Source organism: Ambystoma mexicanum, chromosome 7q (genome assembly GCF_040938575.1).
Source record: "Ambystoma mexicanum isolate Mex_15411 chromosome 7q, UKY_AmexF1_1, whole genome shotgun sequence".
Classification (NCBI taxonomy): Eukaryota; Metazoa; Chordata; class Amphibia; order Caudata; family Ambystomatidae; genus Ambystoma; species Ambystoma mexicanum.
In genome coordinates, this window is record NC_090941.1 from 859692078 (window position 1) to 859980435 (window position 288358).

Below are 288358 nucleotides of genomic sequence, written 5' to 3' on the forward strand. Positions count from 1 at the left end.
CTGACAATGGTGCACAGTAATTGCCATTGATGAAGGGTACAGATTGAATGACATCACTGATGACGATCTGTTTGACGAGCAAGCAGATGGGGAAGAAACAAAAGTTGAGGTAAATCTCACCTTTTGGGTGAAAATGATCAAAAGAGAAGTGCCCCAGATAATGATGTTGTCACAGAACCGTCCTGAATATTTTGATGATGACATGGCCCAGGTGCCTGTCTCAGTATGGACCACAGGCCCCTATGACGTAGGCTTATTGAAAAGAGTCGGAGAAGTAAAAATTAAACTGAAGCCAGGAGTAATTTTACTAAAAGCACAAGAGTATCCCATGTCTAGGGAGGCAGATGAAGGAATTTTCAAGACAATTTCGTCTATGATGGAACAGGGCATCTTAGTGACGTCAGAGTCCTCATGCAATACCGCAGATTAAAAAATCAAAGGGAGGTTCTTGGAGACTAATTCAAGATTTACACCCAATAAATGATATTGTAGAGGCTGAGTTCCATTTAGTCCCTAACAGGGCCACAATCCTATGTAATATACCTGTTGAAGCAAAATATTTCACAGCGATTGACTTGAAAAATGCATTTTTCTCAATCCCATTGCACCGAGACTCACAAGATCTGACGTCATTTACGTTCAGACAGATGCATCTGAAAAGCACGAGGTTAGCCCATGGCTACTGTGAGTCTCCGTCAATTTTCAACAGAGTTCTGCAGATGGATTTAAGCAATATTGCATTAGAGAGTATTGTCTTGCAATATGTGAATGACATCTTAATTTGCAGCACAACAGAGGAAAGATGCAGATGCTATTCTATTCAGCTATTGATTATATTGGCTGAGAAAGGATATAAAGTTGACAAAGAAAAGTTACAATATTGTCAGCAAGAAGTGCTGTATATAGGCCAATTGATCTCATATAAGGGGAAAAGAGTTACCCCGCAAAGGGCTGAAGCCATACTGAACACAGCTAAGCCAGACATGATAAAACAGATGCAGAGCTTTTTAGGTCTTTGCAATTATGTCAGAGCTTGGGTCATTGACTACAGCTCATATACCAAGCGCTTGTTACAGGCCCTAAAGTAGGCACAGGTGATGAGAGAAAAAATGTAATGGTCTAAGACCATGGAATGAGGGTTTACTGAACTCAAGAGAGCCATTTGCACCGCACCAGTTTTAGGGATTCCCAATTATGCAGAGGAATTTTACTTGTTTTCACACACGAATGGCAGCGTCATGACGGCATTGCTCACACAGAGAACCACATTGGGGTACAAGCTCCTGGCATACTACAGTGGGAATTTGGACCCAGTGATGAGAGGCCACTTCCCTTGCGAATAAAGTTTAGCTGCCGCAGCGTTCGCCATAGAGAAAGCGACAACCATTGTGATGGGATGCTCAATGACGTTGTACGGCAAGCACGTGCTATTTGCCATTCTAGAAAAACCGTAAGGCACGTTGACATCTCAAAGAGCTTCTGCTTATGAATTGATCATATCGAATCCATCGATTAAGATAGTCGATGCAAGATAGTGAACCCAGCTATGTTCATAGCAGAGCCAGTCATTGAAGGAGAGCCAATACACGATTGCGCAAATTATGAAGAATTTTATGATGAGATTCCCAGAGTGAAAGAAAATGCATTGGCAGAAGGAGAAATTGTCTTTGTTGACGGTTCCTTAAGAATCGATCAAAACGATGGGCAAAGGTATCCAGGTGCTGCTGTGATGAAGCACACAGCAAATGGAGAATTTTGAGTGCTCATTATTGCACAATTACATCTCACTATTCAGCACAGGCTACAGAACTATTGGTGTTGATACTCGCGATTGAGAATCACGCAGACCAGGAAGTAACAGTGTACAGTGACTCCGCCTATGTGACATCAACAGTACACGCAGGCTTAGCGCGCTGGAAAAGGAGGGTCTACCTCCGAGCGGATGGCACGCCAGTGCAGCACGCAGCCTTATTGGATAGGCTCATCAAGGCACTACAGCTTCCAGTGGTCATAGCGCTCGTGAAATGCGTCTCCCACACAAAGGGGACAGATTTTATCTCATGAGGAAATAAAGCCGCAGACACACAGGCCAAGCGTATGGCGTCCAAGGGCGAAGCTATAATGGACGTGGAAACAACTGATGTAAATGAAAAAATGATTGTTGCATGAAGTGAACCTGAGAGCTATAATAACATGGGGCAAACCCAGTTAATGGAACTCCAAGGGGAGGGACCACAGGAGGTGAAGAATCTCTGCAAGCGGCAAGGGTGTTATTTAAACCCCTCCAAGAGATTGTGGTAACAAGACAGCACTGGTAAACCAGTAATGCCTATAGCCCTGTTAAAATTAGCTTTGGAACAGTTACACTACCCAGCACACATGACAAAAGAAAATCTGGCAGCAACGCTCGCTGAAGACTGGTTTATACCTAACTTAGCAGAGCATGTCGCATTTTTTATGGTGAACTGTATAATCTGCCAGCAGGTCACGGCAGGGCACACACTAAAATTAATTAGAGGAGTCATCCCAAGGCCCAATGGACCTTTTCAGCACTTGCATGTCGATTACGTCGATATGATTTAAGTATGTAACGGGTATAGGTACCTAATTGTTGTGGTTTGCCCATTCTCTAGATGGATAGAAGCAGATCCATGTACACACAATGATTCTACCTGTGCGGCAACATTTCTGGTGAGAGAATTATTTCCCAGGTGGGGAGTATGTGAAGTCATGAGATCAGATAATGGGGCTCACTTTGTCAACAAAGTTTTTGAACAGATTAGCGTGTTGCTTGGTATAAAGCGCAACTTCTCATCGGTGTATCACCCGCAAGGTAATGGAGTATGTGAGAAGTTCAACGGCTTGTTAAAGGAAAGGATAACCAAGTTGAAGCTTACTCTAGAAAAGGGATGGCTACACTGCCTTCCACTGGCACTGTACACACTCAGAAACCAACCGAGTTCTGACCATCATTTTACGCTGCACGAAATAGCAACAGGGAGAAGTATGCACACTCCCCTGACACCCCAAGGCAGAGCTAAGTGAGATGCCCAGCCGACAGGAGAAATTTTAGGGTCTGAAATGCAAAATTACTTGAATTGCCTGACATCTTGTCTTACTGTAATTTCAGGCCAGCTGCAGCAAAGACGAAAAGGGTGCAAGGCAGCACAGAACACAGAAGGAGATACTAATGCAGACACAGCTAGGAGTCTATGTGCTCCATTAATCTTCCCCGAAGACACCATCCTGGTGAAGAATCACATGAGAAAGAAGTGGGACGAGCCAAGGTTTAACGGTCCCTTTACAGTGGAAGACGTCACTCCCTCTGCAGTAAAGCTACAATGAAGAAGAGTATGGATCTTTTTGGGTGACATCAAGCCATCCATTGGAGAAGGCCCCCTGCCTACACCGCAATGCGTAGAGACTACAGACGACGGGGAAGAACCACAGCACGTACAGACAAGATCCATGACGATGAAGAAGGACGCATGACCAGCAGCAAAGCAAAGACAAGAAACTTTTGTGCAAAGTTGTGGCTTCATTTTGGACATTCCTCTGAGGAAAAAAGAGGATAAGGACATAAAAACAGACACTCTGTGCATCCTATTTGCAGGGTAAAGAAGAAAAGGGCATGTATGAACCACAACATAGTCTGTTGACTTTGAACTTTGGACTGAGGCACAATGAAGCCTTGATAAGAAAATGAGATGCCAAATTTTGATCGAGGACACATAAATTGGAAGAAAATACAGTATCCAGATTCTTTCAACACAGAGACTTTGTTCAGACTCACTTATGGTGTCCTACAGTAGTGACATCACTAAGGATGTTTTGAAGAATATTTCAAGTTAGTAATGAGATCATACCCGTCATTGGTGGGGAGGCTCACCAGCATCACTGAATTTCTTCAAGATCCTGAAAACGAAAAGACAATAATGAGGCTGCTCACTGTGATTGCCAAGCAGTTCCTCCTGCTTCCAGAATACAGAGAGGAAAAAACAAATGTCCCAATCAGAGGAAGAAGTGAATATGTGCATCAATGTACTGTTCTTTCGCTTAATTGAAGACTGTCCAGATCTTGTCCACAGACGTTTTGACGTTTCTTCGAGATCCAGCAAACACAGAACGTTTAAGTATAATCCTGAATGGAATTATCATCCAAGTTGCTCCCCACACACATCGAAATTGCAGAAACTGCTCACAGTGAGTGAGGGCCAAACAGTTCCAAACTTCAGCAAGGGCGGGACAAATGTCCCTGTCACCAGAAGATAGCAGACTGGCAAGCAATGTTTTTTTTCGCCTAATCGAGGGTTTACCAGAGCTTGTGGGGAGACCCACTGATGTTGACGTCCTCACATTCATCAGAGACCCAGCCAATTCTATGCAGATGAGTATGCTCTTGCATGGTATCGTGATGCAAGTCGAACTTTCTAACCAGCAACAGAACTATCTGAGAAGATTTTAAACTTTCCGCCGAGGGACAGATCGAGAAGGTACTGCCAGAGGCTTCACTTTTGTTATACTGACAAGGACACGACATGCCCTCCAGAGTGAAGCAAATAAGAGGCACTGACTGGGAACTTGTGTACTCTGAACATGCACAGTAAAGAGACTTGCTGAATTATCACTCGATTTTGACATTTCCTCATACGTAGAAAAACTAACTGCAACCAGAGACAATAGACAATCCATTGATCAGGCAAAGAGGGACAATTGTTTCAGTACCTGCAACCCACAAGCAGAACCAGCAGAATACAGAAATAATAGTGTCTAAGAGTGTATTAAAAGTTAGCTTCTTTCAACAGATGATCGAGATGGGAAATCAAGGTAGCAACCTTGTCCTCCCTCAGGAAGAGAGACGCTCTTATTTTTCCGGAACTAAATGCTGTAAATTAACCTAAAGGGGTATCATGTACTGATGTATTGTATTCATCTTGTTTTACTGCCACTGACAATTAGAACAGCATTTTTTATTGGTGCAAAAAGCATTCCAATTCCAGTGCACCCACCTAATGACGCACGCATGAAGCCCACGAAGGTGCCCAGACCTTACATAGTCATTCCAGTCCCTAGGAAGTCTGATAGTGGAATGAGTGAACTTGAGATGGATGTGATTAGCAATGACACACACACATTTATGGTAATAAGCAAATTAAAAAGCCAGAGACAGGGTTGGCAGAATGTGAATGAAAGAAAGTTACTGACAACCACACACATGCAAAAGATGAATGCACACCCACCAGGGTTAGGGTTCAATAACTACCGAACCACAGGCCAAAGAAGAGGGGAAGGTTGGACAGCCAACAATGAGAAGCTCTTCTATCAGTGAAGTTAAAAGCCAAATGGAGAAAGCTGTGCACTCCCACCTTACAGCATGGGAAGGTCAAAGATCTTTGTAGCTGTAGAAATCGACATTCAGACAGTACACTGTCTATCGCATGCAGCAATGTGCAAGACCAGAGGCCAGTTCATGGGAAGTGATGCCTCACTGAAATGGGCAACTGAAGCAACTGATCCAAATGAAGATGATTATGTCCAGGACATAAAGACAAGAAACAATGGAAAGACGAAACACATTGTGATCAGATATGAGAAGCCGGGAGTTAAAGGAGCAGAAATCAGAAGAGAGGCAAATAAAAAACTAAACATCCAAGGAAAAACTCCAGAAGAAGCCAGAAAATGGAAGAACAGAGGCCAAATGCACATTTGGGGAACAATGCTTTCACCAGACGGATGGCAGGAAGCAGTGGCGATCTGCAGAGCATGGATGGTCTTCGGTCACTACAAACCCACTATCAACATAGTGCGAAATGGATGCAAGCCATTGTGGCCAAAGCTTGCAATACTGCTAACATGGGTCGAGGACAGAGGAGGACCCTTGCAGATAGTGCCACTGGAAAGCACAAAATTCTGTTTCAGGAATAATGGCGCAAGGAAAATGGGGGAGAATCAAAACTGTGGACGAGTTTTTGACGCTCCAGAAATGGTACATGGTACTGCAGTGGTCATGGAGCATTATTGGGCATGTGGAACCAAAGCATATATCAGACTGCCGAGAAACTGGGGAGGTATATGCACAATAGTGAATGTCCATGTTCCGGCGTTGGTGATTACGAAAAGTGGCCTGAATATTGACAGTTTTCCAAAAGCAGATGCTCACCTGAGGAAGAAGAGATCTGTAGAATTAATAAACAGAATGAAGAGAGAAAATTATTTCTCTGCCAAATCAATAAAAATGGAACCAGATGATGAAGTAAAATTGAATGCAGAGGATCCAAAGAAGAGGGATACAAAGGAAGAAATGAGAGTGGTCGATGAATCGCTCAGAGGGGGGAGTGTAGAGGAGGTCCCAAGTACGGCCCACACACCAACTGTCCATTTTGAAGTATCAGCAACTTTCACGCCAAAGTATGTGACGTTTGATGAGCAAATAAACCAGCAGAGAGCCACTGTGGGGTTCTGTCCAGTACCTATCAGAAGAACAGCACCTATTGAAATTTCGACACCAAAGAAAACATTGACAGTAAGGTATCCATTGAGAAAAACATATCAACAAATGAAACTGAATGAAGATGGTCTGAGTAGAAGAAGTCAAAAAGGTCTTAATGGAAGACAAATGGTGATTCCACAAGAACCCTGACTGACTCACATATAGAAGATATGACGACCTGAGAATGATGTAAAGAGATGAGATGCCATGGACAAGGGACATTGTGAACCTAAAGTGAAAGGACGATGTCAAATGTAAGAAGCTTATGCCATGAGCATGACGATGATATTCGACAGGTTTACGCATGTACATATGCTTGGAACCACAAGAAAGATAAGAAAATTGTGTGGCTTGCTATGCTTAGTAGTAAGATAGATTGTGGCAAACGCCACCTATACATATCCACCTCAAAAGAAGCACATTATATAAGTATACTCCCACTATGCACAAGAAGCAGAATCAACCAAAAGTTACTAGTGGCTGCATGAGGAGAGCATCATATTTAACAAATCGAGAATAAAAGGCATAAATGAAACTCAGCAGAGTCAAATCGTGCCAAAAAAGCAAAGGTCGTATCAGCTAAAATAGACCAACAGTAGCTACAATTAATGAAGCAAGGAACAGAATATCCTGCTCAGAAAGGTCAAGATAAGAAACCAAAGGCAGGTGGTGGACAAAACGAAAATCAAATACACAAATTACATGGAGAATAAGGCAATTTTACGGTGTCTAACTCACGTGATCAACCGAGCGAGAAGAAGTGAGACTTTCACACCTACGCATGGCGGAGTGACATGCAAAGATATCAGAACTTTTTCCAGACAGAGATGCAGTCTCAAGGCCAAACACAATGAAATAATTGACACATGACCGCTGAAGTGATGATTGATTGTAGCAATAATTGGAGGAAGGCCGGAGTAGCTGAAGGGCACCCTGCACCTGGCCGACTATTCTGCATGCTGCTAAGCAAAGTGGAAAAGTATGAGTGGGGCTGGTGGACCAAGTAATCTAGGGTCCTATAGTTAGTAGAACCAATGGGATGTCGTACTTTTAATGACATTTACCGTAGCCATTTTTAAGGTAGGGCTTAGATGTTCCACCTGACAGTGTTTACCCAATCCCCCTACTCCGTTACCATATACATATATAGTACCTATATTAAAGTTACCTTCCTAGAAAAAATAGAATTGAATGCCAACTTTTAAGCTGTACACGTCAGTGATGACGAGTTTTTGGTATAAATGATGTGTTTTTTATGAAGTTCGTTGGAGTTGTGAAGTGAGAAGGAAGATCACGCATCCGCTGATATGCATGAAACTCCCCGTTTTTTGTACTTGTCATTAAACGGACTCCCTTTGCCAAACCATTGAGTTGTCACTATTGATTTGATGCTTGAGTATTAATCTGCATCCCCATCCATCTCCCGAGTGCTGTTATTCCATCTTAAAGTGCTATTGGGCAACCCCCAGCTTTATGGTCCGGTTGGGGTCCTGGTGAACACGTCACCTCATTCTTTATGACATCAGCAATCTTCTCTTTTGCTTAGTTTTCACACTTCTTCCAGGATTTCATTCAAATGGCCATCATATTGTCGTGTATGCATGTATCGCTTTCTCAATGGGGATCTTACTTCCAGGATTCTCTTGGTTATTGGCACTCTCACTGGTATTGCACGTGTCTCACACTCTGGCTCCCAACATATAGGCAACATGGGGGAGGAGCTTTAAGTGGGGGTACTTGGCTCTACCTCTACAAATACATTAAAGACGAGTCAGGTAGTTGAAACACAGCAATCTCAGAGGCCTTCACCCATTAATTTACCAGTTGACACCCAAGTAAATGTGTTACACCCTCTGAATGCTCTGATGATAAGGACGTCAGAGCAGGGGCCCATTTTACAGGGCCTGCTAAATATAGGTGGGATGGTTACGTCTCATGGCATTGAAGATGCAGATAAAAAGGATGGCTTTTCCAATTCCTTCTTTGTCTGGCACCATGTATGGATGGAACAGCTGTCTATTACTGGAGAACAATTGATTTTGAATAGACAATCTATTCTGAAGCTGGTAAAGGAATTTCCAGAGTTGTATTTATTCTCAACCTATGACATTGATTATATTCATTTTCCTCATGACAATATTACACACATCGTGGAAATTGGGCTCCAGTCACGCTTTGGAGTGACTGCCCCCTTGTCAGAAGGGGGGTATTCCTAAAAAAGGGTTCAAAATGTCCACTAACAAACCAAAGATAAAGAACCATCAAGAATCTGGAATATCATGGCCGAATATAGGTATGAGTGGGAATAGACACCATGATCTTGAGCCAATTTTGGTGCAGACTAAGGGAAGGGTTGAAGGGGACAAATGTAGACGTGAGGTGTGGTCTCTGCTACCAGAGATTCTGACTCAAGTTTTCCAGACATTGGACATTGGACAAAAACAACGTGTTACTCTAGTGAACAGTGAACAGTGGTTTAGATGTTCTGTGTTGGAATACAAGGCGTTATAAGAGTTTTATTGAGCGAGAAATTAGTAAAATGATCGTTGGCTTCTTTGATTTAATTTTATTTCAGGAAACTTGGCTCCTCACAGAATTGAGGTTGGACGGTTTTACCATCATGTGTCAACTTGCAACCAATGTAAAAGGTGGCCGCCCGTCGGGCGGTTTAATATCTGCCTGCCGTAATTCCAAAATAAAGAAGATGGCAAAAATAACAAATACCCATTATGGAATTTTGGCAACAAAGTTGGAGCTTGTTGTTAAACAATGTAAAATGTGTAGTGTATTGTGGTCCTCAACCTTTATTATAACCCCCTCATGTTCCTCTTTGAACAAGTTGTTGGAAGAAATATCTGATATTTTGTCTGAAGCAGTTGGTCTGGGTGCAAGTAAAAATATATATATTTTTAAATATTTATTTATTGTGATCTACGTACACAGAACCAATGCCATTGCTGGCAAACCCCTGTGGGAGGTAAGATCGCCCCGGGCCCATCCACCGTAGTCTGACCCCAAAAGCATTTTTTGTGCTTAAAATGCACGTAATGTGTGCTCTTAGCATGGATTCCCCCTCCATGGCTCCCCGCTTCCTGGTGTCCTTTTCCCCACCTTCCCGACCTCCCTCCTGACGTGATTGGCCCATTGAAACCAGGGCAAACAGAGGCCTAAAGACCTGCTGCCCGTGCTGCACCATCGCCATTGCTGGCAAACCCCTCTGGGAGGTAAGATCGCCCCGGGCCCTTCGACCATAGTCTGCCCCAAAAGCATTTTTTTGTGCTTAAAATGCATGTAATGCGCACTCTTAGTGTGGATTCCCCCTCCATGGCTCCCCGCTTCCTGGTGTCCTTTTCCCCGCCTTCCCAACCTCCCTCCCGACGTGATTGGCCCATTGAAACCAGGGCAAACAGAGGCCTAAAGACCTGCTGCCCGTGCCGCACCAATGCTATTGCTGGCAAACCCGTCTGGGAGGTAAGATCACTTGGGCCCATCCACCATAGTCTGCCCCCAAAAGCATTTTTGTTGTGCTTAAAATGCACGTAATGAGGCTTTTAGCGTGGATTCCCTCTCCATGGCTCCCCGCTTCCTGATGTCCTTTTCCCCACCTTCCTGACCTCCCTCCCGATGTGATTGGCCCATTGAAACCAGGGCAAACAGAGGCCTAAAGACCTGCTGCCCGTAACGCACCAACTCCATTGCTGGCAAACCCCTCTGGGAGGTAAGATCGCCCCGGACCTATCCAACATAGTATGCCCCCAAAAGCATTTTTCTGTGCCTAAAATGCACGTAATGAGTGCTCTTAGCGTGGATTCCCCCTTCAATGTCTCCCCGCTTCCTAGTGTCCTTTTCCCCGCCTTCCCGACCTCCCTCCCGATGTGATTGGCCCATTGAAACCAGGGCAAATTGAGACCTAAAGACCTGCTGCCCGTGCCACACCAACACCATTTCTGGCAAACCCCTCTGGGAGGTAAGATCGCCCTGGGCCCATCGACCATATTCTACCCCCAAAAGCCTTTTTTTGTGCTTAAAATGCACGTAAGGCGCACTCTTAGCGTGGATTCCCCCTCCATGGCTCCCCGCTTCCTGGTGTCCTTTTTCCCGCCTTCCCAATCTCCCTCCAGACGTGATTGGCCCTTTACACCCTCATAATGACACTCCAGAGCAGTCCCCTCGGCTAAGGGCCCAAGGCAAAGGGCAGCTACAACAGAGGCGGCTCCAGTAGTGTCTGCAGATGTCCGCAGGGGAAGCCAATGAAGCCAGTAGTCGGCAGACACCAACAAAAACTGTGAGTGTGGCATGGGTGGGGTGCAGAGCAATTACTCTATTCCAGAAACCCCCTGCCACTCTACCTTACCTTTCCATAGCATAGACTGCCTTAGACTTACATAATGCATACTTAGAAAGACTTGTGACCACTGCAAATGGACTGTAAATGTTGCCCTGCAATACATACCAACTTACCTGCCAATGTCAGCTGGTGCCACATCTGGAGGGAACTGTGAAGATTAGCCTGCATCGCATCTAGATGGGATCATGATTGTTGGCATGCATCACACACAGAGAATTCTTAAAATGTGCATATATAGAGGGAATTCCTTAGCTTAGCACGCGCCACATCTAGATGGAATTGTGAATGTTAGCATGTGCCACACCTAGATGAAATCCTCAACCTAGCCTGTATAGCACCTAGATAGAACTGTGAATGTTAGCATGTGCCACACCTAGTTGGAATCCTCAACCTAGCCTGCGTCCCATCTAGATACAACTGTGAATGTCAGCATGTGCCACACTTAGTTGGATTCCTCAATCTAGCATGTGTTACACCTAGATAGAACTGTGAATTTTAGCATGTGCCACACTTAGTTGGATTCCTCAACCTAGCCTGTGTCGCACCTAGATAGGTCTATGAATGTTAGCATGTGCCACACTTAGATGGATTCCTCACCCTAGCCTGTGTCGCATCTAGCTAGAATTGTAAATGTAAGCATGTACACACATAGATGGAATTCGTAAATCTAGCAGGTGCCACATCCAGATGGAATTGTACATATTAGCATATGCAGAACTTAGATGGAATCCTCAGCCTAGCCTGCATCACATTTAGATAGAAAAGTAATTCAATGTTTGATATACGACTCTCCTGCCAAGCCTGGACCAAGCGTGCAAGCATGAATCAATAACCAACCCACTAACAATTTCACTCCTCTACATACACTTCTCAAACTCAAACCAAACACAACCACAAGCCTTAACGCAGCAAACCGCAAAAACTTCACTACATTGTAACAACAAAACAAACCACACATAGACTTTCACAACACCACACGACGACTACCAACCATAAAACACCCCAGGCCCAGCCAACGGACCCACCGGGCTGAGGCTGCCAACAGCACATCACTGTTATCTTGCACTTTTCCAGCTCATTCCCACTAACTCACCCTTCTCCCCTCCCTTTTTCAGAGCCGCCAGAGCGCCAGGGGACCACTCCGGTGGTGATAGTGCACGGTATAAATATCCTTTAACATTAACATTAACATTATACAATGCAGGGAAACAAATTGAACATTACATCAACAAGGTCACATTTTGGCATTTTCCAGGTAGAGCCTCCCCCCACACCCCTTCAAAACGAAAGGAAAAGGTGGAGTGGAGAGAGTAGAATCAAAGAAGAAGAAGGGAAACAGTATAAACATCCCCCATGCCCACTTCCCCACCCCCTGGGGTCCAAACCGCTCAGGTCGATAGTTGTTTTGCAGGAGATGAGAACTTATGTTATCTACCAGGGGCCTGTGAGCCATGCAAATGGCCACCTGAGTGTTATTAGTTGAGGAATGGGGTGTTTTGAGTCTTAGCTAATGGGGTAGTGGCTATCAGCTGCGTTTGGGCTAGCATGGTAGGGGGTTACAGATGTGCCGGTTTGAGTTGCTGTGTCCTATGTTCTATGGTGCTGGCTTGGGTTAGTAAGCTAATCTGAGTCAGTTTGTGCTTCTCTGTGGAATTGCATGAAGGGGAGCAGCTGCTGGTCAATGTGCGTGTGTGATTCCATTGACAACGCCGTAAAGCTCTCCATGTCGTAGATTTCCTTCGCTTTGCGCAACCAATCTGTTTTAGTGCAGAGAGTGCTGGCCTTCCATTTTATTGTGATGCATACGCGTGCTGCTAGAAGCAGGTTTCTTGGCATGTGCGGGAGGAGAAGTTATTTCTCCTTGATGTGTTCGACCCCAAAGAGGACCAGAAGGGGCATCATGTCCCTATGGATGCCTTTGATCTGATGGATCTACCCCAGGAATTCCTTCCAAAACAGTTGCATGCAGGGGCAACTCCACCACTGATGCCAGTATGTCCACACCTGCGTGCATCCCCTCCAGAAATAGGGGTGATGCCCTCATACATTTTAGCAAGACGTTGGGGGGTCAAGTGCCACTGAGTAAGGATTCTGCAATTGTGCATTTTGTATTGCACAGCAATGGAGGACTTCCACACCGGTCTGTATATGGCATACCAGCCCTCCTGGTTGTTATCCCAACCTAGTTCCTTATCCCATTTTGCCTTGTTTGGGGGTGCAAGGTTTCCCCTGTCTATAAGTGCCTTATAAATGCTAGTTATGAGTCCCTTGGTGCCTAAGTGCGAGGTCAGAATTATCTCGAAAGGGATAAGGGGGTGCTGTAATTGGCCTTTACATTTCAGGTCTGTGAGGACCCTTTTCAGCTGTAGGTATGGGAGGGACTTGATGCTCAGACCTTTCTGTGCGTTTTCGAGTTCCTCTTTGGTTTGGAAGGACCCGTCTTGCCACATTTGGACTGCCCTGACCAGGCCCTGCTCGTATTGTGGTTGAAATATAGAGGTTCTGAGATGGAGTCTCTAATTGGAGGGGCCCAAATGCAGATGAGCGGTGATGGCCAGGTTGTTACTACTATCATACCAGGTTTTCCGCTGTTCCATATGGCCCACAATGCTTCTAGGACTGGATGCTCTCGTGCTCTACATGGGAAGACCTTAGGGGGGCCCACAGCCATTCGCCCATGGTAACAGGAGCGAAGAGACCATTTTCCAAATTAACCCATTGTTTACTTTTGGATTCTCAGATGTGGTGTACCAGAACATGCAGTTGATCCGGGTAAGCTAGGCACCCTTCTCCTTCAGGAGGATTAGTCTGCTGTAGGCAATCCATGATCTCTTCCCATCCCAGAGGAACGTTAGCAGGTTTTTTTTGGGGCTATCTTTAAGAACGCATCCGGAAGCTTGACAGGGAGGGATTGGAAGAGGAAAAGGAGCAGAGGCAAGATGTTCATTTTTATTGCGGTTAGTCTGCCCGCCCATGAGAGATTAAGCTTGCTCCAGTTGTCCAGGTCACGCTGAATTGTGGCCCAGACCGGCTTATAGTTAGCCTAGTAAAGGTCTTGCAGATATTTTGTAATTGTAATTCACAGGTAACGTATCCTGGAGTGTGGGACTTTTAGGCCCCAGTCTTGCGGAGTAGCATCTGGCTGGGTGTCAATGTCTTTGAGGGGAGAACTTCTGTTTTGCTGCGGTTTATTCGGCACCCAGAATGTGACCTGTATTCCACTATCACTTGTAGGAAGGCGGGGATTGATTGCGAAGGGTGAGTGACATAAGCTAGCACGTCATCTGTGAATAAGGCGAGTTTGTACTCGCTGCCATATCTAACAAATCCTTTAATCCTGTCATTATTTCTCATGTTTTGGGAACGAGGTTTCATGACCAGAATGTAGACCAGTGGCGAGAGGGGGCACCGTTGTCTGGTTCCTCTGGTTAGTGTGAACTGTGTTGACGTGACCCGATTAACTACGACTCTGGCGTTGGTGTTCTTGTATAAAGCTTGCGTGCCCCTGACCCATTCCATGCCCAGGCATGCTTTGTGCAGGATATCCAACATGAAGCCCCACTCCACCTGGACAAAAGCCTTTTCGGCATCCACCAAGATCAGCATGGTCTCTGCCTCTGGAGCTTTGATGGAGGCCATGAGGTCTAATGTCTTGCGGACGTTGTCAGCACCCTGCCTCTCCATGACATACCCTGCCTGGTTGCTATGGACTAGTTGGGGAAGAATTTTACTTAATTATTTGGCCAGGATGATCGCATTTATTTTGGCATCAACATTTAAGAGGGATTTTGGTCTGAAAGAGCCTCAATCTAACCTGTCTTTCCCCTCTTCAGATATGACAATGATCCTTGCCTCCGTGAAGGTGGGAGGGGCTAGTCCGGTGGCCATGATGTTGTTGAATAACAGGGCTAAGAATGGGGTCAGCGCTCCCTTGAATCTTTTGTAATAGGCTGGAATAAACCCATCAGACCATGGTGCTGAGCACGCTTTTAGGTGGGAAATAGCATGTTTAACCTCTTCCGTGGAAATCGGGCTGTTCAGCCGGTCCTGGTCTGTGGCTGACAGCAATGGGAATGAGATTCTGGCCATGAATTCTTTAGTATGTCCAGCGGAGGGGTTAGAGTCGATGTGTATAACTGCTCATAGTACTGGGCAAAGAGGGCTCTGATTTCTGATGGGTTCACCAAGACCGTCTTCGAGGTAGAGCTGATTTTTAGGAACGCACTTTCCACTCTTTCTTTTCTAAGTATGGCCGCCAGCAGTGTGTGTGCTATGTCTCCCTTCTCGAAATACCTTTGTTTCACGTATCGTAAATGGGTTACCACCTTTTCTTCCCATATCTCTTTGAGCTCTTGTGTGAGGTTTCTAATCTCTGCTCTGTTAAGTGACTCCAATCAAGCACTCCCACTATGTCAGTGCCTTGTCTGGGATTGCTCAAGGGAAGCCCTTATTTATATATTTTTATAGCAATTTATACCCTGCATGATAAACCCTTGTATAACACCCCTCTCTATGAATCCCCCTGATCTCACTGAGCCAAGAAGTAGGTTTGTTCTGCAATTTAAAAGGTTTATTGAGAAAGTAAACAAGATATCTATATATAACACTTTGATGAATGAATTAATAATTGATAGCACACTTATGAATATAATGTTGATCAACAATAGATAATCTGACACTAGCACACTTCTTTACAATCAATGCGGAGTTAGTATAGGAAGGATAAGGTAGCAGAAAATACTTTTATGGTTTCAAGGAAAAGCAATGAGGGAAAAATGCAGCACAGAAATAAACTTGATATGATTTCAACAAAAGATAATATGATCACTTTTTCTTTGACAATTCCCTCCCCCCTATGCAAGATAAGGAGATGGTAGGGGAGCACACAATTCTCAGGAATACAAAATGCAATACACATTTCCAGTTCCCCCCAGCGAGCTTAGAGGAAAACAGATATGATTTTAAAGCAGGCAAGATCCTTTTGAATGTGGTGGCAATGAAGTGAAAAATATGCTGAAAATGCTTTTAATTCCCTCTAGAGGTTCAGGGTGAGTGAGAGATACTTTAAATCAGTTCAGGTCAGCCCTACCAATGATTCAGGGATGGATATCAAGTTGAAAACGGGATTCAGTAATGGAAGCAAAAGACAGATATTTTTACACATGGTTGAAATGAAGCAAACTGTCAATTCAAGGCACTTTTTTACGAGTGCGTCGAGCGCGATTACGGAATAACTATAATGAATAGTTAAATCTCGTTCCCAGCCCACACGATTCCAAAGATACGGACGATTTTGTGGAGATAGCTTTTCAGAAATGAAATTAAAGTTTCAGAATGACAGATGCGCTGTGGAAGGTTTTGAATCAACAGGATGGACACACAATTTCTTATGATGCAGTTCTAATAGGTTAAAATAGTTTGAATTAGATAATTTTAAACTAAGAGATTGGATTTACACAGTTCTGGCTGAGTACTCATACTATGAATTTAAAATAGGCCGTCAGGGTCTGGTCAGCAGGTTTGGACTGGACTCCTGGCGGGTGGTTCTGAAGTCACAGCTCTCTGGGTCAGCTCTGCTCTGCACTTCACAGCGGTCTGGTCTCTGGTTCTGGCAAAAGTTCTTGGCACTGCAGAGCGGTCTGGTCTCTGGTTCTGCTGGTCTGGATCAAGTGGATTCTGGATACAGCACTGCTTTCTGGGTCTGCTACCGGTTCTGGCAAAAGTTCTTGGCAAAGTATCCAACAGCTCGCCCGGCTGTAGAATAGTTTGGTTGGATTGCTGGATTCTGAAGGCCTGCTGAGAAGAGTTCTCAGGTTGTGGGTTAGGCCTTTGCTTTAAGTTCTGTAGTCTATCAGGAGTCTAAGTTCTGGATGTTCCTTCTAGATGTTGTGCGGTCCGGCAAAATACTCTGAAAGAAAATGGAAAATGAATGTCTCGACCTGGGTTTTGGTGTTCCTTTTCTGTCTTTAGAAAATGGGTGTGTGCGTGGCATAACTAAGCCTGCCCCTCACAACTTATCATTGGCCAAGTCCTCCTCTCTCCCTTGATTGGGGGAAGGAATGGAGTGTAATCAGGCATCTATTTTATTGCATACAGAAAGAAAACTCCCTGTGTCAATTTGCCCACAAATCTATTTTTGATACAAATACATATTTATCTACGTACCATTCTTCTAATATTATATGTCCAGTTAACATATTTTCTGTAGCACCAAACCATCCGATCCCTGTCTTTGTAAGATGTTGTGTCCACTTATGACAGAATTATGCCCTTTTCATCAAGAACACAACCTCTAAACTTTTCCAGAATTTACACAAACATGCACAAGGAATATGGGCATCAGATGATAAAGTGTCAGATTTTTAACATACAGACATTCGGAGTAATATTTTATTTTCGGCTACTACCCCCCAGAACATACCACAGAGTCCTAACACCTCTTAAAATGTGCACAGAAAAATCACAAGAATAATGATATTAATGATATAATTTTGACAAGTCCGTACTATGAATTATCCATCTTTTTAAAATTATGCTCTGGCCCAGAGGGGTGTGGTTTCCCAAAGCACATGGTGGAATTTCTAGTTTATCCACTTCCTCCAACTCAAGTTGCTCCCAGAGGCACTGCCCCTCCCAGTTTCTCTCAAGAGGAAGCCATTTACGACCCCCCCCCTAATTTAACATTTGCCTGAGCCAAGGAAGGCTCATTGTTCTGTTTCCCTGCTCCCAGGTGCTCCTCCCCTGATTCAATCAGAGAGGCGTAATCTCCTTTTGGTGGGAACAGCAGAAGGCAGCCAGGCCTGCGAATGCAGTGGCTGAGCAAGTTTCAACTCCTGTTGGGGGTAGTTGCCAGGCAGAATTCAATATCTTTAAGCCAGGCTTCAGCTAAATGTCACTTTTGTTCAGGATTTCTACATCCAAATCAAACTTACAATTTTTACACATGCAGCTAGAATGCTGATTCTAAGTTCAAAACTATGACATTTAACAGTTGCAAACTATGTTACACTCAACAGTAGGTCACTCATTTATTTTAAACATTTAGATTTTAGTGGCTTTCAGTCTAATTTAACTTAAGCTGCTGACATCCACAGCTCAGCCAGTTTCATTATGAACATTATTTTAGGCTCTTTCTTTTCCCTCTTTCTTTTCCCAGATGTTGTATGCACACAAGACTTCATTCTGCCAAATGTCTTCTGGTGTTCAGTGAGATTTTTGAATATCTTGCAATGTTTGAAATAGGCATTTTGAGCTTGCATTCAGAGAAACAAAGGTGATTTCAAAGTGTTTTTCTGCTAACAGGCACTGCTGTTTTTCCTTTGGCACACATTCCACTCATGGCACTCCTGGCCCATCACGCTCGCACTGGTGGGTGGCAGGTTAGGTGACCATTTTGCTGTGCGCAAAAACTGTGCGGTTTTCCTGGATTCTGGCGCAATGTGGGCTTTTCGGCCATCTTGGATTTTCTAAGCCCACAGCACCAAATGTTGCAGCATAATAGCTCGAACGTAGGTCAATACACCCGACAAAGCCCCCCCGCCCGACTGCACTTTGATTTTGAGTCGAGGGGGAGTCGGGTGCAAAAGATGTTTTGATCCACGCGCTGGGATGTCCACATCATCTTCTTCCGATTCGCAAATGGCAATGTTCAGCATCTTTTCCGATTCCACAGATGGCACAGTTCAGCATCTTTTCCTTCATCAGGGTGGATCGATCAGTTCTCCTTGCCGGTCCTGATGGGAGTATTGGGCGGTACCCCGGGCCCCTCGGATCTTTGCTCCCGGTCCCCGGGTCGTCCTCCTTGGTCAGTCTCCGTGGTTTCATCTCTCCTAGAATGACAAAGCAAACCGGCAATACCTATTCGTAGACATTCCTCCCCCACTATTGATATAGTGGGGCGGCATATACATTTTATAAATCAAAAGACATGAACATATACATTTTTTTTTAAATCAGGAGACAAGAACATATACATTTTTTTGAATCAGGAGACAATTTGCATTCATGAATCATAGAATTTTATAGGCTATATGTGGAATATTTTAGGGTTGGAACTGAATTACTCTGGACCGGCCCCCTCTGGTATTGCAGAGGACTCCTACAGTTGCTGCAGAGTGTGCCTGGGATGGCAACACTTTAGCTGATTAATATGGACCCACTTCTCTTCCCCTTCCGCCAAACTACCTTTGGGGATGCGGATCTTTTAAGCGACTGGGGAGATCTTGTCTACAATGTCAAACGGTTCCTTCCAGGTAGGCAAAAATGTTCGCTGTTTGGCCTGGTTCCTTTGGAAATTGTATAGATAGACCCCGTCTCCCACATTATATACTTTCCTGGAAGTTTTCAAATCGTAATGGGTCTTCATGCTATCAGCTGATCTTTCTAGATTTCGCTGAGCATAGGCAAAAGCATGTTGGAGGTGTTTCCTTAAATTCTCCACATACTCATGAGTTGTGGAGGCATTTATCAACGTTTGCCCTTGGGTTCTGTAGAGCAAATGCTGGGGAAGCACCATCTTGCGTCCAGTCATCAGCTCAAATGGTGACATTTTAGTTGCAGATGAAGGGGTAGATCTGATGGCCATTAGGACCAGAGGTAATCGGATATCCCAACTTGTCCCAGAATCTGCCACAAGCTTTTTTAATATGCTCACAATGGTCCGGTTGTAGCGTTCTACTGCTCCAGAAGAAGCTGGCCGGTAAGCAATATGTAGCTTCCTTTTGACCCCCAGTATCTCCCACATCTTTGTCATTACCTCGCTGGTGAAATGGCTACCTCTGTCTGACTCAATCCTTTGAGGTAGACCAAAATGGGAAAAGATGTGGTTAATCATCAGGGCAGCTGCTGTTTCTGCCTTGCAGTTTGGGGCCGGGAGACATTCCACCTACTTGGTAAGCGCATGTCACCGTCAACATGTACTTATTCCCCCTAGCGGAGCGAATCACGGGGCCTATAAAGTCGACTTGTAAATCTGACCATGGCAGTGTCATCCCCCTCTTCTGGAGAGGCGCACGGTGTGTGAGGGATGTTGGCTGAAATTGTGCACACACAAGACACCCCTTCAAGTATTGGTCGAGGTCCTGCCCCAGGTGTGGCGAGTATGCAACCTCTCTTAAGATTTCAAGTGTTGTATGAAACCCCCTATGACCGGCGGTGGCCGTATCATGGGCGTGACTTAACATCAGGCTTCGGAATGAGGTAGGAACCACCCAATGATCATGGCCAGCTTGGGATTTCCTTAACAACAAACCGTCTTGGATTCGGAACATCTTTGGACATTTCATCAACACTCTAAGGTCCTCTTTCCCAATGTAATCGGTATCCGTCAGGTGAAAGTTCTCAGGGTCCTCAATGTGTTGGTAAAACTTACCAATTATTGGACCCCCCCTTTTGAGCCGTAATCAAATCAGCATCGGGGGTCTCCTTACTCCATTGTGCAGTTGAAAGATCATTGTGAGTATTTGTCTGGGACCTAGTGATAGCAGTGAACTGGATTTCCCCCAACAGGAACTCAATCTCTATTAGATTCCCTTGGATGGCCCCGGTTTTGGCCAGCTGATCAGCTAAGTCATTTCCAGTTTTGTCTGGTCCCTCTACTTTGGAATGACCCTTGATCTTCTTCCAATAGATGGTCATCCCATTCACAGTGACCAGATCATCAATATTTTGGATTAACTTCCCATGTTTCAAGGGTTTGTTATTAGCACATAACATGCCTCTGGTTTTCCAGTTAACCAGGTGCTCCACAAACCCGTTCCGTACATAATCTGAATCTGTGATTATGACCAGTTCGTGGAGTTGATGTTGGACAGCAGTGAGGATGGCCTGATGCACAGCCATCAATTCTGCCACCTGAATACTTCGGGGACCAATTTTGTACCCAGCGGAGGGTTCTGGGGATTCATTCACCCATGCATTCCCTACGCCGGCCACCAGTTCTTTCTCCCCATTGTTGTCAACATGGTAAGAGCATCCATCCACATAGACAGTGGGCATTCCCTCACACTTGTCTTCTTCAAATACTTTGTGTGGGGAATTAAGGTATGCCTCCATGTTGTCCTTGATTTTCAGACTTTCGTCCTCGAGACAGTTTTCTCTGGCACAATCATGCAAGTCAGCCAGACCTTGCGCGAGGGGACTCTTCTTGTTTTGGCCATATCTGACCTCCACAGGAAAGCCTTGCATTGACAGAATCCAGGAAGTAATTCGGGAATTACTCACATTTCCGGCTCGGATTCTGTCACTTTGGAGATATTGCAGAGGCTGGTGTGGAGTCTCCACTATGATGTGTTCCCCCTGGATGAACGGGCGGTAATTCTTCAATGCCCACACCGTTGCCAGGAGTGCCTTCTCACAATCGTTGAATTTTTCCTCCAAAGAGGATAAAGTTTTGCTCGCATAAGAGATTACTTTATTGATCTTGTCATGCTTTTGGTATAATACTGCCGTCAAGCACGTATTAGAGAACCCTGTCTAAAGGAAAAACTCCTTGTTCTGACAGGGTAAGCTAGGCAGGGCGCTTGTGAGAGGCTTCTTTTGAGCTGTCTTACTGCCTCGGCTTGTTCTGGACCCCATTCCCACTTGACCCCCCCTTCAAGAGATGAATCAGGGGTCTGGTGATCTCTACGTAGATCTCAATGAACTGTCTGCTTTAATTAGTCAGTCCAAGGAGGCTCCTTAGTTCCCGCAGAGTTGTGGGGTCTTTCAGTTTCTGAAGTGCTTCCACTTCCTTTTCCTGGGGACAGAGACCCTGCGGAGTAATCTCATGCCCTAAGAAATTAACACGGGTTCTACACCACTGTGCTTTCTGAAAGGAAAGTTTTGCTCCAGCGGCCCTCAATTGTGTCAGAACATAACAATTCTCTGCTATGTGTTCCTCCACAGATGAACTTTTGATGAGGACATCATCTACATAAGCCAGGTTACCCCTTGCACCCAGGTCGGGCATGGCCTTATGTAGGAAAATGTTGAATTCATTGCCGGATTTGAGGTATCGGAAGGTAGTTCGGGTCCATGTGTACTGCTGGCCCCCAAAGGTAAAAGCCAGTTTGTATTGGTCCTCCCTACTGAAAGGCACGGTCCAGTATCCATTGGTCAGGTCTATTGCAGTGAATACCTGTGAGCCCTGAATCTGGGCCAGCCCTTGGTCAATGTAGGGAAGAGGCCATCGGGAAGTATGGACCCATTTGTTGAGCTCCCTAAGGTCGACGCAGAGTCTCCACTGGCCGTTTGGATTCAATATTCCCAGCACCGGATTATTGAAGGTGCTGTGTACTGGACGGATTATTCCCCGGGACTCAAGGTTCTTAATTATTTCAGTAAGGGACTCCATTGATGCGAGAGGCAAGCAATATTGCTTCACAAACACTGGAGTCATGCCAGGGTCCGTGGGAATTGTTGTTGTGTGGATGTCGGTGCGACCACAGTCATATGAGTCTACCGCAAAGAGATCTTGGAAATCCAAGAAAACTTGTTTTAACTTTTGCTTCTGTTCCAGAGTCACACAGGCATCAGCTAGGTTGACTCTCTCTTCCACCATCTGCCTGAAGCCTGGAAAGACTTCTGGTTTTGCTATCTCAGCGGCCTCCTCCAGCTGGGTGGAGAAGTCCCTGGTCAGAGTGCTGATTTGGACTGGAGGCTTCAGGTGGGAAAGGCAGCCCTCATGGACCTGGAAAATCACCTCATCCCTCCTGAAGTCACAAGTCACATCTTCCTTACCATAAGGGCAGGAAGTGTACACCAGGAATTCCCCCCATGCCGGGTAAAGATCCTGTCTTGTGTAGTATTGTCATCACAGTCACTGTCAAAACAGTCCTTGGGGATTGGTCCTAACAGTTCATTTCCTGAATCAATGGAGAAATGTCGGTCATCAACCGCCATTCCAATAATGGTGCCTGCGGCTAGAGTGATACTCTTTAAGTCGCTGTTATCCATCTCTATTGGAATAGTGTCATGTTCTATGTTGACTAATGGTGTTGGGTTTACCCCCAACCCTTGCTGTTGGAGAGAAGCATTTAGATGAATATAAGCATCAGGGTTTTTCAATTTTTGTCCTCTTTTAACTTTTACTTCCAGGGAGAATTGTCGGGTCCTTTCTGGGATGGTGACTTCCTCTTTAACCTGAACTTCACTGCATAAGGTAGCAATTGAGCTGACCTAAATGCTTTTTCTGGATCATCAAAGCCCATGGGATTATCCGCTAATCGGGAGCAAGCTTTGAAGTGTATTAGGTCCAAACTAATGGCAAAGCGATTTAGAATATCACTGCCTAAGTAAAAGGCGGCAGTGACGTCTCGCACGACCCAACAATTATGGACTATGCTCTTGTTGCCAATGGAGATTTTGAGCATACACCTGCTTGGCAGGAGATGTTTGGAATTGGGTGTTTCCAGATCCATTTCCCATTTGTCTATCAGTTTGAATGTGGGAATGGCTGGATCTTTTGGGAGTTGGCGGAGCATGGCTTCGCTGATTAAGCTCTTACCGTTGTTCACACACACTCGGGCGAGAACAGAGTCCTTCCCATCATTTAACTGAACAGGGATGAACAATTGCTGTCCAATTTGCTGAATATCAGCCAGGCTCTGAGCTGATTTCACATCTTTCTGGACTATAGGAGTGGGAGTTTCTGATTGTGGATTAGTAAAGAATTTCAGAGTATTTCCTTCCAGTGTGGAATACCACCTTAAACTGGAGGGAAGGTTGATTTTCATAAATAGAGAGGACCCCCCATCACCAGTCTGTTGTCCTACTGCTATTACTGTCACATCTGGAATTTGGTTGTTCTGGAAGTGAAATTCTACTTGGTCAGATTTTTGTTCAACCATGTGGCACGTGCTGTTTAAACTAACATGGTAGACACTCTGTTTTAATTTTATTGGTCGGCTAGTCTGGGTCCAGAGGACCTTGTTTACACAATCTATTAGGGGTGACAACCTTCTCAGGAGGTCATTCCCTAGTAAACAAGGGGTGCCCTCTGGAGTCACTACTATGACCGGGTGTTTCACCTTGTGTCGCCCTATTTTAATGTCCAAATCTGCAGTCCCCTCGACGGGAATTTCCTTCCCGTCAAAGTTCTGAAGTTGTCCAGGAAGAGAGGTGAGTGGAATACAGTAATTCTCCCCACTTCCTGCATTTAGTTCATCAAAGGCCCTTTTGGACAGAAGAGTAGCTTGGGATACAGTGTCCACCAGTGCCAAAATTGTACCCTGCCCCTGTACTTGTACCGGGGCATAGTATCTTCCATCCTTCTCCTCAAGGGGGCACAGATAATGCACATTTCTGGACAACTGATGGGCTAACTTTTTGGTTTTGGACATTGAGAGAGAAGAGATTTGGGCAAAATTCTGTGGAGAGTCTCGGGAATCTGAAAGAAAAAGTTGGCAACTGGATATGGTTTTGGGTTCCCCTGGTTCCGGTTCTGGGCCGCCCCCCCTTTTGGGAGGCAGTCACCAGTATGGGTTTGGACCAGGGGTTTTTGGTATTGTTGGTTCTGGGATAGGATGATGGGCGGCGACAGCTCGATCCCCACATCTACTCAGTCTATTGATTCGGTTTTAGGTTCCCCTGGTTCCGGTTCTGGGCTGCCCCCCGTTTTTGGAGGCAGTCACCAGGATGGGTTTGAACCAGGGGTTTTTGGTCTTGTTGGTTCTGGGATAGAATGATGGGCGGCGACAGCTCAATCCCCACATCTACCCAGTCTGGGTTGGAATCCCTTGGGACCCATTTTTCCTTGGGAGGAGTTCCCCCATCTCTGAAGGAGAAGATCCTTTCCCCAGGATCCTCTGAGGATCCCTCTCCCTCAAATTGGAAGACCTGTACCTCCTCCACAAAATGGGTCTGTTTAGGTCCTTTGTTTCTCCTACCTCCTCTCTGCTCCTTGGGTGGCAGACTTTCAGGGGTAGGAGATTTTGTTTCTGGTTCCTGGGTTTCTAGGGGCTGTTTACAAGTGGGGAAGGAAGCTTCCTCCAAGGCTTTACACCCCCCTTCCCCTTGTGTCTCCTCCCTGGGAACCGGTGGGTTATCGGGGTGCTGCCCCCGTCATTGTTCTGGAGCACCAGGCCCAGAGTTTGGGGCATTCTGCGGTGGCATGCTCATCTGAGGGTTCTGTTGAGCCCTCAGTATGTGACCCAGATCCCGTGCCATATTTTGGACCTTGTGCTCTAACTGTGAAACCCGCTCAGGCTGATACAGGGTTCTATTTTCTCCCCTGGGCTGATCCCGGGAAGGGTAGCTATCCCTTCTCTGGTAGTACCCCGGGTTGGGAAGATTTGGGTACCCCTCCACCCTTGGCCTCCCCTCTCCCGGATTTGGTTGTCTGCGCTCAGGGAATTGGGGAAAGAAGGATGGATGATTTTGGGGGTGGAAGTTGGGTGGATACCTGGGGAACAAGTTCTGCCCAGGATTTGGTGAATTTCTGCCCTCCTGGGGGAAGTGCGGAGGGAAGTTCCCTGGGTTGGGCGCTTGGTTGGATCCCCCCCTTGTGCCGGAGGAGTCCACACATAACCCAGGATTGGACTGTTTCCCTTATAGCGGGGACTTACATAGTCAGGGGAGCGAGGGACCCCATTTGTGGGACTACCTCCTTGACTCCCTGTCTGTGACTGGCCCGAGGGCCTTCTGGGCTGAGAATTATTGGGTGCAGGCATGTTTTTAGACCCCCCATCTCCAAATCTAAAACAGGGTCAACCTTTACCTCTGCCACCTTGGCAGCAGCAGGGGTGCTGTTGGTTTTGGGGTTTTTGGGCTGATTCTTATTTTCCACCAGTTTCTGCACCTCATAGATGCGGGTGGCTTGCTCAATAACCCAGTCTAAAGATCTTTTCTTGTGAAAATATCTCACGAGCTGTGTCATTATGTATTTGGGTAAGGCATGGAAAAACGTATTAACAAATTTTTACTGTCCGTGCGTACCCTTTTTGTAGTCTGCGCAAAAGCACGCTTTAACTCCTGCACAAATTCTTGTGGGGCCTGATCCTCCCCACATTGCAAATTGTAGGCTGCCTTGCGAGCCTCTTGAGGATTTCTGTGAACAGAAAAATGTTTCAAGATGGCTGCCCTGTAGGTGGACCATCTTGAATGATTTTGGTTCTCCAGCCCCGCAAAGAAACTGGAGTATTCTGGGGAGAATGTCCATTTTACATACTGAATGCAGCTACTGCTGTCTTTCAAATGGAAAGTCTTCATCATTTGCTCATAAAGCTCCAAGTGTTCCCAAACAGAATACTTGGCGTTCTTGTGATAAGGGGTGATGACACTCCTTATTGCCTTGATCTGATTTAAGGGGTCCTTTTTGCATTATTGGCCTTTTTGGTTCGGGTAACCCTGGTCCACCCATCCTCTGACTCAGAGGCACTGCTCCCAGAGGTGCCCTTCTGATCTTCCAGGTTTTCTTGGATTCTGCAAGCCTGGGAATGGCTGGCAGAATGTGGGGATCTAGTCTCCTGTGTCCTGGGCCGCTCAGAGGAGTCTTTAGATCCCTCCTTGCTGCCAGGATTTGATGGGTACCCCCCCTCACTGACCTAACTGGGCAGAGGTTTTTAGGGTGCCCTTAATGGGCCTACTTTCCTGGGGTTGCCCACTAAATTGCACTGTGCTTGGGTGCCCATACCCGGATGCCCGCCCACCCATTCCTGGGTGGTACTGGCCTATGAGCCCCATACTTTTGGCTGAATAGTAATCTGCCATCCCCGTGGCCCTGGACTCATGTGCGCCAGGACTGGGAGAGATGAAGGCCTCTGGTACTAGGGCTCCTGAGGTTATGCTCAGGTGTTTCCCTTTCCCAGCGAACTTCATCTCTGTCAGCCCCTGTTCCCTGTTGCAATGCAAGAGCCTGCGCTTTCAGTTCCTCAGTTAAGTCCTTACTCGACTCTATCAGTCTCTCCTGCATGGCTACCTGTTGCTAGAGCCTATCATTGTGCTGACAGAGAGCCTCATTTTCTCTCTGCGCTTCCTGGCTGGTCCTGGAATACTGGGCCAGTCTTTGCTGCAGGAGGGTTACCTCCTGATTCCCATCCCTACTGGCCTGTTCCTTTCTTGCCAGAGCATCTTCCGCCCTCCTGGTGTGCTCTAGCAAGTCCTGATGCTCTTTTTGGAGGTCACCCAGCCCCTGGAGGGCCAGATGATTTTCTTCAATTTTTTCTTTTAATTGGCAGACTTCCTGGCCTAAGGTGTCCCTTTCCTGACTAAGAGCCTGCATCTGTGTCGCCAGGTCGTCCCTCTACCGTTGAAGGGAACCAGCTTTTTGGCGCTCTTCATCAAACTCTGCCTGGGTATCCAGGTCTTTCAAAATCAATTTATTGCTTTCCTCTTTCTCTCTGTCTAGTCGGATTTGCAGGGTGGCTACCTGCTCTGTGCATGCCCTGTTGAAGTCCAGTTGTTGCTCCAGCTTTTTCTGCCTCTGCAAACCTTCTTGGTACTCCTTCTGCAAGGCCAGAAATATGGTATCCTGGTCAGCCTTTTCATGTTGCAGGATATCCATATCCTCCTTTATTTTAATGATGTATTGTCTACTCTCATTTTCTGACTCCTGGCTTCTGTGCAGCCTCTGCTCAGAAGAGTCCAGATCAGATTGGGCATTCTCTAATGCCCTCAGTTGGCTATTTGCCAGATCGTGGCCTTCAGCACATTTGTCCTGTATGGCTCCCATATATAAATATAAATATGCCGCTATCCTGACAATCTTGTCGTGCTCATCTTTGGCTTTAGGGGCCGTATATAGTTCACTCAGGGCCACATGTAATGGATCCTGATCTCTCCATATGTCTGACCCTGTTTCAGTGATCTGGGGTGCGATTGCCTGTAACCAGACGGCCTGGTCATGATGAGCCCACTCACCTCTCACAAACAGCTTATGTAAGAGGTGTTCTCTGGCTATTTTGATATCTACCAAGGTCGTCATTCTGGAAATTGATTTCCTTCCTGACTTACAGAATTCTGTATTTTATTTTATTTTGCAAAACAGACCGTTTCCTTAGAGCGTTCCTTTAAGGGGTGTTTTTACAGTGTAACACGGTGTGGTGATCCAACAGGATTTATATATCCTGTCAGTTAGCACACTGTATTAATCTGCACAAGTGATAGCTCTAATCCAGAATCCCCGGCTCGAGCCCCCAATCTGTTAAGTGACTCCAATCAAGCACTCCCACTAAGTCAGTGCCTTGTCTGGGATTGCTCAAGGGAAGCCCTTATTTATATATTTTTATAGCAAGTTATACCCTGGATGATAAACCCTTGTATAACACCCCTCTCTATGAATCCCCCTGATCTCACTGAACCAAGAAGTAGGTTTGTTATATATATATCACACTTTGATTAATAAATTAATAATTGATAGCACACTTATGAATATAATGTTGATCAACAATAGATAATCTGACACTAGCACTCTTCTTTACAATCAAGTTAGTATAGGAAGGATAAGGTATCAGAAAATACTTTTATGGTTTCAAGGAAAAGCAATGAGTGAAAAATGTAGCACAGAAATAAACTTGATATGATTTCAACAAAAGATAATATGATCACTTTTTCTTTGACAATTCCCTCCCCCCCTATGCAAGATAAGGAGATGGAAGAAGAGCACACAATTCTCAGGAATACAAATGCAATACAAATTTCCAGTTCCCCCCAGCGAGCTTAGAGGAAAACAGGTATGATTTTAAAGCAGGCAAGATCCTTTGAAATGTGGTGGCAATGAAGTGAAAAATATGCTGACAATGCTTTTAATTCCCTCTAGAGGTACATGGTGAGTGAGAGATACTTTAAATCAGTTCAGGTCAGCCCTACCAATGATTCAGGGATGGTTATCAGGTTGAAAACGGGATTCAGTAATGGAAGCAAAACACAGATATTTTTACACATGGTTGAAATGAAGCAAACTGTCAATTCGCAGCACTTTTTTCCGAGTGCGTCGAGCGTGATTACGGAATAACTATAATGAATAGTTAAATCTCGTTCCTAGCCCACAAGGATCCAAAGATACAGACGATTTTGTCGAGATAGATTTTCAGAAATGAAATTAAAGTTTCAGAATGACAGATGCGCTGTGGAAGGTTTTGAATCAACAGGATGGACACACAATTTCTTATGATGCAGTTCTAATAGGTTAAAATAGTTTGAATTAGATTATTTTAAACTAAGAGATTGGTTTTACACAGTTCTGGCTGAGTACTCACACTATGAATTTAAAATAGGCCGTCAGGGTCTGGTCAGCAGGTTTGGACTGGACTCCTGGCGGGTGGGGCTGAAGTCACAGCTCTCTGGGTCAGCTCTTCTCTGCACTTCACAGTGGTCTGGTCTCTGGTTCTGGCAAAAGTTCTTGGCACTGCAGAGCGGTCTGGTCTCTGGTTCTGCTTGTCTGGATCAAGTGGATTCTGGATACAGCACTGCTTTCTGGGTCTGCTACCGGTTCTGGCAAAAGTTCTTGGCAGAGTATCCAACAGCTCGCCCAGAGTTAGAATAGTTTGGTTGGATTGCTGGATTCTGAAGGCCTGCTGAGAAGAGTTCTCAGCTTGTGGGTTAGGCCTTTGCTTTAAGTTCTGTAGTCTATCTGGAGTCTAAGTTCTGGATGTTCCTTCTAGATGTTGTGTGGTCCGGCAAAATGCTCCGCAAGAAAATGGAAAATGAATGTCTCTACCTGGGTTTCGGTGTTCCTTTTATGTCTTTAGAAAATGGGTGTGTGCGTGGCATAACTAAGCCTCCCCCTCACAACTTATCATTGGCCAAGTCCTCCTCTCTCCCTTGATTGGGGGAAGGAATGGCGTGTAATCAGGCATCAATTTTATGGCATACAGAAAGAACACTCCCCTTGTCAATTTGCCCACAAATCTATTTTTGATCCAAATACATATTTATCTATGTACCATTCTTCTAATATTATATGTCCAGTTAACATATTTTCTGTAGCACCAAACCATCCGATCCCTGTCTTTGTAAGATGTCGTGTCTTATGACAGAATTCTGCCCTTTTCATCAAGAACACAACCTCTAAACTTTTCCAGAATTTACACAAACATGCACAAGGAATATGGGCATCAGATGATAAAGTGTCAGATTTTTAACATACAGACATTCTGAGTAATACCTTATTTTCCGCTACTAACTCCCAGAACATACCACAGAGTCCTAACACCTCTTAAAATGTGCACAGAAAAATCACAAGAATAATGATACTAATTATATAATTTTGACAAGTCCATACTATGAATTATCCATCTTTTTAAAATTATGCTCTGGCCCAGAGGGGTGTGGTTTCTCAAAGCACATGGTGGAATTTCTGGTTTATCCACTTCCTCCAACACAAGTTGCTCCCAGTTTCCCTCAAGAGGAAGACATTTACGACTCCCCCTAATTTAACATTTGCCTGAGTCTAGGAAGGCTCATTGTTCTGTTTCCCTGCTCCCAGGTGCTCCTCTCCTGATTCAATCAGAGAGACCTAATCTCCTTTTGGTGGGAACAGCAGAAGGCAGCCAGGCCTGCGAATGCAGTGGCTGAGCAAGTTTCAACTCCTGTCGGGGGTAGTTTCCAGGCAGAATTCAATCTCTTTAAGCCAGGCTTCAGCTAAATGTCACTTTTCTTCCAGTTTTCTACATCCAAATCAAACTTACAATTTTTACACATGCAGCTAGAATGCTGATTCTAAGTTCAAAACTATGACATTTAACAGTTTCAAACTATGTGACACTCAACAGTAGGTCACTCATTTATTTTAAACATTTACATTTTAGTGGCTTTCAGTCTAATTTAACTTAAGCTGCTGACATCCACAGCTCAGCCAGTTTCATTATGAACATTATTTTAGGCTGTTTCTTTTCCCAGATTTTGTATGCACACAAGACTTCATTCTGCCAAATGTCTTCTGGTGTTCAGCGAGATTTTTGAATATCTTGCAATGTTTGAAATAGGCATTTTGAGCTTGTATTCAGAGAAACAAAGGTGATTTCAAAGTGTTTTTGAGCTAACAGGCACTGCTGTTTTTCCTTAGGCACACATTCCACTCATGGCACTCCTGGCCCATCACGCTCGCACTGGTGGGTGGCAGGTTAGGCGACCATTTTGGTGTGCGCAAAAACTGTGTGGTTTTCCTGGATTCTGGCGCAATGTGGGCTTTTCGGCCATCTTCGATTTTCTAAGCCCACAGCACCAAATGTTGCAGCATAATAGCTCGAACGTGGGTCAATACACCCGACAGCTCTAGTCTCTGACAAGTCTCCCTCATCCCCTATGATGGCTTTTTCCGTGTCTTCTATCACCTGCCTGACTTGGGTCTCTCTCAGGATTTTTTATCTTTTAAAGCAGTGAGGCCAAGAGGGGGGAGGTCACAAGGAAGGGCGAAGCACCAAGTTGTTGGTTGAGCCTTTGATGGTGGCCTATCATGCTTGGGTAGTCACGCTGGATCTGTTTTGAGCCTTGTTTGCGGTGCAACATACATCTACCCCTCACGACTTGCCCGAAGTGCACTTCTCATCTCTCAACTGGCCTTGTTATGGGGTATTCAATCTTTTAACTTCCTTTTGCCCTTGGATCAACTTCTCTGCAGCTAGGGTTCCGAGGTCCTTTCAACGCCTCTGAGGAGGAAGGCATTTCTTCTCCTTCGCCTGCGTCCCCCCCTCCCTGCAGGTTTCTCAGTACTCTGTTGGTTTCCTACCTAGAGGTTACTCTGTATTCCTTGTTTGCATAGGTGAATACAAGGTTAAACGGGTGGTTCCATCTATATCTCGTGCCCTTGCCTTGCAGCCATAGGGTGAGAGGGCGGCAGGCCCTCCTCTGTGCCAGGGTGGCTGATGGCAAGTCCTGGTAGATTTTAACCTTAGAGCCCTCGAAGTCTATTGAGTCTCTAAACTTGCTTGCTGGAGGATGTCTACCTGGTGCATGTAATGGTGGCACCTCGCCAGGACTGACCTCAGACTGCCTGGACGGCCTCCAGAAGGGTAGTATGGTGGCTATCAGGTCCTTGACCCTTCTCTCCAGTGATGCTGGTGTCTCATTAGGGATCTCTTTGAGGCCTTGGATCCTTATGTTCACCCTTCTCTCTCTGTTTTCCAAGCCGTTGATCTTGGCCTCTAGGTCTCGGTTTTTCTGTTCTTGCTCTTGCAATCTGCCCTCTGTTTTCATCTTGATTATATCGGCCGACTGTTGGTAGTTTATAAGCGCCTCCACCTTGTCCTCTATCCTGTGGATCTTTTCCTGGAGAACACTGGCCGTTGTGGTCATGCTGGTTCTGAATGGGCAGATTTTGTCCAATAACAGGTGGATGTCCGCCTTTGTTGACGTTTCCTGGTCTCCTCTGGGGATTATGGGCTCCTCTTGGGATAGGGAGGCTGCCATGGTTGTGCTTCCTCTTCAGAATTACTGCTACTTCTGTGCCATTGAGGTAGTTATCCCATTCTGTATATGTGGTACACTTCTTTTGGGACTCCATAGGGGGTTTGTCGTATGTTCTGTGAGCTTGTGGTGTGTGGCCGCGGGTCTGCCCTTTGCCCAGTTCCTGGTGATGCTCCTAGCTATATAATGATAAAGTTCCTTTCTGCTGGGGGTGGTCTGGTGGTGTGGGTGCTGGCTTTGTCGGTGTCTCTCTAGTGCGTTGTGGGGTCAGGCGCTCACCATGAGGTACTGGCTTCCGGGATATGTCTTCTCATTTCCAAATCACTCTTGGGGGATCGAGGCGGGCAGCACATTGCCCGAACATTACCTTTGGTGAGGTGATAGCTACTGTAGCTTTGTGGGTGTCTCTCTGAGGTGATAGCTACTGTAGCGTTTGTGACTTCTACAGCGAGGTGCTAGGCTCTTTCTCCCCACAATGGCGTGTATCTCTGGTTTCTTGGTGTATCGGAGGTGGACTCCTCGCTGGGTCTCTTGGAGAACTGATGGGGGCGATGTGTTACCTGTATCACCCTGGTACTCTGGGCTTGTTTCTGGTACCTCTTACCCATTGGCGGGTGACTTAGGGTTCAGTGCCTGGTGGGGTATTTCTTGGTCTAGTTGCGTGGTGGCTGTTGCTGCCCTTTACTCTTTCCTTCCGGTTTGGTACCTGACACTGTCAACCGGTGCTGGCGGTTAGGATACGACTAATCGGTTTTAGGGCATTTGGGATGAGCTTTGTCTGCTCGACTACTTTCAGTGTTGACAGGGGTGTGGTGCTGTTTATCCACTCTCTGATCCCCAGTCTCTTGCCTACACTCCTTCTATCCTGGTGTGTGGTGCGGACCCAAGGTAGTGGCTTCCTTTATCCCAGTCTCGGTGGCAGGTCTGATCTTTTGCTCCCAGTCAACAGTGATACGCACTGGAAACGTCTCTGCTGGTGAGCGCTGGGGGATGGGGCGCCGGTCTCCGGGTGTTTGTACCTGACTGGCTAATTTACTATTGGAGGACGTGAAAACGGAAGAGAGCGTCTTGGGGTCCCTCCTTAACTCTCCAGGTGACTTGCCCCTCGTCCTGGCCGTCAAGTCCACCATCGATTAGGTCCCACCCGCTCTCCTTACCCGGTCAACATGCCAAGGGGGCGGGGGACATCCTCCTGGGGCTGCTGGCACATTCGGACCACTGGTTAGCTTCACAAGGACCTCTCCGGTGGCAGGGGCAGTCTCTGGGGCTCAATCGGGCACGGTTAGCGGCTTCTTTGCAATCGGCCTCAATGATGCTTGCAGGTCTCGGCTGCTTATGAGACTATATTGTTCGGGTGCCATTAGTGATATTGCCCTCGACTTCCTGTCGGCTCTGCTGACCCTGCTCGCAGTGTGCTGGCTGCTTCCCCTGCTCTGGGGATTCAAGCAGGGGATGGTTTTGGCGAGGGGTTGTGTGTTTCAGTCTTTGTGTTGCTGGAGGGGGGTTGCAGCCCGTCAGGTCCTGGGCTCTGCCACTTGCTGGTTCGGGCTAACAGTTTCTTAGAAATCTGGCGCCAGTGTCTTCTTTTCGGGGGATCCAAAGCCCATGGCGAATGGCCTGACTCCGTTCCTCCCACGTACACCCTCTTATGGTGCTTTTGTTTGCTGCCTGGAGGGGGCACGGGGAGTCGCTTTTTACCCAGTATTGCTGCTGCCGTGTCAGTCTTGGAGTTGGGGAGCGGTTGTTGTGCTGACCCAACCAATTACCCCCCACCAGGATCGGCGCAAAGCCCCGAGGGACTCAGCTAACGTCAGCCCCGGATGATGCTGCAAAGGCATCCCTGGTTGCTGGGTGTGCCCCAAAGGGAGCAGCGAAGTCAGCACGATGAGGAGTTTCTTCTCGCAGCCTGTTTTTGTGGTTAATCCAGGCTGGTATCCTTTTTAACAAGCCTCAGTGTCTGGCTTGGTCTGCTGCGGGTTTCCTGGCGTGGATAGTGCGTAGGTTTTGCCCGGCCTCTCTTCTCTGTTGCTCGGCACCCCCAGGTGTCTCAGCTTCATCACTGCACTGTCTAGTGGGATGACGTTGCCTCAAAAGTCTGGGCATCTAGGGGGGTGACTTCTGGGGGTCCATTCATTGAGGTCCCTGGGACAATATTGCTTGGGCTGCGGACCAGAGTTTCCCAAGCCCTACAGTCCACTGGTGGCAATTATCTGTTGCTTATGGGCTGGGCAAGCTTAACAATTCCGCCATATGTCGAGGGTTAATGGAGAGATGAACACTCAGGCATCCATGCTTCCAGCGCCCCCTGGTAGTCTCCAAGGTACAAATATATTAATTACAGGAGACCTTAACTCATGCTGTCATGACCAAAGTCACTGGATTAATGGGATCGGTCCCTCGGGATCTAATGGTAAGAAACAGCTTGTTTTATCTAATGACTGGGATTTGATTAGATGTAATGGTAATTTAATTGGCGACCTAACTCCGGCCTTTGCATGGGTGGGTTATCAGGGGAAATTGGTTATTGATTCTATAATCCTTTCCAGAGATCTTTTTGTCTGTAGCACTGGGATGGAGGTCAGAACCACCCAGAGAAGTGACCATAACATGCTGACCCTGAGATTGTTAGATGGAATATATCTGAATGAAGGGGGGGTATGAAATGCATATTTTGGTGAATATGAACGGAAATCAGGTAAAGTTTAAACATGATGGTTAAAAGTTGAATACAATTTTAAAAAGATCAAATCAAAGGCACAATTAATGGAAATGTGTCAACCAGAAAAATTCACACATTTTCTTTGGGAGTAAGATAAGGCAGAAAGGAGTGGAATAAAGAAAATTGTCAGTCATAAATATCAGTTTGATCAATCGACTTGGAGACGGAAGAGGAAACTAAGAAAAACACAAGAAATTCTGAGTAATGAAATTTCAGATAGGGATGTCTTCTTAAGGGAAAAGAAAATCTTGTGTATAGAATATCATAATTTGAATAGAGCCAATCGATATTTAAAATGTCAACATCAAGGTGATTTTATGTTAGAAACTTTAATTACAAAGAATACATGTAATTTTCGGTCCTCAGTGGATGGTAGTAAGATCTCTCAATCCTCCATCCAAACTAATCCTGTGTCGGAGGATTTATGGTGTGTTTACTTTGAATCTTTGTTTGGGAAGATTGTATGTGATGTAGAAAACTGTTAATTTGGACGTTGCCTGGTCTCAGTGTGCTTCTCGACAGGTTGTGCGTGAACTTATTATAAAATCATCGAGCTCAAGAGCTACAGTACCAAATGGTCAATTGGAATTCAATTCTGAAAGCCGATGTAGACTGTACGATACTGTTACATCTCTTTGAGAACATTTTTTGAGGCGACAGTTTCCAGCCAGTTGGAAATCTGCAGTTATCATCCCGATTTACAAGAAGGACATTCAAGTGGATCCTAACAACTACCACCCAATTGCCCTTCTTGAGGCGGATAGTATGTTTTTTGCAGGTGTGTTGATTCAGGAATTTGAAAGCTGGACAGAGAGCAGGGGAATCCAAGATAGGACACAGACTGGATTTCAGCAAGGCATGTCTACAACCCTTAATGGTCTGGTAGTGAATGTACTTAGGGATACCGCATGGCAGGCAGGGTTCCCCCAGTATATGTTGCCCTGGTGGACCTTAGTAAGACCTTCTACAGAGTCAACAGGAATCATTTGTGGAAAAAGTTGAGGGCCTGGTGTATTTCCTCAGGATTACTGGCAATCCTGGTTTATTTATATCAGATACCAAGATTCAAGTGTGATTAAACAGTCTGGGAGATCTCTCAAGACCTATTTCTTTAGAGAGGGGAGAGAGACAAGATTGTATTATTGCCCCTTTGCTTTTTCTCCTGTATTTGTCTGACTTAAGGGATACATTAGATAAACATGCTTTAGCAAGCCCAACAATTGGTGGGCGTAAAATAAGTTGGATAGGGTATGCAGATTATGTTCTGCTCCTTGATTGGGCTCCCAGGGGATTACAGCAATTGCTGGGAGCAATGAGTGAATACGCTTCTGCAAACAGTCTGGTGGTTAACCCTGGGAAGATAAATAACTATACTGAGATTTTGCAATGGAAAAAAGAAGTGTGTATCATATAGTTGGTTTATGCAGACAAAGAATGTTAATCGAGTAACAGAAACAAAATATTTGGGTTATAGATTAGCAGCGCATCGGAATGTGGGCTTGGTGGAAGATCGGCTTAATGCAAAAACGTATCAGCTAGCCAGCCAAATGAAAAGCTGTACGGCCAATCATTGTCATTTCTCTATAATTCCACTAATACAATTTTATAAGGGGAAAGTCATTCTCACTCTGTTATATGGAATGGATATTGAATCCCAGGTGTGGAACTTGAGAGCGCCTAGAGGGTAGGATATGGAAAAAGGCTATGACCCTGCCCATGTCTGTCCCCATGGTGGCACTTCGCTACGAATTAGTACTCCTGTCCCAGAAGGTTGGTTTGGAGTGGAGACTCTTACAATTGTATAGGCTCATCAAGTCGCTGAGAGAAGAATCACTGTATGTGGATTTCTTCAAGTAAGACCAGGAATATTACAATCCTTTCGTTGAAGGTTTGCTAAAGATCATGACTACCATTCTAACAAATATTGGCAGAACAGCGTTGGAGTTAGTTCTCACTCCAATGAAGGTAAAGAGAGCTTTAAACCAGTTTGACTGTACAAGAACAGTCGATTCCATGCAATTATTAACATTTCTCAGGGGTTTATCCTACGTAGACAAACTAGGGGGAGAGGGGTCTTACCTGACTATTTAGATTCCATGCTAAGATTCATGCTAAACATACTTCCGACAGGAGATGTAATATCCAGTAGGTCCGCAGAAAGAGTGGGCCAGGATGTCAGTTCTAACTGTAATTTAAAGCAGCAAAAGACGCTGTACCATATTTTAATTGAATGCCAAAGGACAAGATTGAGAATAACAGTCATTGGCGCGTTTTTTTGATGACTCTCGATGGCTACAGACTATGGATTTTTGTCATCGGTTGTCCTCAGGGCATGGAATGTTTCTGACAATGGAATTAATAAAACTGCAAAAAATGTTGGGCTTTTATAATGAATATCCCTAAGGACTAGGTGAGAGGGGTGCATTTTTATTTTTGTTACCATTTATAGTGTTTGATTTGAGTGCATTTTGTATTATGTGGAAAGCAAATGTTTGGCTAAGGCACATTAAATAAAAGCATTTTTTTACACAAATTAAACCACATCAAATTGGTATCATACACATGTGAACCTTATGAGCTCAGGCGAGCTATGGAAAGGCTATGTGGAATCTGGCCAGACTGCCTTTCTTGGGTTAAACAAACAAGACACAAGGCAGCAAACCTGCTGTTTTTTATCCTTGCAAAGGTGTGTATTGCCTGTTTTGCAGCCCAGGAAATTATCAGCAGAGAGTCCCTTGGCAACCATAATTCAAAGAGGCACACACAGAACAAAGGCCAGTTTCACGCCAGGGTGTTTTATACCAGAGGGCCTTTGAAGTTTCAGGCTTGGTAAGGGGGCATACTTTTTCCCCTAGCCATCTCCAGGGAACATTGCTGGTGAACCAAGACTTGCTTTCTCTTCCAGCTGCATCAATACCCAGGCACCTCATTGGCAGTGAAGAACTCCTGCAGATGCCAGCTAGCCTTCCCAGACTTAGAGTGAAGAAGAACGTGATTGTTTTTGTGCCAGAGCACCTGGATTAGGGCTTTCAGCAGCAGAAAAGTCAAAGCAGTTGGATTCCTGAGTTCCATTGCTGCAAACCAACCTCAAGCCCAAGCCAATCGCGTTTGATGTCTTCTAACAATATAAGATCCATGGAGCTGCCTTTGGCACTCTTCTTGAACCGTTGTTTTGCTGCATCATATGAGAAGAGTCCATTGCTGCTCCACCAAAAAGTATCTCACCATTGTAAAATTCTTAAAACAGCTGCATCTTTGTACAGCACCTTGAACTGTCAGGATCTTCACACTCACTCGACCCAGACCTCGCCTTGCACCGCTGGCAGCATTGTGCCACTTGACGACTCGGCCAATAATTTGAAGCAGGCTCAACCATTGAACCTTATCTGGTGGACCAGACTCGGACCGGCCTACGGGGCAATAAATAGGCACATGGCCGAACCAAAATTGCAAATTGCTGGTGTGGGCCAGTGTTTTGGTCAAAGTGGGCCACTTTCTTTGGCCAATGTGTGCCAGTTTGCTGACTTACTTCACTATGCGGCTAATAGTTTTGATTAGTGTTGCTGAATAAATATTGTTTAAAATGCCCAATTTGCATCACATTTTATAAAATAAAAACGTTTTGGGTTTCTATTCAAACAGTGTCACGAAAGGAAGGACTAGCCATTTGCAACGGTGGGCCACTTTTTCTTTGGTGCCCGAGACAATTGTATTGCCCAATCCGACCCTCTGGTGGACACTTCAAAGGGCTCAGTTCTGTCAAATCGTCAAACCACAGATAGCTAACATCAAAGCAGACTGAATGCTGACTTGCTGCCTGGATCACTGCTTCTTGCTGTATTTAAACTTGGTTTGACCCACATGCACAGTGCTGAGAAGTCTAATTTGATGCTGTCGGACTACCAAGAAGAGACTTGGATACTTTTGAGAGCCCAGACCCCTAGGTTCTGTTTTGGGACCCTATTGACTGATACACAGCATGTTCTTTTAAAGTAGAGGAAGGAGGAGGGTGGGCACCACTAGTGTGTAGAACAATAATTCGAAGTAAAAAACATGTAGGTTCCAAATGAATCAGAGCGTACCAATAAAACCTTGACACAAGGATGCACAAAATTCACAGAAAAAGAACTAGGAGAAAATCCCTAGTTCATGATATGCTCACTCTATGCTCTTTAAACAAGTTGCAGCTGTTTGCTGGTTATTCACATTAAGTTCATAAAGCTTCAAAAATGATGGTTCATGAGTCTTTTTCTGTGATGTTCTTTTAACGTAACATTGTTGTAATTTCTTGCTGTTACCCCTCCTACAGTAACCAGAATGCCTTCATAGTCACGTTATGCATTTTCTGTGTTCTTTCCTAAGGGGTGTTTTCTTTTCTAGTGTTTGTAAAGTCATTTAGTTTGCCTATTGGTGTGTTTAATTAAAGTATATATATTTTTGTAGAACCCTGATTGGCCATTCCTTTCTTTTGGAGTCTTGTACTATTGCTGTTTGCATTGTGAATGTATCACATTCACCCCCCCAACCCCCTCCCCCTTAAGTAAATATTCTGCACACGGCTCATGTTACACACACGACGAATGAGGTATATCTCTTGACTGTGCCCGTTTCACCTTTCTGACTGGGATCACATCTGGCTTGGAGTAGTGTGAAGGGGAGGAGGCAGGTCAGCCACTAAACCATCCGTATACTCCTGCAGTAGTAATGTTGTCACACCAACATATCGTTGGCCTGAGGCACAGGGATCACATTCCACTGTGTTGATGACCCTTCACTAGTTTCTGCTAAAGCAAGAATCTCAGTGAAGTACCCTGTGTCAGATTCACAGGGTGCTCTATCATTACTCCCAAGGTATATCCAATACTGCACCGAATGTAGTTCCATTCTCAAACAAGCATTTGCATAGTCAATAGTTGGGGCCTTTCTATAGGTATTAGATATGCATTTGCCAAACACTGCGTCAAGTGCCCAGGTACTCACACTATGTTCCAGCTGTTGCCTTTGCCATGCCTATGCAATCGTTTTTCCTGTGACTTTAAGGCAAACACATCCACGCCATGTCAGATCTTTGTGTAGATACCCCCAGAATACTGAAAATACACAGTTTCTTCGTTTGAAGTTACATTTTCCAATTCTAAATTAATCTCAGATCTTTGGCAAGAGGTTTATAACTGAAATTATGTGGGGGGTAAATGGGGGATGAATGGGAGGGGTTGGGTGGCGCATAGTAACTGATGTAATTTTTAGTTGCTCTTGCAAAGGCTCTGCTTGCAGAGATTATAGAGATCTTGACGAGGCTGCTCTATATATATGGAAATATGTAATCAGTTTCTTGCCAAAGAATACATCTTCAAGCACGTGAAGAAAATACCCCACAATGCTGTAAACATCTTCACTTAATCAAATCTCGGTTATTCGATGAATTTTAATATTTATTTTTAAAACTTCATATTTTTGTTTTAATTGAAAGCAAACATTTCTGTTATTGTTTTTCCTGCTAAAATAAATGATGTCATTCTCGACCATCAATGTGGAGCATAATGAGTAATGACCCCTTGATTTGAATTCCGACATTTGGTTGAATTCACTTGAAACGATTATGCAATTAACGTTGATGCAGCTTGTAGTTTCCGATTGGTGAGGGCAGAAAGGGGTATTTTGTGTGCAATGGGCCAGGCCACTTTGCCACTTTGCAACCATGTAATGCAGAGATACATGAACTAAAGCAAGCCCCAACGGTATCAGGTATTAATATCGCCACATATATGGTCGCCGTAAATAATATCGCCGGGAAAATGTCGTGGCAATATTATTTGGGTGACCATATATATGGCGAAAGGGACAAACATTTTTTTAAAAAATGTAAAAAAATAAATAACAAAAATACTAAATTTAGGGGTTGCAGGGGTGTCCCCCGCATGTTCCATGCAATAATGTCGCCACAAAAAACGACAATTTTTCGGCGATATTTTTGCATGGCGATATTTTTGTGGCGACATTATTACATGGAACCGCCCCAACGTCATGCATGCTGGGGATTCAATAGCTGGTATGGACTTCAAAGTAGCTGGAAGGAAGCTGAAATATTCACATCACCCAGTTCACATTACGTAGGGGGTCAGGGGAAGGTTGCACAATGAACTAGCAGGAGGGCTCGTTGTACCATAGGTCAGGGACACTCTGGCAGGGATCGGTCACGTGTGTTCATAGGAGCGCATGGCGTGGGTGGATTGTGTTCCTAGGGAGAGGGTTGCGTTGGATGTGTTAAACTGGAATTAGGGGGAGTGCCCCTAACTGGTAGTAGTAAGGAGCACAGTGGCAGTGTTTTTGGAAATAATTTTAAGGATGGTGTGCTGGACCGACAAATTAGCTACTTTGGGAAAATATATATGTGTTTTGCGCCTAGTGGTGTACAAGTGATCAGTGTGTGCCTGTGAAGTTGTCTTGGAGGTACTCACCGGTCGGGGGAATCTGGCTGGGGAGTTGGGTAGCCTCTATATAGTTGCCTTCCTTTCCCCCAGGACTGTTGCAGAGACTTGAAAGAGGGCGTGGCGTTGTCTGCCACCTGTCATCAGGTTTGGCTCTATTTAGTTAATTTTATCAATGCTTTATACAAAATCATTATTGGCAAGTTTGTACATTTCTGCGAGGTACTGTTTCCTTGTTGCATTCTGTACTAAACGTGGTCTCATGCCTTCCAAACAATTGATGTATTGTGGGTTTTTGCTGACTGTCTTGGTGCCTCCGCTGGCCATTTCTGCAAGGCAGGCATCATGCAGGGGTGGCGTAATTGGGAGGCACAGTCTTGGGGCGAGAGAAGACATCTGGAGGATGCTGTGGTCTGGTTTCAGCAGGTGCTGCCAGACGTGCTGGGGATTGTCATCAGGGTCTGGGGTGCACTGGGGACTGGAAAGGATAACAAAGGATAGTGCAAGGTATTTGTCTATTTGTGGCCAAGGATGCTGGTATTCGCACTTGGCCAGGCAAGAATGTTGGTTCCCCAACCAGACGACAGCTTATTATGGGGGAGATGAGCACTTTGATGATGATAGAAGAGATTACTGAAGGAACCAGTGGCTGCCACTTTTTTCTTCAAAATTGGGCACGTGCATACGTGTTTAAGGATGTGATCTGTGTACCATAGTGAGGGTCTGGACCCTGTCAAGGGGGAGCAGGAACCCCACCAAACCTGGGGCAGGTAACCTATGAACGCTCATGCTAGAGCTGATCCTAATGCTGAGGTGGAGTGAGTGAGTTTGGGGGGGGGGAGTCCCTCACCCCGCTGAGCAAGTCGTGTGCTCTTAAACTAATGGTACCATTGTCAGTTCTACCTTAACTTACCACCTAATGTATGGCCTGAGTCAGCCAATTGAGAATCAAAGGACCGGCTGCTAGTTTCACTCCACCAATGATCACCATAGTGCCAGACAACCTGCAGACTTCACCAGGGTGGGGGTGGGGGGGGCAGTGAAACCTAGTGTCATTGAACCGGCGAAATGGAGTGAATGCCGGCAAAGTAAAAGGCAGTTGGGTGAAAAATGGCTTTTAAAACGTTTGCTGTTAAAACCCAAACCCTGCTGGATAGCACAGGGAATGATTGGCCAAAGTGATAGGCGACTTGAATGACCAATGGAAGGGGATGAGATGAACATCAGGAAATGCAGGTCTATAAAAAAACACTCTCAGATCCATGAAAGAGGGGTGTTCGGGTGAGGTTGGGAAGAGAGTTAGTAGACGGAAAGGCCAAGCAGCAAGGGCGAGTGGAGTTTCGAGGAGTTTGTGGGAGAGTAGAATGAGAGTGCAGGTAAGGTATTGTGTGTGAGAGACAGTAATGGCAAGCTTGTGAGACTGAAACTATTGTGGTGTAGGTGCTTACATGTGTACGGAGAGAATGGTGTGGGGGAGAGGTGAATGTGAGAGTAGTGGGAGGGGCACATTTATTTATTTATTTATTTATTTATTTATTTATGTGTGCATTTATTTGTTGGTCATCTGTAAGCGCTTATACAGTTAGCAAATCTGTTTAAAAGTAGATTGAGGACAGTGAGAGTGGTACAAAGTGAAAGGTAAACGTGGTACTGAGTGAAAGAGAGAAAGACAAAGAGAGAGAGAGAGAGAGAGAGAGAATGATAGAAAGAGAGGGGATGGTAGTAAAAGAAAGAAAATATGTGTAGTGGGGGAGGTTGGAGGACAGGAAGGAGCAAATGGTAGCAGTAGGGGAAAAGAGAGAAAGGAGAGCGGAGGGAGGAATAATTGTTGTTAGATCTGAAGGAGAGAGTGGGTTTTCGAAATTGCAATATACAGCAGTTTATCAAAGATTGTTTCAGAACAAGCTAAGGTAGACATGCTACAAAAAAGCAGAAAAAGGGAGAAAGAAGTAGCATGACCACCTGGAGCAGACAATCAAGCCATTCAGCTTCATTGGATGGCTGGCTGAATCCAGTGATGAAGGGCCAAGTGCCAAGTGATCCAACAGCAACTTGAAGGTTTCGATGTTGCTACCTCTCACCCTACCCTGCTCCCTCTTGCTTGCTACCCCTCACGGGCTGCCCATTGTGGTGCTGCCCCTTGAAGGGACGGGCACGCGGCGGCGTGACATTGCACGCCGCCGCGTGCAGTATAAATAAAAGGGGCGTTTCCGGCTGCGGCAGTGCGACCGGGAAGCCCAAGCCATACGGACGTGTGTTGTGTGAGTCCTTATGAGCTGGGGGCTTACCGGTATCGCATGGTGGTCAGGACGAACCCCCAACAGTGGTGACGAGTGGGGGATGATGCCTGGGCCCAGCAATGATGGAGTTTTCATTTTATTTCCTGAAACAGAATCTTGATGGCATTTCGTTTCGTGCTGTAGGCCGTGCATCACCCACGCGGCTGGCGGGCATTCAAATCCTCGAATGACAACCTCCATCCTCATTCACCGTCAGAGCCCTTCCTAACACCAACCAATCCTATATATTGCAAAATAAGGCTCATTCTTTAGTGGCCGTCTCATGAGGAGAGCATCTTTTTGGGGGAGTTGTTTCTGTTCTGGCCTGTTCACTTGTGAGAGTTCCCCTGAATATGGCCTATCACATTCATTCATAGGCTCACTCTCATGTGACACAGAACCTAGCGAATCCACACACTATTACATGAATTATTGATTCAATGAAGAACTTCAGTAATGCAGCATGTGTGCCCACTATGAGCATTAATGTTACGAAATACAAAAGGCTTAGCATTGTTTGGATCATTACATGCAGAATGTACCCCCTTCCGTTCATATCCAAATGCATGGCGTATGCTCTGCAAGACAAACACGTATTTACACCACTGGATGTATAAATATTTGACACTCACTATTTGTATCAGTCAAAGGTATTCAAATATCAACATAAATAATAAACAAACACAAGATCACATAGCAGGTACTTAATATGGCTTTACCTGCATTGCGGGGGGGGGGGGGCGGCCATGGCCAGAAACAGTGCACCAGCCAGAGCCAAGGTAGGCCTGAGCGAAGCAAGGGCTCTGCAAGACCTGTGGGCCATCACCAGACATGGCTGCCCCCCACAGCAGGGGTGAAATTCATTTGCACCCTGGGGCTGAACCAGGGTGTGGATCTCCAGAGCAACAAAAAAAACAACAAAAATTGACAGCTGCCAAAGGGGGTGAAATTAATTTGCACACTGAGGCTGAACCAGGGTGTGGATCACCAGAGCAAAAACCCACTAAGGGTTTGCTTTTTTAATCTTCAAGGTAATTCCATCTTGTGTTTACTCTTGTTTTCCTCATAAATAATTAAATACTGTGCATTAAAGAGGTAGGTTGTATTTAATGAATATGAAATTAATTACAAATGCGAATCATGGCCTATGCATTTCGGATTTAGCAGTACTTTGTCAGGGCCTCTTATTCCCACCTGTTTCTTTGTGATCGTCGCGTGTAACACTGACTGCTCGCCTGCTCTATTTCTCATCTGTGAGTGGAGTGATGGGTGTGCGGCCCACACCGAAGGCTAATTAACCCAGGTCTTCCCCACATACCGTGAAGTGCCTGATACAGTGGCACTACCTAGTGGGCTGCACCCCACGCACAATTTGTAAACATACTTTATAGTGCTTTTTGAAAACCCACCATATATTTAGAGAAAACATCAGTGGTGCCTACTCACCAATCTGATACTGTTTGAATAGTAAACAAGGGGGAGTTTTTTGACAAAGTGTGATGCGAATTGTTTATTTTAAACAATATTTATTCAGCAACACTGGTCAAAACTACTATCCACAGAGAGAATTAACATGCCAAACTGTCCCAAATTGGCCCAAATGTTGGCCCACGTTGACCCCTAAAACTGCCCACACCAGCATTTTGTGTTTTTGGTTTGGCCATGGGCCAATTGCCCTATAGGCCAGTCTGAGCCTGCCTTAGTTAGTGGGCCATTAGCGAGACGGGGAAGCCCATCCCCAGTTCAATTAATTCCTAAATCAAGAACATGAAGTTTATTTTATTTCTTATTATTTCATTACTTATAGGGCGAACTTAGCTCAAGAGCAGAAGAGCACTTTACAACCTCAGTGTGCCAGCACTGAGCTTGGCATTCATACCATAGCTCAGTACGGTTCGCAAAGCGAGAGACGGATTTGTATTCCTCTGGCCGGTATTGCTGAAAGAACCGAGTTTTGGGAGTTTTGAGGAATTGGAGGATGTTGGGCGCATTTTGAGACTCTGCCAGGATTGAGCTCCAGATGGGACATAGCAGAACTGCTTGCAAGTCTTCTCTTTACTGGTTAGCTATGACTTTTGATTGGTTTGATAGGATAAAGAAACTTATCTGACAATTAAATCAAAATATGTGTAGATTTGATGACAAAATAAAATATTCATTATATTTGGAGTATATTGATCATAGCATGCATATTGTAAGTGTTTGTCAATAGGTGTGAATAATGTGATATCATTGTGATATCATGTGAGTTCCAAGATTCATAGACTGTCCATTCTATGCACATTTTGTATCAATCATATCCACCTTCACAACAACCATCCTTACAACATTTCGTATAAAAACCTTATACAAAATCCCTTACAATGTGTAGATGGAAAATTAAAAGGATGGGTTGGTGGTATGTTATTCTCCAGGTGAAACTATAATAAAACAGTATGAAGACTAAATGAAGCAACCAGAAAGCACGGAAAATGAAACAGCATGTCAGTCTAATATCACTTAAAACGTGCATGTCCATGTTGTGGAATGTGTTGTCTCTTCTCAAATGCCGCTGGGGCTGTTATGGTAATCAAAGAGAAAATGGCTCCGCACAGAGACCCCCCCAACAATTCTTTGCCAGCCAATTAGAATGAATATTTTCATGAAATGATGAGTCATAGACGTGGTGTGACGCATTATCTCATGTAAATGTATTCCTATAATATATAATAATTTGTATTGATTATTTTAGTTGAATAATTCAACTTTACAATCATTTATCATACAACTATAAACATTGTAAAAAATACTGTTTTAGACATTCTCTTTTTACAACATTATGCATTTCATAAATACCAATACCAGTACAGTCGGGCTTCCTAGGCTACAGCATACGCTAGCACCTCAGGTGTGTTACATTCTCTACTACAGTTGTACCTATTTGCTTGAAACTCAAGATGTTATCATCTGGTAAAGGCAAAGTAAATGATGTTTACTGTAAAATTGTGAGTCTTGTCGCACTCACGCTTTCATTTGCTAATCCTTTATTCACTCTCCTTCCTCTGCTATTCATTTTCTAAGTCACATTTCATTTTCTCCTCTAATTTTTTAAGTTGCTCTTGGTTCTCTCTCCCTTTTGAGTACCTTATTTGTTTCAAGGATACTATTCTCTTTAAGATATCTTACAAACATATGTAAGGAAGCCTTTGTAAGTGTATACAGTTTTCTCATCTTATTTCGCCTCTGCTACGATAACGCTTGCTTGTATTACTCACTATCTACCTTGAAGAAATGTCCCATCACTTAATACGCTGTGCACATTTTTCAAACCATTTTCGAAGGGTTTTCATTCGTCATTATCCAGGTTTTTACATGCAAACACAGCTATATTAGATGTTATCACCTTGTGCATTCATTTTTTCAGGTAAGCTTAATTTGAAGACTGTATTTGATCTGTGAATTGCTAACAACTGTTGTAGAGCCCTCATCAAAAGACTAATGCTATATAAAAACGTATACAAATGCAGTATAAGTTCAAGACCTAAAATGTTTATGCCTCAAGTGTATTTTCCGTCAAATGCTGATACCATTTCAGTTTGCTCTCTTACTTTACACTAGCACACTTACACGCAAGGTTTAGAAGCCGTGCTAATTTTACACAACACAATTATGCCTTGGTTTTACACATGAAATGTATTCTCTGAAATAATAACGATGCAAATGTTCTGAAACTCTGTACTGGTTTTTATGCCAACATTTACTACCCAAAAAATGCACCTGCTCCGAACAGTTGCAATTTGGCAGAGCAAAATCAGGCATTTACTCAGCATGCACCAATCATCCCAACAAGCCATGCAACCATCACAACCAGCCACGCTTCAAGGCGCCGTCACGTTAGGGTTGGGCCTGCATAGAAAAGCACAGAAAACAGCGCGCTCACTTTTCCAAGTACCGTGGAACAAGAAGTGCAATTGTTGCTACAACTCAGGCAGCTAAGTAGGATGAATTCTCTGGCACAGGTCGACCAGCAGGAGCCTGCACCTCTGCTCCACCGAAAGCAGCCCACCAGCCTGCACACCATCCCCAACTCCCTGAAGGCCATTAGCCTGCACCCTAGCTCCCACCCCAGGCAGTCCCAGTCCAGGGAGCCCCACAGGAGGAGGGGTAGGTGAGCCCAAGGCCCTACCCACAGAGGATATGCCAGTCCGGATGTCTCACGATTACCTCACAGACCAGAAGGTCTACATTTCCAAACGCCTGTACATGTCAACCATCTACAGCCCCCTGGCCGAAATGAAGCACTTCATAGAGCATGACAAGGACACCGTCACCTCCCTTCTCATGCCCGTTGAAGCTCCTCACTGTGCCCCATTTCTGGCACACCATCAGTTTCCGGCACACTGCAGCTCTGGCACATGGCATCACTGAATCATGTTTCTCCTGAATCCTCTCAGAGGGAACTGTTGTATAATTCCCACAATAAATGATAGGAGGCGGTGTAGTTGCAGGTTGTGCCTTTTTATTCTTCAGTGACATCAAAGTAAATCTGCATCATATATGATATGAGTCAACGAAGGGCAACAGGCCCCAGAACTGTGACACAGCTGGTATAAATGTTCATAGTCTCTCCTAGGGCTTGGGGGCCTCTGCTTGGAAGGAGCACACAGGAGCGCGTCTTGCTCCGTGGCTTTCTCCCGCTGGAATCCTCGCTTCAAGCACAGGAGCCGCACTTCCGGCCGCGCACAAGATCTCGCGAGACCGGGAGGTCTCGCAATATCTCTACACACCTCCCTCTGATAATGCAAAGGCAGTTCATTGCAAAACATAGTCATTGTATCTCACCGGTCTTCTGTGTTCCCTTCGCGGACGATCGCCTCTCTCACTGCACACGTCCTGCTGGTCATTTTCTCGTTCAACTGTGGGTGCATCCGCTTCAAACTCATTTTCTTCAACTTCTCTTCTGTCTGTCTCCGGCTCTCGTTCTTCCCCTCTCTCATTGTCCATCACTCCTTCAGCTTCAGACCTTTCTAAGGTCTTTTCTCTCTCTTGCCTCTTTTCAAACATGGCTACTCTTTCCATGTTCCATGTGCGCCCATCTTCGGTGCGGACATGGTTGGCTCCTCAGTGAAACACCTTCACAGGTCTGCTGAACCGTGAGCCCGTGATTTGATCCTTGGTCGGTAACCGTATTTTGATCCAATCTCCTTCTTTTACGTCTGACCCTTGTTTGGTCCTTCTTCTTCTGTCGCTCCCCCTTTTCATGCATGCCTTGCTGTTCGCTTTTCTCAACACCACTTCCGACATGTCTACTTCTTCGTCTTCTCTTACTCTGGCCAACTATGGCGGTACTAGCGTGGAGGCTGCTCTCCTCCCTCTCATCATGCGAAAAGGGGAAATTTGGGTGATCATGTTGGGAGTCAGTCTGTGAGCTGCGATGGCCTCTTTTGTTGTTTTGAGGGGATCCATTCCTGAAGCAGTCACTAATTGGATGGCTCCCTTAATAAACCTATTGGCCCTCTCGACAAGCCCATTTGCTTGGGGATGATAGAGTGCTGCTTTCTTCTGGTCTATGTTGTGCTTCCTCAGGAACAGTTCCATGTCTCTGGATATTAGTTGTACCCTGTTGTCTGTTACTAACTCATTGGGGAGCCCTTCCCTCTGGAAAATGGCGTGAGGACCTCTATTACTGTTGCGGTCGTAATGTTGGGAACAAACTCGGCCTCGACCCACTTCGATAAGTAGTCCACTAGCACTATGCCGTACCGATGTTCGGGCGCCATCGCCTCCAATGGTCCTATAAAGTCTAGACCTACTTTCGACCACACTGCTTCTGGGGTTTCTGTGGGAATCATGGGCGCCTGCCTGATCTTCAGGCACTTGTCACTGTTGAGACACTCATGGCATCTCTCAATCATGGTGCAGATCTCCTGGTCCATGGACGGCCACCAGTAGGCTTCTCTCACTCTGCGACGTGTCATGGTGTTCCCCAGATGGCCCGCATGGGCCCTGCACAGAATGGTTTTCCTCATGCCTGTGGGTGGGATTACCTGGTCAGTTTTCATAATTATGCCGTCGGCTTCTGAGATCTCATCTGCCACTTTCCAATAAGGTCTCATAACTTCTGGCACTGCCCTTTCATCTGGCCATCCATTTTTGATCCTTTCTCTGATTCTCACCATGGTAGGATCCTTTCTGTCTTCTTCCATCCAGTGTTTTTCGCTGAGTTCCAGGTAGTCGGGCGCCTTGGGATCTGTAATGGATGCTACAATGCACTCTTCTTGTAAGAAAGTGGTGGCATTTTCCTTGCCCTCTGGCAATCTTGACATGCAGTCCGCCTGCAAATTCTTCCATCCAGAGATGTGTTGCACCTCAAAGGTTTATTCCTCCAGTTTTGCTGCTATGCCTGCTAATCTGGGCGTTGACACTTTGGTGCCGCCTGGGCTGAGCATGTGGATGAGGGGCTTGTGGTGGGTAACCAACTTAAACTTTGTGCCCCACACATATGTCCTGAAATATTCCACGGCCCATGCACATGCTAGCATCTCCTTCTCTATGGTGGAGTAGTTTTGTTCGGCTGACGATAGGGCTTTCGAGGCAAATGCTACCACGTGTTCTGTGTCGCCCTTCTTCTGAGTGAGGACAGCCCCTAATCCATTTGCGCTGTGGTCTGTAGTGATGACTGTACTCCACTCTGGGTTGAACGGTTGCAAGCACGGCGCTTCAACTATGTGTCGTTTTATGCTTTCCATCGCTTTCTTCTGAGCTTCTTGCCACGTGTACTCTGACCCTTTTTTGAGGAGCTCTCGGAGCGGCGCTGAGGTTTCCGTGAATTTGGGGATGAATTTTGCATAGTACTCCGCCAACCCGAGGAATGACCTCACTTCGTCTTTGTTGGTGGGTTCAGGAGCTTTAATTATGGCCTGTAGTAAATTTTGCTTGGGACTTATACCTTGCTCTGATATCTTGTACCCCAAATACTGAACTTCTTTTGCTTTGAACACACATTTTTCGTACCTTAATCTCACTCCCGCTTCTTGCAGTTTGATGAGGACTGTTCTCAATGTGACATTGTGCGTCTGTTCATCCCTTGTGTAGACAAGGATGCCATCCTGGAAATAGGGCACGTTCCTGACGTTCCGCAGTAGAGCATCCATCATGCGTTGAAATGCAGAGGCTGCGGATGAAAACCCAAATGGCATCTTGGTGAACTGGTACGTGCCAAGCGGGGTGATGAAAGTGGTGAGTGGCTTGGACTCCTTGTGCATTTGTATTTGATGGTAGGCGTTCCTCATGTCCAGTTTCGAGAATACTTTGGATTCCTTCATCATGAGGATTAACTCATTGATGCTCGGCAGTGGGTAGCTGTCTGCAATAACTTCCAAGTTTAGGCTGCGGAGATCAATGCATACTCTTAGCTCTTGTGAGTTCTGTTTCTTTATTAGTACCACTGGGCTCAACCACTAAAAAGCTTCAATTTCTACGATGACGCCATCTTTCTTCATTCTGTCCAATTGGCTTCTGAGTGTGTCTCTTGCGGTTGCCAGTACTGGCCTTACTCTGTGCTTGACCGGGACTGCGTTGGTTTTAAGTAATATTTTGTGGACAAAGCCCTTGATGTGTCCTGGTTCCTCCGAAATTAGCTAAGGGTAATCTCTTTTTGCTACTGGTGCACTCCTCCAACTGACGGACAGCACCTGATCCTCTGTGCTGGGGTCCAGATTGATTTTCAGTTTCGCTTGGTCGTCCCACCCTAATACTGCTGGGCCTTCTTGATTAAAGTAAACTTTAGTGGTCGTCTCTCTTCCTTTGAACTCTACTTTCCCTTTGATGTAGCCCAACAGGTCTACAGACGCACCGCCGATAACTGTTGGCCTGTGCCGTGTGCTGAGTACTTGGCCGTCTCTGTACCCATCATCTCTTTGTACGTGCATAGGGGTATTATGGTGAGATCAGAACCCGAATCAGCCATGACTCTTGTTTCTAGCCCATTGATTTTGATTGCACAATGGGGCTTTTCCCTTCTGGCCCGTGGGATGTTCACCATGATGACTGTAGGTCTCCCTTCATCTTCCGAGGACGAATCCCTCTCCGTGTTGTGTTCAGCATTGACGCTCGTGATCTTCTTGTTGCGCCACCGACACACGATTGAGAAGTGTCCAATCTTTTTGCATACTGAGCACTCCTTGTCTCTTGCTGGGCACTCTCTATCGAAGGCTAGGTGCTTCGTGCTGGTGAACCTGTGGCATTTCAATGGTTCTTTCTTCCCCCATTTCCCTTCTCTCGCATTGAGGACTGGCTTCTCCTTCTTTGGGCGGAATGCCACAGCTTGTACTTCGGTAGGGCTGTGGCCGCTTGCGAATTCTTTCCTTCTGCCTACCGTTTCCTCAACTGCTCTCGCTATTTCAATTGCTTTTTCCAGCTGTAGTTCCTTCTCTAAAATGAACTTGTCTTGTACTTTTCTGCTGTTGGTGTGGACCACCAGCATGTCGCAGATGAGACTCTCCGCGTTGTTACCAAAGCTGCAGAGCGCCGCCAGTTCGCACAGTTTGGTGACATAGTCTTCAACGGGTTCGGACGCCTCCTGTTTGCGGCTATAGAACCGGATCCTGTGCAGGACGGTATTCTCCTTGCTGGCAAACCTTTTAACGATCCTTCTTACAGCCTCCTTGAATACATCATCATTGTCACCGGCTACAGGCTCCGGCGTGAGACTCTCAAACACCCTCTGCCCTTTGACACCCAGGGCATTTAGTAACATCACCCTGCGTCTCGCCGCCGAGTAGCCTGCACCGCGCAAGGCCTCTACATACGTTGTGAATAAGGGTTGCCATTGTGGCCACGGAATGGCAGGCCTACCTGGAGTTTGCAGGAAGGGCGGTGGTGGTGTCGCTCCTTGCATGGCTCTGCACGGGTTTTAGTGGTGATCCTTGTTGCCAATTATGTTGTATAATTCCCACAATAAATGATAAGAGGCGGTGTAGTTGCAGGTTGTGCCTTTTTATTCTTCAGTGACATCAAAGTAAATCTGCATCATATATGATATGAGTCAACGAAGGGCAACAGGCCCCAGAACTGTGACACAGCTGGTATAAATGTTCATAGTCTCTCCTAGGGCTTGGGAGCCTCTGCTTGGGAGGAGCGCCCAGGAGCGTGTCTTGCTCCGTGGCTTTCTCCTGCTGGAATCCTCGCTTCAAGCGCGGGGGCCACACTTCCGGCCGCACACGAGATCTCGCGAGACCGGGAGGTCTCGCGATATCTCTACAGGAACATCCTCTATGATGAAATGGCGCACCACCAAATGTCTTTCCTGACAGACACTTCAGTCCTCCCCAGATTAATGACAGCTTCTACGTGGTTGGAGCCCTGGACTGCACACACGTGTCTCTTATTTCACCCAGGGCATAAGCACATGCCTACATCAACAGACGCATGTAGCACACAATCACTGTGTAGATGGTCACTGATGCAGACATTTTCTTCAAACGTGTGTCTGACACATTCTCTGGCTCCACGCATCACTCCATGATTCTGGCCCAGGGTATTCTACCACACAGTATGGAGGACCTACAACACTGCCAGGCATGGCTGCTGGGTAGGTATGTGACAACACACTACCCACAACAGAGCAAGAAAAAACATTTGCAACGGCATGTGACAAACCACAACCCACTGTGTATGCATATTGGGAATGCCATCCAGACAAGAAGGGACACACAGGTCAATCACAAGGTGTGGGGTGAAGGTGACTGTAGACATCAGCACAAAAGCATCTTCCCAACACTGTCAACATGCAAGTATTAGCACAAAAGGACAGTCCACACCAGTGATCCTTTGACATATGCCCCACCGTTATGCCCATTACCCCCACTTCAGTAGTCTATTACCAGTATCTGCAAAACCTCTGACTGCACCTGGTGACACATGCTCACTCCCTACTCAGGGTGTAGGTGGAAGACCCGCCTCTCATAAAATTATAGCAACGTTCCATTACAACCATGTCCATCCCTACAGCTGAATCCATGTAAGGACATGTTTCACATATCCACACCACACATGGAATGCTGTACAGCAAAACAAAACACAACTCCTTCTTTCCATATCAAGCATATCACTTGCTCGGAAACCCAGCATGCTGGTCCTGCCCTGCATGTGTCCGTCACAATGGCATGTGTGACTAGGCACACAAGCATAGCTAGCATGTCCAGTATCACAGATCCATGGGACCTTTTCATTGACATCTCCATGTACAAATCAACTAGATTGTAGTCCAAAGGACACCTGCACCTCTCTACAAATATTACAATGAGAATGCAGCACCATTTGATGACACAGGAAGCACCTGTCTATCCAATATACCCTGGCGCTATGCATGCAACAAGGTACACTGCAACAGAACCCACATAAACACAATGATGCAATATGATATGATATGATATGCCATTTATAACGCGCCTATACACAAGTGTTTCAATGCATGCATTCAATGCACAAGTGTTTCAATGCATGCATCATTGGCTTACACATGGACAACATCCACGGTTTCGGGATTCGTGCATGTGGGCCAACTGTCTGCCACTGATGCACGATGGGGATGGCTACCAACCTTATGTGCAATGTGCAGGTTCACACACATAACCATGTTAATCCTGTACCACCCAACATACCTTTTAAGCCACAAGGTTGTAACACATACATTGCCTTTGCCAGCTTATGCCAGATACCGCACCAGCCTCTTGTTAATGATGGCACTGCATAATCCAGGCAATCAGCAAGAGAAACACTACACCTATGCCCTCACATGCACCTGCACCACCCTTAAAATGGCTGTTGGTGCACTGTAGAATTTCTTCTGCTGCCTACACCGATCTTGTGGTGCCTTCAGATACCACCTAGAAAAAGTGTCTTAAGTAATTGACGTGGACTACATTTTGCACAATCTAGCCATGAGAGACAACATACCCATGCCCAATGATTCCATCAAAGCTTGAAGAGCACGGGAACATCATCTTCCAATAAAGGAAATTGCATATCTCCAAATGTTGGCACATTCCACATCCTGGACTCACCAACCTCTCCAACCAGAACACCTCTCACTCACATGGTACACAATACACGTATGCAACATGATGAAAAGTGGGAAAGAGTTGCATCCTGTAGTTGATTAAATCATAGGGGTAAATCGCATTCCCTAGGCAATGTCCAAAGCATTTCTGCAGTTCCTAAATGAGAAGGGCAGATAGAGGTCCATAATACATGGACACCAACAGGGGACAACAAAATAGGGCCTTCAGAACAACAAACAGAAGTAGGTGTCCAATTTGCAACAGGAAACATCAGCAGGGCAGGGGACATGGGATGGTGTATCACCTACCCCGCCATAGCTGCTCCTCTGGTAGGCCCTCCTCATTAGTTGAGGTTGGTGGCTGGAGAACCCAAGGACCTAAATGGGGAAAGTCTCACTAGTCATGGTGATCATGAGGGAGGAGCAGAGGAGGAGACAGGTGATGAGGTGGAATGCCAACCCGCAAATTTGTGCATCAGGGTAAGGGACTGCTCCTGGTGGATCAGCATGTCAGTGATGGCACCAACTCAGTTACTATGTTGGAGACTGGCCTCAAACCTTTGACTACAGAGGGGACCCTTGCAGCAGGCCAAATTGCACTGCTGCTGAGGAGGAACTAGCAGCCTTTCAAGCAGCCAGGCTGTACCTGGAGGTCTACTTTCAGGGCAATTGAACATCCTACTGGCCCCAGCGTCGACCTGCCAAGAATAAGTAGAGGCCTGCTCTCAGGCCAATCATGCATCCTCTCTGGCTTGGACACAGGCCTCTATGTAGGCAGCAGACCTTGCTTATGCCTGCTCTCAGGCCAGTCAGGCATCCATCCTGGACGATATGTAGGCTTCGGCAGTTGCCGCTGCCGCAGATAAGCCGGCTCTTGGGTTAATCGGGCCGCCTCCCTGCCGAAGTGTAGGACTTTGCAATGGCCTTCCCTCAGGCCAGTCAGACATCCTCCCTGGCCCCAGTGTATACTTCTGATTCCAGTGTAGTGCCTGCTCCCTGACAAGCCAAGAATTCACAGGCCTCTGCAGATGCAGCAGCAGAGCCCTGCACTCGCTCAAGTCGAGCATCCTCCATGGGCTCTTGTTTACTGTCATTTCCTCATTAAGCAAGTCTTCCATCAGCTCGTTGGCTGGCACCAATTCCTGTTGTACATCCTCCGGGTATAGCTGGTTATTCCTCAAAATGTACCCAAGTGAAAAGCAGGTCCCAGACATTTCTATGCCTGTGCTGCCTCTATAACTCACAGTCTCTCTATGATAACTGCTAATAAATCATAGAGTGGTAAATCCACTGACATACCACCAAACAGATTAACTGTTTCCACCACCTGGTCAGGCGATATTAGCACCAGATTACAAGTGGCGGCAGGCAGTGTTAGTCTGCATTTATTGGCGTACCAATGACACCATGGGGATTTTGTCAAAATGATCACTGGGGTAATTCCACCAGGAGGTAATTTTGACAATTTGGCTGTTTGTTTGCTATGAAGCAGAGGAATTTCTTCCAGCATTCTGGTGGAGGTTTTCCCCCGCCTTACCTACAAACCCATAGTTTGATGGTGTGTAATACGGAGGTAACACCGCCACACTGCCAAACACAGAATGAGTCCCATTTTATGTGGTGGTACACAGAACGTGGATGCCTGATGTATTTACTTCATATGTAAACCATTTGCCATGTGATATACTGTTTGCATATGCACAGTGACCTATACAGTGTTCCCTAATCCCTGTGAAATTACCCCAGCACAAGCATCCACACCGAAACCATGGAAAGGTATGTCATGGCTAACCCGATTTGCACTACATTGTACTGTATGCATGTCCATGCATCACAGTTTGTATCCTACCAGAAGACACTCCATGTTGCCATATAAGGTGCTGTCATGGGATTGTGTGAATATGGTACAGGGTGCCCTTTTCCAACAGCCATTACATGCATGCAGGCACCTATTGTGGTATAGCAAGTTTCTCTGCACAGTGCACATATTTGGGCCAGATACCTTCTTTTTGCCTTTGTGCCGTAAAGTTTGTACATGTAGATGACACCACAGAAGTAATTTAAAGAGATTTGATTACTCAAGACTGTTTCCTTTTGCTCTTCCCCCATGAGTGTACGCAGGCATGGATACTGCCATTTGATGGGCAATATCCCCCCTGTGCACTGTGTTATTACGCAGTCAGCTCAATTCTTCATAGACAGTGTTAAGTGGGTGCTGTGTGCGTATTGCAATGGTCATGAGTGTGAAAGTATGATGTAACGATGCATGCATCAGTTGCCTCTGCCTTGCGACATAGGAGAAGGGTAGGCATCATGCCGGTGAGTGGTGGCATCAAATTGTTCCATGTTTATCCAGCCATTTCATAAATGCATTTACAACCTGCAGTGTGTGCAGTGATCCTTGGATTGTTTGCTGTTTGTGGGATGGGGCAATGTGTCTTTCTTCACTGTGTGAGGTACAGGGGCCCTCATTAATTCTAAGTTCTGTACTCACATTTCCTTTGTGTACACAATGCATTGTGCATGTGTTGTCCATCTCAAGGGCATGTTTTCTTCTACTTGTCATTGATTTGTGCACAGGTGGTTTGGTTCTGTGGTGACTCCATATCCCTGGTTGTGTCATGAAGGAGTGAAATTGACTGCTGTGTGAATCACCACCTTTTATGGCAATGTGTGTGGCAACAGCATATGTATAATGCACCTGCCAGGCATTACCCTGTATATATGTTTGCTCAGTTGTACGCATAATCATGTGGTCCTCATATTCCCAGGTGTGGATGGGAAGTGGTATGTGGAAACAGGCACGTGCATTTTGGCATGAGGAAGTTGCCTTTGAGGTACATATGCATTTGATTTCAGGTGCCCCTTTTATAATCACAGAGGGGGTTGTCTTGGGGACATGTGGGCTCATTTCTGGTCATTCGTTACTAATACGCTGTCACACACATACTCCACGAGGCTTTGCATGACTATGTCCCATTCACGCAGTAGACTCACCCTCAGCCCCACTCTCGACTCCTCCAAATCCTGCATGGACATGAACATGGATGATGCTAGTGCCTGCTCCTCCCATGGCCACAGATCCAGGGGTTTGGTGGTGAGCATCCTTCTGTGACCAGGCATTTCCTGTGGTGACTCACACCAGCTTCTGGAAACACCTATTGAAGTCCTGCCAGAACTTTTGGATCTCGGCCACCCTCCTAGGTCGTGATGCTGCAACATTCACAATTTGAAGGATGGCCTTCCAGATTTTGTTTTGCTTGTGTTGCAGGATCTTCAAACAACCTGGACCCATGAGGTGGTTACCCTTCTTCATGAAACCCTCCACCAAGACATTGACCTCCTCATGAAGGAACCTGATATAGTGTTGCTGCATCATGGTCCTGGTGTGTGCCCATTGTTGTTGGGCAGAGGCAGTGGTGGGCCCTGGAGCAGGAAATCGATCAATGGACTAGACATTTAGGGAAGACAGAGGATGTGGATGTGGTCACTCTCGAGGAAACAAGGGAGGTTGTAGATGGTATTGAGTGGATGTTGGTGTCAGTAGTAGTCGGGCTGGGAGAGTGCAGGTGTTAGGGAGAATTTTCAATTTAGTGCTAAATTCCTCCCACCTTTGAGACCCCCAGCTCTTTTGCTGAACTTTGGGACTTTGTACTTTTTATTGTATGTGTTTTCCGTCTTTCTTTTGGTTATGGAGTCTGACAAACTGCATAGGGACCATCTTTTTAAATTGTGACACATAGCACCTTCAGTGCAGTGACACAGGGATGTTTTTCAGATTTCCCAAAGGTTTAAAAACCTTCTCTTGGATAAACTACTGTTTCCAAGAGCAGTGAAGTGAAATTGACTTTACTTACATTGTAACTTTCTAGACCCAGCACACACACTATCTTACAATAGGGTGCTGGAGGGGTTACTTAGTTTTCCCTTTGTCTAGCTTCTCATGTAACATTTTTATGTTACCCTTTCTACAATTAATGGCTGGTGGCAGTGGTTTACTTTGAAATACCATTGGGAGTTTTACCGCAGGCTGCATTCGCAGCTACAATAAAGCACCCATGGGTGCCCATCCTGTCAAAATGGCCCTGGTCTTCTTTTTTCACCATTTCTTGTTGGAAATGTCCTTCTTGAGATTTACTCTGCATGCCAAACTAGGTATGGTCCCTTTGTTCATTTTGTCTTTGGCGGGATTCATGAGTGAAGCCCGCCTCTAGCTCCAGTATGTCTGGCAGGAGCAGGAAGTGAGGGAGGTGCCCCGAACTCCCTGTGCTTAATCCCTGTGGTTACAGGAATGCACCCAAAGGTGATTGGCAGGCCGGCTGTCCGGTAAGGACAGCCAACTTGCTGTGTGATTGACAGCTAGGCTGGAATGAATTGGAGAAAACTCCATAAAAGGCGAGGCTATTGGCTTGGATGGCAGAGTCGACAACTGGACGAAGGAATCCGAAGAATAACTTGGAAGAGACACCTGCTGCACCTCCTGCAGCATTGGTTTTCCCGGTGAAGCCCTGCTGCTGTGCTGAAGCTCTACATTCACCTCAAATAGAGAAGCCTTGCAAGGACAACCTCTCCCCTTGAGTTGGTGGGGCCAATCAACTCAAAAGTGAACTTTTTTTGACATCCTCTCGAAGCTGGTGTACTTCCACTGCTGCTGCTGCTGGAACCGAAGTGCCAGGGAGAAGAACACCAAATTGAGTGGATTGCTTTTAAGTCAGACCGAGCGCTAGGAAGAACCTGCACACTTCCCTGATGCAGGACTGCCCAAGCTTGAGCCACCTCAACAGAGTGCTGGACCCCAGAAGCAAGGAAAGTCTGAAGTGGTATCTGAGAACCGTGGTGTTGCTATTTGCTGTCAGACATGAGGAGCTGAAATGCCAAAGTGCCACTTAATTGAAGTTTGCCCATTGCTGTCACTGACCGTCCCGTTGTATTGCAGGAGTGGCCAGACGTCCTCCCTCTTGTCCCCACACCTGAGGACCAGGAAAAAAAGGATCTACAGAGCCACACAGGAACAGAAGCCAGCTGGAAACATTTCTTCTAACCAAAGGTACTGTACAGTCTAAGAGAACTTACCTCTTGTCTTGTAGCCTTACTTGTTCTCAGTTGAGACTGGTCTTGGTTGCTCCTGTAGAGTTGCTTGCATCTTGTGCACCTCACAATCCTCCCAGCTTGTGGCCCTACTTGATTCTACTTTTTCTACAAAGACTTCTATACCATTGTACAAGACTTTTTACTTACCTGCAAGAAGTACTTCAGCTCACCTAGACTTTTGCCCAATTGACATTGGCTGGCCTGGCTCCCTGAATGACTCTTCTCTCCTCTGATTGTGTGTTTGACCTTCCTTCCAAGAAAGGTTTAACTTGCTCTGCATTGGGGGGAGGGGGTTCAAAAGTACTTACCTGCTTCAGAATATTTGTGTGATCTCTTGTTTTATTCTTAAAACCTTCTCTTTGACACCAACTTCAGTATTGCTATAAATGTACCACTGATATAGTAATGTCCACAGTGTCCTATGTATTTATGTCACCTGAGGGTGTTGGAAGTGTCTGTGTGCCATCCCAAATGGGTACTTGCTGATTTATAGAAAGTAAGAGTGTGTATTTTGGAGTGTATTTGTGTGTTACTATTATATTGCCCCTGCTAAAGAAGGCTTATTCAAACTGACTGTTAAATACATTAATAATAGTTTAATCAAGAATCCTTGTGTGTAAGTGTTTATTTGGATACTTGTCATTGTGAATCTCTGTGTAACCACTCTACTGCTCACATTGACCCCTCTTGAGATAAGCCTGGCTGCTCAGCCACACTACAAACCTGTGTAGTACAGACTTATACCAAAGGTTGGCTTCCTATTGCCAGGAGGTCAAGGTTGTCGTACTACACCCAAAGAGTAATGCTCCAAATCTTGCCTAACACTGGTGGCAGGCGATGAGGATCTATTGTACAGTTGTTACACTAAGTATTTGCTTTGCTTTTGTTCAACTAAAACCTTCACAAGGCTAAGCTCCACTATAACAGCAATTGTAACATGCCAAATATGGATAATGCAGTCAGGAAGCCCTGATCATTTCAACAGTAGGTCAACTGAAAGAAATGTGTAAAGTCAGGAATCTCCCTGTTAAAGGAAAGACAAATGAATTGATTGCAAGATTATTGAATCATCAAAGTCTGGGTAGTAGGCCTGTCACACCTACTAACCCAGGAAATGCGGAAATTGATAATGAGGATGATAATTCAGAGTCTAACTCTCATGTTTTAGATGAACCAGAGGAGGGAGAGGAGTCCTAGGATAGGAGCCCATCTTTGCCTAAGCTAGCCCTTTGGCCTCAACCCTTCTCCACTGGGACCCCACAAGGCCCATCACTGAATCCAGAATATGTGTCTCTTGAGAAAATTTGACTTGAATTGTAATTTAAAAGGTTGCAAGCCCAAACTGAAGCCAAACATCAGGACATCAAACTCGGGGAGTTGGAAATACAACACACACTTCAAATGAAGCAATTGTCTCTTGAAACTACTTCCCTCCCAGAGTCCTCTGGGTCTTGCAGCCCAAAGAGGTCTCGTCTGCCCAAAGAAGCAGTGAGTATGTATGATGTGAAACTTGATAATTTGGATTGGTTTGGTGCTTTCAAATACAATCATGGGATTTAGGGTCTCACAGGGAATCAGTTGATTCATTGGCTTTTGTCTAGGCTCCCCCAGGTTGCAACTGATGCTGTAATGGGGTTGGGGGAACTTGAATGATTGGAATATGAGAATGTGAAGCTGACTTTGATAGCCAGATTTGGGAAAACTCCTTCCCAGTACCTTAATAGGTTTAGGACCCTCAAAAAGACTGATGGTACCCCTTGGGCTACCTGGGTTTGTGAATGTCTGAAAAATGTAGATGGTTGGATTAAGGGTCACAGAAAGAACTACTTTGAAGGAATGAGAAATCTATTTTTGTTGGAATCTATTTTTGATGCCCGCTCTCCTCAGCTGAGACAGTATTTGGCTGACTCAAAAGAGATTGATCCCAAGAAGTAAGCAAAGGCTGTTGATTTGTGGGTTGCCAACAGGGCCACTCATAAGGAGTCTGGTGCCACTCACAAAAAGGAGGGGGTAAAGCAGAACAAAGGTGAGAATAGAGATAGTTCTAATACCACCCACCCAGAAGACGCCCACACAACACATAAGGGTAGATCCCATGGGAAACCTGGTAGGTCTAGTGAACCCTCTGGTGCCCAACCAGAGGGAGGTCAGCAGAAGCCCACATTCCAGAGAGCATTTGGTAAATGCTATGTCTGTGGGTCTGTGGACCATCTGAAAGGAGATCCCAGATGCCAGGGTAAACCTGCAGGGGTCAGCACTGCTTCCTTAGCCTTCATCCCTGAGGGAAAAGTACAAATGGCTAATGCCCACTTTCCCCTACTGGCTGAAGAACGCTTGGGTGTTGAAGCCAGTGTATCCTTAGAGCGCCTGGGTCTGTCTAAGAAGCAGAATATGAATGTGTAAAGCTCCATTGAAGAAAACTCCAAAGGATATTATATGGACAGTGTTCTTGTAAATGGCCAGGACACTCCTGCCATGAGAGGCACTAGGGCCAGCAGAACAGTTGTGGATGAAAGCTTTTTCAAGCCTGAGGATGTTGCTAAAGCACCCAAAGGTCCCACTAGATTTGATGGAGGCCCTGTCCAAATGGTTCCAATTCTACCAGCTCTCATTCAGTGTAGCAATATTACAGTGAGGTACCCTGTCAGAATTCAGAATGGTTTGCCCTTGAGATTCCTGTTGGGCAATGACTTAAAAATTCTAAGAGACGTGTCCAGTACCCCCAGGCCTCCCATAGGAGAAAACAGAACCAAACCAAATTGGCTAGAGAGGCAACATTAGGAGACCCCTCTGAGCCTGTGGGACCCTCTACAGAGCACCCCTTTGTAAGTCCTTGTGTCAGTAAGTTAACCTCTAACCAAGGCAAATATAAGAATAGAATATTATGGAAATGGGAGCCCAAACCAGGCTCCATCATTGCCACTCCAATTGTAAAGTCTTTGACTCCACCTTCTTCTAAGGAAGAGGTGGATAGACAAATTGGATCCCTACCTAGGTCTGTGAGAACTGGTAATTCTCAAAGCTGGTGGAAAACCAGGAAAGATAGGTCTAAGGCTAAACACCTTTAGACGTTTGGGTCTTCTGTTGAAGTCTCCAGTAAAAATCCTAGTTTTAGGAGGGAAACCTCTAAGCCAAGTAAAATGAGATCTCAGAAGAAGTGGAATCATACACCCTGCTTGCCCAGAAACACGCCAACCAAGATACCTGACACCCAACCTGCTCTTGTGAGAGAGGTGGTGAGGAACCATGGAAGCCCTCCGAGGTCTAAGGGATTCCTTTCTAAGGACTCCTTGAAAAAGCCTATTGTAGGTTCAGAAGTTGTCACAACCTCTGAGGGACTGTTAGCTCAGATCCCCTATAGATTAAATAAGAAAGATGTACACCACAACAAAAAGAAAACACCTAATAAAAAGTGCCATAGGGTTACAAAAGGTTGCTGGTGTACTGACCAGGTCATTTAACCGACTTGCAACAGAAGATCCATCCTGGTGGGGATCAGATCCTCCTGTCCCTTAGTCTGGGGGAGACTAGTGTTAGGGAGAATGTTCAGTTTAGTGCTAAATTCCTGCAACTTTAGAGACCCCCAGCTCTTTTGCTGAACTTTGGGACTTTGTACTTTGTATTGTATGTGTTTTCCGTCTTTCTTTTGGTTATGGAGTCTGACAAACTGCATAGGGACCATCTTTTTAAATTGTGACACATAGCAGCTTCAGTGCAGTGACACAGGGATGTTTTTCAGATTTCCCAAAGGTTTAAAAACCTTCTCTTGGATAAACTACTGTTTCCAAGAGCAGTGAAGTGAAATTGACTTTACTTACATTGTAACTTTCTAGACCCAGCACACACACTATCTTACAATAGGGTGCTGTAGGGGTTACTTAGTTTTCCCTTTGTCTAGCTTCTCATGTAACATTTCTATGTTACCCTTTCTACAATTAATGGCTGGTGGCAGTGGTTTACTTTGAAATACCATTGGGAGTTTTACCGCAGGCTGCATTCGCAGCTACAATAAAGCACCCATGGGTGCCCATCCTGTCAAAATGGCCCTGGTCTTCTTTTTTCACCATTTCTTGTTGGAAATGTCCTTCTTGAGATTTACTCTGCATGCCAAACTAGGTATGGTCCCTTTGTTCATTTTGTCTTTGGCGGGATTCATGAGTGAAGCCCGCCTCTAGCTCCAGTATGTCTGGCAGGAGCAGGAAGTGAGGGAGGTGCCCCGAACTCCCTGTGCTTAATCCCTGTGGTTACAGGAATGCACCCAAAGGTGATTGGCAGGCCGGCTGTCCGGTAAGGACAGCCAACTTGCTGTGTGATTGACAGCTAGGCTGGAATGAATTGGAGAAAACTCCATAAAAGGCGAGGCTTTTGGCTTGGATGGCAGAGTCGACAACTGGACGAAGGAATCCGAAGAATAACTTGGAAGAGACACCTGCTGCACCTCCTGCAGCATTGGTTTTCCCGGTGAAGCCCTGCTGCTGTGCTGAAGCTCTATATTCACCTCAAATAGAGAAGCCTTGCAAGGACAACCTCTCCCCTTGAGTTGGTGGGGCCAATCAACTCAAAAGTGAACTTTTTTTGACATCCTCTCGAAGCTGGTGTACTTCCACTGCTGCTGCTGCTGGAACCGAAGTGCCAGGGAGAAGGACACCAAATTGAGTGGATTGCTTTTAAGTCAGACCGAGCGCTAGGAAGAACCTGCACACTTCCCTGATGCAGGACTGCCCAAGCTTGAGCCACCTCAACAGAGTGCTGGACCCCAGAAGCAAGGAAAGTCTGAAGTGGTATCTGAGAACCGTGGTGTTGCTATTTGCTGTCAGACATGAGGAGCTGAAATGCCAAAGTGCCACTTAATTGAAGTTTGTCCATTGCTGTCACTGACCGTCCCGTTGTATTGCAGGAGTGGCCAGACGTCCTCCCTCTTGTCCCCACACCTGAGGACCAGGAAAAAAAGGATCTACAGAGCCACACAGGAACAGAAGCCAGCTGGAAACATTTCTTCTAACCAAAGGTACTGTACAGTCTAAGAGAACTTACCTCTTGTCTTGTAGCCTTACTTGTTCTCAGTTGAGACTGGTCTTGGTTGCTCCTGTAGAGTTGCTTGCATCTTGTGCACCTCACAATCCTCCCAGCTTGTGGCCCTACTTGATTCTACTTTTTCTACAAAGACTTCTATACCATTGTACAAGACTTTTTACTTACCTGCAAGAAGTACTTCAGCTCACCTAGACTTTTGCCCAATTGACATTGGCTGGCCTGGCTCCCTGAATGACTCTTCTCTCCTCTGATTGTGTGTTTGACCTTCCTTCCAAGAAAGGTTTAACTTGCTCTGCATTGGGGGGAGGGGGTTCAAAAGTACTTACCTGCTTCAGAATATTTGTGTGATCTCTTGTTTTATTCTTAAAACCTTCTCTTTGACACCAACTTCAGTAATGCTATAAATGTACCACTGATATAGTAATGTCCACAGTGTCCTGAGTATGTATGTCACCTGAGGGTGTTGGAAGTGTCTGTGTGCCATCCCAAATGGGTACTTGCTGATTTATAGAAAGTAAGAGTGTGTATTTTGGAGTGTATTTGTGTGTTACTATTATATTGCCCCTGCTAAAGAAGGCTTATTCAAACTGACTGTTAAATACATTAATAATAGTTTAATCAAGAATCCTTGTGTGTAAGTGTTTATTTGGATACTTGTCATTGTGAATCTCTGTGTAACCACTCTACTGCTCACATTGACCCCTCTTGAGATAAGCCTGGCTGCTCAGCCACACTACAAACCTGTGTAGTACAGACTTATACCAAAGGTTGGCTTCCTATTGCCAGGAGGTCAAGGTTGTCGTACTACACCCAAAGAGTAATGCTCCAAATCTTGCCTAACACTGGTGGCAGGCGATGAGGATCTATTGTACAGTTGTTACACTAAGTATTTGCTTTGCTTTTGTTCAACTAAAACCTTCACAAGGCTAAGCTCCACTATAACAGCAATTGTAACATGCCAAATATGGATAATGCAGTCAGGAAGCCCTGATCATTTCAACAGTAGGTCAACTGAAAGAAATGTGTAAAGTCAGGAATCTCCCTGTTAAAGGAAAGACAAATGAATTGATTGCAAGATTATTGAATCATCAAAGTCTGGGTAGTAGGCCTGTCACACCTACTAACCCAGGAAATGCGGAACTTGATAATGAGGATGATAATTCAGAGTCTAACTCTCATGTTTTAGATGAACCAGAGGAGGGAGAGGAGTACTAGGATAGGAGCCCATCTTTGCCTAAGATAGCCCTTTTGCCTCAACCCTTCTCCACTGGGACCCCACAAGGCCCATCACTGAGTCCAGAATATGTGTCTCTTGAGAAAATTTGACTTGAATTGTAATTTAAAAGGTTGCAAGCCCAAACTGAAGCCAAACATCAGGACATCAAACTCGGGGAGTTGGAAATACAACACACACTTCAAATGAAGAAATTGTCTCTTGAAACTACTTCCCTCCCAGAGTCCTCTGGGTCTTGCAGCCCAAAGAGGTCTCGTCTGCCCAAAGAAGCAGTGAGTATGTATGATGTGAAACTTGATAATTTGGATTGGTTTGGTGCTTTCAAATACAATCATGGGATTTAGGGTCTCACAGGGAATCAGTTGATTCATTGGCTTTTGTCTAGGCTCCCCCAGGTTGCAACTGATGCTGTAATGGGGTTGGGGGAACTTGAACGATTGGAATATGAGAATGTGAAGCTGACTTTGATAGCCAGATTTGGGAAAACTCCTTCCCAGTACCTTAATAGGTTTAGGACCCTCAAAAAGACTGATGGTACCCCTTGGGCTACCTGGGTTTGTGAATGTCTGAAAAATTTAGATGGTTGGATTAAGGGTCACAGAAAGAACTACTTTGAAGGAATGAGAAATCTATTTTTGTTGGAATCTATTTTTGATGCCCGCTCTCCTCAGCTGAGACAGTATTTGGCTGACTCAAAAGAGATTGATCCCAAGAAGTAAGCAAAGGCTGTTGATTTGTGGGTTGCCAACAGGGCCACTCATAAGGAGTCTGGGGCCACTCACAAAAAGGAGGGGGTAAAGCAGAACAAAGGTGAGAATAGAGATAGTTCTAATACCACCCACCCAGAAGACGCCCACACAACACATAAGGGTAGATCCCATGGGAAACCTGGTAGGTCTAGTGAACCCTCTGGTGCCCAACCAGAGGGAGGTCAGCAGAAGCCCACATTCCAGAGAGCATTTGGTAAATGCTATGTCTGTGGGTCTGTGGACCATCTGAAAGGAGATCCCAGATGCCAGGGTAAACCTGCAGGGGTCAGCACTGCTTCCTTAGCCTTCATCCCTGAGGGAAAAGTACAAATGGCTAATGCCCACTTTCCCCTACTGGCTGAAGAACGCTTGGGTGTTGAAGCCAGTGTATCCTTAGAGCGCCTGGGTCTGTCTAAGAAGCAGAATATGAATGTGTAAAGCTCCATTGAAGAAAACTCCAAAGGATATTATATGGACAGTGTTCTTGTAAATGGCCAGGACACTCCTGCCATGAGAGGCACTAGGGCCAGCAGAACAGTTGTGGATGAAAGCTTTTTCAAGCCTGAGGATGTTGCTAAAGCACCCAAAGGTCCCACTAGATTTAATGGAGGCCCTGTCCAAATGGTTCCAATTCTACCAGCTCTCATTCAGTGTAGCAATATTACAGTGAGGTACCCTGTCAGAATTCAGAATGGTTTGCCCTTGAGATTCCTGTTGGGCAATGACTTAAAAATTCTAAGAGACGTGTCCAGTACCCCCAGGCCTCCCATAGGAGAAAACAGAACCAAACCAAATTGGCTAGAGAGGCAACATTAGGAGACCCCTCTGAGCCTGTGGGACCCTCTACAGAGCACCCCTTTGTAAGTCCTTGTGTCAGTAAGTTAACCTCTAACCAAGGCAAATATAAGAATAGAATATTATGGAAATGGGAGCCCAAACCAGGCTCCATCATTGCCACTCGAATTGTAAAGTCTTTGACTCCACCTTCTTCTAAGGAAGAGGTGGATAGACAAATTGGATCCCTACCTAGGCCTGTGAGAACTGGTAATTCTCAAAGCTGGTGGAAAACCAGGAAAGATAGGTCTAAGGCTAAACACTTTTAGACGTTTGGGTCTTCTGTTGAAGTCTCCAGTAAAAATCCTAGTTTTAGGAGGGAAACCTCTAAGCCAAGTAAAATGAGATCTCAGAAGAAGTGGAATCATACACCCTGCTTGCCCAGAAACACGCCAACCAAGATACCTGACACCCAACCTGCTCTTGTGAGAGAGGTGGTGAGGAACCATGGAAGCCCTCCGAGGTCTAAGGGATTCCTTTCTAAGGACTCCTTGAAAAAGCCTATTGTAGGTTCAGAAGTTGTCACAACCTCTGAGGGACTGTTAGCTCAGATCCCCTATAGATTAAATAAGAAAGATGTACACCACAACAAAAAGAAAACACCTAATAAAAAGTGCCATAGGGTTACAAAAGGTTGCTGGTGTACTGACCAGGCCATTTAACCGACTTGCAACAGAAGATCCATCCTGGTGGGGATCAGATCCTCCTGTCCCTTAGTCTGGGGGAGACTAGTGTTAGGGAGAATGTTCAGTTTAGTGCTAAATTCCTGCAACTTTAGAGACCCCCAGCTCTTTTGCTGGACTTTGGGACTTTGTACTTTTATTTCTATGTGTTTTCCGTTTTTCTTTTGGTTATGGAGTCTGACAAACTCCATAGGCATCATCTTTTAACATTGTGACACATAGCACCTTCAGTGCAGTGACAGAGGGAAGTATTTCAGATTTCCCAAAGGTCTAAATACCTTCTCTTGGATAAACTACTGTTTCCAAGAGCAGTGAAGTGAAATTGACTTTACTTACATTGTAACTTTCTAGACCTGCACACATTATCTTACAATAGGGTGCTGGAGGGGTTACTTAGTTTCCCCTTTGTCTAGCTTCTCATGTACAATTTCTATGTTACCCTTTCTACAATTAATGGCTAGTGGCAATGGTTTACTTTTAATTACCATTGGGAGTTTTAACCGCAGGCTGCGTTTGCAGCTACAGTAAAGCACCCATGGGGGCCCATTCTTTCAAAATGGCCTGGTCTTCTTTATTCGACATTTCTTGTTGGAAAGGTCCTTCTTGAGATTTACTCTGCGTGCCAAACCTGTTTTGGTACCTTTGTTATTTTGTCTTTGGTGGGATTCACGAGTATGTCTGGCAGGGGCAGGAAGTGACGGAGGTGCCCGGAACTCCCTGTGCTTAATCCCCTTGGTTACAGGAATGCACCCAAAGGTGATTGGCAGGCTGGCTGTCCAGCAAGGACAGCCACCCTGCTGTGTGATTGACAGCTAGGCTGGAATGAATGGGAGGAACTGCATAAAAGGTGAGGCATTTTGGCTTGGAAGGCAGAGTCGACCACTGGACGAAGGAATCCAAAGAAGAACTTGAAAGAGATGCCTGCTGCAACTCCTGGACTGTTGGTTTGCCTGGTGAAGCCCTGCTGCTGTGCTGAAGCTCCTAATTCGCCTCAACTAGAGAAACCCTGCACAGACGACTTCTCCCCTTGAGTTGGTGGGACCAATCAACTCCAAAGTGAACTCGTTTGGACATCCTCTCGAAAGCTGCCTGTACTTCCACTGCTGCTGCTGGTGGAACCGAAGTGCCAGGGAGAGGAACACCATATAGTGTGGATCGCTTTTAAGTCAGACCCGAGGGCTAGGAAGATCCTCCGGACTTCCCTGATGCAGGACTGACCAAGCCTTAGCCACCTCAACAGAGTGCTGGACCCCAGAAGCAAGGAAAGTCTGAAGTGGTATCCAAGAACCAGAAGAAATAGCAGTGTTACTATTTGCTGTCAGATGTGAGGAGCTGAAATGCCGAAATGCCACTGAATTGAAGTTTGCCTGTTGCTGTCATCGACCTTCCTGTTGTGTTGCAGGAGTCACCAGACATCCTCCTTCTTGTCCCCACGACTGAGGCCCAGGAACAAAATGATCTGCAGAGCCACACAGGAACAGAAGCCAGCTGGAACCATTTCTTCTAACCAAAGGTACTGTACAGTCTAAGAGAACTTACCTCTTGTCGTGTAGCCTTACTTGTTCTTAGTTGAGGCTGGTCTTGGTTGCTCCTGTCGAGTTGCTTGCATCGTCTTCACTTCCCAAGCCACCCAGCTTGTGGCCCTACTGATTCTACTTTTTCTACAAAGACTTCTAAAACAAGAAGACTTGTACAAGACTTTTTACTTACCTGCAAGAAGTACTTCAGCTCACCTAGACTTTTGCCCAATTGACATTGGCTGGCCTGGCTCCCTGAATGACTCTTCTCTCCTCTGATTGTGTGTTTTACCTTCCTTCCAAGAAAGGTTTAACTTGCTCTGCATTGGGGGGTTCAAAAGTACTTACCGGCTTCAGAATATTCGTGCAATCTCTTGTTTTATTCTTAAACCCTTTTCTTTGACACCAACTTCAGTATTGCTCTAAATGTACCAGTGATACATTAATGTCCACAGTGTCCTAGCTATTTAAGTCACTTGAGGGTGTAGGAAGTGTCTGTGTGCCATCACAAATGGGTATTAGCTGATTTAGAGAAACTAAGAGTGTGTATTTTGGAGTGTATTTTTTGTGTTACTATTATATTGCCCCTTCTGAAGAAGGCTTATTCAAACCGACTGTTAAATAAATTAATAATTGTTTAATCAAAAAACCTTGTGTGTAAGTGTTTATTTGGATACTTGTCACTGGGAATCTCTGTGTAACTCCCCTACTGCTCACATTGACACCTCTTGAGATACGCCTGGCTGCTCAGCGACACTACCACCTGTGTAGTACAGACGTATAGCAAAGGTTGTGTTCCTTTTGCCAGGAGGTCAAGGTTGTTGTAGTGCACCCAAAGGGTACTGCTCCAAATCTTGCCTAAGAGCAGGGATTTGGGAGCACAGAAGTCTGTGTTTCACTTGGGTGTAAGGGCAAAACAGTGGGTTTCACTTGTCCAGGGAGAGGTGGAATAAGGTGACTGGTCAGTCGGGGCGTTGCCAAGGGTGGTTGACACAGGAGCAGGGAATTGGTTGATGGACTGGGCTTTGGGGGAAGACAGAGGATATGGATGTGAATCAGGTGACTCTGGGGCAAGCAGGGGAGGGTAGAGATGGTACTGAGTGTATGTTGGTGGCAGGAGCAGTGGAGATGTGTTTGTGTGTGTAGGTATTTGGGAGTACAGCAGTCTGGGTTTCACTGGGGTGCAAGGGAAAAACAGTGGGTTTCACTTGTCCAGGGGGTAGCTTGAGTAAAGTTTTTCTGGGGGCAATAGAAGTCATGATTTCTGTGGCAGGTGGTATCAGGGGTGCTAGGGTCAAAAGCAGTCGGGTGTTCGAGGGGGAAACAGCAGTCAAGAGGTCTTGGGGCAGGTGGAGTCAAGGACTCCTAAGGGAAATAGAATTCAGGGGCCCTGGAGACACCAGCAGTCCTGGAGTCCTTGGGCAGGTGGATTAGTGGGACTAGAGATGAAGGCAGGGGGTTCTTGGGCATCAGCAGTCAGGGCACTCTGGGGGAAGGTGGATTCAGTGTGTCCAGGGATACTGTGTGCAGTTGGAAACAGGAGGTCCTGGAGCCAACAGCAGTCAGTTGCCCTGGGGGCAGGTGGAGTCAAGGGTCTTGGGGCAACAGACTTCAGGGGAACCTGTGGGTAGGTCGAGTCAGGGGATCCTGGGGACAAAAGCTGTTAGTGTGTTCTGGGGGAAGCAGTTGTCGGAGGGACAAGGTATTCTTTTTTGGGCCCAGAGTTATTTGCCCTTGCCTGGGCTTACTGCTATAGGGCCTGTGGGTTAATTATGGCTTGGGTGAGGCACTGTTGTGCTTTCCGTTGCAACATATGCTGAACTGTTTTGTTCTGATTCGAGTTTCCACTGCAATAGCCATGGAAATTGTAATGGATATTATGGGGCACATTGTACTCCTCGCTTTATGTCTTGCATGGTTTTTGAAGGAGGTACTACTGTTCCGCCTTGAGAACCTGCATATGGTATAAAACTACCAAAATGTGGCATGTTACCCTCATTTGTATGCTGGTGTAATCATAATGCTCATCCCTGCGGTAATTTACACCATGGTGAACATGCGATCCCTTGTGTTTAAAAAGAATACATTTAAATAACAGCAATATGACTTATTTCTTCTAAACTGTGCACAGATGAAGATTTTACACTAATTTGGAGAAAAAAGCTATGCAAAAGACTAAATGCATAGAATAACGTGACACCAAGGAAACTTTACTGAGAATTACAGAAATGTTGGAAAATATAACAACTGATATGAAAATCATGAAACAAAATGCTGAATATATGATATGATATGATATGATATTTTATTTATATCGCGCTCGTACACATGTTTTTCAGAGCGTGACCAGGCAAAGGGAGGGAAAACAGGGGAGAAGAAAAACAACAATCTTACTAGGCCCAGTAACGTTGAGAATGCGCAAGAGCATGGGAAAGGGAGAAGGAGGAAAGTGCATGGAAGGGGAGTGAGGTGGAAAGTGCGGAAACAGAGGACAGACAGAATAAATAAATAAGTAAGATAAATAAATAAGGTGAAAGTGCAGCCAGCAAGTGGATAGTGCTAGGGAAGCAGATAGGGTATAAACTGATAAGCCTGACAAGTGCAAAAGAGAAGTGGGTAGGGGGCTGTCTGAGTACAGGGAGGCTGTTCCAAAGGGAGGACCCTGCCGAAGACAGAGATCTACCCCCAGCTTGTTTCTTTGAAAAACAACTGACCCTGAGGGAGTTAGAAGTAGAGGATCGAAGAGCTCGAGTGGGGAGCTATTTACGGTGGGATAGTTGAAGGTATTTGGGCCCCAGAAAGCCTTGTGGACAATACAGAGGGTTTTAAATGTAATCCTTGCATCCACTGGGAGCCAATGAAGGGATTTCAGAGCTGGAGAAATATGATCCCAGGGTTTTGAGGCCAAGGACAAGTCTTGCAGTCCTGTTCTGGATTAGTTGTAAAGGGCGGAGAGTGGAGGCATGTAGATTTAGAAGGAGGCTGTTGCAGTAGTCCAACCTACAGAGAACCAGGGCTTGGGAGACAGTGAACTTCTGGGGGAAGGAGAGGAAAGGCAGAGTAACTAATGATTTATTATGTTTTATATGAATATAAAACATTATAATATTAAAGACAATTTGAAAGAAATTCAAGAAAAGTAAGATGTGGATGTGTATATAGGAGAACGAATCCCATATATAACTTTCCCTCCGAACGGAATACTTTCAATACATTTGAAATATAGTTTTTTTAAATACGTTTTTTCAGTTTGTTCTTTCCTGTGTGTGTGTGTATTTAAGTCTTCAGCAGGTGAACATTTAACAGGACTGAGTTATTCATGTTGGTTTCCTGATTGTAATTTGTCAAACAAAGGTTGTTTCTATCAGCAAAGTTCACAACTATTTTGTATTGTAAAAAGCCTTTTAGTGTTGAATATAGAGTTGATAGTGAATATATCAAAGGAAATGGGAACTAATGTGAACACTACCTTCTTAAGGTGTGTACTCTTTTGCTCTCCTCACAAACAATTTAACATTGTAATTGTAATTCACACAATTTTCAATCTACCTAGATGCTTCCTCAACTCTACCTACTATCAGCCCTCTCGTGCCACTTTATCCAAAGTCGATGAATAACTAAGGGAGATTGTAAAGGGATTATTAATTTGTTTTAGGTCTACATTTAGTACACTCTAGCAAATTTAATGTTTTTCTCTGTCTTTATTATTTAGAAGATTGCTTGAAAATGGTTTTGAACAACACTTTAGAAGAAAACAAATCACTACCCGAACGGAAGTCACATGTTACTATGTGTTCTGGAAAAAGTCAAATGCACGCTTAGTGGTCCCACATACTAGTGAACAGGTATCTGAAACTCCAGCATCTGTAAACAAAGTCTTCTGAATTAGGGAGCCACCTGGAACCATAAGTAATTTGAGGCAGTGAAAGAGTATTTGAAAATCTAAACAACATATCCTTCAGACGAGACAGAAACAATGTAATGGTCAGAAGGGAACAGACATTTGCAGTACAACTGAAACACAGAATAGAATCAGGGAAGTCCCAAAAATAATGTTTTATGAACAAGTTTTTTTTTTAAAATGAATGGGAAACTGTGAAAATGAACCGGAATAAAATTCAGGTATTCATTCAATGCAAAAAATGGAATTGCTATATATAAAAGCCTTTCATTTAAACAGTAAGCTGTTCATTCTGAAATTCTGAAATCTAACTAACCATGGACATTGTGTAGCAATGTAGGACTTTTGAAATAATAACTCAATAAAATACTTGCACAGTTTTAGGTGGAGAGGGTCTTCATAATTCTTTACACAGAAATATTTTTTTACAACAAAATGATCATCAAAATCCAGATATGACCTTGGCAATTTTATGAAACAGATGCAGGGCATGATGTTAAAAATAACCTAATCATTGAGCGTGAGGACAGTATTTAGCCAAACAAGAAACACAGTTGGGGGACATTTTTTATTGAGAATGGAATTGAGAGAACCTCGTCTTCTTTGGAAATGTACACACACATGAAACATTCACAAAGGTAAGTGAAGATTTTTACATTTCTTTTAACTTTTTGACAAAAATTACAGTTTCAGAAGACAAACGAAAATGTTACGAAACATGAATGACTGTGAGGTTCATGGATTATCTGGATCACAAGGTGATTCTTTAGGGTCTTCATAAAAGCGGAAATGTAGCAGTCAGTTCCATCACATACCTACGCTACCAGGGCATCACACTAAAATGTACTACCATCTTCTTAAAATAATTCACTGCAAAACACAACGTTTGTCTTTTGCACTTTTGAATAGACTGTAGACTACTTGCATTACATGTAATGTGAAGTCCAGAATCAAACTCTTCAGAAGTCAGATTTTAAATGTGACTCTTCTGTAGAAATATCCATTGTTGCATCGGTACAGAAGACCATATACAGTCAAATGAAATCATCTTTCGAACAATGGAGAATTCAGTGCTACTTTTGAACAAGGCTGGCACAGTATGTTTATTGTCAATGCACATACTACACATCTTGAATACAGAAAGTAGATCTCGATTAGAAAGTGCACAGTGAAAGAGATGATGGTTGTAAAACACTCGACATCTACTTGATTGTAGAAGAACGTTTTGGTCCAAGTGAAACTCAAATCATATGTAAATATTGTTTCACTTGTTTATAAAACGACACGATTGGCCTGATTACTAGTGTATCGGTAATAAATCTAGCAAAAGGCTATCCAGTAAATACCATTGAAAGGATGTGGTAAATGAAGGCATGCTGTATGGTTACTCCTTTACCAACGTAAATGCAGTAACAGTGTTTAAAGGATGCAGTAACACCACACCTACAATTCTGAATTCTCTGAGAATAACACTAATCAGTGTGGCCATTACAGGAAGTAAATCCACTCTGAATCTGAGTACATGCAAGCCATCTGTGAATAATGAGCAGCAGACAGGAATCTCTGGACCTTGTTTAGTTATTTATGTATTTATTGTTTGCTTGTTAGGCACGTATACAATAAGAATATACTGTTTCAAAGCACCCACAGGACAGGGAGGGAGGGTATATTACAACACAATATTAAGAGCCGAGGGGAAGAGGAAAAGGGACAAACCCACTATGCTTTGTGAGTATTCAGAACGTGCAAGTGCAGAAAGGAAGAGGGAAGAGGGGTTAAGTGCTGGGGAGTCCGAGCTTGTGGCAGAGCCATGGAGGAAGTGCTAGGAATGTTGAGTGCTACACAGCCAGAGCCCCAGGATGTGTCAGTGTGAGTCTCCCGAGTGGACGGTGTGCAGACGCAGAATGCTGTGGATAGGCAGGAGATGGGAGTAATCAATGAGAGAGGTCAAGGCCCCGAATATGCATAAGGGCCAAGGACACTAATTCAGCAACTGTGGGACTACCAGAGGAGAGAAGGTGGAAAGAGGAGGAAAAGAGGAACATTTTAAGGAGCTTCAGGAATTTGAGAAGGACCGGCTCAAAGCACAGGAGGAGGGGAGGCTTTTCCAAAGGCGAGAGCCCACAGAGGAAAGAGAGCAACCCCCTGCCCTCTTTTTAGCAAAACACTTTACACACAAAGAGTTAGTGCCAGAGGAGTGAAGAGGTCTAGTGGGAGAGTATATAGTGAGATAGTGTGGTTCCCGGGCCCAGACAGCCTTGTGGATGATGCAGAGGGATTCAAATTTAATCTGTGCAGCAACCGGGAGCCAGTGAAGACTTTGTAGAGCAGGAGAGATGCGGTCTTTGGGCTTAAGGCCAAGGATAAGTCTTGCTGCTCTATTCTGGATAAGCTGAAGGGGTTGCAGAGTGGAGGAAAGAAGATTCAGGAGGAGGCTATTACAGTAGTGAAGACTAGAGAGAACTAGGTGTTGAGTCACATTGAGCCTCTGCAGGAAGTGAGAAAAGGTAGAATTCCTTTGAGAAGTAAGAGCTGGTAGTTGGACTTCCTGGCAATATCCTGAATATGAGGGAGGAAGGAGAGAGAGGAGTAGAAGATGACTCCAAGGTTTCTGGCTTCAGTTGAAGGAGCAGGGGGAGAACCCAAAGAGGAAGGCCAGGGTGAAGGGAAAAAAGAGGAAGCCGGGGGCCTAATGGGAAGGATCTCATTTTACAGGCGCTGAGGCAGAGATCATTGGAGGCGCACCAGGACTGGATGGCAGAAATGCAGTCAGTGATGATGGAGGGTGCAAGAGGGTCAGCAGGGAGTCTGCAGAAGTGTTTTGTGTTGTCTGCATGAAACTGGAAGTTGGAGGAAACGGAGGAAATGAGGCATGCAAGGAGAGCAAGGTAGATGTTAAAGAGACAGGATGGTAGGTGATGGAAGACAGAGGAAGTCAACATTTTCAAAGCAGCAGATCCTTGTCCTAGTCAAAGATATAACCACGGAGGCACCAAAGTTGGTGAGCCACCTGATGGTGAAAACCCCTGCTGTCAAATTTGCACAGTGTGCATGACAAAGTGTCTGCACAGCCCCATGTGACCAGAGACATAATAGAGGTGGAATGACCTTTGTAGCGGGTCTGCTCCATCATCCTATACCATTGTTAACTGTGCCTAACATCTGCACACAGAACCATGCCAGACCCATACTTGCAACCTTGGGAGACAATGGCAGTCACTGTGGTGGACATCAGAGGCATCACTGGTTCCGGAGATTCTGAGGTCGGGGAAGCCACACATATAGGAGCTGGTGAGTAGAGACTCTATGTTCTTGCAATTACTTATTGAAAGTGCAGGGAAGTAAACCCTCGGCAATCCCATGTGCTCTGACATTCAGTGAAAAGGCAGGGGCCAATGAGCCTAACCATTGAGAAAACAAGATCACAGACCATTCCTCAAAACTGTGCCAGCCTACAAAACTGATTGGGCCTCATTCCGAGTACGGCGCTAACCAATGGCGCTATTAACGCCTTGGTTGACGCCGTACCCGGACCGGCAGCGCCTTGGTGGATGGCGGAATCACCGCCCCATTCCAAGGTTGGCGGGGCGGTAATTCCCCATTCACCAAGGCTCTTCCCCATTCCCAAATGAGCCCCCATAGGGCTCAATGGGAATAGGGAAGATGCAAATAACGGTGACCGTTCATTACGGTCACCGTTATTGGCTTGGAGGCCCCTTTGCGCCCTCGACTTTAACACCTGCTCAAAGCAGGCGTTAAGTGTGAGGGCGCAAAGGGAACTCGGAGTATGGCGGTAAGGGATTACCGCCACCGGTCTCGTTACCGGTGGCCGCTATCCCTTACCGCCATACTCGGAATGAGGCCCACTGACACTACACCATACCGACTGCTATCAAATCAAAATAGAGCAGAGCGATTCTATGTACCACAGATGCAAGAGACAACCATACATGAAGACCACTGGGCTAGGCATGCATGCACAAACGATGAGCACAGCTAAGCCGGCTAAGTAAAGTGAAGCATGCATCACCTCCACCCTCATTGTCTGAGTGAATGACCACATGTCATCCATGTGTTCCCACAAAGACACCTCCAGTAACTAAGATGGCCCACACTTCCAGTAACCAAGAACACCAATCTGACATACAAGCACCTGCCACTGCAGCAGGCATCACTGCCCCAGTGCACATTGTACCATCCAAGCAGCACCACCAAAGATGAGGGCATTCCAGAAGTCAGCTGCTACTCCTGTCACTGAGGTTTCACTTCTGAATGGCAAGACACTAACCAATCCTTGCTGGGGCCTATAAACATGGCCACCGTTCACCCATGTTGTGCCTCTAGAGGTCAGCCAAGATGTATTTGCACTCATCACTCAGAACTCTTGTCAGTGGAACTTTTGCACAACCAGTTAGAAGAGCGCATTGTGCAAGCATACTGGAGCTGGCACAGAAAACTCAGAAGGAAATAATAGTTACACTGTCTGGTGGTCAGCTGATGGGCATGGCCCTAGCAATGTCGAGCAAGCACTGTTTTCTATGGCCTGGCCTGCACCTGCTACCCCCGTACACACTTGCCAGCTGTAATAGCTAAAGGTACTTGATAACAACAGATCATTGAGGCCCAACACCAGGCAGTTATACAGAGTCTCAGAGAGATCGAAACCAGACTACAGTTGCAGGAGAATGTTTCCAATTAAGAGTTTCATGTCCTTCAAAACATCCAGAAGGCCATAATGTCTCATGGGCAGGAAGACAGGACAGAACATGTCATATCTGTGTGGGAAACTGGCTAGCATAGTAAATGCTATCATGCTCCAATGCCAGTGAATGAGGGAGAACACCAAGGCTACCACCAAGAGCTAAGCACTGATGTCTGGGATTTTAGAGGATGTGGAAAGGACACTAGTCTAATTATAATTCTTGGCCGCCACTAAACCGCCACCACCCACCTTCTCACCCGGGAAGATGAATCTGTCCCTGCAGCCCACTCCACAGGTCTATCAGACTATAGCATCTACATCCCCCAACCCCACCTGGCAAGGGGAAGAAAATGAGGTGCACGTGAGTACTGTTGCCCATTTATTAACACTGGAGGTTGAGAAGCGTGTTAAGTGGAGAGGAGTGATTTCAGTGGGTGTGCACACATGGCTTCATCGCCTGTTCAATAAAGGGTGTTATGCTGCACATTTCATATGTGCTCAGTGATAGTTTTCAAACTTTAATAATGGGTTTAATCAGGTTTTATATGTAATTCATAATTGTTCTCATCAGCCATGCATGCCATTCACTGCTTCATAGTGCACAATGTATGCACATTACTGCCCAATTGTGATCCGTGTCCACGCACTCATTCACTCAGAAAAATGAGGCCACTCCATTCTGCCATGTGTTCGGCGTATGACTGGAGCTTCTTCTTAATCATCATCCTTTTCGCCATCTTGTAGAATGGTGATATACTGGCGCAGTGGCACGTTATGCCGCAGGAACAGTTTGTGCAGCATGCAATATGCGATTACAATGTGCCTGACCATGTGGGGGACACATACATCAGTGCTCCACCAATCCTGTGTAGGAATCTCAACCTGGTGTTCAGTAGTCTGATATACCTCTCTATGATGCTACATGTTTTGGCATGTATCACATTATAATACCTCTCCGCAGGCCTCTGGGTGTTTTGGTCCAGGCCAGTAACCAAGGAAGAAGCGGGTAGCCATAGACACCTGTAAGGACGTTAATGAGACATTCATCAACGAATGCATGCATTCTGAATGACCAAACAGATATTGGGTGTTATCTATGCAAGACTGGGTCCATGCAACGTGGGTGTGGAGAGATACAGATAATGCGGTTGTCAATTTGTGGCTGTGTGTTGTACATGCCTGGTGTTGCACCCACTGCCGACATCCCACACATTTAAAGTAGCAAACTACAACTGTGTTATGCTTATCTAGAAGCCATGTCCTTTGTCCCCTGTGTGTGGACATGTACACTGGCAGGGTACTATTGTGCAGTACCGTAGAGTTATGTGTAGTTGCCAGTAAACCTTGCACATCAGTGTGTGATGGCCATGCAGGTATCAAAATTAATTTGAACATTCAGGGTGTGCTGTTTCTTCCTGTTCCTGTACACTTGTTCTGTTGCTTAGGGGGGCACTAATAGCACATGCGCACAGTCCAGGGGACCAATTATATTTGTGAAATGGGCAATATCAAACAAGAGTCATTTCAAGAAGTTAATGGCCCTTTGGGTTGTTGGGAGGTGATTGTGTGCTGCAGCATTTTATAGCAGGGCAGCCAATCTGCATTTTTGAAAATATGGGCTGGGTCATGCCATGCACCATAGCGACTGTGTGCTGATACCTGCATGCTGCATGGAAATGTAGTACCACCAATAACTACAGTAGAAGGGGTTGGCAGCTTGTATTGCAATTTGGCTCTCAAAGGCCACACACAATAATCTGGAGTGCATGGATTATGGTCGCTCAGACCAGCCAATAGGTTCTCAGAATGTGCATCTCTCTTAGTACCCATACGGACATCCTGTGTCAGTGGCCCTCCACCTATGTCCTTTGTGTACCATCTGCTGCATTATTGCAGCATGCCTCTTGCATGAAATAGCAGCCTCAGCTTCCATGGGTTTATAGTCTATGCTCCACTTGGATGCATGTTGCTGTTGTTCTTGGGAGTGGTTTGGTAACAACTCTTTATATTGGGAGTGGTGATTATGTGTTTTTGTGGTTGTTTTACCTACACCTGCCCTTTATTTTCTCCTGCCTTTTCATGCCGGTATTTTCTTCTGGTGTTTCGTGCATTATTTGTCCCCAGTAATGGTATTCAGAATTGTGCAGTAAATACTGCATCCAGTTTTTCCAAGTCTTGCTATCTGACATCGTGTGGGTTCACTAACCACATCCATTAGTCATGGTTACCACATACATTATTTTTGGAAGCTTTAGGTCGGGATTACAGCATTTGGTGACTGACTGAGCCTTGCATGGTGCACTAGTTCTTTCAGGATTTACCAATACTGCTTGTCTTACCATTAACACCATACTCTTAACAAAGCCAAATGCATTTTAGAAGTATTTTAACAACATGGGAACTTGAAAATGTAAAACATTTTGACATGATTGTTTTTCATTGTTAGCTAGAAATAAGCTAGCAAGAGGTGTGAAAGGAAAAGTGCTGTATTAACCACTACATTTCCAGGAAAATGTTCAGAGTCTGTGGGTGTAACGTCAACTCGTGAACTGTTTGTTTTGTTGAATGGAATGCCCCAAAAAGATTTAAAAAATGGCAAGGGCTCATTGTTATTAGGAAAGTAAAAATAGAATTAAAATATTTAGCAGAAGAGAATGAACTTTGCAGTGAGATGCAAAGTGTACAAGGCATTTCTCTTCTTGATGTACCTTTTAGATGAATTACAAAAGAAGGACAATTTCAGCCAATTACAGCTGCTGAATCCAGTAGTTTGTATTAGCAGCACACCATTCATCCACTACACTCCTGTGATGTGAAGGGGATCCCCGGGATCTGTATCAGATGCAACACTGTAGAGGTGCCACAATCTGCCACACGGAGAAGAGTGTAGAGGCTTGATGTTCCCCAATGGTTTGTTTCCACTGGAAAGGGCAGAAGATTGGGTGACTGCCAAATAGCCATTTCCTCTATAGAATATTGTTATACACATAGGTATTGTTAGGCCGGCAGATTCCAGACAAACATAGAATATATTTTCTTTTTACTGCATTAAAGTGAATTTTCTCCTCTTTGCTAGTCAGTAGCTTACACTCTTTGAACAGGGACATATTTTCAAAATGGTACTGCTAGTAGGATGGTAGAAACAGTACTGGATGAGGAAGACGTTTTAGAGTGAAAGGTAATCAACATCCTGGCCAGGATGTGTGCACTAAGAAGTGCTGGCAGAGACGACATTCCAAGGCCTGATGTATGCTTTGATTCTTAGGTCCTCTCACTTGGTTTGTGACTTTGAATTGTGTGGAATATGGCTGGGATGATCTTGCAGTTTTTACTACATGAATTTACCTAAACAAAGAGACTGTACTGTAGTTTACACTGTTGAACTGTGGGCTATGGATCATACTCTTGTCTCCCGTTTCATTCATCATTGATTTCCTGCCATGCTGAATTGTAATTACAATCACGAAAATGTCCCCTTGTGCAGTTGAACATGTTTCCAACATATTATTGCCAGTCAGATGGGGACAATAGTAAAAGATAAGGATGAGGTTTTAGAATGAAATGTCACCAACAACCTGGCTAGCATGTGTGATAACTAAGGAGTATTGGACATTCAGAGGTCTGATGTATGCTTCAAAGCTTAGGTCCTTCCACTTGTATTGTGACTTTGAGTTGCACAGAATGAGGATGGGATGATCTTGCACATTTGATTTGTGAAAGTAAGCAAAAAAGTAGGGTATACTGCAGATGACACCTTAACTGGGTGCTATTTACAGTAAGGAAAATGCTCCTTTGGGTACAGTTATACACTTTTTCTGAAGAAAATAGTTGCATGCTCATTGGGCACCCTAATGTATATGTTTTTGTGGGTCAAAGATGCATAAAAGGTTGGAAATGTTAGTGAAAGCTACGATATGCTATGGAATGCGTAGAAAAGCATGTGACATGTTATTCCTACCAAAGCTAGTCATTCATATCTACTGGTAGATATATTACGATTCCAGGCCCACAAGTGCTGACGTAAATATAAGAACAAAGGGAAACATTATACAAAAGTGCTTTGGTCTTCTGTACATCATAATGACACTAGGAAATCTCCCGAAACACATGTCACATAAAAAGAGACAATCTCAGTTCACTAATGGCAACAATCCTATCATTGCTCTTTATTGGAATGCAAATATTGATGTCCTATATGAAGCAACTTTAATGCATGTTTCACAGCTTGTATAATCTTATATGTTCTGACAAAGACTATTCTTTAGAATGCAAAATATATGAAATGTAGAATTTTTAAGAAAACCTTTATAGGAAATCGGCGCACCTATTTTAAATATTTCCTAGGTTTTACTAAATATAAGTCATCAGAATGATGGGCTATTGTTTCTGGCATGTTTGTTATTGATGCAAAATGATACTAGTACAGAATATAATTATATGAAAAGAATAGAGCAGGTTGCATACATAAATAAATATACCCTTGTGTTTTGTTACAGTAAACCTGTATTATAATTCACAATACAGTTTTAATCTTGTTACCTCACACATATTGAGTAATTAGCATCTCATTTTCCTAAAGAAGAATTAATGTGCTTCCTCAATCGGGCCACCTGCACACTTCATTACAGTTTTATAAATTTGAATTTTCTAAACAAAGTTGATAAAGACATTGGCAAGTTGGATATTTCAGTAGTATTTTTTTTATTTTTTTAGTGCTTAGTTAATCCCAAACGTTTCACTTTTTATTCCAAACATCATATATTACCATCTATGACAAAAGACAAGACTTACACATTGCATGCACTGTCCTTTCTTTGGCCTGTTCTTTCTCACAATTAACTAAAACTGATGATTACCATTCTCCTTTAGTTTTTTTTAAAAGTGAGTTCAAGGATTTTTACCAAAGCAAAAGCAAACATACTTCTCTGCTGTTGGCCCCCAAACAGGAGCTCCCACCAATTCTCAGCCTCTAGACTGACCCTTTCATACATTTGGTCATGAAAGTAGTTTGATCTTACATCCTTCAAATTTGGACAAAACAAAGTTAGATGTTTCAGAGTTTCCTTTTCAGAACCACACTGGCGGCAGTTATCATTTTCATGTTTTCTTCCATACCTTGCTAGAGTGTTTCCATTGTGAAGAACGTTCAGCCTGGATCTCAGAAACAAATCTCGATGTTTGTTGTAAGGGAATTTGGTTAGATAGCCTGGAGTGACATTCGGGGCCTGATCCATGGAAAGTATTCCTATGGCATTGCATCATTATACGACACTTCCATGAATCAGGCCCTTACTTGGCCATAGTTTATTTGAGAAACAGTATGCGTGGCAGACATGGCTCTCTTCTCTTCCGTGTTACGCCAATCAGCTGCCGATATGATTCTTTTCGATTGTGTTAGGATTTTTGCACAAGGTTTCAACTATTATCCCTAAATTCTGTAGCATTCATGTACATTGGATCCTCCACTAATTTAGTGCCCAGTCATTTGGGCCTGAGCTTTTGATGTTAATCACTTCAAATTGTGGTGTACACTTCAACAGAGGATTAAATACGGAAGATGTCATCAGTGCGCAGATCCCAACATTCCAATTGTAGAGTCCATAAAGCTTAATACAGAAATAGGCTCAAAATCCAATTTATTGTTCACTAAACAGCCGGCACGTGTTTCGACCTGTTCAGGTCATTCTCGAGGCTGTACATTTGTACACAAAATAAAAGTAAGCATGTATAAAGATAATCAAACCATGAAAGATTCAAACATGATGACACAAATAGAAAAAGAAATTCACATAACAGTGTTTCAATGTATGGATGTAGCCAATGTAAACAAAAGAATGCCCCAAGGTAAAATAAAAGAAAACAAAAATTAGGGCATGCTAATTAAGTGTGAGAAAAAAGCATAAATCATTGCAGTACACAGTATGTATGTGGGAAGTTGCAACATACCGTGATTCCAATGAAATATTGATCAGGGTAATGTGTTGAACAGCACAATTGCTACCTATAATAATGATAAGGTAACCAATTAAGAGATAAGTCTCTACTGTCTGTAAACTAATGATGAGCAAATATACGAATTGATCAATAAAGAAAGGTAACTTAATTTACGACCCCCAGTCTGTCTCATATCTGTACACTTTAACAGATTTGCTTTCCGGAATAAAGATAGCGCATTCCACGCTACCTTTACATAAAGTGATGATAGCCCCAATTCATGTCAGATGACTGCAACCGGCATTGCTTTTGATCCCAGATTTCCCAACATAGACCAATACAGGCAGTACTGGTGACACCTTTTGGATGTAGAAGGTTATAATTGGTTGAAGGGAACATTTTCCGTAGCTTCAATTAAGTGCCAGGTCCTGGGCAGTTAGGTATTTAACTTTCCTCTTTAGGCAGTCAATCCAGGCATTTTTTCCATTTGCTGCACTTAACATGGTTCTGAAATATTTTCCCTCATTAGATTACCAATTTCTTGTTTCCCGTCCCTGCACCAAGCACCATCATTTCAGATTTAGAAGTGTTGATTTCCAGGTCATTTTTATTCACATATTTCTCTAGCACGGTTGATTTTCTCTGCAGTCCAATCAGAGATGAATCCAGAAGGACCAGATCATCTGTGTATAGTAACCAGCCGACAACAATTCCATTGATCGTAGGGGGAAATGTTGTTTTTTCTTCCAAGTCCTTTTTCAAATCTTCAATAAAGAAGTTAAAAAGCGTAGGAGCAAGGGACAATCTTGTTTTAAGCATTTTAATGTATCTATTTTGATTGTTAGGTGCACCTGCTGGTCCAGCTCGATCTGCATGTTAGTTCCTGAATATAAATCTTTGATGGCTGTCAGTAAGTCATTTGAGTATACTTTTAATTTTAATTTGTGCCACAATAGATCACGATCAATGCTATCTGTGGGCTGCATTGACCCACTGAACAGAATTTCTCCAAAACCAAGCTGCGCTTCAACTGAAACAGCAAAATGGTTGTGCTGGTTCCAGTGAGCACCATGGCCTCAAAACTGCATTATGCAGCAAGAAAAAGATGCCTGCTCCATCTTGCCAAGCACATAGTAGGCAGGATGGAACAAGGGGACAAACTAAGGGAGCTTGCTAGTGTGTTCTTAAATATACATAAGAAACAGAGTGAAAAGCAGTGCTGTTTTGTTACCAGACCAAAGTCCCCATTAAAAAGGAAACTTTTTCACCTTTACAAAATGCTGTTCTGATGCTATTTCCATCTGTTCTTCCTTAAACCGTTGTGATTAATAAGGCCCTGCCATGCGCATTCATATCCCCATTGTGCTTCAGCAAAACCAAGCATGATTTCTGAATGACAGGCTCTGTCAAATCAACTCTGAGAAAAATCAACTAGGAACTCCAATTTTACCCGCACAGGGATTGCTTTATTTTATGTCACAAAGTATCAAAGATCAGTAGTTCAAATTAACTCCAGCTATCTGGGTTATGTCAATTTCAGTGCATCTGTGCTTCAAACAAACTCCTGCCTACAAGAGAAACTAACTATGGCTGCAAAACAATGTGAGAATCTAGATAGAAAAAATGGATTTGCAAGAAAAATGCAACTTTCAGTCATCACATGGGAAATGTTCTTTTGCAAAATAAAGGAAAATATCTTTTTTAAAAGGGCATGTTGGATAAGGCCCTGCCCTTATCTAGCAATGTGAAGGGGACTGTAGTGTGAAAATACAATTAAGAAAATGTTTCTATTTAGCAGATTTTCTTACAATTCAGAGCCAAAATAAATACAATCAATTCAAACTTTAGTGGCTGCTGAGGGGATTTCAGCTAAAGAAAAAAAAAGGTTTCTGCTGGCTGAGAGGATGACAGAAACAAACAAAAGGGCCTCTCAGTAGATACAAACACCTCTGTGATAATTAATAGGCTGGACAGAATCTAGTCTAGGCTGAACAAACTAACAATGGAATTTCCAGGACAAGGATATGTGATTTCTACAGGAGGCTTAAGAGGAGATCTCTGTGATGGCCCTGCCCTTCAGGGGGGAGCTTGGAAGCTATTCCCAAATATGGGGGACAAAGGACTGCTATTTGTTCCCAAAGACCCATTAGGAATTAAAATGTAAAGACGTTTATCTCTGCAGCAGGACTTTGTAAAAATGTAAACAATTCACAGTTTAAAGGTGATTTTATGGCCTTTCATTTAAGAAAAGAGAATTCACTTACCCCTTGGGAATAGAAATGGCAAAGAATCAGGGATAACAAGGAAAGCATCCATGATGCCAATGCAAATGTTCATGTTTACATCCCTTATGATGATCCACAGATATGTATAAAATTATGGAATTTTAGGCCAAACATTATACACTGAAAAGCACAAAAAACTGGCAGAAGGGCGAAACAATGTCTCACAAACTACAGGATTGGACTGCTATGTGCTGCATAAATATGTAACCATAAAATATGTAAACCTGTTTATGTAATTTGTTTAGATGTTTCCACTGTATAAGTGTGCCATGTAGGGCAAAACTGGATTTTAGTTAAAGTTATTGTGGGAGGTTTTGGACATTGTAAAATTCACAGCATAAATCTGACATCATTGTCATGAAATCCAACCAGCTGAGAGTGAGGCGGGGACTAGCACCCCTGGCAAATCCAGTAGTTCTGAGGCGTGCTTAGCTAAACCTGCCCAGCCATATACTTTGATGATGTCACTATGCAGTATAAATAAGAGTCCCTGACAAGACTCCACAGACACTCTTCCTGAAGTTCCTGCACTGCGTTCTTGACCTGCTCCGTCCAGATTCCAGACCCCACTGCAAAACCCAAGCATAGCTGATTCCTACTCCAGCAAGATTATTTATCCAGAAAAATCCACAAAAATCCCAAATAACCAAAGGGTAAAGCTGTGGTACGTTTTGCATCCTGAAATCAGACTGGCTTGCTGCCCGCTAACTGTATGCAGGCTGCAATCCTGCCATCTAGTGACCTTTAGTATCCAGTGACCAGAATTGCCATTTCACTGTCCTTGTCATCCGATGACCAGTACGGCCCAGCTGTTTTCTTTTGCCAGGCACGCAGCCGTGTGGTGACCAGAACCTGTTGATAGCCAAAAAATCCACAAACTAAAAGTGGACTGTGAGTATGATTCCTACCCCATAGAAACCCAAAACCTATCTAGTCTTACGTTTGTCCTTATCCCACTCTCTAAGCCATCCTATCCTAATCCTGATAACTTGTTAAAAACTGTTAGAAATATATGTGCACCCTGCCCGTGACTTTCTAAAGTGCTAGCGCCATCTCTTTTCAATTTTGTCTTGTGTAATCCTAAACCATTAGTCCTATTTCAAGTAATCGGACTGGTCCGCCAGGGTTGGGCGCTGGGGTGACAGGGTTGAATTTGCGAACCATCCTTGGATCTTACTGTGTCCATCTTTGGTGGTCTAGTCTAAATACTCTAGTTTAGAGTAAAACTGTTCTTGTCACAACTGATTTCCTTTCCTATTGCACGGCTTCATTTTATTCAAAGCGCACCTTTTCATATCTTGCATAACTCATCCAGTTTCATAGCTAGCGACCTATTTTCAACTCTAGAGTGTTCCTTCAAATCAGAGTATTTCACCCGTTTTTATTAAAAACCGTTTGGGTTATTTAAAGCGGGAATTGAAAAGAAATGCAACTTTTACACGTGTCATTTGGCTGCAATCTGTTCAAAAATGTCCTCTCATTTTCGAATGGTATGCCTTTTGCTGATCCATTGCCTTGTGATTGCCAGTTATATAACCTAATTGCTATTGTGATAAAACATATGTATATTGTAATTTAAAAACACATTAACTCATTATTTGCCATTTCCGATTGCTATTTTAGGCCTCTTTTAAGGGTATAAAATCCGTGTTTGCCTCTTATTCTGTGACGGAAGGTCAGATTTTTATTTGTTTTCTGCCTCTTATTCCTGATTACCTGCTGCTTCTTTCTATCTTCTCAGAATTTGTCTATGTGTGGGTTGAGGGAACATTGTGTGGGGAAACTTTAACTTTAGTGCTATCTTTCCTAAATCAAAAAGTGCTTCTATTTCATTGTGCTGTATATATGTTCTAGGGGAAGGTTAACCAAGTGCATTGCTCACAATTTCATTGTAATTATGACCCCATTGGTGATTGCTGCTCCATATTAAAAATGGTTTGATTTCTTTTGAATTTTAAAATAAATCAATAAATATTGCATTTCACCAACCAGCCTGGTTCATGGTCCATTGTGACCAGGGGTATTTGAAAAGGGGGTGTGATACTAGTTGTGTACCATCTCAAATTGACTACATTCAAAATAAAGAGAAAGGCATATCAATTGAGCGCTACATCCTAGGCTGAGACCAAGGCATGTGTCGCCTGATTGAAATCCTTAACATATCAAAAGCTTGTTCAAGATCTATACAAGCATATAGATGTTCCCTTTGTTATTGACAGCTCGCAAATTGAAGGAGACTAATTAATAGCAGATTTAGATTTTAACCTACTTCTTTTACGAAGCCAGCCTGTCTATTATCAAAGCGCCTTCTTGCCAGGATCTATTCATTCAAACGCTTCAGAAGAATAATTGTAAAGATTTTCTCTAAAACATCAAGTAGGGCAATCAGTCTATAGTTAGTTGGTAACAAGCGTTCCCCTTTTTGAAAATATTGTCACCACTATTGCTGCTTTCCACAATTTTGGGATTTTTCCTTTTTTGCATTATTCTTCTGAAAAGAATTTGACAGAAATCTGCTCATTGGTCCCGGGGTTCTTTCAGGGTGGCATTGGAGATGCCATTTGGCCGAAGTGCTCGCAATTGACTTGCTTTCTTTATTAATATTAGGATTTCTTCCCTTTCAAATTCAATATTCCATCTTTGGGCTGGTGACTCATGTCTGTGGGCAAATATATGTTTGTTTGCTTTAAACATATTCCCAAAATGCTGTGCCCATACTTCTTCTGGTATGGGATTTGATAAATAAGGGCAGACTGTCTTTCCTCTATCATTCAAAACCTGCCATAGAGACTTTGGGCCTGATTACACGGTAGGCGGTGGACCAAGGTGCTATTAGCACATCGGTCCATGCCAGTGAAATACCGGCACCGCCTTGGAGGAAAGGGGAATTACAGCCCTATTCCAAGGTTGGCAGGGCGGTAATTCCCCCTTCCCCCATTGCCCTTCCCCATTCCCATTTTTGCCCCATAGGGCATAATGGGAATGGGGAAGGTGCTAATTACGGTACCGCAAGCAGGCGTTAGGGTACCAACCCGCAAAGGGACCTCGTAGTAAGGCGGTAAGGGGTATCGTTTCTGCATCTCTTTGGAGAATCTTGCCTTTATGTTGTTTTAACCAATTCTTATATTTTTGCTTCTTTTTTTGCACCAATTCCTTTTTATTAGATAACACCAGAGTTTGCAGCTGTTGGAGGTCCTACTGAGCAGCTTCGTTTGTGAGGCTACCTCCTTGTCATAGAAACGATTCATTTTATGAAATGGTTTTGAATTTTTCAAGTTGAATTCTCTGAATGATGACACGATTTTATCACATACCACATTTTCTGGTTCACAGTTTTGCCATGTGAGTAGAAATGTTCTTATTGTGTGAATATCGTCAGGGTGCAGGCGTAGTAAATTTAGGCCTCCTTCTAATTCTACACACTCATTCCAACGCTGGGAGACTCTTAGGATCAAACCTGAAATCGTCAATATTAAAGGTTTGTGGTCACTATGAATTACCGATTTTACTGTTAGGGTGCTGATGTCGGGTACAAGGTTCTCTGATGCAAAGAAGTAATCTAATATTGCTTTCTGCATTCCATTAGTCCAGGTGGATGCTGCAGTGATGTCACCCTTCATGTTTCCATTAAGTAAATGGATACCTTTCAACTCCATCTCATCCAACCATTCATGGCCATGATGATTCTTTGGCCCCTTAGCTTCCGTTTTAGCTCCAACGACCCCCTGTCCATCTAGAAGAAAGTTCGAGTTAAGGTCACCACAAATCACTAATCGTTTATTAGGATGGTCCAAATAGATTTGATCAATCCAGACTGTCACTAGGTTACTCCCTACTGAAATCCAGATTCCAATATTGGTTAAATAGAAGCAGGTAATCATCTTCTTCCCATGTCTTTTCCTTCATGCACATGAGTAAAATCTGTATATACGGATTTGGATTGACATTCTGAACAACAGTTAAATTACATCCATTGCTTAACAGTACTTATAAACTACAGAATGGTCTAACGGATTTGCCTCCTTTAGTCAGATTTATATACACTGAATAACCTTCAAGAATCAGTGTTTCTTTTAACAAAGATTCCTGGATGCATATTATGTCTAGTTTAGATATGTCTGGGGCCAAATCATTAAACAAATGTAAGTAGCCTCGTGCATTCCAACTCCCAATTTCCAGGCTTTTCAACTTTCCTAGCTTCTGGATCTAACCAGAGATCTTGCAGCTGGAGCTCGTGCCAGCCAAATCCATGATTGCTGATATTGCAATAGCAATGTTTTCATTTGTTTATGGGTCATTCTCCTCGTTGGACTGGCCTCTTTTTACCTTCTTCGAACAGTGATTTTAATCTGATTTAGGGCACATTTTTTGTTCTATGTAATCAGTGGTAGCCGATTTTCTATTTTACTCTTCTTTTCAGGTATCTGATGACTTTCCACTGGAAAGGTCGTCCTTTGTTCTTATGAATTGATATTTGTCTGAACAGTCTTCTCAATAGTACACTTCCTTTTGTTCCCACTTCTACTCAAGTCAAATCCCAAAGCTTGCAGTTCATCATTTGCGTCAAGCAGTAATACAGTCAGGGCCACAGAGCTCATGAGTAAGTTTACTTTATCATTTACTCTTTCATTCGGAAAGTTGACAATCTTAATGTCCTCTGAATTGACCAACTTAATTTTGGTATTTGATGTAGAAGAGTCATTAAATTTGATCTATTTAGAATCAGACCATCAGGTGCTCTCAAAATTCTTTCCAATGTGAGTGCTTGTCTCCGGTTCCAATTATGATCCCCTCTATTGACACTATTGGAGTCAGTTCTCCTGGGTTCACTTTGACTATCACTTGATCGGACCGATTGCGTCTTCGTTGGTAGTGTCAAAAGGCAGTCATAGTTTGACTTGGAAAGTAGTTCATTAATTATGGTTATCTGTTTTGTGGGAACTTTATCTGAATCTTTTCTCAATCTTGTTTTTTCTCTTCTTTCTGACAGGGTAAGGAAAATTGATAGGCTATGTTTCTCCATCGGTGTAGAAGGGCTGTGTTCCTCAGTCTCTTGGGGGGGATGGAACCTCAAATACCCTCAGGTATTCGCTTCTGTCGGTGCTGTTATCATCTTCACTGTTCTTAGGCCTTTCCCTCTGTGCCTGCAGTTCATGAGAAATAAAAGACGCACTAGCAATCAAAGAAGCCACATATTTGTACATTTCATCACCACAAACATTGGACGTGGCCATTGCATCTGTAAATGCTCTAGTCGGAGGAATCAGGGGAAGTTGCATGTGTTGTCCTGTTACTACTTTATGGGGCGTTAAATGGTGGTCAGACCCGGGCTGAATGAGCAATGTGAACAGAGCTAGGGGTAGAGAGTGGAGCCATCCTTTTTTCAAAGTTGCCTTTATTTTTTAAATGGTCTCTTTGAGCAAGCCATTCAGGGGCACACAAGGGACCAGTCAGGCGTGGTATGGCTTCTCTCACTACATGTAAAGTATGTCCAGCAGAACATTTCTTACACATTACACAGATCTCTGTAAATTAGGCTGTATGTTTTGCCTTATTCGGACAGAAACACTCTTCCCCTCTGTGTGCAGCAAGTATCTACTTACTCAGGTGGGTAGGATAATGCAATTGCGTGAATGCAGTCTGCAATAATGCTATTAGGAATACAGGTTTGCCTGTGCTTTCCTGTCACCACAAGTCATCAGTAGGAGCTATTGAACATCCCCTTCTCACCCACAACAGTTTTCCTTCTGCCCTCCTCTGAAGTTCAATTATTTGCATTGCTGGTATGTGTTGTGCCCCTCCTTTAAAATCATGTTGCGCATATGAATACACGTGTTCGATGGGGTATCAAAGTCTGTTTTTCCTGAAAAATATGCTGCACTCTTTGCTTTCGCTTCTGCTACTTTGTTGAAGTGTCTCTATGAGTCTGCCAAATATGAGTGTGTGCTGTACAGGTGTGCCGTCAGCATGATGGTAGCCCCTCCTCAGCCTTCGAGACAGCCCAGAGTGTTCTGTAGATGTCACGTATGCTGAGTCCGAATACACTGTAATCTCCTAGCCTGTATGCTCTTCTTATGCTATTATGAGTATTACTAATTCTGCTGTCTGCTCTGAAAATTGTGACGGCAAACTCGCTCTTACTATCATTTCTGCTGCAACATCTGCTTTTAATGTCACCACTGCTGTCCTAGTATCCATTTCTATTGTTGATGATCTGTCAATATAAAGCACTTCCCCCCCTCAAAAGGCATATCCCTACCTTGGGAATATCGTCATACTGTACCATGTATGTAGTATTGTTGTGTACATAGCCTCCTTCCTGCACTGGTTCTGCTACAAATGTCGCTGGGTTTACAGTCATGCACCTTACTATCTTGATTGCTGGATTCGAGATAATCACTGTGTATTCTTTGTAAGAGGATTCAATTCAACACTACAGCTAAGTCAATGCCTAGTCTGGGATACTGAATGGAAACCCTTATTGATATATCTTTATGTCCAGTTCATGAGTTCTGGATGACTACCCCTATATAACACCCCTCTCTTGGAATCCCCCTGACCCCACTGAGCCAAGAAGTAGTTCTGTTTTGCAAGTTTAAACAGTTTATTTGATAATTTAAACAATATATATATATATATATATATATCACACTTTATAATAAATTAATAATTGAATATCACACTTAATCTGAGCAGTAATCAATAATGGATAGTCCGGCACTAGCACACTTCTTTATAATCAATGATGAGTGCTTATAGGATGGATACGATAGCAACAATACTTTTATGGTTTCAAATGGATGCAATGTGGAATGAAATGCAGTACAGAAAATAACTTGATAGGATTTCAGCAAAAGACAATGTAATCACTTTCTTGGACAATTCACCCCGCCCTTAATGCAATGTAAGGAGATGAATAGAATGGGACTCAGTTCTTAGGAATGCAATCAAATAGAGTTCAGTTCAATTCCCCCCCAGCAGCTTATACAACAGATAGGAGTTTTGAAACACAGACCCAAGTGCTTCGAATATGGTGACAATGTAGTGAGAAATATGCTGAAAATGCTTTTAATTCCCTTCAGGAGGGTCAGGGTGAGTGGTATCTAGTTAATATTAGTCCAGGCTCACTCTAGCAATGATTCAGGGATGGTTCTTAAGAGGCAAACGAAATTTAGTAGTTCAGGCAAAAGCAGCTATCTTTTTACAAGTAAAGAAATCGGGCCAAATCGCAAATCGCGGCATAATTCGCGGGTGCGAGAATCATGATTACGGAGAAAGTATAAGGAGTAGGAAGTCGGTTCTAGGCTCGATGAAAAGCTGAGATTCTAAGCCTTCAGATGAAAGTTAAACCAAACGGTTACGTAGTTATGAACGATTTTGTGAAGGTTGTTTTTCGGATTTGAAATTTTAAAAGTTCAAAGCGACAGGTTACAGCTTGCAGCTAGAAAATGACAGGGGACAGCTTTGCAAAATGACAAGTGACAACTTCTAGGAGGCAGTTCTGGTTAGATTAAAATAGTTTGGATTAGATTATTTTAACTAAGAGATTGGTTCTGTACAGTTCTGCTAGGTACTCACAATATATTTTTGAATTAGGCCTCACCATGGATCTGGTCAGGTTTTGGACTGCACTCCGGTTCGGGTCTCGGCACTTCACAGTGATCTGGGTCAGCTCTCTGGTTCTGCTAACAGCGGTCTGGGTCTCTCTGGATCTCTGGCCTCTGGTTCTGGATACTGCTCTGCTTTCTGGATACTGCTACAGGTTCTGGAGATTGATGGATTTGAAGTCTGGATCTCTGGATGTGAAGTCGTCGATCAGCATGCTCCGCAGCAAATGGAATTGAATGTTCTCTCTAGCTTCCAGTGGCTCTTTTTATGTCTTTTGAAAGTGGGTGTGTGTGCAGCATCACTAGCCAGCCCCTCTTTCAACTTGTCATTGGCCCAATTCTCCCCTCTCCCATGATTGGGGAAGGAACTCTGAGTCAGAGTGATGCTGTAGGTTTTATGGGTCAGAGGATCCTCCCCTGGTCAGTTTGCCCACATATCCATATTTGGTCAAAATACACATTTCTCAAATACATAGTGGTTTGTCATTGTATGCACATATTACCTATCACATGAGGTAGTCTCTGTCCCAAATCTGCTCTTCCTGAGGGCTTGCATTCAGAAACGGCAACATTTTCGATTTTAGTGGGTTATGCAACCTTGGTTCTTCATTAAAAATTATACACATATACACGGCCTGTCCATACATACTCCAGTAAATTCCATGTCTCTAGCTTAAACACAGAGACTGTAGTATCCATAAATAGCGGGCTTTTGCCCCAGAACATCACACAAATTCCCAACGCGTCTTAAAATGTGCACAGAAAAATCACAAGAATTATGGTATCATTTAAATAATTTTGACAAGTCCGCACCATGAGTTATACATCTTTCTTAGAATCATATTCTGGCCAACAGGCGGTGTGTCTTTTCAGGTCACATGGTGTAGAAACCAGTTTATCCAGTTTCTGCCAAGCTCAGAGACCCTGCCCCTCCCAGCTTCTGCCAAGAGGAAGCTATTTTACGGCCACCCTAATAAACCATCTGCCTGGGCCGAAGACAGGTCTTTGTTCAACTCCCTGTATCTGCTCCACCCCTAATCTAATCAGAGAGGTGACAACTCCTTTTGGCAAGGGGAAGAGTGGCTGAGCAGGTTTTAACTTCTGTGGGGTTAGATGTCAGGCAGAATTCAGTTTCATTAAGCCAGGTTTCAGATAAAATGTCACTTTTTGTTCCCCAGTTTAAGTCAAGACAATTTTCACATATGCAGCTAGAATGCTGATTCTAAGTTCAAAACTATGACATTTCAACAGTGACAAACTATGTGACACTCAAAGTAGGTTAATTAATCAGTTAATTAATCAGTTAATTTAAACATTTTTTGATTTTTGGTAGTTTTAAATCCAGTTTCAGTTAGGCTGCTGCAGACCTGCAGAGCTCAGCCAGTCTTGTTATGAACATTGTTTTGGGGCTCTTCAACTTCCCAGATTTAGTATGCACACATTCTTCATTCTGCCACTGGTGTTCAGTGAGATTTTTGGATATGTTGCAATGTTTGAAAATAGCCATTTTGAGCTGGCATTCAGGGAAACAAAAGGTGATTTTAAAGTGCGGTTTTTCCTTTGGCACACATTTCACTCATGGCACCCCGGCCCATCCTGCTCGCACTGGTGGGTGGCAAGTTAGGCAACCATTTTAGTGTGCACAAACTGCGTGGTTCTCCTAGATTCTGGCGCACATGTGGGCTTTTTGGCCATCTTGGATTTTCTAAGCCCACAGCACCAAATGTTGCAGCATGATAGCTCAAACGTGGGTCAGGACACCCAACATCTTTTTGCAGTCAATGTACTCTGGGGCCTTTCGAGAATAGTAAAAAAAGGTGTGCTCCACTGTAATAAGCCAAGGGTTTGTGTCCTAAGGCAGTGTTTTGTATAAGTACTGTAGTCATCACTATTCCATTGGAGTGTGAGAACAGGAAGTATTTGTCATAGTAGTCTAGAATCTCTAACACTGGAGCTGTGCATATTGCTTTCTTCAGCTCTTCAAATACCTTAGTCATTTCATGTGTCCCCAACAGCTTACCATTCCCCTTCTGTGCTTCTTTGAGTCCACTCAACAAAGGTCCCATGTATGTGCTATAGTCAAACATCCATGGTGTACAATAATTCCAGTGGCCTAGAAACTTCTGCATATCCCTTACTGTCTTTGGCATTGGCATTCCCGCAGATCGCCTCCAGCCTTTCTGGAGACACCCTTTGGCCGTCCTGGGATATTTGCCCTATGCATAGCACTTCTTTTTGACAAAATTCTATTTTTGCCTGGTCCACCTTGTATTCCTTTTTCCGCATATACTGTCAATAAACACAAAGAGTCATTTTGACACTGGTCTTCTGTCTTGCTGCCAATTATCTACGTACTGTTTGTCAGTGCTCTCTATCTGTAGGTTGCCCAGATCCATTTGAAGGACCCTATTAAAGATAGTTGGTGACTCACAGTACTCGTGTGGTAATCTTGTGTGTTTCTACTTCCGGCTTCTATAGAGGTAGGAAGTCAGATCTTGTGACTCTACTATCTGGTTCAAAGGGCACAGGTTCTGGATAAAATGCCAAGATCCCCATGTCACCTTTTTCACAGGATAAACAGCTGGGTTACACTATGATTCTGACAGTACTAATATTCCCTGCTTCACCAATGCAGCAATTGCCTCGTAAATGCCCTTGTCTGCTTCCCTTGATATGGGATACTGTCTTACTATTGTTATGATAGTGCCTGGTTTGAGTTTTATCTTTCATGCCCCAATTCCTTTTTAACAAATCCATGTCATAGGGACTAGTGGTCCATAAAACACTATGTACACACCCTTAGTCTTCTTTGGGAAATGGTGGAGGTTGCTTTCACAACACTGCCATTCTCTGTGGCACTTTTCTATAATATAGTCCAACCCAATGTGTAACACTCATGTCAATTACCACTTTGTTGTCCAATCGATCATCTCAGAATAGTTCCTCATCTGACTCGGGGGGATAGCTCAGGGGCAACGTGCTCGCCTTGGAAGCAAGGCGACATGGAGCACCACAAGTTTGATCCTTGGGTCCGCGCTTAGAAACCTCTGGGTATTAAGCGCATCATAAATAACCTATCATATCATATCATATCAGTCAGTCTGTATCCTTCCCCTACTGCAATCATTGTCCTCCACGATGGTCCTGTGTCATCTCTCCCATGCAATATTATTGCCTCTTCTCTCACTCTGGCTAGCTCAATTTCTATCGGGATTAACTTTCGTTCCTTCTCGTGTAAGAGAATCTCAGATCTAAATAAGAACTTTTTCTGTATTTGTAGCAGCCTCCCCTGTATCCCTGGAAGCCATACAATTAATACTTCCACCCCATATGAAAATAGTTTGATGTCTACTGGCAACCCTCTCTCTACCATCTGCCCAAAATAAGCTTGCATGAGTTCCCTCGCGTTCATGTAATAAATTCCTGGTGTCAAGCACATTATCCCCTTGTCAGTGAACGAAATGCCATGTTCAGTCTGTTCATCATGTCTCTACCCATTATATTTACTGGTGTCTTTCTGGAATATAACAATGGCATGAGCATGTCGTACTCCCCTACAGAAAGTGATAATTCATCAGTAAAAGGAATCAAATCTGACGCGCCAGAAAATTGCTGAGAATTCATAGCAATGCCTGACATTGGATATCTCCACTCCCTGAAATAGGATATATTTGCCCCCGTATCCACAAGAAAGGAAAACGTCTTGTCACCTACGGTCACCACTATATGTGGCTCCTCTGCTGGATTAGGAGTAAGGGATAGGATTGAACACATCAAGTCTGTCTGTGGGTTGTCCAATTGTGGGCAGAGGGACATCCCCATTCCAGTAAACGGATTGCCACCTATGACAGTGGCCCCTCCCAGTTTTTGCACAGGAGTTTGCCTCTGTATTGTGGAGTCCACATGTGTTGTTTCTGATAGGGAGAATTTTCCAGAATGTCTAATTTCCCTTACCTACTGAGACCCTTTGCTGGATTTCTAGGATTATTTTTTTTTCACCTAGTAAGAGTGTGAGCCTTTTTTTACCACTCTTACATGTGTTTTGCTGTGTTTGTTTAACATTTTCTTGTGTTCATAGACTGTGGAGCCTTACCTACTCCATAGGCATCATCTTTTTACTGTGTGTTACACAGCACATTCAGTGCAGACTTCCCAACTCTGACTCCATTTTCTGAGACTGACTACTGTCTCTCAGAACATGTAAAGTGGCCATTGACTTTATCAGTCTCTTTTAAAAACACACAGACCTTACACAGAGTTCTGGAAGGCGTTTATACTATCCCTTGTTGTCTGTTTCTCTTGGAACATTGTTTTGTTCCCCTTTCATTAAGACTTGGCTGGTGGCAGTGGTAACTACCCTATTTTTCCTACCGCGGTTATCTTAAATAGCCCTGGTATTGTTTTAGGCTATCTTGGTAGCCTTCAACTTAAAACCGCTGCACCATATACGTTTTATACGGTTCCAGCTGTGTTTATTATCTATTTATTTTTGTAAAAGTCTTTCTCGTGTTTTACTCTGCACGCCAAACCTGGTTTGGTTCCTTTGTTCACCGTCCTTTCACTGCCTTCTGCATAGAAGCCCTCCATAAGCGCCTCTATGTCTGAGGGGGACATGATGTGAAGGAGGGGATTAGGACTCCCTGAACAGCGTCTCCTTGGAGACCAATGTCACACTCTGATATGATTGGCTGTGGTGACTGCCCTGGCAGGATAGCCACCTGCTGTGTGATTGACAGCCAGGCTGTGTGAATGTTGAAAACTGCATAAAAAGCAGGTCTCTGGGTCTGGAAAGGCAGAGTCGCCACTGGATCGAGAGAACCAAGGAGAAGCTGACAGAAGAGGACCTCTACCACGACTGAACCACCCAGTGAAGCACTGCTGCGGGTCCGAATCTTCAAACTTCGATGACAGGGAATATCTGCAAGGAATCTTCTCCCCTTGAGCTGGTGGGAACAACCAGTTCACCAAACTACTCGCCAGGCCTCCCTTCTCTGGTCGAATTTGCTGTACAGAGCTACAGTGAACCGGATAGCCAGGAGGAACGTACCCTGCTTCCATTTTAAGAAGTGCACCTTTTATTAGTTGCTTTGCTCTGCTGCTGGTTTCTTCCCTGGACAGTGTAGGACGCTCCAGTCTTACTCCTTCTTGTCAGTCCATCAGTCATTTCAGGAAGTGAGAGCCTGCAGGACCTGCCAGGAACTTCTGCCTCAGCTACAGCATTCTTCTGCTTTAAAGGTACAGTGCTAACCCAGTTGTTTGTTTCGTACAGCCGTGGTGAAAGTGTGTGAAATCTTTCACCAATCCGAGGGCTTGTCCGTCTCCATTCTTTAAAGTAACTTTTCATCCAACCAACTTCGCTCTGAACTCTTGGCAAAGACTTAACCGCAAACTACTCTGAACTGTGTGATCCTCTGCAAAGACTTTGGTCAATTGACTTTGGGCCAGGCCCTTTTAATTTTATTTCCTCACTGTAGTTCCTTTTTCTAGATTTCCCTGCTTACTTACTTGTTGGTGCTGCTCAATTTCTGTCTAACTTTGCTTTCCCTCCCTTTCAAATTGCAGGATTGTCATTTAGCTCACACTTCATTTTGAGCTTAACTTGTCCAGAATCTATTGGGTGCGGTGTAGTGTATTAGTAACATGATTTTTCAACTGCTTCATAATATTGCAATGTTTAATAACTGATGTGTAAATAAATGTATATTCTTTTACTCAGAAACCTTGAGTCAGTGTTTTCTTTGAATCATAGTAATTGCTGTCCTTTGTGTAACTATTGATACTGCTCACTTTATTCTTGAGATAAGTCTGGCTGCTCAGCCATCATTGCCACTTTAATGTGTAGTACAGGCTTGTACCAAAGGTGAATTTGTACTGTCACTTGTAGTCCTAATTGTGTGTGCTGTTCACAAAGGGTATTGCATATAATTCTGCCTAACAGTTTCTATGGTGTTTTGCTGGATTGCTGGTTGTTGCATTTGCTGCGATTACTGTATGTGCCCATGTGTAATGAATTGGTATTGTTTTGCTTGCATGTATTTGGTATGCAAATTTGTGGTGCATATGCCTGCCCTTGCATGTTTTGCATGTGCATTGATTGTGGCGCATATGTCTGCATGGATACGTGATCTTGAGTGTGTTGTCCATTCTGCTCAGTCTGATACATGGGTTGTTGTTGCATTCCTCTTTTTTGGTATATCGGTCCTCTATCACTACACATTCGGGCTATGTGTTTTTGTCATCAGCAGAACCATCATACTATGGGACACCCCATAGGCCTTTGCTGTCACCCTTGGAATCCTCCTGTGTCCTTATTGTCTGAATCCACTTCCTCGAAACATCCCCCCTCGTCCTCTTGTCCATTGGCTCACATCACCTCATCCTGCAATACCTAGCTCTGCCATTTGTGGCCTGCTCTGCACATGCTGAGTAACTACTCCATCACTGCTTGTTAACACTGCTCCTTACATTTTATATTTGGCTAATTTATTCTGCACCAATTTTGTCTCCTCCTGTTTCCTCTCTTTTGCTTTTTTCTCGTATTCTCTACCTTCATTCTACAATAGTGCGCTATCGTTTGTTGAATTTCTGATCACGGTTTAGCCTCCATCCCCAGCAGTTTCTTAAGCTGCTTATGCCCTTGGTCTGGTAAACCTTGGCATAATATATGATAAAATAACTCTATGGTTTTGTCCCATGGTTCCCTCATCTCAAGACACCATCTCTCTTGAATCTGTGGATATATTGAAGTGGATCTTCGTCCTCACGCATTTTGCCATAACCGCACTCATGTCCAAAGTGTCTGGGTACTATGCTCCTAGAGCTTGCCATACGGCGGCTTGGCAATTATTGAACGGCGCACCATCATGTGCTGTGCTCTGTGCCATTACTCCAGGATACCCTGCTCTTTTCCATACATCATCTGCTACCTCGCCAAGAATAGCTGAAATTAGGCTTTTCTTGTCTCCTACTGGTAATGTTGTCCCGGCTGTCAGTTTTTCTATCTTGTAGATCCACATGCCCACCCCAGCTGTCAATGGCAACTTGCATATTAAATTGTCTTTTTCCAATTGTTGCCATGGAATGTATTGGGGTGGCCCACCACCCTTCTCTAATGATGGGAATTGTGTCAATCTCCCTCCTTCATCCTGTCATCTCATATCTTTAGTGGTTGTGAATGCCCTTGCTATCCCTATGCTTTCCGCCGTGTCCGGGCCCTAAGCCTCTGCGCATACAGAGTGATATCCTCTGTGTCTCCCTGTGCCCCCATTGAATGCTACAACGGCATGTTGACATCTCCCCCTTCTCTGCGCAAGCCTTCCTCATCTCTCCATATGGGTCTCAGTCTAGGCTTGCTTCCCTGGAGTGGTGAAAGTGTTTTCCCTCTTCATCGTCCTCACTCCTTTGTGATGCCTTGTCTGACCCCATGGTTCCGGTGCTGCTGTCACTGTTTCCCTGTCTGCTGCTCCTGAAAATAAGGGTCCTTAAAATTACATCATCCTGCAGCTTTTGCTTAGCTGGGTCTGTAACTTGGTATTTCCCTTTCACCAAGGGTTCATTGCTTGTGTGGCTGCTGTGCTGCTCCTTCTGCTTTTATAACATTCCCTATTCTTCTTCGTATACCTTCCCCATCCTCATCATTTAAATGTGTCGAATCCATCTTAATGCCTACTACCTTAGAATCCTCTCGTCCCTGCTTTGTTTCATTTCTGTGCTCTTCCTCTTGCTTGCATCAGCACTCTTTAACAACCTGCTTGACTTCTAACCTCCTCTTCTCCCTCTTTAGCTGCACTTGTCTTTCCCATTCCTCTTCTGCCTTTCTCCTTGTTATGTCTTCTAGCTCTCTCTGTTTCCTTTGCTCCTTCTCTTCCCTTTATCATGCTTCTGCTCACTCTCCTTCCTTTTGTAATCTCTCCTTTTAGTCTTTTAATTCCCTCTCCCTCCTTTGCAATTCCTTAATTATCTCTGCCCATTCTTTAGCTTCCTCCTATTTGTCTTTATCGGACACTGTTTCTTTCTTTAGGTTCCCTATTTTGCTTGCTGGCTTTCCTTCTAGTTGAGCAATATCTGTCCACCTATCCATTTGGTTGATGCTATTAACTTTTGGCCCATGGCAATCCTGTGTTCCCTGCATCATCCTCCTTTAGTTTCACTTGCATTTCGCTGCACTCTTTACATTCACTGCTATTGTTTTATGACATCTTACGCGCTTGTGTCGTGCTATCAGGTGCATACCTGCTACTATACACTATAATATATGCTGGTGGTGCAAAAGTTGGATTTGTGTATCCTGCCGCTGTTTTTAATTCTTTCATGGGGTAAAATCCTGTGCACTCTGTTGCTGTATCTGTGTCCAGTGTTTGGGGAAGAGGGGAGCCGAGGGCTGTTCACTCTCTGCATCCTGTTGGCTCAGCATCCAATGCCACCAAATCAAATCTCTGTTCTCGTCCTGAAACCTCCTCCACAATTCTAATATGGCTAATCGGTTGCTTCATTTACTCCCCTTATATGCTGCCTGTAGATATGTGACCATTTATTGCTGCACACATTTGGAAAAATGTCTGTTTTTGGGCCATGGCTTTGTCAATTTGCCTTCTGTGTCGCTAATCCAATTGGCGCTATACTTATGCATTTTGTCTTGATACCGCGGAAGGGACTTGCAAAAGAGTTGGAGAGGCATAACCCCCATTGGGTTTCCTTAAACCGTACTTTCTCAAATACTTACTTGACCTCAACTCTGGGTTTTCAACACATCCATTTGTAATCACTTACAATATGACATATCTTTTTCTCAGCTTGTCCAGCTAAACACCATAAACACAGATGTGCTCCATGCACCACCCCTTTTGCCCCATTCTGCCCTGATTTAACTTACAATTCCACTTGCATGCTTCTCACACTCTGCCCCAATGGCACAGCACTGGTTCTGAACAAAAATCCAAAAACCGTCTACCAAATTTCACCACTATTATGCAACCACCTCAGTGACGTCACCACAGCCATAGAGGAAGAATTCTCACACACAACAACAAGACACAATATAACATATACACGGCCACCTTCCTGCTTCTTCTGTAATATTAGGTTGCCTTTTCTTCTAACCAATATATCCAAGTAAACCACCATATACTGTTTTTCCCCAAAGTTTTCTTCTTCCGCAAGCTGAGATGACTGTCTAAGCATACTGCCCAATCTGACTGCCCGACAAACAGGTATCCTCACACCCCCACAAAGACTTCACATGGACCATTAAACAGATCTGTTTCCCCCCATTTGCTGTATAGCTGTGTCTTTACTTACATTCCGTTATCTCCTGCGGTCTCTCTGGAATCGGCTCTTCCACAACCTGTCACCCTGTCGTCCGGTCTGATCGATGTCCTACGGGAAGCTGGCAGGAATTGTTCAAACATTGGCTCCTGTCAACCATTCTTGCATTCACGCGTGACTCTTGGGTGTCAATTACCTAGGGTTGCAACAAATCCCCTCGGGAATGCGGGCAAGGCAGTTTCTTGCCAAACGGACCTAGCAACCATCCTCTGCCACAACTTCGTATAACATGGAAGGGCTCCTCTTGCAGTCACTCAAGATCATATCAGAGTACACGTGGGCACATCAGAAACTCCCAGCCATGAGAACAGAGGACTCAGCCAGTAGGGTAAAGTTACTGTTGCTTATTAGCAAACAAACAAAACAGGGATTACACCAGAAAAACAAAGTTCATCCAGAGCTCTCAGCTTCTAAGCTTATGTTACCCGGTTTAATTCCGGTTTGATGTCACAAATACAGGTTCCCTCCTGGAAACTTAGCAAACATTGGTAGTGGCCATGTAGTTATGGTTAAGTTGCTGTTTCCATAGGAAGAGTACTTTTTGGGTGGCTTATAACTTCGCTCTCCCTGGACGGATCCTCACCAATCTCTGCAAAAAAAGTATTTGGGTCACTCTGAATTATCTTGGAAAGTTTGGTGAGGATTCGTCCAGGGGGGGCAAAGTTATAGGGGGGTCCCAAAACTTTTTTTTTTCCCATAGACTGAATGGGAAAAATGTTTTGCTCGCGCCTACAGCCCAAACCGCTGGACGGATTTCCACCAAATTTGGACCAGGAGCAGCGGCTTCGTCCTGAACGTGTGCTTTTGCAAATTTGGTGAAAATCCGTCCAGTACTTTTTTTTTAAATTACCAAAAAGTAGGTAAAAAAAAATTAGTGATATCTGTGTTCGGTTCGCGGACACACTTCCCTGTTCGCTCCGTGGACAGTGTCCTGATTGGCCAATCGTCTTGCGTGATGTTCGCAGACATGCAACGTGTTCGCTGATTGGACGGCGTGGAGCGTGAAGCGCGTCAGATTTTTCGGTAGCGCCCACCATCTTGGATTCGCGGACGTCCGCGGACAGCGCAGTGAAACTTTGTCCAAAATGTGTATTTAGTAGAGTGTGTTGGTGTGTAGGAGTGTTTGGGGAGGGTGGGAGTATATGAGATAGGATGAAAGTTATGTTTTTTTATGTGTTAGACGTTCTTTTTGTGTTCGATTTGTTTGCGGACATCACAGGTGTTCTGAAATGTTCTAAATAAGCTGACTGGGGGGTGTTCTAAGGACTCAATATGTGTCTGTTTTGTTTACAAGCAAAACTGTTCTAAGAACACTCGCAGTGTCCGGGGAGTGTTCGTAGGGGGTGTCCTGAGGACGCTGTCCGTATTGTTCTCTGTCAAGTTGAATGTGTTCTAAGAACACCCGCGGTGTCCTGAAATGTTCGCAAATAAACAAAATGGGGGTGTTCTGAAGACGCTTCTAAGAACACTTGCGGTGTCCGGGAGTGTTCGTAGGGGGTGTCCTGAGGACGCTGTCCGTATTGTTCTCTGTCAAGTTGAATGTGTCCTAAGAACACTCGCGGTGTCCTGAAATGTTCGCAAATAAACAAGATGGTGGTGTTCTGAAGACGCTTCTAAGAACACTCCCGGTGTCCTGGAATGTTCGTAGGGGGTGCCTTGAGGACGCTGTCCGTATTGTTCTCTAACAAGTTGAATGTGTTCTAAGAACACCCGCGGTGTCCTGAAATGTTAGCAAATAAACAAAATGGGGGTGTTCTGAAGACGCTTCTAAGAACATTCGTGGTGTCCGGGGAGTGTTCGTAGGGGGTGTCCTGAGGACGCTGTACGTATTGTTCTCTGTCAAGTTGAATGTGTCCTAAGAACACTTGCGGTGTCCTGAAATATTCACAAATAAACAAGATGGTGGTGTTCTGAAGACGCTTCTAAGAACACTCGCGGTGTCCAGGGAGTGTTCGTAGGGGGTGTCCTGAGGACGCTGTCCGTACTGTTCTCTGTCAAGTTGAATGTGTCCTAAGAACACTCGCGGTGTCCTGAAATGTTCGCAAATAAACAAGATGGTGGTGTTCTGAAGACGCTTCTAAGAACACTCGCGGTGTCCGGGGAGTGTTCGTAGGTGGTGTCCTGAGAACGCTGTCCGTATTGTTCCCTGTCAAGTTGAATGTGTCCTAAGAACCCTCGCGGTGTTCTGAAATGTTCGCAAATAAACAAGATGATGGTGTTCTGAAGAAGCTTCTAAGAAAACTCCCGGTGTCCTGGAATGTTCGTAGGGGTTGTCCGGAGGACGCTGTCCGTATTGTTCTGTGTCAAGTTGAATGTGTCCTAAGAACACTCGCGGTGTCCTGAAATGTTCGCAAATAAACAAGATGGTGGTGTCCTGAAGACGCTTCTAAGAACACTCGCGGTGTCCGGGGAGTGTTCGTAGGGGGTGTCCTGAGGACGCTGTCCGTATTGTTCTCTGTCAAGTTGAATGTGTTCTAAGAACACCCGCGGTGTCCTGAAATGTTCGCAAACAAACAAAATGGGGGTGTTCTGAAGATGTTTTTGAGAACACTCCCGGTGTCCTGGAATGTTCTTAGGGGATGTCCTTAGGACGCTGTCCGTATTGTTCGTTGTTAAGTTGAAAGTGTTCTAATAACTATCGCGTTGTTCTGAAATGTTCGTAGGGGGTGTCCTGAAAACGGTGTCCGTATTGTTCGCTGGCAAGTTCAAATTGTTCTAAGAACACTCACATTGTTCGCGGACATTAAAAGTTTCCCATAGATCATAGTTGAAATGTTTGACTCTATGGATGTGATATGCTGCGGTGGTTGTTGCCAGGGCATAGAGTCTTGGGTGCATTTGGCCATTCACCCAAGACTCTATGCCCTGGCAACAACCACCGCAGCATATCACATTCATATTTGCTTATAACTTTGGGTGAAAAACAAATGTATGGTTCTCTGTCAAGTTGAATGTGTCCTAAGAACACTCGCGGTGTCCTGAAATGTTCGCAAATAAACAAGATGGTGGTGTTCTGAAGACGCTTCTAAGAACACTCGCCGTGTCCAGGGAGTGTTCGTAGGGGGTGTCCTGAGGACGCTGTCCGTATTGTTCTCTGTCAAGTTGAATGTGTCCTAAGAACACTTGCGGTGTCCTGAAATGTTCGCAAAGAAACAAGATCGTGGTGTTCTGAAGAAGCTTCTAAGAACACTCCCGGTGTCCTGGAATGTTCCTAGGGGGTGTCCTGAGGACGCTGTCCATATTGTTCTCTGTCAAGTTGAATGTGTCCTAAGAACACTCGCGGTGTCCTGAAATGTTCGCAAATAAACAAGATGGTGGTGTTCTGAAGACGCTTCTAAGAACACTCGCGGTGTCCGGGGAGTGTTCGTAGGGGGTGTCCTGAGGACGCTGTCCATATTGTTCTCTGTCAAGTTGAATGTGTTCTAAGAACACCCGCGGTGTCCTGAAATGTTCGCAAATAAACAAAATGGGGGTGTTCTGAGGACGTTTTTGAGAACACTCCCGGTGTCCTGGAATGTTCGTAGGGGGTGTCCTTAGGAAGCTGTCTGTATTGTTCGTTGTTAAGTTGAAAGTGTTCTAAGAACTATCGCGTTGTTCTGAAATGTTCGTAGGGGGTGTCCTGAAAACTATGTCCGTATTGTTCGCTGGCAAGTTCAAAGTCTTCTAAGAACACTCACATTGTTCGCGGACATTAAAAGTTTCCCATAGATCATAGTTGAAATGTTTGACTCTATGGATGTGATATGCTGCGGTGGTTGTTGCCAGGGCATAGAGTCTTGAGTGCATGGCCATTTGGCCATGCACCCAAGACTCTATGCCCTGGCAACAACCACCGCAGCATATCACATTCATATTTGCTTATAACTTTGGGTGAAAAACAAATGTATAAGGAACAAAGGTATTAGATACTATGGATGTGATGTGCTGCTATGGTTGTCCTTATTATTGTATACTTACTGTTTGGTCTAGTAATGGGAGTCCATGTTTTTCTTCTTCATTTCTGTGATAAAAGAAAATAGCATGTTAGTATTAGTATTTTGTAATGACTTATTACATTGTATAAGCAATATACTTTTATTTTTTTTCGACCCTCATATTTAGTAGAGTACAAATCAGAGTACTGTGCAATTTGCTCAGTTTCTGTATTTGTTGCTAAAATCATTGGGTCTGTGGGAGAAAAAAAAACCTTTTTTCTGTTATGCTACAGTTTATTTGTTTGTTTGTTTTCAGTGTTCACTTGTTGTTTCTGGCTAATGCATTATACTTTGCTTTGTTGTATTTTTTTTTGGAGCAGTAACAGATTCTTCATTTGTTTTGATATTATAACATTTTGGAGCAGTTAGATACCAATTGGCGTATTCTAACTGTCTATTTTTTTAATATATTTTAGTGGTTTTGATTTATCTATTTGGATATTGTTAAATTTTGGGACAGTTAGATACCAATTGGCGTATTCTAACTGTGTATTTTTTGGCCTAATTTAGTGGTATTCATTTATCTGATTAGTTGTTGTAGAATCTTTGAGCTGTTAGATAGCTTTTGGAGTATTCTAACAGTTTATATTATTTTAACACAAATTTATAATTTTGGGACAGTTAGATACCAATTGGCGTATTCTAACTGTGTATTTTTTGGTCTTATTTAGTGGTATTCATTTATCTGATTAGTTGTTGTAGAATGTTTGAGCAGTTAGATAGCTTTTGGAGTATTCTAACAGTTTATATTTGTTTAACCCAAATTTACTTAAAGGTTTAAATACAGTTTATTTATCAAATTTTGGTTTTAAGAACATCAAATAAGCGTTTGTTCTAGTAAGATTTGCTGGTAATCTCTGCTTTAGAGTAATGGTACTATCATTACGTTCAAACCATCCACATTTCTTTTTTATATATGCCGTGTAGTCCCTGAATTGGTTGTGGCTCCTGCGTGGTAGATTATACCTATTGTTGTGAAGGTTTTCTTACCAAGTGATATTTGACTATGTGTGAATCCAGTCAGCTTGCAGTTGTTTTTGGTACCATCTGCATTGTAACGTAGAAGCATTAGTATTACATATTTACTATGTGTTTGTATTACTAACGTGGAGCGATTATCTGAATTGCAGGTAGAGCATAATCTACCATGGTTTGCATTTTGTACAAATTGCTGAAATGGAATGGATTCACAATTTGGTATTGATATATATATGAAGCATTCATTGGGAATTTCTTCTTGTGTCACATTGTTGCACAGAGTGCATGTATGTTTCCACATGTATGAAATCTGGAAGATTTCCTTTATAGGTATGTTTTTGTTTTCCAGTACTTGTAGTAAGTACATTAAAAATTCTTGTGGATCTTCCTGTGAGTTTATAGTGAATTTCACCATTCCAGCACAGTAGTCACATTCTTGTCTTATTCCATAAACACTATATGTGTTGTCAGGATTGTTTTTTGCGTTTCTATGAAGTACTAACATTTGCATACACAATGGGTCTCTAAAGTGTAAGTAAATGTTGTCAACAATTGGTGGTAATTGAAATAGAATATTCATTGCTACATTTGCATAGCAACTTATACCAACTATATTTGAGAATTTAAATGGTCCAGGTAGTTCTGCATCTAACTGCTTTTTTTGGAGTTTGTCTTCCTTCTTTAAAGAAGTACCTGGTTCACTTTCTCTAATGGATTCTTTTTTGTTTGTGGTACTTGATGAAGTATTAGTTTCTTTTACTCTCTTTGGAGGATTTGCAGTGACATCCTGTTGCATTTCTGTTTGATTTAGTTTTCTTTTACAACATTTTAGTTTTTGTGGAACAGAATATGTGTTTAGATGGGGAGTGTATAGTGAGCGAAGTCTATTATATTCTAAAATGCAAGGAATATCAGCGTTTACTTTACTTGCATCAAAGTTGATTAGAAATAGACCATCAAGTGTACGTAAGCGTGATAGTGCTACGTAGCTCATGCCTTCTTTAAAGACTGTGTTACCAATATCTATCATTGCTTTGTCTAGGGTAAGACCTTGTGATTTATGAATCGTGACTGCGTATGCAAGAGTTAGAGAAAATTGTTCTCTGCGTACATACATATCTTTGAAGAGAAGGAATCTAGCTGTTGAGCGTCCTATCTGTTTTACTTCTGAAAGTCTGTCAAAGAGTATATTGACAAACTGAATTTTGTTGTCAGGTGGGTATGTTTGAAAGCCAACAACTGTACCCAGTGCTCCATTAACTAGTCCTTGGTCATCTTTGATGTCCTGGGTGTTAGTCTTAGCAGTGCACGGTGGTGGCGCGAGTTATGGTTGCTTAGCTTACCATAACTGGCGAATTTCAAGGGTTTTTCGGTTTTACTTGGAACCATAACGTCCCTTTAACACAGTTTTTTTCACTGAATATATATATATATATATAAAGAATGTATAGGTTAGTTTAGGATTGGCTGGCCGTGTCCAGTGGCCCCTCCTAGAACCACCTCTAAGAGCACCCATCCACAATGTTGCAGGGTCATTTAAAGACCATTGGCCCTTGCAACAAATAATATCCCCAAGCTAAAGGGGAATTTGTATTGGACAGAGTGTGTCCCCCTAACCCTGGGACCCCAGAAAGCTCACAGACTGAATGTATCTCTTCAAGGTAATGAGAAAGAACATGGAGGTGCAAAGCATTCCTAATGTTACTATTCTCTGATCACCCAAGCCAGTGAGAGTACATTCAGTTGACGAAACCTGGGGAACACTTGCATCTTCTTTTCTCTAGTTCTCTTTTAACAGACTTCTCTGTCTGGCTCACGTGTGTCAAGAACACAAAATGAAGCCCTCTTGTCTGTAATTATGAGGATTATAGCCTGAATTTCTGCATGTGGCTCACAATCTCGGTAGCTAGAATTTTCTTGCTTCCCCTACGTCCTTGGTTGGGTGTCCTATTTCTGCTTGCCTTGTGCTGCAGCGATCATGTCAGAGAGACTTTGTTTCTCGAACTTGTCTCCTTTATTGCTGGGTCTGATGGCCTTTAACTTCTATAGTGTCCCGTATAGTTTCTCCATGTTAGTTGCAGTTTAAGCATATGCACGCTATGTATACATGAATTCTTCTGCATCTTGCGGTTTCAGCTTTGGCGAAAGATATGAATATAGAAATATGTGTTTGTCCTCAGTGGGTCATAGGCATGTGCTTCGTGCTTATATGGAATAAACTAGTGCAGGTCCATGAAGCTTCAAGAATGGATGATTATGTACTTCATGTATATATGTGGGTATGTCGTGATGTCAGTCATGATGTCGTTGGTTTCTGGTTCTCCAGTCAGTGGACCAGATAGTTCGATGTCAATTCCACGTGATCGAAATCATCAATTGAGTATGGTCTGAACGGTTGTCTAAGAGAGTATTGTTTTTCACACCAGCGATACATCGTTGACTGCGGTGATGGGCCTAAGACAAAGGCACATATATCATTTCTCTGTCTTCTTGTCAGAGTCGGGATGGGGGCATGAGGGTCAGATTTGGCCCCTCTTCTACACTTCTCTGCCTTCAGTCTGCTCCATGGAGACCCATTTCCCACTACATGCTTTCACAGACCACTTATCAGTGCAGTCCAGAGCTTTCCCCTCCAGCAGCTCGCCTCACTTTCAACAAGGTTCTCGTTGGTTAGGCAGGCCTCATTACTGATCCTCCCTTTGTTGCTTTTCCCTCCTCCTTTTATACCCCTGCAACCCTCTAACAGGTTACAGGTGTGCTTTCTCAATTAGACATTGTCCTGATGACTATTAGATCTACACCATCTTTTGCAACTAAAATGCCTCAATTTGAGATTATGAACCGATGAAAAATTGTGTTGCTTCAGAATATGATGTACAGAACTCAGAAACAGACACTGATAAATGCATCCATCACTCATGAGCACATTGAGAACCTATGGAAGCACCTCCAGCATGTTTTTGCTTATGCGCAGCACAACTTAGAGAAGTCGGCTGAAAGTAATTAAATCACACTACGACCTGAAAACCACAAGGTAGTTGACAAAGTTTACCTGTACAATTTTGAGAGGAACCAGAACAAGGAACAGAAATGTCTTTGGTCTTGGCGTGGCAGTTTTGAAATAGTGCACAAAATATCACCTGTTGCCTGTATAATCCACATCCCAAAAGGAGAACAGACAAAAGAGAAATGAGTACATATCAATCAGTAAAAAATCTGTCATCCTGAACAAGCTCTGAGAGTGATTGAGGAATACAGGTAAGATCAAAGCCCTGGATGGAAACTAAAATGTATAACAGGTGAGTAATTACATGTAAATGCTAATTTATGATTCATGATTGTCAATGAATAGTGTCTGTGAAAATAAAACACATATATAAATATGAATGTCTTGTTCTGAAATGTGATCCAGAGAAAGAGGATTTGGACAGAAATACTGAACAATTTGTTTTACATCTCTCTTTAGAACAATAAATCCTCTTCGTTCCAGCATGGGGGCCAACATGAACATCACATCCAACCAATGTCTAAACTGCAGCCTTGCTGACACAAAGAGCAACAAAGGAAGTGTAACTTAGATTAATTAAAACAGTTACCATGGAAAGGTGTGCATTTGCAGCTTAGAAAAATAAACACAGGGAAGTGCCAGAGTAATTTGCCAGGGTCATGTGGATATATGTTAGGATGTTAAGATGAACTTTGAAGGCATCATTCTAGATAGTAAAGGCCTTATGTGTAACAGAAATTGTAACCTGTCAAATCAGCAGTTTCTGTTTAAAAAAAGTGGCTTCAGTTTCTGTTCAGAACACTCAAACAGTGACCTTCCTTCAGTCTTCTATCTATCTCATACATATTTGTGAAGCCACAGCAGGGACCAGGAATGAATTTATGGTGAGTTGAGCCAGAGCTGGGTAAATAAAGGCAGCCATTAAATACGTTGAACTCTTAAAAATATATGGATTTAAATTTGTTTCATGGCATATCCCAGGACCTAAATGACAAGTGAATGGTTACAGAAAATGACTCCCAAGCATGGAGGTTGGGCTTGTCTCTCAGCTGTCCAATAGAAACAACAGATGATCCATAAGCTCTGGGAGGAAGAATGTACGTGACTTTATAGCAGGCTTGAGTCAACAAAGGCCAGGTCTGGGCACAGATCTTGGGAACACATATCTGCAAGTTCATTGAAGGGAATATATGCATGTCAATAATTGTTGCATAGAGGTTTATGCAGGATCATATGTTATTCATTTTCTCAGTAATGATAAGTCGTACGAAAATGGGACAACTATCATTGTAAATATAAATTAGACTTAGGGAACACAAGTTGCAACCAAAAATGTGCTTCTAGCTGCCCAGAAAATGACACAAAGCAGAGATTGAGGGAGTTGGTAGCTGATTAAATTAGATATATGTATAGCACATTTTGAGTTAAAAACGGTCATATATTTGGAGTAATTCACGAACAATTGCCATTCAAACCTCCACCTATTTGCCACAATAAGGCATCTTTCATTTGGTGAAGCAAGGGCAGACCATTTCAGGCATACACATATTCTTATGCTTATCTATAAAGTACAAATATTGCCCACATTGGAGTTTTTTAAGGGCAAAACTGAAATGTGTGGAAATGGAAATTCACAGGGTTGGACTGACCCCTCCGAGTTTGGGGACCAATCAAAAGCAAAGGGGCTACAGCTAGGCTAAGGGAATGGAGAATAGTGGCACAAACCCAATTAAGAGACAATAAACTGGCACATGCCAAAATGAATAATTCGGGGTGTGATTATGGGTTTATAAGGTGTTGCACAATGGGGGTCAGGAGAACTGCTTGATATCATATGAGTGGGACTATTGATGACTACATTGTAGGTGGTAGCCTGGTAAAAACTACAATCTAGCTGGGATCTATATGCAAAGATCTATGTGAGAAGAACGGAAAAAAGAAATAATGCTGGAGCCCAATATTGACTGAACTCAGAGAAGCCTCTAACCCAGTTCTGATGTCCTTTCCCTGTGAGATATCCAGTAGTCCTGAGGTGGTGTCTTTTCAATGAGCTTGAACAACTAGAGAGTCTAAAAAGTAACTTGTCCTATCAAACCAAGTCTTTTGGGGAACTGTTTGATTGAATAGTTTTCCCATTATTGATTGGGTGGGCAGACAAAGTAGATCCTTAGTATTTTACTAATTAATTCATTAATTGCCATACAGCTAACTAACACAGGGTGATTTTGTTGAAATTCAAACTCTACAACATTGCTTCCAGTTTGAAAACAAGTATAGTCTGTAAAGTAATTGGGTACTCCTTTTTCTGATTGCCAACCTCAAAATTCCTGAAAGCAAGGGTGCATAGAAAATGAAATTCCAAACTGGGTGTCTCTGCTGCTACAGCAAAGCATATTGCAAATTAAATAAAGTGAAGTCCCTGAGTAAAAAGCATACTCTATATTGAGAGTGGGAAAGTGACTCCTGATAGATGAGGCATTCCCCATTGCATTCTGTTGAAGGAAGTCTGTTGTGCTCTAACACTACTATTTTTGCCTAGTGGGCATGGAAATTTCCAATACAAAAATGATTCAAATAAAACGTCTTATTACAAAGAGTGGCTTATGATCTTGTGATGTTTTAAGGTGCTTTGTGTTATTGAAAGTGAACCACAAGCAAAGTGTTTTGACTGTACATGTTGTGGGGTTAAAGTGTCTGGGACCTGTGTTATCCTGAAGCCAACTAGTGTTTTCAATTGGATTAAAACGAAAAAGAATGGTGAGTAAAGAAAAGCATTTGGTGCATACAGGGATCAACTATTTTGGTAGAGGTTTAGACTACCAAGGTCCTCAATGTCAGTTATATTATCTCATCTTTTAATTTTTTTCTTCATCACCCATTCAGAATTGTAACAGTTGAGATCTTCTGCTGTCATAAAGTTTGTACTTCTGTTGCAACGTTGCATATATACGTTCACCATTTTTATCAACATTTCTCCTAGATGATATCCCAAGCTCTGACTTTCTGTATTAGAGACATTTTTGTGTAGCGAGATCCATTAACTCATATAGAAAGGCCCACCATGATTGTAGCCCCAACTCTAATCTTATGATACTGACAGGCAATGATTTTGGCAGGCCAAGTTCTTCTTTCAAAATCCTGCCCTCTAAGATGTCGAAATACTATCTATTGCCAAAAGAGACCAATTCTGTCCCATACAATACCATCGCTGATACTTTGTCCTGTAAAATTCGATCCTCGGAACAAGAGAGAATGCCCGCTTAGTCTTCATTTTTTCTATATGCCTAATGGGCGATTACTTTGATGAAACGATGTATCCAAGGTAGCACACTGAGTCAACCTCAACTAATTTGTTTCATTACTGATACTTTACACAAACTGTTTTCTCTTTCTTTGCCGATTTATGATCATTATCAAGTATTTCTTTGGATTAAGTGTTCATTTGTTCTCGCTTAGATAAGAAGCCACACCACTCAATGAGCTTTGTAAGCCAGATGGAGTACAATCCATCAGAATTTGGTCAGCAGCATAAGCTAAACAATTCGCTCAGTTTTGGAGCTAGTCCTCCCCAAATAACCCTTGCATCCTGAAGGTCAGCTACATACAGATTGAATAAGGTTGGTGCAATGAAACAACCCTGTCAAACTCCTTTTGACACTGTATTGCACTCGACTGATCTCCCTCATTGGTCATCTGATTCTTGCGTGATTGTTAGAATATAATAACTGCACCAGGCGTAGCAAGCCCAGATCTATTCCCACCCAGCCAACCTCCCCCAAAGACTCTATCAAAGTTGTTGAAGGCTGAGGCCAGATACACTGTTCTCCCCTTAACTTCTCCTTCCTCTGACACACAGGTGGAAAATGCAAAGCCTCTCAATGTGTTCCTATTCCCCTCCTGTGCCCAGTTTGTTTAATACATATATATTCTTTCTATACGCTGGATTAGTTCTTGGCTTACCCAGTGTTAAGGGGTCAGGGGTCTACGTGGTACTATATAAATCACAGACAGGACTAGATTGAACTCAAAAGGAATAGTGGGATATTGCGCTGTTTATTGGGGAGGGAACACATTCCCTGCATCAATGGTTGCCCCATGAATATCTCCTAACAGTATTCAGCAACCTATCCCTCCCAATAACATAACACTAATTCCATACAATGTGGCAAAATGAACTCTATCCTACTTGTGAGATGTTTTGCTAAATAATATTTACGGCTTCAGCAGACTATTCCAGCTTACTTATTCTATGTGTCCATTCTCATTTGGGGACTGCCGGGGGGCATGACCTTGTGCATCACTGGCCTTATCTGCACCATTACAGCCATGGCAACCCTAACATCAAGGTTTATACACACCAGAAAAGCACAATGATACTTTTGTAGCATAGCAACACTTGGAATATTTCCTAAATATGGCGTTTGCTCTCAGTAACCTTCCTCATTAGTCCTCACTAAGCGTTCAGTGTTCTCAGTATTCAATTGCATATTTATTCAATATTCTCGTGTTCAGTTGTTGCGTATAAAGTGCAAAATAGTTGCACATGTTTGAATGTGCATGTCGAGGACATATTTGAATACCAAACATTACTTTTTAACTTGTTGGTTACATTTAAATGTAATTTGGGGCATGTGTTTTGTGCATTTTTGTAAGTGCCACATCAGAACCGGGTGAAGGTAAATACTGCATCCTTTTCGAAAATGCTACTTTTAATGCACATTTTAAACATTGTATTTATAGCGAGCAACTGATATGACACAACGTAAGCAATTTGTCAAGATTATTGCTCCTGCATCCTGCCTCATTGTTATTGTCAGCAGGGGAGATGACATGATGCTTTACACACTTAAAACAAGGGACCTAGAAAGGTCTGACAATACTGTAAAAAGACATAGAATTCAAGTTCATGCATGACCTGAATTGAACTCAATGTCAGCATTAGCTTCACTGGACGTTTTATGGTGATGGCGTGCTTTGAAGCACTATGGCAGAGTGATAGTGACGTTCCAGTGGTAAGCTTGACATCCGTCTTGACAACCTCCCGCCACTTGACAACACATAGATGCCTTAGCATATGAGACGTCGGATGTTACTTGTGTTTGTCAGGCATGACTGTAATTGTGCAAGCATATGGCAAAGTTGACTTTGATCAAAGTCGCAGGTGAAGAAATCTATTGGGCAGCCATGCTTGGCAGACACCTAATGAGAACAAAAGGACGAGTTTAAAACAGAGCTTTGCTTCACATGATGTAAAATTCCAAGCGGAAGGAGGGTGCGGAGCAGTACACTGCCCAATTAAAGTTACTGCAAGTTTCACCCAAATAATAATACCACCTACATTACTGTAAGTACTAATGTTAACTCCAGGAGGCAGTAGTACTCTAATCAATATGCTCCCTTCGGAAAGCAAACCACTCCAATTAGTTATCAAGCATTGGCAATGCCAACAGTTTGGGCTTTTGTGTATGCATGCTAAAGACACTTGCCAGGCACTGCCATAGAGGTATTACCTGACCATTAATGGTAGCAGGTCCTGCAAATGCCCAATACACATTCACCAGCAAAAAACGGTTGGCTTTGCCAATGCTTGTTCCAGTAAAGGACATGCATAGTGCTTATACATCGAGTGGCTGAAGGTACACCTTGTTAAGACATTTTGATTACACCCTTAGCAGGTTTACAGCTCCAATTAAGTCATTAACGCTCAGAAACTGCTTTGAAAATCAATAAAGTGAGCTCAAAGAGTTCCCGTGGGGAGGTGTTTTAGTCAGGGAGGGCCAGGAACTCGGTGGGAATGGCCATAGGGATGAGTATAGCCATGGGCAGTCAATGGATGAGCATAAAATCGAACAACGCCTGCATGTTATGTGTCCCTCCTCATATGTCATTTCTTCCTATTGGTACTCTAATGCAATAGTTTTGGCTTATAGGTGATGCTAAAGATAGACCCAACTAAAAAATGGCACAAATGTATTCATCCAAATGACTGTTGAAACTACTTGGAAACTACTACAGCTTGCATGGTGGCGAAAGGCCTTGCCAGAACGACACCCACCTGAAGAGAAATGAGGGGTAAGTAATCAAAATGAAGCAGTTTCCATGCATACGTCCTTCCCAGGATGGAATATCGCTAGAGAGTGGAAGACACTGAAGGAAACAGATGGATAGATGCGCCTGTTACAAAAATCTGCTCCATACTGTTCTCAGCACACCCGAAACGGTGCCGCCTACTATAGACCTTAGCTATTTTAAATGATCCTTTCACCAAAATAGCAATAAGTAAATGAAATTACCGTTTCGACCAATTCTGGACATACATGTTTATGTGTTTTTCAGGACAAGGATTGGGTAGGCACTGCTGGAAGGCGTTCAGCATCTAAGCAATTCAGTAATAAGTCTTATCATGGATCAGTGCGTCATTATTGACAGCTGTGACCACCTTCAGGTTGCATATTGATCTTTCTGCAGCAATTCTTTGAAACCTTAGAGCTCATGCACTTTTAACACGTAGTACCAAAAGAGCCATTTAGCCTCTGAAGAATAGTACAAAACAGTTTAGGACACTCCAGGTTCTATCTATGAAATAAAATAGTTTGAATAAACTATCTTGGTCAATACTCGGTGTTCTCACTAACCCAACAAATAAAGCGCAAATCAAGAAGCCAACAGGCTTGGCTAGTGTGTAGGCATTGGCCGAGCACTGACATCACAAACCTAGATTCTCCACTTTTTGTCAAATACTGCTTTCATTTGCTCTGCTACAACCATCATTTCTCCGTTGTTTCTATGGCATGCATCACATTCATGTCCCATGCCAGGCATTCCTAATATACACGCGAGCCGAATTAACAAGGCCCCATAATACACCAGTGGCCGCACAGACAGGAAGCACCAGGGGCATAATTCACCATTGAGCCCTATTAGTGGAAGGGTAATGCATCATTCACTTCATGATGAAGGCAGCTTCATTCGAGGCTTAAGCTGTACTCCCGGTGATGGTTCCGGGGACTCTCTTGTGCCCCTTCCAAAGAGCACACTTGGAGATGTGCTACCTCCCACCTCCGGTAGAAAAGAGAGAAAGAGACACACACAGACACATACTCGTATTACTCATAATTGTAGGATTTTACATGAGTATGGGCGATTTAATTTCACGCTCCCATGCAAATGAAGGGACACCCCCTTATGAAAGTGTGCCTCTTCTGTAATACCAAAGTGTGTCCTATGCACCATGGACGTAAGGAGCCCTTGGACCTCCAGGGCACAATGTATCCCCTTTAAAAGCCAGGCACTAATATAATGGTAAAGTATTGCATTAAATAATATCCCAGAATTGGAATAAAAACCCTGGTTACTAAAACCATTCCTTATTATTTTATGTCATTTCTCTGTAAAGCACAATCTGTCGCTGCATCATAGCTAGACGGCGCATCTCCTTCCCGAATGCAGTGATTATGGGGATAATGTTCACCTTTCTCACTTTTACTCATGACCGGTCATCCTGTACCTCTGTCTTCTGGTTTTCTGCCTCTGGATGTCTCTTTGATATCTTATGCTCAACTGCAAGACGTAAGTCATCTACCTTTGGCATCTCATGCACCAACACTCTCACTCCCACCACATGCCTTTCTCCCTGACCTCCTTTCACCATCGCTCGAGGGCTACAACTATGCAGTTCTTTTTGGCAGTGACCTAAAACTTTACAATTCGATCACTTCAAGCCTGCCGGTGTGAAACTTACTTATCATCTGCAAAATCTACTCCACCTCACATGCATGTGCACTAAAACCATGTTTACAGTCCTGGAACTCAGTTGACTTGTCTACTGAGCCTTCTCACTCTCTACCTATTTCCCCTTCTTAATCAACATCTCAATTTTGCAAGCTACACACTGTACTTCCACCTGTAGGGTAAAAATAAAGACAAAGAGAAACTGCTTTGTGATTTTTCTCTATAAAGGTGAACCTGCGAGATGCAAGAAGTTCCTTATTTCCAGAAAATGGCATTACAGATTTTGACACACATCAAGAACATTTGGAACTAAATCGGAATCTAATGTTGAAGAGAACACCAGGCTGTGTATACATCTGCAATGCTATACATTAAAATGTTGACATGTGTTCCCAATGAAGCCGAAATTAAACATCACAGAATGCAATCTTTCTATTTTTTTGGCAGTGTTTAAATTGAAAAATGATTCTTATTTAGAAACGGTTGCACTAAAGGATTTAAGCCATTGAAATATTATTTGATAAGAAAAGATTAAACTTTGTCAGTAATAAGAAAGAAATAAGCTATTAATGCATTGCTGATCATATGATATTTGAGTTGGCTTAGGCAATGCTGGACAGCTCTCATTGAAATCTCTCGCAAACAAATTTCTTCTGCTAGCCCTGCATAAACGTGGGAAGGTTTATACGTGCCATAAGACTTCCCTTGGCCCAAGTGAAAAGAATAAACTGTGATTGCTTTTAATCATGAAAAGCCATTAGGCTCAACAGAACAAAGGCCTTGTGGAACACACCATCTGAGTTAATTAGTGGTGTAAAGAAAGACGTGACCCAAAACTGTACAATACATATAATCCAAGAGACCAAAGAACCGCTGTACAGCTTTGCAAGAAAAAAACAAGGTTAATTACATGCAAAAAGATCTCAGACAGTATGGTAGAACCGAACTGGCATGGAGGTATCCACGTCCCAAGACGTTACAGGTTATATAGCAGAAAAATGCATATTAGCATACATATGTTACAATGCCATCCCACTGTAGAGGAGCAGGTAGGCGCTCTCCTGCCAATACCCAACCCTTTGCCACCATCAGATTGGAACAGCCGGAGAAGAGATATAGATGTGACCCCTGCATCGTACTGATACCGCACAAAGTGTATGCGAGACATTATGCACTCAGACAGTCATACAGCCTTTAACCTTGCACTGAAAGAGTGGAAGGATAGCGCATGGAAGAAAGTTACATGGAAGGATGTTGTTTGCCAAGATGTCAGAATGTATCAGTGAATATTGTGGATGGACGTTAAATGAAATCTGACAAAGACAAAGTGGTGTCATGAAGAAGATATATGAAACTAGGCTGAAACAATATGAACATACTAACTAATGAAGTAACTGGAGCACTAAGAGTAACATGAACCTGAAGCTAAAAGTGATCATGGAAAAAGAAGATGAAGTTACTTACTGATCAATAACTGTAAATACGCAGTAACCCAAGCTAGAAAGACAACATATAGAAGCTTGCTCTAGAGGAATATATAAAGTGGCAAGGACAGCAATAGTAGTAAAATGAACAACGGTCTACGTTGAAAGTAACCAAGTTACCTCAGAAACAGGCCGAGGCTGTAAGAATCAGGAGAGATGGAAAGGCAGACCTGTGAGCAGACCCGATGATGAGTCAACATTGGCACAGAGCAAAGATGCTATTTTTAAAGGATAAGCAAAGAGCACAAAGGGAGTATGTGGATACACTCTGAATGTGAGACTTTCTTTTTAGATGAAGGAATAAAAAAACATTTGTGAGAGACAAACCTCCGGTCAATACAAATCATACAAAGTTCATATGAGATGGAGTGAGCAAGTCTCTAGAGGCCAGAAGGAGCAACAGCACCCTCCATAATTAAATCAAATAGCAGTAAATGCAAGGCTGAAATGGACAAATGTGTGGTCCACTCACACGTGACTCAGAAGTCGAAAACAAAGACTATTCATTAGCGCCTCAAGTGAAGATAGTGATGTGCGCACACTCCTTTTTTTTGTGAAACTTTTATTTACAGAATTCCAAAATCACAAACAGTAGAATACACTCCATCAGACGTGTAATATTTCAGAACTTATCAAAACATTTCATAACATAACTATATACAATGTAATACATTACCAACCATGACCTCTAATCTAAATCACAGAACCCCCTAGTTACCACCCCCTAACCCATATTCACATGAGTACAATACCAAGTCTAGTATAGCCGTAGAAATGTACCCCAGATTTTCTCAAACAAACCCAATTTTCTTTCCCTTCTGTAAAGTGTCTTCTCCACAGATGCTAAGTCTTGCATTTCAGTCAACCACGTCTCAATATTCAGAGTCAACACCGATTTCCAATTTCGCAAAAAGATTTTCTTACCGATCATTGCCCCTCGGAACAACCACTTCTTCTGATTCTGAGTAATATACTCCAAAGACTCATCATCCCCCAATACCATCAATCTGAAATCCAATGCAGGCTAACCCTCAATAACCTCATCACACACCCGACCAACCTCAACCCAGAACAACCTCACCAACCGACAGTCCCACAGCATGTGCTCCAATGTACCTTCCACATGAATACACCTCTAACAATCCAAGCTCTCCGACATCCCCCTACTCACCATTCTCTCCGGACTCCATAAAACCCGATTAAGAATCTTGATTTGCCTCGACCTCTCCGCAAGTCCCACCGAACATAACTCACACTCCTTTGAATGTTCCTGGACAATGAGAAATGATGGATTAATTGGAAGAATGGGGAGTTGTCTCATGGGTTTCAAACACCTATGTTTAGTTTCACATACGCGCTGCTAAGGAGCCAAAAATGTCCAAGTTTGGGATAGTATACCAATCAATCAGTGGGGTTGGGGACACCATAAAACACAATGCGGCAAGAGCCCATCCATGGATGTTCTGTCCACTATAATCAGTACTGTATACATTTAGAGGTAGTTCAAGGTGTGCCCTGCAGAAAAGTGGTAGCCAGTGAAACACTTACCCTTATATATTTTATAAGTAGTCATGTTCCCATAACCAATCACTTTGAGTGTGTGTGCATGAGCAAAGAGGTAGAATGTACAGCTTAGAGGACAAACAAAACAGTGCATATCAAACAATGCAGAACATGGAAAGCAGGCTGTTACTGACACTTTGTCTGCATTCTTGTTAGGCAGAATTATATGCAGTACCCTTTGGGAACACCACACACAATTAAGACTACAAGTGACAGTACAAATTAACCTTTGGTACAAGCCTGTACTACACAGTAAAAGTGGTAACAATGGATGAGCAGCCAGCCTTATCTCAAGAGCAAGTGAGCAGTATCAATAGTTACACAAAGGACAGCAATTACTATGATTCAAACACACACTGACTCAAGGTTTCTGAGTAAAAGTATATACATTTATTTACACATCAGTTGTATAACATCTCACTAAAGTAAAGCAGTTTAAAAATCACACTCTTAATACACCACACCACTCCCAATAGATTCCAGACAAGTTAAGCTCACAAATGAAGTGGGAGCTAAATGGCCCTTCAGAAATTTAAAAGGGAGGGAAAGACAAAGTTAGGCAGAAATTGAACAGCACCAACAGATAAGAAAGCAGGGCAATCTACAAAGAGGAACTACAGTGATTGAATCAAATCCAAAAGGCCTACGGCCAAAGTCAATAGGACAACATTCTTTGGCTCAAGATCACACAGTTCATGATAGTTTGCGGTCCAGTCTTTGCCAAGAGTTCCGGACGAAGTTGGTCGGTAGAAAAGTTAGGTTAAAGAGTAGAGAAGGACAAGCCCTCGGATTGGAGAAAGATTTCACACACTTTCACCGCGGTTGAACGAAACAAACTACCGGATTTGCACAGTAACTTTAAATGGAGAAGAAGCTGTAGCTGAGGCAGACGTTCCTAGCAGTTCCTGCAGGCTCACGGTTCCTGAAGCGACTGTCGGACTGACATGAAGTAGGAAGACTGGAGGGTCTGCCCACGGAAGAAACCAGCAGCAGAGCAAAGCAACAAATAAAAGGTGCGCTCCTTAAAACCCAAGCAGGGTCCGACCTTCCTGGCTGTCCGACCCACTGTAGCTCTGTAAAGTGCATTCGACCAGAGGAGGGAGTCCTGGCTTGCAGTTTGGGTGAACTGGTTGGTCCCACCAGCTCATGGGAAGAAGATTCCTGGAGGATCTTCTCTGTCGTTGGAGTTTGAAGATTCAGACCTGCAGCAGGGATTCACCAGGCGGTTCAGTCGAGGTAGTGGTCCTCTTCTGTCAGCTCCTCGTTGGTTCTTTCGTTCCAGTGGCTACTCTGCCTTTCCAGATGCAGAGACCTCCTGCTTTTTATCACACAGCATACAGCAGGGTGGCCGTCCCGCCGGGACAGTCACCACAGCCACTCAGTTCAGAATGCGACATGGGACTCCAAGGAGACCCTGTGCAGGTTGTCCTAAACCCCTCCCTCACATCCTGTCCCCCCCAGACATACAGGCGCATAAGGAGGGCTTCTGCATAGAAGCCCGCAAAAAGACAGTGAACAAAGGAACCAAACCTGGTTTGGCACACAGAGTAAAACACTAGAAAGACTTTTACAAACAGAAATGGTGAATAAACCCAGCCGGAACCGAAATAAAACATATACGGTCTACCAGGTTTAAGTTCGAGGCTACCAAGATAGCCTAAAACAATACCAAGGTGATTTAAGATAACCGCGGTAGGAAAAATAGCGTAGTTACCACTGCCACCAGCCAGGTCTTCATGGAAAGGGAACAAAACAATGCTCCAAGAGAAACAGACAAAAAGGGATAGGTATTAACCCTTTCCAGTACTCTATGTAAGATAAGGTGTACTGGGTCTGTGGTTTTACAGAGGCTAATAAAGTTAATGGCAATTTTATATGTTCTGGGAGACAGTAGTCAATCCCAGAAAATGGAGTCTGAGTTGGGAAGTCTAAAAGACAACCCTGTGTCACTGCTCTGAAGGTGATGTGTAACACACAGTAAAAAGATGATGCCTGTGGAGTAGGTGAGGCTCCACAGTCTATCAACACAAAAATGTTAAACATACACAGAAAAACACATGTAGGAGTGAGAAAAAAGGCTCCCACTCTTACCAGGTGAAAAAAAAATCCTAGAAATCCAGCAAAGCTGCTGAAGGACTCAGTAAGTAAGGGAAATTAGCCATTCTGGAGAATTCTCCCTAACAATTCTCTGCATCCTCACTGGTTCAAAAGCAGGACCAGAGATCCAGTCACCCATTGTTGGTACCTTATTCAATGTTCTGGAAGATAAAAAGTAATCCAGTCTAACAAAGATCTTCCCATAGATAATTAGCAATCGCCTTCCTTCCTAAGTGGTCAAAGGATTATCTGTATTGTCCATGTAGGGAGAAGAACTATGAAAGCAAAACCCCCCAAGGACCAAGTGAAGTATATATGTTTTGTTGGAGTCTATTTGCCGATGGTGCAATGAACACAAGGTTCAGGTTTTCTTATCTAAGTATTCTAAGTATGCTCCTGGAATACTTTAGTGTACTCTCCCTGCGCAGGTATACCTGGGTGTACAAGGGCCTGTACGGGAGTCGCCATTTATAAAACATTAATTTTGCATAGAAATATGCGTGTGCTACGGCATTCCCGTGTGCATTATGTAGTGGCGCAGATACGCTCAACATTGTTTTGTACATGGTTGTGTTAGGAACATTGCAACCGGAGGCTGCCAAATGGGGACCGCAGAAATATAATGGCTCCACTCTCGCACGTTCACGGTTTCGTCTCGAGTCATGGATTTTGTCGAACATGATCAATAACACAGGAATGAACCATAAAGATGCTTTTAATCCCTGCCTGTGCCGCCATTCATTGATATAACGATTGCACCACTGTAAACGCTCCTACCACAATAGAACGTGCCGTCATAACAGATGGAATACATATGTATGAGTAGAGTTGTTACACACACAGGTTCATGGGAAGTGGTTCCGTTTTAACAGTAGCGTAGTTATGAACCCCAACATCAAGAACACGTTTCAACAATTCAAGGAACAGCAGCCATCACGCCACAGAGAAATGCATGATGGCCCTTTACCAGCAATGGAAGTGTAACGAAAAGACTACTGTTCTGCAGGAATACAGAGATGTGTAGCGAAATACAACTCCTACTCAGCCACACCGTAGTACTAAACAAGCAGTGAGCCCAATCTAAAAGGTGAAAGAGGCACTCAGTGAGAAGAATACCTCCTTTGCTTTTATTTAACTTTTTATTTATGTATTTATACACAGGGAGGAACAATGTTCTTTTGATTACAAACAAGCATACAATTGATGAGATATCAGATTTGATGGGAAGCAGCAAGCTGCTTACAATGGGGTGAATGCCAGTGACATTCTGACCAGGTTATGGTGGTAAGCAAATGGGACAATACGTGGGTGGATTTACAGAGATTAAGGACAATCAATATTATACATTTTTAAGTGCAGCTAGGTGGTACGACCACCTATGTTAGGGAAGTGGCCATGATGGAAAAAGTGCTAGAGTGGAGGCAGAGAAAGGGAAGTCAGGTTAGAGGCGAGGGAAACATTTTAGCACAAAGGCAGATCAGAGGTAGGTTAAGAAGATAACTTGGAGGCGAGGAGTTAAGCTTTCAGTTTGGCTTTGAACCAATCATTGTGGACTGTTTCTCGTCTGGGGGAACAGAACTCCGTGCAAGAAAGAGGTGCCACAAGGGTAGTCAAGGAGGCAGAACAGAAATTATGAGAAGGCTTGTAGAGTTGGATAGAGGAGGATAAATACAGTGGTGCCTTATCATGAATAGAAGAAGACATTTAATTCTTGGCATCGTCAGCCATACAGCCTGCTGATGGTAAGAGGAAGTAGGTGTGAAGTGAGGGACTTCAACAATATAGTCCTGGTAGCAAAGTTAGTGGTCTTGGTGAGAGCACAGAAAGCATTGCTGCGGAGACGAAAGAGGATGTTCATACAGTAGTCCAGTTTGCAAATGACAAGAGTGGTTAAGAGATGCTTGGCAGTGTTCAAAGGAAAGGAGATACCTGATTTTCCTAATATTTAGAAGGTTGAGGTGAGCTGCTGTTTCAGTTTTGGTGATGAAAGTAGAGAAAGTGTGAGAAAAGTCATAGATGATACCGAGGTTTCTAGAGGAAGAGGAGTAGGTAGAGTGTCAGATGGGACCTGGATAGGCAGGGCAGGATGTGAGAGAGAGTATTTGGCAGGGAAGAAGAGCACCCCTGTTTTAAAGGAGTTTAATATTAGAGAGTGTCAATTAATACAGTACTTAATGGCAAGTAGACAGTTTGACATTTTCGATATCACAGGAGAGTTCAGGAAAAGAGAAGAACTGATATGAAAACCCAAACCAGGATATTGGTGCCCAAGACTTAAGATCGGTCAGGCCACAGGCAGGCTGTACACTTCAGGTGGAATGTGAGTTGAGCAGAGGTTCATCAAACAACAATAGGACTGTGGTCCCAAAAAAGGAATGTCCATCCAAGGTCCCCATTGAGATGATTTAAGGTGATGGCTTCCAGTGGAACTAATCGGTTTTCAACATGAGTCGTGTAGCTGGCTTCTAGTAGGTCGAGTTGGCATTCGACTCAGATTGAGATGATGCTTTCAATGTATTGAGTCAGCATTCGAAACTGGTCAAGTAGTTGGCTTCCAGCAGGTCGATGTTTGAGTCGGGTTGAGATGATGCTTCGGCTGGATTGAATCGACAGTCTAGACACAGATAATTCATGCTTCCACTGAGTTGAGCTGGCAGTCGAGTAAAGACAGAATAACCTGCTGCAATGGATTGGACTAGCACTGAGTGGGCTAAAAAAGCAAGTAAGTGGATTGAACTGCTTAGAGTGCCAAACAGGTTATGTGGCTGCCCGATGTGAGCACAGTCGAGCAAGCTCAAACATGTGTCCTCTGCCCTCTGATATCATACACAGAGTGCTCTGACAGCAGGAAATGGGGAGGGGGCAGGAAGTTTCGGAGTTTCAGCTAACCCTAAGATGGTTTCACCCTCTGTTGACTGAAGCTCTCTCAGGGACTAATCTAACTCTACCCCTTTCCTCTGCCTGCTTACATCAGAAATACTCCAGTAATCAGAAGCCCTGGTGGGAGGTGTACATTGTAATGACAGGACTGTCATTGAAGTCCTGGCACCAGCTGGAGCTCAGGAAGTGTTCTTGTCCTTTGGCGAATGTATCAAGACTTCTCAGGGGGATCGAAGAGAGGGCTTTCAGGTGGCCCACACAAAGCCCAGACATGGAAGAGTAATTATCAACTACACTGGCCCTTAAATGACATCAACTTCATTTGCATCTGTGGCTATATAACTATGTAATCCTAGCAGTGACCATGTGAAAACAAGGTAGTATTTACATTTAAAAACTAGGTACACACCCCATTCATCCCCAGCTACTCTAAGACTGGGTGATCTGTTCCCCCTATTTCTTTTGCTGGTTAATTGTAGATGTATTGCAGCCAAATTATCCACCCTCTACCTCATCTGTCCTTAGCTACCTGCCCCCTTGCACAAATCTCTTGGGATCTGGTTCCTTCACCACATACTCTTCAAATAACTTTTAAAGCACTATGTTGCTTCCAGAAGCTAGGTCCATGCTCAATAAAAAAAGAAATCCTTTTTACAAACTGCCACCAGAACTCTGGGGCTACACAAATATAACATCTGCCAACTCTACACAAGTAATTATGGATGTGTGTGCGTAGGACATGGTGGGGAGGAATGCACAAAATCATTTAAGATCAGCAGCAGGGTCAGGAAAGGTTGCTTACTGGCCCCATTGCTGTTCTTAATTTATATAAATGATATGGTGCATGCACTGGATATCATGGAACTGATACCCCAATATTGGGGGATGAAAACATGTGGTCTGCTGTTGAATGCAGACAATGAAGTTATTATATCTAAAACTGCAGGCAGTTTGCATCATCAACTGAATGCCTTTTCAAATCTATGTAGGGAGAAACAGTTCAAAATGAACATTGGCAAAACTAAAACTATGAAATGGCACATGCACAATGGGCACTTTGAAACACAATTTACTTGCTGTATAAGCACCTTACACATTCACAATCAAAAAGAATTATAGGTATTATAATCCTAGATTTAATATAAATGGGAACATATGTGAGGTAGCGACAAGTTATGATTACCTGAGGGTATGTATGCACCATAACCTTGGTTGGAAAGAACAAGTAGAAACAAGTGTGACTAATGTATCTATGAGAGGGATGGTAGTTAACAATTGTGTTTATCCATATAAGAGCCGGTCAATGCCACATTCAGTGATGGTATGTAAAATGCAAACCATTCAAGCAAACTTGTTTGGCGCAGAACTCTGGGGGCTTAGCAACCTCTTGAAGCTATTTTTTGAACCACCAATGATGGTCTACAAGCAGGGTACAAAACTTCGGGACAGGTTGATGAAAGCCGAAAGGGAACAGAAGCAAAATCAAGCCTTATTGACATCGAAAAGAAAGTCAGGTTTTACTGTTTATCATGCAGATACTGTAACAATGTGGTAAAGGGTGATTACATAATGCATCCCAAAACAGGTAAAAAAAAAATAACTCAAAGATTTTTATACTTGTAGAGCTACAGGAGTTATATACAGTATAAAATGCTCCTGCAGGCTTTTATATGTGGGACAAACATCTAGGTCTGCCTGTGAACGCTGGACCGGACATAAATCAAACATTCGGTGCAAGAATGTTAAATATCCTGTCACAAGACATTTTGGAGCATTGAGACATTCAATCACGCAAATACAGTTTAACACCCTGGAATTGGTAAAACGTCCGCCTAGAGGTGGGGTTGATGGGGCCCCTAGGGGACCCTCGCATATGGAAACAAGGCACAATCACCAAACACAAACTGATACACCAGATACGAGGTTCAATTCCCAAAATCTAGGGTTTATTGCAAAGCAAATAGTCTCAGTCGGCCAACTGGGTCTCACGTCCCGCAACGTGTGTCACCCAGATCATCTTATTATCAGTAGTGACACATTCAAAACCGCCCATAATATATCTTTCTTTGCAATGGTTTCGATGATTGACAATTATGACGAATATGACACCCTTCAGACATTTATTCGGCAACAGTTTGCAATGTGCAAAGGTGCAGACACCATTCTTTGTTTTAGGGAACATGATGCTCTTGTTCTTACAAGCAAGCTGTGTGCAGGGGAGAGACACATTCCAGGCCTCACTATCTTCAAGTTTCTATTTGTGGGCTAGAGGTCAGCTCGATCTACAGGGGCTCAATGAAGGGGGCCGCAGAAGAGAATATAATTCAGCCTTTAACTGTTCATTTCTACTGTTTCTGCCGCACCAGCGAGACTAGCTGGCACCTGTGTAGTGATTAAATGCCTTGTTGCTAACTTCCAATGACTTGTGAGGGAGGAGACCGGGGCATTGCTGTCTGGGTTGTCTGGGCTGCATTTCAATATGTAACTTGTGGCCTTGCTCTATGCATGAGCAAAAATGAAATGGAATTCACTTACAGCAAAGCAGTTTGAACAGAAAAGCAAGAAATCAAAAATTACTAAAATAGGGAATTCTATTCCTACAAAATGGCCGCTCTTTGTTTATACTCATGAGTACGTACCAATAATGCTGAACATATAATGTGGTTGGTTTTCGGCCAACAAAATATACCGCCTACGTTATGGGAGGGTAATTTCTAGACTCACAGGTTTTACAGCACACATCTCACTCTGAGAGAGATATACTGGATTGACCTATTCCACACAGTGCATCCAAAAGAGATGAACAAGGATTTTCCTTAAATTGCTTTATCTAGTATGGAATACTAGCAAGGGGGCATCTAGTCATTTAGCTTTTTGATGACTAATTGCGGAAAAGCAGTACATAGAACCACCTTGAGGCAGAGATTCATCTTCAATGTTATATAAGTTATTCATCTAATGTCTGATCCCTCTATAAGGATCGGGACATAGTGAGCCATTGAATCTTTTAACCCAATGGGCTGTGAATTTTTGCAAATCTCTCTGAAGTGAAAGCATGTGCCTTTTGTTATTGACAATCTGATGATATACAACATTTTATATGTTTATTGAAGAAGTAAGTTTATCTCTGAGGGGATACATGCAATTACTGAGGGAATTTGTATTCACATATTGTGACGATTCAGCTCTAATAGTTATGAAATCATGCTACATATCGTTTCGCTATGAAATCATGCCTAATATCATTTCACCATCGAGTATATTGCAATTGTGACACGAGATTCGGAGTGTAGTGGCTGATAAGTTTAATTCACCACTGTATGAAGGTCAGTATATCAGTGGTGATAGGTTGACACATTTTGTAAATATACCCTTTGAAATAGACTGAGATGACTAGACAAGTTACTCATGTACAGTTAACCAAAGTCTTGGAATCAACATCAAAGCATCTCCATGACAACATTCTCTTTACATATGGCTCCCTGCGAGCGGGAAGAACACACTAGTAGCTGACAGTGCGCAGCAATGCAATGTTCTATATTAGAGTCTCACATGATGATTCACGTGATACGCTATTAACCATTGGGTGTTGCGATAAGAAGACCCATGATAAGTGTTGACCAGCGACTTTGTTAACAGGACCAGGTATGCAGAATCCACTTGAACTACAAGTTGCAAAGTTTACGCACTAACATGGTAGTTTAAGTTATGTAGTTCAGTACAGTTATGATTTGAAACTTAGTTACAGATACAAAGATACTACTGAATTTGTTATGGCATGGGACTACATACATAATATACTGGGAATCCGCCCTTGAATGTGACGCACGGACGGGGGTGCTTATTCAGCTTGGAACTTTCAACATCAATTTCGACTATCCGCTCCTGGGAATAGGTGAGTGTAATAGATATATAACATAAAATGGGTTTTGTGTTTGATCATCTTCTCTGAGGATGCTGAACCTTAGTATTTATATGTAGAAGTCACTAAGTCATTGGAATCATTGATCGGCAGGGGAATTAGCGTCCAATGAAGGACAGTGCAGCATCCCCCTGATGATTATCTCTCATCCTGGTTTACTTACATCACTGGCACGTTATCAACCTTTGAAAGGCAGATGATTTGCCTCTGGTGATTCAGAATACAGGTATGGCATATATTATGGAGAATGGACCATTGGTGAGGTGGTTAAGTGCTCACAAATGACCATATAGTAGACAACAAGTTGGGATCAGTGTGGGCTCCACATTGCCTAACTGAGAAGGCATGAATTTGTTTACTAACATAGAGTCAACACTGAACTTATCATTGGGATACATTGGTAGTCACAATAGTCAACACTTTTATATAAAGTTGTGTTTTCATTCACAGATGAATAAAAGAACGCTGTCACAACACTTGTCAAATCATTTTGGTTATGTTATGAAGGAAGTACAATCATTAAATCAATGGGGCAAGTGCACCTCTGACACTGATACTAATGTACATGTGATAATTGGTAGGTCAATGGATCCTTGAATGGTTTCTCCATACACATTTTTTCAGAATTATATTCTCCTGAAGACGGGGCTTAACCCCAAAACGTGTTGAACTTCATAAAACATCACAATCAAGAGTTTCTCCATTTGGTGTAGGAGATAAACTGCTTTGTGAAATTGTTAATTTCTTGAACACATTGTATTTTATGTATGAGGCGATATAGTTTGTGAACTACAAGAATATGCATGTAAAAAAACAATATTTGGGATCAATACATTGACTGTTGTTTCAGTTGTTATGGTGTGCAGGGGACAGGAGTGCCTTAAGTGTTAGACACTATCTTTGTGCTTAGCAACCATGACACTATAGAAGTTGAGGAAAATACGATTTTAAAACGATTTGTGGGCTTACTGCAAAGCAGTAAAGATGAAACCTGGTCTGAATACCATCCAATATGAATCATGATTGAAACCCCTGAATTATCGGTTAAAGCTATGGAACATGCTGCAGTTAACAGAACATCTTGCAGGTTTACACAATGTTATGGGGCAGCAAGGTTATTGAAGATACTATGGTTTTAATTCATTAGGATGTCACAGAAACATGAAATGCCTAGTCTCTGGGGATATTTTAGCTCATTGGGCCCTCATTTCAAGACTATACATATGGCATCGCAAAATGGATCCTAAAAGAGGTATGGCACACATAAGTCCAAAAGCAGGGCTCGTGGCTGATGTATCTGAAATCAAAAAGAAGTAAAGAACATCATACTTGGAGTTCCCATGTTTAAAATCAACAAAAAAATTGCTGGTCAAAATAAGATTGGGTATTTTACCCTCATTTGGTTGCATGGCTCAATGGAGAGATGACTACTCTACTCAACACGGTTGTCCATTTTTTGAAACTTGGGATGAAAATGTAAATCATTTTTTCATTTTTGTGCTCCTTGCATGTACATATTAGAAGAGAGTATATGCGTGCAGTGAACCACAAGTACATAATCAGTAAAATAAAGGATGCAACATGTTTAATCTTACATTCAAATGAAGTACAAAAAGCAATACTCAATTTTTCTGAGAAAGTCTGGCAGAAAAAGATGGGTTTAAAATATATATATAACACAATCTAAGTGACTGTTGAAAGTGTGTTAAATGAATTGTTGGACTCTGTATATTTTAAATAACGCCATATGTATAGATTTATTTTGTAAGCGTGTCATGATATTTTATTACACGGCCTGCGGTAGAACCGTGTAGTTATGGTAAAGTTGCTCAACCCACTGCAAGAACACTTTTCGTGTGGCTTATAACTTTGCCCCCTTGGACGAATCCTCACATAACCTTGCAAAACAGATATATTGCCCATTAGATTGATTCTGCAAAGTTTGGTGAGGGTTTCTGCAAGGGGGGCAAAGATATAGGGGGCTGGCAAAATGTGTGGTTTTTCCCATAGAGGGAATAGAAAAACAATTTTGCTCACGCCTACAGCCCAAACGACTGGATGGATTTTCACAAATTTGTGGCAGAAGCAGAAGCTTGGTCCCAAAAGCGTGATTTTGTAAATTTGCTGTAAATTCATCAAGGTTTCAAATTCTGGGTTCCGTCTGTGGACTCACTTCCCTGTTTGGTCCGCGGATGGCCCTTCGATTTGCCCAGAGGGCGGTGTGAGGTCCGCAGACATCGGTCGTGCGTGTTGATTGGATGGTTCAAAGCGTGAGGTGCGTCAGAATTTTTAAAACACCCGCCATCGTCGATTCACGGACAGCGCCTGTTGTCCGCGAACATTGCAGTAACAACATGTTATGAAACACAACATTGCACTTGTCAAACTAATGAAACAATCTCTGTGTTGGTGAAAAGCAGTTTTTGGATGGCTTACAACTTTGCCGCCACTCAACGAAACTGAATGACATTTTGGAATTCTATTCTAGACCTGGCCATGAATGGTTCTACAAAGAGTGGTGCTGTTTTGTCAAGAGGGAACAACATGAGAGGGGTTCCCAAAATAGTTTAAGGCTTATAAATGTGGTGCCATTTGATGAATCTGCACAAACGTTTGCAAAAAGATTTAAGACCTATATATGAAGGTTTTTGCAAAATTTGGTTGAATTTTGTCAAGAGGGATGCAAAATTAGAGGGGGGTCTTGTTGCTGTTTGGCAAATGTGGACAAATGTTTTCAGAACAATTATAGACCCAACCTTGAATGTTCAAAGTCTGAATGGATTTTTTAAAAAAAGTTATATTACTATTTTATGTACTTACATTTTGACACTTTTAAAAAAAAAAACATTGGTGTGTTACGCAGCAAACTCGTATACGCATTGGCAAGGACCTGTAAGCATGGTTTTGCAAATGTGTCAGTGTTTTATTTGCCATTATGTAGGCACAAAAGATAGTGATATACCTTTAGTGACTGAGGTATGGCCTGTGACCAGGGGCTACTGGCCATGACAACGAGGGAGCAGCAATGGGGTTACAGTGGGCATGGTCACTAGGGGCCGGCAATGTGGTAAATCTTTTCAAAATTGGGATAGGTGTGAATGGGAAAAAAATATCTGCTCATGGTTAAAGGTTGAAGTGCTGGATGGGATTGCAGCAAATAAGCATCAGGAGGTTCAGCAAGAACTTGGAAGCAGGTTTTGCGTATATGTTCTGTGTTTTATTTTTTTGAAAGTGTGAAAATGTAAGTACACAACACAGTGATATACTATTGGTGTGTGGGCAATGGGCCTGGCCGTCAGCAAGGAGAAATAGGTACTGTAATTTGCTTATTGGGGAATGTGGCATGGCCGAAGCGATAGGTTTGAATGGAAAAAAATATTCTGCTTGCGGTTACAGCCTGAAGTGGTGGACTATATTACAACAAACACGCACGATGAGCATTGGCAAGGACCTGAAAGCATGTTTTTGGAAATATGTCTTGTGTTTTATTTTTCCAAAGTATAAGAATGTAAGTAAACAAACTAGTGATATACATTTGGTGTGTGGGTAGTGGGCCTGCACTCTCGGCAAATGCAAACGTGTACTCTGATTTGCTTATTGGGGAATGCGGCATGGCCAAAGCCCATGCCCCATGTATTTGTAGACTGGCCATGTCTGCATGCCATTAGCACTGGCCTTTGGTTACATTATTAGGATATAGTTGGCACTGAGCTAGGATGCAGGGTAAGTCCAGTGAATAATAGGGGTGGTTTGCTTGGGCTGGGGTCATGGTTGAGCCTTATGACGCAGGCAATTGAATGATGATTTGCATCCCCAGCATGCACTGCTGATAACAATAATATGTTTCTAAAAGGAGGTTTATATTACTTTCATATATATGAAAAGAGGAATTATTAATAACAGATACAGTGATGTAACACCATGAAACATTTTCACTTATGAAAGCCTATTAAATTGACAGAATAAAAAGTGTTAAGGGATGTTATGGTTAAGATGCATCCCACACTTGGGACTACTCTGCTCCAATATTTCGCCATTGGTGTCTCATCTTGGCATCCCTTGGAATTTCCCTCCTGGGTCCTCATGTGCACTTGCCCATCCATACTGCCCTCTTCTATTTATGCACTTCACTCACTGAACAATGGATATGTGCATTTATAGGAGCACTGTGTACAATTGCTTATATAAGTAAGGGAAATGCAAAAGATTTGTAGAAGATTGTTAAGTGGCAGTTGGCATGTGGAAGCTTAATATGGTCATAGGGTTTTATGTTCAGATGTTCGCGAACGTCAACAAACAAAAAAGCAGTGGAACAAATTGCTAAAAGTGTGTAGAAGTGTATAGAAGTGTTAAAAATGATGCCCCTAACATTGTTTTACCAACATTATAAACTCAACCTCTTGTAGGGACTGTTTACTACAATTAATGTAATATGTGATGTCATCCATCTTTAATGTCCTGGGTGTTAGTCTTAGCAGTGCACAATGCTGGTAGGGGTTATGGCTGCTTAGCTTACCATAACTGGTGGATTTCTGGGCTGTTTTGATTTTACTGTTCCTTTAGCAAAGAGTTTTCAGTGAATCTATATATAAAAACTTTATTAAAGGGATGTTATGGTTAAGTTGGACAAATAAAAACCCATTAAATTCAAAGAAAAAATTTTGTTAAACAGACGTAATGGTTCTAAGTAAAACCGAAAACCCCCTGAAATTTGCCAGTTATGGTAAGCTAAGCAACCATAACTCGCGACACCACCATCAGTGATGTCATCAATGACATTTGTGATGTCATCTTTGATGTCCTGGGTGTTAGTCTTAGCAGTGCACGGTGGTGGCGCGAGTTATGGTTGCTTAGCTTACCATAACTGGTGAATTTCAGCAGGTTTTCCGTTTTACTTGGAACTATAACGTCTGTTTAACAAAGTTTTTTGGTTGAATTTGAAAGGTTTTTATTAGTGCAACTTAACCATAACGTCCCTTTAACAAAGTTTTTTCAATGAATTTCATAGGTTTTTATTAGTGCAACTTAACCATAACGTCCCTTTAACAAAGTTTTTTCATTGAATTTCATAGGTTTTTACCAGTGCATGCTATTTTCCTACAATTTACTAATATCATACTTCCCCAATATAGCAATATTTGTGTCCAATTTCCAAAGTTTCACCTTAAAATTATGCCATTTCACACCATCTGCAAGTATTGTTAACACTTCTATACACTTTCTGCAACTATTTCAACTAGTTTTGCATCCGTAGACATCTACAAACATCTGACTTCATAGCGGACCTTCCCGACAGTGCCACATGACCATACGCTGGCGCGCGGCATGATGACGTGTCTTAGAACCCGTCCGCACTTCACGATAAGATCTCTGCTTGGCGAATAGTTCAGAAATGCATTTTCTACTGATCAAGGAACTTCCAACTTCAGAATTTCCCTTGCACAGCTCCAACACCTATTCCTACTCATTATCCATTAACAAGCTAGTACACAGTACATACATTTAGCAAAACTGCTATTTATCTTAAAATGGCATCAGCTAATGCCATCCCTCTCCCCAAGAGCCCCCACCGGTGCTGTAATCAAGGAGCATGAGAAAAAGTGCCACCTAACTTAGAAATAACACACATGTAACATTTTCCCTTGTCTACCTACCCCTCCATATTAGTGTTTGGTTGCTCTTCCTTCATTTTCCTCTCCACCTTTCGTTCTCAGCTCTCCTGCCAAAACAAAATACTTCCAAAAACAACAAACAACATATTCCTTTAGGAACCTGCTTTCACAGTTAAAAAATAGAACTAAAAAAAAAAATAAATTTACAGACGCCATCTACTTTATATTTCTCAGTAAAGTACATAGACTAAATAAGATTTTCCAACATTTCCATTTGCATTTTGTGCTATGCTAATGGGAATACTGTGGCGTTCATCCCCTGTTCCAGGGACTGTAACGGTGAATACCGGCCCAGCAGCCCAAGTTATCAGCCCGAGCAAAGCAAGGGTGGATAACGAGTTCTCTGGACCATTATCCCCCATTCTAGCCCCTGAAATGGGCGATGAAGGCCCTTTGCACCCTATCTTCCCAGAGCGGGTCCCCGGGGTGCTAAAAAATAGGATTTTTCTTGCAACACCGGGACGCCTGCGGCGTCCAGGTGTAGGGAGGAAAATCCTTTTCCAGGATGGCCACCATGGAACGGGAAGGTGAGGGTTCCATACAGGGCCCCTCTTCGCTTTCCATACCAGCCTACAGAGGGCAAAAAGAGAACCCTATGATCATATTACCACAAACACATTTATCTTCCCTTTCAAATCATCCTAATTTCGAATAACTTTACCACAAAGCCAGACCCAGGTGGCCATGGCCACTTTAATCCTATGTTTTGTCCCTTGTGGTCATGGCCAGTATCCAGATTGTCTAGATCATGACCTGGACAATCTGGCCACTGCCCATGGCCACAGGCTACCCCTCAGTCACTAAAGGTATACTGCTATTTTTTGTAGCTACATTATGACACTTGTCAAATAATAAAACACTGGCACATTTGCAAAACCATGCTTGTAGGTCCTTGCCAATGCTCCTTGAGCAAGTTTGCTGGAAATCCACCCATGTTTTATTTTTTCAAAAGTGTCAAATGTATGCACATACAACCCTCATATAACCTAGCCCCCACTTGATAAAATCCATTCAGACTTTACGAAAACATCTAAATCCAGATCTATAATCTTTTTGCAAACCTTTGTGTAGATTTGTCAAATGGCACCACATTTATAAGCCTTTACAATACTGTGGGACTCCCATTCTACTTTTGCTCCTTCTCGACAGAATCCCAGCAAACTTCACAAAAACATGTATATCGTGATCTAATATCAGTTTGCCAAATGAAGTGTAGATTTGTCAAATGGCACCTCATTTATAAGCCTTTACATTATTTTGGGACCCCCCCTCTAATTTTGCCCACTTTATGACAGAATCCCACCAAACTTTGCATACTCACTCCGAATCAGCCCAGGAATATACATGCAAAATTCCATGCAGTTCCATTAAGTGGCGCCAAAGTTATAAGCCACCCAAGAACTGCATTTCACCAACCCTGTAATGTTGAGGTGTTCGTGAACTTTTCAGGGTTGTTCGCGAACATCCGAACTGTTGGCGGACTTTTGCGGTAAAAAACACCCGTTTTTTTGCTTCTTGCAGCCATATTCCATCCCATCCTCATCACCCCTCACCTCCCCAGAGATTATTTGATACGTTTGACAAGTGCAATGTTGTGTTTTTTAATATGTTTTACCGCGATGTCCGCGGACACCGGCCGATGTCCGCGAATCCAAGATGGCGGGCGTTCCCAAAAAACTGATGCACCTCACAATTCACGCCAACCAATCAGCGAACAGGTTGGGTGTCCGCGGACATGACGCAAGTCAATTAGCCAATCGGTGCCCTGTCCGCGGAGCGAACAGGGAAGTGTGTCCGCGGAGCAGACATAGATGTCACTAATTTTTTTGCTTTATGTTTTGGTCATTTTAACAAAAAACTATTGGATGGATTTACACCAAATTATCAAAAGCACGCTTTCGGGACCAAGACGCCGCTACTGCCACAAATTTGATGAAAATACGTCCAGTGGTTTGGGCTGTAGGCGTGAGAAAAGTTTTTTCCCATTATGTCTATGGGAAAAAAATATGTTTTGGGGCCCCGCCTATAACTTTTCCCCCCTTGGACCGAACCTCACCACTTTGGAAACAAATTCAGCATGGGCCATATACTTTTTTTGCAAAGTTTGGTGAGGATTCGTCCAGTGGGAGCGAAGTTATAAGCCACCCAAAAAGTGCTCTTCATATGGAAAAAGCAACTTAACCATAATGACACAGCCACTACCGTGGCCCTGTAATTTGTATCTGTAAGCATGCATTTGTATTAGCTGATTTTACTTTTAATGTGTTTGCCGAAATAAAGTTGTATGATTATGGTGATGATTTTTTGAGCGAGAGGTTTTCTCAGTTAACTTGCCACCCCTGTCTGTTGGAACTTTGATTCCAGAAGGCTGCATTCAGGAGTGCATAAGTAACTTTTGGAGCCGCACTGTTGCCAGTATAACTTTGCAAAGGTCTATTGCAAGTTACACACTTATATTTGGATAACCGTTTTCCATCACTGCTGTAGGGTTATCGTGGGATGATTCACTCAAGCCACTCTTATGAAGAACTATTGCATACAGGATTTATAGTATGTTTAACTTGTAAGTGGCAGGACTCCTTTCATTTACTTAGCTTTGTTTAGCCCTAAATCCTCCCACTCAGGGGCATCCCTCTAGTTCTCTACTGATGCCAGTACAAAGCAGCTGCTGGAGGATGTCAGTAGGCAGTCAATCTAGAGAAATATATGCGCACTATACTTTTTGACATGGAGCATTATGCCAGTGAGCTTGATTAGCAAAGGTCACTCTCTGAGGAAGAATTACCAACATCAGATTATCACAAAAAATCTCCCAAATAAATTCTGGTTAGTTCCATCCTGACAGATTACATTCTGTCACACGCGCACTATGAATATTACCTAAATATGTTATTTTTTTCAGTAATCATCCGAATTAGGTGTCATAGGTGTCCACCTACCACTCCATATTAGTGTTTGGTTGCTCTTCCCTCATTTTCCTCCCCACCTTTCGTTCTCAGCTCTCCTGCCAAAACAAAATACATCCAAAAACAACAAACAACATATTCCTTTAGGAACCAGCTTTCACAGTTAAAAAATAGAACTAAAAAATAAATAAAAGTATACACGCCATCTACTTTATATTTCTCAGTAAAGTACATAGACTAAATAAGATTTTCCAACATTTCCATTTGCATTTTGTGCTATGCAAATGGGAATATTGTGGCATTCATCCTCTGTTCCAGGGACTGGAACGGTGGATACTGCCCAGCAGCCCAAGTTATCAGCCCAAGTGAAGCAAGGTTGGATAACGAGTTCTCTGAACCATTATCCCCCCATTCCAGCCCTTGAAATGGGGGATGAAGGCCCTTAGCACCCTATGTTCCCAAAGCGGGACCCCGGGGTGCTAAAAAATAGGAATTGTCTTCCAACACCGGGACGCCTGCGGCATCCAGGTGTAGGGAGGAAAATCCTTTTCCAGGATGGCCACCATGGAACAAGAAGGTGAGGGTTCCATACAGGGCTCCTCTTCACTTTCCATAGCAGCCTACAGAAGGCAAAAAGAGAACCCTATCACCATATTACCACAAGCACATTTTTCTTCCCTTTCAAATCTATCCCAATTTCAACTAACTTTACCACAAAGGAAGAACCAGGTGGACATGGCCACTTTAATCCTTTGTTTTGTCCCTTGTGGTCATGGCCAGTATCCAGATTGTCTGGATCATGACCTGGACAGTCTGGCCACTGCCCATGGCCACAGGCTACACCCCAGAGGCTAAAGGTATACTGCTATTTTTTGTAGCTACATTATGACACTTGTCAAATAATAAAACACTGGCACATTTGCAAAACCATGCTTGTAGGTCCTTGCCAATGTTCCTTACACAAGTTTGCTGGAAATCCACCGATGTTTTATTTTTTCAAAAGTGTCAAATGTATACACATACAACCGCAATATAACCTAGCCCCCACTTGACAAAATCCATTGAGACTTTACGAAAACATCTAAATCTAGATCTATAATCTTTTTGCAAACCTTTGTGTAGATTTGTCAAATGGCACCACATTTATAAGCCTTTACAATATTTTGCGACCCCCATTCTAATTTTGCTCCCTCTCGACAGAATCCCACCAAACTTCACAAAAACATGTATATCTTGATCTATTATCAGTTTGCCAAATGAAGTGTAGATTTGTCAAATGGCACCTCATTTATAAGCCTTTACATTATTTTGGGACCCCCCTCTAATTTTGCCCCCTTCATGACAGAATCCGACCAAACTTTGCATACTCACTCAGAATCAGCCCAGGAATATACATGCAAAATTCCATGCAGTTCCATTAGGTGGCGCCAAAGTTATAAGCCATCCAAGAACTGCATTTCACCAACCCTGTAATGCTGAGGTGTTTGTGAACTTTTCAGGGTTGTTCGCGAACATCCAAACTGTTCGTGGACTTTCGCGGTAAAAACCACCCGTTTTTTGGTTCTTGCAGCCATATTCCATCCCATCCTCATCACCCCTCACCTCCCCAGTGATTATTTGATACGTTTGACAAGTGCAATGTTGTGTTTTTTAATATATTTTACCGCGATGTCCGCGGACACCGGCCCATGTCCGCGAATCCAAGATGGTGGGCATTCCCAAAAATCTAACGCACCTCACACTTCACGCCAGCCAATCAGCGAACACGTTGGGTGTCCGCTGACATGACACAAGTCAATTAGCCAATCGGTGTCCTGTCCGCGGAGCGAACAGGGAAGTGTGTCTGCGGAGCGGACATAGATATCACTAATTTTTTTGCTTTATGTTTTGGTCATTTTAAAAAAGAACTACTGGACGGATTTACACCAAATTATCAAAAGCACGCTTTCGGGACCTAGCCGCCGCTCCTGCAGCAAATTTGGTGAAAAAACGTCCAGTGGTTTGGGCTGTAGGCGTGAGAAAAGTTTTTTCCCATTATGTCTATGGGAAAAAAAGATGTTTTGGGACCCCGCCTATAACTTTTCCCCCCTTGGACCGAACCTCACCACTTTGGAAACAAATTCAGCGTGGGCCATGTACTTTTTTTGCAAAGTTTGGTGAGGATTCATCCATGGGGAGCGAAGTTATAAGCCGCCCAAAAAGTGCTCTTCATATGGAAAAAGCAACTTAACCATAACTACACAGCCACTACCGTGGCCCTGTAATTTGTATCTGTAAGCATGGATGTGTATTAGCTGATTTTACTTTTATTGTGTTTGCCGAAATAAAGTCGTATGATGATGGTGATGATTTTTTGAGCGAGAGGTTTTCTCAGTTAACTTGCCACCCCTGTCTGTTGGAACTTTGGTTCCAGAAGGCTGCATTCAGGAGTGCATAAGTAACTCTTGGAGCTGCACTGTTGCCAGCATAACTTTGCGCAGGTCTATTGCAAGTTACACACTTATATTTGGATAACCGTTTTCCATCACTGCTGTAGGGTTATCGTGGGATGATTCACTGAAGCCACTCTTATGAAGAACTATTGCATACAAGATTTATAGTATGTTTAACTTGTAAGTGGCAGGACTCCTTTCATTTACTTAGCTTTGTTTAGCCCTAAATCCTCCCTCTCAGGGGCATCCCTCTAGTTCTCTACTGATGCCAGTACAAAGCAGCTGCTGGAGGATGTCAGTAGGCAGTCAATGTAGAGAAATATATGTGCACTATACTTTTTGACATGGAGCATTATGCCAGTGAGCTTGATTAGCAAAGATCACTCTCTGAGGCAGAATTACCAACATCAGATTATCACAAAAAATCTCCCAAATAAATTCTGGTTATTTCCATGCTGACAGATTACATTCTGTCACACGCGCACTATGAATATTACCTAAATATGTTATTTTTTCAGTAATCATCCGAATTAGGTGTCATAGGTGTCCACCTACCACTCCATATTAGTGTTTGGTTGCTCTTCCCTCATTTTCCTGCCCACCTTTCGTTCTCAGCTCTCCTGCCAAAACAAAATACATCCAAAAATAACAAACAACATATTCCTTTAGGAACCAGCTTTCACAGTTAAAAAATAGAACTAAAAAATAAATAAAAGTATACACGCCATCTACTTTATATTTCTCAGTACATAGACTAAATAAGATTTTCCAACATTTCCATTTGCATTTTGTGCTATGCAAATGGAATATTGTGGCGTTCATCCTCTGTTCCAGGGACTGGAACGGTGGATACTGGCCCAGCAGCCCAAGTTATCAGCCCAAGCGAAGCAAGGTTGGATAACGAGTTCTCTGAACCATTATCCCCCCATTCCAGCCCCTGAAATGGGGGATGAAGGCCCTTAGCACCCTATGTTCCCAAAGCGGGACCCCGGGGTGCTAAAAAATAGGATTTGTCTTCCAACACCGGGACGCCTGCGGCGTCCAGGTGTAGGGAGGAAAATCCTTTTACAGGATGGCCACCATGGAACAGGAAGGTGAGGGTTCCATACAGGGCCCCTCTTCGCTTTCCATAGCAGCCTACAGAAGGCAAAAAGAGAACCCTATCACCATATTACCACAAGCACATTTTTCTTCCCTTTCAAATCTATCCTAATTTCAAATAACTTTACCACAAAGGCAGAAACAGGTGGACATGGCCACTTTAATCCTATATTTTGTCCCTTGTGGTCATGGCCAGTATCCAGATTGTCTGGATCATGACCTGGACAATCTGGCCACTGTCCATGGCCACAGGCTACCCCTCAGTCACTAAAAGTATACTGCTATTTTTTGTAGCTACATTATGACACTTGTCAAATAATAAAAAACTGGCACATTTGCAAAACCATGCTTGTAGGTCCTTGCCAATGTTCCTTACGCAAGTTTGCTGGAAATCCACCTATGTTTTATTTTTTCAAAAGTGTCAAATGTATGCACATACAACCGTCATATAACCTAGCCCCCACTTGACAAAATCCATTCAGACTTTACGAAAACATCTAAATCTAGATCTATACGCTTTTTGCAAACCTTTGTGTAGATTTGTCAAATGGCACCACATTTATAAGCCTTTACAATATTTTGGGACCCCCATTCTAATTTTGCTCCCTCTCGACAGAATCCCACCAAACTTCACAAAAACATGTATATCTTGATCTATTATCAGTTTGCCAAAGGAAGTGTAGATTTGTCAAATGGCACCTCATTTATAAGCCTTTACATTATTTTGGGACCCCCCTCTAATTTTGCCCCCTTCATGACAGAATCCGACCAAACTTTGCATACTCAATCAGAATCAGCCCAGGAATATACATGCAAAATTCCATGCAGTTCCATTAGGTGGCGCCAAAGTTATAAGCCATCCAAGAACTGCATTTCACCAACCCTGTAATGCTGAGGTGTTTGTGAACTTTTCAGGGTTGTTCGCGAACATCCAAACTATTCGTGGACTTTCGCGGTAAAAACCACCCGTTTTTTGGTTCTTGCAGCCATATTCCATCCCATCCTCATCACCCCTCACCTCCCCAGTGATTATTTGATACGTTTGACAAGTGCAATGTTGTGTTTTTTAATATGTTTTACCGCGATGTCCGCGGACACCGGCCCATGTCCGCGAATCCAAGATGGTGGGCATTCCCAAAAATCTAACGCACCTCACACTTCACGCCAGCCAATCAGCGAACACGTTGGGTGTCCGCAGACATGACACAAGTCAATTAGCCAATCGGTGTCCTGTCCGCGGAGCAAACAGGGAAGTGTGTCTGCGGAGCGGACATAGATATCACTAATTTTTTTGCTTTATGTTTTGGTCATTTTAAAAAAGAACTACTGGACGGATTTACACCAAATTATCAAAAGCACGCTTTCGGGACCAAGCCGCCGCTCCTGCAGCAAATTTGGTGAAGAAACGTCCAGTGGTTTGGGCTGTAGGCGTGAGAAAAGTTTTTTCCCATTATGTCTATGGGAAAAAAAGATGTTTTGGGACCCCGCCTATAACTTTTCCCCCCTTGGACCGAACCTCACCACTTTGGAAACAAATTCAGCGTGGGCCATATACTTTTTTTGCAAAGTTTTGTGAGGATTCGTCCAGGGGGAGCGAAGTTATAAGCCGCCCAAAAAGTGCTCTTCATATGGAAAAAGCAACTTAACCATAACTACACAGCCACTACCGTGGCCCTGTAATTTGTATCTGTAAGCATGTATTTGTATTAGCTGATTTTACTTTTATTGTGTTTGCCGAAATAAAGTCGTATGATGATGGTGATGATTTTTCGAGCTAGAGGTTTTCTCAGTTAACTTGCCACCCCTGTCTGTTGGAACTTTGGTTCCAGAAGGCTGCATTCAGGAGTGCATAAGTAACTTTTGGAGCTGCACTGTTGCCAGTATAACTTTGCGCAGGTCTATTGCAAGTTACACACTTATATTTGGATAACCGTTTTCCATCACTGCTGTAGGGTTATCGTGGGATGATTCACTCAAGCCACTCTTATGAAGAACTATTGCATACAAGATTTATAGTATGTTTAACTTGTAAGTGGCAGGACTCCTTTCATTTACTTAGCTTTGTTTAGCCCTAAATCCTCACACTCAGGGGCATCCCTCTAGTTCTCTACTGATGCCAGTACAAAGCAGCTGCTGGAGGATGTCAGTAGGCAGTCAATGTAGAGAAATATATGTGCACTATACTTTTTGACATGGACCATTATGCCAGTGAGCTTGATTAGCAAAGATCACTCTCTGAGGCAGAATTACCAACATCAGATTATCACAAAAAATCTCCCAAATAAATTCTGGTTATTTGCATCCTGAGAGATTACATTCTGTCACACGCCCACTTTGAATATTACCTAAATATGTTATTTTTTTCAGTAATCATCCTAATTAGGTGTCATTAAAAGTTCATTTTCCTCAATATTCGATTGTGGTATGTACTTTATCTTCTCGTGTTCAATTCAAAATAATTATCGAAACATGAAGGTCTTCATTTCTCGACTACTGCATGAGAATGTGATAAATCTAGAACAGAGTTGAATAACAAAACATCTACTTATTAGCTTTTTTATTATATGTAAAGGTCGATTAGGAAATTATTTTTGTATCGTCAAATGCGCTTTTAAATATGATCTATTCGCAGCAGTATGGAAACACTTTACTTGTCAAGCACTTAAAAAAAAAACTTTCATTCAACTAATGATATTAGAGAAAATAATCAATGCGTCCTTTGTCCCAATAAGCCAATCATGGGATGACTTTTCCTGTATCATGTCATATTGTTGTGTCAGCATTGGGTTACATTTAAAGATGACATGCATGCTTTACACACTGCAAATAAGGGAACTAGCTAAGGTCTTACAATCCTGTAACAAAACACAGGGCTCAACGAGACACTTCCAAATTAATTGCATGACCTGAACTGAACTCAGTGTTAGCTTGGCTAAACATCCTATGGTGATGGTATGTTCTAAAGTATCATGGCAGAGTGGAAGTAGAGCAACACTGATAATCTTGACATCTGTCATGAATTTGACAGGCCACATACATGTATTTATTTATTTATTACATTTGTATAGCGCACAGTAGCCCTTGGGCATCGAAGTGCAGTTACTTGTAGGGAGCTTAGTTACTGGGGGAGGGCACACAGGGAGCAGTAGTTATATGATTGAACACTATATATGTTAAGGTACATGTAATATACATATGAGCATGGCACATTTATACGAATTAGCAAGTTTAGCTGTATGTACCACCCATATATTCCTTAGAATATGACATCTCAGGAGACTACTGCAGTGAATAGTGTGTGTGGAATTTTATTCATTTTGAATGTGCTATAACCTATGACTTTTCTGAAGAGAAATGAAGATTAATTAGGGTGGGATAGGTGAATATGCTCTGCTTATATACTCAATATTGTATGTATAAGTGTATCCACTTGCCAGCTTGGTTACATTAAATTATATGTATATATGTTATGCTATGTTATGTTGACTTATATTGCGCACCGCTACCACCCAGGGGTAGTCTCCAGGCACCCACATGGCTCTGCAAGAAAAAGGACAGTGTTGGTTAGTGGGGTAGCGGAATAGTGTGGGGTTAAATGACAGCATTACATGCCATGAACTGAACCCAAGAAGGCCTCTGCTGCAAGAGAGATTGCACCTAATGGCGAGGCACACTAAATAAAATGACATGCCTAAAGTAAACCATAATACATTGAAAGGGCTTGGTGAATTAACCTATGTGTCTTGCTGAAGATGACACTAGGAATAGTGGATTAAGGAAAGGGTCTGTGTTTCTGCAGTTGAAATGCAGAGAATGCTGAAACAAATATAATCAGAGTGCAGATTGGAAAGGCACATCGCATTGCTGGCTGAGAGATAAATGCAGCATTTTCACTGAAAATGCCACACATTGAAATGCTCTGTACACAGGAAAATAAGGGAAGCTGGGCATCGCATGTAAGAGTTAACGCTAAGTGAAATTTTTGTTTAAAGTGACACAAGGCCTGCCTTCCAATACAGAAGCCCTTCATTAAAATTTGCAACATTTATACAAATTGCTGTGTGCAAATGATGGGACTGAAACTGCAACTGTAAAGAAACATGTGGAGAACAGTGTTCAGCTGCCTAATTAACATATTATAAGAAAGGCTTAATGCTTGAACAAAGATATTGGGCCCCATTCCGAGTATGGCGGTAAGGGTTAACGGTCACCATTAATGGTAAAGGTGACCGTTAACCCTTACCGCCATATTCCAAGTTCCCTTTGCGGGTTGGCATTTAACGCCTGCCAACCCGCAAAGGGACCTTGGAGTAATTACCAACATCCCCATTCCCATTGAGCCCTATGGGGGCGAAAATGGGAATGGAGATGGGCAATGGTGAATGGGGAATTACCGGTCCCTTCAACCTTGGAATGGACCGGTAATTACTCCATTCACCATGCCGGATTTCCTTGGAGTAAATAGCTCCATGGTTGCCAACCATGGAGCTATTTACTCCATGTTTACCGCCAGACTCGGAATGAGGCCCACTGTGACAAGCAAAGTACAGTATTCTGGTCAGTGTGGCCTGCCCTTCATGGTGTTTAAAACAAATTTCCCCCATTATCAGATCTGTTCTCTCTGAAGGCTCATTTCTTTGCAGGGCAAATAACCAGTGCATGACTGGAATGTACAGAGGGGCTGTGTAAACATGGGCTAGAATCAAGGGAAAATGAACTCTGAAAAAACACAGTACAATAGAAATGGTGGTCAACTTCAGATAGCAGGACAGAATTGCAGATGCCAGCGTGGCTGCATGACATCACAGGTGCCGGCCTGACTCATTATCTGCATCTGGAGATCTCTGTGTACATCCAGCAGCCCATTAACTTTCAAAAGGCCAGAGGATGTATTGTTGACAGTGGGGGTCATTATGACCTGGGCAAAAAGGGATACTGGGCACCGGTAATGACAGCGGTGCCGGTGATCCCTTTGCGCCCTATTCCGAGGTCCCTTTGGGGGTCCCTCCCTTAACGCCTGGTTTTACCAGGCATTATGGACGGGACCCGCAAAGGGATACCGGGGTCAATAACGGTACCACAATTTGCGGTACCGTTATTGCCGCCTTCCCATTGAGCCCTATGGGGGCTCAAATGGGAATGGGGAATGGCTCTGGTGAATGGGGAATTACTGGTCCTGTCGACCTCGGACTGGACCGGTAATGACTCCCATCACCAGACCGGAGTTGGACCGATTTTGCCTCCAAACTCGGAATGAGGGCCAGTGTCAACATTGCTGCCTAACAGGCTCTATGTCACATAGCTTCAAGGAATGAGCTGGACTGTTTTTGAAGAGGTGAAACTACATCTTAAATATGTTAATGATGTGGCCATAGACTTACATTGGTCATGTGATTTTATTTAGCAATTGATGAACAGTTATAGTTACAGATTAGTGGAAGATGTCATTTGACTGCTAATTTCAAGGAGGTTCTGTGAGGGGTATACACTTAAAAGTCGGAATTTCAGAACTCGGGCACCTAGCCAAAAAGTAACCACAGCTCCCCAGAAAGTGGGAAGAAGCTGAAACTTGGGACAATCATGGCTAAATGTATCACATAATTGGTGTTAAGGTGTGATCATAATCACAGTTTTCATGTAATTGAGAAAAAAAAAACACCAATTGCCCAGGAAACATGGTGGGAGCATGAGAGACATCTAGATCGAGAGATCACAAAAATATATACATTATGATGATTATTTGTAAAAAAAAAAAGATAGTTACCACATAGGTAACTTTTTAGGTGAAAGCTTGCAAATTCATTCTAGACAGTGGATTTTCATCCTTCCTTCTTATTTTCATAATTTAAATGTCACCACCCATGGAACCTATCTGTCAGCGGGGCTGGACGTCTAGGGTGAGGAGATGAGTGAAGGACCAATCAAATGTGCGAGAATTCTTGCAGGGCACTGCCCAATATTGAAATCTTGATTGTGTCATCACTGTTATACAAAGGGGATACACTATGAGAGAGGGGCCAGCTGCCAAACATCAACAAAGGAGATTTACTGACATTTCATCTGTGGTCAGCAATGGAAGAGTGCTGGATTTCTATTGCTGGGGAGACTCGGAATCAGATAATGTGATTCTTCACTGGAGGGAGAAAGAGAGAAGTGATGTGGGATCTAATTGACTGAAGTGCTGGCTAGAATCTTGTTTTTCCCTACAAGCTAAGCTCTGCTCAGTCCTTGAATGCCAGGCCCAGATATTTTCAAAAGTAAGTAGATGTCCAACAAAAGGTAAGCACAGGGATCTATTTAATTAACCCATTCCCTTTTATTGGTGGGTTCTTTTCCATTAGTGGGTTGGGGGTCAAACTGCCTAGATCCTTAGCATAATTGACAGAAAATTCATTTAATTAATTCCCATTTCTTTGGCAAAACACCACCAGGGTTTTTTTGTTAACATTCGAAATTAACAAAGCTCATTCCCAGTGTACACTGAACACTAAAGACTGTAATGTAATTGGGTAATCTCATTTTTCCTGTTGACCCCGACTTCTTTAAGGAAGAGGGGTATCCTTGTCCCTAAACAAGAAAACATCTATAAACTGTCTACATCCCCCAACACAGGCCTGTAAGTGAAGGGGGTTCTGAAAACAAAAATTCCTAATCATCCTGATTTTACTGTTCAACATCCCCAACACAGGCCTTTAAGCGAAGGGTGGTCTGAAAATCCAAAATTCAAAATCATCATAATTTTTCATCATAAAAAACTTCCTCAACACAGTTTTTTAAGTGAAGGTGGTCTGAAAAACAAACTTCTAAACTGTCCACACTCCAAGGACCTGGCCTTTGAATAGAAGAGTGCTGCATGTAATTGATGCTTGGGTTTTTAGGGTTTGGGGGTGAAGTGCTTTGCAAAAGTGAGACCTCATGTTTCCCACACTGTGATGTATGTCTTACTTTATAGTCACCCTTTTTTTGAAGTAACATTTTGGTTGAAATAATAATTGACATATGCATTTGTAGAAATCTGAAAACCAGACTGTTAGCATTTTTAAGCGCACAGGAAATTGAAATTATGCTGCATATGTAAATTGATTTTGTTTATTGACCAGTGTTGATTATTCCTTAAATCAAAACCTGCATAAAGTAAAGCATTGTCATTGTGTTTTCCAAACAAACGTGTGTGATTTATTTAAGTAAAAAGAAGTTTAATTGTGAGTCACAGAGAAGGTGGTGTGTGTAGTTTTAGTGTGATCTCCTTTACCTATAATTTAAACAAATATAAATATATTTTCTGTATACCGGCCTGGTTCTTGGTTCATTGGTGGCACAGGGGGGGTGGGTATCCAGGCGGCATGATATGAGTCTGAAATAGGGCTGAACAAAGAAGCCATTAAACAGTTTTTTGTGTGTGTGACTCCTTGATTGGGGAGGGACAGAACTCCCTGTGTTGAGGGTAGACTCTCAATAAACCGTTACACTAGGATATGAGATGATATTATATGATATTTTATTCATATCAGGCCCATAAACAAGTTTTTCAGGGCGTGATGAGGCAAGGAAGGGGTACAAAGGAGGACAAAACAACAATCTTACTAGGCCCTGTGAGATTGGGACCCTCAAGTGCAGGGGGGAGGGAAGGTGGAAACTGCAAGAGGAAAGGGAGGATTGGAATGGGCTGAACATGTGATCAAAAGAAAGCAGGTAGTGCGGCCAGCCGATGGCAAGTGCATGAATAAATTACAGACAACGGGTGTCGATAAGTGAGGGTAAGGGGACTGTAGAATTGCAGATACAGACCCGAGTGTGAGGGTTGCCAGGAGGCATTGCGGGTATACAGCTGCATGGCCAGGGATCTGGGCCTGAAATTAGAGGGTAGCCAGGTGTCCAGTGCAGAAATAGACAGATCAGCAGGGTAGAGGAAGGGAGAAGGCAGAAGCAAAGAGGAAGGTCTTGAGGTGCTTCGGGAACCAGAGATGGTTCTCCTTGAGTTTCAGAGAGGAAGGGAGGCTGGTCCAGAGGGAGGCCCCAGCTGAAGAGAGAGATCTAACGCCAACTTGTTGCTTGGAGAAGCGACTGACCCCAAGGGAGTTCGAGGTAGAGGAGCGAAAAGCTCGAGTAGGAAGGTATTTCCAAAGGGAGAGTTGAAGGTATTTCAGACACAGGCCCAGAAGGCATTTTTGACAATGCAAAGGGTTTTGAACTTAATCCTTGCAGCAACTGGGAGCCAATGAAGAGATGTCAGGGCTGGACAGATATGATCCCTGGGCTTGAGGCCAAGGACTAGTCTCGCAGTCCTGTTCGGGATGAGTTGCAGAGGGCGGAGAGTAGTAGCATGCAGGCTGAGAAAGAGGCTTTTGCAATAGTCCTGCCTAGAGAGAACGGGAGCTCTAGAGACAGTGAGCTTCTGGAGGAAGGAGAGGAAGGGAAGAATACTTCTGAGGAGGTACAGTAGGTAGTTTGACTTCTTAGAGATGTCAGAGATGTGAGGGGAAAAGAAGAGCATGGAGTCGAAGATGACCCTGAGGTTCTTAGTCTCATAGTAAGGAGCAGGGAGAGGGTCAAGGGAGGCCGGCCAGAGAGTGGCAGGAAAGGAAGGTGCAGGAGTGCCGATGAGGAGGATCTCTGTCTTACTGGCATTAAGGTAGAGGTCATTGGCAGACAGTCAGAAATGAGAGAGGAAGAAGTGGTGGCAGAGGGGAGCCTGAAGACGGGCTGAGTGTCATCCGCATAGCACTGAAAGTTGGAGCAGAGAGCAGCAATGCAGTGGGTGAGATGTGCCAGGTATTGGTTGAAAAGCCATGGAGAAAGGTTAGACCCCTGGGGAACACCATAAGTGGGGAGTGGATAGAGTAAAGGAAGGCCCTGAGTTGAACCTGGGAGGGCCGGTTGGAGAGGAAGAAGGTCGGCCAGGCCATGGCCTAATCAGTGATGCCAAGATTATCATGAAGGCAGTTGAGCAAGATGGAATGGTTGACCACGTCAAAGGCAGATGAGAGATCGAGTAGGATGAGGACAGAGGGAAGATTACCATCATGGTTGGAGAGTAGGTCTTCATGAATGTTCAGGAGAGCAGTTTCCGTGCTTCTGAAGCCAGACTGATGGTCATGGAGACAGCCCACAAAATCAGTGCGGAGATTTAGCTGGGAGATGGCCAGCTTTTCCACTCCTTTGCCCAAGGAGTGATAGAGATTGAACGATAGTTAGCCGGGCAGGAGGGGTCGGCTGTGGGTTTCTTGAGGAGAAGGTGCAGAAGCAAATGCTTCAGAGGGGAGGGGAAGACTCCAGTGGCAAACGAATGGTTGCAGAAATTGGCCAGGGCTGGAGCCAGGGTGTCAATATGGTCTTTGATGGTTTTGGACAAAAAGGGGGGAACCTGTTTCAATGAGGCTTTCATAGAGCGTACTTGTCTAGAAATCTTGTCGGGTGAAAACGTAGGAAAGGAAGAAAAAGAGGGAGGAGAGTCAGCTGCAAGGGGGCTGGCGGTGGAGGAGAGAGAGGCTGGAAGAGAAGGAGAGGACAAGAGGGTGGACACGATGACCTGGGTTTTGCAAATGAAATGAGAGGACACGGCCAAGCAGAGGGCCTGGGAGGGGGCAGGGGCAGTAGAGATTGCCGGAGGATTGCCCAGTTCCTTGCAGATTTTAAAGAGTTCAGCTCAGATGTTTGATGCCGCAGAGACATGGGCTTGGATGTGAGCTCTCTTCTTAGTGTTGACAAGGAGCCAATATTGCCTTTGGAGCAAGCAGCAGATCAGTTTGTCAGAGGATGCACAAGAAGCCTGCAATTTCCTCTCAGCCACCCTACTCTTGCCTTTAAAGGTGGCAAGGTCAGAGTTATACCAGGAATTGCACTTGGCTTTGGGTTTCAAGCGGATACCCATGACAGGTGCAAGGGCATCAAGAGTATCAGAGATAGAAGAGTAGAGCTTGGAGAGTGCAGTGTCAAGGTAAGAGTTGGTGGGGGGTGAAGGAGGGGGAGAGAAAGTGGCAGCGAATGCCTCGACTGACTCACGCTAAATGGGCCGAATGACTGAGAAAGTAGGTGGTAGTGCTGGAGCTGGCTTGGCCTGTGGGGTAGGGAGGGAGAGATGGGAGGAAAGGAGAAAGTGATCACTCCAGGAGAGAGGAGTGGTGTGAGGGTTAGAGAGGGGGATGTCAGAGGGTACGAGAAGATTCAGAGTGGGCCCTGCAGAGAGAGTTGGGCCAGAGGGAAGGATCGAAAGAGAAAGAGAGAGAGAGTCGTAGAGATCTGGACAGGAGACATCCAGGTGGCTGTTGAGGTCTCCAAGGAGGAGGAGTTGAGTGGTTGAGGCCAGGAGGGAAGAGGAGAGGTCAGCCCACTCAGAGAGGAAAGAAGTAGTTGGATCAGGTGGCCAATAGATAGTAGCAATGGTGAGAGAGAGGCCAGGAGAAAGAGAAAACCTACAAACTAGGAATTCAAGGGAGAAGTAGGCCTGCACTGGAATCACAGAGGCAGGAACCCACTCAGGGAAAATCAGGGCTACACCCCCACAAGGACGGTTGGATCTTGGCGCAGAGAGGATCTTGTAGCAATCAGGGAAGCTCGTGACAGAGCTGGCCAAGAACCACGTCTCGGTGAGAACGAGGGCATCGATATTGAGTTCTTCCAGGAGGCGGCAGATGTTAGAGGACTGTTTGAAAGCTGAGCGAGAGTGACAATATGGAGTCGGTTGCCAGCCTTGAAGCACTTCCGGGGAGGGGTACAAATCATAGGTACTCCCTGTGGAGGTGTGGAAGGAGCCCGAGGGGGAGCAGTCGAGGAAGGAGGAGAGGGCAAGGTAGGAAGTAGGGGAAAGAGATGGGAAGCAGGGGGGACATGGAGGAGAGAGAGGGCAAAGCAGGTGCAGGAAGGAAGTTGATGAGACATGGGAAGCATCTATCAAATTGGAGAAGATTGGCCTTAGGGACTTGAACCAGGACAGTGCCGTTTAGGTAGACATTAATGATCCCCTTAGAGGAGTGGAAAGGGTCAAGAAGGGCCTCCCACAGGGTGCCAACATTAATGGGTGAAGAAGAGAATGGAGAGAGAACAGAGACCATATGAAGGTTCCAAAGGTCTGGCGAAGGAACGACAAAGAGGATGTCAATGAGTGTCTGTCTGGAGGATGCGTTGGTGTAAGTATCAGCGATAAGGCGACCAGGGTTAGAGACCAAGATGTCATTTTTTAACTTCTTCCTAACAGACTTAGTGAGAAGGGTGCGATAGTCAATAGAGAAACAGTTAGAGAAGATAGGAGAGACAGAGAGCTTCATAGGTTTTAAGGAGGAGAGGAGAGAGATGGGGTGAGAAGACAGCAACAGCAGGACAGAATAGCACAATGCGGTCACTGGGCACAGCCAAATCAAAACACAGTGCAGCCACAGGGCACAGCAGCTAAATTCGAATTTGCAGCAAAGGTGAAATACTGTACAGCCACAGGGCACAGCAGCTAAATTCGAATTTGCATCAACGGTGAAATACAGTACAGCTACAGGCAGAAAGAGTGAGAGTTCAGAAGAGGGAAGTGAGATTGGGAAAGTCAGGGGAAGGAGGAATTGAGGAACAGGCAACTAACCAATGGTCAGCAAAATGTGGGTGTACATTAGTTCCGGCTGCACCAGGGAGTGCAGGAGCGCCAGTCCAATTGAGCTGGTGAGGGTTGTAGGAGGACCTCCCAGAACAACCAGGCAGCAGACAGGACCTTCGTTGTGGGCCTTAGTTGTATGGGCCAGCTCCCACCTCCCGGTTACTGCAATTGGCTTACATAGACAAAGGCAAGCAATGGGAGAGGAAGCAGGGACTGGCCAAAGGCAAGCTCCCTCAGAAAAAACATAGTGTTGCCATCTTGGCGGGCCTGAGCAGAATGAGGCACACATTGAAATTTTGAGGAGTGAAGAAAAACCCAAGCAGTGGGCTGTGCACAAAGTGAAAGATTGCTGGCCAGATGCAATCTTCAGGGTGCAATTTCTTTATCAACCTTTTAGAAAATGCAAGTTGATACAGTCAGCGCACCGACGTGGGTTTCGCCCACAATTTCATCAGGCTTACCACAAAAACAGCGCTGACTCGAGATGTAGAAGCATGCAGGATGAGGACTCAGAAGCGTTGGCAACAAGGCACTGTCCAGGAGAAGAGAGATATAGAAATGAATGAATGCGGGCCTCAGATGTATGTGCCGGCTCCCGCCTCCCGGTTGCTGCAATTGGCTTACAAAGACCAAGGCAACCAATGGGAGAGGGAGGAGGGACTGGCCAAAGACAAACTCACCCCGAAAAAGTGTGGTGCAGCCATTTTGGAGGGACTGAGCAGAATGAATGAGACACAAATAGAAATTTTGAGGAATGAAGAAAGGTGCAGAAGCAGAAGAAACTGCCATTTGTGTGTGTTGGGTGGCAGATGGTTTGATTGCAAACACTGGCTTGTTGTATCTATAAGGATGAGGCCCAATGCTTGGGTTGTTTGTTGAATATGCATGTCTGTTATGTTGATGTGTGTTGGTGTTTTTTCTGTGTACATTGGCCGGTATTTAAGGTTTTGGTTGTGTGCACTGGATTGTTGTGTCCGCTCGGGTATGGTAAGGTATGCAAGGTATGTGACACGTCTGATTGTATTTGTACAACACATGTCATGGTTGATTATTAAAGAGGCAGCAGGTGTCAAAACCCAAGAGCAGGTATGCATGGCTGATCAGAAGGAGTGATTATATATAAACAGTACAATATTAATAATAATTTATAACAAAACCTAGAGTGTAAGTGTTACTTGGTGACTTGCATTTGTGGATTTCATTACTACAGCTCTGCAGCTCACATTTACCCCTCTTGAGATAAGCCTGGCTGCTCAGTCACACTACCAACTTGTGTAGTACAGGCCAATACCAACAGGTGCGTTACCAAATACCAAGAGGACAAGGGTGGTGTAGTCTCCCACAGGATTACTACATGAATTCTTGCCTAACAAAAACCCATGAAATTCAATGAAAAAACGTTCTAAAAGGGACGCTATGGTTAAGTTGCACTAATAAAAACCTATGAAATTCAATGAACCAAACGTTGTTAAAGGGACGTTATGGTTACAAGTAAAACTGAAAAAAATCAGAAATTCACCAGTTATGCTAAGTTAAGCAACCATAGCTTGTGCCACCACTGTGCACTGCTAAGTCAAACACCGAGTCCACTGGCTTTCAGTTTCATCAAGGATTTCTTTTAAAATTGCCACTTTTGTTCATAAGTGTCTGTATGGTTTCCAAGAGACTGCCCTTGATTTCCTCTTGATGCCCACCGCAAATCTCTGCACTTATGTGTTTGGTCCTTCCCAGATACAGTCTTACCTAAGTCAGGTAAGTTCCCACTTTTTTGGTCTCGGGGGATCAGAACTCAATGGGAACTAAGTCAAAGAGAGAAAATATATAAGGTGAGTCTGATTACCCCTCTTTCCAATGCCCAACGGTTCGAGTGAAGAAGTGTTTACAAACTAAACAAATACAGTTTTATGTTATGTCTCCAGTACATCATGGAACCCAACAACAAGAAAATAATGAAAAACTAAATTTATGACATATTGTATATGACAAAAAAGGCACGATAAGCCACAAACACAAGAAAAATGATCATTGTTACAAAGACTTGACTTTTTAAAAAAAACAAGATATAAACATTTGTGACCACTTTGTTTGCATCAAAATCCCACAAACAATTTATATGGGTATCTCAGATAGAGACTCAGTGGTAGAAACTTAGCAGTACAAGGGACAAAAGCTGGAGTATGCTTCCTCCTTTGCTTAGGTTACAATCCAAAATTGGTAAATGTACCAAATCCTTGAAAACTTAGCTTTTTCAGCGGCTCCCCTGGAGTAAATCTATCTCCAAAGTAATGGTTCTCCCCTTACTACCTTCCATGCCTCAGTCTTTGCATCCTTTCAGCCTAACAGGTTAATATAAAACTCAAATATTTTAAAAGAATCCACACAAAGGTCCTCATCATGACTTGGGCGTTACCGCCGGCGGAATTCCCGACGGCAGTAATAGCCCTACCGCCGAACTCCCCGGCGCTAATAGCGCTGGATCAGGAGTTCGGTGGTAATGTTAATCCCTATTCCCCATTTTCGCACTCTTACCGCTGGCGGAACTCCCACCAGCGGTAATAGCGCACATTTTCGGCGGATTTCCCCCCAGCTCAGAGCTGGGGCGAAATCCGCCGAATCCCTGATTTGGCGGACTCTTAAATCCGGAGGTAGTAGCGCGACCGCCGGATTTAAGGGTTACCGCCAAAGTCGTGATGAGGCCCAGAGTGTTGAAATTGTAGGAATATTTAGGCACCTCCAACCCTAACAGGATAAAAGACGAAACCAGAATTAGGGGGTTGGTGGGGCACAGGGTGAAATGGGTATAGCACTATGATGGCTCCCAACTAAACAACAAATCCCAATGTATGTGTGTTACTTATTTCTAAGAGTGCACAGCGGCTTGCTCTACAGATCCCCATTAGCTCCAGCTCCCCTGTGCTCACTTTTTAAAAATTAAACATTTGTGATGAAGTTGGGGGCAAATGCACCATATTTATTTATATCATACCTCAAGTAGGATAATCTTAATGCAACATGATAGTTGGACGTAGCAGAGTCAAATATGGGGAACCGTGCTTTGTTGACACTACCACCTAGGCAGAGAAAGGGACATTCAAAATGGAACAATGCACGGTCAGAGGAGCCCCTTGCCCCATATGTTTGAGAAATATGAAGATGAGAAAACACTTGAATAAGTGCAATGTTTCAAGGACACCAGCACGCATGGGGAGGATACAGTAACCACACATAGCGCTTGGATGTGCTGGTGAGGGACTGACATCTTCCCAACACACCAACAGTAAAACAAGAAAAAGGAAATAATTAAAGGGCACTTAGCTATATATAGACCAGACTTCAGTATGGCATTTGTATCAGGGGATAGAGAAAAAGATGATGATGATTTGTTGTCATATGGTTTTTATTGAGTTGAGGGTGATATTTTTGCTTTTAATAAGAGAGGAAACACTTGGAACATTGAAGTCAACCAATTTAAAATCCTGAAAATATGCTTTATTTAATTTCTGAGGGGTCATCAATGTTCCAAATGTAATAGCAAAAATGCACCCTTTACACTCCCCAGAAAACTGGCCTCTAAAATTATGTTTTTTCCAGACACATGGATTATTGTTGTGGGTCCCTGTTAGGGAGAATTCTCCAGAACGGCTAATTTCCCCTACCCACTGAGTCTATTAGCAGCTTTGTTGGATTTCTAAGATTAATTTTTTTCACCTGGAAAGAGTGTGAGCCTTTTTTTCCCACTCTTACATGTGTTTTGCTGTGTGTGTTTAACATTTTTGTGTTCATAGACTGTGGCGGCTCACCTACTCCATATGCATCGTCTTTTTACTGTGTGTCATACAGCACCTTTAGTGCAGTGACACAGGGTTTTCTTTTTCACACTTCCCACTTTAAACTCCATATTCTGGGACTGACTACTGTCTCTCAGAACATGTAAAGTTGGCACTGACTTTATTAGTCTTTTTAAACTCACAGACCCAGTACAACCTAATTTACATAGAGTACTGGAAAGGGTTAATAGTTATCCTTTTTGTCTGTCTCTCATGGAACATTGTTTCATTCCCCTTTCATTAAGATTTGGCTGGTGGCAGTGGTATCTACCATATTTTTCGTACAGCGGTTTATTTAAATAGCCTTGGTACTGTATTAGGCTATCTTGGTAGCCTCAAACTTAAACCCGCTAGACCACATTTACTTTAATTTGGTTCCGGCTAGGTATATTCGCCATTTCTTTTTTTATAGGTCTTTCTCGTGTTTTACTCGGCGTGCCAAACCAGGCTTGGTTCCTTTGTTCACCGTCCTTTGGCGGGCTTCTGCACAGAAGCCCACCTTAGGCGCCTGGATGTCTGGTTAGTCAGGATGTGAAGGAGGGGTAACCCAAGTCACACTTCTGTTTGATTGGCTAGGTAACTGTCCTGTCTATGTCTTGGCTTACAAGTGCATGTGGGTGCACTCTGGCGTGCTAAAAACACATGTTAGGCCACTAAGGGCTGTCCATGTGTCTGCTACTTTTTGGATGAAGAAATTCTTAAGTCTTTAATGGGTTTTCTTGGTCAAGCAGATGCAGATGTGTTTTAAAATTCTGGAGAGTGAACAACATGTTCTCTAGTGAGTTCCTCTTTTTCAAATTTTACAAGTTCAAGAGTCTTATTGGACCATTTGTATTCATTGATAAAGGATCCTAGTTTGGAAAACACTGCCTGTGCTTTATTCTTGGGCACTAGGTCAGGTCTCCCAACAGCCGACCGGTTTGTGTGGTACTAAGTAGTTACACCACATTCCTCACGGCTTTATGGAGGCATCAAAATAAGTGCCTCCTGCGTTGCAATGGCAGCGTGGTCTGCATTACTCAATGGCCTCTCCCCGTTCCATGTTGCTAGTGGTTCTGTGCACGGGAAGGTGAGGCAGCCTGAGACCTCCTGCTTTCGTTTTTGGACGAAAGCAGGAGGTCTCAGGAGGTCTCAGGCTGCCTCACCTTCCCTTGGACAGAACCACTAGCTACATGGAAAGGGGAGAGGCCATTGAGTAATGGCCGGACCACAAGCACCTCCTTCAGGGCCTGCTGGGAGTATACACAGTGTTCTGGGTGGCATTGTTGAGCGCACACAGTCTGAGATGGAACAAAGACTGGGGGCCTTGCTGCTCAGTTCTCAGAGAGGAGGAGGAAGCATCACCCTTGATTGTCCCCAGCCAGGCAAAGAGCCGATCACCTGCTCTAGGGTCAGACTTCCCTGATCTTTTGACCAATCCTTCATTACATTTCCTCGAACCTAGCACCAAAATTGTTGGCTAGGATGTGACACGGATATTACAGCCAATATACCGGAAGATGCACTGGGCATCTTGGTTTTGAGTAAATAGTTAGAAAACCCACGCATATCAAGGAACATACGTTTGACTGGGTTGCTACCCATTATATTCATATAAGTGACCTTGAAGTTCTTTCATGTCCCTGGTCAGATCCTTCCTTTGTCCATGTTCTGATCAACAATTAATTGCCTATAAGAAATAATGGGAAAGGTAAAGTCTCCATATAAGCAAGAAATGTTAAGAAACTTACTCTAGAGGCGTTAAAACCATGGGTACCCACTCTGGTCCCAGAGGCCTTAAAAGCTGAATCAGTGCAAAATATGACTAATCTGTTCCTCCACTCTTTTCAGGATATCATGGAGACTTTAGCGGCTCTAAAAAAGAAACAGATCTCGTACGCTCGGAAATACAATTCTTGTTTTAACCCGGTTTTGCAGAAGCTTAAATTAAATTGATCAAAATAAAATATTTTCATGCTTCGAGGTTGAGTCAGGATAACATTTGCTTGGAAGCATATATAAAAGTGGCTAAGCTTTATAAAACTACTACTGTGTCTGCTAGAAAAGACATGCTCAATGACAGAATTTCTAATTCTAGTTCAGAAAGCAAGGAACTCTTCAACATCTTAAAAGAACAGGAATCTCTGAATGAAAAGAATAAGGACTCCTTGCTGAAAAACAATGCTTGGTGTGCATCAATCCAGGATGCCATGATGGGCAAACTGGATACAATCAAAAGAGATATTAAATCCAAAAAACTGTCCTTGAACATGCCATCAGACGCAGGAAATCCAGAAATATTGGGTGAGACTGAATAATTTCTGAATAATTTCAACTTCTCCCCAATTGCAGAGACAGAATTGGCTAATATCATTGAGCAGCTGAAAACTACAAGATGTAAGGGATATCCCTACTCAGCTATGATAATAAAAGCCTGCTCTCCCACATTTATCACTGCCTTGTGCACATTTGTGTATACCTCCTTTGTGGAAAACTATGTCCCAGAGGGGATAACAAAAGCCAGGTTTGTGCCCGGACAAGACAAATTGCAGACCCATAACGAACACACCAGTTTGTGTGGCTTATTCCTCACATCTGAACAATCACCAGGTCCTAAATAAATACCAATCCGGTTTTAGACAAAGTCACAGGATTGAAACAATGCTCCTGGAATTAAAATCTAAACTATTTGACTCCATGGACAAAGGCTCCTTATGCTCTTATATCTATCAGCGGCTTTTGACCTAGTTGATCATTCCATTCTGGTCCCTAGAATGATCTGCCTGTAACTCTCTTCCTACCCATGAAAGTGGAAATTTACTTGATTTGATTTTTGCAGAGCATGGCAAGGTTCTCAACTGTGTTCCGCTGCCAGTAACTTGGTATGACCACTTTGTGGTCCCTTTTTTGGTTCAAATCATTCCCTGCCGTACTAAGCCTTCTCACGGGCTACAACTTTGCAGAAAATAGCACAAAGTCGATGTGGCAAAGATGTTTGAGGCTGTATGTGTGGAACATCGGCTTCTTAGGGAGCACAGCTTGGATCCAGGTTCAACTTTACTATCTTCCTTGGAAAATGTGGCTGATAAAGTAGCCCCAATGCACCTTTGTTTCTGCCACACTAAATCCTCTGAGCCATGGTATGGCCCAGAGCTGAGAGCCAAGTTTGTAGACGGCTGGAAAGAAAATGGCGCCTGACTGTTGATACAGTTTCTTGTAAATCTTACAAGCAAGTTGTTTTCAGCTATCATCAGCTGATTCGTGTGGCAAAAGCTAAATACTACGCTACGAGGATCACAGAGGCCCCATATGCCTCCAGAGAACTGTTTAAAGTAGCCAAAGAACTATCAGTGTAGTCTATTGGCATCTCCGCTAGGCAATCTGATGCTCAGATCCGGTGTGATGAGATCAGTTGCTTCTTTTTGGAAAAAATTGCTGACATTTGCTCTGCTATTGACAAGCGCCAACTGGACGTGTCGACTGCTGTGACTCAGGATACTAGCCGCTTTCTGGCCAGCCCTCCGCTTGACAGTTTTGAACTCCTTCCTGTTACAGATGAAGATATCAGGAAGGCTCTTTTGAGTTTGAAATCTGCCTCCCCTCAGGACTATGTTCCTTTACATATTCTAAAAATGTTGTCTAACCAAGTTATAGGCTTGGTATCCAAAGCCATAAAATACTCTTTTTCTATGGGGGTTGTCCCTCCTGAGTTGAAGCAAGCTGTTGTGCTCCCCTTATTGACGAAATCCACACTGGACCCTAAATTCTTGGCAAACTATAGGCCCATTTCCTTGCTTCCTGCCATGATGAAGCTGATGGAGGCAGTGATTGCCCCGCAGGTGTCTCTAGTCCTGGAGGAAAATAATTGTATTCTCCCATCTCAATCCGGCTTCTGCCCAAAGATGGGGACGGAATCTGTGATGATCTCCCTGCTTGATGATCTAGCGATGCTTGAGGACCGCAGGGAGACTGGAGTCCTTATTCTCCTTGATCTCTCTGCAGCCTTTGACACAGTGGAGGATGAGATTCTTCTCTCTAGGCTTGAGCAGGCATGCATCTCATGATCTACCCTTGCCAGGTTTCATTCTTTTTTGACTCTGTGTTCTCCAACTGTCTCTTTTCAGGCCTGTCTTTCTGCTCATCTTGAGCTACTCTGTGGTGTTCCACAGGGGTCTGCCCCCCCCCCTTCTTTTTAACTTATATGTGCGGCTTCTGGCTGAGCTTATCACTGCATGTGGAGTACTTTTCTACTCCTATGCAGATGATACTCAGCTTATATTCCTCCTTGATTCCCCACAGACTGCACCCCCTGAAAGGCTTCGAGACTGCCTTGAGAAAGTGGGAATCTGGATGGCAGCCAATTGTCTGCAATGGAATTGCAGTATTACGGAGGTGCTGGTGGTGGGTCCCCAGGAGGGTGACCATCTTTGGGCCTGGCTTTACTGGCCAGAGTTCCTTGGCCCCTGCCCCGGAACCTGTGCATCTGTCAAGAGTCTTCGAGTCAAACTTCTCCCCAATGGGTCTGGCGAAGCCCAGATCTCCGCTATAATGCAGGTTTTGGGAGACTGAAGGCTCTCAGAAAAATGTTTTCCTCTGCTCCCTGTGGAAAATAGGATATCCTTGGTGACGTCCGCAGTAGTTAGTTCATTAGACTACTGTAATGGTATATACTTGGGCCAACCCAAGTATCAAATTCAACGGATGCAAGTATTGCAGAATGCTGCTCCTCGGCTGGCACTGGTGGCCCCTCACTTAGCTTCATCCTTACCACTGCTTTTCCATTTGCACTGGCTCCCTGTGACTGCTCACATTGAGTTTAAGACTCCCTGTGTAGTCCACCGAGCCTTTTATGATGCTGGTCCCTACTTTTAGAAATATAAATTGGAAAAATATTCTCCAGCAAGAAACCTGTGCTCATGCTCGCATCTGCTTCTTAAGGTCCCTAAATTTTGTCAGAAACATCTGGGAGGTTGATCATTCTCGGTGTTAACTCCTGGCTTGTGGAATGTCTTCCCTGTTGACATGACAACTCAGTCTCACTATTTTGTTTTTAGGACAGACTTGAAAACGCATCTGTTTAAACAGTTCTTTTCTTACTGCTAATCTGTTGCTGTAATTCTTCCGAACCTGCCCCTCTCACTCCTGTCAGTGCCTAGACGCCCTTGTTGGGCCTTAGCTAGCACTTTATACATTTTAAATAAATAAGTAAATACATTAATTAATTAATTAATTAATTAATACTAGGTTGAAGGAAGTGGCTAAATTCTCAGACAGCGCCGCTCAGTGGATCGCCTCCTTTTTGAGCAGCAGATAGTACTGGGCCTCATTACGACTTTGGCGGTAGCTGTGCCAGTAATTACCGGCATGGCTGCTGCCAGAGTTATGAATTTACCATCACCCGGCAATGGGGACTACCGGGACATTACATCCCCGGCGAACCCGGTACATCCCCATTGCCGGGTGCCCGGTAATTATTACTCCTCTTTGGACTCAATGGGAATGGGGAGGCCGGATGCACCAGTGCCATTCATGTATGGTGCCGGTGCATCCGTCGAGGTCTGCTCGCGGGCGCCAGTCCGCCCGCCAGGTCAGACATGGCGGGGCTGAAAGGCACCCTCGAGCAGAACTCATAGTTTGCTGGTCCAGTCACAACGGTACCAGCAAGCTTACCGGTACCTTTGTTACTGGACCGGCAACCTTGTAATGAGGCCCGCTATCGAGTCTTTAGAGGGAACGTGGAGGCAAGGCTTGTGAACCTAGGCTATGGCGTTCCTCAGGGCACTAGTGTGTCCCCATCCCTTCATAATATATTTACAGTGCCTTTCTTTGATGTATTGGAGCTGAATGGTATTGTGTTTGCTAATTATGCGGATGACACGCAATGTGTCATCCTGCTAACAGAATCATGCATAGAGGATGATTTCAATATCAATAGGGTCTATGACCTCATTCAAACCTGGATGCTGAAGAATGGCCTGGCCTTAAATAAGGACATGACAGAACTTATGGTGGTGGCTACACACAATAGGATCACAAAACTAGGCCATTCAACGCATGCTTTTCTATTGCAAACTGCAAGATTGGTGTTAAAAAGAAAGTTAAAACCCTAGGCATAATATTGGACCAGAATCTTAATATGAAGGCTAAGGTCAGCAGTTTGGTCTGGTCCTCGACCTATTATATAAATCTGCTGGCCAACCTTCGGCCTTTCATCTCTCAAAAAAACACTGAGACGATTGCATGGGCCATATAGTAGATGCAGAGATGGATTCTTGTAGCAGTCTTTTGATAGGCATCCTGAAATCCGAGTGTAACCCTCTTCAGGTGATCCAGAATAGTGCTGTTAGGGTGGTCAAATGTCTTAATTGGAGAGATCACGCTTCGGAGGCTAGACAGAGCCTACACCAGCAAGAGTACAGTACCAGCTGCTATTAGTTACTCACAAATGTTATGTGGGACTTATGCTAGTTTACCTGAAGGATCCTCTCTCTGAGAAATACAATCTCAGATCTCTGAGATCTAATATCAATTGATGATTCCTCCATGCAACAACAGCAAAGGTTTAAAGGGGGCCTTTCACCAAAGCAGCCCCCAGAGCATGGAATTCTCTGCCGTCTGACCTAAGGGAAATCAAGTCCAATGACATCTTCACAAAAACATTAAAAACATTGTAATTGTGCTAGCTGCACTATTTCTTGGTCCAGAGATGTTTTTTTATTACATTGCTGCAAAGTTGGGCCTAGTTTTAATCCCTGTCCTGTCATAGTATTTGGTTTGTTTTTCACTGTGTGCCCTTAAGCCTTCGGGTCCTAGGTTGCGCGTTACAAATGCAAAGTAAAGTAAAGTAAAATAATTACAAGGTGGGAGTTTTTTGGGGTAGGTGAGAGTGGAGGTAAATGGTGGTCAGTGGTAGCTGATGGAGGTGACTGGGAGGTGAAAGGTAAAGGGGAAGTGGAGAAGTGGATATAATATAAGGGGAGAGTAGATGGCAAGGGAGGATAGGTAGAGTGATGTTGCAACACTATTCTCCTGGTTTCTCTTTTTCTATGTACTGTTTTTCATAGAGCGCTGCAAAAGTATTTTTGTTCGGATCTGGGAAGATTTTTTTTTCTATATCATGGGTCTTGGAAATCTGTTTGTTTCAGGTACTCATACACCCACACACAATCCTGATCACAAACCTGGCCTACCCAGATGAAAATTCCTGGAGCCAGGCCTGCTTGCCACTCCAGGGATCGTTTACTCTGTACTGCTCTCAAGTCTACAGTCCTGGTTGCTGTGTACATGGTACTGTAATTCTAGTACCTAGAGTGTGGAGGCCCTGCCTTAACAGAGACCTCAGAAGCACAGGAGGCAATGGTATGTGTCACGTCTGAGAATCATGTGCCCGCACCACGTGTGTGCGTGAGGCAAGTACATATGTACAATCGGTCCATCTCAGAGTCCTCCACTTCTGCCATAGTCCCCTATTGCCTATTCTGGATATATTGAAGTGCATTTCTAAAAGCCCATTTCCATTCCTATCAGTATTATCTTGGCCCCTAGGCTTGACCTTCATCATTCAGATCCATTCATTTTGCTTGCACTTTTCTTTTCTATTCAAATGTTAGACTAAAACGATCGGGTCAAGGACATATCTATCACAAATGCATGTTGCTTATATAACCATTTGATGAGCATTTGATGGCATGACTACTTTAAAAAATATGCCATTCCCTAGACACTTTGAACTTTTGAAATAATATTTACTGAATATCTGTTTTGCACTTTTTGCAGACTGGCCTCGCTAAGGCTGCTATCATTTTCTTAATGGAGTTGATTTCCATGCCAACCCATCAGAAATGATGCACAGCCGTCGCAGCAAATACGTGCATCCATCTAGTTCACGGATGACCGCCTTACTTACAGTGAAAGGTATGCACAAGTGTTTGATGTATGGTAGTTCAGGAAATTGGGGTCTAGAACTTGAGTGCTGCTTGAAAAAACATGATACCTTTGTCCTGTTTTGTACTTAGAAAACCACCCTGGGAGTTATTACAGTGACCATTATTTTGGATTAAATGTTAATTTTATAAATGTGTGTGTTTTCATTGTCTCAAGATATCTACGTGCCAGGGAATGAGGGTGCCCAGCATATCTGCGTACCAGGGAATGAGGTGGCAGCTTGATTACACATGCATTGAGAATGTAATGGAAAGCAGTGGCTGTCCCTATAAAATTGTAGTTGGATCAGAAACGCTTCTGGATTGAGAAGAAATATCAGCACGCAGCCATTGTAAGTTAGATTGTTCATAGGAGGAAGAGGAAAATACCTGCTATTCAAGGTACCCTTCAGAATGCTGCATAATGTGAATACTGCGGCATGTGGATTGCTTCCTTCAGAACATGGCTGAGGCAGGCACCCTCCTGCGGCAGGCAACCTCAGCACTAGCGCAAGCAGCCAACGATATCTTGCACATTGGCAGGCGTTACACTGCGCCCTAGTATATGAGGATTGGGGAGATGTACAAGTCTACAGCCCTGAGCTCTAGGATTCATGGAGATAAGAATTGCGGTATCAGTACACCAAGAGCCGGATCATCAGCATCACCTCTGGGGATGCGATTTTCTTTGTCTCACAGGAAATTGGGTGGAGTGCAAACGTTGTAGTGTACTTGTGTTTCAGTTCTAATTTCTTGCATGCGTGCAATTTTGTGGAGGTCAGTTTACATTAGACAAGCAGAAGCCACCGATCACCCCACCACTGAGTTACAGATAGCAGACATGCAGGCAACACTGCTTAATTTGCGAAAAACGTAGTGCTGGGGCTCAAATATTTTCTAACACGTGCATGACACATCAGGATGGGCAGCTCCCTGTTCACTGTTGCCATCACCCACAGCTGCTCCCCATGCTGTCAACATATATGGGGTTAAACCTGAATCTTCCACCGGCTAATTTTCGTTGACGGATGTACTTGGTCACTATGGCAGATATGTGGTTTACAAATACCAAACAACATACACATAACATAACATACTCGTGTCTTGACATGAGACAAATGTTTAAGTGTGTCTTTAAACACAATCATTGTTTACGTTTTGCCCTGATTCTATAGGTGTTCATTATGTGACTCCCAGTTCCATTAATAAAGTTGCCAAAACACCACATCATAATCAAACTGAGTCTGAGACAATAAGTGCTGGGGCTCAGAATAGTGTCATGGCCGAGCCCTGGCAAACTCACGCACAAATTAAACACTGTCATCGAAGACCACACTGCAGACCCAGCCCATACAATCTGCAAGACGTTCCCTTGCTTTCCATCAATCGTTCGAATAGTAAGAAGAAAGAAAAGGGTGGCAGTAAGGAAAGATAGAGAAAAGTAGACAATGAGAGAAGAAGGTAAAGCGAGAGGGAAAGAAATGGAGAAAGGGAGACCATGGGCCTCATTCAAAGAATGGCGGTACAGTGACAACGGTGCTGGTAGCGCTACCGGCAACGTTGTTACTGTACCACCATACTACGAGCTGTGCTCGCGGGTGCCTCTCAGCCTGCCATGTCTGACCTGGCAGGCAGAGTGTCACCCACAAGCACAGCAAGTTGGATACACTGGCACTGTTGTAAACAGTGCTGGTGCATCCGACGTCCCCATTCCCATTGAGCCCTATGTGGCTCAAATGGGAATGGGGACTGACAGGCACCTGCACCCGGCAATGGAAGAATTACTGGGTCAGTAAATCAGTATACCCCCGTAATTCCTCATGGCCAGTTGCCGTTTTTTCTTTGCAAGTTTGGAGCTAGCCTCGTTGGTTTCCCGGCAAGGATATCTACAACCTCGTAATGAGGCCCAATGATGTCAACCTGGGAGGCAAAATGGATATAGAAAGAAGAGAAAGGGTGGTAGTGACTTCTGCCTTGGGTATATACATTGTGCAGGCTCTGTGTACAGATTCAAAACTATGACCCTGTTTGGACAAGAATAAAACACACTGCCGTATATTAGCAATGTTGTAAATGTGTGCTGCAGTAGTGCAGTGCGTGTAGTGAAAAATTAGCATTGTCTAATATTCTGCTTGTGGTGCTAATCCATAGGAACACATACATCTTAATATCACTGTTTCTGTTACCGTTTTTGTGACCTGATGTCAAATAGATATCAGCGTCGGTGGGAGAAGGAGACTGGGGGGAGTGGGGATTGTGCATAAGCTTTGGAGGTCGCATAAGGAGTGCCAGTCATTGCCATGAACATCGAAATAAGTATCAAACAAGCGTCAACGTGGGTTCAGCTCAATTGATGATGTGCTGTCTTTGGGTCAAACAAGGATATAATATATTCCACAAATCCCTGGTCCATTGTATGTACTTTGATAATATAGGGAAGAGCTTCTGTCTACGTGCAGATGATAGGCCAGAAGACATGGCAATGGTGATGTCACCATGTTGAAAAATGCTTCAGGGCTGACAGTATATAGCTGTCTGTTACAAAAATAAGTTATGAGTCCGGCATGCTTAAGGTATCGGAAATTGAATCATATGTGTCCATTATAACTCACAAAAAATACAGAAGATGGACATCAAAAGATTGTGTTGTTTGGATTCCCTGCCACATACTCTTGGGGTCGTGGTGCAAGTGGGTGAGGACCATTGGCATTTAAAGCTGCTCTATCAGCACTATGCCACAGGACTTGGCATATTTTTTAACATTCAAACATTTGGGAGTGATGTAAGCAGTCTCACGATTTTTGCTCAAGGCATGGGTCAACATACCTAAAGCCTAAAGCCGGGTAAAGATGTGTTCTTAACATGATCAATGTTTTATCACTTCTGTGTTTATCTTATAACAAGGAACTGTGTTATGTGTCATTCTGAATACTGATTTGTTGTATTGCAAACTCAACATGCCTTCAATATTTTTGAACTGGAGATGAGTGAATTATTGTGTTGCAAGTATGCAGACAGTTCTAACAGCTGATTTTTATTTCATTTTTTTAATGCAGAGACAGCAGGTTTATATCGAATTTCAAAAGCTCTTTTTTTTCAACATATTGACCCCTTTGCCCCAGCCCTGAACAGTAAAGGAGCTTGCATATCTGACCTGATGCTGACTGTGCCACCACTTCACTCTTCTCCGGCGTGCCGCTGTCTTCTTTAAGGCGGTCTATGGCATACCCATTTTGAAGAAATTCACAGCTGACCCCAACGACCCAGCCAACTGTCTTTTATAGTTCTATGTGAAAATGTCCCTTGGTAAATGTGGTAATGTGAACTTGTAGTCAGCAAAAAGTGGTTTAAAAAAATGCAGTCATTCAATAGAAGCAACGCAAAGTGTGAAAATGTTGCCAGCAATAAGGTCGCCAAAATAGCTATTTTTAAATACAAAAAAGTACAAGGCTCTAACCCTAAATAGGACCCAAACCTCTAACGAAACCTCCAGAATCACCCTAACTCCATTCATAGACCTTCCCCTAACTCTAATTCCAACCCTTATTCTACCCTGTACTCTCACAGAACACTAGCTCGTCAGCGGGCTAAAGCATTTTATTTGCATATCATCAGCTTGCCACAAAGTACATAGCCCTTGCATTAATCCAAACCTTTGCTCTAATACCAACCCTAACCTTAGCCTTACCCTAACTGCAACACTTCCACTTACACTTATGCTTCCTTTACCCCAACCACTAGGTTGATCCTAACCGCTATCCAATGCCAACATCAGCCAATCCTCTCCAACCTCCCTATCCTTTCAACACTCACCCAAACCATTACTCCATTGGCCCTAGCCTTAGCCCTAGCCTTACAATAACCCCTACCCTAACACTAACCCTTACACATAGTCTATCCTAATGACCAACCAAACCTCAACTTCTTTACTCTAACTCCTATCCTTACCCCAATCAGTATCCTAACCTTTAACCAGGCAATCAAAAGCCCACTAAACCCTCCTTAAACCTAACAATTACCCTAGCAGCACTACATGTTTGGCTACGTTTCAGCTGGATTGTTGACTACTTTTTGCCTGCCAACATTTTCAATGCAGTGTTTTTTTCGCCTCAACATTTTCACTTTTTCACTACATTTTCACTGGATACCTATTTTTTGCCCAACTATCTTTAATAGCACATACAAAGGACAATATAAATGTACTAAAAACTCAACAGAAGCAAGATAATGGGCCTACTTTGCACATCTGGAAAATCAAGTTCAGCCGTTGATAGTTTGTAATTACCTCGTAAGAAAAAAAAATTCAAGTGACTAAATCACAGTGGCCATCTGTGGCCAGTGTACAGGGGTATGGAAATATAAAAGCATAAAAACAAAGCATGCACCTAAATATAAGATTACACTTTGCAGAAGTCTGCTCAAAGGCACTGAAGCACAAGCCCACCCTAATACCAACCCATTAGAAATCATCTCATGTTCTATATTATGTGCAAATAAGACGAACTCTGGATCTTGTGTGCCCTAATGTCTACTGTAGTCAAGGGTGGTGGCAACCTTATTCTTCACAGGGGTGCATGACAAGAGTAGGTAAAATGCCTCTGTCAATAAAATTACACTTTAATTGGTGCTGGACCACGAGATTTCTTGCCTACAATTTTCAGGTCAGCCTACGATTTCTTGAACTGTATTTTCATGCAGGGGATGGAAATGACCATGACAGGGTCACACATCTTGTCACATGCCTGGTCCCCCTTGCATATGGAGGTAGTTTTGGGAGTTTAGCAACCCGAGTGCAACTTCCTTTGCTTGTTGTGTGAGCAGCTCCTCAGAGAACTTGTTAGTTCTATGCCACTCATAGCCCTCTTTGGCATGTCAACACACACCAGCTTTGCCACGTTCTCCTTCCTCGGTTGAGAGTGAGTGATTTAGAATCAAATGAGTTTTCAAAGATGGACCTCATTTTGTGCCGTCCAACTTCGGAATTACTGTTATTGTATGTGGAAATGGTATAAGCAAATGCTGATCGAGTGTTCTGGTGATACTGCACGTGGGGTCCTGTTTTTATCACATGCAGTATTTCAACTATACACCAACGTACAATCCATTTGCTCATGTTTTCACGTTCCTTTTGGTAAATGTTAAGTTATACAGCATTTGTACTGTGCCCTTCACCATCATAGTGGTTTTACGGCTCCAAAGCCATGTCCGATAATGAGGCATATTGTGACCCCCCCCCCACCGGGTGTTTTTGTCAGACTGTGATCTTTCAGAAGAGCAAAAAAGAGTGATAGAGATGGAACAGGTAGACATGGACTGGGATAATGAGGAGAAAAGAGGGAAAGGACTATTGGAAAGAATGTACAGAAGGGAAGTACATAAAGGGAAGAGAGTGTCGGCATATAAGGGAAATGAGAATGCTATGTGTAGTTCGATTTATGATGATGGTATAATCTAGGCCAATTAAATCTGGATGCTACATCATGTTAGTGATTGGTCGTGTGATGGACCTGAGAGGTGCTCAAGTGGGCGCTAGTATTGAGGCTGCTTTCCCAAGGTCAGTTGATATTAATCAACTGCAATGCTTGTTGGATGGGTTAGAGATGTATGGAAAACATAAGGATATGATTGTGGGATGTTTTTGCCCATGCATTCAAGCCCTACCATAAAACTGTGCAGTACTGGCATGGAAAACATCATGATGGCCAGAACTCCCCAGAGAGTGCACAGGGAAAACATGAAAAATAGGCTGCCACCCCATGTTTGCCTATGTGGTGAGCACAGGAGGGCACTGCCTAAAACCACCATTGGGCTACACACACAGTAGCCTGAAACCATTGGGAATGGCAATGCTGATTGCCAAAAAAGCAACTCAGAACTGTGGGGAATTCATTTTCTTAATCCCAAAAATAGTAGCATTACCAGTACTCACCACTATCAGAAAGCCGGTGTTTTAAAACCACCAGACTTTTGTGCAAAACTGAACAAATAAAACAAAACCAGACCAAGGAAAGACTTGCTAAGAGGTGGATACAATGTAAAACTATATTCTGAAATGACTTGAAGGAAGTAATTATTTAATGTATATGTAAAAATTGTAAGTGATTTAAACTGGGAACAAAAAGTGACATTTAGCTGAAACCTGGCTTAATGAAACTGGATTCTCCCTGACAACTACCCCCGACAGGAGTTAAAACCTGCTCAGCCACTCTTCCCCTTGCCAAAAAGAGTTGTCACCTCTCTGATTAGATTAGGGTGGAGCATCTGGGGACTACAGGGAGTTGAACAAAGGCCTGTCCTGGACTCAGGCAAATGTTATATTGGGGGCGTCGTAAAAGTGGCTTCCTCTTGGGAGAAGTGGGAGGAGAAGTGCCTCTGGGAGCCACCCGAGCTGGAGGCGGGGACAGGCAGAAGCTTGCCCATGTGCTTTGGAACCTAAACCACACCCATCTGGGCCAGAGCATAATTTTAAAAAGATAGATAACTCATAGTGCGGACTTGTCAGAATTATATAAGTAATATCATTATTTTTGTGATTTTTCTGTGAACATTTTGAGAGGCGTTAGGACCCTGTGGTGTATTCTGGGGGGTTGCTAGCGGAAAATAGGGTCTCACTCCAAATGTCTGCATGTTAAAAATCTGACACTTCATCAATTAATGTCCATACTCCTTGCGCACATGTGTGTAATTTTGGGTAAATGTCCGATATTGCAAAACGAGATAAAAAGCGCAAAATGTTGTCATTTTTGAATGCAAGCCCCCAGGAAGATCAGAGGCGGACAAGCATGGACCATAAGGAATATATAATGTGTACATGTAATTTCAACAAATTGTATATCTGGGAGAGATGTATTTGAATCAAATATGGATTTGTGGGCAAACTGACCAGGGGAGGATCCTCTGATGCATAAACAGACCTCATCACTCTGACTCACAACTCAGTTCCCCCAATCAAGGGAGAAAGCAAAGCTTGGCCAATGATAAATTGAGAGAGGGGCTGGCTTAATGATGCCAGGCACACACCCATTTTCAAAACACATAAAAAGAGACTGCTGGGACAGGTAGAGACATTCAATTCCATTTGCTGCGGAGCATGCTGACCGACGACTTCACATCCAGAGATCCAGATTTCAAATCCATCAATCTCCAAAGACCAGAACTTTACTTCAGAACTTAAAGCAAGGGCCTAAACCCACAAACTGAGAACTCTTCTCAGCAGGCCTCAGCATCCTTAAAATCATTTGCGAACTATTCCACAGCCGGGCGAGCTGTTTCAATTCTTTTGCCAAGAACAATTGCCAGAGAGCAGACCAGAGATCCAGAGTGACCCAGACCGCTGTGAGCAGAACCAGAGAGCTGACCCAGATCACTGTGAAGTGCCGAGACCAGAACCGGAGTCCAGTCCAAAACTGACCAGATCCGTGGCGAGGCCTATTTCAAATTTATATTGTGAGTACCTAGCAGAACTGTGCAGAACCAATCTCTTAGTTAAAATAATCTAATCCAAACTATTTTAACCTAAGTAGAACAGCCTCCTAGAAATCGTGTCATCTGTCATTTGTAAAGCTGCACAACTGTCACCTGTCAATTCTGAAGCTGCAAGCTGTCACCTGTCATTTTGAGTTTTACTTTAAATCCGAAAAAGGACCTTTACAAAATCGTTCATATCTCTGGAACCGTTCGTCCTAGGAACTTGGTTTAACTTCCTGCTGAAAGCTTAGAATCTCAGCTTTCCAACAAACCTAGAACCAACTTGCTACCTTTTTATACTTTTGCCGTAATCACGATTCACGCACTCGCGAATTTTGCCACGATTTGCGATTTGGCTTGATTTCTTTACCTGTAAAAAGATAGCAGCTTTTTGCTTTCCTTTGCTAAAAAATTGTTTGCCTCTTAATAACCATCCCTGAATCATTGCTAAAGTGAGCCTGAGCTCATCCCAAGTATCTCTCACTCACCCTGAACCTCCTAAAGGGAATTAAAAGCATTTTCAGCATATTTCTCACTTCATTGCCACCACATTCAAAGCACTTGGGCCTGGGTTTTAAAACTCATACCTGTTTTCTCTAAGCTTGCTGGGGTGGGAACTGAATTTCGTATTGTATTTGATTGCATTCCTGAGAACTGTGTGCTTCTCTTTCCATCTCCTTCCATTTCTTACATTGCATAGGGGAGGGGGGTGAATTGCCAGAGAAAACGTGATTATCTTATCTTTTGCTAAAATCATATCAAGTATTTCTGTACTGCATTTTATTCCTCATTGCTTTTCCCTTGAAATCATAAAAGTATTTTTGCTACTTTATCCATCCTACACCAACTCCTCATTGATTATAAAGAAGTGTGCTAGTGTCAGATTACCCATTGTTGATTAACATTATATTTATAAGGGCGATATCGATTATTAATTTATTATAAAAGGGTGGTATCTATATTTTGTTTTATTTCTCAAATAAACCTTTTAAACTTGCAAAACAGAACTACTTCTTGGCTCAGTGGGGTCAGGGGGATTCTAAGAGAGGGGTGTTATATAGGGGTAGTCATCCAGAACTCATGAACTGGACATAAAGATATATCAATAAGGGTTTCCATTCAGTATCCCAGACTAGGCATTGACTGAGCTGTAGTGTTACAAATTGGGGGCTCGTAGCCGGGATTCCGGATTAGATCTATCACTTGTGAAGATGAATACAGTGTGCTAACTGACAAGATACATACATCCGGTCGGATCACCATGCTGTGTTACGCTGTAAAGCACTCCTCAAAAAGACGCTCTAAGGGAAAGGTCTGTTTTCCAAAAATAAAATACAAACTTCTGTAAGTCAGGAAGGAACTCAAATTCCAGAATGACGACACTGGTAGACATCAAAATAGCCAGAGTGGACTCATCAGGACCAAACGGTCTGGTTGCAGGCAATCGCGCAACAGGTCACTGAAACAGGGTCAGATACATGGAGAGATCAGGGTCCCCTACATGTGGCCCTGAGCGAACTATATATGGCCCCTAAAGCCAAAGATGAACATAATAAGATTGCCAGGATAGCGGCATATTTGTATCTATATATGGGAGCCATGCAGGACAAATGTGCTGAAGGCCAAGATCTGGCAAATAGGCAACAGATGGCGTTAGAGAAGGCCCAATCTGATCTGGACTCTTCTGAGCAGAGGCTGCTCAGGAGCCAGGAGTCAGAAAATGATAGCAGACAGTACATCATTAAAATAAAGGAGGATATGGATGTGCTGCAACAGGAAAAGGCTGACCAAGATACCAGATTTCTGGCCTTGCAGAAGGAGTACCAAGAAGGTTTGGACTCCCTACTGCAGAGCCAGAAAAAGCTGGAGCAACAATTAGATTTCAATAGGGCATGTGCTGAGCAGGTAGTCTCCCTGTAAAGCCACCTAGATAGGGAGAAGGCAGAGAGCAATAAACTGATTTTGAAAGACCGGGATACCCAGGCAGAGTTTGACCAGGAGCGCCAGAAAGATGGTGCCTTCCAAAGGCAAAGGGACGACCTGGCGGCACAGATGCAGGCTCTTAGTCAGGAAAGGGATACCTTAGGCCAGGAAGTCTGCCACTTAAAAAGGAAAATGGAAGAAAATCACCTAGCCCTCCAGGGACTGGGTGACCTCCAAAAAGAACACCAGAACTTGTTAGAGCACACCAGGAGGGTGGAGGAGGCTCTGGCAAGAAAGGAGCAGGCCAGTAGGGATGGGACTGAGGAGGTAACCCTCCTGCAGCAGAGACTGGCCCAGTACTCCAGGACCAATCAGGAGGCACAGAGAGAGAATGAGGCTCTCTGCCAGCACATTGATAGGCTCCAGCAACAGGTAGCCATGCAGGAGAGACTGATAGAGTCTAGTAAGGCCTTAACTGAGGAACTGAAAGCACAGGCTCTTGCATTGCAACAAGAAACAGGGGCGGATAGAGATGAGGTTCGCTAGGAAAGAGAAACTCCTGAGCATAACCTCAGGAGCCCTAGTACCAGAGGCCTTCATCTCTCCCAGGCCCTGGACTCTGCGCACATGAGCCCAGGGCCACAGGGATGGCAGATTACTATCCAGCTAGAAGTATGGGGCTCATAGGCCAGTACCTCCCAGGAATGGATGGGCGGGCATCCGGGTATGGGCACCCAAGCACAGTGCAATTTAGTGGGGAACCCCAGGAGAGTAGGCCCATTAAGGGCATCCTGAAAACCTCGGCCCAGTTAGGTCAGTGGGGGGGGGTACCCATCAAATCCTGGCAGCAAGGAGGGGTCTGAAGACTCCTCTGAGCATTACAGGACACAGGAGACCAGGTCCCCACATTCTGCCAGCCATTCCCAGGCTCGCAGAATCCGGGAAAACCTGGAAGATCAGACGGGCACCTCTGGGAGCAGCGCTTCTGAGTCGGAGGATGAATGGACCAGGGTTACCCGAACCAAAAAGGCCAATAAGGCAAAAAGGGCCTTGCTTAAGGACCCATTGAAACAAATAAAGGCAATAAGGAGTGTCATCACGCCTTATCATAAGAACACCAAGTATTCTGTTTGGGAACACTTGGAGCTCTATGAGCAAATGATGGAGACTTTCCATTTGAAGGACAGCCAAAGCTGTATTCAATATGTAAAGTGGACCTTCTCACCAGAATACTCCAGTTTCTTTGCGGGGCTGGAGGATCAAAACCATTCAAGGTGGCCCACATACAGGGCAGCCATCATGAAACATTTTTCTGTGCACAGAAATCCTCAAGAGGCTCGCAAGGCAGCCTACAATTTGCAATGTGGGGAGGATCAGGCCCCACAAGAGTTTGTTCAAGAATTAAAGCGTACTTTTGCGCAGACCACCAGAAGGGAGCGCACGGATAGCAGACAATTTATCAATACGTTTTTCCATGCCTTACCCAAATACATAATGACCCAGCTCGTGAGAGATTTTCATAAGAAAAGATCTTTAGACTGGGTCATTGAACAGGCTACCCGGATCTATGAGGTGCAGAAGCCCATCGAAAATAAAAATAATGCGCAAAAAAAAACCAAAACCAACAGCACCCCTGCTGCTGCCAAGGTGGCAGAGGTAAAGGTTGCCCCCGTTTTAGATTTGGAGATGGGGGTCCTAAAAACCTGCCTGCACCAAATAATTCACAGCCCAGAAGGCCCTCGGGCCAGTCACAGACAGGGAGTCGAGGAGGTAGTCCCACAAATGGGGTCCCCCGCTCCCCTGACTATGTAAGTCCCCGCTACAAGGGAATCCGACCAATCCTGGGTTATGTGTGGACTCCGCCAGCGCAAGGGGGGGGGATCCAGCCAAGCACCTAACCCGGGGAACTTCCCTCCTAACTTCCCCCAGGAGGGCAGAAATTCACCAAATCCTGGGCAGAACCTTTTTCCCAGGTATCCACCCAATTTCCAACCCCAAAACCATCCATCCTTCTTTCTCCAATTCCCTGAGCCCAGACAACCTAATCCGGGAGAGGGGAGGCCAAGGGTGGAGGGGTACCAAAATCTTCCCAACCAGGGGTACTACCAGAGAAGGGATAGCTACCCTTCCCGGGATCAGCCCAGGGGAGAAAATAGAGCCCCGTATCAGCCTGAGCGGGTTTCACAACTTGAGCGCCAGGTCCAAAATATGGCATGGGATCTGGGTCACATACTGAGGGCTCAACAGAACCCTCAGATGAGCATGCCACCGCAGAATGCCCCAAACTCTCGACCTGGTGCTCCAGAACAATGACGGGGGCAGCACCCCGATAACCCACCGGTTCCCAGGGAGGAGGCACAAGGGGAAGGTGGGGTGTAAAGCCTTGGAGGAAGCTTCCTTCCCAACTTGTAAACAGCCCCTGGAAAACCAGGAACCGGAAACAAAATCTCCTGCCCCTGAAAGACTGCCACCCAAGGAGCAGAGAGGAGGTAGGAGAAACAAAGGACCCAAACAGACCCACTTTGTGGAGGAGGTACAGGTCTTCCAATTTGAGGGAGGGGGATCCTTAGAAGATCCTGAGAAAAGGATCTTCTCCTTCAGAGATGGGGGAACTCCTCCCAAGGAAAAATGGGTCCCAAGGGATTCCAATCCAGACTGGGGAGATGTGGAGACAGAGCTACCGCCGCCCATCATCTCATCCCAGAACCGACAATACCAAAATCCCCTGGTTCAAACCCATCCTGGTGACTGCCTCCAAAAAGGGGGGGGCAGCCCAGAACCGGAACCAGGGGAACCCACAATGGCTCTGATCTCCAGCTGCCAACTTTTTCTTTCAGATTCCCAAGGCTCTCCACAGAATTCTGCCCAAATCTCTTTGCTAGCAATGTCCAAAACCAGAAAGTTATCCCACCAGTTGTCCAAAAATGTGCATTATCTGTGCCCCCTTGAGGAGAAGGAGGGAAGATACTATGCCCCGGTACAAGTACAGGGGCAGGGTACAATTTTGGCACTGGTGGACACTGGATCCCAAGCTACCCTTCTGTCCAAAAGGGCCTTTGAGGAACTAAATGCAGGAAGGGGGGAGAATTACCGAATTCCTCTCACCTCTCTTCCTGGACAACTGCAGAACTTTGACGGGAAGGAAATTCCAGTTGAGGGGACTGCAGACTTGGACATTAAAATTGGGTGACACAAGGTGAAACACACGGTCATAGTAGTGACTCCAGAGGGCACCCCTTGTTTACTAGGGAATGACGTCCTGAGAAGGTTGTCACCCCTAATAGATTGTGTAAACAAGGTCCTCTGGACCCAGACTAGCCAACCAATAAAATTAAAACAGAGTGTCAACCCTGTTAGTCTAAACAGCACATGCCACATGGTTGAACAAAAATCTGACCAAGTAGAATTTCACTTCCAGAACAACCAAACTCCAGACGTGACAGTAATAGCAGTAGGACAACAGACTGGTGATGGGGGGGTCCTCTCTATTTCTGAAAATCAACCTTCCTTCCAGTTTAAGGTGGTATTACACACTGGAAGGAAACACCCTGAAATTCTTTACTAATCCACAATCAGAAACTCCCACTCCTATAGTCCAGAAAGATGTGAAATCAGCTCAGAGCCTGGCTGATATTCAGCAAATTGGAGAGCAGTTGTTCATCCCTGTTCAGTTAAATGATGGGAAGGACTCTGTTCTCGCTCGAGTGTGTGTGAACAACGGTAAGAGCTTCATCAGCGAAGCCATGTTCCGCCAACTCCCAAAAGATCCAGCCATTCCCACATTCAAACTGATAGACAAATGGGAAATGGACCTGGAAGCACCTAATTCCAAACATCTCCTGCCAAGCAGATGTATGCTCAAAATCTCCATTGGCAACAAAGAGCATAGTCCATAATTGTTGGGTCGTGCGAGACGTCATTGCCGCCTTTTACTTAGGCAGTGACATTCTCAATCGCTTTGCCATTAGTTTGGACCTAATAAACTTCAAAGCTTGGTCCCGATTAGCGGATAATACCATGGGCTTTGATGATCCAGAAAAAGCATTTAGGTCAGCTCAATTGCTACCTTATGCAGTTGAAATTCAGATTAAAGAGGAAGTCACCATCCCAGAAAGGACCCGACAATTCTCCCTGGGAGTGAAAGTTAAAAGAGGACAAAAATTGAAAAATCCTGATGCTTATATCCATCTAAATGCTTCTCTCCAACAGCAAGGGTTAGGGTAAACCCAACACCATTCGTCAACATAGAACATGACGCCATTCCAATAGAGGTGGATAACAGCGACTTAAAGAGTATTACTCTAGCCGCAGGCACCATTATTGGAATGGCGATTGATGACCGACATTTCTCCATTGATTTAGGAAATTAACTGTAAGGACCAATCCCCAAGGACTGTTTTGACAGTGACAGTGAGGACAATACAACACCAGACGGGATTTTCACCCGGCATGGGGGGAACTTCCTGGTGTACACTTCTTGCCCTTATGGTAAGGAAGATGTGACTTGTGACTTCAGGAGGGATGAGGTGATTTTCCAGGTCCATGAGGGCTGCCTTTCCCACCTGAAGCATCCAGTCCAGGGACTTCTCCACCCAGCTGGAGGAGGCCGCTGAGATAGCCAAACCAGAAGTCTTTCCAGTCTTCAGGCAGATGGTGGAAGAGAGAGTCAACCTAGCTGATGCCTGTGTGACTCTGGAACAGAAGCAAAAATTGAAACAAGTTTTCTTGGATTTCCAAGATCTCTTTGCGGTAGACTCATATGACTGTGGTCGCACCGACATCCACACCACAACAATTCCCATGGACCCTGGAATGACTCCAGTGTTTGTGAAGCAATATCGCTTGCCTCTCACATCTATGGAGTCCCTTACTGAAATAATTAAGAACCTTGAGTCCCGGGGAATAATCCGTCTAGTTCACAGCACTTTCAATAATCCGGTGCTGGGAATATTGAAGCCAAACGGCCAGTGGAGACTCTGCTCTGACCTTAGGGAGCTCAACAAACGGGTCCATACTTCCCGATGGCCTCTGCCCTACATTGACCAAGGGCTGGCCAAGATTCAGGGGTCACAGGCATTCACAGCAATAGACCTGACCAATGGATACTGGACCGTGCCTGTCAGTAGGGAGGACCAATACAAACTGGCTTTTACCTTTGGGGGCCAGCAGTACACATGGACCCGGACTCCCTTCGGATACCTCAACTCCGGCAATGAATTCAACATTTTCCTACATAAGGCCATGCCCGACCTGGGTGCGAGGGGTAACCTGGCTTATGTAGATGATGTCCTCATCAAAAGTTCATCTGTGGAGGAACACATAGCAGAGATCCGTTATGTTCTGACACAGTTGAGGGCCGCCGGAGCAAAACTTTCCTTTCAGAAAGCACAGTGGTGTAGAACCCGTGTTAATTTCTTGGGGCATGAGATTACTCCTCAGGGTCTCTGTCCCCAAGAAAAGAAAGTGGAAGCACTCCAGAAACTGAAAGACCCACAACTCTGCGCGAACTAAGGAGCCTCCTTGGACTGACTAATTACAGCAGAAAGTTCATTGAAGGCTACGCAGAGATCACTAGACCCCTGATTCATCTCTTGAAGGGGGGGGTCAAGTGGGAATGGGGTCCAGAACAATCCGAGGCAGTAAGACAACTCAAAAGAAGCCTCTCACAAGCGCCTTGCCTAGCTTACCCTGTCAGAAACAGGGAGTTCTTCCTGGAGACGGGGTTCTCTAATACGTGCTTGACGGCAGTATTATACCAAAAGCATGACAAGGTCAATAAAGTAATCTCCTATGCGAGCAAAACTTTATCCTCTGTGGAGGAAACATTCAACAATTGTGAGAAGGCACTCCTGGCACCGGTGTGGGCATTGAAGAATTACCTCCCGTTTATCCAGGGGGAACACATCATAGTGGAGACTCCACACCAGCCTCTGCAATATCTCCAAAGTGACAGAATCCGGGCCGGAAATGTGAGTAATTCCCGAATTACTTCCTGGATTCTGTCAATGCAAGGCTTTCCTGTGGAGGTCAGATATGGCCAAAACAAAAAGAGTCCCCTCGCGCAAGGTCTGGCTGACTTGAATGATTGTGCCAGAGAAAACTGTCTCGAGGACGAAAGTCTAAAAATCAAGGACAACATGGAGGCATACCTTAATTCCCCACACAAAGTCTTTGAAGAAGACAAGTGTGAGGGAATGCCCACTGTCTATGTGGATGGATGTTCTTACCATGTTGACAACGACGGGGAGAAAGAACTGGTGGCTGGCGTAGGGAATGCATGGGTGAAGGAGTTCCCAGAACCCTCCGCTGGATACAAAATTGGTCCCCGAAGTAGTCAGGTGGCAGAATTGATGGCTGCGCATCAGGCCATCCTCACTGCTGTCCAACATCAACTCCACAAACTGGTCATAATCACAGATTCGGTTTATGTACGGAACAGGTTCGTGGAGCACCTGGTTAATTGGACAACCAGAGGCATGTTATGTGCTAATAACAAACCCTTGAAACATGGGAAGTTAATCCAAAACATTGATGATCTGGTCACATCAAATGGGATGACCATCTACTGGAAAAAGATCAAGGGCCATTCCAAAGTAGAGGGACCAGACAAAACTGGAAATGACTTAGCTGATCAGCTGGCTAAAACCGGGGCCATCCAAGGGGATCTAATCGAAATAGAGTCCCTTTTGGGGGAAATCCAGGTCACTGCGATCACCAGGTCCCAGACAAATGCTCACAATGATCTTTCAACTGCCCAATGGAGCAAGGAGAACCCTGATGCTGATTTAATTACAGCTCAGAAGGGGGATCCAATTTTTGGTAAGTTTTACCAACACCTTGAGGACCCTGAGAACTTTCCCTTGACGGACACAGATTACATTGGGAAATAGGACCTAAGAGTGTTGATGAAATGTCCAAAAATGTTCCGAATCCAAGACGGTTTGTTGGTAAGGAAATCCCAAGTTGGCCATGATCAGTGGGTGGTTCCTACCTCATTCCAAAGCCTGATGTTAAGTCATGCCATGATGTGGCCACCGCCGGTCATAGGGGGTTTCACACAACACTGGGAATCTTAAGAGAGGTTGCATACTGGCCACACATGGGGCAGGACCTCGACCAATACTTGAAGGGGTGTCTTGTGTGTGCACAATTTCAGCCATCATCCCTCACACACCGTGCGCCTCTCCAAAAGAGGGGGATGACACTGCCATGGTCAGATTTGCAAATCGACTTTGTAGGCCCTGTGATTCGCTTGTCTAGAGGAAACGAGTACATGTTGACCGTTACATGCTTGTTTACCAAGTGGGTGGAATGTCTCGCGGCCCCAAATTGCAAGGCAGAAACAGCAGCTGCCCTGATGATTAACCACATCTTTTCCCGTTTTGGTCTACCTCAAAGGATTGAGTCAGACAGAGGTAGCCACTTCACCAGTGAAGTAATGACAAAGATGTGGGAGATACTGGGGGTGAAAAGAAAGCTACATATTGCTTACAGGCCAGCTTCTTCTGGAGCAGTGGAGAGATATAACCGAACCATTGTGAGCATCTTAAAAAAGTTTGTGGCAGATTCTGGGCCAAGTTTGGATATCCGACTACCTCTGGTCCGAATGGCCATCAGATCTACCCCTTCATCTGCAACTAATATGTCACCATTTGAGTTGATGACTGGACGCAAGATGGTGCTTCCCCAGCATTTGCTCTACAGAACCCAAGAGCAAACGTTGATAAATGCCTCCACAACTCATGAGTATGTGGAGAATTTAAGGAAACACCTTCAGCATGCTTTTGCCTATGCTCAGCGGATTCTAGAAAGATCAGCCGAGAGCATGAAGACCCACTATGATTTAAAAACTACCCGAAAGGAGTATAAGTTGGGTGATTGGGTATATCTATACAATTTCCAAAGGAACCAGGCCAAACAGCGAAAATATTTGCCTACATGGAAGGGACCGTTTGAAATTATAGACAAAATCTCCCCTGTGGCCTACAAGATCTGCATCCCCAAAGGCGGTTTGGCAGAGGGGGAAGACAAGTGGGTACATATAAATCAGCTAAAGTGTTGCCATCCCAGGCACATGCTGCAGCAACTGGAGGAGTCCTCTGCAATACCAGAGGGGGCCGCTCCAGAGTAATTCAGTTCCAACCCTAAAATATTCCACATATAGCATATAAAATTCTGTGATCCTTGTATATATATATATGTTCTTGTCTCCTAAGTTAAAAAATAAAATGTATATGTTCATATCTTCTGATTCATAAAATGTATATGTTCGCCACACCATTAATAGTGGTGGAAAAATGTCTAGGAATGTGTATTGCTGCTTTGCTTTATCATCCTAGGAGAGATGAAACCATGGAGACTGACCAAGGAGGACGACCGGGGAACGGGAGCAGAGACCAGAGGGGCCCGGGGAACCGCCCAAACCTCCCATCAGGACCAGCAAGGAGAACTGATTGATCGACTGGAGGGAGGAAAAGATGCTGAACTGTGCCATCCATGGAATTGGAAGAAGAGGAGGCGAACATCCCAGATCTTGCGAGTTCCATCAGCGAAAGGACAGAATGGCCATCGCAAGAGGGGGGCTTGTGGGATGTTTTTGCCCATGCATACAAGCCCTACCATAAAACTGTGCAGTACTGGCATGGAAAACATCATGATGGCCAGAACTCCCCAGAGAGTGCACAGGGAAAACATGAAGAATAGGCTGCCACCCATTTTTGCCTATGTTGTGAGCACAGGAGGGCACTGCCTAAAACCACCATTGGGCTACACACACAGTAGCCTGAAACCATTGGGAATGGCAATGCTGATTGCCAAAAAAGCAACTCAGAACTGTGGGGAATTCATTTTCTTAATCCCAAAAATGGTTGCATTACCAGTACTCACCACTATCAGAAAGCCGGGGTTTTAAAACCACCAGACTTTTGTGTAAAACTGAACAAATGAAACAAAACCAGACCAAGGAAAGACTTGCTAAGAGGTGGATACAATCGAAAACTATATTCTGAAATGACTTGAACGAAGTAATTATTTAATGTATATGTAAAAATTGTAAGTGATTTAAACTGGGAACAAAAAGTGACATTTAGCTGAAACCTGGCTTAATGAAACTGGATTCTGCCTGACAACTACCCCCGACAAGAGTTAAAACCTGCTCAGCCACTCTTCCCCTTGCCAAAAGGAGTTGTCATTTTTCTGATTAGATTAGGGGTGGAGCAGATGGGGACTACAGGGAGTTGAACAAAGGCCTGTCCCGGACTCAGGCAAATGTTATATTGGGGGCGTCGTAAAAGTGGTTTCCTCTTGGGAGAAGTGGGAGCAGAAGTGCCTCTGGGAGCCACCCGAGCTGGAGGCGGGGACAGGCAGAAGCTTCCCCATGTGCTTTGGAACCTAAACCACACCCATCTGGGCCAGAGCATAATTTTAAAAAGATAGATAACTCATAGTGCGGACTTGTCAGAATTATATAAGTAATATCATTATTTTTGTGATTTTTCTGTGAACATTTTGAGAGGCGTTAGGACCCTGTGGTGTATGCTTGGGGGTTGCTAGCGGAAAATAGGGTCTCACTCCAAATGTCTGCATGTTAAAAATCTGACACTTCATCAATTAATGTCCATACTCCTTGCGCACATGTGTGTAATTTTGGGTAAATGTCCGATATTGCAAAACGAGATAAAAAGCGCAAAATGTTGTCATTTTTGAATGCAAGCCCCCAGGAAGATCAGAGGCGGACAAGCATGGACCATAAGGAATATATAATGTGTACATGTAATTTCAACAAATTGTATATCTGGGAGAGATGTATTTGAATCAAATATGGATTTGTGGGCAAACTGACCAGGGGAGGATCCTCTGATGCATAAACAGACCTCATCACTCTGACTCACAACTCAGTTCCCCCAATCAAGGGAGAAAGCAAAGCTTGGCCAATGATAAATTGAGAGAGGGGCTGGCTTAATGATGCCAGGCACACACCCATTTTCAAAACACATAAAAAGAGACTGCTGGGACAGGTAGAGACATTCAATTCCATTTGCTGCGGAGCATGCTGACCGACGACTTCACATCCAGAGATCCAGATTTCAAATCCATCAATCTCCAAAGACCAGAACTTTACTTCAGAACTTAAAGCAAGGGCCTAAACCCACAAACTGAGAACTCTTCTCAGCAGGCCTCAGCATCCTTAAAATCATTTGCGAACTATTCCACAGCCGGGCGAGCTGTTTCAATTCTTTTGCCAAGAACAATTGCCAGAGACCAGACCAGAGATCCAGAGTGACCCAGACCGCTGTGAGCAGAACCAGAGAGCTGACCCAGATCACTGTGAAGTGCCGAGACCAGAACCGGAGTCCAGTCCAAAACTGACCAGATCCGTGGCGAGGCCTATTTCAAATTTATATTGTGAGTACCTAGCAGAACTGTGCAGAACCAATCTCTTAGTTAAAATAATCTAATCCAAACTATTTTAACCTAAGTAGAACAGCCTCCTAGAAATCGTGTCATCTGTCATTTGTAAAGCTGCACAACTGTCACCTGTCAATTCTGAAGCTGCAAGCTGTCACCTGTCATTTTGAGTTTTACTTTAAATCCGAAAAACAACCTTTACAAAATCGTTCATATCTCTGGAACCGTTCGTCCTAGGAACTTGGTTTAACTTCCCTCTGAAAGCTTAGAATCTCAGCTTTCCAAAGAACCTAGAACCAACTTGCTACCTTTTTATACTTTTGCCGTAATCACGATTCACGCACTCGCGAATTTTGCCACGATTTGGCCTGATTTCTTTACCTGTAAAAAGATAGCAGCTTTTTGCTTTCCTTTGCTAAAAATTTGTTTGCCTCTTAATAACCATCCCTGAATCATTGCTAAAGTGAGCATGAGCTCATCCCAAGTATCTCTCACTCACCCTGAACCTCCTAAAGGGAATTAAAAGCATCTTCAGCATATTTCTCACTTCATTTCCACCACATTCAAAGCACTTGGGCCTGTGTTTTAAAACTCATACCTGTTTTCTCTAAGCTTGCTGAGGTGGAAACTGAATTTCGTATTGTATTTGATTGCATTCCTGAGAACTGTGTGCTCCTCTTTCCATCTCCTTCCATTTCTTACATTGCATAGAGGAGGGGGGTGAATTGCCAGAGAAAAAGTGATTATCTTATCTTTTGCCGTAATCACGATTCACGCACTCGCAAATTTTGCGGCGATTTGCGATTTGGCCTGATTTCGTTGCCTTTAAAAAGATAGCAGCTTTTTGCTTTCTTTTGCTAAAAATTTGTTTGCCTCTTAATAACCATCCTTGAATCATTGCTAAAGTGAGCCTGAGCTCAGCCCAAGTATCTCTCACTCACCCTGAACCTCCTAAAGGGAATTAAAAGCATTTTCAGCATATTTCTCACTTCATTGCCACCACATTCAAAGCACTTGGGCCTGTGTTTTAAAACTCATACCTGTTTTCTCTAAGCTTGCTGGGGTGGGAACTGAATTTCGTATTGTATTTGATTGCATTCCTGAGAACTGTGTGCTCCTCCTTCCATCGCCTTCCATTTCTTACATTGCATAGGGGAGGGGGGTGAATTGCCAGAGAAAAAGTGATTATCTTATCTTTTGCTAAAATCACATCAAGTATTTCTGTACTGCATTTTATTCCTCATTGCTTTTCCCTTAAAATCATAAAAGTATTTTTGCTACTTTATCCATCCTACACCAACTCCTCATTGATTATAAAGAAGTGTGCTAGTGTCAGATTACCCATTGTTGATTAACATTATATTTATAAGGGCGATATTGATTATTAATTTATTATAAAAGCGTGGTATCTATATTTTGTTTTATTTCTCAAATAAACCTTTTAAACTTGCAAAACAGAACTACCTCTTGGCTCAGTGGGGTCAGGGGGATTCTAAGAGAGGGGTGTTATATAGGGGTAGTCATCCAGAACTCATGAACTGGACATAAAGATATACCAATAAGGGTTTCCATTCAGTATCCCAGACAAGGCATTGACTTAGCTGTAGTGTTGAATTGAATCCTCTTACATGATATATAGTTTTGTTTGGTGCTATAAAGTTTCCACCTCTTTCAGAGTTAAGGATTTGATAGGTAATGGCGCATTGCAAGCATGTGTAACTTTAAAAAAAAATGTGGGTACTGTGATCGGTACAGAACATTTGGGAGGTGGAGATGTAGGGAGCCGCTTGTCAATCCGCTAATTGTGGCTTTCAGTCTATTGTAAGGAAGACATGGTATCAAACAGTAATACAAACACAAGTGACCACAGTTCAAGGGTGTTTATTGACCTTCAATTGGGTTTGAAAAATGCCTATCTAATCCTAAATCTAAAAATGGGAGCGAACTACATCCATCAAATAATGATAATGCAGTTGTGTCTTGTTAAAATAAGAGGGCCTATACCAATAAACCTATTGCCATCCCTTACTTCTAAATACAAATATTGTGGGAAACAATGTTATACAAAAAAAAGTGTTCAAGAAATCATATGTCAGGATAGTTGAGCCATTAGCTTCCCTTCCCGAGGTTTTCAGCACGGCACAAGGCGGCATACTCGAGCTTAGCACATACACTGGCTTTTCTAACATGAGTATGCAGTTCAAAATCTCAGTATCAGAACCTTCTGTGCCAAAGGGCCTCATTACAACCCAGGCGTTGGACCATGGTGCTAATAGCACCATGGTCCATGCCGGTAACTTACCGACTCTGCCATGGCGGAATGGGGAATTACCACCCCATTCCACGGTTGGTGGGGTGGTAATTCCCCATGCCGCTATGGCCCTTTCCCATTCCCATTTTTGCCCCATAGGGCTCAATGGGAATGGGGAAGGCGCTAAGTACGGTGCCGCAAATTGCAGCACCGTACTTAGCACCACGGTCCCTTTGAGGGTCCCTACTTTAACGGCTGGTAAAACCAGCTGTTAAGGTCGGGTCCCGCAAAGGGACCTCGTAATTAGGCGCTAATAGGTTAACGGCGTGGCAGCCTTTTGCGGCACCGTTAACCCATTAGCGCCTGGGTCGTAATGAGACCCAAAGTCTCTTTGCCATTCAAAGTCTCTTACTTCAGAGGGCCTGATGCGACAAACAAACATTCAAAGTTCCTTTCTCCACAGGATTCTCATATGCACAATGTCTCTGGTGATTCTCTGCTGTTCTCAGACCCACTTTAACACAAAGCCTTCAATTGGTCTCCCTCCGCTGGCTTCAGACCAAATTTATCTAATTTTCCAAACTTTCTTTACTCTATCAAAATCGAAGACTTTCGACTGTGTGCTGGATTTTGCTTGACCCATCACACGACCACTTCAATTCACAATTCTTTGTTCTCTTCTCAGAACAGCCCTTTAACTTTCACTTCTGCCACTTCCCAGCTGGATACCTTACAGAGACCTTGTATCATATTTATTTTTCAAAGTTCAAACATTCATCAGCAGTTCAACTTTACTTGCATCTTTTATTACACATGTTTTAACAATGTTCATTCCAAGGCTCTCCAATCAATGTTGCTGCTTTCAACCTTGGTTTCAGCACAGACCAGTCTTGTATCAGTCTCCCCAACTCACTGTCTGTGTTGATTTCCCTGACGCTGCTTTGTTTTTGGGGCCAAGGACAGTACCACAGTGCCTGCTGCTTCTCCCCGCCTTGATTACAGATGCAGGAGGGTCCCGGGTATCTTCGAAAAACAATACAGGATTCATCAGCCCATTTTCCTGGTGTTTTGCTTTCTGATCTCGAGGGCTCTTGAAAATAATGGTTGCTTGTCGGAATGGTCAAGGGAACTTCCCTCCTTGCGATCCCCTTCTGTGTTGCAGTCTTTATTATCTTGTTCAGCTGCCATCTCGAAACTGCTGTTTCGTCGAGTGCTTTGCCTCGCCCAGAGTCTGCTTTCGTGCTCCGCCTTTTATCCATGTGGGGAAGCTTAATGGAAATCAGGTGTGAGTGATGATCAGTAATTGCCTGACATCACCTGACCATTGTATTGGGACACGGTAGGTATACTGCTCGGGTGTTATTCTGTATTCTCCCAGACTGGGCTCTCGGTGTGAAAGTGTTGTTGCAGGAAAGGGGCTGGGAGTAGAGTTCCTACGTATCCTATCTGATAGGATGGGGAAAAGGGTTGTATACGAATTGTTCGAACTACAATTGTTCGAATCACAATTTACCTTTCCACAATTGACCGAATTGTGAAGGTCAATTGTTACATATATGTAGGGGGGAAACCCCCCGCAACCCCCATTATATATATATATATATATATATATATATATATATATATATATATATATATATATATATATATATATATATATATACATATATATATATATATATATATATATATATATATATATATATATATATATATTTTCAGTCAATTGTGCAAAGGTCTATTCGGACCCTTGACTTTTGGTCAATTAGGGAATTCGAACAATTGTGTTCGAACAATTTGGGTGATACCAGGGAAAAGGTGTTACAGGAAATACAGGAAAGAGAGGGATACCGCATCTCGCCATCCGGTGTCCCTCTGCCACTCCCTAAGCACCCCTCACCCAGGTGATCCTCCCACATTTGTCCACCCCCAGGAACTAGATCCAAAAGGCAAGGCTGTGTTCTGGCCACCTGGATGACAGATCCTCGGGGACTAGTGTGTGAGGCACCTTCTGGTTTCTCACACTATGCTGAGGATTAGTGTGGTGTATCTGACGCATGTGATATTGGTGGTTTATTTCAATATGTGTTTTAGCAGAAGCCTACCATTGTGTGTGAATACCTGTTATACAAATATGCCATTCGGTATAAACATAATGGTGCTCACTCGTAGGTGAAGAAAAGACAAATTCTTGAGGTATTGGTAGGTCTCGTCCAATTGTCAGAAGAAAGAACATTTGGTAGTAAATGGGGTTGCTCAAGCTAAGTTATGGATATAGCCATATCCCCAAAATATGCTGGAGAATGCTGCATTATGCCGTTCACTGTGGGGCTTCCCTTTTCTCTATTCTTATCCAGTATGTGATGCTCATAAAGAACACTACTTCATCGCCTGTTCAGTCTTCCCTAAACATGTCATCATCAGTTATGTCAGTCAATTTGTACCTTTCCTCAAGAGCTATCACTGTCCTCCATGGCCTACCCTCATCATCCATTCCTTTGAGCATGGCCATTTCCTTTCGTACTATGGCTGCTTCTAATTCTATAGGGATTGTCCCCCATCTTTTTCCATAGGTATTTGTGGTCTGAAAAAAAAAACTCATCAGTTATTCTCACAATTTTTCCCAATGAGCCAGGTAGCCATGTCAGTAAAATGCTCACCTCATACAGAAACACCTCTGGATCCACTGGAATGCCTTGCAGAGCCACTTTCCCTGTGAAAGCCAGTATAAATGTACCCATGTTTAAATAGTGTATCCTTTGAGTGGAGCACACTATCCCTTGATCAGTGAATGAAATTGTCATGTTAAGTTTTGACAATAAATCTCTTCCCAAAACGTTAACTGGTGTCTGTCGTGAATATAACAAAGGAACAGATATGTTACAGTCTTCGATAGAGACTGGTATACTGTGTGATCTTGGACAAGCTGTTGCCTAGTTTGTGTGTTATATGATGGAGGATACGCTGTCCCCCCTCTTCAGAATAGGCCATTCTGTACATTCCCTTGGCTCCCAAATACATGTTCAATGTTCCCTGTCATCCCGCAAGCCCAACATACTTGGTTAAATCCTCCCTGGGTGCTCTGGTTCTCATTCTGTGCATTATGATAGCCACCTTGTTTATTCTGGAATCCGCCTGTTCCTCTATAGCCCACACCTCTGCCTCGTGGCACAAACTCATATCCACCTTGTTACATCAGGCTCTGATTATTTTGCTGTGGTGTACCCATTGCTTCCTGCATTCCCAATGCTTCTCCCCTCATCAATACCTCCCCTTCTATGGCATATTTTGACAATTTCTTCTGAACTAACTTGGCTTCCTCGATTTTCCAAGCCTCATCTTTCTTTCTATTTTTCTCCTGCAAAAGGCAACAGTGATGCACTATGGTCAACTGTATCTCGGACCACGGTTTTGCTTGCATCCCCACTTGTTTCTTCATCTGTCTCTGTACTGGCTGAGGCAACCGCTGACATAAAATGTGGTAAAATAATGCCACTGTTTTTTTGCACAGCTCTCGAATTTCAAGCTGCCATTTCTCCTGAATATCCTGAATGTAAGCAATAGGGTCTTCATCTTCCTGCATCTTATGTGTCATGATTACACCCATATCTGATGTATCAGGGTACTGTACCTTGAGAGCCTTCCAAACATCTGCTCTGAAAATGTTAAATGGTGCTCCATCATGTGCTGTGTTTTGTGCTGTCACACTTGAATACCCTGCTCTCCTCCATTTGTCATCAGCCCTTTCTCAAAGGATGGTTTCCTAGAGACCCTTTATGTCCTATATGGATAGTGTATTACCTCCTGCCATTTTTTCTAACTCATATATCCATTCCCCAGTCGTCGAAGTCAAACTCTAGAGCTTACACCTTAAATTATCCTTGTCCATCTGCAGCTATGGAATTTACTGTAGTCTCACTGCCCCTTTTTTCAATAAGGGAAACTGTGTTGTGGGATATTTATACCCATGCCGATACGCCCCACTGCACCCCTTTGCCAATGGGAAAAGAAACAGCCATAAATGGATGCACTAACTCCTGTGCATGAAAAAATCTGCAAAACTGCACATAGTTCACTATCACAAAAGGCTGCACACCCCGGCCACACACAGTCAAAGTTGGGATAAAAACAGAACTCACTGCATGAGAATGCCAGTGGGTGCTGTTATATGTAACATGAAGTAAGCAAAACCGAAAATGCCTTTAAGAAATGCAGCTTCCCCAACCAATTGCAACCTTCAAAGTGCTGTTTTGGCGCTAAATTCAGTTATTTTCCAATTGAACTATTGAAATTAAAAGTGTGCTGAAATCACAGATCCTCCAGGTGGTTCAGAAGAAACCAGGCCTCACTGACTGACAGCAGCTAAGAAATGTATTTCATGAAAAAGCCAAACCAGCAACATTTCTTTCAGTTCCATGGGAAAAATGCAGCTAAAAGTGGCAACATATAACAATTTCAGCTCTGCGGAGAAAACTCCAAGCAAAGGCTGAATACTTACTTCCAGACTGCACATAATTTCCCGCACTCAAGGACAGAAATGGTGCTGAATAGATGTGTATGCTGCAGAAGAAAAGCTGATGTGAAAGACTCATTTTAAATGTGCTTTTTCTCTGAAGAAGTGCACAATTCACCTGCCTAAAGGCTTGTTTTTTGTGAAGGGCTTAATTCCTTTAATTGTTAAAATCCCTTATAAACTATGCTCATTGTTAATATTATAAGTGAAAGATTTTAGGTGAATATTAAAGTAACCCAGTTTGGGGTTAACTGGTTAATTCTGAGTGGACAGCGCCCAGCCTGGGAAAGATGACACTTCATGTTGACACTCTGCTGCTACCAAGAAGGTTTAATTGATGTTGGAGGTTCTCGCATGTTTAGAACAAAGACCTCATTAGACATTCATCTTTGGCTGATCCAAGGACAATGGCAGGCTGAGCATTGATCCCTTCTGGGGAGGGGCAGGAAACTTCCCTCTACGCCCCACCCTGATCAAAGGGATTTGACAGCTGTTGTTTGTTGAAAGGAGACAAAAAATAAAACTGCTCAAAGAAATCTGTTATTTAAAATTCCTATTTGTGATTAAGTTTTGAAAACCTTTAACTTTGCAACATGAAGGAGAACAAATCTAAAAATTGGTAGTTGTAAATCTAATTGTATGCTCTTTCTGAGGAGATGCTAGTGAACACTGACCTACATAAGGAACCAAAGTTACATGAAAAGAATAAATGCGGCAAAACTAATGATGCTTTAAATATGATATTGTATACCCATGTGCTAGGGGTAATCACCCAGAGATGTACTGAATTAGAAATTGTTAAGCCAAACTGTTATGATTAAAATGGACAAAATTCCACAGAATGACAAAGACAGCTCTCACAGAGATGGGATTTAGACGTAAGGATAACTCACAAAATATTTAATTTATGTGTCCGATTTTATTAGGGAGCATAATTATAGAAATGTGCCTTTGTGCAAAAGTTAAATTGTGGTTCAAATCAATGTGGAAGTACCTAAATCACATAATAAAGATGACAGCTCTTTTCTGACTTCCAACCAGAACAAGGAAAGTGCCCACTCACAGCCATGGGTGTGTGTTTGAAAATCTGCCCCTACCATAAACTTTGTGATGTCGCTTGGCATGATAAATATAGGAACTTCACCACACAGAGGGACACTGATTCCTGACTTCATCCTGATTTCCGCGCAGCGCTTTGTTCCAGACCTCTTCATCTTGTTCCTGTTCCAGATTTCTTTGCAAAACCCACGGATCAGCAATTGCTGAACTCTTCTTCAGCTAGGTCAAATTCTTGAACCATCCCAAACTTCAGAAACAATAATTCTGATCCAGTCTGGCTTGCTACCATTCATGCTTGCCTACTGAACTCGCCATCCCACTGATCTACCGTGTTAGTGACCAGAAGGGCCAATCCAAATCCACTCTGAGGTGCAGTTCAAATTGACCAGAACCGCCCAGCTGACCATCCTGCCAGAGTTGCCCTGCTGCCAGTAGACCTGATCTGGGATGACAAGAACTCTTGACAGTCCAATCTTAAATTACAGTGGACTGTAAGTATAAAAAGGAATTATAGTAACCCACAGTATATATTTGCCTTGTCCTACCCCAATCTCAACCATCCCATCTTTAACTTCAGAACCCTAATATTGTCAGAACCATTCTTGCGCTGATTTCTTTTCTCATTTGTTTCATTAAACCATAACTCATTAGTGATTTGGATTAAATAAAGTAATTCCCATACAGAACGTAAACCAGAGTATCATACGTGAAGAGTTACAATCAGCTGTGCGTAACTGTGGAGATTCACGGGTGGCATTCTCTTTTTCTTAGTCACTAATATAGTTTAAATAAACCAATCTGTCATTTCTAAAACCAAAGTTCTGCTTTTCTTTGTTCTATTTTTTCAAAGACGCCTCTCACTAAAATGTCCATAACTTCCTCAATTGTATAGCTAGAGGCCTAATTTCAACTCTCAGTTAAACCTAAGATCTGTAGCTACATCCACAATGATAAAATATGTATTTGACCCATTTTTATTAAACATTGCATAGTGAAAATTTGAAGCAAATTTGCATTTTGCAAAGGTTTTACACGTGTCTTTTTCCATTCGAAGTGTTTCTTAACTTCCATTCGGATCTAAAGTGTGTACTCTTTTTTTATCTTGTAGCTCATGTTGGTTAGAATCTGTTTAGTATTGCTCCCATTGGAAATTATATAAATTTGAGCATTTTTGCACATTTTTCCTTTTCCATTTTCAACTGTCAGTTTAAAGAGTGTCAATTTCCAAAAGTGCTTTTCTCTCTTGTCTGGGGAGGGAAGATTCTATTCAAACACTGTAATCTGTTCTTCATTCCTAAATACCTGCTACTTACTTACCTCTGTGTAGAATGCTCATTTGTGAATTGAGAACTTTTCAGGGGGAAATATTAACCTAAGCGCTATATTTTCACAAACCAAAATAGTTTTTTCCCCTGTGTTTTACCTTATGTTCTGCTCAAAAGTGAATTCAATTGCCTTACTTATTTTCTGATGTGTATTGTCACTACATTGGTGATTGCTGACCCATATATATATAGACATCAGTGATGTCATCAATGACATTTGTGATGTCATCTTTGATGTCCTGGGTGTTAGTCTTAGCAGTGCACGGTGGTGGCGCGAGTTATGGTTGCTTAGCTTACCATATCTGGCGAATTTCAAGCGTTTTTCGGTTTTACTTGGAACCATAACGTTCCTTTGACAAAGTTTTTTCACTGAATTTCATAGGTTTTTAGTAGCGCAGCTTTACCATAACGTCCCTTTAACAAAGTTTTTTCACTGAATTTCATAGGTTTTTAGTAGCGCAACTTAACCATAACGTCCCTTTAACAAAGTTTTTTCATTGAATTTCATAGGTTTTTATTAGTGCAACTTAACCATAACGTCGCTGTAACATTTTTGTTTTGCTAAATTTTAAAGGTTTTTATTAGTACAACGTGACCATAACATCCTTTTCGATAGATGAAGACCACTAACATCTTATGTCCTCAAAGTGGGAATGCCGGGTGGTAAAAAAACCAAAAAGATTTTCCTTCCTACGCCGGGACGCCTGTGGCGTCTCGGTGTAGGAAGGAAAATGTTTTACCAAGATGGCCACCATGGAAAGGGAAGGCGGGGTGTATAAAGAACACAACGGCACATGAGCGGGGTTGGGGGGCACAGGGGAGACACGTGGGCATGAGCGGGGGGTGAGAGGGAACAGGGTACAAACGGGGCATGAGCAGGGGGTGGGGGGAAAGGAAGGAAACACAGGGCATGAGCGGTGGTGGGGGGAACACGAGAGAGACACGGGGCATGAGCAGCGGGTGGGGAGGAACATGAGGGAGACACGGGGTATGAGCAGGGGGTGGGGAGGAACACGAGGGAGACACAGGGCATGAGCGGGGGGGTACAGGGCACATACGGGACATGAGCGGGGGTGGGGAGGAAAGGAGAGAGACAAGGGGCATGAGAGGGGGGTGGGGGGAACACGAGAGAGACACGGAGCATGAGCGGGGGGCGGGGGGTAACACGAGGGAAACACGAGGGGGACACGGGGCATGAGCAGGGGGTGGGGCCAACAGGAGACAGACACGGGGCATGAGCAGGGGGTGGGGCCAACAGGAGAGAGACACGGGGCATGAGCGGGGGTTGGGGAGAACAGGAGACAGACACGGGGCATGAGCGGGGTGGTGGGGAGAACAGGAGACAGACACGGGGCATGAGCGGGGGATGGGGGAACAGGAGACAGATACGGGGCATGAGCGGGGTGGGGAGAACAGGAGACAGACACGGGGAATGAGCGGGGGGTGGGGGGCAACAGGAGACAGACACGGGGCATGAGTGGGGGTGTGGGGGGCAACAGGAGAGAGACACGGGGCATGAGCGTGGAGTGGGGGAATGCAGGAGACAGACACGGGGCATGGGTGGGGGCAACAGGAGACAGACACAGGGCATGAGCGGGGGGTAGGGGGGAACAGAAGACAGACACGGGGCATGAGCGGAGGAGTCGGGGGCAACAGGAAAGAGACACAGGGCATTAGTGTGGGGTGGGGGGTGCAGGAGGCAGACACGGGGCATGAGCGGGGGGTGGGGGGCAACAGGAGAGAGACACGGGACATGAGTGGGTGGAGACAGACACGGGGCATGAGCGGGGGTGGGGGAGTACAGGAGACAGATACGGGGCATGAGCGGGGGTGGGGGGGTACAGGAGACAGACACGGGGCATGAGCGAGGGGTGGGGGCAACAGGAGAGAGACACAGGGCATGAGCAGGGGGTGGGGGGAACAGGAGACAGACACGGGGCATGAGCGGGGGTGGGGGAACAACAGAGACAGACATGGGGCATGAGCAGGGGGTGGGGGGCAACAGGAGACAGACACAGGGCATGAGCGGGACATGGGGGGCAACAGGAGACAGACACGGGGCATGAGCGGGGGGTGGGGGAACAGGAGACAGACACAGGGCATGAGCGGGGGGTGGGGGGCAACAGGAGACAGACACGGGGCATGAGCGGGGGGTGTGGGGGGACAGGAGACAGACACGGAGCATGAGCGGGGGTGGGGAGAACAGGAGACAGACACGGGGCATGAGCGGGGGGTGGGGGGCAACAGGAGACAGACACAGGGCATGAGCGGGGGTGGGAGGAACAGGAGACAGACACGGGGCATGAGCAGGGGGTGGAGAGAACAGGAGACAGACACGGGGCATGAGCGAGGGGGTGGGGGGCAACAGGAGACAGACACGGGGCATGAGCAGGGGTGTAGGGGGCAACAGGAGAGAGACACGGGCATGAGCGCGGAGTGGGGGGTACAGGAGACAGACACGGGGCATGGGTGGGAGCAAGAGGAGACAGACATGGGGCATGAGCGGGGGGTGGGGGAACAGGAGACAGACACGGGGCATGAACGGGGGTGTGGGGTACAGGAGACAGACACGGGGCATGAGCAGGGGGTGGGGGGCAACAGGAGAGAGACACAGGGCATTAGCGGGGGGTGGGCGGGTACAGGAGACAGACACGGGGTATGAGTGGGGGGTGGTGGGCAACAGGAGAGAGACACGGGACATGAGCGGGTGGGGGGAACAGGAGACAGACACGGGGCATGAGCAGGGGGACAACAGGAGACAGACATGGGGCATGACCGGGGGATGGGGGGGTACAGGAGACAGACACAGGGCATGAGCGGGGGGTGGGGGGAACAAAAGAGACAGACACGGGGCATGAGCGGGGGGTGGGGGGCAACAGGAGAGAGACACAGGGCAGGAGCGGGGGGTGGGGGGCAACAGGAGACAGACACGGGGCATGAGCGGGGGGTGAGGGCAACAGGAGACAGACACGGGGCATGAGCAGGGAGTGGAGGGGAACAGGAGACAGACACGGAGCATGAGCGGGGGTGGGGAGAACAGGAGACAGACAAGGGGCATTAGAGGGGGGCAACAGGAGACAGACACTGGGCATGAGCGGGGGATGGGGGGCAACAGGAGAGAGACACGGGACATGAGTGGGTGGGGGGAACCGGAGACAGACATGGGGCATGAGCGGGGGGGCAACAGGAGACAGACACGGGGCATGAGCGGGCGGTGGGGGGTACAGGAGACAGACATGGGGCATGAGAAGGGGGTGGGGGGCAACAGGAGAGAGACACGGGGCATGAGCGGGAGGTGGGGGGAACAGGAGACAGACACGGGGCATGAGCGGGGCGTGGGGGGAACAACAGAGACAGACACGGGGCATGAGCGGGGGGTGGCGGGCAACAGGAGACACACACGGGGCCTGAGCGGGGGTTGGGGGGCAACAGGAGACAGACACGGGGCATGAGCGTGGGTGAGGGGCAACAGGAGACAGACATGGGGCATGAGCGGGGGGTGGGGGCAACAGGAGCCAGACATGGGGCATGAGCGGGGGTGGGGGGCAACAGGAGAGACACTGGGCATGAGCAGGGGTGGGGGGCAACAGGAGAGACACGGGACATGAGCGGGGGTGGGGGAACAGGAGACAGACACGGGGCATGAGTGGGGGGTGGGGGGAACAACAGACACGGGCATGAGCGGGGGGTGGGGAGAACAGACACGGGGCATGAGCGGGGCAGTGGGGGCAACAGGAGACAGACACGGGGCATGAGCGGGGGGTGGGAGGAACAGGAAAAAGACACGGGGCATGAGCAGGGGGTGGGGAGAACAGGAGACAAACTCGGGGCATGAGCAGAGGGGTGGGGGGCAACAAGAGAGAGACACGGGGCATGAGCGTGTGGGGGGAACAGGAGACAGACACGGGGCATGAGCGGGTGGGGGAATAGGAGTCAGACACGGGGCATGAGCGGGAGGGGTGGGGGCAAAAGGAGATAGACACGGGGCATGAGCGGGGGGTGGTGGGAACAGGACACAGACATGGGGCATGAGCGGGATGTGGAGAGAACAGGAGAGACACGGGGCATGAACGGGCGGAACAGAAGACAGACATGGGGCATGAGCGGGGGTGGGGGAAGGGGAGATAGACACACAGGGCATGAGCGGGGGGTGGGGGGAGGGAGAGAGATACACGGGGCATGAGCGGGGGGGTGGGGGGAACAACAGAGACAGACACGGGGCATGAGCGGGGGGTGGAGGGCAACAGGAGACAGACACGGGGCATGAGCGCGGGGTGGGGAGCAACAGGAGACAGACACTGGGCATAAGCGGGGGGTGAGGGGCAACAGGAGACAGACACGGGGCATGAGCGGGGGGTGGGGGGCAACAGGAGACAAACACGGGGCATGAGCAGGGGGTGGGGGGCAATAGGAGAGACACAGGGCATGAGCGGGGGTGGGGGACAACAGGAGAGACACGGGACATGAGCGGGGGTGGGGGGAACAGGAGACAGACACGAGGCATGAGCAAGGGGTGGGGGGAAAAGGAGACAGACACGGGGCATGAGCAGGGGTGGGGGGAACAACAGACACGGGCATGAGCGGGGGGTGGGGAGAACAGACACGGGGCATGAGCGGGGCGGTGGGGGGCAACAGGAGGCAGACACAGGGCATGAGCGGGGGGTGGGAGGAACAGGAAAAAGACACAGGGCATGAGCAGGGGGTGGGGAGAACAGGAGACAAACACGGGGCATGAGCAGGGGGTTGGGGGGCAACAAGATAGAGACATGGGGCATGAGCGTGTGGGGGGAACAGGAGACAGACACGGGGCATGAGCGGGTGGGGGGAACAGGAGACAGACACGGGGCATGAGCGGGAGGGGTGGGGGGCAACAGGAGACAGACACGGGGCATGAGTGGGGGGTGGGGGGACAACAGACACGGGCAAGAGCGGGGGGTGAGTAGAACAGACACGGGGTATGAGCAGGGCGTTGGGGTGCAACAGGAGACAGACACGGGGCATGAGCAGGGGGTGGGAGGAACAGGAAAAAGACACGGGGCATGAGCAGGGGGTGGGGAGAACAGGAGACAAACACGGGGCATGAGCGGGGGGTTGGGGGGCAACAAGAGAGAGACACGGGGCATGAGCGTGTGGGGGGAACAGGAGACAGACACGGGGCATGAGCGGGGGTGGGAGGAACAGGAGACAGACACGGGGCATGAGCAGGGGGTGGAGAGAACAGGAGACAGACACGGGGCATGAGCAGGGGTGTAGGGGGCAACAGGAGAGAGACACGGGCATGAGCGCGGAGTGGGGGGTACAGGAGACAGACACGGGGCATGGGTGGGAGCAAGAGGAGACAGACATGGGGCATGAGCGGGGGGTGGGGGAACAGGAGACAGACACGGGGCATGAACGGGGGTGGGGGGTACAGGAGACAGACACGGGGCATGAGCAGGGGGTGGGGGGCAACAGGAGAGAGACACAGGGCATTAGCGGGGGGTGGGCGGGTACAGGAGACAGACACGGGGTATGAGTGGGGGGTGGTGGGCAACAGGAGAGAGACACGGGACATGAGCGGGTGGGGGGAACAGGAGACAGACACGGGGCATGAGCAGGGGGACAACAGGAGACAGACATGGGGCATGACCTGGGGATGGGGGGGTACAGGAGACAGACACAGGGCATGAGCGGGGGTGGGGGGAACAAAAGAGACAGACACGGGGCATGAGCGGGGGGTGGGGGGCAACAGGAGAGAGACACAGGGCAGGAGCGGGGGGTGGGGGGCAACAGGAGACAGACACGGGGCATGAGCGGGGGGTGAGGGCAACAGGAGACAGACACGGGGCATGAGCAGGGGGTGGAGGGGAACAGGAGACAGACACGGAGCATGAGCGGGGGTGGGGAGAACAGGAGACAGACAAGGGGCATTAGAGGGGGGCAACAGGAGACAGACACTGGGCATGAGCGGGGGATGGGGGGCAACAGGAGAGAGACACGGGACATGAGTGGGTGGGGGGAACCGGAGACAGACATGGGGCATGAGCGGGGGGGCAACAGGAGACAGACACGGGGCATGAGCGGGCGGTGGGGGGTACAGGAGACAGACATGGGGCATGAGAAGGGGGTGGGGGGCAACAGGAGAGAGACACGGGGCATGAGCGGGGGGTGGGGGGAACAGGAGACAGACACGGGGCATGAGCGGGGCGTGGGGGGAACAACAGAGACAGACACGGGGGGTGGCGGGCAACAGGAGACACACACGGGGCCTGAGCGGGGGTTGGGGGGCAACAGGAGACAGACACGGGGCATGAGCGGGGGTGAGGGGCAACAGGAGACAGACATGGGGCATGAGCGGGGGGTGGGGGCAACAGGAGCCAGACATGGGGCATGAGCGGGGGTGGGGGGCAACAGGAGAGACACTGGGCATGAGCAGGGGTGGGGGGCAACAGGAGAGACACGGGACATGAGCGGGGGTGGGGGAACAGGAGACAGACACGGGACATGAGTGGGGGGTGGGGGGAACAACAGACACGGGCATGAGCGGGGGGTGGGGAGAACAGACACGGGGCATGAGCGGGGCAGTGGGGGGCAACAGGAGACAGACACGGGGCATGAGCGGGGGGTGGGAGGAACAGGAAAAAGACACGGGGCATGAGCAGGGGGTGGGGAGAACAGGAGACAAACACGGGGCATGAGCAGAGGGGTGGGGGGCAACAAGAGAGAGACACGGGGCATGAGCGTGTGGGGGGAACAGGAGACAGACACGGGGCATGAGCGGGTGGGGGAACAGGAGTCAGACACGGGGCATGAGCGGGAGGGGTGGGGGCAAAAGGAGATAGACACGGGGCATGAGCGGGGGGTGGTGGGAACAGGACACAGACATGGGGCATGAGCGGGATGTGGAGAGAACAGGAGAGACACGGGGCATGAACGGGCGGAACAGAAGACAGACATGGGGCATGAGCGGGGGTGGGGGAAGGGGAGAGAGACACACAGGGCATGAGCGGGGGGTGGGGGGAGGGAGAGAGATACACGGGGCATGAGCGGGGGGTGGGGGGAACAACAGAGACAGACACGGGGCATGAGCGGGGGGTGGAGGGCAACAGGAGACAGACACGGGGTATGAGCGCGGGGTGGGGAGCAACAGGAGACAGACACCGGGCATAAGCGGGGGGTGAGGGGCAACAGGAGACAGACACGGGGCATGAGCGGGGGGTGGGGGGCAACAGGAGACAAACACGGGGCATGAGCAGGGGGTGGTGGGCAATAGGAGAGACACAGGGCATGAGCGGGGGTGGGGGACAACAGGAGAGACACGGGACATGAGCGGGGGTGGGGGGAACAGGAGACAGACACGAGGCATGAGCAAGGGGTGGGGGGAAAAGGAGACAGACACGGGGCATGAGCAGGGGTGGGGGGGAACAACAGACACGGGCATGAGCGGGGGGTGGGGAGAACAGACACGGGGCATGAGCGGGGCGGTGGGGGGCAACAGGAGGCAGACACAGGGCATGAGCGGGGGGTGGGAGGAACAGGAAAAAGACACAGGGCATGAGCAGGGGGTGGGGAGAACAGGAGACAAACACGGGGCATGAGCAGGGGGTTGGGGGGCAACAAGATAGAGACATGGGGCATGAGCGTGTGGGGGGAACAGGAGACAGACACGGGGCATGAGCGGGTGGGGGGAACAGGAGACAGACACGGGGCATGAGCGGGAGGGGTGGGGGGCAACAGGAGACAGACACGGGGCATGAGTGGGGGGTGGGGGGACAACAGACACGGGCAAGAGCGGGGGGTGAGTAGAACAGACACGGGGTATGAGCGGGGCGTTGGGGGGCAACAGGAGACAGACACGGGGCATGAGCAGGGGGTGGGAGGAACAGGAAAAAGACACGGGGCATGAGCAGGGGGTGGGGAGAACAGGAGACAAACACGGGGCATGAGTGGGGGGTTGGGGGGCAACAAGAGAGAGACACGGGGCATGAGCGTGTGGGGGGAACAGGAGACAGACACGGGGCATGAGCGGGTGGGGGGAACAGGAGTAGACACGGGGCATGAGCGGGGGGTGGGGGTAACAGGACACAGACATGGGGCATGAGCGGGCTGTGGAGAGAACAGGAGACAGACACGGGGCATGAGCGGGGGGAACAGAAGACAGACATGGGGCATGAGCGGGGGGTGGGGAAAGGGGAGAGAGACACACGGGGCATGAGCAGGGGTGAGGGGAGGGAGAGAGACACACGGAGCATGAGCGGGGGGTGGGTGGTCGGGAAAGAGACACACGGGGCATGAGCGGGGGGTGGGCGGGAGGGAGAGAGACACATGGGGCATGAGCGGGGGTGGGGGAAGGGAGAGAGACACACGGGGCATAAGCGGGGGGTGGGGGTAAGGGGAGAGAGACACACAGGGCATGAGCGGGGGGTGGGGGGGAGGGAGAGAGACGCACGCGGCATGAGCGGGGGATGGGGGGAGGGAGAGAGTAACACGGGGCATGATCGGGGGTGGGCGGGAGGGGGAGAGACACTAGGGGCATGATCGGGGGTGGGCAGGAGGGTGATAGACACGGGGCAAGAGCGGGGGTGGTCGGGAGGGTGAAAGACACGGGGCAAGAGCGGGGGTGGGCGGGAGGGTGAAAGACATGGGGCAAGAGCGGGGGTGGGCTGGAGGGAGAAAGACACGGGGCAAGAGCGGGGGTGGGCGGGAGGGAGAAAGACGCGGGGCAAGAGCGGGGGTGGGCGGGAGTGAGAAAGACACAGGGCAAGAGCGGGGGTGGGCAGAGGGAGAAAGACAGGGGGCAAGAGCGGGGGTGGGCAGCAGGGGGAAAGACACGGGGCAAGAGCAGGGGTGGGAGGGAGGGGGAAAGACACGGGGCAAGAGTGGGGGTGGGCGGGAGGGGGAAAGACACGGGGCAAGAGTGGGGGTGGGCGGGAGAGGGAAGACACAGGGCAAGAGCGGGGGTGGGCGGGAGGGAGAAAGAGACACAGGGCAAGAGCGGGGGTGGGCGGGAGGGGGAAAGAGACACGGGGCAAGAGCGGGGGTGGGTGGGAGGGAGGGGGAAAGAGACACGGGGCAAGAGCGGGGGTAGGCGGGAGGGGGAAAGAGACATGGGGCAAGAGCAGGGGTGGGCGGGAGGGGGAAAGAGACACAGGGCAAGAGCGGGTGTGGGCGGGAGGGGGAAAGAGACACGGGCAAGAGAAGGGGTGGGCGGGAGGGGAAAGAGACAAGGGGCAAGAGAAGGGGTGGGCGGGAGGGGAAAGAGACAAGGGGCAAGAGCGGGGGTGGGCGGGAGGGGGAAAGAGACACGGGGCAAGAGCGGGGGTGGGCGGGAGTTGGCAAAAAACACGGGCCAAGATCGGGGGTGGGCGGGAGGGGGAAAGAGACATGGGGCAAGAGCGGGGGTGGGCGGGAGGGGGAAAGAGACACGGGGCAAGAGTGGGGGTGGGCGGGAGGGGGAAAGAGACACGGGGCAAGAGTGGGGGTGGGCGGGAGGGGGAAAGAAACACGGGCCAAGATCAGGGGTGGGCGGGAGGGGGAAAGAGACACGGGGCAAGAGCGGGGGTGGACGGGAGGGGGAAAGAGACACGGGGCAAGAGCGGGGGTGGGCGGTCAGGGGAAAGACACACGGGGCAAGAGCGGGGGTGGGCGGGAGGGTGAAAGACACACGTGGCAAGAGCAGGGGTGGGCGGGAGGGGGAAAGACACGGGGCAAGAGCGGGGGTGGTGGGAGGGGGAAAGACACAGGGCAAGAGCGGGGGTGGGCGGGAGGGGGAAAGACACGGGGCAAGAGAGGGGGTGGAAGGGAGGGGGAAAGACATGGGGCAAGAGCGGGGGTGGGCGGGAGGTGGAAAGAGACACGGGGCAAGAGCGGGGGTGGGCGGGAGGGGGAAAGAGACACGGGGCAAGAGCGGGGGTGGGCGGGAGGGGGAAAGAAACACGGGCCAAGATCGGGGGTGGGCGGGAGGGGGAAAGAGACACGGGGCAAGAGCAGGGGTGGGCGGGAGGGGGAAAGAGACACGGGGCAAGAGCGGGGGTGGGCGGGAATGGGAAAGAGACACGGGGCAAGAGCGGGGGTGGGCGGTCGGTGGAAAGACACACGGGGCAAGAGCGGGGGTGGGTGGGAGGGGGAAAGACACACGAGGCATGAGCGGGGGTGGGGGAAGGGGAGAGACACGCGGGGCATGAGCGGGGGTGGGCGGGAGGGGGAGAGACACACGGGGCATGGGTGGGGGGAGGGAGAGAGACACATGGGGCATGAGCGGGGGGTGGGCGGGAGGGGGAGAGACACACAGGGCATGAGTGGGGGGTGGGCGGGAGGGGGAGAGACACACGGGGCATGGGTGGGGGGGAAGGGGAAGGAGAGAGAGACACATGTGGGGCATGAGCGGGGGGTGGGCGGGAGGGGGAGAGACACACGGGGCATGGGTGGGGGGAGGGGGAGAGACACACGCGGCATGAGCGGGGGGTGGGCGGGAGGGGGAGAGACACACAGGGCATGAGCGGGGGGTGGGCGGGAGGGGGAGAGACACACGGGGCATGGGTGGGGGGAAGGGGAAGGAGAGAGAGACACATGTGGGGCATGAGCGGGGGGTGGGCGGGAGGGGGAGAGACACACGGGGCATGGGTGGGGGGAGGGGGAGAGACACACGGGGCATGAGCGGGGGCGGGGGGAGGGAGAGAGACACACGGGAAATGAGTGGGGGGTGGGCGGCGGGTGGGGAGAGACACACGGACATGAGCGGGGGTGGGCGGGAGGGGGAGAGACTCACAGGGCATGAGCGGGGGGTGGGTGGCGGGTGGGGAGAGACACACGGACATGAGCGGGGGTGGGGAGAGACACACGGACATGAGCGGGGGGTGGGCGGCAGGTGGTGAGAGACATACGGACATGAGCGGGGGGTGGGTGGCAGGTAGTGAGAGACATACGGACATGAGCAAGGAGGTGGGCGGCGGGTGGGGAGAGACACACGGACATGAGCGGGCGACGGGTGGGGAGAAACACACAGACATGAGCAGCGGGTGGGAGAGACACACGGGGTGGGAGCGACACATGGGGCAAGAGCGAAGGGTGGGCGGTTGGGAGAGACGAGCGGGGAACGAGCGGGGCATGAGCAGGGCATGAGCAGGGCATGAGCGGGGGGTTGGCGGGAGGGAGAAAGACACACGGACATGAGCGGGGGGTGGGTGGGAGGGAGAAAGACACACGAACATGAGCGGGGGGTGGGCGGGAGGGAGGGAGAAAGACACACGGACATGAGCCGGCGGTGGGCGGGAGGGAGAAAGACACACGGACATGAGCGGGGGTGGGAGGAACAGGAGACAGACACGGGCATGAGCGGGGGTGGGGGACTTACTGTGCAGGCGGGATACAAAGCCTCTCATGCGAGGAACAAAGATGGCGGGCGTCTCTGAAGCCAGACGCACTGCACGCTTTCACGCATCCAATGAGAGAGCACGTCAGATGTCCGCGGACATCACGCAAGCTGCTTGCCCAATCACCGTCCTGTCCGCGGAGCGAACAGGGAAGTGTGTCTGCGAAGCGAACACAGATATCACTAATTTTTTTCACTTACATTTTTGTCATTTTTTTAAAAACTACTGGACGGATTTACACCAAATAAAGCAAAGCACGCTTTCGGGACCAAGACGCCGCTCCTACCGCTAATTTGGTGTAAATCCGTCCAGCGGTTTGGGCTGTAGGCGTGAGCAAAGTTTTTTCCCATTAAGTCTATGGGAAAAAAAAAAGTTTTGGGACCCCCCCTATAACTTTTCCCCCCCCTGGACGAATTCTCACCAAACTTTGCAAAATAATTCAGAGTGACCCAAATACGTTTTTTGCAAAGTTTGGTGAGGATCCGTCCAGGGAGAGCGAAGTTATAAGCCGCCCATGTAATATATAATATATATGGCCAGTAGTAGGAAGAGCACTTTTTGGGCGGCTTATAACTTCGCTCTCCCTGGACGGGAGATGGTGGTGTGTTCAGAGGACGGAGTATGTGTCATTTTTGTTCACAAGGAAGGTAAAAATGAGCTATGAACACTCACGGTGTACTTAATTGTTCGTAAATACACAACTCGGGGTGTCCTCAGGACGCTGTCCGTATTGTAATCTGTCTAGTTGAATGTGTTCTAAGAACACTCGCAGTGTCCCGAAATGGTTGCAATTACACAAAATGGGGGTGTTCTGAGAACGTTGTTTGTATTGTTCGTTGTCAGGGTGAAAGTGTATTAAGAGCACTCCTTTTGTTCGCTAATAGTACAATTTCCTAGGGGCGTCAACTTTTTGTCCACTAAAGAAACGATTATGTGATAATCCTATGACTGGCGCTATTGACCTGGCTGACTTGCTTTTGCGACACTAAATCATATCTCCCGCCCCTAAGCCTGATATTATCAAAGCATTCATATTCCCCGCCTTTCTCCGTGACGTTACAGGGTGCGTAATGCAACGCACCCAGTCGTCTCCAGTACTACGCGACTTTACACAGAACCCAGAAGACAACACACATTATGTCACAACACAGCGCGCCACAATTCGGAATATGAAACTGTGATTTAAAAGCAAAGAGCAAGAATGTAAATGTTGTAAAGTACATTTATTTGACATCAAATGTTTAGAGAATATTCAGCAATTTGCATTTGTCTTTGTCGTCGATTCGCAAATGTTCATGTTGAGACACGCGACGTTCCTTTGCGGTACAGAGAGTGTTAAATCAGCTTACAACTCAGTGCGCCACAATTCAGAATATGAAACTGTGGTTTAAAAGTAAACAGCAGGATTGTACATTTAGTAAAGTACATTTATTTCACATGAAATGTTTAGTGAATATTCAGCGATTTGCTATTGTCTCTGCTGTCAATCAGCAAAAGTTTATTTGGAGCCACGCGTTGTTCCTTTGCGGTAGATAGGCTGTTGGTTTATGATAAAAGCAGTAAATGGTCGCTCTGATAATCGGAAGGTTGCTCCAACAACGAGCCATTAGACCACCCCATTGGTTGGTATGTTGTTTGTAGCCGCTAGTACTGCGTAAGGGCATATTGATCCTTGGCGATTGTCCCATAAAATGGTGAGGGTCATGAAGTTGCATATTTGGACTTGCACCTGGCAGTTGAAGACCCCATCCGCTGGAGTCTGTAAATCGTGACATAGACAAAATGGGGCCACGTACCTGTTTTAAAAAACATAAATTAGTCTCACCAGCCGATCTTCATTAAAAATCATCATTTTATTTATTAGGGCATGAAACTATTTGCTATCGAAGATAGTTAAACAGAGGATGTTAATAATAAAATAATAATATTTTCCCATTCATATAGCGCTAAGAACCGTGAGGTATGTAAGCAGTGCTTATTATTAACCACGGTGTGTGGTGCTCATTTATCGACCACGGAAGGATGAAAGGCTGAGTTTGGCCTTCCCGGGATTCAAACTTGCGTTAGCAAGCTGTGCACGGATGTCAAAGCGAGCGCTGTACTCGCTGTGCCACTTGACAGGCTACAGTGAAGTGGCACAGCGAGTAGAGCGCTTGACCGCCTACAGACCGGTTAAATTATTTCTATTAACCCACCCTGTATCGTCTGCCTTTTTCAGAGCCCTCTAAACGACAGGGGATCAATTCGGCGGTGATAGAGCGTGGTAGAAAACATTATGCCACTTTCAACGAACAAGTTCAACTTGAGCGGTCTTCAATGCTACACTATTGTAATTATATTTGGTATAAAGTAATCTAAAGGGTTACTTACAGTACAATTGCAATTTCCATTGTCTACAAGTGGTGCAGTCCCAAAATACGACTCCGCGTGTGCCAACGATCTTTCGTATAGTGATATAATATATAAAAGTGGTTTCGTTTCAGAAATTTCATCTTTATCTTCTCTTACGTTTTAGCAAAACTCCTTCAAGAGAAGCCTTTCATCACAATCTCTGTCTGTCAAGGTCAAAACACAATACAACCTTATAGTCCGCTTTGTGAGCCTCTCCGGGGCCCGAGTAAAAAATGAAAGCAGCTGACCTTCACTGTGAACGAGCATAAATTCTTACTTTGCAACATTCTGTGTAAAGCCATCTGTAGAAGTTGGTTTTTGCACGCCATGTTTGTATATTGTTTGCGTGATATTAAAAAAACTTTGTTAAAGGGACGTTATGGTTAAGTTGCGCTATTAAAAACCTATGAAATTCAGTGAAAAAACTTTGTTAAAGGGACGTTATGGCTCAAAGTAAAACCGAAAAACTCCTGAAATTCGCCAGTTATGGTAACATAAGCAACCATAACTCGTGCCACCGTGCACTGCTAACACTAACACCCAGGACATCAAAGATGACATCACAAATGTCATTGATGACATCACTGATGACATCACATGGCTGGCTCTCCCTTTTTATCCTTTACTGACATATCGAAGCCACATAGTTTTCTTCAGTAACAGTCAGGAAGTAAAAATTGAAAAAGTACTATATTTGTAAACTTAGGGTCCTGTCACATCATATGAAACATGTACATAGCGGAAGATATAGGCTTGAAAGAGAGCAATCCTTTCTGTGCATGAAGATAATCATTATGGTTATCAGCACTTTCTCATAGTTTTATTTTTATTACTCTACCTTCCCTCGATATGCTCATATTTGTATACATTATACTCACTCTCCATAGAGTGAATGGGAAAAAAAATTTGCTCGCGCATACAGGCCAAACTGCTGTACGGATTTCCACCAAATTTGGACCAGGAGCAGCGGATTGGTCCCGAAAGCGTGCTTTTGCAAATTTGGTGAAAATCCGTCCAGTAGTTTTTTTAAAAATGACCAAAAAGTAGGTAAAAAAAAATTAGTGACACCTGTGTTCGGTTTGCGGATACACTTCCCTGTTCGCTCCGCGGAAAGTGTCCTGATTGGCCAATCGTCTTGCGTGATGTTCGCGGACTGGCAAAGTGTTCGCTGATTGGACGGCGTGGAGCGTGAAGCGCGTCAGATTTTTTGGTAGCGCCCGCCATCTTCGATTCGCGGACGTCCCCGGACAGCGCGGTGAAACTTTGTTCAAAATGTGTATTTTGTAGAGTGTGTTGGTGTGTAGGAGTGTTTGGGGAGGGTCGGAGTGTATGAGATAGGATGAAAGTTGTGTTTTCTATGTGTTAGACGTTCTTTTTGTGTTCGATTTGTTTGCGGCCATCACGGGTGTTCTGAAATATTCTAAATAAAATGGTGTTGTAAGGAGTCAATATGTGTCCGTTTTGTTCGCAAGCAAAGTGAAACTGTTCTAAGAACACTCGCGGTGTCCGGGGAGTGTTCGTAGGTGGTGTCCTGAGGACGCTGTCCGTATTGTTCTCTGTCAAGTTGAATGTGTTCTAAGAACACGCGCGGTGTCCTGAAATGTTCGCAAATAAACAAAATGGGGGTGTTCTGAAGACATTTTTGAGAACACTCCCGGTGTCCTGAAATGTTTGTAGGGGTTGTTCTGAGGACGCTGTCCGTATTGTTCTCTGTCAAGTTGAATGTGTTCTAAGAACACTTGCGGTGTCCTGAAATGTTCGCAAATAAACAAAATGGGGGTGTTCTGAAGACGCTTCTAAGAAAACTCGCGGTGTCCGGGGAGTGTTTGTAGGGGGTGTCCTGAGGACGCTGTCCGTATTGTTCTCTGTCAAGTTGAATGTGTCCTAAGAACACTCGCGGTGTCCTGAAATGTTCGCAAATAAACAAGATGGTGGTGTTCTGAAGACGCTTCTAAGAACACTCCCGGTGTCCGGGGAGTGCTCGTAGGGGGTGTACTGAGGACGCTGTACGTATTGTTCTTTGTCAAGTTGAATGTGTCCTAAGAACACTCGCGGTGTCCTGAAATGTTCGCAAATAAACAAGATGGTGGTGTTCTGAAGACGCTTCTAAGAACACTCCCGGTGTCCTGGAATGTTCGTAGGGGGTGTCCTTAGGACGCTGTCCGTATTGTTTGTTGTTAAATTGAAAGTGTTGTAAGAACTATCGCGTTGTTCTGAAATGTTCGTAGGGGGTGTCCTGAAAACGGTGTCCGTATTGTTCGCTGGCAAGTTCAAAGTGTTCTAAGAACACTCACATTGTTCGCAGACATTAAAAGTTTCCCATAGATCATAGTTGAAATGTTTGACTCTATGGATGTGATATGCTGCGGTGGTTGTTGCCAGGGCATAGAGTCTTGGGTGCATGGCTATTTGGCCATGCACCCAAGATTGTATGCCCTGGCAACAACCACCGCAGCATATCACATTCATATTTGCTTATAACTTTGGGTAAAAAACAAATGTATAAGGAACAAAGGTATTAGATACTATGGATGTGATATGCTGCTATGGTTGTCCTTATTATTGTATACTTACTGTTTGGTCTAGTAATGGGAGTCCATGTTTTTCTTCTTCATTTCTGTGATAAAAGAAATTAGCATGTTAGTATTAGTATTTTGTAATGACTTATTACATTGTATAAGCAATATACTTTTATTTTTTTTCGACCCTCATATTTAGTAGAGTACAAATCAGAGTACTGTGCAATTTGCTCATTTTCTGTATTTGTTGCTAAAATCATTGGGTCTGTGGGAGAAAAAAAAATCCATGTTGGATTAAAAAAAAAACCTTTTTCTGTTATGCTACAGTTTATTTGTTTGTTTTCAGTGTTCACTTGTTGTTTCTGGCTAATGCTTTATACTTTGCTTTGTTGTATTTTTTTTGGAGCAGTAACAGATTCTTCATTTGTTTTGATATAAAATTTTGGAGCAGTTAGATACCAATTGGCGTATTCTAACTGTCTATTTTTTTTAATATATTTTAGTGGTTTTGATTTATCTATTTGGATATTGTTAAATTTTGGGACAGTTAGATACCAATTGGCGTATTCTAACTGTGTATTTTTTGGCCTAATTTAGTGGTATTCATTTATCTGATTAGTTGTTGTAGAATCTTTGAGCTGTTAGATAGCTTTTGGAGTATTCTAACAGTTTATATTATTTTAACACAAATTTATAATTTTGGGACAGTTAGATACCAATTGGCGTATTCTAACTGTGTATTTTTTGGTCTAATTTAGTGGTATTCATTTATCTGATTAGTTGTTGTAGAATCTTTGAGCAGTTAGATAGCTTTTGGAGTATTCTAACAGTTTATATTTTTGTAACACAAATTTACTTAAAGGTTTAAATACAGTTTATTTATCAAATTTTGGTTTTAAGAACATCAAATAAGCGTTTGTAAGATTTGCTTGTGATCTCTGCTTTAGAGTAATGGTACTATCATTACATTCAAACCATCCACATTTCTTTTTTATATATATGCAGTGTAGTGCCCTGAAATGGTTGTGGCTCCTGCGTGGTAGATTATACCTATTGTTGTGAAGGTTTTCTTACCAAGTGATATTTGACCATGTGTGAATCCAGTCAGCTTGCAGTTGTTTTTGGTACCATCTGCATTTTAACGTAGAAGCATTAGTATTACGTATTTACTATGTGTTTGTATTACTAACGTGGAGCGATTATCTGAATTGCAGGTAGAGCATAATCTACCATGGTTTTGTACAAGTTGCTGAAATGGAATGGATTCACAATTTGGTATTGATATATATATGAAGCGTTCATTGGGGATTTCTTCTTGTGTCACATTGTTGCAGAGAGTACAAGTATGTTTCCACATGTATGAAATCTGAAAGACTTCATTTATAGGTATGTTTTTGTTTTCCAGTACTTGTAGTAAGTACATTAGAAATTCTTGTGGATCTTCCTGTGAGTTTATAGTGAATTTCACCATTCCAGCACAGTAGTCCAATTGTCGTCTTATTCCAAAAACACTATACGTGTTGTCAGGATTGTTTGCTGCATTTCTGTGAAGTACTAACATTTGCAAACACAATGGGTCGGTACTGTGTGAGTAAATGTTGTCAACAATTGGTGGTAATTGAAATAGAATATTCATTGCTACATTTGCATAGCAACTTACACCAACTATATTTGAGAATTTAAATGGTCCAGGTAGTTCTGTATCTAACTGCTTTTTTTGGAGTTTGTCTTCCTTCTTTAAAGAAGTACCTGGTTTACTTTCTCTAATTGATTCTTTTTTGTTTGTGGTACTTGATGAAGTATTAGTTTCTTTTACTCTCTTTGGAGGATTTGCAGTGACGTCCTGTTGCATTTCTGTTTGATTTAGTTTTCTTTTACAACGTTTTAGTTTTTGTGGAACAGAATATGTGTTTAGATGGGGAGTGTATAGTGTGCGAAGTCTATTATATTCTAAAATGCAAGTAATATCAGCGTTTACTTTACTTGCATCAAAGTTGATTAGAAATAGACCATCAAGTGTACGTAAGCGTGATAGTGCTACGTAGCTCATGCCTTCTTTAAAGACTGTGTTACCAATATCTATCATTGCTTTGTCTAGGGTAAGACCTTGTGATTTATGAATCGTGACTGCGTATGCAAGAGTTAGAGAAAATTGTTCTCTGCGTACATACATATCTTTGAAGAGAAGGAATCTAGCTGTTGAGCGTCCTATCCGTTTTACTTCTGAAAGTTTGTCAAAGAGTATATTGACAAACTGAATTTTGTTGTCACGTGGGTATGTTTGAAAGCCAACAACTGTACCCAGTGCTCCATTAACTAGTCCTTGGTCCATGTCAAGGTTACGTTTAAGCATTACTCTGCAATTTAAGGATAATTTTAACATCTTTTCTAAGCCTGCTGTGTTTGAGATTGATTTTTCTAAATTATTTAGTCTTGTTGTGGCTTGGTCACACATGGGTAGTGTCATACCATGTACATCTAGTTTGTCTGTGGCGCTAATTTCCATTATTGGTTGCATTTCTTTACTTAGCATGATTTCATTGAATTTGAAACAGCTTGCAAGAGTTGGCATTAAGGCCATACAATTGACATTTTTGTGGGCTAATTGTTCCATAACATCTGTAGCACATGCATTATCGCCATAAAGTGCATTAATGTGCCGGGTTTTCAATGTTGCTTCTGCTTCTTTAGAAAGTATACCAACTCTCAAACTTTTTAAAATGTTGGCATAAGTTAGATCTGCAGATTGGCGCATGTTTTCTGTTAATTCTCTGTATTGGAAATGTTGCCAAAGGTTGACTTTTCCAATGCTGCCAACAGTTTTACGGCAGAGTTTGTGCCCTAATGTTTTAAAAATAGGTTCACTTTTTACTGGTGTTAATTGAAGCAGATCTCCAAAAACAATAATGTGTTTTCCTGCAAAGAGCTCTTCATAGTCTGTTTTGAGTACTTCTTGTAATCTGAGGTGAATCAAAGCTAACATCAGGTTGGAGACCATGCTCACTTCATCTATTAGTAGCATTTTCATTTGTTTCAATACTCTGCGTAATTCCATTGCAGCTTCTGCAGAAAGTTTGTAATAGTCTAATTTGTTCTGGTGTTCTACTGGTAATAGTAGTAATCGGTGTAATGTAACACCACCTATGTTGTAGGCAGCTAAACCTGTGGGGGCAGTGACAACAGCTGACAGTTTGTTGTTTGTCAATTGTTGAAGGAACTTACTCATGATTTTGATTAGGAATGTTTTGCCAGAACCAGCTTCACCACTGACGTACAGTAGTATAGGTTTATAATTATGGCAGGAACATTCTTTATTTTCATGTTTTACACCATGTGATTTTGTTTTGTTACTTCTTGAAAAATGCTACTTTGCTCATTGTTCAGTTTTGATTGTAGTATAGTTAAGTCTTCCTTATCTTCATACTGACACATGGTGTTTTCTACTTCTATCATAGCTAATTCTGCCTCATTTGTTATTAGTGGTTCTCCCAGTGGTTCTTGGATTCCTGTTACAGAAGGTTGACTACTGTCAGGAGTATCCTTATCTAGTTGAGCTTGGAGTTCTTCTTCATGTTGCTGTTCATTGTGCAACATTGTTTTGTACTGTGTAAAGTTTACATCAGTTATAGTGCTTTCATTTGCTTTGAAAGCATCCTCATATGAGTCATAGTTATCTAGTAATTGTTCTTCTTTTCTCCATGGTTTGAAGAGTTGTAGCAGGGACATGTAATATACTTCTTTATGTTGAGGAGTCTTCAATGACAATTTGATATGATTAATTAAATTTGGTTTAGTGAGTTTAACTAAGCTGCCTTCACAGTCTGTCACTCTATATTTACCTTTTTTTTCATTGGGTTTCATATTATTTTTGTATGTGTAGTTTTGGGCTATTTGGTATAGACACATGTTTTCCAAAGTATTACTTCTGTTTGGGTAGTATGTGTCCAATAAAATGTTTTTTAAAATGTCTTGGCTGCTGGGATCATGTTTGGCTATTGTTTCTATATCTTCATATGATTTCAGAACTCTTTTTCTAGATTTAGCTGGACCAAGACTTAGCCATACTATATTTTCAGATTTACCATACAATGAAGTACCAGTTAAACGATCAGCTGCTTCATAAGATCCACATTCTCTATGGGTGAGCATTTTTATGCCCAAGCTGTATATTTTCTGAGATACTGTTTTATCTGATGACAGGTCATTACAGAGGTCTTGGAGCTCTGTCTTTTCTGCTTTAGTTAAGTATGCTGTGACATATCGTGCAACTGCAGTAGAATTGTCTGCAATGTACTGCACATCTATGTTTGCATTCCATAAGTGGGCAATGATTGCATTATAATCATTGATATATTTTTCTTCTTCTTTTCTTTTTATGTAATATGTATTTTTAGGTGACTTTCCTTTAACAGTATGTCTAACTGAAGACATGAGGTTGTTTACTTGACCTGTATTTGTAACTGGTCTAGGGAAACCAAATCGGCATTTGGTGTAGTATTTGCCTTTGTTTTTGTATTTGCGACGACAATATTTTCCACATTTGTGTCTTTGAAATTGTAAAATTTGTGCACGAAGATCACTATTTGTGGCTTCTGATGGAATTTCACAAGTGACATATTTTTCAATAAACTGTAACACAGTGGCATCACTGTCTTGACCAAATTTAGGAGCATCTTTAATCCATAAAAGCATGTGGATATGTGGTGCTCCTCTGGCTTGGTATTCTTTTCTCCAAAAGAAGTGTTGCAGTTCTCCAAGGGGAGGAACAGTTTTATTACAAATAAAATGTAGCATAGCAATGAAGCGATGGTGAAAATATCTTGAAACATTAACAGGATCCAAAGAACAAAGTTCTCCAGGTGTTAGAATATCTATGTTTGTTTTGTTTTTATTTGATATGCGTAGGAAATCATGTAAATCTTCCCATGCATATTCTGCACAACTTAATATAACAAACCAAGTGGGTGGGCCAAGGTTTCTGATCATACAACGTACATCTCCATGATGTCGAAAGCAGTACTCTTTAGTACCACACATATTTGCTAATAGATTTGTAATATTTGATTGTAAAACCTCATCCTTTTGTTGCACTTTCTCTAATAATTGTGTAGCTGTCATATTTTGAAAGTGTGATCCTGATTTTAATATGTGTGCAACTCTGTAACATAAAGTTGCTAGTTCACTTTCAAAGAGTAGGTGGAATATGTATTCCACATTTTGTCTAAATCTGGGATCTTCAGAATACATCCGTAATGAGCGGTATTCTGAAGCTGATATTTGAATAGGTCTTTCATCATACCTTCCTCCTTTGCCAGTAGGAAAGAGTAGAGGAAAAGCACGTGCTTCTATACTTTTTTCCCATATACTGATTGGCGATCCTTTTGTTTGACGCATTTGGTAAGTTTCTAGTACATCTTGTACGGTGTCATTACAGTGCAAAGGATGAATTGTATAATGGTCTAAAGTATTTGATATTGTAGCAAAATCTAGTAGCTCAAATTGACCAGCTTCTTGTGTTTCTTGAATTATTTCAGTTGTATCTTTCAAGTTTTCTTCAATATTAATTTCTTTGTAATATTCATTATTCTCTTTAAGATATTGGAAGGCTTGTCTAACTTTATATAAATCTACCAGCTGTTTTTTTTTGTCTTTTGTAGTTACTCCATTTACTAATATAATTAAAGATTGCTGCATTGGACGTTGCACTCCTAGAGTATGCACATTTTCTTTTAGATTTAATGGTAAATAAACTACTTTTCCACGAATGCCTTTTACCAATTCAGAGGGAGGTAATTTTGCTGTTTTTGGTTGAAGGCGTATTATTGCTTGAAATGGGTGTACTGTTTGAATTATGATGCTCTCATATAAATTAAGTTGTTGTAGAGGTTTTGGTACTGGGTATAATTCCAAATTATTTGTGATAGAACGTGAAGGAGTTTGGTTGTTGTCAAGTTTTGTAGTGCAATAACTGCAAAGTATTAAGGGCTCAGTTATTTCATATTTGTTTTCTGCTAGAAGGTAGAGAGCTAATTCAAACCATTTAGAATCTTTATTGTCTTCTATTTTGTATGATAGGTCCACAGTTTTTGTGTTACTTTTATAAAAAATTCTACGGCAACATACACATAAATGGTTTGGTACTTCAGCTGATGTACTTTTAAATTTTAGTATTTCTTTTTTGTATGTGTTTAGCAAAAGGTTGCCATGTGTAGAATTGTTGCTTAATTGGTTTAAAGCTATTTCATTCTGTAAATGGCTTTCACTTCCAAAATATTTTTTCTGGATATAGTGAATTTCTTCAAGTAGGTCTTTTGCTGTACCATGTAGAAGGATGTTATTTAACTTTGCTAGTGCTAAAGCAGGACTTTTAGCATAGTACAGTTTATAGACTAGAATTTTTATAGTTGAATGATGTGTTGATATCCTTTTGATATCATGGAAAGTGGTTTTACAAGTAGGTCCTGTAATGCAGGCCAATGAATGTCCTTGTAGTCCTGTGTACTTGCGCACTGGACAGGTATCTATATTTTGCAGTAATTTAATTTTGATTTTGTCTTTGCTTTTTACATATTTATTGAGGAATTGGTGTAAAGATTTGAAACATTGTTTGGGAATCTTATACATTGACGTGCATGGCCATTTGTACACTAGACGTTCTGATTCAGTTGAATGGAGGGGTAATTCTAAGTTTTCAGGGCATATTTTTGTAAGGAGTACTTTTTCATAACCTCGACCACTGCTATTTATGGCAATTGTATTCGTTTGCTTTTGTTTGTACACTTCTTCATTAAAATATGGTTCTGTGCTCGTAGTGTGATTCCATTCACCTCCACAGATACTTAAGAAGTTCTTTCTGTTGACATTTCGCTTATTGAGAAGTCTTTTTTGTAATTTAGTTATTAGTTTTGTTAGTGGTTTCATTTTGTTTAACAGTAAAATAAATACATTTCTTTTGAGAAGAATTGCACTGTCCATCAATGCTTCTAAGATTCATTTCCTACGATAGGTTTTAAGCTTTGAACCTGATTTCTCTCCTGTTTTTATAAGATTTTGAAGGACTTTGTGACGGTATATTTTGGCTAAAATACTTTTCTTGGTATGCTTACTTTGCACTATATTAAAATTTGAAGAAGTAGTTTTATCTGTACTGATAGCTGATTTTCTGTTAATTGTTTTTTGGTTTGTTTTACATTTTGATAGAGGAAGCAAAGTTTTTGTACTCGAAACTTCTTGTGTTTCACTAAATGATTGTATTAGCTGTTTTGTTTCAACTTTTTTTACAAATTCTGCTAGAGATGGATGCTTATGTTGGACACCTTTATTTTCATTTGCTCTAATTGTGCGTTGCTTTCTACGGAGTTGTCTTTTGGTAGGCATTCTTTAGGGTCTGTTGAAAAAATAAAGAAGATATGGGTTGGGGTGTTCTGGAATGTATGTGTGCTGTGTGCATGAGTGTTTGAGTAAGATGATAAAGATGTATGTAATGGTGTGTGATTGTGCATTGGGAACTAAAACTAGTAGGGATAGGTATTGAATTTATGTGTCACTAAACTGGGGTTCAGATGACAAAAAAAAAGTAAGCTAGTGGTGTGGAAAAGTACAAATAGTAAATCTAATGTATACAGTTAAAACAGTTGTTTGTTCTATAATATGAAAATTGTAGTGGTTCAGTTGGCTAATTTGTGTGTCCAAAAATAGAAATTTGTGGGCCATTCTGGTTGTAAATCGCTGTTTACGACATGGAAATTTTTGGACAAAATGGTACAAAATCTCTATTTTAAGAAACCAAAATAGCTGGTATTAATGTTATAGTATATTTGATTAATAATATAAATATTATGGTGATATTTTACTTACTTTTTTTTAAAAATTAACAGGTAACTTCTTAGTTTTTCTTTCTTCTTCGAATTCGGCTGCTTCTTTTCAGGAAACTGGTCTTCACTGCAACTGTAAAAGCTTCAAATTAGTAACTTTGTTTGTATATAGCACTGTTTTTAATTTAGATATTGATTTTTTTAATTGAAATCCTCAGTGCCTTCTGTAAAACCATTAAACTAATTTATTTACATAAGATGCATTGCATCAGTTCAGTACACATGATATGTTCTTAATGAACAAATTGTATTGAATGACTAACTGTAGCAAAAATAAAATATCTTTACTATGTCTTGTGAAATTTATAATATATTAGTGAATACCACTATTTCTGTAAGTAAACTGTTCTAGGTAATAGCGCCTCAATGTCATGTCTAATTTAAAGTAAGTAAGTAAATAAATGAATAAAAACAAAAAATATGAAATTGTATAAGTATTTTTATAAAGGTTTAAACATAGATTGTGTTTGCATGCAATTTTGTTTGAATATATGTAGTCTATATATTTCATTTAAAAAATGTTAGTTTAACATGATTTGAGTGTGTGTGTATAAAGAAAGTAAAAAGTATAAAGGTGTATAAGTGATAGTTGATTTTAGGAAATTGAAAAAAGTACAGTAAATTCATTTTACAGATTTTACAAGGTAAAAGTCTGTTTGAAAATGTGTTCATCTACCATAGCTCTCAACTCACATGCTTTTGGCGGGTGTCACACGCCTTGTAAAGGGCAGACTCACCCGCCAAGCCTCCTGCACGCCCATTCATTCCAATGGGCGTCTCACCCGCCAAAAACAAAATCGGGTGATTTCACCCGCCTGTAAAACAAACATGGTTGAGAGCTATGTCATCTACTATACAGAAAATATGCGTACCTGAAGTTTGTGTTCATGCATATGGATATGCATGGAGCTGCAAGTAGAAATCTTGAAGACTTGTACAGTATTTGTGGTAGATGCTGCTTGCCAATGATATGACACTTGTACTCAGAGAGATTCAGAGTACATTTGCAGTGCTGATCTATGATGATGCAGTTAGATGTAGAGGTCTTGAATGTGATTGGTGCATGGTCATGTGTTCTTTGAGGTACATCCAATGAGGGAATGGCAGAGAGAGTGTAGTGGAAATGGTAGAAGGGCTGTTCATGTTACGATATGTCCGCGGACATGGCGGTAGTTCCCGGACATCGGGAGTTACATCCTGGGATTTTTGGGTTCAGATGTCATGCAAATGAGAATAAGCACTGAAAGGGATTGGTCAGGAAAGTTTGGTGGGTGTGTTGTGCCAGGAGAGATTTTCTGAGATACTCTTTTTGCTGAAAGAACAAAAGATAGCTATGGCTGTGTGTTTCAGAAAACAGATTGTTTGGATTTTAGGAGATTCGTGGATACATTGGCTGAAGGTGCATGCAGAAAGCTGTGGAGTAGCTGTAGATCTTGGATTCCCACATGTGGAAGTACACTGGCATGGAGTACGTGGAATGAAGTGGTTGGACTTGCTACCTCTCTGTGCTACTTTGGAGACAGAGCAACATCCAGACATAATTGTAATTCATTGGGGAGGGAACAGTTTAGGGCATGTGACTGGAATTTATTTGCAATTTGCTATGAAAGAAGGACTGAGGAAGGTTATGGACATGTTTCCTAATTCTCAAGTGATATTTTCACGGATTGCGCAGAGACAAATATGGCTTCGTTCTTCTTCATTTGGTCCACAAATGGAAAAAGCAAGGCGCAATGTTAATAAGGCTGTTTGTGGCTTTCTAAGAGATTTTGGCATGTCTTCTTTTCACAATGAAAATATTATGTTTTGTAGTACATACATTTTTCGCAGAGATGGAGTCCATCTTACTTATGCTGGCAATCAGATTTTTCTGAGAAATGTACAAAATGCATTGCGACCTTTTTTGGAATTACAACAACGATTTTGAAGTAGATGTTAAGCATTTACAATTTTTGACTTACAAACACCACCCAAAGGCTCTTTTCAGAGCCACCACTTCTTTCCAGAGAAAATTACAATGTTTGTGATGGAGTAGCAACCCAATTTTTTTAATGTTCGCGAACTGTCCGCAGACTTCTAAAAAATACAAAGAGCCCTGCTTCATTAATTTTCACTTCTATTTTTTAACTGGGAAAGGCGGCTCTGAAAAGAGCCTTATTTTTTTTGATTTTTGTAATTTTGTATTTTTTTTGGTTTTTCAGACACGACACACTAGGAGAGGAGGATAAAGGAGGGTAAAGGGGGGAACACCAACCACAGGGATAAGAAAGGGCGAGCTGAGAGAGGAAGATGTAGAGTGGGTTTTATTTGGGTAGTGAGCAGGTCTTCTCGTGCTCTGAGACGATAGTCTCAAAAGCACTCCGAAGTCGCTCCCCCCTGCAGAGTACTGTGTCACAGTACATACATACAACTGTGACCCTCGAAAGGTAAGGGTCATCAGCATTCTGTATGGCCTGTGAGGCAGCTTGAGAAAGACGCTGTCCCACAGAGGTGGTCCTTGTGGTGACAGGATCAGAAACAGAGGATGAAGTAGAGCAAATCAATCTGCTACGTTCTTCGCAAGGTACAACCCTGCGAATAGCCCCAGAGTGAAATGACCTCAGGTGTCGCTTCATAGTAGTGGTCCCAAAGCTGTAGTTACCGTGCTTCCTGCGACTATCATTTTGCACTCATTGCAGGTAACATGGTTCGCACGAGCCTTAGGACCATTCCCATGAATGGTAAATAACCGCCACACCCAAGACTCACGCCTAATGCGGGTAGTAGGGATTTCCTCTACCTCATTCTCATCATCCTCTTCTTCCTCCTCCGCATCCTCAGTCCTGTTCCCCTCTTCAGGCCCTTGGGGAGGTGGTGGTGGTGGAGGGGGTGGTGGTGGTGCTGAGGCAGGTGCAGCACCAAGTGGCAGTTCAGCAGCCAAGGATGCCATGTCGATGATGGTGTAGTCTGCAGGTGGCAGCAAAAATCACTGTGTTCTGAAGAATAGCCAGAAACACAATGGGAATAAGCTCTTGGGCGTGGTCTTTTATAGGGGTGCTTGTGCGCGGACCGCGGACATGCGCACTGTGCGCGGACAGATCGAACACAAAAAAAGGATCGGAAAGTTTCAAAAGGTATATAGAAACTCAAAATTGCTATGTGGGACTTGTGGCATGGTGAGATTTTATTGAAAAATATTATGGATTAACTGAAAATGTACTTTTAAATTGTTCAGGGACACGAACAGTGTCCGCATTTCAGGACACACGATGAGCGTGGGCGCGGTCATATGATCTGTTTGCGAACTAGTCTGCGAAGGAAGCGCCTGTCCGCAGGACACCAAGTGCACAGAGATTGGTTAGCACATGCGCATTGATGTCCTACGGACACTGTTCAGGTTCTGAAGTAATTAAAAGTGCGTCACACATGAAACGAACATTTCAGGACACCGCGTGTGTTCTTAGAACAGTTTAAACTTGGTAGCGAACAGTAAGGACAGATATAGTGTTCTTCAGGACACGTGTAATTTAGTTTATGTACGAACATTTCAGGACTCCAATTGTGTTCTTAGAACACTTTCAATTGGGTAGCGAACACTACGAACAGTTGTACTGTTGTTTAGGACACATCATTTTCGTTTATTTACGAACATTTCAGGACACCAATTGTGTTCTTAGGACAGTTTTAAGTTGATAGCGAACATTACGGACAGATATAGTGTTCTTTAGAACACTTTAATTTTTGTTTCTTTACGAACATTTCAGGACACTACGAGTGTTCTTAGAACATTTTGAACTTGCATGAGAACATTACGGACAGATGTAGTGTCCTCAGGAGAGTTACATTTTCGTTTCTTTACGAACATTTCCGAACAACCGCAGTGTCCGTGGACACCTAAATTGGTTTTATTACAAGGAACTGAAAGTAATTACAACACAATATAAGAAAAGTAACTTTATTTCATATATATATACAATTATGACTGGGAAGCTGGGGCAGAAACGGAAACAAAAACAGGAGAATTAGGGATTTCTAGATAACTGGGATCAGGTAAAGAAGGGAAGGAAATCTCATCGAAATGCTTCGGTCCATAGACAGGGTTTGGGGTTAACTGCGTGGGATAGGGTGGGGGGGACAAGAGCAGGTTGGACAATGGTGTGCTGTTGGGGGTTTCACATAATTTTCCACAAAGTTTTTCAAATCCATAAAATTTTGCATAAGGTCGTCCATTTTTTGATGAATCTGCTGTAGAGTGATATCCTCTGATTGTTGTTGTGAGATGCTTGGAATTTTTGTATGGTCTGTAATAAAAAAAAAATGTATATGTTAAATGTATACAAAATAATATTTATTAATTGGTTTATATAGTAAAGTGTGTACCATTAGGTGGACTATTTTCTAACATTTCCTCTCGTGGGAAATGCTCCTCTAGCCAGTCGAGAGTACTACACATTTCTGTGATAAAACAAAAAAGTAATATGTTATTTTTTCTAATATAGAAAGTTTATAAATATATGAGTAAAAAGAAGTGCACTTACTATGTCTGGTGAGATATGTAATCAGTAGTGTATACGTCTGGTCTTGCTGTTGGTTTTGGAGCGTCTGTGAGGTAATTATGGTGGAAGCCACTGTATCTTCTTTTGGTATATTTCATTTTAAAACATATTGTATTTACATGAATGGTTAGTGTGTTACATATATGGGTAACATTTTTTAAGTATTACTACATATACTTTGTATGTGTGCTGCTTTGTGAATTTGTTAAATGTTCCTATGTTATGATATAACTATTACACATACCTCCCCAGAGTTTTTAGGTGGTGGTACTGTTCTCCGAACATGTCCGCGAACATTAAATAAGTGTGCGGACATCAAGTTCATAAGAAGAGATCTAGTCAGTTCCATATGACATGTATATAAAGTCAAAGTCATTATTGTTAAGTTGTGATACTAAAAAACTATGAAATTCAGTGAAAAAACTTTGTTAAAGGGACGTTATGGTTAAGTTGCGCTACTAAAAACCTATGAAATTCAGTGAAAAAAACTTTGTTAAAGGGACGTTATGGTTAAGTTGCGCTACTAAAAACCTATGAAATTCAGTGAAAAAACTTTGTTAAAGGGACGTTATGGTTCCAAGTAAAACCGAAAAACCATTGAAATTCGGCAGTTATGGTAAGCTAAGCAACCATAACTCGCGCCGCCACCGTGCACTGCTAAAACTAACACCCAGGACATCAAAGATGACATCACAAATGTCATTGATGTTGCCCTCACTACTCTAAATGGCTGGTGGCAGTGGTTTAATTTTTCCTACCATTGTGCTTTTCTACCGCAGACTGAACCCTCAGCTTCAGTGGAGCACCCACGGGTGCCGTTTTCTGTTTGTGAGGTCTTTCATGGGTTTTACTCTGTGAGATGAGACAGATTTAAGCCCTTTGTTTGTATTGCCTTCGGCGGGCTTCTGCCCCAAATCCTGCTCCTGGCTGCAGTATGTCTGGAAGAACAGGATGTGAGGCAGGGTCCCGAAACACCCCTGTCCTTTGTCTCTAGGAATGCCTGAATGCAAATATTCCTGATCGGCTGACCCTGCGGTGTGATTGACAGCCTAGGTTGTGCATGAATGGAAGAAACCTGCTTAAAAGACAAGGGGTTTGGGACAACAGGCAGAGTTGACCACTGGCAGAACAACCCGACAAAGAAATTGTGAACAAAGCTTGCTGCAACCTCCTGGACCTTTGAATTGCCTGGTGAAGCCCTGCTGCTGTGCTGAACTAATTTGTTTACCTCGACACAGAAGCACCAGACGAATGTCTTCTCCCCTTGGGTTAGCGGGACCAACTAACCCCGAGACAAACTCCACTGGACCACCATCCCCAACTTGCTGTGCCTCTCCATTGCTTCAGAAGCCCAATGCCAGGAGTTGAATATACATAGTCGAGTGCAACGTTTGTTGTGGAATGAATCCAGTTTAAAGCTCCAGGAGTCTCCTAAGGACCATCCAGAAGCAGGCCCCCACATCTAGAGTCCCCTCACCAGAGTGCAAGACCGAGGAAACAAACAGAGGCCAACTGGTATCCAAGATCTGCAACGGTGCTGTTTGCTAAGCACTGAAACAGTGAAGTGCCGCTGAACCGAAAACAAACCATAGCTGCCTACGGCCTCCCAAGTGCCAATGCAGGAGCCCCCCAGACATCCTCTCTCTTGTCCCAATGACTGAGACTCAGGAACAAGGGGCTTCACCACTGTAGCAAGAAAGAATCCAACTGGACCACTCTTCTTCACACCAGAGGTACTGTTTGGGCTTGGGGTACTTACCTTATTGCCTTTTAGCCACTCTCTTCTCAGTTGTGAATTGCATTGGCTTGCCTTTTAGAGTTGATTTCAACTCCCATCTCAGAGGCTTAACAGCTTGTGACCCTACAAGTTGTTTTTCCAAAGACTCTCTAACTTTGTGCAAGACTTTGATGCAAGAAGTGCATCAGATCCATAGACTGTGTCCCAAATGACTTTTACTGCCCTGCCTCCCTGCAGACGCTTCTAGTACATTAAATTGATACTGTTTGTCCCTATTAGGTGGTAGTTTGTTGTATACTGTTACTGCTGGGAAAGGCTTATGTAGATTTTGTTGGAAGATGTTGTTGTCCTCATACATACTGAGAAACTTTCTAACCTTGTTCCCTTCCCTTACCTTTCCTTACCCTTCCTTCTGCAACCTCAGAATCTGCAAAGTATACTAGCGAGATATATAAATGCTATTATTGTCCTGTGTATATTTAAGGATTTCATTAGCACAGCTCTACAGCTCACATTTACCCCTCTTGAGATAGGCCTGGGTGCTCAGTCACACTACCAACTTCTGTAGTACAGACCTATACCAAAAGGTGGGTTACCTAATACCAAGCAAATAAGTGTTGTGTAGTCTCACACAGTGTAACTGCACCAATCACTACCTAACAAGCCAGGAGAGAAAACTGTGACCGGAGGAGAGGGCAGGGTGGGGGTAAGATGGTGGGTTGGTAAGCAGCTTCAGGCTGCTCGGAACGTGGGCTTTGATGGTGGGATTCAGCTCATTATCCAAGAAACCTGATTGGTTGGCTCCTCTGTCTTGTGTGCTAATAATTTATATGGAAGGGCATTATCAAGAGGTTGCATGTATTGTAATACCACCCAGGCACAGACAGCATCAAGGAAGTCATCCTTGGGTTCTCTATTCGGAGATATCATCTACTCCATCGATGTCCAAGGCTACACAAAGATTGTTAGATGGTTCTCATGGTAAGGCTGGTGTTGACATGCCTAATCCCAAAGCGCAGAAAACCTAGGGGACTAATAAATAATGGATGATAATAATATATGTATACATTTCTGACACTCTGGCATACTCGAAATCCGGTTTCATAGAATTTAGTAGCAAGGTTTACTAATTAACATCATTATCACCCACATGTGCGGTAGTTAATGTATTACTGCATAAGGATGAAGGCATGAGTTGCACCAGAGTAGCAACAAGTCCGTATCCAAGATGACAGCTCCTCCTCATCGGAGACAAACCTATTATGTGCAGACCAATCTTCTCCCCCGCCAACATTAATCCATATGTCACTCATTTATTTTGTAAAGGTATTTCTTGTGTTTTCATAAAATACACCCTTCAAAATGTGCTTGTCCCATATATTCATTAAATGTGCATTTTCTATACATCATGCGTTTTTCTATTCTCATCAAAAATAAACATGCCTTAGTCTTAAACATACAGTCTAGCCCTCACAGAAATATGTATGCTTTAGCCGACCTGTGTTTCGACCCTGCCTGCGTCCTGCTCTTGGCTGTACAAAGGCAGGCCGGTCTAATACACATGATATCTAAACATAGTTTGCAAATAATTGAATGATCAGCAAAACGCTTTTTCGATCAATCTTTGTACTAATGAGAAAGAAAAAAAGAATAAAAGACCACCAATAAAAAAGGAAAGACAGTGGAGGAAAATGTCACAAAAAGCATAAGGTTAATGCCACATTAATTATAAGTTACCCTTTCAAATCTTCTACAAACAAAGTGCAGTTACTATATTTAGGTGTCCCAAGCTAAGTGTTTTTCTAAAATGCTCACAAACAGTGCACTATTCACCTAACTATGCCCATAAACACTATACAGTGTTAAAAGTAAAGGAGCTTAGATCCATCATAAGTGCTGTATCCATGCTCCAACGTGAATAGTGGAGTTCAAATTATGATCAGTGCCAAAGTGGCAATGAGCCTTGCATATCAATGGCCATTGGTTTAGTAGATTTGCATGATTCATTAGAGAGAATATCGACAATGTGCTGAGCGCTCACTTTTGGATTTTAAATGGGCCCAAAGGAATGCATCTGGTTTTAGGCGCTACTGCTTCCAAGCCTGTGTATGCAATGATTGTTTTCACATACAAATGGAGCGGTTCCTTTTTAAATAGTGAAAACCTGTTCAAGCGCGAGTGTTGGAATTCTATTTGCGATCAGTGCCAATAAAGCGTTATTCCAAACGTATCAATGGCCATTGTTTTAGTATGGTCCCATACATCGTTAGAGAAAATACCAGTAATGTGCTAAGCACTCACCTTGTAATAGTAAATGTACCCAATTGAGCGTGCCTAATTTTAGGCTTTACCTCATCACTGCCTCCACATGCAAAATCTATTTAAAGATATAAATGCACTGGTCAGTAAGACTACTATATGACACAAAGCAAGTGATACTTGATCAGTATGTTTCCAAACCGAACGTGAGCCATACTCACCAGTTGGTGTCAGTCAAGTACTCATGCGTTTTCGCCCGAGATAATGTTATGCAAATAAAGCTGCAAGGGATGGTTTAAATGTTTGAGAACATATCTTCATGCATACCATTATTGTGATGAGGGGCTGTGACCCATTAATTAAGTTACAGCTGAAGTCTGCTTACCTCGATCAATAAAGTAAGGATGCTTTGTTATGAGCATTGAGCAGTGCTCAGTGGTCTGTGTGTTTCCATCACAGCAGCCATCTTGTTTACTATTTAAATAGGGCCAATGACATCACAAGTCCAAAGTGTGTGACGCCACTTTTGTTTGTAAATATACATATAATCATCTCCAGAAAAAAACACTCTAATGTTTGCGCTTTGCCGACTTTGTACACTGGAAAATATTTCAATATCCTCAACAGAATTTTACAATATATACCATTCAGCTTTCTCTAACACAAGCACTTCTCTTGGGTTTTTCTAACACCTTCGGCAAGTATTGACGTAGGAGGAAAATGTGCATTGAATTCAATTTTCTTCTTCTAATTTTAATTCGAATTTTTAATCTTTAATTTGAATTTTTAATTCAAATGTTCTTACTGGAACAATTCTACACCGAAATGTACTGTATAGCTGGTTTAAAGTTTGGACATGTACGTATAAAAAAGGGTACAATGTTGGACATCTTTGTTTACAGGCTTGGGTTTAGAAAAAAAGCTTCTAGTTTTGGATGGGAAAATATCTAGGTTCATTTAAAGTTCCATGCACTGTAAGAACGTATCTTTCAGATAGAAGATCAATCAACACTTCATTTCTAATTAGTAAGTTCGATTAATGCAGTCCTTTCTTTTCTTTGCAAGGTTATTTGGAAAAAGGCCATTGGATTTCCCACTTCACTTTATAGATATAGCGCTCACTCAAGTTTTCTCTTTTTATGTAAACTATGGTTTCCACAGGTCAGAAAGCTGATGAACAACAACCCTTCAAATATGTGAAATTGTGTACACTATCTCACAGGTCTGAGCATACATTATATAGTCACAGATTTGTTTGTGCCCTGCACAAGCTTAAATTATGAGGAAAACTATGTTAAATACACTTCCACTAAGCTTGCCTTACAGCCCAGTCCCCATTCATTGGCCTGGCCAGTAAAGTACGCCCCTAAATGTCTTTCAATTGCTATCAGGGGTTTTAACTAATTCCTGCAACATATATTTAAATGCACATAGATTGTTATACTCACTTTTGGTTTGTCCGTTTTTAAAGGCATTGGTCATGTAGATACATCAACATCTCGAGGCAATTTCTGCCTCTGTCTCCCCTGAAAAAAGGCATTCACAAGTGGGATTCCAATCAACTACAATTTAGAAACTCGCCCAGTGCTTTTCTGTTGCACAGATCCCTTCATCTGCAGATTAAACGAAGAATTCTCTTATTATCTCTGTGTTTGGCCTTAAATAACTGATAAACTCTACCAATGCAGCAACATTTCATACAACATTTTCTCACTGGACAAGTTCTATCAATGTTTCACATTGGCCCAATGCATTTAGCAATGTTGAAACCTTCAATAAACTAACAAATTGATTTATTTGATATTGTGATATTTTGTGATCTTGTGATCACTTTCTTAGGCTAGAAGGAATCAAGTATTTGAAAAATATTACAACTTAATCAGTCTTTTGGAATTCCTTCTGTGTGTCTTTATTTGTTAAATCCCTCACACATTGCAGTCTTCAAAATGCCAATGGCACATTGAACAAAGTCATGGCAGTGCCGAGAGAACAAATACATCCATGTTTAAATGCTCTCAGGAAGGCATGATTGGGTGGGATAGTTTCAGTTAGGCTGGTGCCTTTGCAAGATTTGTGGTGGCACACTTATCCACATATTAGGGTTGTGCCTCTAGAAAGCTGTTACAGAGGGGGCACCACTAGTCATGTGCAAGATATTTGACTTCTAGAGTTTGGTGTGACACATTGCGGTCAACTACCATACAGATATTGGGTTTCTCCACATCCAATGAGGTACGGAAGAGTCTGACATGAGACAGTGGCACTCACAGACCAGCTTGTAGGGCAGGGCCTCTAAAGATCTGGTAGGGCTGAATTGCAATGCTGTCACTTCACAACACCCTGCAAGGCTCTTGATACAAATCCTCCCCCTCACCTCTTCAGTGGCATCCCGGAAAGTGCACAACAGGTCTCACTGGATCTTCACACATATTTTACTAGCGGGTACTCTCTTTGTTTCGGAAGAGTATTTTAATTGGAAGATAGTTATAAGAGATGGTTCATTCCAGTAACCATTGTTTTTTTACAAGAACTCAATTTTCATGGATAATAACTGCAATCAGGGTATTTTTATATTGCAAGCACACAGCGGCACCAACTAGCCACCAACATCTACGCCTTCTTTCGAGACAATTACAATATGTGACACAAACAAGTTGTAACTATCTCCCTTATATTTATGTGAGCTTAGTTGACACACCAAAAAGTGTTATTATTTCATACAAGGTTACATTTTCCTCACCTCATAAATGAAGTCTGTCTTCGAAGACAAACAGCCAAGTTGCCTTTCTCGCTTTTTCACATTATCTTTTGTTTCGATTTTTGAGGTCTGCAAACGATAGTTACAAGAATAATCCATAATTTTTCTTTAGCCTTGCAATGAAGTGGATTCTTGTCATTGTAGTTTTCCTTTCAAGGTGGTGAAAGTAATGACAATCATTTTCAGGTCATGTCTATAAAAGAGTTTTGTTGAAAGCCAAACGTTTGATGAGAAGAGGGCAAGTGAGTCATGATTTTCCTGGGAAAGAGTGGTTTGCTGGCTTGAGAGGCAGTTTTCCCTAGTTCTGCCCTATACTGATTTTGTTAACATTTGAAGTGCTGCAAAATTGCTAACTCTCACTGCCCTAATGATCTCCCATGTAAATAGAATCAACTGTTATCAAACTATAATGAAATCCTGCAGGAGAGGAACTTTGCCCTATCAGCCTCAGGGCAAATGTATGCCCTGATGCCCTTGGAACTTGCAGTCACAGCAAGATTAGAATAGTTTTGCTTTATATTCCGGAACCAATTGTTCAATTAATGGCTTTCAAAGCAAAGGTGCATGAATACCTGCAGCACACGTATTTCTAACGACGACACCTTTGCTGCTCAATGTGCCTGACCTGCAAACATTAGAAGTCCTAAGGCATTCTTCAGCTCACTCTGACCACTACCGATAAAAGACTCAGATATCCTAATGCTAGAGATCATTCACACATTAAACGTTAAAAGGTTTGTGTCTCTTTTGTTACTCCTGGCAACTTCACAAGATCCCCTCCAGGATCAAAGATTCTGAAGTCTTTTTCTGTGGTGTCACTGATTTCCTGACATTTGCATATTAAAAAGACGGCACATATTTTGCAGCCCGTGGCCCACGTAAATCCTAGGTCTGGTACTGAACACATTTGTACTGTTTGTCCCCTCCCCTTTGATATAAGTGATTTATTTAAAGAGTGATTTGAGTTGTCCACATGCTGAGACAGTGATTTATTTACATACCGAGCCACATATTTATTTATTGACTGGATGCAAACAAGACCACCTGAGACCATGCTGAATGACCCAAAATACATAATTGCAGTGTTTCGTTATGTAATGTTTGGCACAGGCGACCCTTGCCTAAGCTGCCTGATCCCTTCACCACCTTGTAGACCTCGCCAATCACTCCTAGGCTACACCCAGCACTTGGGCCATACAACCTTGGTTGAGGCCCCTATATTTATCATCCCATGTAAAGCACTATTTTTCTAATAGGCCTCATGATCTAGGTGCCCGTCATCTCTTGTTGTTCAGGGAATGAAACAATCCACATTTTATGTGGCATTATGACAAAGCTGAAACATAACAAGGAAGGATGATATGGCAAATTCCGGAACTAACAACAAAACACAACCCACCAACTACTAACCCTCCGCGCTCATGACTCCTTCTCCAGCATACCCCACACCTACCGCACACAATCTAATGGATCAGTCTAATCACACAAAAACAGACAACCCACACATCCACCATGGACCTAACTACCGTAAATAAACATCCCAACCACTGAACGTTGCCCCTCCGGAAACAAGAACCCCAGTGAGCACAATCCAAACACACCTAGAAAGCCGACTCGCCCAAAAAACGACACTTCCTCCTGGTTCTACAAGTACCAACAGAAAAGCACAGCCTCTATCATACTCCCTCTTGCCACACTAACTCTTCCCAACCAACTTTCTTCCACTACCACATCTCTACAACCAGACAAAATGCACACTGGCTCCTGGTGCAAGAACGGATTATGTTCAAAACACTCACACTGACACATAAATGCTTACGCTGGTTGGCCAATACATACTTGGCAGACAGAATATGTAGATCCCAATCCCTCAGGCCGACTAGAGCAGGCTACATGCACCTATTTGCCACACCTAGATACAAATTCCAAAAAGCGGGAGGCAGCAGCTTCCCTACAATAGCCAGCACACAATACAATACCATGACAGTCACTCTGAGGGCTGAAGAATCCTTTTGGACCTTCCGCAAATAATTAAAAACCCACCTCTTTACTCAGGGCCGGGGTAACTAAGCCTTCAACCCAAGACTATGCAAACAATTGCATAGTCACAAGCCTAGACAGGAAATTCCTATGAAACATGTTAAGCTCTATATTACCTTGTAAACTTTTGGAATGTTAGCATTCTGAACCCATCTACCATCTTAGGACTATGTAAATAAATGTTTTCCACGTTAGCCATTACGTGACGTCGTATGTAACCACGTAAATTACTGTATCACCATGTAGATAACTGCAATAATTAAGTGACCTGATTTTGTAGATTTGTAACCTGCTGTTGTACTTTTGTAACCAAGATGATAAATGTACTGCCTCACATGTAGGAAAATTGCCCAGCTGCCCACGGGTTAGGCGTGCTATACAAATAACAAAATAAATAAATAATAAACCAGGTGAGCGCCTGGAGAGCATGCCAATGGTAACGGTGCACGGTATAAGAATACGTAACAAAACAAATAAAGCGAGGAAATTGGGTAGATTGGCTAAACGGTTTACTTTACATCTTTCTAACATGCGTGTGTATGGTATGCCGGTTTTCCCAATTGCTCATATCGTGTGATGCTTAGAAAATCAACTTATATTCTGATTCTTCTGTCTCCTAATCCATCACCATTGTGAGCTTTCAGAAATGTCATGAACTCTAGAATTATGAGCATTAGCCAAAAGTAAACACATATGACATTAAAAAGGTGTCATTCTATTGAGTGCGGAAGTACCTAGAGATGATTTAATTGCGTGTTGCAGTGTGCAGATTCCATTCCATGTGCATGAATCCAGTGATCTAGTGTTCCATTCATTGCAAACAGAATCCCCAGCATTCTTCCCTGTGGGCAGAGTGGTTATTTGCATAGTGTGAAAATCCCCGTGTATCTGTCAATCACTTCTCATCTCGGATCTGAATGCAAAGGAAGCCAAACACATCCCAAAATCGCCATGCATGGACTTTCATCATGCCACCATATTTTTCATGAAAACACATAGAGCACAAGAAGGACCTGCTTCACAGATAATCAGGAATCGATATATAACAGGGTTGCTTGGCACAGTATTTTGTTGCCTAGCAATGTTGCTTCACAGAGCTGAAATATCCGGACAGCCTGGGCATTAGCCCACGGAGAGCAATTATGCATAATAACTGCCTTCGGAAGAAGGCGTATGTTTTTACAAGCCTTTCCTTTTTTCTACTGTTGGCATATAATAGACTTTCGAATGTTATCTCTTATGTGCCTTATATGCATCAATCAAAAGCACCGGAAGAGAGAAAATAGCAAATCATTACTGAAATCGGTATGAATTTTATTGAAGCCTAGCGCAGGGTAGACTCTGAACATCTGGTACACAGGGCACAATGGTAATGTGTGTGCACTCAAATAACGGACATCATCGTGCTTATCACGTTCTTTTCTTTTTTTGTGTAATTCTTATTATATGCAGACTAGGCACAGGGACAACATATCACCATACAATATCACTGTGATATAATGATTCAATGATTCAAAGATCGAGCAATTAGAAAGTTGATTCAGCCATGAGCACTCAGAGTGGTCACAAGACTGCATGTGACATCATTATCCAATGTAAGGTTCTTCAGAGCCCACATTTCCGGTAGTCAAATTCCACCCACAGTGAATGGAGGCTTTTGTGGCAAGGAAGCTAGATGTGCTTGAGGCGAGACAACTTCCCTTTCTATGGTCCATTTAGGCAGCAGAGGTATTGACGTCACATTAATTAACCAAGCAATAGCACATCATCTGAGCTGCAGCGAAACAACTCCAGGTGAAGCTGATGTAAGGCCGGTTTCCTGAAGATTAGATATCATTGGCAAACAAAGCTGTAGAGTTAATATATTAAACTTTCAAGCCCTGCGCGAATGGTGCACCTGTTGTTCGGTGTGGGGAGGCTTGGATAAAGCAACGTGGGTAGGATGGCATCATTGGCAACATTAGTGGAAGATCGAAAGTGGGAGTTGCCCCTCCGAAGGCATACATACACTGGCACTTGCATCAGCAGTGAGTGGCAAACCATGGGCCATGGGCACTGTATGGTATTGATTTGACCTGAGCGACATCCTGACCCGGGCAAACCCCATCTTCCATCATACGGGCAGGGGGGCGCGCTGATTCTGTGTACTGATTGTGTGTGGGACACCTGTTGCTGGCTACTGGGAATCGCCGGGCCATGGCTGTTCTTGGATCCGCCTTCCTCTTTCCCCGCAGTCCCTTCTTTTTGGCTAGTGATCCAGGGCGCTAATGTGGACCGAGTTGCTCCGGCAAGAGGTTCCTAGCAGGAACAGGGTTGGACGCGGTTCTGGTGTCCTCAGCGCCTTTTGCATGAAGAATCCTTTGCACATATACCTAAAATCATCCTATGTGCTAGCTATCAAAACTGAACCCTCAGACTGCCTCTAGCATACTCTAACGATGCACAAATGCAACTTGCTTTACAGTTCGACAGGTTTGACAATCTGACAGCGTGGCAGCGAATTGTGGGAGCTGCAGGATACCGTGACACATAATTGGGAGCCTGATTATAGTTAGAACAAGAGAGGGCACTTCTGGTAGCTGATTCTCGAATTACAGAGGCCAATCTGCTCAATCAGGCCAAATATGCTGCTGAGTGGTCAAGAAAGCAGGCCAGCAAATATCAAACTGCGAGAAGCCACTTGTGCTTGGATATCGCAATCGTAGGGGGGGGGGGGGTGGATGGATTGTGTTTCCTGCGGTTGCGATCATGACTGTGATTGTGATTGTGGCTATAGACAGATTTTTTTTTACCCGTTTTTTGTATCAGTACATTGCCCAACGTTCTTCTTTCTAGGGATGCTGACCCAACATTGTGGCATTTTATGCACAAACTGCACCCTATAATCTGCACAACTTGTGCACTTTGCACATCAGCATACTTGAATTTTGCACACTTCCATTTTGCACACTGTACCTCCCACTATTTGCACTGCCTTGATGCACTGACACACTGATACAACTGTAATGTAGAATTGTCGTGCAATATGCTGCTATCGTTGGGGCTTAATTGAGGTACTGTTTCTGCATTTATTGAGGTACTGTTCCGGTCCTCATTTGCCAAAGCGTCAATTCATTGTGCCATTTTATATAGTAGTTTTATTAGCATTGCATAGCTAAAACTTTTTTTAAAAACATGTTGTTTAAATAATATGAACGTGAAATTCGACGTTCAATTATATGTGCACCAGGGGGTTTTATCCTATTTTATTATAGCTCGTTTTCATATCTGTACTTGATAAATAATTTTAGGGTTGTACACACGTCATTAATTGCAGCTCTAGCATGTCTAAAAGGAAGGCAACCGCAGAAGTGCTGCTGGGCAAGGGATCCAAAAAGGTTTATAAAATGTCCCAGCCCATCGATGAGGCCAATGCTTTAATCACGGAAAATAAAAGACCTTTTAACTGACATTGAATGCGGGCGTTACATTTCAGCAAAGAAAGCTGCGATATTAAATTGCATTGCCACAGATACAGAAATAAATCGTCTTGGCATAGTCGAAGATGCCCCTGAAACTGTAACATCTAGGGGGAGTGACAACCTTGCTCGGGGGATACTAGGTGGGCTATCAAAAGAATCGCTAGATGCCTTTGAGACAAATAAAAGGGCAGACCAAGAGTGGGGCAAAAATTGCCTTCTACCCATAAGAACTCTGTACTTGGGCACCACTGGTATGCCGTGTGTTATTGAGCACTCTGTGAAAGCGGTGAATGGGAGTGCTCTGCTGGATGTGCCCTCATCTCTTGATTGATTTGAATCATCCTTGGGTGACCACGTAATTATTTCTCCATATGTACCAACTTCAAATAGGTTTCTGCCATTAGCTGTTCTGGGACTGGAACAGTATTCCAAGGACAGCTCCCACTGACCCCCACACCACGATCATAGAGTCTAACTTACAGGCACCAGATTCTAAGCAGGGTTCGGAACGAGCCCCTAAAGAAGCAGTGTCCAAAAACACGACCAAGTACACCCGACTAAAGGAAGGGTGATGATGACAAAAAGGGTTAGAACGCGTATGAAAGACAATCACCCAGAAGTGTCCAACATTGCTGAGATTGCAGGTGAATTGAAAGGTCTCAGTAAAGTAGTCCACCAGCTCAAGGTCAGTGTAAGTCAGTTTAAGAAAATGGTGGGCAACCTCAACAACATTTATTTGGGCACACATCCAGCGACTGCTGCCCCAGCAAACTCAGCCGAATTTGGGGGCGGGGTAGAGAATGGTGCTAAGCTAGTGCAAGTTGGGGACAGAAATAATGGGTGTGAATACAAAGCACCTAAGGGTGAGGCTGCTAAGGCAAAGGACAGTATGGGGGGGGGGAGGGGCGACCCGATTACAGATATCCTTCAAAAATATTATGAAACTAAAACTCCTGCTGGGCTGACAAAACATCCTTTAGCAAAAGGGCTCCCACAGCTGTCCTCCGGAGCCAAGTGGTGGCCATCCAGATATAATGGCCAAGCAGACGAGATGCCCTTGTGGATTGACGAGTCACCCAGGCTTTGAGACCACAGATTACTCTGTAGTGATGCTCCAATGTTCCCAGATTGCCTCTTTTGTGAAGAAGGGGGCTCTAGTGAATAAGACGCTAGGTTTTTAAAGACTCTTAATTGGATCCACCATAAAAAGGGTTGTCTCTCTATTATACAAGATGATATTCTCAAATGCACCCGGAAAAAAATGCCCAACAGCCCATATGATTACATGCAGGTGTTCCTGATCGGAGAGACGCTTGTACAGGGACTGCTATCAATAGAGTGCCTCCCACTGAACAAGTCATCTAGGTATCCAATGGAACTACACCAAATTAATGTCTGATATGACACCCTCGCCCAATGAATCATCAAAACCAAGAGGTTCAGGACATGGAGGGGCTTAAGGTGATAGACTGACTACCACCGGTGGTTACCACCTTTGGGAGCCCAACCATGCTGACTTACAATCTACTCTTTTGGAATGTCGCTGGGGTAAAAAAAAATCCATGGACAGCGATTGGTGCAAGTTCATTGAAGGATTCAATGTCATCTGTTTCCAGAAAACCTGGTCAATGGAGCAGGTTGATCTTCAGGGGTATATGACATTTACTGTTGGGGCACAAAATGGGCAGAGAGGAAGACCGTGCAGGGCCATTTTGACTTGGCTTGATGCAAGATTAAGTTGGGTCACTATACAGCTCCACACTAGTCTGCGGATATGCAGCAACTCGTGATTGAAGCTCCTGACGACCCTACCCTGTTATTACATAATATCTACAACCGAATGAATGGCACCAAAACACCCAAAGCTATCTCCATCCTACAAGAGCCTGTTTTATCATGGGAACATGTAAACCAGAAGAGATATCACTTCATAGTCATAGAAAATTTCAATCTTCACTTAGAACCATTGAAAGAACTGGAAGAGCTCTGTGAAGATGTGGATGAGGCCTGGGGTATACAATGCATGGAAGGTAGTCCCCCACTAAGATCCCACAGCAAAGCAGTTGGCATTCTTCAATTATTATATAATGAAGAGTTACGAGCTTGCAATGGCGGGTTTCCAACAAACCAGCCAGCAAGAACATGTACCAGGGAACCAATGGTAGTTCTAGAATAGAATATGTTTTGATCTTGGCCAGTGATTGGCACCTAGCTGTTGGGTTCCAAATCCTAGACGGGCATGAAATTAAATGAGATTAAAAGATATTGTATTTATATCGCGCTCATACATGACAGTGACCATAAGCCTGTGCCACTTACTTTGAAGATTTCAAGAAAGAAGCTGTTAGACATCTTGAAGAAAATATCTTGAATTGGTACAGGAAAGGCCTCATTACGGATGAGGAAAGGGCATTTCTATCAGTGAAAGAACTAGTGACTCCGACGATGTATTTTCTCCCTAAAATACATAAAGATTTTGACAGCATACCTGAAGGCCGCCCAATTATGAGTGGTATTGGGTGGATTACGGAAAATGTCTCTGAATATTTAGATGCCATTCTCAAGCCAAGAGCAACCCTTCTTAAATCATATCTGCAAGACTCGAAAAGTCTTATACGCAGGTTACACAACTTTGAATGGCATAACACTTACTACCTTGCCACTTTAGGCCCTCTATATGTCCATTCATCATAAATGGGCAACTTCCTCTATTGACTACACCTACAGGAATGACTCTGCCTCATATTACAATCAAATTCAAATGCTGAAAGAAATGTTGCAACTAACCTTGGACTTAAACCTATTCACATTTGATAACAATATATATCAACAAACTAAAGGAGTGGCTATGGGTACTAAATATGCTCCTGCCGTTGCCAATCTTGTTATGGGTATGCTAGAAGACAAAATAGTATATACAGCACCATTTTTTCTCAACAGGATTAAAATGTGGACTCGATACATTGACAATGTATTTTGTATCATTGATGGAAGTACAGAGGAATTTCAAGATTTTGTTCACCCATTGAACCAACATTGCTATGATATCCAGTTTGTAGGAGAATGCAGTAACAATAGCATCACTTTTTTGGACTTGACAATAGAAATAGACCGTAATCAGCTCTATACCAAGACATTCAGGAAACAGACAGAGATTAATTCCACACTTCATGCAAGCAGCAGCCATTACCATCCTATAATTCAGAACATACCATTAGGAGAATATATAAGAGCCAGACGGAATTGCCAACAAGATAGTAAATTCGAAGAAGAATGTTTGTTACTACGACATCGGTTTAAAAACAGGGGCTACTCGGACAAATGTGTCAAAACTGCATATAAGAGAACCAAACAGATGCAACAGCAAGATACTCTTGAACCGAAAGTAGATAGAATTACGGATGCACCAACTGGACCCAGCTTTATAACTATATACTGCAGGAACCATCAGCAGATTCGACGAATATTAGAGAAACACTGGCACCTTTTGAAACTTGATGACCACATCGCTAAACTTATAGAGGGGAGACCTCGCATAATATTCAAGAGAGCTGGAACTTTGAAAACAATGCTTAGCCCATCATTACTACCGGACATTGAACGAATGAACCGTACAACCTGGCTGTCAAGCAATTGTTGGGTGTCCTGACCCACGTTTGGACTATTATGCTGCAACATTTCGTGCTGTGGGCTTAGGAAATCCAAGAGGGCGGAAGAGCCCACATTTGCGCCAGAATTCTAGAGAACCGTGCAGTTTTCCGCACAGCAAAGTGGACCCCTGACCTGCCACCCACCAGTGCAAGCATGATGGGCCAGGAGTGCCATGAGTGAAATGTGTGCCAAAGGAAAAACAGTAGTGCTGGTTGGCTAAAAAAAAGCGCTTTAAAATCACCTTTGTTCCCTGAATGCAAGCTCAAAATGCCTATTTTAAACATCACAAGATATTCAAAAATCTCAATGAACACCAGCAGACATTTGGCACAATGTATTCTTGTGTGCATACAAAACCTGGAAAGATGAAGAGCCCAAAACAATGTTTATAACAAAACTGGCTGAGCTGTGGATGTCAGCAGCTTAAGTTAAATGGACAGAAAGCCACTAAAATCTAAATGTTTAAAATAAATGAGTGACCTACTTTTGAGTGTAACATAGGTTGCAACTGTTAAATGTCATAGTTTTGAACTTAGAATCAGCATTCTAGCTGCATGTGCAAAAATTGTGAGTTTGATTTGAATGAAGAAAAACTGGGAACAAAAGTGACATTTAGCTGAAGCCTGGCTTAATGAAACTGGATTCTGCCTGACAACTACCCCCGACGGGAGAGGGAATTCAGCAGCTGTGTTCCCAGGCCTGGCTGCATCCTGCTGCCCCTGCCCAAAGGAGATGACACCTCTCTGATTGAATTAGGGGAGTGGCACCTGGGGACTACAGGAAACTAAACAAAGCACTGCCCCTGGCTCAGGCAAATGCTATATAGGGGGGGTCATAAAATGGCTTCCTCTTGGGAGAAACTGGGAGGGGCAGTGCCTGTGAGAGCAAGCTGAGCTTGGGGGAAGTGGATAAACCAGAAATTCCACCATGTGCTTTGGAAAACCACACCCCTTTGGGGCCAGAGCATGATTTTAAAAAGATGGATAATTCATAGTTCGGACTTGTAAAAATTATATAAACAACATCATCATTCTTGTGATTTTTCTGTGCACAGTTTAAGAGGTGTTAGGACCCTGTGGTATGTTCTTGGGGATAGTAGTGGAAAAAAGGTTGTTACTCCAAATGTATGTATGTTAAAAATCTGACACTTTATCATCTGAAACCCATATCCCTGGTGCACATTTGTGTAAAATCTGGAAACGTTTAGATGTCGTTATCTGGATGAAAAGGGGAGAATTCTGTCATAAGTGGACACAACATCTTACAAAGACAGGGATCGGATGGTTTGGTGCTACAGAAAATATGTTAACTGGACCTATAATATTAGAAAAATGGTACAATAGATACATTTGTATTTGGGTCAGAAATAGATTTGTGTGCAATTTGACAAGGGGAGGTTCCTCTGACCATAAAACCTACAGCATCACTCTGACACTCCATTTCCTTCCCCCAATCATGGGAGAGAGGAAAGCTTGGCCGATGATAAAGGAGAGGGGCAGGCTTAGCTAGGCCCAGGCACACACCCATTTTCAAAACACATAAAAGGAACATTGAAACCCAGGTAGGGAGATTCACTTTCCACTTTCTTGCGGGACGCTTTGCCGGGAGACTCCAGACTTCAAATCCAGCACTCCAGGGATCCATAACTTTACTTCAAAACTTGTAGCAGAGAGGCTAACCCACAAGCTGAGTTCTCTTCAACAGGCCTCAAAAATCATTTGCAAACTATTCAACCGCCGGGCTGTGCGGTTTGCTGCTTGCTAAGAATCCACTTGATCAAGACCCGCACAACCAGAGTCCGCTGTATCCGGAACTGCTAGCAGAACCGATAACAGAACCAGAGACCCAGAGACCAGATCGCTGTGAAGAACCGCTAGCAGAAGTCCAGGCAATCCTGACCCGATCAGTGACGAAGTCGCATTCCTGTCCAAAATCTAGTGTAGGTACCCAGATAGCACTGTGCCAAAACCAATCTCTTAGTTTAAAATAATCTAATCCAAACTATTTTAACCTATTAGAACTGCCTCCTAAAATCATGTCATTCTGTCATTTTTAAAACTGTAAACTGTCATCTGTCATTCGGAGCTTTAAAATTTAAAATCCGAAAAACTACCTTCACAAAATCGTCCGTATCTCCGGAACTGTGTGTGCTAGGAACTAGATTTCCATCTTAAAGCCAGGATTCTAGGCTTTCCAAGGAACCTAGAACCGACTTCCTACTCCTTATAGTGCCTCCGTAATTGCGCTCGACGCACGCGACTTTATTCCCGCAATTTGACATTTTGCTTCATTTTAGCCACGGGTAAAAATATGTGTTTTTGCTTCCATCCCTGAAATCTGTTTCCAACCTAATAAACATCCCTGAATCAGTGATAGGGCTGGCCTGAACTGATTCAAAGTATCTATCAACTACCCTGAACCCCCTAAAGGGAATTGAAAGTCTTTTTAGCATATTTTTCACTTCTTTGCATACCACATCAAAGTATATTGCCTGTGTTTAAAACTCCTACCTGTTTTCCTCTAAACTTGCTAGGGGGGGACTGAATTATATTTGATTGAATTCCGGAGAACTGTGTGCTTTCCTTCCATCTCTGTACCTTGCATAAAGGGGGGGTGAATTGTCAAAGAAAAGTGATTACATTGTCTTTTGTTGAAGTCATATCAAGTTTATTTTCTGTACTGCATTTTCATTCATCATTGCATTGTCCTTGAAGCCATACAAGCATTCTCAGCTACTTTATCCTCTCTATATCACTTCTAAGCCATCAAAACGAGTGTACCACTGTAACATTATCCATTGTTGATCACTATCATCTTCACAAGTGTGCTATCAAATATTAATTTATTATAAAAGTGTGATATATATATTGTTGAATTTTCAAATAAACCTTTTAATTTGCAAAACAAACCTACTTCTTGGCCCAGTGGGGTCAGGGGGATTCTAAGAGAGGGGTGTTATATGAGGGTTGTCATCTAGAGTAAATGAACTGGACATAAAAATATATCAATAAGGGTTTCCCTCAGCATCCCAGACTAGGCATTGACTTAGCTGTGGTGTTGAATTGAAGTCGCTTACACAATACAACTGGTTTCAGAAAATGTGGCATGTGTACACAGTGTCGATATGCCCATCAACAGACGACTGAATTTACGGATGTTCATGGTAAACGATGGCCAATCCAGCAAGGGATTAATTGTAGAACCAAATTTGTTGTTTATTGTATCATTTGTGTGTGTAACAAAATTTATATTGGGAGCACGAAAAGAGAACTGAGAATACGTATTTGTGAGCATCTGGCTAAGATTGGCAGCCAAGATACTTCTCTGCCTTTAGCCGAACATTGGCAAAGCTGTCATCAGATGCACGATAAATCTGACATTAGATTTATAGGTCTCAAACAAGTTACGTTGAACAAACGAGGAGGTGACAGACTGAAAGCCCTGAGGCAGTCTGAAGCACGTACTATATGTTTCTTTAATTCTACTGTTACTGGTCTTAACAATGATAAGGAGATGGCGTCATTCCTATAGGATGTTTTAATTTCTGTATAACTAATGGTACAATTGTTTCCATACATAATAGTCAATTCACTGACAGAATGTATTCACATGTTTGCGGTTAGTATATATATTGCTTTTCATTAATTTGGTGGGTTGGTGGAAAACATACAGGAACTGGTCACTTATGGAGATTTTGTGGGTTGGGCCATATTTCTGACCCAACGCAATTTTTTGTGGGGCATAACATACACCTTGATAGGTGATTTTCATTATTACTTAATTGATGTCAAAAAAACTTTTGGGCATCTATCTGTAGATTTGGATATAAGCATTCTGTGTTAAACAACCTAATATTTGGTAACAGTTTGGTGTTAATGCATGTAAAGCATTTACACGGTAGCAACAAGATGTTAGCTTAAATGCAGGCTTAATCGTAATTCTAGAGTGCAATCAGCAGTGACCAGGCTCAGGGAGCTGTGTGGCAACGTGCCACACTTTGACACTCAATACTGTTTAGAACACTTCAATATGGCTGCCGTAGAGGCAGCCGTTCACCGCAGACGTTGCGCGGATGTGGGAGAGAGACCTCCTTGACAACGAGTGGACGCGTTGTCATGCTAATATGCACGCCCCATTAGCTTTTACTAAAATGGCGCCGGCTGCCTTCAGCTATTGTGCAGTCGACGCAAATAGAAACCTGAACAGCAGAGTAAGTTGCCTAACCGTTGTTTACTCATGCACGCGAGAGTTTGAAATGGAGCTAAATGAGACATATTTTATGATGAAATTGATCCCGTACACTCGCTCATATGAGCGTATGTAGTTTTGCTAAGATTTGGGCGTGAGTGACTCGTTAGGCTCGAACCGCAGTCGGCATGTTGTTTGATGGGTTATGGATAACCCCACCACATGCTATGGTGTGATATCTCTCATGAGTTTCTTGGAGGAATTTCTCATTTTTCTGTTAATTATTTTTTGTTACATTTGATTACATACAATCGCTCGTGCTAGTGTATGATTTTTGCTAATTTTCGGGCATGAATAACTTGTTAACTCGAACCGCATTGGGCATTTTAATGGATGGACTATGAATAACCCCATTACACGTTGCAGTGTGATTTCACTCATGGCATAGTCATTTCTATTCTACTATATTTATAGTAGGTACCCCACAACGTTCTAAAAAACTGTGACCATGACCTTCATGGGTTTCCACTCTATAATAGATATGGGTTGCCACATTCCCACTATGTGACCAACTGATCATCACACTGTTAGATTAATTTGGGATTATGATAACTCTTTATTTACAGACCTTCATCCTTTGGGATTTGTCCCTATAACTATATTTCGGACAACAGTCATATGGATTTTTTCGTACTAATATTGGGTAAGCGTATTTTTAAAAATTTCAGGGTATGTTATTTAGTAATAACTTTTTTCTGTTGTTACAACTGAACTAATGGTAATTTTTATTTATTTTTTCTTTCTACATATGTGTTTATCAACATCCGCGTCCTGTTTTTTGGGTGTGATTGTTGTAACTGCTTCCTCTCTTTATCTTTTAGTTTTTCTATGCAATGATTATATGTGTCTATTTATTGGCAATATTTTCTTTTCTTGCACCCGCTTCATCCTCCCCTTCACCAACCCTTGTTTCTCTGTCTAATCAAGTGTGGACATGTTTGAAAATTGAATGGCAATATGTTTTATGTAATTTTTATTTGTGGTATGAATGTTAATACTGCTACACAATTTTATGTTGGGTCTAATCACTATCGCCCCGATTAGAGAAAGGCTCGTGGAAGCCGAAACGCGTAATCAAGTAGAGGGCTACAGATCTCACATGGAGCTATGACTTTTATAGCTTATGCTATTAAACAATCCTTTTTCCTTTGGCGCTGAGTCCTGGAGTCACTTTTGTGTGTTTTTTCTGGAATTATACATGGACGGTATGGGCTTAATATCCGTCTGAATCCAGTGACCAGCGACAACTGAGGTGAATCTTTGAATCTAACTTTGTCAACACGTGGCAATTAATAGGAATTGTAAGGAGTTGCCTGCTCGAACAACTTCGTAAATAAGCCCCACATTTTTTTACTTTGAAGAACAAAACTGCATTTGCGGAACGGGCCAATGGTTTTGCTACTGACATTACTGTCACGGGGCATGCTCGCTGTGCAATTAAATGTACCACAACGCTCCAGATTAGTTGGATCCCATCTATTTACACTTCTATATTAGTGTTCATAGAACCAATCTGCAGTTCTAATTGTCCAGGCAATGATGTTATAATGGAATTTGACAACCTGACAAAGTACTTAGAGTCCTTTACCACATGCCCCAAATCCACCATCAGGGAGAGATTGAAGAAAAAGGAAGCCTGGTATAACACTGATTGCAGGGCCGCTAAGTCAGTGCTTCTAAAGTATCTAAAAAACAACCTACTGGTAAATATGCCCTGACTTTGCATTCTGAGGAGTTACTATACATGTCTAATTAAAAATAAGAAGAACAAGCACTTGGGGGCGAAACGGGATAAGATGCTGGAAGCTGTTGTGAAGGGTGATTCAGCCAGTTTTTGGAAGCAGGTGACTGAAAAATATCTTGAAGGGGACACGACGAGTAGCATAATCATTTTGAAGGCCTTTATAAAATTTGCCGGAGGCTGAGATTACTGAACAGGGCCCCCTGTACATTGCAGAGGTTGATTTGCACAGAGGGAGCCTTGATCAGGACCATGGCCTTAGGGTTTCACTGAAGGGGGTGGAAGCTGCTATCAGATCATATGCAGGGGGCAAGACCACTGGCCTAATAGAATCCCAGTAGATTTGTTTAAATAGGAAATCACAATGTGCGCCCCAATTCTAAAAAGGTTGTTTAATGCATTTTTGGCTGACAATATCGTTCCTATGTCATGGAAGAGCGCTGAGATTGGGTTTACTTACAAAAAAGAGGGTGGGGGGGAATCCCTGCCAACTACCAACCCATATCTTTACTTGATACATCTGGAAAGATATTCAAAACTGTATTTCTAAGACATCGGTAAAACGGGGTCAATTCAGATTGACTGCTTAGCCATCTGCAGGCAAGCTTTCAATAGCTTTCAATTGGGGATGAGCATGCTAGATCAAATATATTGATTACACTTGATCATTCAAAAGCATATACAATTATGCAAGACCAAATTATAAGTGACTTTTTTGGACTTAAGTACCACTTTCAACAGCTTGCCCAGAAGGCAGCTGTGGGAGATGCTGAGAGCCAAGCACATCCCTGACCAGCACTTGAACCTTTTATTACTACTTTACTCGAATAACAAAGCTGTGGTTTGATGGAATTTGGCTGGGGATGTCACCCTCCCACTGAACGTGGCTAGAGGTGTAAGGCAAAGCTGTGTGACATCTCCCCTTCTTTTTTGTCTTTATAATAATTCTATCATAGATGAGCTAATGACCTACAGCTCCGAGCCTCCCTGGATGGGGTCTGACAATATCCCAGCCCTCTTTTTCGCAGACAACACTGTGTTATTGTCAACAACACTGTCTGGGGTAAGACTAGCTCTGAGTTGTTTTACCAGGAAGTGTGATGAGCTAGGATTATAAATCAATGCAGAACAAACACATCTATGATGTTCAGCCCAGGAATTCAAAAGTTAAACCCCTACACTTAACAGCTGTGGGTGCCACACGTGAGCAAATAATACTGCCTGACTATAGAGCATCTGTTTTACAAGTCACCTGAACTGGTCTTTTCAGCTCCTTAAAGCAAGTACTGCCTTAGAGAAGATCAGTGGAGTGATTAAAAACGTTCCATCACAGTCATGGAAGACTGACAAGTAAATCTGATTTGGAGCTCTATAAGATGCAGGCAAAGTCATCTGCCTTGTATGATTCTGATAGTTGGAGCTATGCCAATGCACGATCCTTAACCAAAATAGAAAACGAATTCATGAAAAGCATTCTCCATCTGCCACAAAGTGTATCCACAGTCGATAGATTGCATGGAGGGTGATCTGAGCCCAATAGAAGACGAGGCCAGTTTAAGGCCGGTCTACTATTGGATATAGATTTGGGCCAAACCGCCACTGAGAAAACATCAATAGGCCCTGACTTATGTCATGTCCCTGCATGGGGGTTTAAAGATTCCCTAGCTATCACATGTGAGAGACTGTCTTGTCATGCTGGAGCTAGGTAGCCTTTGGGAAGAGCTGTCTGGCAACCCTGGGAAAACCAAAGCACGACGGAAGGAGGCCATATGTGAAATTATGCTGAGAAAATTGGAAAATCTCTGCGTCCCCTAGTCCAGGGGGTGGAATAATTGTTTTGCAAAACAGAACATGACTATGAGGATGATTTAGATAGTATTGGCCCTCTGAGCGCAAAAGCCCTGTACCTGGAACTTTGGTGTGGGTGCCTCGAAGTACGGAAGCACAGTAGTCACTGGGAAACGTCGTCCAGTGCTAGTTGTCTCTTATATTGTGCAGAGGAGGAGACATTTGTGCATTTTATCTTAATTTGTGTGGGGCTCAAATGGCTGAGTGAGGCACCTCAATCCTCTACTCCAACTGCATGGCATCCGCACTACAGTGGCTGCTCTTACCTTTTTAAATCAACCTTTGATTTGAATGCTGTTCATTTTGCATCACGATATGTCCACAAAGCATGGCTAAGGATAAATTTGCTAATTAGAGTATTGGTCAACAGCTCAAGAAAGAATGAGCCAGACTTTGCAAATTGATGATCAACCTTTGTATTGACTCTAATGAGCTCTCCTGTATTTTAGCTAGTTATTTGAGCGAGAGCTGTTTTATCTTTCTAGATACTTGTTTGTACCCATTATTGTTTTCTTCATTGCTGTCTTTGCTTGATTGCTGCAACCTAATTGCTGTGTGCATGTATGTGTTAATGAGATTTCTACCTAATGAACTTACTGCAAGGACTGTTAAAAAAGTTGGTTATGTAGATGTATGGGATTACCTAAGTGATTAAATATAATGAACATTTAATTAATACCTCTGTTAACCATGTTTTCATTTTTTTACCATTTTGTGTCTCCTTGATAGGGGTTTAGTTCATGAAATGTTGTTGGTCCCAAAGCAACATTTTACAACTTTGCTATTTTTCCTCGTTTTGCTAAGATTAACATATACCATGTTGGAATAATCATATAGATCGTGCTTAGTGACCTTGCCATTAATCACTATGACTTCAGAGCGATCATCAACAGCAATATAGTGATCAATGAAATCCACACCACTTTATCCAAACAAATTCTAGATAACAAATGTAAAGCAAGTTGTCCTAAGAAGTACAGTCCATTTTCTGTTTTCTTCAGCTGAGCTATAAAAAGAATTTACAAAACATTCCACCACCTCTCCCATCGATTCCCCTAAATAGAGAGAACAGGATTTAATATGTGTATTTCTCTACACCAGCCGGCATTCACTGGCTTTCTTTGAAAGTCTACAGTTTGGTTATACTTTTGGTCGAATCGACCAATTACATGTGCATGTTTGTGTTTGAGGGTACAGGAGTATAGGCGTCGGGGCTATGGACAGGGAGTGGGACTGGGAGTATGGGGGGGGGGGGAGAACCCAATAACAAAACAAAAGTACTGGTCGAATTCAGGTTGCCCCAAAGTGCACAACAAACTGCAGACTTTCAAAAGAAAGTCTTTCAAAACATGCAGATCCCCACAGCCAATAATGAATGAGGATAGTAATCTTCTCTCTGAGCATCAATGTTCAGCAGTGTAGATATACACCACATTCCATATACACAACAGCCCCGGGCCCACATTGCCACAGCAGCCTAATCCCCTTTTGAAGAAAAAAATAAATATAAGGAGCCAACTGGGAGAATACTTGAAGGATGCTGGAGAGGTTTTTTCACTTCTTTATTGATTGGGTCATCCTTTGGTCCATTGAGATATTTATTACATTCTCCTTACTTACATGAAAGATGAGAGTAGACCCCTTCAGATGTGTTTGGTTGACAACATTTAATGCAGCAACGAAGAGTTCTGTGTTCTGTGATTGAGACAAAGACCCCAGAAATAAGGCAGCTGACAATACATTATGTTCCCGTATCAGTCTGACTCAACACGTTTGTAATGTCATTCCCATTTGAGGACTTCATTCAAAAACATTGTACAGAGTCGACTGTGACTCCTATCAAGTCTTTCCCATGTGACAAATCTCAGATAAGGACTCACTTGAAAGGTGCAAAGACTGCACAAAATCAAGGTCATTCAACTCTCTGAGTGAGTATCCCTAGCTTGGAACAAGATCTGTCTCAGTTTTCTGAGTGTGGTTTTTCAAATAGGGGTGCAATTACAAATGGTTCTATGCAGTTTCACTGAACTCAATTTCATAGTAGACAATTATTTCAAAGCATAAAATGTAGCTTAACGTGCAATCTTTGTTTCGATGCCCATTTCCATTTTTATAATTAACGGGTGCTCCTAGACCATTGAAAGGGAATGTTTTATTTGAGCAATGCTGAGTGAGGGAATATGTAGCGTGACCTTTGTGGGCAGTTGTTGAGTGGATGATTGACAGTTGGATTGTGGCGTTGCCAGATAATTTTTGAATGGGATACACGCTGGGCAGGTGATGGGAGGGAAGCTTTTAAGTCTTGGGTGTTGTCTTTGTGGAGGAGAACACACTTTTCTTGAGGTCAAATGATCTGGTCAGTTCGAAAAGTTCACTTTGAGTGTGGTTGTTGACATGAGCCTCTGAGACATTAAAATCTCTAAGGAAGACAATATTAGTGTGTACTAATTTGGCAGAGGAGAGTCAGTTGCTAATGTCGTCAATTAAAGAGTCACTACTGTGAAATGGTCTGTAAATGAGATGGAATGTGATGAATTCCTTGTGTCCTTCCTGGTCAGTCAACATGTTGGATAGGATAGAGAAAACATGGGGGGGTGATAGTGTAAAACATGTTTCATTGGTATGGGTGGTGTAAATGTTCTTGTACAAGATGAGGCACCCATCTCTGCAGCATGTGCGTGTGTCAGAGTTGGAGGGGGAAAAGGGTGTTATTGATGAGGTCCTCTAAACTCCAACCCACCATATCCGTCTTATGGATGAGGTTCACTAGTATAGCTTGACGGGGTCGCCCAAGGCTCTTGGCTATTGAAACACATGTAAAGTTGGGGATGGGCTCTGGCATGAGGAACACATGGTGATGTCATGTGTTAAGGAGTTGTGTAGAAACTACTTTGTAGGTCAAATGCAGATTAGCAGGTCCACCCCTTGGCCCTATAAACCTGAACAGACAGATGAGGTCCTTTTCTTCATTCATCCTTTACTAAGAATTCCCGCTGAGGACACCTAATGAGGACTGGTGAAATAGGTGGTGAGCACAGCAGCTGATTGCAAGGCCCAGTTATATGACCACCAGCCTCCTCAATGCTGTCTGCCTGGAAGTGATCTGGAGTCCTGAAGTAGCTACCTGAAATGCTGGAAAACTGATTGTGGGCTGTCAACAATTTTGTGTTGCTATGCCCATGGGCCCTGTTCACAGCGCGTAATAAATAAACAAATAAAAAATAAAACAAAACATATGAGTTAATCAGTTAAAATGTGTGTATGTTTGTGTGTGGGGCTGTGGCTGTGCGCGTTCATGTGTATGGCAGGTTCTCTCTCTTTGTAATAGAGACAGACCACTTGGAATTCAGAAATTTAACTACTAAAGGACTTCTGGTTCCAGTGTGTATTCTGTTCACAGTGGCGAAATAACTATGCATGGAAAGATGAAGTGAAGTCATATCCCTGCCACTGCACCACCCTCTCCCCTGAAAACTGATGTTTGTACATACAGAGTGAGAGGGATTTTGGAGAGCCATCAGATGTGAACACATTGTTAATGTCTCGTGCCTGACAGTTTTACTGGTTCCAGTTGGTATCACAGGCTTTTAATGACTGACAGAAGCCTCATCTAAATGTTTTATATGCGATTGATTGTATGTATGTTATTCTCATGACAGCTTCCCCCAATGTTTGGACAGGCAAAATACTTAATGTCTGAAGCCATGCTCCCTGAAAAATCTCTGCCCTAAAATGGTTGTTTGTATTCTGTGACAAATCGTTCATAGTTTGCCCCACAGACCTGGCCTGAGACTGTTCCGATGAGGCCATGGAAATAGAGATGCTTCCTCGGTCTGACCCTGGGGTGGTGATCGGCAGGAGGATCACAGGCTGTGGGGAAACATGTCAGGTAGACTGGATATCCCCTTAGACAGAGTTCCCTGTAATCCCACATCATTGAAGGCATACTGCCAAGCAGAAAGAGTAAAACAATCTACGGTTTCCATTGGGGACGTCAAGTCCCATAATCCCAAGAGTACTGGGATGAAGAAGAGCGCTGAAGACCAAGACAGGCCTGAAAGTCAGGCAATTAGGCTTAACAGCTCACACCTGAGGGAGGCTGAGAGGCTCCCTCAGGTGCAGGACAATAGTTGTGGTTGTGTTTAGAGGAGTAGTAGCAGCAGCAGAAGCAGCTGGGGCAGGAGAAAGTCACAGAAGAAAGCATGTTGCTGGCAGATTCCACAGAAGTGGGAGGAACGGAAAGATTTTCCATCAGTTTATTCCAGTTACCAGCCCTGAGTTAGTTCTGTTCCCCCAAAGTCTGGATTGCAGAGTTTACGCTGCGGGACGTGTAAGGTTCGAAAGCGTTCCATCATGTGAACCTGAATGCAAAGCATTCACATCGAGAAGCGTGCAGCAGACCCTGCCTTGAGGATGGCATGCTCCAGGGGGTTGTTATTGGCCGATGTTCATGCCTGAGTTGTGGGACCGAAGGCAGCTTGAAAGCTTGAAGTGAGAAGTGTGCCTGGTCGAGAAATTATTTGTAGTACAAGTCCTGCATCCTATTACAGAGGCTGAGAAGCCAATGAGTGTTGCTACGCATTCCCTAGCCTTCAGGCATCGCAGGAGGGCAACTGTAACCAGTTACTTTTCACGCGTGAATGAGTGAAATCGACTAAAGCTGCCCGGAGCATGTCAGACAATGGAGTCTGACAATTGTAGCATCACGTATAGTGAAATACACCTTTGAAGACGCTTTCAAGCATTTTAAATTACAGGAACAGCTTTACAAACGTTAATAATGGTTATGTATACATACAGATGGTTCTAACACGAAGACAGAGCCTAAGTAAAGCTGCAATAACATTGTATCCTGTGAAAACAAGTGTTAAACCTCCATATGGAGAACAAAAGAGAACAAGCATTACCTTAAGCCCAGAATTGAACAAGCATTGCCCTCAATCAAAAGAGGATAAAGAAAAGGTTTCTGTGAAATAACTATTGATACAAGAAGAAAAGGGGCTAATATAATATTTCTGCAGGTAGAGCTTGTAAATTAATGACTATAATGTAAAATAACCAACAGTTAGTCATCAACTCATATTGCTGAAGCCAATAGAGGTTTTTAAATTGATATTACTTGCATGGTGGCTTGACAAAAGACAAGAGTGGGTGATGAACGGCCCTAGAAGAAAGCTGGTGTTAAGACTCATTGCCTACCTGACAGAGTTAAAATGGAATTGGTATAATTCTTGTCTTTGGTACAAGTTGTGAAGAGTTGTTTAAACTGTTTTTAAAGTGGAAGAAGTGGTAAACCTTAGAAGTATCAGTGGGACTGAGACTTCAGAAGCAGTAAAATTGAAACACTGTGCAGCAGAGCAGCAAAGCTGCATGGTGTATCATTGTAGGAGTTAGGTCTGGCAGGAGGGTGGACCAGTCAGAAGTAGAAGTAGACGACTGAGTGTGGACCACTCAAGTAGAAGTTGAGAATAGTGTAAAGATTCTTTGTTTCATGATGCTGAGAAGGAGGTACTGTGAAGAGATGCCATTGGGTTTTATGGTTCTAAGAAAGAAACATTGTGGCATTCCTTAAACAGAAGACGTTGTTTTTGTTTCATGGTGCTGAGAGAGAAGCACTATGAAGAAAAGCCACCTATCGCTCTTGTCCATATGGAAAATGATGATGTGCAAGTTCTAAGTAAATATTAAGTACTGTGTGAGTGTCAATGATTCACTCTTGTAGTGTATGGCAATCATGCTAAACAGTACCCTGACAGCATGTGGTTTAAGGACTTGGAGTCCTCTCTACTGGTTCCTTGTCAGGCTATTTGTTCTGCTCGACTGAACAAGAGGCGGCTTTGTTTTTTAGCAGAATGGGATCAAAAACATGTGAATATGACTGAGTGACTTCTTTGGCGAGGTTGGCCGAATTGCGCAAGTATGCTCTTTATGCGCAACAAGGCATGTTCAGCGATAGTCCCCGCAAGTATTTCGTTAAATTGCATCTACCCCCTTTGATTCGATTTATTCTTTACTTGTGTTTTGACATATGTAAGGAAGGCATGGTATCAAGAATAGACAGACACAAGTGATCACAGTTCAAGCCTGTTTATTAAACCGTATAGGTAGGGTGGAAAAATGTCTAATGTAAACCTAAACCTTAGATGGGAGCAAGCTATGACAATCAAATCAAAATAAGGCAGTCCTAGTGGTGTTTTGTCAATATTAAAGGGCCTATACTAAAAAACCTATTACCAATCCTTACAACTAAATACCAAAAAGAGTGTGGGATAGGATTCACAAGAAAGAAAGAAGTGTTCACAAATAATAAGCCAGGATGTGGTAACTTGAGGTCTCCCTTTCCAACGTTTTGACCATGGGACAAATTGGGACTCCTGAATACAGCACACGCTCGAGCTTTCCCTGCACGAGACAACAGTTCCGCTTTAGGTATCAGAGCCGTCGGTGGCTAAGTCTCTTTTCTAGAAAAAATGCTCTTGCCTTCGAGGACCTCATAGGCTCATAAAAATAAAAAACAAAAAGTTCCTTTCAAATGCACGTTGGGTGATGCCTTCGCCCCTGGGTCCCCCTCTTCCAGGCTCGGACCCTTCTTGAATATCAGCCTCCCTTCATCGGGTCACTATGGCTTTTCACAAATGCTTTCCCCTGTCACGTTCAGGAGTTGTAATGTCTTTTTAAACCATGCTATCACAAATCTTAACGTCTTTTAAACAGCTCACTGTGGACATCACTCTGTCGGGTTCACGTTTTTCAAAACACTGTTCATTGAGACTTTAGACTTTGTCCTGTTCTGTAGGCATGACTCAGTCGGGTTCACTCTTGCCAATTTTAAAGTTCCTTTACTTCCTTTGGTTTCTAGTCATTGGCCGGTCAAAGACTTTCAACTTTACAGAGAATTTTGCAAGACCCCGGTATGACCACTTTGACCTATCTTCACTGCTCTCCTATGGCCTTCTGGTTTCAGTAGTTTCTATAAAATGTGGGATTTAACCAGACTTTCTCGAAGGAGCACCCATGTGGTGCCGGACGCCTCTGCAGCTGGTTTTCTTAACAATTTTGCAGTTCTTTGAACTTTCCTAAATGTGCCAATTTGCGACTTTCATTCAACACAGTTCGGTTTCCTTATCAGTTACCCTTCGACTCACCAGCTGTGCTTGGCTTTTCAGTATATCTGGAGTCAAGGCAGGTACCATGGGAGCAGGCATCTTCCTCTGTCCTGCTTATCAGTGTAGGCATGCACCGTGTACCGTTGACATCTGCTGCAACCCACTTTGGCTTTTGTTCAAAGTCTTACGATTCCTTCCACATAGATCTCATAGGTCTGGGTCGGAAAGGGCAAGATCGCTTCTCTCCTTGTCAGCCTTTCGGTTCTCTCCGCCTTTCCCCTCCTCTTGAATTACTGTGCTTGGATAGCTGTCTGCCTTGCTCGTATTGTGCTCTCATGCTCCACCTTTTATCCCTGTGGTGAAGGGAAAGGGCCGTCAGATGTGTGTGTGATCCTGGTCAATTGCCTGACTCTGCCTGACCCTTGTTTTGGGGCGTCAGATAAACTGCTTTGGTGTTTGTCCATCATCTTTTGTGGTGTGTGAAAGTGTTCATGTTGGAAAAGGGGGGGTATAGTGTTTGATTATCCTACATGGTAGGTTGGGGAAAAGGTGTTACAGAAGGGGGAAACTATGTCTCACCCTTAGGTGTCCTACTTGCACTCCCTGAGGACCCCCCATACAGATGATCCTCCCTCACTGGTCTACCCCCAGGGAACTGGATCCAATAACAATGGCCGTGTCCTGGCCACCTGGATGATAGATCCCTGGGGGCTAGTAAGGGAGACACCTTCAGGTTTCTCACACATAATCCTGGTATTTGCAAACACTGGGGCTTGGAAGGGCATTTCTTTGAATTAGCATACCTGTTGTCTGTGTAAGCACAGAGTGCAAACAGCCAGACATTTACTGATGCAGTGTATTGCCCTGAGTGCACTTCATGAAAAGGGATACGCTGAATGTGCGTTTTATGGCACAGAGCAGTTCTGGAGTATGATATATGGGGCTGAGTCGCTTGTTTTCACATCATATGTTTATCATGCATGGCTCAGGGTAAAAGAAACATTGGAAAATTTGCCAAGCTAAAGAATGGAGTAACTGTGAGTAGAGGTGTTCACAGTTTATATTCAGTTTAGATTTTACAATCTATTGGTAAATGTGTATTTTATTTGTATTATCAGTTATTAATTAGAAGTGAGCAGTTATTAATTAGAAGTGATATTATGTTGTTTTGTTCCTTTTAATTGCTAGTTTTTAGTTGATGTTGCTATGTTTAATAGAATCAAATGTTTAATTGAAATCCACGTATTTCATTTAAGCTCAGGGTATTTTAGTGCATGAAGTTTTGTGGTTATTTTTATCTCGACAGATTGCATTTTAATTGTACCATGTAATGTAATGAACTGTATGTTTTAGCTTTAGTGTCAAAGTTTGTTTAGTTTACAACCAAATGCACTTAATAAATAAAAACAAAGAAAAGCCAATTTCAACATCGTTGTATTTTGTGACGCATTTAACTTTCAGCAGAGATCATCCTGGCCATGAATTCCTTTGGTACTGTTTAAGGAACTTTGATCTACCTATATTTCCTGAAGAGAGGCATTCTTTCTATGTTGAACTGTGGAGTAGTGGGATCTTTTTCTTTAGCATCCTGACTTTGTCAAGAACTGTGTTGGAGCTCTGTTTCAACGCCGTATTTCCTTGCTGTTTTCTATTCATACACAGAAGTGACTTTGACTTAAAACCTGGGGAAGGGGAATTTAATCACGTTACAATCATAGACTTTAAAAGTGCTGAATATAAAAAACTGACATTGTGATTCGCCATATATGTTTGCCATATATGTTTATGTAGAAGTGTGAAGGCCAGAAATGTTATGTCAGACTTTTTCCCTTAGTTTATTCTGGCAGGGAAGTCCCCGTTAGAGAGGGGCAAGTGAGACATTTGGTTGACATTTTCAGATTAGTAAAATGGCATTGGTTGATGAATCAAAGTGAGAATTACATTTTCTGATGCAGGATCCCTAAAAAAACACAACCATACTTTACCATAGATAAACACTTTACATATGCACATAAGCAAATTAAAGTCCCCTTCGTGTCTGCCAGGACTATTGTAAAGTCTGGACTCAGGGTGAAACACTCCCTTTCCAATTCGGGGCACACTGAGCATGGCAAATGAATATGTTTGCAAATGAATTGCCTGAAGATAGAATAAAAGAGAATTGAGTTGGGACACAGTTATTTTGTCAACCTTCTGAAGCAGGAAATCTGTGATATTGCACATTTACTTGAAAGTACAGTAAATAAAATTTAAATGTTTGTGCTCATAACATACTCAGAGGTTATATTACTCCCACATCCATATAATGCACAAATATCAACACATTGGCCCTCATCACAAGGTTGGCGCTCTGGTAAGAGCGGTACCGGTAAGGCAATACTGGCATCCATTACCGGTCCGGCATATCATGACCTTAGGTGCCGTAGTCACCGGCATCTTGAAGGACCCGCTATGGCCGTGTATCACCGTACCGGCATGCGTGCACGCACGCATATGGGGAGGCCTAAATACCGGCATCCCGCAAAGAAGGGGAACACCACGAGTCGCACGGACATGTACATACTGTCATTGAGAAGCCGGTAAGAAGGGCCACCAGGATGCCGGCAAACTGCTGTGTAACCAAAAGACACAAGTGCACACAATCATCACAGGTGGAGGCAATGGAGTCAGGGACAGCACACAAGGAGCACACCCACACACCACACCCCTTTCCAAGCCAACATGCTACCACTTGCACTTGCCATACTGGGGCTGGAGGACATGCCTGCACTGCTAATCCTTGAGCAGGTAGTACAACAGGCAACACAAAGGAGACGCAGAAGGAGAAGGAGAGTGAGACAGGCCCAGCAAATTCCACCAGTGTAGGTAGTTGTTCCCCGCAGACAGCCATCAATTCAGCGTATAAGGGCCAATCCATTTGATTTAACCCCAGCACAGATCCACCCTGTACCGGCTGGACAGGGACACCATCACAAACATAGTACAATTAATACAGGATGACTTGGACAGCCTGATCAACATCCGCACAGCCATCCCCCCTCTGCTGAAGGTGGCATTAGTGCTCCACTTCCTGGCCACTGGCACTTACCAACACACAGTGGGCCAAATGCATGGCATGTCGCAATCATGCTTCTCTGTTGTGTTAAACGAAGTGCTGGATGCACTACTGAAGCATGCAAGTGCCCACATTTCCCTACTAAGGACACCACAGGAGGCAAATGCCACCAAAATAGCATTCCATGCACTGGCAGGCATACCCAATGTAATTGGTGCACTTGGCTGTACCCATGTAGAGTTGGTAGTCCCACATGCTGTGGAGGCGGTGTATTGCAATCGGAAGCTATACCATTAAGTCAATGTACAGATGGTGTGTGATGCCAGCCACATCATAACACATTGCTGTGCCAGATACCCAGAAGCCACGCATGATGCCATGGTGCTGCGGAACTCCTCACTACCCCGCTACATGGAAGGAGACATCGTACGAAATGGCTGGCTGTTGGGTGAGTGTGCCCCCGGGGCCATGGGGTCAGATGGATTGAGGGGGTTCATGCATATGCAAGGGGAATTTCCTCTGGGCCATGGGGTCAGATGGATTGGGGGGGTTCATGAATATGCAAGGAGAATGTCCTCTGGGCCATGGGGTCAGATGGATTGGGGGGGGGGGTTCATGCAAATGCAAGGGGATTGTCCTCTGGGCCATGGAGTCAGATGGATTGGGTGAATGGAAGTTACTCAAGTCACACCCCAACACACATCCCTCACATATGCATGCAAAATGCACCCAGCCAAGACATACATTGGGTGGCCTGGTGGTTCCATAGACTAGGACCCTGGAACGTATTTGTCACACAAGGCTCTTTCTATGGATTGGCATGCACTGTACAGGGCTGATATTCATGTGGATGTGGCTGCAAATGACGGAATTGTGCATTTGAACTTGAATGATGTACAGGCTGAGCATACCTGTCAACTGAGTCTCTTCCTTATACATACCTCCTTCTGCTCCAATGTAGGTGATGCTGGATACCCCCTGAAGCCGTGGCTACTCACCTCTGTCAGGAACTCGCAGAACAGGCACGAGGAGGACTTCAATCGTGCACATACATGTACACGTGTGGTCATTGAGCAGACGTTTGGCATTTTTGAAGGCACGGTTACGCTGCATCAGCAGGTCGGGAGGGGCACTCTTATACGGGCCTGAGAAGGTGGGCAAGATCATCACGGCATGTGCAATGCTGCATAACATGTGCATTCGGCGGAACATACCCCTGCCACCTGACGTGGAGCTGCCACCACCTGGTGACGTAGAAGGAGAGGAAGGAGGAGACGTAGGATGTAGGCCAGGACCCGAAACACGTGAGGGTTGCGCAGTGCGGCAAATGGTCATAGACCAATCATTCTGATGTATTTTGATGCAGTGGGTGCCATGGGTTGTGAACAGTGGGCACTGGGAGTGTGGGCACATGTACACGAATCACCATGAGGCAATAAATTGACATACAAATAATCATCAATGTCCACTCATTTGTTGTTTGCTACACAACTGGTGTATTAGTGAAGAAATTAGTACAAAGTGATTCAACAATCCACACCACCACCTCCCCCACCCTACTTCCAAGCCCCCAAACACCCCAGAACTACACACTACACCCACCACCACCCCACCACCTCCCCCTAACACCCAAAGTCAACTATGGCACGACATGTGTCTGGATGAATAGGCAATGTGAATCTGCGGGGTGGCCCAGCTACTGTTGAGCCCCTTTTGGAGGTGGGGGTTGGTTCTCTGCGTGGCGGGAACTCTGCAGGGACCTGCGCACGGGGCTGGTCTGCCTCAAACTCGCTGGCGTGGATGATGCGGATGAGCCGGATGGTTGTGATACCTGGGGCAGGATTTGCTGTTGGGCCATGCTGTCAGCAATCCTGGTAAGGATCTGACCCAAGGCATTGAAGCCATCACGCACTTGCTGTGCACTTGAGTTAATGGCCTTTATTATGACCTCAGTGCTGTCCTGGATGACATGGCGTTTTGTCACTCCTTCGTCAAGGTACTGATGCACATAGGTCTGCATGGCCTCCTGCCGGGCCTCCATCCTGGAGAGACGTCCCTCTAGGTCCCGTATGGCAGTATGGGTTGTGTTCGGCGGATGATGTGGTGGCACATCATGTATAATGGGGCTGTGCGTGGCCGGAGACCACTCTCCATGGCTGCCCTGGTTGGATGAGTCCTGCTGAGGTGTGTCCTGCAGGGTGGCCAGTGGGCTTGGTGTGTGCACTACAGTGTCTGAGTGGACAAGTCCTGCATCGCCCTCATTGTCCGGCTCAGCTACCTCATCCATACTATGATCTGCCGATTCAGCCATCTCGCCAATTGTGCTGGCAGCAGCAGAATGTGTGCCTTCCTCCATTCCTGCTGTGTCCTCAGCCAGTGTGGATGGTGTGACCATGGATACAGGTGCAGGTGTCAGCTCGTCCTGTGTGCTTGTCTGTGGTGCTGTTTTTGCACCAGTTCTTGGCCCACTTTCCGCTTGGCCCATCCTTGGTCCACTTGAGGTTGATGGACCTGTGCCATCAGATTGCCTCCTAGGCCTTTTGGCTGGTGTTGTGCATTGTGCACTCCCTTGTGCTTCGTCACTATCAGCATCCGTACCTGTGGGGGACAGGGAGTGGCAGGACATCAGTGATTGTTCCGCTTGCATTGTGCATGCATTAGTCATTGGCCATGTGGTGCCATCTGATCAGTTGCATTCGTGGCTTTGTAGGGAACTGTGTACATGCAATGTTGAAGAGTGGATTTTGATAGCATAGTCGTGTCCACATGTACACATTGTTCGGTGCAGTTGGACATTGATGTGTTTTGGGAGGGTCGGCCTGGGTGGCACATGCCCACAAAATGTGTCTTGTGTGTGTATTTGTGTATGACCGCAACATGCATTGGGATGGGATGGTGGTAGACCCGGAATGTGTACATGGTGTAGCAGCCACATTTGGGGGAGGATGATTTTGATTATTTTTACTGTTTCAGTAGGGACACTCACCTTCACCTGCCGATGTTGGCACGCCAAACTCTGCTTCACCGACTCCTTCGATGGACTCCACGTCTATGATGGAGCTGCAGGTCTCCTCCCATCTGGCCAATTTCAGTGGGGAGTGTGGTCCTCCTCCCGTTGCCAGCCCCTGGCTCTGATTAGCCGACAATATGTGCCGGACTCTCAGCCTGAGGTCGTCCCAACGTTTTTTGCAATCACGCACTGTGCGTGCGGTGGTGCCGACTGCACTTACTTTCTGGGCAACTTCTTCCCAGATGCCCTATTTCTTGAGCTGGGCTGGACGCCTGAGGTCGTTGCAGAACACCACTTCAGCATTGGTCACAGGGTGTCGGCCAACATGTTCAGCTCATCGCCTCTCCGGGTGGTCTTCGACATGTTGTCCGTTGTGGCCTGGGAGTTGGGGTGTACCGGGTTCTGTAGGTATAGAATGGCAATGGATTGTGCTTTTAAAGATGGCCGCCATGGCATTTCCCTTTCCGGCGCGATGACGTTACTTCCGGGTCTGGTATTAACGCACCCGTTATTTGCACTTTGTTAATAACGATAACGTATTTAGGGGTTGCCGAGGGCGGAGCCGTTCTGTGCGTATTGGTCGATGTCGCTGTCTGGGGGTTTGGGGGTCATTACCGGCATACCGATATGGCTGTTACTGGCATGCAGGGATGCGCGCGCTCGCGCACTCTTGATCGTCCGCTATTTGAGGGTTGGTGCCAAGCCGGACATGTTATTACCGCCATGCCCGTAGGGCCAGATTTTTACCGCCAACCTTGTGATGAGGCCCATTGTATTCAAAATGTACACTCACTAATATAAACACATTCATACAATGGTTTAGAGACTTTGCTTTTGTTGCTATAATATTATTTTCCCAGTGTGTAGGAAAGTGCCACATCCCTAAGTGGGCTAAGCCCTGAAGAGATTGTAGTGTACTCGTAACATAACCAGTACTACATATGACATCCACTTTCCACATGGTATAAAGTATGGCACAATATCCTATATCATTCCAAAACACTACTCATTGTAATGCTTAACTTATCTTTACTGTGGGCGCACCTTACCCCCAATGTGGAAATAATTGGAAGGATCAGTGGGGGAGATTCTGAGAGTTCTATGTGACTACTAGGCACCATTCCTGGTATACTGAGAGCCAGAAAGCTCCTTCAGCTTGGAACTCATCTCTGGGCCAACTATGTGCAACATTGAGCAGTACCAGGAAATATTGAGAGCACAGAATACAAAGTTATACTTGTGTTGCATTGCACACACAATTTACAATAGTCTTCACACATCATTGTAGAGTGTTAGTGTGAGGATGTGAGGATGTGGTGGGTCAAAGGGTGCTCGATAGTCTGGTGTTAAATTGTTTAAAAGAATACAGTATAGAATACAGCCATAAATGTGTACTGCCATGATCGAACCTTATAAGCCTTTGCATCCTGGGTAGAAAAAGACTGTCCCCCTAAACATGTGTGAACAGGTTGAAAGAGCCCACAGGTGCTGCTGGGTGCTATGCAGGAGGATGGGAGATGATTCCATACCAGTGTTTGTCCCCGTGACTATTTCACTAGTATTGGGGGCCAGAGGGAAAAGAGAAGCTATTGCAAAACAAAATAAAGTGCATTTTTGAAGCCTGCTCCCATTTTTCATTTAATCATTTAATCGTCAGCACTGTACATTTTATATTTGCAAAGAGCTTGTTTAGGCACACAATAAAACGTCTTGAGCAGAACATGGCACATCAATATGTCATGAAAAGACTGAAGTTATTTTATCTCTTTCAAATACTTTATGGGGCGCATAGTAATGACTAAATCAAATGAAGCTGGTGGAGCACAATTCCATTGCGAATTGAAGGACATTATACAGTAGAGAAGCAGAACTAGCACTAATTCTGCCTGTGCACTTTGCATTATGGTATGTGTAGCCTAAACAAAAACACATAATAGAGATACAGTTGTTTACCCTAACAGTAGATACCCTATAGTAAAATAAATACAAATAATACATTATGCAAATGTTGGTTATCTAGGAGTATTGAACTACATGGATATTTGATGCAGAGAGGGGGCACCTTAAATGAGGCTGCCACGTGCATAGAGAGATGGCCCAAGCTACTAAACTACAAGGCTAATTGCTAAATAAAACATGCAGTTCAGTTACTGATTAGTATTTTGTTTTAACTGTAGGCCATTTAAGGCCATTAAAAAGGTATGGAAAGTGAAATCAGGAGCTCCCAGGTTCAAAACTCTAAACTACTCTTCCAAAGCCATGAGTATGACACTTGCACAAGTGTGTATATGGATAAGCCTGCACAGTATGCATACGTACATCCCCAGGCAACATTACCCTCCTGAATGTAGCATTCACAGCCTGCTCCGCAGGAGAGTTGTTAATGAGGTATATTGGTGTAAACCAAAACCTTGCACATGGGCAGTTAGATTTGTGTCTAGTGGCACACTGTGTTGAGAGTGGAGAGGTAGGCCTACCAATAGAAATAAATATGTCGTTCAGATATGTGTTAATATGTTATATGTTAATATGTTGATCATTTCACTCAGTCGCAATTCCGATTTATATATATTTTTATTTTTCATACAGGGTGGAACAATGCTCTTTTGATCACAAAAGAACATACAATAGATAATAAATCAGATATGACAGGAAACATTGGATCTCTTACAATGGGTCGAGTTTGAGTGACATTCTGACCAAGTTGTGGTAGGTACTAAATGGAACAGTTATTGGGGGTAGTACATGGGTGGACATACATAAATACATAAATTAAGGACAACCAACATTAGACATTTCTAAGTGCAGGTAGGCACTATGGTCAGCTGTGTTAGGGATGTGGATGAAGTGATAGAGTGGAGGCAGAGAAGTGAGAGACACAGATAGGTTAGAGGAGAAGGAAATGTGTTAGCTAAGGCAAATGAGAGGTAAATGTTAGGCAGAATCATATGCAGTACCCTTTGGGAACACTACACACAATTAAGACTACAAGTGCAAGTACAAATTCACCTTTGGTACAAGCCTGTACTACACAGAGATCTGGTAGCAGCCAGACTTATCTCAAGAGTAAAGTGAGCAGTATCAGAAAGTTACACAAAGGACAGCAATTACTATGTTTCAAATAAACACTGATTCAAGGTTTCTGAGTAAAAGAACATACATTTATTTACACCATCAGTTATAAAACAGTTCACTAATATAAAGCAGCAGAAAATCACAATCTTAATACACTACACAACACCCAATCAATTCTGGACAAGTTAAGCTCAAAATGAAGAGTGAGCAAAATGGCACTCCAGCAATTTACAACTAGGGTTCAAATCAATAGGTCTAGGCCAATGTTAATGGATCAGAGTCTTTGCAGAGGATCACACAGTTCAGAGTAGTTCACGGTTAAGTCTTTGCCAAGAGTTCAGAATGAAGTTGGTCGGAGGAAAAGTTATTCAGAAGATTAGAGAAGGACAAGCCTTCGGAGAGGCAGCATATTTAAAACACTTTCCCTGTGGTCGGACGGAATGAATGACTGGATTTGAACAGTACCTTACAAGAAGAAGAATGCTCTAGCTGAGGCGGTGGTTCTTGATAGTTCCTGCTGGCTCATGGTTCCTGAATCGACCGACGGACTGACAAGAAGGAGGAAGACTTGAGGGTCTTGCACTGCCCTGGGAAGAAGCCAGCAGTGGAGCAAAACGTCGAATAAAAGGTGCGATAATGCCATCGTGGAACATCAAGAACACATATCGCCCATTAAAAAAATAACTCAGGAAGAACACATAAGAGAAGACGTACTTGATGATGAACAAGGCACTTGTGGAAACGAGTCAATTTCATTAATTGCCCCAACTCCAAAGCTAACCAAGTTTCAAGACTTAACGCGGGAACCTGGGTTTTTTATAACTAATGACCACTCGAAACGTTTTTCATTTCCCAAATCTCCCGCACTCAGTAACACCTTAGGAGCCATGAACACGGCACTACTAGCTATAGCGAAATTGTATGAAACAATAGAGGCTAAAATAAGTAGGCAGACTTCTATGATGGAGTTGCTCACTCGTAAAATAACCAGTATCGAAACTCTCGTCAAACCTGGTGTTAATTTAAGCATACAATCATTAAAGAGTCCCCCAAATGTGGTAGACCAACTCATAGACAATAAAGCTACCCAAAGGGAGGAAGTTACCAAAGTTGAAGGAGAATGTAATCACCAATCGGAAAAAAGCTTGTAGACGCAAATCGGTCCAGCAGATATTGGCAAAGAGCTCAGAAAGGAAAAAACACCTGAAAAAGTGCAACCTACAAACACGAAAGGCAAATCTGAGAAATTAACTGATATAAATCCAGTGATTGAAGTAACACCTCTTAGTAAAGTCAACATGTTTAATGTATTTACATCTATTGGGAACAAGCAGGTTATAGAAAAAGATCCAATGACAAATCTGAATATGTGTACCAAAAAAGGTAGAAAACAGGTGAGCAGAGCTCAGCAACGTAAGATGAAAAGAAGACCGAGAAGGATTATAAAAGCAGTTAGTCGCCTGCACAATCCGGCGAGTGAGACATTGTCCTCAGTCCCAACGAAAGATGCTCCCTTGATAGTGGTTTCTAAGCCTGTAGGCAAGATTAAAGTGCCACCGACAGCCTACGGGCCGCTAGATGATCTTGTAGCGCTTTCCAAGGGGGTGGTATCTCTGAGCGAATGAGCACACAAAGAACAATCCAAAAATGAGAGAGAGGTCACAAAAACATCCCTATTTGATAATACCGTTATATAAACAAGTACATCAATATTAACACCAATTCATGCGATAACCACCAATTCTGACCAAACACGAATCGACGCACTTAGAAAAGAAATACGCACGTCCATTTATGCTTATATGTTGCAGAAACCAATGGATGGGGCTGAAAGCAAAGCCCCTTAAGCTTTAACTACAGACCCAACCATAAAGGTAACACAGGAAGACCACAGCATACTTGTTACTAATACTAAATCGAATATGCTGATGTTTTTGCCTTTGAAACCAAATGAGATCACACAGCCTGACATACAGTCAAATATGGTGTCACAGCCTAGAACTGAACAAATTGTCCCCCAAGAGTTGAGAGATATAATTAAATTATCTATTGACATATATATTTCAGAAAGTAAAAGTTGCTTAGGAAGGGATGCCATGTCATGTCAATCAGCTTTTCCAGATGTATCAGCATTGCTGCAAGGTCCTTTTGGATTAGCAGAAGGTCCTTAACAAACATACGCAAAAATGACAAGCTCATATGATGTGGGGAAACAGTCACAGCAAGCAAACAAGAAACTGCATATTAATCCTCAATCAAGTAACATGACTAGAATTGATTATAAAAATTACCATTGTTTGATACTCAAGTGTCGTGACCTACCAGGCGCAGAGTATGTGTTAAATAGAGCAAGTATATTAAATATCTACTCAGAAATTCCCATATTGAAGAACTTGATAACAACAGATATCAACCTAGTGGAATTTATTAGCAATCGCAAACTGGATGAAGCTAAAATATATGTACGATCAGCGCTGGTCGCTAACATATTGTGGCAAGCTAAACCAGACTTGTTCAATTTAGGGTTTGTACTAAACCAAAATAATCCAGTGATACCACAGACTGAGAAATTAGCAATGAGAATTTACAAACCAAACCAAACAAGAGAAATGGAACAATTTACAGACATGCACTCCTATAGAGATAGGTCATAACAAGTGGTGGCGAATGAGAAAATAAGTATAGTCTCTTGGAATACAAGACGCTATAAGCATTTCATTAATTAATGGGAAACTGAACTCGGTATGCACGACCTCATTGTATAGCAAGAAACTTGGTTAATGAATGCCCCAACATGGGACTCACATACCATTTTAATTACACCTGCGACAAAACAACTAATGGGGCGTCCAAAAGATGGTCTCCTGATAGCAATTAAAAAAGCTACAGGCATGAAATGCGTAATGTGTCCATCCACTTGATCATTAGCCGGTCAAGTGGCACAGCGAGTAGAGCGCTCGCTTTGACATCGGTGCAGAGTCTGCTAACGCAGGTTCGAATCCCGGCGGGGCCAAACTCAGCCTTTCATCCTTCCGAGGTCGATAAATGAGCACCACACACCGTGGGTAATAATAAGCAGCGCTCAGATACCTGAGGGTTTGCAGCGCTATATAAATGCCAAATTATTATTATTATTATTATCCCCATGTTTTCAAATAAAAAAGATAACCAGGGGCACATTGCTGTTTGCCGTCGTTAGTGTTTATTGGAGCAGACAATCAGCACCAGCAGAAACTTTTTGGAAAATATACTCCTACTATTGGATATGTTACTTTTAGATTCTGAAATCGTACACACTATAATCATGGGAGATTTAAATCTGCATCTCATCACAAATGTCAACATAGAATTTTCTTGCGATGAAATGTGATGGTCCTACATGATGAAAGAGAGAGATTTCATAATGTTAAATGGCACAATAGAGAGTGATGTACCAGCACAAAATACATGGAGTAGAGGTCATCAAAAATCTATTTTAGACAATATATATGTAAACTCTGGTTTTCCAAAGCATGTGACCTTATTAGAAATCACTCCATCGAACCAGAGTGATCATAGTATCTTACATATGTCCTGTGTGATACCAACAAGCTCCGTGAGCCTCCAACGGACGGACCATTGTACAAATTCGGTAGTAAACAATGGGGGTGATCGACTTCGTTGGAGTCGATCTAAATTAGATCAATACACGCTAGATATTGATAAGGTCCTCGGATCCCCTACAGTGAATGGCACTGAATGCTATGTCCAACTAATGCAGATATTTAAAGAACACAAGTTACAAGATCATAGCATTAAGTTTGAGCATTGCCATCACTTTGATTCCATACTAAAACATCGGAAAGCAGTGTTAAAAAATGAACTGAGGATGTTAGATTGGCAAACAAATATAGATAAAAAAGTAAAGAAAAAATAGCTAAGAAGGGCATATAAAGCCTGGCTGAGAGATCGTAAACATCTATGGAAACAACTGGATAGTGAAGCAATGCTCAAACAAATTGTGAGCAAATCTACTAGTGGCATATGGGCCTTTATTAATAATGCTACATCAAAAAATCAGAGTGTGGTACAAATTAATGCCATTCCAAAAGAAGACTGGGAGAAATATTTTGGAGAATTGTACATCTCCTCTTTTGAAAAAATGGAACTTCTGAAAACAGAACTCATTCATTTCGTGTTGAAATTAAATACATTATATACTGCATTAGTAACTTGAGCCATCCACGAGCAATGGGACCCGACGGCCTACACAAAGGTATGATGAAAAAACATCCACAGGAATGGGCAGGAATACTGTAGCGAATCTTTAATCATATTTTTTTAGTAGGTCACATCCCAAAACCATGGAAGCAGTCATTGATTGTCCCGTTATTTACGAAAGGCAATAGAACTGATCCGAAATCATATAGACCAATTGCGTTACCGGACTGACCAGGAAAAATGTTGGCACGACTAGTCCTCGGACAATTCAATGCATGCCTTGACACAAATAACCATCGAGATCCATTCCAGACGGGATTCATACTCGGGACAGGAGTTAATATTATTACCATAAATAGTATATTGTGCAAAATGAGACAACATGGCCAACCATTATATACTGCATTCATAGACTTTAGGATGGTGTTTGACGCCATACCACGAGAACTCCTATATCAAAAACTAATGAATAAAGGATGCCCATGGTACATCTTAAAATGGGTAATAGAACTATACTCAAATACTTCTATCCGGGTCAAATTATCCACCGATGGATTGTTAACATACCCCGTTGAAACAGCCTGTGGTTTGAAACAGGGTTGCTTATTGGCATCTGCCATGTTTAATGTCTTTATTGCTTACATCAATGAGTGTTTTTCTAAAATCAAGGCAGACACCCCGAGAATTGATGGAATGCATGTAAAATACCTTCTCTATGCAGATGACATGGTGCTATTTTCCAAAACACTGAATGGGTTGAGAGCATTACTTTGTTCGCTGGATTGTTACACCCAGAACAATCATATAACAATGAATGTAGCAAAAACCAAAATAATTCAGTTTGGTAATATTAAACAGCGTAATGCCAAACATAAATGGCCATTGCAGAATGTGTATTTGACATCTGAACCCACATACATATATTTAGGCACCTTGATACCGAATCAAGCAGGTCGAGTCGCATTAGATCTGCATATTAAACACAAATTGCAGACAGCAACCTCTCAAGCACACATAATGTGCGCTAAATTTTGTAAATTCTCAATATCTCCTGTTCTGATATATTACAAACAGAAAGTAATACCAGTAATTACGTATGGCTCAGAAACCTTACCTGATAGATCATGTAGCTACTGTGCCAAATTAGAAGGGGACTATTGGACAAACACTCTCAAGCTTCCAAAATCAGAACCAATATGTCTTATAAGACATGAACTTGGCTTAATATCATTGCATGCGGTACATGATTGGAAAATATGCTCTTTTTATGGGAAATGTATTCTACTAGAATCCAAAAATGCATTATTTCATGTTCTAGCAAAATATTTATTGAAATCAACTGATGTGTTTCCGTCACTATGGCGAAGGAAAGCAGAAAAAATAATTATTAATGCAGATGTCACGTTAAAATTATTACTGGAAAATCCGAATAAAGCAAAAGAGGGCATTTGGAAAACTGACTGGATACAAACCAGACAGCCATGCTACAAATATCAAAAGTTTGTGAATAATCCATTTGCTATGAAAAGTTATGGTATAGTTGAAACATACTTATCATATAATATCATTCATATCATCGGTATGGTTATTTACGCTTTTGTTTAAATCTTTGGCCCACAAAGGAGCTAATGTATCTGCATAAACAGATTCCAACCAGTGAATTTAAATGTCGGTTTTGTAAACTTGTACCTGAAACAATGAAACATCTATGCACAGAATGTGGTAGCATATATCACCTAAAAGTGATACATTTTAAGCATTTGTACGAGTATTACACAGATCTTGATGTAGATCGATTTTGGAAATGATATTTCATACAACAATGCGGAGAGTCAGATATGCAATTCTTAATTTTCTATCTAGCTTGAAGTTAAAAACTGGGAATACTCACCAATTGTAATGATGCCCCTTCGTTACTGCTGCCATTGCTGTATGAATTGTATTGTGATAAGACTGTCTATTTTACTATTCGTTTGATAATGTATTCAAAGAAATTTGTGTTGTTTTTTCTCTTTTCCTTCTTTCTGTTTTATGTATATATTTGTATTTTAAATGTTGAAAAGTCAAGATTGATCTTGATTAGAACAACAACGAGTAAATACAAATAATAAAAGTTGCATCCCTTAAAAGCACAAATGGATTCTCTCTCACTGGCTATCCGGTTTCCTGTAGCAAAGCAATTTCGAGCAGGCTGAAGAGGAGGTCCAAGGGCTTTGTGAGCTGGTTCTTCCCACCAAGCTCAAGGGAAGAAGATCCCTTGCAGATCTTCTCTGTTGTCGAAGTTTGGGCAATTCAGACCTGCAGCAGGGCTTCACCGGGGTATCCAGTAGTTGCAGCAGTCGTCTTCCTTCAGCTTCTTCTCGGTTCTCTCGATCCAGTGGCGACTGTGCCTTCCAAGTCCCAGAGACCTTTTTTTATGCATTTTTCATTCACACAGCCTGGCTGTCAATCACACAGCAGGGTGGCAGTCCTGGCAGGACAGCCACCTAGCCAATCAAACTAGAGTGTGACTTGTGTCTCCAAGGAGACACTATGCAGGGGGCTTCAAACCCCTCCAGCACATCCTGTCCACCCAGACACTCAGGCACCTAAGGAGTGCTTCTGTGCAGAAGCCCGCCAAAGGACGGTGAACAAAGGAACCAAACCTGGTTTGGCACGCAGAGTAAAACACGAGAAAGACCTTTACGAAAAGAAATGGTGAATAAACCCGTCCGGAACCAAATTAAATTAAAAGGGGTCCAGTGGATTAAAGTTTGAGGCTACCACCATAGCCTCTAACAATACCGAGGCTATTTTCCAAGCTCACAGTAAAATAAAAGTGGTAGATACCACTGCCACCAGCCAAATCTTAGAGAAAGCAGAACAAAAAAGGGATAACTATTAACCTGTCCAGTACTCTATTGGAAGATAGGTTGTACTGGGTTTGTACATTTAAAAAGACTAGTATAGTCAATGGCAACTTTACATGTTCTGGGAGACAGTGGTTAGTCCCAGAAAATGCAGTTTAAAGTGGGAAGTCTGTAAAGACAACCCTGTGTCATTGCATTAGATGTGTGACACACAGTAAAAAGATGATGCCTATGGTGTAGGCGAGACTCCATAGTCCATGAGCACCAGGTGAAAAAATTAATTCTAGAAATCCAGCAAAGCTGCTGAGGGACTCAGTAGGTAAGGGATATTAGCCATTCTAGAGAATGCTCCCTAACAGTAGGTTAACAGGGTAACTCAGAGGCAAAGAGGTATGGTTTTAGTTTGGTCTAAACACATCCATGTGGATTGTTTCTTTGATGTCTGGGTGAAGGAAATTCCATGCAAGTGGAGCAAGAAGATAAAAAGAGTGGAAGTGACAGTAACCACAGGGAGGGCGATTGATACGGTGGTGTCTTACTGTGGATAGATTTTTTAACCAGGAGAAGAAATCTAAATCTGGCCCTGTTTTGTAACATCAGCCATCCAGTCTAGTGGTGGTACAAAGAGCAGGTGTGACATGAGGGAATTCAAAGAGAGTCCTGGTAGAAAATTGAATGATTTTGTTGAGAGGAGACAAAGCATAGTTGGGGAGACCAAAGAGGATGCTGGCACTGTAGTCCAGTTGAGAGAAGACAAGTGTGGTTAAGATATGCTTGACAGTGCTGAAAGGAAGAAGTTGCCTTATTTTTCTAATATTTAGAAGCTTGAGGCGATCCTCCATTGGAGTTTTGGAGATGAAAGTAGAGAAGGTGTACGAAGGTTCATAGATGATGGTGAGGTCTCTTGCTGAAGAGGTTTAGGGCAGAGAGTCAGAGGGGAACTGGATAGCCAGGGGAAGAGATGAGAAAGAGTATTTGGCAGGAAAGAAGAGAACCTCTGTTTTGGTAGAGTTTAACATCAGAGAGAGCAAAGCCATCCAATATTTAGTGGCCGAGTGACAGTCGAAAAAGTTCACAGAGAGATCCGAGGAGAGTTCAGGAAAAGAGAAGAAGATTTGCGTGTCATCCACAAATAGTTGTCGTCAGAACCCAAAGGAAGAGATTAGTGCCCCAAGTGCAGAGGTGTAGAGTGTAAAGATTCGAGGACCCAAGCCAAAGTCTTGTGAAACACCAACAGTTAGAGGAGTGAGTTGAGAAGTGTTGCTCCACAACAGAGAGAGCGGGTGAGGTGCCAGGCATGATTTAATCCAGGCAAGGGCTTGATTGTGAGTAAATCAATTAATTCCCCATTGAAATTCACGGTACAAGTTGTTTAAAATTCGAAATTAACCCCCATGTCCCTGGTGTATTTCTTTAATAATTATAGTCATTAAAGTTTTGCCTCAAAAGAATTAGTCTCCAGATAACTGAAAACCGAATTTGCCCATTTATTGTATGCATTACCCCATGAATTCCTATTTGCATCTGTCCCATTTAAAACCCCAAACAATTGCCTACAAGCCTACCTGTCATGTGTCTCTGTCTGTGCCAATGAAAAACGATTTGCCTATTCTGAGCTATACCGATTTCCTTAGCTGCCTGTCATTGTAAATCCAGTGTAAATCAAATTTCCATTTGCTGTTTGTATTTTTCCTTTTGCAATTGTTTTCTCCCCAAAACCGATTTTTCCTACCTTATTTCCACTTTGCCCTGCTGTGCTGATTAGTAGTCTCTAAGCTTACCTATCTCCTCAAGAGTAGCAACATACATTTCCTTTTATTCTGTCTCATAGCAGTTGTGAGTAGCCATGTGAGTAATAATCAAAATCCGATTCCCCCGTTTTGCTCCAAAAACATGTTTTCACTTTCTTAGCAGGCCTCGCATCCTGGGATAGTGGGCTTTACTCAAAATCTGATGTTCTCTATCTATCCCTACTCCTTGCTACTGCCTTCCACCATTCAAAGGAATCAAGTTAGCTAATATTTGCAGGTGAGTGTTGTAGGGGGGAGTGCTAAACCATTGCGGTTATCTCTTTCTAAAAATTGTTCTTTTTCTATGTTGCCATTAAAGATTGTGAGAATTGTAAACAGTATATCTTCACTGGATTGTTTTGTAGAGATTAGTGTAATTGTGTACCACAACAGTATTGGCAGTAAAATTGTTTGATTTTTCTTTTCCATTAAATAATAAATTAATAAATATCTTTTTGATACACACTGGCCTGATTGCTGGTCCATTGTGATACGGGGTGCTTGTGGAGGTTGTGTGCGAGACGGTTTGGAGGTCTACTCAAATAAAAGAACCCATGGTTTATTAAAAATAAAAAGTGCTTTATTGTACGCCACATTCATTGTCAGGGAAGGAGTCCCTGACTGGAGTATGCCGTGTAATAAAACCGTGACAACTATTCCAGATAAAACAAAAAATAAATTGTACCAACATGATTGGTGCAAGACATTTGATGCATCACAGTCCTATTCTCAGTACTCAGAATATGTTAAAATTGTAAGAAGAAGATGGGTCTTAACTAGGTATCTAGTTTGCTTCCCCTGTCAAGAAAAGAGATGTGTTTTCTTGAAATTCAAATTAAATATATTACCTTCCAAGGAAATTCTAGAATCTAGATCGGGCACACCACATACTTTCAGAATTTGTAGATGGTGCAAACAAAATTCAAAATTAAAAAATTCAGAAATTGAAACTGTAAAAACATGTGGAAAATGTGTTGATATATTGTCCCTTTTTATAATTCTGCATGAATTATGCACTTTAAGGACATCATGTATATGAACTATGAGGGGGATGACCAAAGTTTGTGGAACAGTCCTTTATGAGGAAATATGATCTCACTGATTTTAAAGTTTATGCAGATTTTTAAATAAAATTATTTTTTTAATCTGTTGAATGATAAGGAAAACATTTTGTTTCTTTTTTCTTTAAGGATATCTGATGAATATTTTTTGTAATCTTCTTTATGTCTAATGTATAAATGAATTGTGAAAGGTTTTATTAAATATACCAATACAACATTTTTCAACCAAATCTCTATTAGCATATGAAAAGGAAGTTTGGAGACAATCATGAGAGCAGTTTCTTTGGGGTGACAAGAGCAGAAACCTGCCAAGAATCCCTGGCATAAAATCTGACCAAACAATTCTGGGACAGGAAACAAGCTGTATGTACCATTGAAACTCAAATGTACTTAAATAAAATAAAATCAAAGGCGGTTCCCTTTCTGTATGCAGGGGAAGTCAGTGCAATCAGATGCATGAAAGTGGATAACTTATATATATATAATTAGAGTTAACCTGCATGTGACCTTTTCACTAAATGTATTATGGACGTTCGGTCACTCTGCATGTCTTATTAGATCTTAACATTAATTACACAGCCACGGTAGTTATGGTTAAATTGCTAATCCAATTGGAAAAGCACTTTTTGGGCGGCTTATAACTTTGCTCGCCCTGTACGGATCCTCACCAAACTTTGCAAACAAAGTATATGGCCCACTCTGAATGTTTTCGCAAAGGTTGGTTAGGTTTGGTCAAGAGCGGGCAAAGTTATAGGGGCGGTCCCATGATTTATTTTTTTCCCATAGACATAACAGCAAAAAAATCTGCTCACACCTACAGCCCAAACCGCTGGACAGATTTTCACCAAATCTGCGGCGGGAGCTGTGGCTTGGTCCCGAAAGCGTGCTTTTGTTAATTTGGTGTAAATCTGTCCAGTAGTTCTTTTTGAAACAACAAAAATGTAAGTAAAAAAAATGTGTGATATCTATGTCCGCTCCGCGGACTCACTTCCATGTTCGTGCGTGGACTGGCCTCTGATTGGCTGTGCTGTCTGCGGACTGGCCTCTGATTGGCTGAAAAAATTGCTGACTTTTACATAGTCCATGGACATCAGGACGTGGCCACTGATTGGCTGGTGGGAAAACGTGAAATGCGTTGGTTTTCCTGAATCGCCCACCATCTTGGATTAGCAGACTTTTGTTGGGGTTGCGGACAGCGCGGTGAAAACATTATTTTAAAAAGCAGCATTTCACTTGTCAAACTCAACAAACAATCTCTGGGGAGGTGGGGGGATGAGGATAGGATGGGATATGGCCATAAGAAGCCTAAAAACTGGTTGTTTCACCCCCAAATGTCCGCAAACACTCTAGATGTCCTGGGGCAGTTCTGTGGTGTTTGCGGACACTTCAGATGTCCTAGGACATCTGTACCTGTTTCTGCATTACAGGGTTACAGAAAAGTAGTTTTTGGATGGCTTATAACTTTTGCGCCACTCAGTGAAACTACATGTAATTTTGCAATTTTATGCTAGGACTAATCTTGAATGGTTTTGCAAAGTTATGTGGGATTCTGTCAAGAGGGGGCACAATTAGAGGGGGGTGCCAAAATATTGTAAAGGCATATAAATGCGGTGTCATTTGACGAATCTGCACAACATTTGGCAAAACGATTTTGGATCTAGATATAAATGGTTTTCTAAAGTTTGGTGGGATTTTCTCAAGAGGAGCCGAAATTAGAGGGGGGTCTCAACATTTTTAGATGGCTTATAACTTTGTTGCTATTTGACGAATGTGGACAAAGGTTTTGAGAAAGATTATAGCCCCAACCTTCAATGATTGTGTAAAGACTGAATGGATTTTATCAAGTGGGGGCTAAGTTATATGACTATTGTATGTACATCTATTTTTACACTTTTAAAAAAATAAAAAATGGGCGGGTTTCGAGCAAACTCGTGAGGAGCATTGGCAAGGACATTAAAGCATGGTTTTGCAAATGTCACCATGTTTTATTTTATGACAAGTGTAATAATGTAGGTACAAAAAATGGTGGTGACTGAGGTATAGCGTGTGGCCGTGGGCAGTTGCAAGATTGTCTGGATCATGGCATAAGGTCATGGCACGGACAATATGGCTACTGGCCATGATCGCTAGGGACGACAAAGTGGCTATGTCTACCTGGGACCGGCTATGTAGTAAAGTTATTCGAAGGTAGGGTAGGTTTGAAAGGGAATAAAAGTGCTTGTGTTAATATGATCATAGGGTTTTGCAGGCTGCCATGGCAAGGGACGAGGGGCTGTGTACAGAGCCCCGCATTCTCTTTCTTTGTTGGCTGTCTTTCCCGCTGTACAAATAAAAATCTATGTTTTAGCACCCTGGGTTCCTTCTTTAGTAACCAGGGGTGCTAATGGCCGTTATCCCCCATTTCAAGGGCTGCAACGGACGATAATGGTCTGCAGCCCTCCTTATTTATTTATTTATTTATTTATTTACGTATTTATTTATTTATTCATTTATAACGCGCCAATGCCCGCAGACATCAGGCTGTGTGGTTACAGTATTTGTTAAAGAAGATAAGGTGGAGGAAGACAGCTTACTACTTGCTGAGAAAGGAACAACCTTTCTGAGAGCATTGCGGTCATTGGATTTGGTGTGGCGGGGCATGGAGGTGGTCCCGTAGAAGTACTGTCCAGGTAGTCTGCGACTGAGTACAAAATTGCACTCAGTGCATTTCACTTTGGTAGCTTTAGCCTTTGGTACACTCCCAACAGTAGCAAAGATTCAATCTTGGTGCTAAAAGTGGGCATTTCCTCTACCTCATCTTCTTTGTCCTCTTCATTGTTTTTTTTTGTTGTGAAGGTCCTCCAGCTGGTGGTGGTGGCTCTTGGGGTGGGGGGATGGCAATAACTGATGCCATTTTTTAAGATAAATAGCAGTTTTGATAACATTCTTCCAAGTATGTACTTTGTAATAGATTGGTAATGGATAATGAGTACGAAAAGATGTAGGAGGTATGCAAGGGAAATTGTGAAGTTTAAAGTTCCTAGATCAGTAGAAAATGCAGTTCTGAACTGTCCATGCATGATCATGTGGCACTGTCCGGAAGGTCCGCAATGAAGTCAGATGTTCGCAGACATCTACGGATGCAAAACTAGTTGAAATATTTGCAGAAAGTGTATAGAAGTGTTAAAAATCATTCTAGAAGGTGGGAAATGGCAGAGTTTTAAGGTGACACTTTGTACATTGGACACAAATATTGTTATATTTGGTAAGTATGATATTAGTAAATTGTAGGAAAACAGCATGCACTGGTAAAAACCCATGAAATTCACTGAAAAAAACATTGTTAAAGGGACGTTATGGTTATGTTGCACTAATAAAAACCTATGAAATTCCATAAAAAAATGTGTTAAAAGGACGTTATGGGTACAAGTAAAATCGCAAACCCCCTGAAATTTGCCAGTTATGGTAAGCTAAGCAACCATAACTCGCGCCACCACCGTGCACTGCTAAGAATAACACCCAGGACATCAAAGATGACATCACAAATATCATTGATGACATCACTGATGACATCACATGTGCATTTACCTTTCATACAAGGGGTTGTGAATGCAATGTTGGCAAAAAGGTATCAGAGATTATCGGGAGATGTGTAATAAACTACATAATACATTACGCAATGTAGTGTTCTAAAGAAAATTCCATTACAGGGTTCTTTCTAGTACAAGAACCTACTCTTACAGAAATGTACGTATTGGCTGCAGTATACACCAAAGAGGAGCTATATTTTAAATGTTCCCAAGTTATATAAAGAAACCGTGAATGCTTCTGTATAAGTAGCTAATAATGCATCACTTACTACATATTTCTACTAATACACAAAACATAAATAGACTACAATGCATACAAATATGGGGCTTATATATGGACAGTAAAGTAAGCATACAAGAGGCAACTGTGTATAATCTACATGATTGTATTCACACACAAAAATGATTGCTGTGTTTCAGGCCTGCTTCTTCCCCTATATATGTACATCATAAAATGCAATTAAATTCTAAGGAAAGTAGTGTAAGAACATGTGAGAATAGCAATATCTATAAATGTTATATCTTTTGAAAGTTAAGTTTCTGACTGTCAGTAAATAAATCCACCTGCCCTAGAAGGGAACAAAAAAGAGGGAGCTAGACATGTGATGTCATCAGTGATGTCATCAATGATATTTGTGATGTCATCTTTGGTGTCCTGGCTGTTAGTCTTTGCAGTGCATGGTGGTGGCGCGAGTTATGGTTGCTTAGCTTACCATAACTGGCGAATTTCAGGGGTTTTTCAATTTTACTTGTAACCATAACATCCTTTTAACAACATTTTTTTACAGAATTTCATAGGATTTTATTAGTGCAACTTAACCATAACGTCCCTTTAACAAAGTTTTTTCAGTGAATCCACGGACAGCGCCCCGATTGGCCCATAGCCTTGCGTCATGTCCGCGGACATGCAATGTGTTCGCTGATTGGACGGCGAGGAGCGTGCAGCGCGTCAGATTTTCTGTGGCGTCCGCCATCTTGTATTCGCCATCGACCACGTACAGCGCGGTGAAACGTGGATAAAAAATTGCATTTAGTGCTGTGTGTTGGTGTGTAAGAGTGTTTGGGGAGGGTGGGGGAGTATGAGAGGTTCAATGTTTTTTTTTTTATGTGCTAGACATTTTTGTTGCGTTCGATTTGTCTGCGGAGAACACGGCTGTTCTGACATTTTGTAAATAAACTAAATGGTGGGGTGTTTAGAGGACGGAGTATGTGTCATTTTTGTTTGCAAGGAAGGTAAAAATGAGCTATGAACACTTGCGGTGTACTTAATTGTTCGTAAATACACAAACTGGGGGTGTCCTCAGGACGCTGTCCGTATTGTAATCTGTCTAGTTGAATGTGTTCTAAGAACACTCGCAGTGTCCCGAAATGGTTGCAATTATACAAAATGGGGGTGTTCTGAGAACGTTGTTTGTATTGTTCGTTGTCAGGGTGAAAGTGTTTTAAGACCACACCTTTTTTCCGCTAATAGTACAATTTCCTATGGGCGTCAACCGACTTTTTGTCCACTAAAGAAACGATAAATCCGGCTGGTGTGCACCGACATTATGTGATAATCCTATGACTGGCTCTATTGACCTGGCTGACTTGCTTTTGCGACACTAAATCATATCTCCCGCCTCTAAGCCTGATATTATCAAAGCATCCATATTCCCCGCCTCTCTCCGTGACGTTACAGGGTGCGTCATCAAACGCGCCTAGTCCTCTGCATTCCTAAGTGACTTTACACAGAACCCGGAAGACAACACATATTATGTCACAACACAGCGCACCACAATTCGGAATATGAAACTGTGGTTTAAAAGTAAACAGCAGGATTGTACATTTGGTAAAGTACATTTATTTCACATGAAATGTTTAGTGAATATTCAGCGATTTGCTATTGTCTCTGCTGTCGATCAGCAAAAGTTTATTTTGAGCCACGCGTTGTTCCTTTGAGGTAGATAGGCTGTTGGTTTATGATAAAAGCAGTAAATGGTCGCCCTGATAATTGGAAGGTTGCTCCTGTGGAAACAGAGAAATTGATATGAGGCCGGGAAGCCCAAAGGAAACACACCAACACAGGTTACAAAGAACATACAAAGCGCTTTATTCAAAAGATACAACAATTACCAAAAGTCAATTGACAAACGGATAGCTATTCGGCCCTCAGAGTAACAGAACAAATTATCAACAGTAGTTCGCCGTGTTAGTGTGAGAGACCGTACATTGGGATACTCAGGTTTTTATACTTTTTATCCAGCTCTGGCCAACCCCCTCGCGGGTTAACCATTCTTAGAACCAGGCCTAGAGTTCGTTGCCAGGTCGATCCCATAATGTATGCATTTTGATCAGTTCCGCTGATACAGTTGTTCATTTACACATAGGTCAGGGATAGGACAAGGTCTCAGTTCGCGACCCCAACAAGTGGCCTGCAGGCATATTACTTATTCATGTGTGCGGAGGTCACAACGGTCAGAATCCCACTCGAAATGTCATTTGGCCTCCATTTTGATGTTCAGGGTGACTTCCACACTACAAGAGAACCTAAAATGGCGGCTAAATCTAAGATGGCGATTTACACAATACATTAAGGTCAAGACCTTGCCGCGGAATCTATTTACACGATGTTTTTAGACAACTTGGCGTAGGCCAACATACATTCAAACAATGCGATAGGAGGTATAATATTATTTCGATTTCGACAGACCCTCCTTTTGGCCTATGCCAAGTGCTAAACATCATTCCTAATACTTTTGAAAATAACTCCATGTGTTATCATCCATAGATTCCGCATCATTGTCTGTAATTTCTATAGCCATAAGGTCGTTCATAAAAACCTCTTGTAACATGAATTCTTTAGATGCTGTATCTGGAGTATATATTTTATGCCCTATTGCGCTCACTGCTTGAGCACAACACCCCCCTATCATTCCACACACACTTGGGAGGCATTGAAAACAGCAACAAAGGAATAACAGAATCCCTAAAATAACCAGAATAACAGAAAGCATCTTCCAACCCCAAGATCGCAAAGAATCCCAGAACCAAGTACTAAGGTTCCAGTCTCCTACAGGGATATGGACTTCAGAACTGAGAGTATGCAAGTTCTGAATTGCTTTAAAAATTGTTGGCGAGGAGTCTGGTACGAAAACACAACAAGCGGACCCCACTAATTTGCATACTCCAGCTCGTTCTGCCAAGATGACATCTAATGCCATCCGATTTTGAAGTGCTACCAATCTTATTGCCTTTTGCTCTAAGTTCATATTGTAGAGTATGTCCGTGGTCCGGTTGATCGTTCTCTCCAGTATCCTTGCTAATCCCCTAATGTTCTCTAAGTTTGCTATTTGTCCCCAAAAGGGCACAACTGATTTTGCTATGTCCCCCAATACTTGCCCATGGGTATCTCCGTTGTAGTCTCGCCGCAGGCGAGCCTTAGAAATCTCTAATGTACTTGCTACAAATACCCTGGGTAACAATATTCTTAAATAACAGGTTCCCTGCCAATCCTTGGGCAACCAGGGAAATGCTAAACTACCACAAACAAAATAAACAGGCCCCCCTACACACAGAGGCCTGTTTTCCCCAGTCAAATTTACAACGTTTTTAGAAGCTTCAAAATCTCCCATTGGCCTAGTGCCATTTCTCTGTACACAGAAGGGAACTGAGTCAGGACTATGATTTATAGAATAAGAAGGAGGTACAGAGTCCTTATTGCCTATCGGAGCCATTTTAAAGGAAATCAGAGTTTGAAAAGGAAGAGATAGTTTGTCAGACGGCCTAATAGAAGCGACGTTAGGTTTACTTCTATTTGCGAAAAGCGAGCATCCCAGGGGAGTCAATTCACGTTTCTCGAAATCATTCAGATTAGTTCCATCAAAGTTCCCTGAGATGCTATCATTCCATCGGCCAAAGAATAGTGATCTAAGAGAGGCATAGCAAGCAGTCGTTAAAGGTAGAGGATGTATATACCATCCCAGTCCCTTGTTCCCATGTTGCGGTAAATGAGTACAAATCCAACAATTACTCTTATTAAAAATGGCATGAGTAGCATTCATTACTATCATCAGAGTGTTATTATGATACTTTTGTCTATGTTGGGAGTCTCTAGGGGACAGAGTGTGAAGGTGTACAGAGGGAGTCAAAACAGTTGGTACGATCTCGGTCGATAATAAAGGTTTCAAAGGATAGATTTCTTCGAAATACCAAAGTCCTACAGCAGCAGTTGCAAAAATAACAATAATCATTATCAAAACACAACAGTACGTTTTCGGAGCCCAGGCACATTGTTCATTGTTCGATTTGGTCACCCCCTTATTTACAAGTCCAGTGCGGGGAGCAGCGGTGAAGGTGGCAGGCATCGTAGTTCCTCGATCGACGACCCCGATGTTCATTGCTGGCGACGCTAGTGTCGCACGATTTCTTAGTCCTTCCCAACCCTAGCCAGCAGAATCCCTTTTTGTTCAACAAAACTTTCTCATAACAAGACAATTTTCCAATCACTTCCTTTTTTCCAGATGGACGAAACTCGTGCCGTAGTTCTATTTCCTTGGTCGAAGGTTGTACCTGATGGTACCCAAAATTGTGTGGTCCAGAAGCAAAGTATCGTCACTTCCTGAGGGAAGCGACGTGTCGGTGGCGACGGAAGTCACAGAGCTCGAAACAGTGTTTTCCGGAAGTGATTTTTCAAGAGAGTGCAGAGACGAAATGGACTGTTCCCCAAGCTCCACGGGCTCAGAGAAATTCTCCGACGCACTCACAGCGCTGTTTGCTACTCCAAGATCAGAGACTGTAGCATCAGCGAGGGGTTCTGCTTCTTCTGTAGCGTGTGGCGTCGGGTGAGGAAGTTTCTTGACGTGCGTCGCGTGAATCCAGTTCTTCTTTCCAGCCACCCGCACTGCTGTCCTGGTGACCAATAACACCTGATGGGGTCCCCACGAGCGAGGCGTGAGACAGGAAGACCTCTCGTAGGCCTTTACTAAGACCCATCTTCTGGGCTGTATATCGTGTCCTGGGCCCGTGAACCGTACAGGTAAAGCTGAGTAAATTTGGTGATAAATGAAATACAGGTTTTTAGTTAACTGGTTACAGTAGTCTACAAGCAATACATTTTCCACCTCTCTCAGGGCTTTAGGTTTCGGGAGACCCCAAATGTTAGCAGGTCTCCCCATCACTACTTCAAATGGAGAAAGCCCAGTTCTAGTCTGAGGTGTGGTACGCATAGCTAATAACACAATAGGTAAGGCATCTGCCCATTTTAGTTTGGTATCAGCACATGTTTTTGCAAGTTTATTCTTTAGAATACCATTGTGTCTTTCCACCAACCCAGCGCTTTGAGGATGCCTAGCTGAATGAAATCGTTTCTCAATATATAGGGCTGCACATATTTGCAAAATTACTGCTGCGATAAAGTGAGGACCATTATCCGACCAGATTAACCTCGGGAGCCCAAATCGAGGAAAGAATTCTTTTACCATAATCTTTGCAGTGGTCATGGCGGTAGCATCTTTGACGGGGAAAGCCTCGACCCATTTACTGAAGGCACAAATTATTACAAGAACATATTTTAGATTATTACATCGCTTCATCTCAATAAAATCAAAGTGGATAACCTCAAAGGGGACAGAAGGGGGCCCGAAACTTCCCCTTGGAGTCACTGTCCCCTTACCCACATTGTGCTGCAGGCAGATCATACAGTTCTGGACGTGCCTCTTTGCAGTGTCCAGAATCTGGTCATTTACCCAAACTTGTTCTAACATTTTCGTAATCTGCTGGGCACACACATGCGTAGGACCGTGTGCCATCGTAACCATTGCCAATACATAAGAATCAGGAAGCAACCATTTCCCTTCGGATGTATCCACCCAACACCCTTCGTCATCCAGTTTCCCCATTCCTTCAGCCCACCTTTTAGATTCTTCTATTGTGGCATCAGTTTGAATATCTCGCACAGACCCAATACCTTCATCCATTATGCAAGCATCTCTCATTTCCCTCAAAGCATACATGTCCGTGCTAAGGTCTGTGGCCGTTTTTCTGGCTATCAAATCCGCAAAAGCGTTCCCTTTGCCCACATCATCTATAACTTTCCGATGTGCTGCACATTTTATGATCGCTAACTGTTTAGGGAGTGAGAGTGCCGAAAGTAATTGCACTATCAAGGGGCCATGCTGAATCTCGGTCCCATGTGAGGTGTGGAACCCTCTTTACGACCAAAGCTTTCCAAAGTAGTGAGCCACCCCAAATGCGTACTGGCTATCAGTATATATATTGACTCTATGCCCTTGGGAAAGTTCACAAGCTCGGGTCAACGCTATAATCTCTGCGGCCTGCGCGGAGTTATGCGAAATTCTCTTAGTTTCGACAACTTTGCTCAATGTAGTAACTGCATAAGCAGCTGTAGATGTACCATTCCAAACTTTGAAGCAGGAGCCATCGCAAAACAGCTCCCCTTCTGCATTATCCAAAGGAGTATCTATGAGATCTATCCTGCCCTTCGTTTCTTGTTCAGTGGTATACAGGCAGTCATGTAATTCTTCGTCACCGCAAACAGTGTTTTGCGGGAAAGGTAAGAGTTCAGCCGGATTAAGAACACAACACCTCTTAATTTGGATGTGAGGGGCAAACAAAATTAGTTCATACCTTGTTAACCGTGCTGAGGTGAGGTCTTGTGTTTGGGTGAGGTACCATCAAAATCAAATCATGGCCTAGGACCATTCCCTCACTCTGTTTTACAGACGCGGCAGCAGCAGCGACAGCGCGCAAACATCTTGGCAAAGCGCATGCGACAGGATCAAGGGCGGAGGAGTAGTAGCCGCACGGCCTATTCTTCCCTCCGTGTTCCTGTGTTAACACAGCCAAAGCACATCCATCACATTCATGCACAAACAACACAAAGGCCTTGTCATAATTTGGAGTACCCAGAACCGGTGCCGAACATAGCACGGTTTTTAGAAGCTCAAATGATCGTTGATGTTCCGATTCCCATGGCAGTGGCAGAGAAATGCCCTTCTTCGTCAAAGCCAACATCGGTTTTATCACTAGTGTGAAATTCGGGATCCACAACCTACAGTAAGAAGCCATACCTATCAGGGCTCTGACTTCCTTCTGTGTATTTGGAACAGACATGCCAGAAATGTGTTTTATTCTTTCAGGTGTCAATCTTCTCCCCTCCTTTGACAGGAGGTAGCCTAAATAGGCAACCTCCTGACAACAATATTGACATTTTTTAAGCGAAGCTTTGTGACCATTTTTAGCTAGATGAACAAGCAACAGTATAGTGCCTTCTTTACAGGCATTCTCAGAATCTGCAGCCAAAAGCAAATTGTCAACATATTGAAGCAGCGTGCAAGTAGGTGGCAATTCAAGGGTGTCTAGCTGCTCTTTCAAGGCTCTACTATAAATGCTGGGATTTCAGTATACCCTTGAGGTGCCCTTGTAAATGTAAATGAGCGTCCCCCCCAAGGTGAACGCAAACAGATATCTGCTTTCTTTATGTATAGGAATACTAAAGAAAGCGTTTTTTAAATCCACAACACTGAAGTGCGTAGCCGTAGCAGGGATCATTGTCAATATCGTCGTCACATCAGGCACAATAGGAAATTGCGGGGCGACCACTCGGTTAATAGCACGAAGATCAATTATAAACCGGTATGGAATTGCATTGTTGCCTTTCTTATATACGGGCAAGATCGGACTGTTACACAAATTACCTGTAATCTCCTCGATCACCCCACGATGTACAAAATCAGAGACAATGCATTTCAAAGCACGTTCGCCTTCGACTGATATTTTATACTGCGGAATGCATGGCAGTTTCACTCCGTGTTTCAGAACTATTTTAACGGGCTCAATCTGTAACACTCCGACATCATTGTCGTCCACTGCCCACAAACATTCCGGGACAATGCTAAACTCGGGAGGTAAAGGTCGAATCAGAAACTGAGAATTTGGAAGTTGCTGTGGTGAAACCGTTAGCCGTACTCCATCCGAAGAACAATGAATTACTGCGTTCAATTTCTTTAACAAATTCAACCCCAGCAAATTCTCTCCACAGTTTGAAGTGAGAAGAAAAGGACAATGGTCCGTAAAGGGACCCAAAGAAACGGGTACCGGTGCAGAAACCGGTCAGACAGTTGGTATACCAGAAAACCCTACGGAAACATTTGTTTGCCCTGACAGTGGGATGTTTGGAACCCGAGAATGGTCAATGGAGCACTTCTGTGCTCCAGTGTCAATCAAAAACTGGTGTTTCCTATTCCCTACTAATAATTCAACGTAGGGGCCTTTCTGATTAACGGGAATAGGCGAAGGTTCCAAACCCTGCTTCGGGCAATCCTAATGAAACACAGCCTCGTCAGAAGGAAGCTCTTCAGAAAGGTAGGCAGCAGAAGGGTGATCAAATATGTTTCTCGAGTCCATACTCGAGGTCTGATTTTCCCGTGAAAAAGGTTGCTGAGAATCTTGTAAAAGCTGACCTCTGTCAGGGCCCCCTGCTCCAGGGCGGCCCCTAGGTCGTCTACCCATACCCCCAAACGCACTGTTTGACCTCTGGCGAAGGACAGGGCACTGTGCCCGCCAATGACCTTCCTGGCGGCAATAAGCACATTGATTAATATTCACAGGACTCAAAGGAGTATTTCCTTTTGGGACGTACTGACCTCTAGTCTGTGTCATACCTCCTCTAGGATTTCTTACAATTTGTTGTAATAATACTTTGGTTTTCAAATCTCCCTTTCTCTTTTCAATTTTTTCCTTCTCATTATTAACATGGTTCTCATAATACTGAGCCATGTGCAAAACCTCAGATTGAGATTTTGCCTGCCAAGCGCTCTCAGAGGACATAATCTGTGACTGGATGTCAGATAACAATCCACATACAAATTTGTCCACGAACAACCTTTTCCCCGACTCTGTACCTAAATCCTGTCCACTGAAGTCAGAAAATACCTGCTCGAATCTATTAAAAAATTCGGTGGCGCCTTCAGTTTTCCCTTGGACACAGGCCGTAAGCTTGTCCCAAATAATCCTTTTCTCTGGAATTATAGTTTTTAGTTTAGCGACAATCCTATCAGGTAAAGTAAGTATTACCTGTGGTGGTTTCTCACCAGCTGGTCTTCTACATCAATTCTAATCATATTTGCCCAAGTATCTCCCAACCCCGGCACATCATCTATTGTCCGAACCTGTTTCCATACATCTACGGGTAGGAGTACAGGGAATAACAAGTCAATGTCACTCAAGGTGAACACAGAGGACTGTAAAACGGACTCTATTTCTTTGTAAAACCCGGTCGGGTTTTTCCTAATATCGGGAACTGATTGTCTAATTGTGTTCACTTCCTGTCGTGAAAACGGGACGTGAACAAATTGCGATACATAATGTGCAAGGATATCCACAGCGGGGGCACCAGTCCCAGGGTTGGCGGGGACCTCAACTTTTGGGACACAGGTCGGAGGAACCTCTCTCATAGGCAACTGAGATATAGGTACCTCCGGCCGCTTACAAAGCAATAGAGCCAGGTCGAGCGCTAAGGCAGCTGTAGAAGTGTCAGGCGAAAAAGCCCTTTTACAAATCCCCAATAATTCTATGGGGCAACTAACCCTCTTCCTTACACATTCCTCTTGCAGGTGCTGTACCATCACCTGAATCACCTTTCTTTGCATTTCTACTGTATACTGACTATACGTGTCATACACTTCGTCTGGCGGTATCGATGAATCCGAGATCCATCGAACCGCATCTTTAGTACAAATTCGTACTTCCTCAGGTGTCGCTCTACGGCACGGGAGGAACCGTGTCTGTACATATATTATATCATCTTCGTCGTCCTCATCTCGCGACCTTTCGAAGTCTTTCCTAAACTCAAACAATTTTTCAACATGTCCATATAGTTTCTGCTCCGTGTCCCTCGAAAGTGCCAAAGCATTCCGATCTCTCACCCCTTGTGGAAGATCCGAATTTTGTAATCTACCCCACATCACACACAAATGAGTCCCCAGTCCTTCGATAAAAATATTTTTCTCGGGAAAACTATTCAAATTAGATAATGTGGAAAAAACATTAACTTGATCACTTTTCTCCATGCAATGCTTAGCCCATGCAAACAATTCCTGTTTCTTATCTGCAGAAACAGTACTACGAGTCACAATCTTTGACCCTGCACCTGGATCGACTTCGGTCAATACGGGGCCACTCGGGAGCAGAGGTATAGGTAAATTTAACAAAGGTGCAACTATCGTTGCAGGGGGAAGGGGCGGTGCGATAGGCGGAGGAACAACAACCAAAGGACTAGGAACAATAGGCTGTACAGGGGGAACAGGAATAACAACAGGAGCGACAACAGGAACGGGCAGAGCACCCAAAATAGGGGCATACGGAGGTGGCGCTGAAGCATCAGGCCTGCGTTCATTTAATAACTTCTCATTAAATTCCTCAGAAACATGGAAATCTTTAGAGGGGTACATTTTCTGGATTCCGAGTGAAAAGGATCTATCCATATTTTTAACTGATTCTGACCGCTTTTCTTTATCATATAATAATGCTTTTTCGGCGTTTTTTTTTATGACGACGTCCATGTTTATCCCTACTTTTAAGCTGCTGTAATGCTTCTTTCTTCCAATTCTGTAACACATCAAAGGCTGCTGGTCTGGCCCTTTTCTTTAACAAGATCGATTCTAAGTATTGAATACGGGGGATCTCGAAACTACCGTTGATTGGCCACTGAAA